The sequence below is a fragment of the Sylvia atricapilla genome, chromosome 2, assembly GCF_009819655.1.
Source record: "Sylvia atricapilla isolate bSylAtr1 chromosome 2, bSylAtr1.pri, whole genome shotgun sequence".
Taxonomy (NCBI): Eukaryota; Metazoa; Chordata; class Aves; order Passeriformes; family Sylviidae; genus Sylvia; species Sylvia atricapilla.
Window position 1 is genome coordinate 62,965,485 of NC_089141.1, and position 267,687 is coordinate 63,233,171.

At 34.8% G+C, this 267,687-nt stretch overlaps 1 protein-coding gene across 1 annotated transcript; it reads right to left on the reverse strand.

The window, feature by feature from the left end:
• Window positions 1–44,561: 44,561 nt before the first annotated feature.
• Window positions 44,562–228,253, reverse strand: KLHL1 (kelch like family member 1). Its single transcript, XM_066313373.1, has 11 exons — window positions 227,769–228,253; window positions 169,700–169,882; window positions 161,408–161,544; window positions 146,641–146,837; window positions 110,475–110,687; window positions 91,858–92,044; window positions 76,118–76,342; window positions 62,179–62,341; window positions 49,050–49,262; window positions 45,889–46,060; window positions 44,562–44,960 (listed from the first exon to the last, which is right to left on the reverse strand). The coding sequence occupies exons 1-11, from the start codon at window positions 228,251–228,253 to the stop codon at window positions 44,886–44,888; spliced, it is 2,250 nt and encodes a 749-aa protein (XP_066169470.1). The 3' UTR covers window positions 44,562–44,885.
• Window positions 228,254–267,687: the final 39,434 nt, after the last annotated feature.

The following is a 267,687-nucleotide window of genomic DNA, read 5'->3' on the forward strand; positions in this document are numbered from 1 at the left end:
ATTTGGTGGCACTGAGTGTTCTCAGTCTCATGACATTCCTGGGACATTAAGGCATATCTTGTTCAGTTTCAAATGTCTAAAATAATGTAACATATTTCCTCCCTTCCTTGCTGCCTTCCTTCTTCCTCTCTGTCTGCTCATCTGCTTGTCTTTCTGTCCACCTGTCTTTCCTTCTTCTTTGTTGCTCTCCATCTGTTTTTCTTTCAATCTTTCTTTCTTGTCTTTTTTTCTTTCTGGCTTCATCTGGCTGTCTGTTACCTTTTATTCTTTTCTTTTTCTTCAGCCACCTGCTTTTCCTTGCCTTATTTCGGCACAGCACTCTTATTTGAGAAGTAAAGCATATATTTAGTATCCTGGGGCACTTTCTTAATGTAAGTCCCTTTGTTTCTTTTCTCAATGACTTTTCTTTATGTATTTCTAGGACATCATGGGTAATGTTGTAGAGACAAAAGAGCCTACACCAGGTTGAACTTCTTTTTACTGATTTTAGAGAATAATCTTTGGTGTGAATTATGTCCTCAAAGTCATCTTTTTGTGATTTGTTTTGTCTTGAAGAAAAGTACCATGCACACAACATGGATGATGGATTGACATCATCAAGACAATTACAATGAATAAATTTGACAGTGGTGAGTATATGTCTAAGTAATCCCACCCTAGTCTCCTGTAAGCAGAGTGTGATGTTGTGAACTAGGGCATGCTATTACTCTGCAATTCTAGTTTTCTTTTCATGGAATCTGGGACAGGGGAAAGAAAAATGGATAATGAAGATGTGCAGTCAGGACATTACTATCCAGTGGAAACACTTAATCACAGATACCTGGAAGTCCTGTGTTGGGTTGGTATTTTTTTCTACTTCAAAGTGAATTTAATGCACAAAACAGATTTATAAAACTAGAACTTTTTTTTTCTTCCTTCCTACTAATAAATTTTTTGCTAGTAAATATGAAGCTGCTGCTGCTGCCTGAGGTAAGTATTCGAGATTTCAAGATACATTAAAGGACCCAGAAGTAAGGGTAAACATCATTCCAACATTGCTGGCTAAGATGTGAGGTTTTCTGAATTATTTGATTTGTCTTCTAACATATCCCACAGGTAAAGTGGGGCTCAGGCAGCTCAGCAGGAAAGACAGTGTAATATATTCACCCTGGATCATTAAAACTTTGAAACAGTGTATTCTTTTACCCACACTTGGGCAGGGATTAGAAAATGTATTATCACTTCTGCAGAGTCCAAGCACAGAAACTACTGTTCTATTCATACCTTGAAGCTTTTTGTCCCTGAGGACACCTTCTTTATGGAAACTATTGATTTTTTCCATCTGATGTACAGTCACTCACACAGTATTCCAGTCTTCTGTTTGCCTGCATGACTTTTATGGAGGGAACCATTGATTTTTTTTTTTTTAACAGGTTTTTAAAATAGTTCTTTTAAAAGTTAGCTTTCTTCTCCTTCTGTGTCAGTAAAAAGAAGAAAAGTAAAGAATATAGAAAGGAACTGTGTTGTCATTCAATCTATGATGCATGTGGGATACAGAATTCATAAAACTGTATTTATAAAACAAATTGACTGCAGTTCTCTGGAAAACAGCCTATTTTGAGTGGAAAATATTCACTATAAATAAAATTCAAGTTTATGATTTGCAGGCATCCTTTTAATTTTTTATCTTGTATATTTTGTAATGGTATTAATAAAAAATGCTTACCTTTGTATAGTTAAGACTTGCTCACTATAAATTTCTATAAGTGAAGTTTTACGTCAAATTTCTTGTTAGATAAAACTTAGAACTGTAAGCTTATGTTCAATTTTAAGTCAGGAAAACCACAATCTTTTTTTTCTTGTGGGATTTTTTTCCCAACTCTCTAGAATGTCTCTTTAGAACCAGTGAGAGCACATTTGTTCTATTGATTTTATTCTCTCTTGACAGAGATCAGCAATAGCATCTTCTGAAAAAAGGTCATGTGTACACACTATTTTGTGTACCAATACAAATATAAGCTTTAATGTAATTATTTTTAGTTACTTTCTTACTTACATGTGCATGTGTTGACATGGATGACTTAATGTATACTAACTACTTTTGTTGATATATACAGACCTGATAGTTTAGCAAAATTTCTGGTTATGAGTGAAGAGAAAGGAAGAAAAGTCAACTGTTTCATGTTTGAGAATCAAACCCCAGAGATTAATTAAGTAGGCAGATCAAGCTCCTTTTACTCTTATCTCTAAGAGTTAAAAAAAAAAAAAAAAAAAAAAAAAAAAAAAAAAAAGGAGGCTTTATATATACATATTTACAGTATTAAAAATTAGTTTTCATACATAATAAATCTCTCCCTAACCACTCCAAAATACTATAATAAACTTTAAAATAAGTAAAAATGAAGTAATACTTTTTTAGAAGAGTGCAAGTTTAGTCAGATTATTTAGACGAATTACTGTGCTCCAGCAGATTACTATAGTTTACATTACAAGGCACTGACTCTTAATAAAATGTTGTAATGGCACAGATAATTCACATCAAGTTGCCATGAACAGTATTCTAATTTGGAATTGAATTTCTTATTCTGTTAATGACAATGAGAGTTTTCACATGATTTGAGGAGACATAAGAGTTTTATTTGGGGGTTTGACCCACTGCTTGCTTATCCATTAGCTATGAATATGATCTGAAAATTTTATTATAGAAATACATATGGCTCAGATAGTTTACAAGTTTGTTTACAGAAACTGGTAAATGTTGATATCTTCTGTCCATGTCATATTTTCAACTTTAACTGCAAAAAGGGAACTTACCTAGTCACACAGAATTGAGAATTTTTCATACTTACCAAACACTTTTATATGAGAATAGAAATACAGAAATAGACTGTTTAAAGTTTCTCAGAAAATAGGGTGAAATACTAATGAATGGATAATTTAAGGACAGATCTTTATTCTGTTAAAAAAGTGCTTAACTTGCAAATGTAATCAAAGAAAAGAGGAAGGTGTCTTTGATGGCATTTAATGGAAAAACTTACTTTCCTATTTGATTTTTTTTTTTTTTTTTTTTTTTTTTTAATCCTAGACTAGACACTTAAGGTCAAGTGAAATGGATTTTTATAACAGAAATTGAGTTAATTGAACTACAAATTTTTAACCACATGAAGCACTATTTCAAGCCTTAAACGTTCTAAGTGAAACATTTAAGAGTAGAAGAAGCAGTAGAAGAAGCAGTACTGTAAATGTTAGTTTTCTCCTGGGAGAAACAATTGGACTGGTATGGGTATGCAGTTGTGTTTTTTTAATTCAATTTTTTTTTTCTAATAATTCATCAAGGTTAAAATAGACATAATTTGTCCTGATTGTTTCAATAAAATTGTACATAGGTTTGAATCTACTGGAGCCATTTCTGTATTTTTGACAGTTTGTCACAGATTTTCAAAAGACTTCAAAATAAGTTAATAATATCCTACAAAGATATGAGTGAAAAAAGTGACTGAATTTTATTTAAAAAGCCATGAACTGTAGAAATTCATCTGGAAAAGACAGCTACCTGCACATTTTATTGAAGCAAGCTAAAGTTATTTACAAAAAGGCAGTCAGAAACTCCTGAGTGAAATAAGCACTACAGAGAATTCTTCAAGCCATTAAGACAACAGTAATTTAGCACAATTCAGACTAGAAAGGCCCTGCTGTTCAAATTATTGTCTATCTAAAGCTATTTTAAATTGTAGCCTGTATGGACTGTTGCCCTCCTAAAGATCTGGAGTCCTAACACAATGGGAGTTATTGGGAAAATGCACATTGCAACAGATACAGAAATAGCTACATTTAACAAAGTTGACAAATTAGAAAAGCATATTATCAAAAAATGAAAGAAAAGAGAAAAAAATCAGTCCTCTTCTTCTACTTTATTTTATGCCTCAAAAGGCCACAATTTCACCTTTTGTTAGGTAATTTTTTTTGTAAGAGCTGTATCTGTGCTATAGAATAATTAATCTCTCTTTTCACTAATGAGAATTGTTGAAGTGATTTGGGCCAAAATCCTCACTAAACTGCAGAAAGGCTTTCTTTTTACAGAATATGCTAAATATCCATGAAAATAAACAGGTTGGAATGTGATGAACAAATTACCAGATGATTTATGTTAGATTTAAGACCTGTATACCATTCACCTGGTGTGTAAATAGATGAAAGGTAGGTAGATGGATAGAACAGTTAGTCTTCTTACATGCAGTGATCACTGCATAAAAACAGAGTTCCATCCAGGTGTTTAGGACATGCTCATCCAAACTGCTGTGTGATCAGGGAATGATCAGTTTTCCAGTTAAAAATAAAGGGCCATGTGTCACAACATTTTACCAGTTTTTGTCTCAGTCAATAACAGCTGAAAAAAAAAAAGAATTAAATAGATTAGATATGTTTTTTAGTTTTCTCCTTTTGTACAAATTTTATTTAACATGGCCTATACCATGTCTCTGATTCTTCATGACGTGTCTTCCTCTGCCTTGTGGGTTTAAACATAGTTTTTTATACTATGCTCTGTATACTTAGTATTATATTCTGACTTTTCAATAACTTGCAGAAAATTTTGACTGTACAATTTCCTCTTTGATTCCTACTTTTCTGACTGCAAAATACATGTGCACATATTTCTGCTGGAAGAAAGTCTTTGTGAAGGTGTGAAGACTTTCTTTGTGAAGGTGGAATTTGCTTGTCTCCGCCAAGGAGAAAAACTGAAAGTTACTATATCCTTATCTTAATGTGATCTTTTCCTTTTGTTGCATACTTCAAATCTAATATATGGGAGTTTTTAGGGTGTATGTGGCCTTGCAAAATCTGGTAGATTTATATATATATATATATTTATTTTTTTAATGGAAGGAAGAAAATGCTATTTACAAAAGATAATCAGAAACTCTCTAATTAAATAAGCACTACAGAGAATTCTTCAAAACATAAAGACAAGAGTAATTTAACACAGTTCATGACAGAAAGATTCTAGTGAGGAAACTATTGTCTATCAAGAGTAATTTTAAACTGTAGCCTGCATGTATTGTAAGATTGTGAAGGTCTGGGGGCATAACACATTGGGAGCTCAGTGCATTTTCTAGTTTTTCCATGAATTAATTCACTGATGCTTCTTCATGGCATATGTTATTTGAGGCCTTATTGTACCCAAGGGACACAAAAATTTGTTATCAACACTCCCAGAGAAATGTTCATTTGAGGCAGTTTAAGGAGGCAGAAGAAATGGTGCAATGACTTCAGCACAAACTACATAACCTACAAGTCTTCTCCATACTCTGATTTCTGGTTGGTTTTTCTCTGGAAAAATTAAATTTTCTGTTTTTCACTACATTTCGATTTCTACAGTAAAACCAAGGTAGAGCATGTTCTTTCCTCCCAAAATTTGAGAAAAGGTAACTGTAATAGATTCACAGAAAAGAAACAACATGTAACACAACACACAGACGTTAAATTAATGCCATTTCCTTATCTGGGAGTTGGATATAGGTCAGATGATATTTCTCTAGACTGATAAAAAATTCTGTCCTTTTTTTAGACATATAGATGAAGATATAAAAAGTGATGCTTTTAAATATCTTAGTTGTATGGAAACCAGCTGGTACATGAACATTCCAAGTACTTGTTTTTAGTGGCTATTTCACTGGTGTTCTCATCAGTGGGGATGAAGGAGGACTGAAGGATCCTGAGGAGGTCACCTTGGCCACCATTCTCTTTCCAAGAAAGATCTCCACGTAGTTTCACTCTGATAAATTTTGTGTTTAGTCTTCATGATGGCAACAAACGATGGCCAAGTCTTTGCGTGCAGGCGCACACACACCCCGCAGCCCTTCCTTCCAACTCTGATGGGCAATGTGGTTCATGCTAAGGTGAGAACATCCTGTGGGGATTGCACAAAAAACTCTCTGGCCATGGTCTTGCACTTTACTGGCTCCTTGTCTTTAAATAAGTCCTGCTGTGTCACCAAAACTTTATATGCTTCTTTCATGTCCTCAAAAAGGGATTCATTTAAATGCTTTTTAAATGTTAGTGATCTATTTCAAATCTGCAAATGCAAGGACTCTTTAATCAGGGACAGGAATCTTTAGTAGTTCTTTTTTTCCCCATTTGAAGAAGAACTTTTTTTTTTTTCTTTTCAATTAAATGAGTGAAATTCCATCTTTATCTAAATTTTTCCTCTTGACTGTTGAAAAAATTCAAAACTAATATACTCTAAGGGTTCTCCAGGTATAATTGAATTTTCTATTATCTTCTAAAAGTGAAGAATCAAGTGTCCATGAAGTACAATATATTTGATATAGCATTATTTCTATTTGAATTGATACTTAACATTATGAAGACCTTTCTCTTGTGTAGTAAAAGCCAGCGTTTGATTATAATTGCCATCCTACTGTGAATGATCACTTCATCCACTCATAAATGCAATTAGAATATTCATATTTTATTAGATATTTGATAAGTAGTGCTGGCTTAATTTCATATTCCTTAGGACAAAATCTGATAAATCAGACAAAAAGAGTAAATTAAGCAAATTGACATTTGTACTAAACTATTTTGCATACAAAGTTCGAACATATGACTATAATGTCTAAACCCACAATCCAGATGCTACTTTTCATCAATTTTTACAATGTCCATATAAAACAAATTATCCGAAAGAAACTTTTTTTGAGGAGTGGGTATAAGTATAAATAAACCAAAAGACTAAATATTTAGTCTTCTGTTATCTTTGTGTAATCTGTTATTTATGAACAAAACTAAAATATGGAGGCAATGTATAAACAACAAATAACTATATTGACAAATAACAGTTCAAATATGACTATGCTGTATATTTCTCTGAAATGTGGCTAATTTGGGTAAATTTTAACATTTATTATTTAAATGAAAGACTTATTTCAAAGGTTATTTTTAGTGAAAGAAAAGTGTTTTTCTGCTTTTGGGGTTTTTTTTGGTCAGAATTAAATTCTGATAATTTCACCAATGTCTTTGACAAATGTATCAGCTGCAGTTAAGCTTTTTCAGGTAAAGTAGTAGTAAACTATGTCATTGTTGCTGTTTAAAACCAGTCATATAGAGAAACAGGAATTAACCAGTAACACACAGCTATGCTACCCATGGTATGGTAAATCCACCTTTAGTGTTGGAATTCTGACAGGTGAGTTAAGATGAAGGATTTTGGGTTTTGTCTAAGTCCTTCTTATTTACCTTCTTCTTCCTTCTTCTTGAGTTTGGGTAACCTATACTGACATAGGTTTGGAATAGGAATTCACACAGGGATAAAATAGAAGTTCTATCAAGTAAAATCTGCAGATCTGAATATCCCCTAGTCATATGTGCAGCTTTTACCACTTCTGTAAGTATTGTACTTACAGAGCTGGAGTCCCAAAGGAAATGTAACAGAAATTTAGCAGCAGATATGACAAGTTGAGACTACAAGAAAAAAATACAGTGATTTAAAATTTTATTGCACAATGGCAATATCTACTTATTTAAGGCAAGAACATGCTTGGTCACTCTGAGATTTTGGAAATTATGAGTCCAATCTTCTGAAGAGATGAGAAGTCATTGCTTCACACTGTTTGCGTGTGGAGGCTCTTGTTAGTCAGTCCAAACTAGAATATATATAAAGAAGTTTTATGGAAATTAAATCAATTCAAAATAAAAATTAATTCATATAATGTTAAATCTTCAAATAAAACCAAGAGGTCTCTTATATCTGTAAAGACTAATAAGAGGGAACAAGAGAAAGCATGGATCATCTATCATATTGAAGAACTATATCAGCCAATAGTTTATTACTGATGGCACTTCATCTCACAGCCAGACTCAGGTGAAGTGCCATATGACCACTGATAACAAATAAAACAGCTAAGAGTGCTCCATTTTCTTTCAAGTTAGGTTAATTATTCAAATAGCTGACATATCAGTTGATAATTAAATCAGACGTCTTGAATAAAGAGTACAACTAATGACCAAGTTAACTACACCTTAACAGCCATAGAAAATTGCAAGACTTGAGTGTAAATATCCATAACCCAGCTGCAAACCAAAAATTTGTAAGTGGGCTATGTTTATACATAGAGCAATTAAGTCCATTTAATGATTTATTCTTTGCAGTGGATTTTCTGTATTGCAGAGATATTTTGGTCTGTAGAACCATTTTCCCTTTATAAAGATTGTAAATGCTACATGGCAATATTCAGAACACAATATTAAAAATACACTTGCATATTGCTGTGCATCAAAGAGGGCATAGTTGCAAAGCTGCATGACTAATCACATCAGAACAAGCTTTTGTATTCCTACAGAAAGTGTAGTGCCACATTCTGCACTACATCTGGGAGTGCCTTCCAAGTAGTTCTACATACATTTCAGTGGAGGGTTTGCATCCTTCTGCTGACCCGCACTATGAGACATGTCTCATCTGTACTGAGAGATGGATTTTTTTTTTTAATACATAAGAGGATAAAGATCAGCTCAATCTCATTGTGTGGTATTTTCCTCTTATTCTTTTTTTTCCATTCTACTATACCATATGTATAAGACTATCTGGTTTTCATTGAAAGATAAATTCTTCCATAAACGTGTAGCATACTAAGCATAGTCTAAGATAAAATAATGTCTGATATTAAGTGTAACCACTGATAAATGCAGCATTATAAAAATATAGATTACAAGGAGTTGCAGACTGTCTTACCTTAGGTACAATTAGCAAGCCATTTGCTATGGAGATTAAATGATCAATACAAAAATAGATTTTATGGTATGTAAAAAGGTTCAAAGAATTTATTTGAGATTCTCTTATGCAGAAAGAGTTGAAAAACAGTATGGGTGGGGGGAAAAGAATTCAGAAAACTATGCTACAGTAAATATTTGGTAAAACCAATGTATGAACAAAAAATATATTTTAAACTAAAAATTACTGTGATTCATCTAGTCATGTGAAAAACAAATCTCATGTATAAAATGATAATAAGGAGACCATAATATTTATACATGCTAAAAAGCTTCTGAAATTTCTGCCAATGTTACTAAAAAAAGTCTTTATGAAACAGAATATAGCAAAACTAAGAACCAGTTCAAAACGTCCTCAGTAATAGCAAGAGTGATTAAACATGTTAATACAGGATAGAAAGGAGTCATGACTCAAACTTTGAGTTGGTGCTATCAGAGAAACTACTATCACATATTTGAATATTGGACTCAGGATGCAGTATTTCTCTTTTTGCTTCAAGTTCTCCAAGAATGAGAGCCTGTTCCCAGTTTTTCTTGGAGAATTTACATCAGATTTTGTAGAATACAGTTAGGCTAATTCACCTTTCCATTTCTGCTGTGGAAAGAGTAGCTCTTGAATGTTACTTTTTGCTAATTAGTAAGTTTAAGTTCATATTTTAAGCTTTATTTTATAAGATAGTAGTGCTGGATCTCACATAATTCCTGGGCAACTTAGACTACTTCCTACTGCAACCACATATGCCTGGGTGGTTGCAGTTTTCACGTGTTCTGTGTCAAGTGTCAAAAAGAGAGTTAAACTATGCCAAAAGAGATTTAATCCCACACAGAGGACAAGAAGGAAATAAAAGGGAGAGAAAATTATTTGCTAGGAGGGACAGGAGGGAAAGCTTATTTAATCTCATTTGACTTGTCACGCAGGGCTGACTTGGCAAAGGGAAAACAGAGCAGTGGGAAGTCCTTAGACAAGGAACCCTTGGTTGATGTGTAAGCAGTTCTAAAATTCATCAGGAAAAGAAAGCAATTACAACTAGAAAGCAGAATGTCAGTGACCAAGCTGTGCATCCAATGCCTGGAGGTGGGTAGGAGATCAGGTGTTGTGTAACTGAGAGGGTAAAAGTGGGTAAGTAAGACTTTCCATAACCTTCTCTGGGCCGAATCCTTTCCCATCCATGGTGTGCTTACATCCATGCCCTGACTGCATTCGAGTCTAGGGCCTACAGGGGGCCAGCTGGATCTTCCCCACCATCAAGCTTCAAGGCCAGCTGACTAGGAAGGCAGGCTGGTTTATGTTTCCCTCTTGTCTGCTACATTCTGGTTCCAGTCGTAGTGCTACAGGTGCAGAGAGATGAAGGCTCAAAGTAGTCATTAGCCAGCCAGCCTGGATTTGTGTTTCTTAGATATTTTAAATTTCACAAAGTATCTTAAGGGCCAAAAATTCATTTGTACTTGACTAAAACTGTCTTTCAGAAGAAGAGCCATGCTGAAGAGATGGAGAAACAAAATTTCTTGATCCTTATTATAATAGAAACATTACTACTTTCCTTAAAAAGAAGTCCCTGAATTTTTCTAGATTTCAGTGAGTTTTTCATGTTGTTCCTTAGAGAACAGAAGCCAGACAGTACTTAATTTAGGCTTTTCTTTCTTCTTTTGAAGTGATACACTTAAAGTAGACCCCTTTCAGTCCTCTCTTCATTACTTAAACACATACCTCTCCTTAAGTATTTGTCTTTATGTCATGGGCCCCATTTGAGAGACTTTACTTTGTCTGTACTTTATAAGTTCTAAATTCTGTATCTTGCTGCCTACTAAAACTCTTTCCTTAGTCTTTCTAAATTCTGATATATATTAATGATAGATATATCTCTCTCTACCGTAGGTCTAGAGGCCATTTATTTAATATGAACTTTGGTTTGGGCAGGTAAAACCACTCTTTAAATATTGATAACTTTCTATTCTGTCTAGCCCTTTCACTGGAGTGATTGCAGAGAGAAAGGTAAAAATAAAAAGCAGAATTCTCACCTTGCAAATAAAAGGAAACAGTCAATGTACAATTAAATCAAAGAAGAATGTAAATAAATGTAACATTAAACAAAGAAAAAAGAGCAGTATATTAAAGCACATCTATTGAAAAGTTAACCATGTTATGAGATTTAAGTAAGGTTAAAATATGGGAAAAAAATGAAAAATTTATAACAAAAACTGATTACAAAATGGTTATTATCAAAGAAAAATAATTCTGATGGGGGAAAAAGTAGAAGTTGATGTATTAAGTTTCATGGTACTCCAACATGTCATGATATTTTAACTTAATTTTCAAGTCATTTATAGAAGCCTCAGTCCCAGAGCACCCCACAATCTTTTCCTGATCCTATCTCAATTACCATCTAACAGTTCTCCCAGATGTGGCAAACAATGTTTTGCCATCAGAGCAGAAGTGGTAGCTGAGGTGGAACCTCCATCAGAGGCAGGTGTGAGAAGGAGGCCCCAGAGATGCCAACAGCTGTCAGGGTTCAAAGGCAGAAGATGACTGTGAGCACAGGTCCAGCAGAAAATGGAAGATATCCCTAAACAGAAACATTTAGGCTCAAAAATTTTCAAGAGACAGAAATCATGAAGAAAGAGATGACCATATCCTGACATCATCAAAGAGGGAGCTAAAGTCTTTCCAGCTGAAAAAGTGGGAAGAATAAGACACTAAATCAAAAAGAAGACAGCTTAGACAGAGCACAGCTACAAGACACAGACTTTGAAAGAAATTATATGTCTTTAGAAACATGTTGGGTTTTGTTCCTTTAAAGAATTGAAAATAGAGCTGAAGAAAGGAAATTTATAATATCTCTGTGTTCTGAGAGTGTTTGAAATACATCAGCATCAAAGATAAATCCACAGGGTCAGCAGTAAGGTGCAATCCCAGGGATTTCAACCAAAGACAAATGGCACTGTGATTTTGAGATGGAGAGAGAGGACAGCCAGAAACAAGCCTCAGTACAATGGCCAGTTTATTCACTGAAGTAGAGACATAAAGTTACATAAAGACAATTTCATGTTGCTGTAAAGCATGCATAAAAGCTTGAAATAAGATGGAAAAGGAAGTAGAAAATAAAATATGATAGTAAAATATCTGACTAAAGAGCTGAAATCTACTGATTTCCTGATTGAAATTTCCAGATTGAAATTTTCAAGAAATATTTTTTTCATTACACAATTAAAAAGTACATTCTTGGAAGTGTTTCAATTACATTGCCCTCAGAGGCCAGGGACCACTGCACCTTGGCTTAAGCTAAGGAATTTTACTTCACTTCACCTGATCTGCATTTTCAAGTGATAACCGTGTAGTGACCCTCTCAAATGGAACTAAATTATCTTATAACATCCCATGTGACTGCTTGAATTTCTCTCAACCCTCTAAAATGGCAATTTGCTCAGAATAGCAAATCTAGGGAAAAATTCAATGATGAAACATGGGATGTTTTTTGTGGGTGGTTTTTGGGGTTTTTTTTTTTGGTTGGTTAGTTTGAGGTGTTGGGGTTTTTTTTTTGGTGGGGTTTTTTTTGCTTCTTTTTTATTTTGTTTGGTTGGTTTTTTCTTTTGTTTTTTTGTTGATTTTGGGTTTGTGGGGTTTTTTTTGTAATGAGCGTGTTGTTGAAAGGTTTATTGGAAATTGAAGTGACTGTAAAACAAATTATGTTACCTATTGACACAACAAACAATTAAAAATCATCAGGATTACATGGAATCCTTACAGTAAAGGAACTGAGGGGTGAAATAGCATAGTTACTCTAAGCAGATTGTAACCTCTCATTTCAAAGTCTTTTTGGTAACTTCAAATTGAAAGACAGTATGAAAGACACATACTAGAATTTTAGGGCAGACCTGGAGACCTTCAAAACTTAAGGCATTAATAACCATGCCAAGCTAAAAAGTAAAAATTGTCTTTCAAAGAGCCTTTTGAGATGATCTCTTCGCTGATGACTTATAAGAAATTAAGCAGCTATAGCATAAAAGGGAAGGATGTCATTTTTGTTCGAGTTCTGTTTCTATTTATTTTTATCTATTCACAATTAGCTACTGCTGATGACATGATTTTGAGCTACATGTAGAAATGGCCGTACTCTTTTTTTCATGTGTTTTTCTGCCAATACTTGTTTTGTTAACTTTGTCAGGTCTCTTAACATCCCTGTACCTGCCCTGCTAAATTGTACAGCATGTATAAGGGAGTTACTTATTGTTTCTATTGATCTAAAGGAATAGAAAGTATCTAAGTGAGGTGAACATATACTATCTGGGCCATATTAAGATTTCCTCAAACACTATCCCAACTTAAATTTACAAATCTGAAAATGGGTGCTTGAAGATTAACACTTGAAAAGCCTATTTTCTCTTTCAGAAATCTAAATAATTTCTCAGTGAAACAGGAGATGTTATAGAGGGGCTTAAATATGTTGGATCATTCACAAGGAAATTCTTTTGAGAAGTTTTGCAATTATGTGATTTTCAAGGTAGAGGTAAACTTCTAAATTCTCTTTATGACTTGTAGATGAGAGGTTCAGCAAAGGTGAGGCTTGCCCTTCAGTCACTCATTCATATTCATTCAGTGTGCATAATACTGAATGAACTCCTGAAGACTAAGAAAAAGAAATCTGTTTCACATGCTAATTGAGAATAATTTTTTGGTTTAGTATGCATAAATTAAATCATGGGTTTTTTCTTTCCTTAGGTAGATCGTTCTATATGCATTAATGAATGTGTTTTTTCTGTTCACCATAGCTCTTTACATGCTTAGTAAGAGGATATCAAAGTTCAGCTATTAACTCTCAACATTGCTTCCTTTATCTTTGACCCTCACTCTCTTTCTCGTATTCACTACAAGTTTACTGTCTCACATGGGCAAAAGTTCCCAACAGTATTTCTCCTTTTTTTTTTCGCTTTTGCCTCTCACGTTTTTGCAGGGTTCACATTTCCAAAGTTCCCTTGTTCAGTCCAGTGTCTCAAAATTTGCTACAGTGCTCTCTCCTATTATAAATGTAAACTTAATCTTTTCCATTAACAAAGCCAGGTGATTCATTAAGCTCATCATGATGGAACACACAAGTGTCTCTTCTTTCAAATGGCTTTTTATCACTTTGTTTCTCTTAAATTATACTTTTTTGCAATGCCTTAATTTTTTGTGTGTTATGGTTTAACCCCAGGCAGCCCCTCACTCAGTCCCTTGCCAGCAGGAGAGAGAATTGGAAGGGTAAAAGCCAGAAAAGTCATGGGTTGAGACAAAGACAAGCTAAAGTAAGGGAAAGCAAAAGTCAAGCACAAAGCAAAACAAGAAATTCACGGCTTCCCATGGGCAGGCAGGAGTTCAGCCATGTCCATCAGAGCATGGCCTCATCAAACATAACCATGAGTTGGGAACACAAACTCCATTGTTCCAAACATTCACCCCTTTTCCTCCATCTTTGCCCCACTTTAGAAACTGAGCTTGATGCCATATGGCCTGGAATCCCTTTCAGCTGGGGTCAGCTGTCCTGGCTGTCCCATGCCTCTCCAGCCTCCTTGGCAGTGTGGAAGTATGTAAGGCAGAAAAAGCTTTGGGTCTGTGTAAATGCTGCTCAGTAATAACAAAAATATCTCTATATTACTATCACTGTGTTCAGCACAAATCCAAAACATAGCCTCATACTAGCCATCGTGAAGAAAATTAACTCTGTCTCAGCCAAACAAAGCATAAAATATTTTAACATCTGCCTTTCTCTTATGCTTTTTCCATTCTCAAAACTTTGGTTTTATCTCATTTTCATTGTCTAGTAAATTTTTATCTGTTTTTGTTCTCTTTATTTTAAACCTGCAAATGCTCAAAATCACGTGATTTGTGTTTCAGTAACTGAGCTTGGAAACCTCAGGACAAAGTCCAGGCTGCAGCCTTTGGAAAAGCAGAATTGTAAGATGCTATCACTGTATTGGTTTTTTGAATTAGTTAGGGCAGTACTTTGTTCATTATAAACATCATTCTGATGCCCTGAACCTCCTTAGATATTGCAGAACAGACCTATGATATTTAATCCTAGACTATAGTGACTGTTACAGCAAAAGAAAATCCTTTGTTTCATACTGCTGCACTAGAGCTTTTTCTCGAGGTGCTTTTTCAGAAAGTTGCAAAGTCATTGATGATGTCACACAACTAATCTTTGTTAGAGAAGCAGCCACCAAGGAGAGCATATGAAAAATGCGAAGAATCAGGGCAAATCCCACACCAGTCATCTCCTGGTTGTCAGCATCAATTGTAGAAATAGAAGGAAGGGAAGTATAAATTGTCCATGACTTCACAAATGAGTAATTGTGGACTTCCTGACAACACATTGGATGTCAAAGTCATACAGCATTCTGACAAAGTGGTGGGGATTATTACAACCACACAGCTGTAAATTGGCTGATAAAGGTAACCCAGAAAGGTAAATAATCCCCCTGCTCCAATGTAGAATTAAATCACAGCAGTATCAGGTTGTTTCCTGATAGAAAAACATGGGTTTTATTAGGTATAGAACTATGAGAGCACTTCAAAAATCCTTACTGGAAGTCACAAGTAAAATATAGATACGTGCCTTATGGACTAAATTTGAAGACTGCAGTACTATTGCCCAAAATGTATTTTGATTTATCTATTCATTGTTGTTCTTTTCTGTGTTTTTTTCTGCTCCTGCACATTTCTTAATCTTCTTTGAACTGATAATAAAATAAATAATTATTAGGTGCAAGGAGTCATGGGTTTTTCAAAGCAAGATATTTCAAAACAGAGGTGTGGATAAAAAAAAAAAACAACAGGTTGGAGAATATTGAGAATATTTACAAATCTAGGGAGTCTTCAGCTTAGAAGGCCTAATGGATTCATATGATATTACCAAGGAAACTAGTGGAAGTACATAAAATGGACTTTATAGACCAAAATTCTTACTGGGAATTGGATTATGAGGTTGAGATGTGATGCATGAACTATTTTGAATGAATTACTGGGCTCAGTCCAAGAAGAGAAGAGAAAGACTGAAGATACTATATGTTAAAAATTAAATTCTGTTCTATATGGGAACCTTTTTCCACTTAAAAACTATGAATTTAACAGCTCAATGAGATTTTCCATCTCTCATGTTTATGATTCAGCACATTAAATATGACCTAATTTCAATGATATACAAGACATACAGGAGGCATATGAGATTCTCTAAATAAAAAAAAAAAAAAATGGGTTGACAGATGGGGATAGAATCCTTAAAGGGCAGTGAAATCTAACCAGAGAATCCTCAAAGTGTCATGGAGAGAAATGGGATTTCCTGAATTGAATTTTGAAAGCCACCTTTGCCATATTACCACACATTGTCTTTCCCTGTTCATCAGTGCAATGATGAGTAAGTTCTTTGTGTGCATCACCAAAATGAAGTCTTCCACTTCGAGGAAGTCTGGCCAAATGATGTGCATGGCTGCAAAGGTGCACAAGGGTCTGCAGAATGGATAACAAGTGCCCAAGACCCTCCTTTTTTCAATCGTTCATCCAAACAGCAGCAATTCTGAACAAGTTTACAAAAGGTACTGGAGGCAGGAGCCAGGGACCCTGAAGATAAAGCTCATCCCAAAGGGAGTCACCACAAGAACCATAAAGAGACGGAGCAGAGAAACAAGAACACAGCCAGACTCCCACATTAGGAGAAGATTTTTACTTACCTGTTGAAAACGCATGAAGAATGGCCACCCAGGAGATAGAAACCAGCTGAAACACACAGGTGGGGAATATAAGAGAGGGGCAATAAAAGGTGACCAATGACATGAGAGAATACATAATCCAAATGTGAGAGGCTCTACCCAGAAAGGTGGAGCCAAAACATTCCCACACACATAAAAAGGAGCCATAAGTAGGAGGAGACATCCCATACTTCCTTAGGAGTTATGTGGTTGTGGTTCTCCTCCTGCTATCCATACACATCTGGGAAAGGTCCCCTACCTTTTTCCCAGAACCAGCGTCCTTGTGTATTTCATTCTGACACCTTAGTTTGACAGAGGGGGTCTTATTCAGCCATGTTGGTCTCCTGATGTCCTTGTCCAATTTCTTACATGTGGGAATTTAGAGCTTTTTCACTCCATGAATAATGTTCTTAAAGACCTTCCAGCTCCCTTCAGCTCATATTATGATGAACCGAATGAACAAGATATACTGTTAAAATAACACAAGCATAAAGTGACAGGATTGTTTTATTTTCTTTTAGGGTTAAAATTTGAAACATAAAAATCTTGTTCTTTGTTCATAAATCTATTGCGGTTTTTTTGTTTGTTTTTTGGTTTTTTTTTTACAGAGAAGTACATATAGGATTAAACCTTTGACTTACTTTCAAATCCAGTAGTAATACCAATAAATCCCCTTGCATTGTTTTCAAAATTTAGCACCTAACCTTATGATATTAAAAAAAAAAAAAAAAGAGCTGTGAAATAGCTACCATCTCTATTCAAATACAAATATTCTACAGGTTTATGGCATTACGAGATATATATCTTAAATCCTCAAATTACTCTAAGCTTGTCATTCCTCCTCTCAAATGATTGAATTTGAAGGAAACAGAACTGCAAGATTTTCTTGATTTAGTGAGCAAGCCTGATCTTATGACATCTATCACTCCAAAACATGAAATGTGCTCTTAGAAGTAAGGAACCAAGCAACCTAGCAAGTGAAATAAATTTTAGGCAAAAGACTCTTGATATAAACTAGCTTATACTAGTAATGAAAAAAGTGTACTTGCAGAGTTTTGGTAGGCATTGCATAGTAACTAAGGAATGTTTGATGTTGTTGCTAAGATTTCTAGCATCTGATTATAAAGAAATGATATTTTATTTTATTTTATTTTATTTTATTTTATTTTATTGACATTTTATTTATTATCAATGCTTGTTAATGTTCTGTTCTTTATAACTTTTTTATTGCATTCCTTTATTTGAAAATTAGAAATATCTTTTACAATAAGTAAAATAAAAATTTGCACATATACATTTGAAATTGGACCATATATACTTCATGTGGATTTGTGATTTTACCTCATAATCCAGGTGACAGCATCAGCAACAGCTCTTTCAGAATTTATAAGGAAGATCGTAATGCTAAAATACACTATTCCCAAACATATTTTAGCACAGATGGATTTGTCTGCTAAAATATTCTGCTATCTTAATTTGAGAGATTTCTTGAAATATAGAGAGTATTGAATTGAAATTATCTGAGTGCATTCTGCATGTGGCATATCTACAGATACAGAAATAACTAATTATTTGTGTGAGACAATCATGCTTGACAGAAACAACCAATAGCAATAAATTTTGTTTCCAAATTAATCTATTAAGTGAGGCTAATATTACCTACCCTAATAAAAAGGTGAAATATTTAATATGTTTGGGTTATGGTCTATCACTAGTGAGCCTACTCTAAAACTTTTGCGCTTAAAAATCTGAAGAATTGTAGAAAATCTTGATAAATTACCCTACTAAAATATTGAAAATATGAAAGCTATGATCACACCTATTTTCATAGTAAAATTTGATTTGCCATATAATATTTCTATATATTGCACTCCTATATTTTATGACTGTAAATGAAAAATTAACATGGTAATATTTATATTTACTGCATTGCGTATTAATCAAAAGTGTTTTGTCACAAGATTTCACTTACATTACTACAGTTTGGGATTTAGGTGTGTTCATCTGTTGAAGGAAACACATTACTAACTCAAACCCCCATTTTTATCTTTAATTTATGATTCTTTCACTCTACCTAAATACTTCCCACATAGTATCTAAATTCCCCGCTTGTCTCCGGATTGCAGTGGCTGCGGATTGCTAACTAGTTTAGCCTCATTTCTGACTCACTGGCCTAATCACAGAGATGCAGAGAGCAATGTTTGTGTAAATTCTTAAGGTCTGACTAAATCTGAAGGACTGCAGGACTGGTATGTGTGCCAGCACACACCTCAGCCCATGGACTGATAAATTGCAGTGCCTACATTACACTTGAACATCACTGACATATAAGAGCAAAAGAAATGGTCTGATCTCACTTTTTTTTGCTGCCTGGTCAGATCTCATCACCCCTTGAGGCACACACACAAGCTTGGGTCTCATCAAAGTCTGGCCGTGACCTCTGGTCTGTCCCTCCACTACCCAGTCCTCAGAGTCCTGCTCTCTGGACTGTACAGCTCTGGCTTCTCAGATAACTCAGACACTTCAGTTTCAGGAAAATTACTCCTCTCTTGTACATCTATGCCAGCTAACAGGTGGCATAAGTACATGCTTATGGTGTAGCAAGGATACAGTTGCTCATTTATTTTTGTTAGAGAGAGATCAAATTCAAATACAGGAAGAATAATTTGTTCTCAGAAAAATTCCTCAAATGGTTCCCAATTCCACTTGTTCTTTAAGTGGTCAAGGCCATAAACATAGCCAGGCCTGTCAGCTGCCAGAGGGATCTCACTTCAGACTCAAGTATCTCAGTACAAATCCTCTTGACTGCAATACTTACTCTTCAGTTTTGGTTATGACATACTCTTGCATCAGCATTGCTTCAGATGGTGAAATTTGAGCATATTCTCTGAGCTGGTCAGCTACAGCCTGCCTTGTATGCAAAATTATTAGACTCTATCCAGGCCTGTAGAATCCTTGTTTGTGGCAATATGCAACTTATCACATTTCAATCTTTCAAAATCTCACTTACAGAGCATGTTTTCATTTAACAGCTATTCATCAGGCTGCCTCTGACGATTTTATCTTCACCTGCCACATCCTTTTCCCTCCCCTTTCTGCCTGTTATAATGATCTGTCTCACTTGCAGAGTGGGTAGCAGAAGAGGTTAAATGCACACTGTGCCCTAGAGCTCCTTCTCTGCTGGTACTGCAAATGTGATGGGGAAAATTGCAGTAAGGTTGGCTACACAAATAATGCATGTCCATTTATTACATACTTGAAATCATGCAACTTTCCTATTTTGTGCCTTGATTTTGAGTAGGCTTATCAAAAAAGAGGTGTTTGGGGCAGGTGGTTTTCTTTTCCCTAACTGCTCTGTACTTCAGTCAATACAACAAGTCTCTGGGGTTAGTGGGCTCTTACTCCTCCCAACACTCAGGAAGATCACTTCTGAATACATATTTATTATTAATAAAAAAACGCTTTGCCTCCCCCTCCAGTAACAGCTGAAGTATATTAAAGCCCAGCTACCTAAACAAAATTATAGTTAAGTCTTAGCTGTGCTACTGAGGATTGGTATTTCCAACGGAGATGTGTCTTCAGAAGTACTGCATATGAAAATTTCACTTCAGGGGATTTGGACAGACTTGATGCTTTCCAGAGATCACTCTTTGCATTCACAAATAGTAGACATCATACTACTTTAGATACAGCAAGGTTCCAGAGGAATAAAGTATGATCAAAGGCTTTTTTTTCCCTCCCCTTTTTATAGTCCCTTTCTGTGGCAAATAAGAAGTAAAAGTGAACCGAACATTTGGGTTGCCTGAGGCAAGCTTATGAACATAGCTCCACTCTTTTGCAGCTTATAGTGTCTTCTGTTTGGATTTGATAACTCTTCAACTAAGCCTTCCCTTCTCTAGTGCAACTGTCAACTTCTGTAGTGATCCTCCCTGAATCAATCCTTTAAAAAAAAAAATGCAGCACAATTGCACACAGCTGAATGTTCTTAGAAAAAGAAAGAATAATGGTCAATCAAACATAGAAAAAATGTATTTTGCCTTCAATATGTTGCATTTTAGCCTCTAATAATCCCTGAGTTGGAGAAAAAAATCATAATCTCCCATATTAATCATATCATTGTGCAGTCTAGAATATTTCTATTTGGTACAGACTAGAACAAAGAATTGTCAGTTTAGTTTTGTATAGTAAATCCTCAAACTTGTATAAAACATGAAATAAGGTGTAACCTTGTTATATTTTCAAATTGAATTTAAATGCAAGTTGAGCTAAGAATGAAGCTTTAATTAACTGAGGCTGCTGAAGGAATGGAACGTTGATCACAAAGGTTAGGGTTTTTTGTTTAGTTTTAGGGCAACATCTTTCAAGGTGAAGAGTTGTGGAAGGGTGTTCACTTTACTAAGAGAAAATACAAAGGGTAAAATAGCTGAGAAAAAAATGAGTGAAGGAAGATCCTATATAAAGTTTTGTTTGCATTATTAAAACTCTGTATTTATAAATATATGCACAGAGATATAGATGTACTTATAGTGCAAGCTCTGTTCTTATATGTTTCAGTACAGAAGTGTTTACTTAAGGATATAAAACAGGAATCTTAGAATAAAAAAATAGTTCATAACATATAATATTATAACCTGAAGCGAACTTTTGTCACATTCATCTCTATCTCAAAAACTTTATGAATCTTCTTGTAAGTATTTGGCAGTTTGTTCTTCTAATGCTATATCAAGTAAAGGTCTTATCTCAGAGAAATCTTTCATATTTTGCATTTTTTAAAAAAAAAATTTCACTCTATTTATTCTATGCTGTGTCAAACATTTAATGTTTTCATTTCTTTGTGAATGAAATTACATCTGCATTTCATATGCTGTTTAGCATTATGAATTTCTGTGGCATTACTTACATATAAATAGTAAAAATTACTGATTATGGTTCATGGCAGCATTATAAAGAGAAATCCAAAGTCCTGCACCTGTGGATGAACAACCAGTGTATGTTGGGGGCCACCTATTATGAAAGCAGTTTGGTAGAAAAAGCCTTGGATGTCCTGGTGCTCACCAAGTCATGGATAAACTAGTAAATTGCTTTTGCTGCAAAGAAAGCTAATGGTGTTCTGGGTTGAATTAGACAAAATATTGCCAGCAGGAGAAGGGAGGTGATCCTTGCCTCTATTCTGCCTTGGTGAGGTCTCAGCTGAACTGCTGTGTCCATGTATGGACTCTCCAGTACAAAAAATACATGGACATATTGTAAGGAATGCAACAAAGGGTGACAAAAATGATGAAGGCACTGAATCATTTCTCCTATAAGGAAAGGATGAGATAAACAACCTCCTGGGCCTGGAGAAGAGAAGGCTCAGGGTAATCCCACCAATGTGCATAAAACCTTGAAGGGAGGGTGGAAAGAGGATGGAGCCAAGCTCTTTTCAGTGGTGTTCAAGTGACAGGACAAGAATCATTGAATACCAGTTGAAACACGAAAGATGCTGTCTAAACATCAGGAAACACCTTTTTTCCTCTAAGTGTGACCAAGCATAGGTTGCCTGGGGATGTTGTGTGGTCTCCCTCTTCCAATGCATTCAGAAGCCATTTGGACACAGTCCTGGGCAACTGGGTCTAGGTGACCCTGCTTAAAAGCAGAGGGACCAGATGACCAGAATTCCCTTCCAACCTCAGCTGTTCTGTGATTCTGTGGTTCTGTGACATCTTTCCTCTATTCACACACCTTCCTTTTTGATTTTATTGTATTTTATTGATGTAGAAATTAACATTGGGGGATTATCAGTATAGCACTTCTGATATCGTAATTTGTATGTTAAGTATGTGCCAAACAGAAGTTGTGGGTTACGAGAGTTCACATTTTTAAAGATACGAACTCAAAAGGATGCTAGGGCATTTATTTAAATAATAGGGCTTTGCATTAAAGTATACCAGGAAAGAGTAAAGTTTATCCCTATTAGATATTTACATATGGGATTGAAAATAGAGGTTGTTCTTATGTACTTCAACATTAAATTACTTTATAGGGTGCAGATCTTAATAGACTTGAAATACCAAAATTTGTGTAAAATGGGAAAGCTTGTGAAATCTTAATTCACTGTTTTAGTGTCTTTCTTCTGCATTAAAATGCAGTCATTACTTACTTAATTTACTATATTTCTTCAGACAGATCTTAACACAATAAGAGGACACAAGAGGTTGGCATGGACATAAAAATGAGCCATTTGTTTCTTTTTTTATCAGACTAATTAATGTTTAACATAATTTCAAATATTTTTCCAGTCAAAATTGTCCATAGAAATTGTTCTAAAAAATGGCAAAATTTATTTTGAATTTTTCCTCCTATCATCACCATGTGACTAGAATCTATTAACATATATTAACTACAATCATGCATTACCTTGTAATAGCATTATTCCCATTTTTACAGAATGGCAAATGATCTGCAGAAAGATGTAATTAGTGAGTTTCCACTCAATTTGGGTGAGATTTGATAGGAGATTAACATTATTTTTTCAGCACATTTGTGATTATGTGAATGAATCAACTCTATGGCTTTCAGTAGTATTACCTGGGATTGGTAAGAATTCAGATCTGACTCTTCCAGAAAAGAAAGATCATAATGCCAGGGAAAATCAATTAGGAAATGTCTGGAGGGGCTTGCTGCATACCTGGACAAAGGAAGAGAGAATATAAATCAGGCAGCAAAATGTTACCCATGAAAAGTTGGGGACACACAAAACTTCTCTGGGCTAACTGTTCCAGTGTTTGACCGTCCTTTCATTGAATATTGTAATTTTTTTTAATGTTTGAGTGATCTCTTTTATATTTATATGTACACACCTTGTTTCTTGCCCAGTTACAGGGCACCACTGAGCTTGGCTCTGCCTCTTTAAACTCCCCCATTAATTATTCATGGATATTGATAAGACCTCCTGAACCTTCTCTTCTCCAGGAAAGACAGTTTCAGTTTGTGACAGATGACAATTGCTCCAGTCCTTTAATGATCCTAGCGTCCCTTCACTGGATCTGCTCCAGTGTCTCCCTTGCACTGGGGAGCCCAGACCTGGACCCAACGCACCAAATGTGTCTCACTAAGGACCACCTCACTCACCCTTGCTTGTAATGCTTCTCCTTATGCAGCCCAAATTTCTGTTGGCTTTGTGCGTTTCTGGGGCACTGCTGATGACCTATGTCCTGGTATTACCTTAAGAAAATACCTGATTTCTTTTCAATTCCATTGCTCCCTTTGAAGCATGGACAAAGGGTGAGAGTACAGTCCTCAACCTCCTTAATTTTTACTTCCAAAAACAGGTCTGGCATCTTACTGGATTCCCCGTTTACTTCAATCCTCACAGATGTTAAAATATGAATGATTAATAATATATTGAATTCTGCAGCAATTTGTCAATGTTGTAAGTGGATTTTGAATATGTTAGAAATTGTCCTGAATTTTAACAACACAGGATTGCTAGATAACAATGTGTATCATTCATGTACATAATCAAATACTAATATAATTAGCTCTTAAGATGTTGTTGTGATCTGAGTGATGGAGGTTGCTTACATAAATACATTTATTGTTTCAATTGTTGTTTTCAAATCAAACAACAACAACCAAAACAACCAAAACAACCAAAACAACCTACCAAACAAACAAACAAAAGTCCCACCTGGCATTAATTCTGCTTTAATTTAAATAAATTATTTATTTTTAATGTAATGTCAGTCATAATGGGGCCTTTAAAGAAATAAAACTTTAATATTTTTACTTCCCTCTTTCAAAGTGGAGATGAATTTTCCCTTCCAAAAGGCTTTTTCTGCCTTTTGGGACTTCCGTATTTGTGAAGATCTGATTTATATTAGAGAAACTTTGAAGTTGCACAGTTGAAATGATCTTTTTTTTTCAGTGTATGGCTCTCAAAGTATCTTCTTAAAACACACCTGAAGCATAGGTGTGGGGGTGTATTCCTCTGTGATGATAGATTTCTTTTCCAGTTGCTATGTCTGAATGCTTTGATGCACTTTCTATTGGGAAATCCTGAGACTAATCAAACTGCATTATGGGATGATGATCTTTTGCTGTGTGTTTGATTAATAGAAGTGTGAATAACTTCAATAATGACAGAAAAGTTGCATTTGCAGAAATATAATTAGGAGATTCTTAGTCAGGCAACCATTAAAATTTTCAAGATTCTTTAAAAATTATTTTTAACCCTTATAACACTATGAAGAAGAGGAAAACTGATAACATCTAAAAATCCATTAAAATATATTTTTCTTAATAAGTATCCTTCACAAAGTTACAGGAACATAAAATGAGAAGATAGTATTCAAATATTTATTTGTAATTCTGTTTGTATATCAGCCCTAATACTTCATTTCAATCATGAGTCAGAGACAAATCATCATGGAACCATGGAATCATAGAATGGCTTGCTTTGGAAGGGACCTTAAAGACCATCTTGGCCTAAACTCTCTGCCATGGTCATGGACATCTTTCACTATATCAGGTTGCTCAAAGACTTATCCAATCTGATCTTACAGGCATGAGGCATTCACACCTTCTCTGACTGAAATCTTCCAGTGATTTTCCACTATAACTGGAAGAATAGATTCCTACTTATGTCCAATGTAAATCTCTTTTAATTTAAAACCATTGCCCCATGTCCTGTCACTACAGGCCCTGGTAAAAAGTAAAAACAGAATCTTATAGACAACTACCTTGTTTACTCAGCACCTTTTTTCAGAGACCAACATGGTTGCTGTATCAGTGTGACACCTTATATTTTTATTTATTCTCCTTGTATTGTATTGTGTTGTGCTCCCTATAGAAAGGAATGAGAAGGTCAGATGGAACTCCCCTGGCTGCCCAGGGAAACTGGATGAACTTCTATAGCTACTTAACATGCTTTGGGAAAAGGTGTTTCCTGGGGCAGTGAAAGGAGAAATGGTGATAGTTTGGCATAAAACAATGTTTTCCCCTCATGCACAGACTAAGACACTGGTTAGGAGGAAGAGAGAAGACAATGGAGCTCTGTAAAAGAACTCACAACAAACAGAAGGTAGTTTCAAAGGAACCAAGTGGAATTGTGTAGAGTCAGTTTTCATTGAGGGAACCACTGAGAGACTAACCTTAGTCCTAAAGCTGGAAAGGTAGCCTAAAAACAGTGATTTGCCTTTCTGTAATATAATGAAATGAGAATGAGTTTTAGACTTTCTGCTCTGGGTTTGTTTTTTTTTTTTTTTTTTTTAATTTATGTTGCGGAGGAGGGTTGGGGGGGAGGGATGTTGTTTGATTTTTGTTTTGTTGGGATTTTTGTTTGGATTTGTGTTGAACCCTGGAAACTTGGATTTCAAGGTTTTAGTATATAGTAATAAATGTGAAGCAATATGGAGCATTTAGGGCATTGTCTAAGTTCTTCTTCACCTTCTTCTTCTTGGTTTCAGGTGTTTTTTCCTAGTTGGGTGAAAAAGGTCTGCATTGCAGACCATATGTGGTCAATTATTGCCTTAAAAGTATAAATAGTATAGATATAATCTTGTTATTGGGTAGTTTATGCTTAAAAAACCTCGGAAAGACTTAGTGAGTTAGAGACACCTCTATTTTCTACCTTGCTAGTTAGAGCTAGTTAGACTCATGGGACTGTAATATAGGTAAGAGCTAATAAAAACTGAGTCCGAACACAAAACTGCAACTCCTGTTTGTTAATCCCAGCTCTAGTGTGAAGGAAAGAAGATAAAAACCTAAAAGGTTTTGTTGTTTATTTTGTGGGATTTTTTTTCTTTTTTATTTTTTGTTTGTTTCCTTGCTTGTTTTTTTGTGGGTTTTCTTTGCTTTTGTTTTTGTTGGGTTTGGGGTTGTTTTTTTTGATTGGTTCATTTGAGTTTTGGGCAGGGATTGGGTTAGACTTTGGTTGTTTTTAATTTGTATTTTGTTTTCTTGTTTCTTTGGGATTTGTTTATTTTGTTTTAAAGCCTTTCTGGTAATCTTGGTACCCTTGTAATCTTCTCTAAGAAAGAACCTAGACAGTTCTGTTTCAAATGTTCATGTAAATAAGGATCCCATTGAAATCACTTGAGAGAGATCACTGAAAGCAGTGTTAATATTCTGGAAGGTATGAGTCTGCCCATCTGCAAAGATTCAGAAGAAGACTATAATTATTACCAGAAATAGCTCTGCTTATACGTAGTTTGGCCAATCATCTAAACGGAGTCTACCAAGATTTCAGACCTATACAGCAGGGAAAAAACAAACAAACAAACAAAAAACAAGAAAACAAAACAAAAAAAAACCAAAAAACAAAAAACAAAACCAAAAAAACACACACAAAAAAAAAAAAAAAAAAAACACCAATATTTCAATTATCTGAGATTAAGAGGCAGAAGAGGTCATTCAGGATAAAAAATAAAGGTCTCTGACCTGATGTAAGGTCAGATGGGATGACCAAATTCTCCTGGCAGAGGAAAGGTCTGGGTAACCTTTCATAAATTTAAAGTATATTTTGCTTGGAATAAAGATAAATGTTTCTTCAGAGCACTTCATGCATCATTTTACTGCAAAAGAAAAAAGACACCCAGAATAAAAGTTCATGAGGCAGTATTGTCAGACATAGTAGTAAAATCCTCTGCAGGAGTATTAATCCATCCCAGAAGTCATATGTTCTTGTCAAAGTACAATTATAATGTTTAATCCTTCTTTTGTCTCCTCAGTGAATGTCACTCCTGTGGAAATATATGTCCAGCAATGTCAAAGTCATCACTGTAGTCTATGTAGGGAACATTTATCTTTTTGGATGTTCAGTGAACTGCAGCAGTATTAAATCCACATTTATATGTAGGGTTATGCCCAGGACGATCAGGAACTCACAGGGACTGTATTCAATTTTTACTCCTTATTAACAGAGAATATGCTCCTCTACAGAGATAAAGGTTCTGAAGGACAAAGGTAATAAAATGTAAATTTAAGAAAATTTATGTGGCAGCAAATGAAGGGAGATGAGGGCAGAGCTGCAAGCAGTACTTCGACCGAGCTTGCACTGGTTTCATTACTTTTTATTTTAAAAATATGATCTGTTTGTGTGCTATTTGCCTATATTGGAATTCCTTCTGAGCACTTAATAAGAATAATTCATACAGAAGCAACAGAAAAATTCACAAAATTAACAAAATTATAACTGAAGATCAGGTATTAATGTGAAGAAATATGTTCTCTGGCAATCACCTTATTTCAATACAACTTCTGAAAGACTTGTACACACACTTCAGTGTAAGTAACAAAATTTACTTTTTTCTGAGTGCAGAGAATTATAGTGTCTTTATCTGACACTAGCAATTTTTTCTTTATTTTTGTGTGCTGTTCCTGAACTACACTTTGTGTGTAGTTCCTAAACTACAGACAATGCGTGATACAGATAAAACCTCTTACATTAGGATGTTAGAGAAGAAAAAACAACACCTCACCCCTCCAAATTATTAAAATTTTTATTCATCCTATTAAATAGAAGTTCAGAAACTGAAACTGGCACTGTTGTTGTCAAGCTAATCAAACTATTTTATGTTACACGTAGGGGAACTCAAAAGATTGAATGTATGTCATTATGAAAATATGGCTGGGTATTAAGTGCCTGCTAAACAAAGTATTATAGTTACATGATGTATTTGAGTTAAAAGAATTCCAAGATAATTCAAATTAATAGAGCACTGTAAAAACAAAAATAATCCCAAATAGTATTTGTTCATGTTTGTTCTGACTTTTCAGGCTTTTTAGAGGGTGGTTGTCTAACCAATATTTCAAGCTCCTACTGAAGAAATATCCAGAAGAGCCTCCTGTATTGTGTTGCACAAAATTTTCAGGGTTCTAGTCTTATGTGCCTCCATGATATTACAGCAATGGGGAAAATTCCTGAGGCTGTTAGAGTACCATTGTAGAAGTTTCATCTCTGCTTTTCAGACAGCTTCATGTAAAAACATTCTCATCTCACTATTAAGGATGAGTAGCCATGCTTTAAATCCTTGCCTGCTGGTTGTCATCTTAATTCTCCAAGTGGAGAAAAACACAAAACTCAAAGAGTGGTAACCATAGTCTAAACTAAAATTCCAAAGAGGACCAAAACTATCAAGTGAAAATTTTCAGTTTCCAAGTGGAGTCTTTGTCTTTAAGTAAAACAGAGTATCATGATTCTTCAAAATCTGTATGAATCTCATGAATCTGCATGAGATACTGTATTTTAGGGGTTTTTTTTTAAGGTATATTGCTACTATTTTAAATACTCCATTCTCATACAATATACTTTGTTACTATGAAAAAATTTTTATCAGGAACATTTGTTGTCCAAGTGGAGCAGATGAGCCATTCATTATTTGGAAGAGAATATATCAAGGAATACTGTGTACAAATAATGGAAGAATGAGTTTACAAATCACTGCATGGAAATTTCCAGTTGCCATTATCTTACTGTATGAGTATTTCTAGAGACTAATTTTATGACTGTCAGTTTTCATTACTGTAAATGACTGAAATCAGAAGCTGCTCAGAGTCAAGAGATCTGCTGTCAAATTTAACAAATTTAATTATTAAAGATTGCCATGCTATTGTTTTTGAATTTGAACCTTAGGATAAAATTTGACATTTTTGCCATATCCCTCTCACTAAAGTTTAGTTGTATGCATCACACTTCTGTTTCTGAGCTATTTAATTAGACTCCCCTTATGAACGAACAGTAAAGAGAAAATTCGAGTAATATTCCTCTTTCCCTAATTTATAAGGTGAGCTAATTTATAATTATATAAATTAGCTCACCTTATGCAAAAAATCAGGCATCCTTGAGACACAGCCAGATGCTATGAAATAGTCTTACTACTTCTTCCTTTTCAGCCTAAGAAAGTAATTTGTTTTGAAAAATAGTTTCCCTCATGCCTTAATATTAATGATCTAAAATAAGGCTGGAGAGAGTTAAAGTGAAACATTATAGAAAGGAATAGGAAGAGAAGGGAGGGTTATTGTGCAACATGGGGTTTCAGAGGAGAATAAAAGTACAAGGAATTTTAATACAAACTTTTCCTTCAGCAGTAAGGTGAGACTGAAGAAATGGAAGACTGAAGAACTAGGAGAAGAAAGGAGAAATCATAAAGACAAGACTGAAAAGGTATGTGAAAATAGTCCTGCTGAAGGATGTTTAAGGAGTGGAAATAAAACCAGTCACTGAATAAAATATTTTTATTTAATTATTTTAGTATACTCACTTCTCTTTTTCAATAATACTCTCACCACAGAATTTTATAAATGACAATCACACATATTAATGCAAATTTAATTTAAATTTAAAGTACTTATTATATTTATTCCTTAAACTTTCTTTTTTTGGTCTATAAAAAACACAGTTCCCCATGGCTGACATGTTTAAAAGGTCCTTTAAAAAAGGAATTTATTATATATTTTAAAAAACAAATTCCCTGATAGCTCACTGTCACTTCTATACTTCTATAATGATTTCTCTACTCTCTGTACTTAACACAAAGTTGGAACTCAGATGTAGTCTTAAGGAAACACCATGCGCAGGGAGATCTATTATATGGTTTCCACAACAATATGCAGTAACTGTTCTAATGCTAAGACTTTTCTTTTATCCAGAAGACCCACTCTCTGACCAAAAATGTGTGACATTTCACTTTTTCTCTGTTATAGCAGCACCAGATATATCCCTGTCTGATATCTTATTATTTATTTTAAGAAACTGGTCTTGAAGTTTTAAAAATACAAACTCATCTTTATGGCCTTATGAGTTTCTGTGTAAGCATATTTATTGAAAATATTATGATCAAACTTACCATATCCAGATCATTTTCATGCACAGAATAAGTAGTGAGCTTGTCTTACTCAATTTACATTTTTCTTTCCTTAGTTCAAAGCAACAGACTGAAATGAGTTGAAAATTCCATATATTGTGTATTTCATGCATCAGAAGGCTGTTCAATATTCATTATTACTTTGATAGCAAAGGTTGTCATACCACAATATTTGTCTTGTACTAGGGTTTAAAAACCTTTAGCCATTTATCTTACATTGTTGGCATATTTTTAATAATTTCTGCTTAAATTGAACAAAATTCTTTCTACTTTTTGATAAAATGGTTTATGAAACCATTGTGACCATTACAGTGTTCTGTTATTTGAAATAAACATGCCTGCTACTAAAAATTTACTTTTTCTTATGAAATGGTAATTTTCATTTCAAGGATTAATGTCATTAAATTGACTCATAAATTTTACCACATTTCTGAAAGTAAGGCTTAACAGTGAAAGTTTACATACTTGAAGCTATACAATATTTTCAAATGTTTATCATACCAACTTGAAGCAAGCAATATCTTCCTAGTGCTACTGAAGAATTTCACACAATTGATAAGAAAAGGAAAAAGATTAACATGGACATAAAAACTCTATTACATGTTTTCACAATTTACATCCTGCTGAGTAAATCCCAGGAAATGAATATACAAATCACCTTTTCCTCCACCCTTTGTTGACATTTCTTAGATAGCTCATAGGTCATATGAAGGATCATCCATTAGTCTTGGCATTTGTCAACCCATTGTATCAGAAGGAGAAAACAATATTTTCATAAAAGACTTTGCAATGGTCTAGCAATGTATTAGTGAGAAGCAGTTATGTAATATGACCATTTTTGATCAAAGTGAAGTGTCAAATAACTGCATTGCCATCTCAATGGAAATATTTGCCACCCATCAAAAACACCTCAAAAAAATTAAACTGTTGAAAAAAAAAGAGACGTGTAAAGTAAAAGAAATCTTCACCTGGTGAAAGATATGATGAAACAATGAAAGCAGAAGAGATATGAAATATGAATCCTTAATGAAAATGGGCAGAAGAAAATTTGAGAAAATACTTCCTCAAACTTACTAACAGAAACAAATTTAAACTTCTCAGATTCAGAATGACAAAAGAATTTACTGTATGCACAGAAGATCATGATATAAAAGAACATGCAGGAAGTGTGAAAAAGCTCCACATTTGTAGAAAAAGAAACTATTTCAGCAGTTTATATTTCTTATATAACTGGAAATTTGCCAGTTTGAATTTTTCCTTTACTGAGGTAGAACTTCCATTAAAGACAGGTGTCACCAGAATTGACCAAGTGCTAATAGATAAAGTAAAATACTGAGACTTCCAGAGGCAAATGGCATTCACCCCAGAGCATTAAAGGAACCCAGATACAAAATTGTTAAATAATAGGGCTGGCTTTAATTTACCCTTGGGAATGACATGTGAAAAGTAATACATGAGTTAATAAGAAGATTTGGGGGCATATGAATATCTGCACAAAATTAGACCTGTTTTACATAACTGTGACTATTATAAATTGTGGTAAAGAATTAAAGTATTAGCTTAAAAAATCAGGAAATGTCAATATCTTTTATTTTAAAGGAAGTTGGACTGAAAAATAAATTAGAAGTCTTTGAAAGACTTTTTTTTAATAAAGTGCATCTTGATTTCCAAAACCTTTTAAGAGGATGTTGTAAAACTTATTAAAGAAACTAAGCCTTCAAGGGATGAAACCAAGATCACAACAGGGATTAAAAAGAAAATGGGTGAAAGATTATTATATTTGCAACAGATAAAAAAAATTATGCTTGACTGTAAAACCAAATCCTGAATTAAGTGTTCTAATACACTGGTAAAAAACTAGATAAAATTAAAAGTCAACACAGATAATACTGTGTGGAAAATGGTCTTGATTATAACAAATTAAAAACATTTACAAATTATTTATTCTTTTCTTTAGTCTTTATTTTCTTTCCGATACAACAGAGAACCCTTCATTTTGTTCTTCCTTACGCACTGGAGAAACCATAAAGGAATTTTTGTTGTTGCTTTGTTTTACCAGTAATATCATCTGCAGAAGCCCCTTGATGTTAAGCCTAAACTGTTTGTTCAACACAGGCTTGAGTTATTTAATGAAGTTCTAGACATATTTCTACTGTCATGCTAGGGCAATCCTGAGATATTTTAGTGATCACATTTGTGTTTGTGCTATACAACCATGGGATTCATCAAACTCTTCAAAGGCAGTTTCCTGCAGGCTGAAATTTGTATTTGTAATTTATCCCCCAAACATACCTTTGTGTAATGGTATCAGGCATCAGATGAAGGCATATGTCAGACTCTGAAGAGCTCTGCCTGTGGTCAGACAGCCTCTCTTTTATGTCTGCTTGTTTGATGAAGATCCTTGACTTGCAATATAATAGCATCAAAAAGGAAATGAAGAGAGAGAAGAAAAACCCTACCAATTTTCTGTTATTTAATGTTCTCAATTAAATTAATTCTCTATATTTTAAAAACAACAACAATATAACCTTCATGAGTGATGCAGTTAGTTATACGTGGGTAAGATATGTAGTTAGGCTATGTGAAACCCAACAAGAATAAAAAAAAACCCTATAGCTGCTTAATATTTTGACTCACCACAAGCCACAGGCTGCCATTATAGACAAGTGCCATCACAGATTTTGATACGAAAACATTAAAAATTTCCATTTTGACATTTTTTTTTTTAGACCTGCTAGCCAGGTTTTATAGTTCAAACCATCTTTTTTTTGCTTTACAGATTTACCAGTTTCCTGATCCTAGTAGTGTAGGTTAGGAAATGCAAGAAAATGTATTCAGTACAATATATTCTTATCTTCTAGTTTGGATGCAGTCAAGGAAATTTATTTCCATTCCTTCAAAGATACTATCTTTGTCTTCAGAGATTTACCCACAGACTTATTTTTTGTACCTTGAAAATTCTGGAAATTCCTTCAGATTCATGGTAGGACATCTCATTGTTAACCTCCCTTTTTTTTTTGCCATGCTTCTCCATTTAAGAAATTGTCAGGCTACCAAATACTATATGAACTTTAAACTTCATATCTGCAATGAAAACGTGTGTGTGTGGAGGAGGGTGGTATGTAATTTTTTAAGAGAAGATTTATAAAATATATATTGGTTATATGTGAATCTCCTCTGATGAAGTGCAGGTCTGTGGGACTGCGTTAAAATGACTTAGAACTTCTATTACTAAATCTCCTGGAAGTTAAATATCTGGGTTTATGTTCATCAATTTGCCCTAAGTAATTTAAAGAGGTAACACAAGGATATAACTGTACAGAGAGTGTAAATATAAGCTTATCTACCAAAAACTGCCCAGGATCAAGAATCTAAGCTGCAATGCAGGGCACATAGACAATCAGCATATAAGTGATTAGTACTATCTAAATTAGATGAGAGGAAATTCTGAAAATGGGAAGATCCAGGACTACATTTCATTGATGATTATTTTGCCTAATACCTTTTTAATGTTAAAGCATCATAAACTACAAAATGTAATATATAAAACATTTTATGCAGAGCTAAACCCCAGAAATTTTGCATGATGAATGCCCAGATTAATAGATCAGAAAGTCATATTCCTTCTCACACTTGTGCTCATGTTCTCTGGCTCAATGAACCTTTCCTTCTTTGCTGCCAAATGGCACATTTGCAGCAATGTGGAGACTGTGTTCTGTGAAATCCCCTCATCATAGTTTGGGCACCAGCTGCAAGGTTGATGAGTACAGCAAATGTAAAAGTTAAATCTGAGGATATAGAGAGAGTCTAGCACCATAAATTCACTAAGTAACACTTTTCACTCCTTGGGCCAAAGAAAATTGTGGATCAAGATGCCAACATGATTTCTTTGAACACTGTTTTCCAAGCAGAAATAATACATTGTTGTAAAAAGAGGACAAGAAAACTTTGTGGTTGTTATTAGAAAAGCTGCTATAATACTGAGAATCTTCATTTACCTCTACAGTTAGCTACAAATGGCATCAGCTTTAGGTACCTCCTATTGCCAAATTTCTAAAATTTGCTTTTCAATGTTGCAGAGTCTCCTCAGGACTACTGGGAACCCGGCCAAAATGTGAAAAAATTATCTGATAATAGGCATAATTCAGAGTTTATGTCTTTTGAAGTTTATTAATCAATTTTCCAGTTAACTTCTAAGCCCTTTTGTTAAAAGGTAGTTCTATAAACTTAGTCTCCTCCTAAGAGGAGACTAAGTTTAACATATTTTTTCTGTCTATATTGTTTTTTCTTAACTCCTCTAAATATATTTTCCCTGCCCAGTCTGACCCTGCAAATATTTATTTTCTCTGTGTTGACTACTAATTTTTCCTGACTTCTCTTTGCTGCTAGTGGTTGTAGTTCTTAATTTAACTGTGCTTTACAAGAATCTCTTGTAAAGTCTGTATCCCCTTGTCCAACCCCTCACAGTTTTATTGAACACAATTAAAAGAGGAAAATGAACAGTAACAACTGGTTTTTACATATATGAAACGTTCCTGACAGAGAAATTGTGTGATGTGTTGTGCAGCATGAGTACTTTGCCTCTGGATAGTACAAAAACAAAGTCTTTATGACTGTCTAACGAGCAATTATTTTCTTTTTTGAAGGTTAATATTACTAATAATTCATCCTCATAAAAATAAATACAATTTCCAATGCTTATAATAGGACAAAAGGAAAGAATTTTAAAGAATGGATGACTGTAATGTAACAATTTTCAATAGAATGCAAGCATAACTTCTTCATGATGTACATGTACACACAAAAAAAAGAGGGATTTAAAGGAAAAGTACTGAGAGAGAACAAATCTTTGAGCTCCAGCTAAAAGTGACATGAAGGAGATATTGCAACCCATGATTATAAGAATCAGTAAGAAAAATTAAGTTCCCAGAGATTAGGTAGAATGCTACAATAAAAAGAAAATTGTGAAAAGAAGGGAAACAAAAAACAGTAGCATTTATTAAAAGGAAGAAAATTGATATATGTAGGGAACAGAAATCTGTAATTGAGAGTAAGATGAAACAGGGGCAAAAAAAAGGAAGAAAGTATGCATAAAAAAGTAAGTAGTAAGAAAGCACAGATGTAATATCTTCACAGGTCTTATATTTTCATATGAGGATTCAAAACCAAATCTTGCACCATAAAGTACTAAATAATTCAATATCTCTGTTTAATAAATAAAACCTCTCCTCTTATTAGAGAATGTTTTTTGATTCTAAGAGCCTTGTTCTATTATCTTGTTTAGGACCTGAAATGTAGTGATCAGGGCTCAAGCTCCACTGTATTTCTTTCGGAAAGCTATGTTAAAAGTTCAGACAGGTTTGGCCATGTATTGTATTGGCAGGTCAAAAGTTCCATGATTTAATAGGATGTAGAATGCATGGCTGCTTTTGAAAACCTCCTTTTCATTAATTTGAATCATAAACAATTACCCATTGTTTGACTGTATATTACTCAAGAGAAATGTTGAGACCATAAGAAAAGTAAATTATGTGCCAAAGTTTCATTGTATCCAAAGTTAAATTCAGCTGAACACAAAAAAAAATTCTTGTTTAAATATTTTCTAGCATCTCGTAGAAAAAAGAATTTTGACATTTCAGTCCTCATCCAAAATATGTTAAGATAAATGTTAAAGAGAAGTACATTCTCAGCAAAGTTTATGCATTAAAACTGTCCACCATAGAAAGGCTGATATCAGCTATTCAAAATTCATGCTTATTGATGCACTCAGGTCTAAAGTATTTGTCTCGCCAAGGAGTTTGAAATGACTTAATGAAAATTCTAGTATATGCATTCTTTATGCTTCAGGAGTCTCTCTTCAAATTTGACTTTGGCAGAATTTTCAATCTATCTGTCATGCGTTCCTCTAATATCTTCTTCCATATATTTTAGTGCATCTTCTCATAAATCCTGTGTATTTTAAGTATATAAGATGATCCATGTTTCACAGAGTGAGGGAATGGATTTAAAAAAATAGAGAATAATGATTCTCCCAAATTACACATAAAAACTGGGAAAACAAATTGATTGAATCTCAGTCAATCTGAAATGTCTACCCAGATATTAGAATACAAGTGGATCTCACTCTAAGATAAATACAGAACAAATCTGGAATCTGGTGGTAGACCCAAGAAATATTAATTACTCCGAAGTCCTATAAGAGATTTATTTTATACCCCAGATTAACATTTTGGACATTAAACCATTCAAAATATGTGTTATTCAAGAAAACTCTTCAAACACATGTGAATCAAGACAGCTGTTTTGCCTGAAGAATTTTCTTTCGTTCCACTGAAAATTAATTTTCTTATTGGTCATATTAAACAGCATATAAGACTCACTTGCAGCTCATGATCTTGCTCTACTTCAATGGCATAGCTCTGCATGTAGAGTTGTTTGGCTTTTGAGGGAAAGTAATTGATTCATTATGTTTCCAATAAAAGGTGATCAAAAACCTTGAAAGTCTGAATTTTTAATAATGTTATTTGTAATTTGTGGCCTTGATTTTTCAGCCTTCTGATGTTTACATTTTTGTACTGGAGTTCTTCACACATTGTAACATAAACAAGTGATTATTTCCTAATTCCTTTCTGGGTGAAGAGCAATTGATGGACATCTAATTTGACCAGCGGGGTCAAAGAGATATCAATCTCATCGCCCAATCCCTGCTCAAACTCCAAAAACTATATATAGTGAGGTTGAAATAATAAAACTCTCCTTTTGCTCTCACAACCTGACCGTGTGAACGTGGTTCTTTCAGGTCTGTCTAGCAGCAGTCATCCCATTATATTCTTGATAGTCTGACTTAAGGATAAAGAACAAATAATAATGTTGATCAGAGTATTAAGATTCTTGCCCTCTGGTTCTACACAAGTGAAACTGTATATGGATAAGTTTAAAATATGCAAGCTAAGTCCCTAATTGTTTATCATATCCACTTAAAAGAATCACTTCTGCAACACATAAAAACAGGCATGTTTATTTTTGCACAGTGACATTTTCAAGATTCAAATTTCTTAGAAACAATTTGTGTCAAACAAAGTCATGTTAAGAGTTTAACATTGTGCTCTATTGTCTTCACTTGCATTCTATACATACATGTCCAAGATATAACACAACCATGTCAAAAGCATAACATTCAGTAAACTGCTCTGCAAATATTGCAAAACGTAGGACAGCTTAATTAAATGTATTTACAACAATATTTATACACTTTCTTGATGTATTTATTGTCTTACATTCCAAAACATTGTACATTTATTTTGCTCTGTAATCCCTTTCCATACTAAGTAAATTCTTATGTCAACATCCCAAGATATTTCTTCAACACTGACTTTGCTTTCAACTAAACCTTCAAAAGTTCTGACTGGATCTATTTGATGGAAATATCCCATAACACATCTGCAAACAGTTGCATGCTCATATGACAGCACTGGAAAGTTTATATTTGTGACATGCTGTTAACCACATCATTCCTGTTTTAACAATGTCTCTCTTGCATTAAAGACTCAGACCTCCTTTTCCTGACTCTTCTTCAAAGCAAGCAGCCATAATCTGACACAAGCTCTTTTGGTATGCAAGGTGAAGGCTAAAGCATTTTAGTTAAAGAATGAGTCAGCCATTAGCTTAAGTCTGCTGACACTTTGCATTTACTCCACCATTCTAGAAAAATGTGTTTTTATTTCCCCAATTAATGAAGACCTTCAATCTGTGCATAAATTACTTTTGTGTTAGTTTGGTTGCAGCTCTTCCTCTGTCTAATTCTAATTTTACAATTAATAATTTTTTTTACAATATTAAATACACAATGAAATTTAAAAATACATTGAACTTATCTAGGATTTTTTTGGTTGTTTTGTTGTCCTTGTTGCTGCTTTTTAGGAAAGAAGAGGGGAAAGACAGCAGTCAAGCAAATAAAGTTTATTCTTTAAAGTAAAATCTTGATTTCATTATCTTTATATATTTTTAAGAACTCTGAGTCCCAAAGTCAGCTAAACATAACCAAAGACATGTTAAGTACCTGACATAGAAAATGCATTTATAAAAGCTTGAGTATTTTGTGATCTCATTCCAGCAGAATCCTGATGTGTATTTTTCTGCAAGGTTCCACACATAAACATGTGTTGCATAAATATGTCTTATGTAAAATATAGCCACAATTTTGAAAAATTAAAAAAAAAAAGCATCTGATTTTAAAGAGTAAAGAATATGGTTTGTGAGTAAAGAATGTGGTCTTTTAGAAGGTGCTAAACATTCACACTTGAAATTAGCAATTAATGCAGTGCTTTTGCACTTAGTGCAGAACTGCACAAAACAGTGAACTTTCATAAAACCAAGAAATTCACCTACAATAGCTGTACAATGGATATTTTTTCTAGAGTAAAAAGCAAAATATATCTTTTTAATTGTCTATATACATAGAGCTGCCACAGAATATGTACTATGGTGTAAACTACTTGTGAGATAAATGACAATGGGGATAAATCTATAAGCAAGTCAAGCAGATTCACAATTTCAGATATTTGCATTTTTCTACACTTCTTTGTTGAAGTGTGGAAAATTTAGGTGCCTAATACTACCTCTACTACCTCTACTGCCTAATAATACCTCTACTAATTTTGGTGCCTGAATCTGGCTGTTCTTATTGGCACCTTTATAAATCAAAGAGGAAAACACTGCATTTCAGGCAGGTGATTTTTCTGTATGCCTACATTTGGATGAGATGACCCTTCTGGTGGGAGGTGTCAGCTTTTCTCCCATTTTTTTCTTCCCACACAAAGTCCTGGAATAATGATGTCTATTGATTATAGCAGTCCCAAGTTTTAAAATAATCTTATTTCATGTTCTGAAAGTTTCTAAAGTTTAATTATACAGATATGCTTTGCAGGTTACTGTATTAAATTGCTTCCTTAACCCTGAAATTGAGGATATCTAAAATTTAGGTAACCATGATCTGCAGCTGCAATTTTTTGAACACTTTTCCTCCCTCTAGCTTAACAAAGAGATATATTTTGCTTCTTTTGCATGTCATTTGAAAGCTCTAAATTATCCATTCTCTGAATATCACAAGAGTGTTTGATTTCAGAACAGGGAAATTAGGTTTTGTTCAATGCATACTTGAGTCTTGCAGTTATATTCTAAATTAAATTCCTGTCATATTTACTGGAAATAAATGTTTGTGGGCCAGTTCCTTCTAGGCATTTATTAAAGGGTTGAGATGCATCTTATACAACTTAAGTAATTTTGTCAGAACTAGTAATTTTAGGCACTTTTACAGAGAAATATTTTTAAAGTGTGATTTATTTCACCTTATTAATGAGATGAATCATGTCCTGGAAATAGTGATTTTTCTACTCTGTCTATAAGAAAAATCTTTTGGAGGTATAATTCTGATGCGGACATTTACACAGTTGAACCATCTTTATTTCAAAATGGATATTTTTTCATTCATCCTGCTATAGCAAATCTTCTTTCCCTTTTACCTTTCAAGCAGAAAAAAAAAAAAAAAGGCCATTTAAAATTAATTGATATCCTGGAAAATATACAGATGCACAAATGAGAAAAAAACCCACACTCCAAAACGTAAGCCAAATAGTCTGTTTTCACACTATGTCTATATATAAGATTTTCCACTATGTGATTGAAATGTACCACCCAACCCTTTACAGAACTGCACTAAGAAATATTTTACTGTTAAATAGAAAAACAAAACAAAAATCCCTGCATTATGTAATAGCAACGTATGTAGGTGATTCTTTTTTCAATAACGGCTGAGAAAGGGTAATTTATTCCTGACTTCCTTATAGAACAAATTTTTGATTGAAGTGATGCAAAAAAAGATAATTTTCCCTATAAAGAGAATCTCTACAGCATTTCCCATCCTTGCTAGCATTAATGAGTATTAATGGATATCACACCTATGCTCACTGTTTGTATCATTCATTGGACAATCAAGGTTAAGCAATCTGAAATAAAATAGTTTTAAATTCAGCCTGTCCCATCAAACAGGTGGGTTGTAAGATAATAACTTCAAATAATTAGTGGCACTGCTTGCATATGCATACATATATATATATATATATCTATCTGAGGGATCATGGATTCCATTTCCCTACAAAAAGGTTTCTAATATCATCTTTACAGTGCATTCAAAGTTCTTTTACCACTCCATAACTTCATCTGTGTCATATGTGCCAGCCCAGTGGAGATGACTTAGATAACTTTGGGCATCTCACATGGTATCAGACAATAATGTGGGGGTGACAAAAACGAATGTTCATCTATTAAATGGAAACATCTCACCTTTGGAACATCATTTCTCACTGGAGGCCATCAAAGGAAGCCTTCTTCCTTATAATTTTGTTGGAGACATTAGAAAGAGTTCCTAAAGGTGTCCCCAGACTTAACCAAAACCTAGGCCACCTAAGCAAAGAAGAATGAATGTGAACCTGGTTCACAGCCCTAATTTTGAAGAGTACTAGGATTCTGCAAGAGAGGATTTGTAAGCATCATTATTTTAATTGTTGTGCATTTTTTAAGCATCATATTGTCATGGGAAATCTGGGAAAATATGTGATGACAGAAGTGTAAGTTGCATATACCACAGCTTTGACTACTTTTGCAACTCTGAGTGGGTGGTGACTTTGGCAGCTGCACAGATTCCCCAGGGTGAAGCTGTGAATAGTCAGTGATTCAAAGCTGTGTTGTTCCCTGTCACTAGAATTCCTACCTGTGCTAGTAATTTTCTTTATGGTTTAATGTCTGACAGCTGGAGTCCTGCACGTGGAAATCAAACTTTTGCCGATTTAACAATTTTCAGTGGTTTCTCTGTCCTGCAATGTACCCAGTCCCCTTGAACTATGAAGCAGAACTATAATGAAGAAATGTGCAATGAATTGTAAGGTTATGCCAATTTGAGCAGCTTTATACTGGATTTAGAACAATGTTGAAGAACAATTATTCTGCTAAACATTTTATGCATTCTTATTTAAGTTAGAACAGATATACTGAATGGATAATCTGTTTTTAAAGAAATATATCTGGAGTTACTTTAACATATTGCCATTCTGGGCTGCTAGTGAGCCTGCACTACCTAGAATATGCACATTTTCTTGGTACAGTAAATGCAAGAAATCCAAGAATCTGATATTTCAAGAATTTAAATGATGCAATCTATTACTGCTGTTTGATAACAGTTACAAGAGCTTTTATGCCCTCTCAATTTATTCCTCATGAAATAACAAATGCAAATTCATAGATAACATAGGTCACATTTTGTTTTCCCCAGCTGATTGTTGGCAAAATAATAAGGAAAGTTTTCCCGAATGTAAATTCTCTTGTGGAAAAACTGTATTTCATTCATAATCACAGTGCACAATTTCTGGTGTTTGCTCATGTACATCAAGGTCTGAGCCATTAAAACTTGCATGACCTCAAATTTATTTTGTGATTTACTTTTATTGAAGTAATCGAAAATATTTAAGACATAAATATATTTAAGGGAATTTATGTGGGCCTTTTAAATATATTAAAAGTACCTGAATAATATGTAGAGCTGTCTTGACATATTTTAACTTTAGCACTTTTAAAATAATAGTCAGTTGATGGCAGATTTCTACAGAAGTGAATGGTACTCAAGGAAATGATCCTTTGTCTTTGCCAAAATAGTTCCCTTACATCAATTAATATTAGCTTAGCAGAATAAAATTATAAGGCAGGCAGCTCCCTGAAAGCATCTTAAAATTGTCTTAATAACTGGACAAGTTTCATAAGAATAAAAAGTTTGTTCTTTATGTAAAAGGATTTTTTTTTAATTTACGTCAGATTTTTAAGCAATATCAGTATTTTGATTCCAAGAACATATATTAAAATAATTATTGAACAATAAAGCCAATGCAACAATATTCTTACCTTATTTGTGACTTTGACAACAATGAAAAACTTTTCTATAAAGTTGGATCACATGATATCAATGATAAAGAGCTCCAACAAAAAATAGCTATTAATTGACATTTTATATGTAGACATTTCCTATTATGGATTATATTTCTAGCATCCATCATTGTCAATAATAAAAAACCTGTAAATATAAAAAACCCTTTAGTGAACCACAGAAATCAAGGCTAAAATTATATAGTCCTTGGATTTAAATATGTTGCCTTTGAAAACAAATGTAAAACTATTATTACTTTTAGTAGAAGCAAACATGATAATAAGGAAAAAACCTAAAATTTGTCATAAATTCTCTTTAGAAGAAATTGGTAGCCATTGTATAAAAAGAATATGAAAGTCAATTTTGATTCTTGTTGTGGCTAGATTTTACATAATCAAAATAATACAAATACTAATTTTATTCTTTCAGAATAAGAGAAGTGGAACAGGCTGAAAAATTTCACATGAGAATCATTTGGGTAAAATTAAAGGAAATTGAAAAAAATGGAAAAGGAAATTGAGAATCAAAAACGAAATTGAGGATGAATGGAGGAAAATGATGATCAAGGAACTTAAAATAAATTTTCATAGAATGAAATTAATAGGAATAATCCAATTTTTGAAGATCAGTGTATAGGTAGAGCAATAATACTTCTATTATGTATAAACATAATGAAATCAAAATAAGTTTCTAGGAATGGAATTAAAATTCAATATCTAAGTTCTTTAGCTATCTCTGTAGGAGAACTGAATGCCAATGTCTATATTTAATTATAGTTATAATTCTAGAATCTTCTTCGTTTGGTCTCCAAAACTTATGAGAAGCAAAATCTTTAGAGAGGTGACATCTTTTATTCAACAACTTGTTGTAGCTGGAGAAAAATTCACATGCTTTTTGTGAAAGACTTATTGCAATTCAAAAGGCAACTGGCTGTGTAAAATTAATGCTGAAGTGTTTTCAGCTGATTCCAAATTAAGACAGAGAAATATTTAAAAGATTTAAATCCATATATTTAGGCTTCAGAATTGTCATTCAGCTTATATCAGTAAACAAAGACCTCCATGCATACTGATGTTAGAAAGAAAGACACATCTTCAAATCAAATGTCCCAAGATGGAAACTCTATGTATTTTTTAATCTCAAATTATTACAGAGGTTTCCACTAAGCTCATTTTAGTGCGACCAGAATTCCCTCTCAAAATCGCTAGTAACAGAGGATTGTGGGGTTTCTGCTTTTGGGCCATGAAATGTTTCCTGTAGGATCAGCAACCTGCTTCAGCGAAGCAGATTTGGTGCCCTGTGCCCAGAAGCTGTGCATCCCTGAATAGCAGAATTTCATATTCCAGTAGTGGTCTTAGGTTCCAGCTGATTCAGCTGAGCAGATAGAAAGCATCAGCATCAAAGCTACTGCCAAAGCAAAAGCTAAAACTACCATTACTGGCAGAAATTATCAACCTTAAAGGGAAGCACAGATGATACTAGTATATTTACCATATGACCTTTATTAGATCCAATGGTCTAGCTTTCCTTACTCCACTTGCATTTATTCTGATTTCTTGACTTGCAGTTATTCTCAGTCATAAGTGGAAAGTCATAAATTGGCAGCTCTAAGCAGGCACAACTGTGTATGTACAAGCATCAGAAAGAAATAAAATCTGGGATTTTTCTCCCTCTTGAAATGTTAGAAGAGGCTCTATAGACTACTCTTGCCATGGTTCATCCATTAACATGATGCAGTGAAACGAGGGGATCAATTTTCCAGCTTGTCACGAGCTTCCAACATGCAGTAGATGCATCAAACAATGAGGTTAGAGCCCACATGCTTGAATTGAATATAAGATTAAGAAAGAATTAGGTAACTGTTTCTTTGACTCCCGTATTTGCAACCAAGCCCCAGGGCAGCCACAGGACTGCTTTATGTATTAATTAATTAAGCACACAGGCTTTCCCCTCAATAGACTAATTTATAAGATGCATTAACACTGGTGAGTAGGTACAATCTGAAGTTACCAAAAAAGTCAACTTTTAGTTTTGTGTTTCTTCCTACTCTAAAGTCACAGCTCAGTTTCTGTGAATATCCAGACCATTTGACCTCTTCCTTTCAGTAAAGTCACACTGCTCATCTGAAAGAGAAGACCATGACCCATTTGAAGACAAGACCCGAACAGCAAAAAAATTATATTACTATTCACTGTTCTCTTTTTTAAAAACACAGTTTAAAATTGATTAAATACACTTTCACATTTCTGAAATTCTCTTGTTCCACAAAACAAGTTCCACAAAAACTGTTCTTTAATTCCTTTCTGCTCTTTATGTAGATTTCTCATGATTATCCAGTTCTTTGGGACACATTCATGAGAACAGTACCTGAACTTACTACTCTACATTCACATATTTACGCCTACAATACTCTGGGGGCTTTTTTCTTGTTCACTGACTGTGAACAGTTTTTTGATTATATAGGCCATAAATACTTAATCTTTGTCTCTTCCAAACTTCTTCAAGTTTGTGATCAACAGTGTATTCACTGTGTAAATCCTTGTTCTTGTGAAGTTATCATTCTCTTTGTCTCATAGAAAAATAATCATTTCACAGTCAGTAAAATTCTAAGCAGTGCTGACAAAGTCATGTTTGATGACTACAACACAGGCACCAGCTCTTCCAATATTTAAGGAAGCCATCTGCAGAAAAACAGACACAAATTAACTGAATAGGAAAAAGCCATGAAAACATTGTCAAAGTGCTGTGTCAACATTACTTTAAAATGGTCAAAACTAATGGGAGTATAAATTGCTAAAAATAAATAAAACCCACAATTACTCTACTGTTGTAATTTAAAATTGCTTACTCACACTTGACATCTTTCATTTGAAAGTGTGAGAACAGAAAGCAGGAATTAATTTTAGAGTTGTCATCAATTTTGTGAACCACTGATATGGAATAGGTTTCTATACTCTGTAGACTGCGGCTGATGCTTCCACTGTAGTCTTTGAGGCAAGGTGAAAGCAACCAATACAGAAATGTATGGTTCCTGTGTTCCTAAACAGGTTAAAGTGTCCTTTAGAATACATTTGGCAACTTTAAACATTATTTAAACCTTTAGGGGACTGAATCTAGCTGAAACTATCACATTAGAGTCAGCTTCTATATATTAACAACCCGCTGTAATTAATGGAACTGTATGAATCACAACATCGTTTACATATCTTCTAAATACCTGTCCAAGCATGTTTATTAATGGATTCTAACATGAACTGGTAGTGTTCAGAAAAAAATCTTTCCAAATTAATTTCTTATCTCCTACAGGACATCACAAAAAAACTCTTCTCAGTAATTCATAGTAGATTAAAAAGACGGGCTTCTGCACTAACTTTAAAGCATTTGTGTCTACATTTAAGCTTGTCAACAGAAGTTCCCCCTTGCAATCATAAAAAGAAATAGGCATTCTTGAGTATAATGCATCTCACCTATTTTAAATGCTTATTTGAGGATAAGAGCATGATTTCGAAGTATGCACCTTTCTGCAATAAGTTTAAGGAAAACTTACAACAGCTAATTCATACATATATGTGTGTACATGTATGTATATAAAATAAATTTTAAAATTACCTGTGTCCACTCATTAGTTTGAGGGTCATATGCTTCCATTGTGTTCAGGTATGACTGACCATCATAGCCACCTACTGCATATAATTTGTCGCCAAGGAGACAAACACCAACAGCATCTCGAGGCATACTCAGTGGAGCTACCATTGTCCATGTATCAGTTTTTGGGTCATACCTGAGCAAAGAAAAATGAAACTTGGTATGTGGACAGAAAACAAGCATCAATTTGCATTGATTTTCATTAGAATATAGCTCTTTTTTTTCCTGTGAGGGGAAAAAAATCCCTTTATTAGCCTATCCAAAAAAAAATTTCTTCCTAACAGCAAAAAGAAAACATACAGATTTATTGTATTCCCAATTCAACCCTCTAGATGTTGATCAGAAACTTTTCCTCAGCTAACCTTCCACAATAAACTAAGGTATCTGTAGGATAGTGTACCATAAAGAGATTTGAGAAAGATATATGAACAATATTTGAATAGATGGGTGTATAAATTTTATTTATGTTATATATACGTTTAAAGTAGGGTATTTCCTGTAGTACACAAAAATATTAGAAATATTATTTCTAAAATTAAATTTCAGTATTAATTTTAATTTCTGAAATTATATTACATATTTTAAAAACCTCCCTATGTGTTCTAATGCTTAATTGCATTAGAGTTAGCTTAGTATCTCCTGGTATCTGCTCAAGTAAAGAAAGTAATACTGGTTTAAAGACATAATCACCACTGAATTTTTAGAACCAAGGGAAAAATCCTTTTGCATAATGACTGTAATTTAAAAATTAAATATTTAACCTAGGTTTTCATTTAGATGTTCCTTCACAAGGTAAAATTGTTTCATTTCAGAATTCATGACATTGTAACTCTTTCAGATGTGCATAAACCAGAATTTAATTATCTTTTGATAATTTGTTGTCAAGAATGTCTACATTATTAGGTTACACTTGATACCTAATTTTTAGATGTCAAATATTACTAAAACAAGATAGTATATCACAGTATAATAAAATTTATTTCATCTGTCCTTAAGCAAGACTACTGTGTAATAGAATCATGTGATTAGTGGAGAAAATCAGCAGTTTTAGTCTACAAATCCTTGGTCTGATTTTATTAATTTGCTTAAACATGTAAATATTTTAGTAAGCCATATTATCAATAAGGAACTTCGGGAGATACTGTTTGAAGTCCTACATATTTGAACAATGAATATTTTATATATATATATATATATATATTTTAATACAAGCACTGAAACAGCAATGTTACAGTGTTTTCCTTGTAACAGTCTTTTGGCTCATAAATATACCTTTTAATTTGGACAATAAAAGAATTGTCTGTGGCCTTGTTTATATTGTCCTTGAGAGGTAAACACATTTTAAGAAAAAAATCTAGTCTGCTAGCTGCCAACCCCAGCACTTGAGGGACTTCTCAGAAAATAAGATGTCAAATATCTAGATGTATGATAAATCTCTTTCCTAACTTCAGAGGAAAAACTGCAAAAATTGCTTTATTTTATGGAAGGGAAATTAATATGTAACAAGCTAAATCCCCCACATTTTAATGGATTTTTTTCAAAGACTGCATGAGTTTTTCAACAACAGCATCATATGCCTCTAGCTGAAACAGTTTCCCACCTGGTTAAACGCACCAGTGTGCACAGTATCTTTGCCTGCCTAAAGGTAATAAATGTTTAATACACTCCTTCATACACTGCTCTTAAATTACAGGGGCCAAGGTGAGGAGGTACAAAAGTTAAATCTGGAAAAGAATAAAACGAACATCATCATTAGTCCTTTTTTATTTTATTTTCCTTCGAATAAACTGCCATGCAAGGCTAAAATGAATCCTTACAACACAATTCTGTCAACAAAATAGAACTGCACAAGAACTTGTTGGTTTTGTAATTGCCAGGAAAATACCTGAGACTTCTTACATCCTTTTTGCTGCTAAAAGCAAGTGTATATGTCATCTTTATAATAACTAGGTATGCCCCAGGCTGAGCAGGGTTATTATAAAATCTCCTGAATGTGGAAAGAAATCAATTTTGAAATCAAGGTGAGATGAAGGGGAAAAAACTATAGGTCAAATTACTATGTTTTCTAGCATCTGTCAAGCTGTAAGTAACATTTGAAAAAGAAAGCTGCTTTGTGAAATCTGCCAAAATATCTTGAAAATTTTATCATTTTTATGAAGAAAATAGTTGTTTTGCCTTTAAAAAGGAATAGAAGATTGCACTTGCCAGCTTGTGAAGATGAGTGAAACATAATTATTATTTTATTTCAGAATGCTTGAATCCAGAGGATATCCTATAAAATTGCATCAACTTTATAAGAGAGTAAACTGAAATGTCTAATTACTATTGAGCAAGATTTTAGCAGTAGCATTAAAAAAACCCATGTATTTGCTGCCACTATATTTGCATAATCTCAAAAATAAAGTTTAAAACGTTATGTCTGGTTTGACAGTCTTCCAGGAGAGTATTGGTACTGGAATAAAGCACATCTTACCACGCAGCATCAAAATGACAAAATGACTGAAGCAGACTCATTCCTGAAGAAGAAGAGACTTAGGTAAAAAGCAGACCTTTGATATTTACAGAAGGAGAAACTTTCAGAGATATATGAAATAACTCAGGATAATAGATCTCCTCATCACTTACTATTCTTTGTTTTCCTGAGACATTTAGGGGCTTTTATTTTTTGAAAATATTGCATTATTTTCAAATAAAATCCAGACACACTAAATCACATTTCAGCCATCTTATAAACTAATCAATCACTGCAAGGGCCATGAGAGTTTTTTTCACATTTCAGTGGAGTCCACCAGGTATAAAATTATTTCAAGGAAAAATGTTTATCTCTACAATTTTTTTAGTTTGTGACACTGAAATGCAGTCCTAAAACTACTGAAATGGGATGTGAAAAGAGTGGATTTTTGTGTTTCTGGTAATATATAATAGCACTATGAATAAAATGTGATGACAATAGGTTTCAAAGAGATTGTCTTTCATAAACCTTTACAGAATTTTTCAAGTAAGTACTAATGAGACGTTTCTACCATTATCTAGACATCTATTTAATTTTACCATTACTAAGCTAAACCAATAATGCTACCAGATATTATTTTGTATTTAAAAAAAATGCATGTATAGTTTGATACCTTTCCACATAGTCCAGCAGTCGAGAACAGTGATTAGAAGCAGGAGCATCATGACCTCCAACTGCATAAAGAAAGCCATCACAGGTAGCCACTCCCACACCTCCTCTTCTCTTACACATAGGAGCACACATATTCCATTTGTTGGTGTGAGGATCATAATATTCCATTGAACTCAAACATGAACTTCCATCTCGACCTCCAACTGAATATAACCTAAGAAAGTCCACACAAATAAAATTTTTGATAAAATAACAGCTCAGAATTGCAGAAATAAGAACTGAGTATCTGCAGAAATGAGTATCTGTGGTTTTTATCTGGCATCAGAAAATAGAAAAAAAAGAAAATATATAATATTTTTAAATCACGTGAACCTCATACAATGAAAAAACACAGATGTTGTCACTATTATTGCCAAACTAACATGCTATTTAGTGCTTTGCCTACATGAAGAGAAAGGAAGACATTTCTTTCTGCTAATGAATATTTTCATTCTTTCATTACTGCATATACAGTCAAGAGCACCAATGACATGCAGGTTTGTCTCTATAGTTTTAAAATAATATAAGCAGGGATGCTGCCTAAGCTAATCATCTGTGAGATGGAAGTGGAAGTGAAAATTTATAACTGGCAATCCAGACAAATAAATACTCAATCCATTTATTATAGTTTCTCTGTGATTTTGCTGTGCATCAAAGTATTAAGAAGCACAAACAACATGGAAAACTAGATATGCTATTCAACAAACTCCACGTAAAATAATCTATCAATGTTCAGCATGAATTTTACACTTAGAATATAGTAGAGATCAAATATGAAATGCGTTGCAGATAGGACTATGACATTATGTTTTAAACATGGATTTTTAAAAAGTACTACCTCAGTTTCAAGAGTCTTGCTTTTACTGAAGAAAATTCTTATCCACACTAATAGCAACATGTCTACTTTGCAAGAAAATTATAACCCCCAAGCACAGTGTGTTTTTTTCTTCCTCAGAATGTTTCATGAGGATAGAGTTATGTTGGAAAGTCATGCACAACTTCTGAAGTGTATTTTAAACTTGAAAAGATAAAAATATGTCTTAACAAGAAAGTTGTTGTGTTTGTAAGTATCTGCAGGCAAGAAACTTGTTTCGTTCTACTCTTTATAATGAGTCCCAGGAGGAAATAGCTCTGATTGTTCTTTCCCCCTAACACCCTGCTGTATTCATTCTATATGAATCTTTTTGCAGTCTGTTGCCTTTTATACAGTGCCTGGAGATTAACTAATAGAAACACAGGCTATTTTAAAGTCCAACCACTAAGCAATTTTGGATGTGAAAGCTGTCTCTGTAAAGCAATTACTCATGTGGAAGCTTTTACTGTCCTAAGCACTCCATGAATTCAGAGCCATTTAAATGTGCATTTGCCATTACGTTTCATTGGAATGGATGCTGATGAATAAGGAAGTGCTGTACAACCACTAAATATGTCACTGAAGCCTGATAACATTTTGGTAGTGCCTGACAGACATACCTGTGCTCTAAAGCACCCAGGAGAACCCATATTCCTCTATGAGAGATATTAAAGCAAACTTTTTAAATTTTTTTTATCCAAATCTAATACATTTAACTTTATTTATGATTATCAGATGTCTACAGATTAAATCAATATTAATGCACCCAATTGTGTTAATCTTTGGATCTCTGCAGTGTCTAACTTGCTGTTATGCTCAGAGTAGCCAGCTAAGCCTAAAGAACAGCACTAAAAAATATTTCATCATGTGACCAAAAACATTTGCAGTAATATAAATGTAAATATAAACATTTACATATAGGTATCTGCAAGGATGTTGTCTTTATTTTCAAAGATATTACTTGGTTCAGCTACCCATAGACAGTGATAAAATATTTTTGTGACATTTAAGGTATGTTGACATTCCTTCCAGGCTGAGAGATATGGAAAATAGTACAGTAGAAAACCAGTAGAAAAAACAATGAACTGCTGGCACCCTGAAGCAATTTAAATGTCAGTAGACCAACTACATGTCAGTAAGTGAATTGATCCCCAAAAATATAAACTATGATTAACACTTCTGAGATTTTCAAATATAATTCTAAGTAGGTATTTGGACACATAACCACTGAACACCATTTAAAATAATGCAAAGAACTAACACTTCTGCAGACTTCAGTGCAAATAATCTTGTGTACCTCTAGTCAAAATCCTCACCTCTCTGAAATTTCTTCTGGCATGAAAAGTTCTTATTTATTCCATTGTCTTTCAACTGAAATAAATCAAAAAGCTGATATTTGCACAATGAGAGTGAAACATACTTTCTCATTCCTCTACTGCAATTAAGACAGTTAATAAAAATAGCTGAAGGCACTCTCGAATTGATGGCAAAAAGACAGCAAATGTTCATAAATAGCTGATAAAACTTGGCCAGTGATTGGGACCATCTAGTTTGTTGCTAAAATGCTCTCAGCTTTTCATTTTCAAAATTCATTTTCAAAATCATATTTTGAGCTAATATTTTAGAGTTTGATTATGTTTCTATCTCTTCTCTCTAAGGAATCATTAATAAAATTATTTTTTTTAATTTCACAAAGGTGAAATAAAAATAGTTCAGATGAGTAAAAGTTGGAAATGAAGTAATTGTTTTAAAGCTCTGGTTGTGGCTGAGCTTGAACAATTCAGTCAGAAACTACTTCCAGTCTTCAGTCAAATTTCCAAATCTATGTTCACAAAGGCCCAAAATGACTGGGGAACAACTGCAACAAGCACTGAATATTCAGGATACTGTAAAGCTCTCTGAAACTTTTGAAATACTTATAATTAAATTTATTTAATCGCCTTACTTCCTTTTTAGAGCTTAGTGTCCTATTTTATTATATGGCTTCAAATAAAACATTTTTTCATCTTTGTCTAGGTTGGCAAAAATTTGTAAAAGTTATACAGGGAGAAATATAATGTATTTCTCTGAATTAGGTAAATTACTCTTCATGGTGTATCCCATCAAAACTAGATTTATCATAAAAAATAATAATCATATATCTCTGCTTAGAGAAAGAGATCAGCAAGAAAAAGAAAGAATCCAGTACTGAGCACTTTTATCTCCAGAATGAAAGTTCTGCCTGTGAAGATAGTATAGATTTCTATGCCTAAATGGTCTACATTTCAGCTGATTCAGACACTGTATATAGATATGAAATTAGGCCAAGCTCAGCTTCTTCTGTCTTTTCAAGGTTTTGTCACATCTTTTTACTAAGACGGAGAGAGAGGCCTGAGCATTCGTGTATTTAGAACTATATATATAATTGGCTAGAAAAATTAAGTAGAGGTTTCAAAGTAGGAAACATTAGGAGAAATCATGACCAGGTGGATCAAAAGCATTTATCTCAGTTCTGTCATTACAAACCTTTGATAACTACTCAGAAAAGCCAGTTTTAAATTCAGTTTGACAAGCCAACCTCAAAAGACCAGAGTGCCTTTGATGTGAGGTGGGTATGGCTTGTGAAACCAGTTGAATCATGCCCTTGCTGCATTTCTTAATCAGGTTTTCCCTTTCAAAATTCTTTCACTGTGAATATCAAAGACTTCATCCAGTCTTTAGCTTAGGCCCTTTTGTACCCTTTTCTGGCCTTTCAATGTGTCTGAAAGAGCAGCAGAGAATTACTCTGGCACAAAAGACACTTGCTTAGTAGAACTGAGGGATGGTAATAATTTTCATCGGTGCTGGACTACTGTATTGCTGAATGAGTCCATACCTGGCCTAGGAAACAGACTATAGGAGATGAGACATATTTATCCATGCTGCCTTGATTAAGCCAATGTAGTTCACTGGCAGAAGTTAAAAATACAATTATTTTGTGAATGGAAAACATTAATGAAGTCTTATTTCTGTGTGTAAACTTCTAAGGGCACTTCGTGTATTTGTAAAGCAGTAGGGAAGCAAATTAAGAATAGAATTTGACCCCCCAAAAATGGAAACAAGTATAGTCATAAAGTTCCTGGAATTGAATCTGTAGTAACTACTGCTAGGTTAGATGGGGAACTTGATCTAATGGCTGGTGCTTCTGCCCATGAAAGGGAAGTTGGAACTAGATGATCTTTGAGGTAACTTCCAACCCAAGCCATTCTATGATTCTGTGACATAAAATATTGAGAGAAAAACCACCCTCTGCATGGATATCACTATGAAACAGCTTCACTTCCTACGCTGGAAATTTTAGTTTCCTAACAGAAAGAACTTGTTTCCAGCCATTTTAATTGTAATCAGAATTATACGGGCCACATTCTCTATTCAAAACCATTGAATCAATGCAGATTCCACCAGTTAAAAAACATTCTTGACTTGATCAGGCAATAAAGTAGGTAAGGCAAAATAGTCTTTGTAAATTAATAATTTACTACAGCATGTGCATGAGGCTCTTTATTTGCTCTGTTATTAAAAAACACAGTGAACCTGTCATTAAATAGGAATTTTTAGTGAATCCATAGAATTTGTGCTAGACTGAGATAACGTTTGATACTGATTTTCTTCGTGAGTTTAATAATTTTAGACCATACATTTGTTCCATTTTTTTCTCATCTTTTATCCATTTTTTTAATGATTTTGACAAAAATATTTTAAAGTATCTAAACTTTTTTGCAGTTTCCACAGTTGAAAAAGAATAATCTCAATATGTCTCATTTTTCCTATAGTGGGATACAGAATAATTGTTTTTCTGAAAAAAAGAGTTTTATTAAAACCAGAAGTTAATAAACATTATATTTATAAAACAGCAGCAGCATAAAAACTGTCATAAAAGAACTTGAAATAACTTCTCAGGATTCAAATTAAGTTATAAAACTATTTATAGCTCAAAGACCATTTAGAGTAAAGCACAGTAAAAGCAGAGATAAAATTTTCAACAAAAAATTCTAAGGCTGATAGCTGGTGAGCTAGTCTTTGAACTATGTTTGCTATTCTTCCTATTGCAAAAGAGTTTCACAAAATTCATTAATAATAGCTAGTAATTTCCTCAGACAAATTTGAGATTCAGTCTGGTTAGGTAGATGATGTAAATGAAAGCAGACGTGACAGCATGATTTTTTTTGTCCAAAAAAAAGCACTGCTGTGTTTTAGCATCATGCAAAATATCTATGTGATACTCTAATATGCTGATTTGCTTGTAATTAGTGAGAAGGTTGTAGTCAGAAAGCAAGCAGTTTGAAACTTTATTTTCCCCTTACATGACAGTAACTATGTATGCCAATTAAGGTATTTTTCTTAGTTCAAATGGATTAGTAAAAAACAAGTGAATCCCCAATAAGGCATAAGAGCAAAAAAACCATCAAGCATCAAAAGCTATGAGAAAAAAAAATGGCACTGATGGGAAATATTGTGATTTGGTCATATTTTCTTGTTTTGTTAATCTGGCATGAAAGTTTGAAGTGTTACTTGAGCCTTAAAAAACACAATTAAAGCACATTAATACTTCCTTTATTTAATAATATTGAGCAGTTTCTTAGTCTTTGCTGAAGTATGAAAATTATACATGCATTGCAATCATATGGATGACTTGCAAAAAAGTCTTAGGTCATTAAGCTTGTGATCTTCACAATGAAAAAACCCTTCTCAGTTAAAAAAATTTAACCTATAATTCAAAATTTATCTGAAGCTGTCTACTGAGTCAAAAGAAATTTCATCCTACCCCGATATTAGTTATTAAGAAGTTAATCAAGTTTCAAACTGGAAAAATAGGAAGAGTGGAGATGCCTTGGTATTCTATTCTGCTAAGTACAGTAGATATTTGGTAGCTGTTGTAAGGGGTGTTGCTTATAAAGATATTTTAGTTGAGTATTAAATTAATATTTAACTTCCTTTAATTTCAGTCAGATGTGTATATTTAAATATCCTTCCAGATTTACACATATGTGGGAATAAGGAAGTATGTGAATACACATGACAACACACAGGAATGCATATGTGCACACATTTGTGTGTGTGATTTAAGTTAATGCCAACATTTGGTGTGGGGAGGATCTCTAGACTGCTCCAACTGCACTGCACAAGGGCTTCCCTCCTGTCCCAGCAAACAGGCACCAAGTACTCTGTGAGACAGGTTCAGATTTTCATACTTCATCTCCCACTAAAGATAATAATAAAAAGACAAACTTTAGTCATAATCAAGAATATGAGATATTCTAATACCTATATTAGAATAGGATATATTAATACCTCTTGCAGTCTTGACTACAAGGGAGGAAACAGTGATTGCTGAATGATTTTTAAAAAACTGTGCTTAATTGTGGAAGCTGCACAATTGAAAAATGGGCTGCAAATTTTCCTAGACATTATCCACACTGCTTTCCACTGTCTAGACTGGTTCATATGTTACATTTAAAAGTTTAAATTAGATGGAGTGGCACCATTGCCTTTTTCTGCCAGGTATTAGGAGTAAGTTAACTCTGTCTGATTATTCTGAAGTACCCATACCTGTCCAAATGAATTCATACCATACTAGATCATATGCACATCTATGCAGAATGTATCATTCATTATAAAACTTACAGAAAATAAAGTAGTACAGACAAATAGTTTATTACAAAACCTGAATGACAGACCTTATCACAAATTACAGTCATGCTGGCTGTACAATAGTCAACAGCCGGGTAATCTAAAACTGTTGTTGTATGGGTGATGGATGAAGAGAAGGGCACAGTGGGGGCATACACACTAAAAGATGTGAAGTAAACATTCAAAACAGAAATGTGGTCCAAGCATCTGGGACCCTGACCACAGTATAGCCAGAAAAAATAGGCTAATCAAGTTCCTACCCCACAAATCAGGGCGTGTCTCCTACCAATCACTTAGTTTCTGAAGAGGAAGGCATCATCACTGCATAAGAATCTGCCTTGGACTGTAGGAAAAATAGTGGCTTTACAGTAAAGTTTCATGATTTTTTTTCACTGTTCTCTTAAAAGAGTGACATATATTTATCGAGTTTGTATCTTTTTTAAGGCTAACCTAGCCCCACAGGAGAAAAAAAAAAAATAAACCTGCGCAACCTGCACAGAGTCTCTTATTTTGCAGGCTGGATATAAAATAACAAGTTAAATCTTGCTTGAGAAAGAGAGAATATGCACTTTAAATTAAATGGTACATTCACTGAGCTGCATAAGACCCCCATGTAGGAAATATGAATTTGTGTGCAAAAGTACAAAAGATCAGACCAGGGCACTGAATTAGCAATAAGCCATAATGATTCTGCTAAGAGAAAATGCCACAGATAGTTTATTATATGATGCATGAAAGCCAAAGGAGCAGAACTTCTGAGGAGGTTGTAATCAGCCATACAATCAAGTTTTGTAGGTGGTTATATGAATGTAATATATTCCTAATTCTCTTGTGCCAAACACTGAACTACTATTAAGGACTTTGTGGAATTATTATTAACCTTTCTCTCTCCAAGGTCAGTCCAAAGCAATCATATTCCTGGTGAGTGACTAACTACAAGATGATTTTGAGAACCTTTCTTGTGCTCACACTAATTTGGTTTGAATTTTGCTATTTTTCTTAAAAATTAAGGTTCAACAAGCTAAACTTTCTTATAGTTACGTTGTAATAGTGCATAATTTTCATAAGGGACATATTAAAATAAAGCAACTGCTGTTTACAGCAGGCATAATATTGATCTAAATAACACAAGTTTCTTTCCAGTTTTCCTCATTAAATGACCCGAAAACAAAACATTCCACAGTGCATATGCCAACATCTCTATTGGCTAGCTTTCTGTATTTCCCATTCAAAGTGAAACAGAGAATAGCTGGGAAAGCACTGCCAAAACAATAATCCAATTTATGAAAATCCATTACTAAATGAATCCAATTATTGCAAAAGTGGTGGAACTGAATGAATGTAACTGAATATAAATAGATACATAACTATTAAAAAATCCTGGAGCTACACAGTTACTAAAGTCTCTCTACCTAATAAAATTGAAAATGTAACAAATAAATTTGCATGAAAGTGAAGTGAAAAATAAGAAATATGTATATATGAAAGCATTTTTTTAAATAACAATTAGTATCAGTACTTAAGCAGAATGAATAGAATATGAAATCTGAAATTTCGTTACAGTTCAGTAAGAGACAAAATTTGACATTACCAATTGATAATAACTAATTACTTAAAGGACACAATCAGAAAGGCATTTTTTTTAATGCTGGACTCCCTTTCAACAAAAATATGAAAAAATATCTACATGTCTAAGGCAAACAGGAAAAAGGACAGAAACATATTAAATGGAGAGAGATGAGGCTTGCCAAACAACTCCAATTTTAAACATGTTGGATTGGATTAACAGGATCTATGCTTAGGGGTTTGTTTCTGTAAAAAAAAAAAGTATCTCAGGGTCAGCTTATGCATCTTGCCTGCAGTATTGGCATTGCATTTTCCTGCTTAAGACAGTCACCAGTCACAGGCACAGCAGCCTATGGAGGTCACCATATTGGAGTAGGCTATCTCCAAAGGACTGCAGCCCATGGGGGCCCCATGATGGAGAAAGGGAAATGTGTGAGGAAGGAGTGGTAGAGAGAAGTAATTATGGTCTGACCACAACCCCCATTTCTCATCCCCCTGCCTCACTCAGGGGTGAGGTTATAGGGTTATACAAGACATAAATTGAGCCTGGGAAAGAGGGGAAGAATAGTGGCATTTTAAAATTTGGGGTTGCTTCTCACTGGCCAGAATCTATTTTTATTAGCAATAAATTTCATTAATTTTCCCAAAGTCAAGTCTATTTTGCCTATGATGGTAAGTGGTCAGATGGATGTTGATGGGGAATAATATTCTCTTGTCGCATTTCTACTTGCTCTTTTAGTTTCCTTCAGAGACAACAAATAATTATAAAACACCTTTTCCCTCAAATAAAAGCAAAATACTATTTAAAAGAATATTTATGCAGTTGTATTTATAAAAGTTAAGATTAAACAGTTCCTCGATTTTTGTTATCTATCATATACCAACAATAGTGTGTGGTATTTAATAAAAACACAGTAGCAGGGGGAAATATCAAGTTCACTGTAGCACAAATTTGAGGATGTGGCAACCAATAAAGGGTAGGGCTCCTTTTCCTTGGCTCCACAAGATGTTAGCATGAGATTGAAGTGCTTGCCAGTGTGTGTCAATGTCATGATTTTTGACACTTAAGGCACTGCTGTGATGTTCTGCCATTTAAAGTCACCCAGCAGATCATATCAAAAGCTGAGTATTTTATCCTTTTATAGCACTGATTTACTGATACTTGCTAAAGGGATCAAGACTAAAGGGCCAGACTTTCTGCCATGAAAGCTGCAGTTGCTTCAAAAAATATTGATAATTTTAAACATACCAGTTTGTAGGAACATCCGTGAGAAAATAATGAATATTTTTTGTAACACGGTCTTTGTGGACATATAATAGAGCAAAAACTTCAGTTATAGTAGTGACACACAAATGTTTAGTATAACATAAATGTGTATGTTACAGAGAATGTCTTTGAGGAATATGTATTCCTGATGAAAGTGTGTAAACTAAATTTCATTTTCACTTGGGTCTACACCATGAGCATAAAATATGTTCTGAAATTAAATTAAATTAGTGCAAAGCTTTAGTGTCCTTAGGGAATGAGTAGTTCATGTATTAGAGGTTTTTTTTAATATAAGTCTAATAAATATCTATGGTATTAGATATACATTTGGAGGCATTTACATTTTAAGATAATGAAAGGATTAATATTTATTGGATTGAAGGTGTCAACTAGACTTTTTTTTCCTTCTTGAGTTTAAAATTAAGAAATTAAGAAAAGCTTGAAATAGTTCAGTGATAATATAAAAAAGTTTCTGGAAAAGATAGGCTTTTTACACTTTCGGTTCCTTGGTGCTACTAACTTATACCGCAGAAATATTCAATTGCTTCAGCACTATCTGCTGACAACCATAGAATGCTAGTCTTATATAGTATAAATTGCACACTACTGCAATTTACTTACGATTTACACCAATTACACCAGCCTCAAAGAAGAATTTCAAAGAAGTCATCGTAACTTCTGACTCATAATCTTCATATAAAAAGCATCATCATGTACCAGTTTTTTCAAAGTGCATATCTCCATCCCACATTTAGTACTTTAACACCTACATCTATTGCTGATCTGAGGAAGTTCATGCACTCTTTCTCTTCCACTCTGTGCAACAAGGTTGTTAACAAGGCAGAAAGGATGATGCTGTTTCCGATCAGAAGGAATCACTGACCATATTTCACTCTAGGAAATTCTACATGGCAACTCCTACAACACTCAACAAAATATATTAAAAATTGATTAAAAATCAAGCTAAAAAAAAATAATGTTTATATATAGTAAGAGTAACACACTCCACTATTGCAGCACTGTTTGACTATGAGAAACATATGAAGATGAAGGAGATGGAATCTCCAAAGCCTCAGCATACATTGTTAGTCGTACCCAAAATCTATTGTTGATTTGGAAAAACAAAAATATTATTGAAAAGAAAAATTCTCCGATTCCAGTCTTTGGTGTCGCATGAAACCACAAAATATTACCCTTTATATGAACCAATAAACAGGAATTTAGAACCTGATGAGAGTTTTGTGGACATGATCTTATTGTCCCCATACTACTTTTATTTCACCTCTATTTTGCAGCTATTTTGTGCATCTGTTTCTTTGCCATCTGTATCAGTTTTGTTGCTTTTCTTTGGTATGACACACACTCTTGATAGTCATCGTACACATTACATGGCCTTTGTAATTTCACTTGAACTTCCTTCAATGTGGATAACCAGAATTCCGCACAGTAACACAACATAAATATTTCCAATATTAATAAAACTTTATGCATTCTTCAGTAGCATTTCCTTTTTTTCCCCCACGTTTTTTCTTCTTTTTGTGCTAACAACATACAGCTTTTTTCACCTCTTCTTTCACTTCTTAACATTAATTTTCTTCAAATACAAGGCTTTTTGATTCACATATAAACTACTAAACATTCTATTTGTGTTGCTTCTTAAGGTGATCCAAATACTTCTGTATTCATGTGCCCAACATGAACCATATGATTTTGTTCCCTTTGGTGCCACTTTGAATAGTCTGGTAATTTAACTAACTTGCTCTTGCTGTTATACTCTTTTAACCAGAATAGATCTTTAAAGAATTCCAGAGGCAACTGTGATATCCTCGTTATTGCATACAGTCCCTTTCTTCTTCAAATCCCTGTACTATTCACCTTTTTTTCATCGGAAGTGTTTATTTCATATATAGCACCAGATAAATTGTTCTGTTGAAGTTCTGGTAAAATAAATTTCTCATATGTCTTTCTTTTATCTAGAAAGCCACCTTTATCTTTCATTAGTTGTTCTAGCTCTCCTTGCAACTAAGACTTTTAAGAAAATTAATATTGTCTGTGTTCGTCATTGAAGAATAGTAACTATTGTACCCTATTACTCTGGGAAATCTGGAGGTAACAGCCAGGTGACCTTTGTGCAGGGAGAGGAAGATACTCCATCAAGCCCTCCTGGGTGAAACAGCACTGCAACTTAGAAATGTAATAAGGCAACATGATTATAGAAAAAACCCCTGTCAAATAGACTCAACTTAAAATTGCAAAAAAACCAAACAAAACTTAAGATAGTTATTTTTCTGAACTGCTGAGAAATTCACAAGGATTTTATTGATTCAATAATTAAATATTTTTCAAATTAGGTTATAATGCACATGTTGACACAATCGTTTTCATGTTTTAGGAGAGATGTTGATATAAGAATTTCAGGTTAAATTTAAAAATGTATTTCAGTGAACTAATATGCATTTCTGTGCACCCTGTTTTGGGTTATTTGGATTCAGATAGTATTGTTTTCAATTTTTTTGAGAAGCAAAGTAATTGATAATTTACTTGCATGGGCTGCACAAGTGAGCTTCAGAAACACTTCAATACATTGGGAACTAATAAGAGGTTACTTATAAATCAATCACCTCACTCAGAGCCCAACAAGATCAGAATATGAAAGCTTGAAGCTTTTTATTTATTTCCATCATAAGCTGATAGAAATTTCAATTTTCATTTTTCTGCTTAAAATTAATTCTAATTTAATTAATTTGGCAAACAAATTAAGCCAACCATTGGGCAATGGCAGATTGCAAACAAAATAGTTTCCCACATTAAAGTACAAAAGAAGTGGCTATACCTTTTCAAGTCTTTTAAGAAATTCACTTTTGGAATATTTAGAATCCAGTATCCATTTCATGTAAACTGCCCAAAGCAGTGTGAGAGATACACACATAGAATAGTTTGTAACTATCTCACTTCAAAGAGCATTTAATGCATTTCATTTATTTACTTATTGAATTCACTGCAGAAGAAAGAAATCATTATGAATTACCAAGAAAAAAATCCTTAGAACTTCCATACAAAAATATCTTTTCCTTTGTCAAATGTTAATCCAACACCATGTTTCTCAATGAGATATTCACTTCCAGTGTCCTGAGGAATGCAGCACATGTCAGTTGCATGGAACAGCAATGTAGCAAGAATAGCACAGGAAATTGAAAGGTCCTTACATACGTTTTCAAGTTGCAGTTCTTGGCATATCGGATATTTTTTAAAGATGGTTAGTCAGATAAAAAGAATAAAAAATCAATGGCATATTTCTACTTTTTGCAGTGAGATCACTGCTTTTTAGTTTTCAGCGGTGTCCATCCTAGCTTTCTGGGACACAGATAACATCTCTTTTAATATAAAAGTATGACATAAGTCATACAAAATTCAACTGAGTATCTATTAACTGGGAAGCATTAAGTAAATGGTCAGCTATGCAAAAGAAACAAAGCTGGAATATATATGCATAATCATATGCAGCTCTTCATGGCTTTAGATCAGTATTTCCAGGGTTATTTGTCTAGAAGTTGCTTCTGCTAGCCTGTTGCATGGCTTTTGCACCATTGAAACCAGTTTCTTGTTGAGTAACAGGGTGATTAAAGCAGCTTTGACCATTAGATCTACTCTGGAACATTTCAATGCCACTGCAAATTAATAAGGGAAAGCAATGACAAATAAGCTTCATTGGTTTTCAAAAGAAGTGTTTCAATTGTGTAAGCATACCCTACTCACTTGCCATTTAATGCTGCTACTCCAACAGTGCTTCTGGCAATTGACATACTTGCCACAAATGTCCACTGCTGACTTTGAGGGTCCCACCTCTCAACTGTGTTCAAATAACTCCAACCATCATGGCCTCCCACTGCATAAATAGGCCCTTCAAGCACTGTAACTCCTAAAATGGAGGAGAAAGTGAGAGAAGATAAAAGTATGTTTCCTCTATCAGTAGAAAAAAAAAGTTTCCGAAACACAACCAACATATGAACTTCTATATTCAAAACGAAAATGGAAGTACCAATTTCTGATTTAATTAAGAATTAACAAACAGGAATAAAATTAATACCACTCTACGTGGTTCTCTGAAAAACAGGTCTTGTCAAACAAACTTAATTTCATTTCTCGAGAAGAATGTTTGCTTCAGAGAATAACCTGTCAGTGATGTGATCCTCTTAGATTTCTGTATTCCCTTTAGTATCTCAGAATTCTGATCATGAATTAGTTCTTTAGAATAGCAGCAAAGCACATAATAAATTAAGGACTGGGATACCTGGCAGATCTCTGATTATTGTCAACCTAAGGGGGATTTCACTGAATGGAATAGCTTCCACAGGGGTTGGAGTCTGTTTTTCACCATTTTTGTCAGTCATGTAGAAGAAACTATACAATTTTTCAGTAGCAGGAAGATTGATGGACTGGTAGAGAATCAAAAAACACATTTGAAGGCTTGAGCAATTAATTAGACTGAGAAATTTAAGCTGTTTCCTCAGTTTCGCTCTATAAAAAAACAAAAAACAAAAAACAAAAACCAAAAAAACCCACAAAAACAAAAAAAAAAAAAAAAAAAAAACAAAAAAAAAAAAAAAAACCAAAAAAAAAAAAAACAAAAAAACAAAAAAACAAAAAAAAAAAAAAAAAAAAAAAAAAAAAAAAAACACCTTCACAGAAAAATAAGGTTGGATAGATGAGGATTCCTTTATCTACTGAAGAAATTTTTTAAAAAAAAAACATAATGTGTGAAAACTGAAGTTGAAAATATTTCACTTTTTTAACTACAAGGAGTTTAAATCACCCAGTGAAAGGAATTGATGAATTCTCTATCTCAGTCTTTTCAGTTAAGCTAAGAAGGCTCTGGAAGATAGGTTATAGCTAAGCACCATTTGCTACAAGACAGTGAGCTCAGTAAATCCATTCTATGAATCCATGATCCCAAATGAACATCGCTCTGAAAAATCTCAGGCTAAATCCAGTCCTAATTCTAAGTCAGTCTTTTTTTTTTCTCGCTCCATTTCACACAATTTGAACTCATCAAAAAGTCAGAAAACAAGAGATCATTAAAGTTTCAGAGAATGGCTTTTGTTGGGCTTTTTTTTTCTTGCAGCCAAGTCCATCTTTAATTTTAAACAATGTGAAGTTTCCATTTTCTGTTTTTTCTGTTTCGCAGAAGCAATTAATTAAAAGCCTATTTTACTTTAAAACTATATTTATCAAAGAGTTTGAACACGTTTAATCTTAGTGTTCATTGAAAGTGTCCCTACATTTTGGGTGTTGATTTTCTTTTGTCAATGTTTTTTAACATAAAAAAGAAAATAATTCAAAAAAACCTTACAAACCCTTTGAAAAATTTTCCTCCAAATTAAGAGGAAATTTCCTCTCTTTTTCTATAGAACTCATTCTCCAATTGCTTTCATTGCCTTGCCTAGAAATTCTTTCCATTCAATCACATGATCCAGTTACAATTTTTCAAGAATATTAAAGTGGATATTAAATTGAAGTTATGATCTATACAGCTCAATATGTTATCTCAGAACACAACCAGTAACAACATGTAGGAAGAAGTGGTCACATAAAAATTAGAGGATTATATGCTAATATATGCAGTTTTGGGGTGGATTTTTGTTTAATCTAGTATCTAATATTTAAAAATATTCTTAAATCCTTAACAAAGAGGTTTACATTGTAAAAAAATCACTAACTATGATTTATGTTATAAAAGCATTATTCTCCTTAGCTTTTCACCTATACACTCTTCATTAAATGTAAAGTTAAATAGAAAATCAAGTTCTTTTGGGGATAAAAAATGAATCATATTCAAAGAAAGTTTAGGGGGTAAATGCTTCTATCCAGATACATGTACACATAATTGGTATTCACACCAATTACGTGGTGGAAACACATGAACTCTCTCTCACCTTCACACATAAACAGTGCTGTATTGTAATGCAGTGAATTTCACGAGGAATCTATGACACACATAAAAACACATCTCTTCAGTTTTGAAATTTTCAGCTTTTACTTCCTCAGATAGCGTATTTGCACTTTCACTAGGGTATAAAAAGTTTTCCTCTATTCTTTTTATCTCATTCAGTATTTAATTTTTTTTCCAAGTCCTTCATAGTTGAGTTTTATACTGATCTATTTCCTTCTGGAAATTAAGCCATTACAATTATTTAATTCACTTTTTGTAGGAAATTTGATTTCCCCGTAATCAAAATACCATTCTTCCTGCATATTCATGGATTTTTATCTTTTTGGTTCTTTTTAATAACAATGAGATATAAGCTCACAGCATGAATATAATGTTACTTTCTCTCTGCATTTCTTTTTATAGAGAAAAGTAAAACTAAGGAACTGAACTTTATGCATATAAGAGTCTTCAATGGCTTCTCTGTTCTTCTCATGAGAATTTTTCTGAGCTTATACAATGTAGATAGAACCCTGTGAAATGCATGCAGTTCTTCTGATTTTTTCCCCCATTGCCTTCAGTAGTTTTTGGTGTCTTTTAGTGGAAGCTGCTGCACAAACTGTTGCATCAGCTGGTTTGCATCTCTGTTACCTGTGTTTAGACCCACCTATCTATGAAGCCCCACATTTGATTCTTATATTTTCTAGGAAACCAGGCTGGCAACTTCTAAGCCACACAGAAGTATTTTCTTTCTCCATTAGGCAGTGCTTGAATCATATGTTTCAAAATATTCTAATGAGTAGTAATGATTATGTAATCATCTCACCCAAGTAAGTATATAAATACACATTTTATATTAGGGAGACTGTGTCTTATATGAAGACTTCAACATTCAAGCACTAGATTCAAGCATTTCAATTCATTCCAAGCTTAGACGCCAGAACTTTTATGTGTTTTTTTACATCACACATTGTGGACTAAAGAGTAGTCCTAAAGATGTTGCTTGTAACCACCTTATCACACAGGACAGATTGCAGTACACTTCTTCTTTGACTGAAATTACTGAGCAGTCCATGATAACAGCAAATGGCAACATCACAATCAAAATCTTAAGGGACACATTCCCCAAGATCACAAAGCAAAATATTTTCCAGTAAAATTGATGAAGCATGACTATTCTCTTTTCTGAAAGTTCCAGGTCATTTGCTTTAATAGAAGAAAAAAAATTAAATTGTAAGTAGTCTGTGTTGAAATGTCAGAGTTCCAATCTTATTAGCACACTGTAGAATTCCTCCTCCTTAAAGAGCAAAGGTACTGAACTCTATATACCTTTCATTTCTTTAAAGCAAATTTCTGCTTGTTGTCTTGAGATAACATTTTTCCTCTTTTTGTAGTCAAGATACTGAACAGTACGTTAGAAGATCAGAGTTCATTTCAACTTCACAAGACAGGTTTTTGTGTTCCTTATGTATCTTAAACTAATGTCGGAATACTCTAATTTTGTTTTCTGTCATCTACGTCCACAGATAATAAACATCCACCTAGATTTACATTCGAATGTAGATATTGTAAAATATCTACATGAATGGTCTTTTCCTGTTTCTGAACGAGAAAATAACTATTTCCAGCTCACATTTAAACTCTTATTTGTCATTAAGCAAATTGCACAGAAGAATGATGCTGTTAGCTCTTCAGGAGAGTTTGCTAAAAGAAGAGAAAGGACAGAAGGTCCTCATATCTTTTCTTCCTGTACATCTTCTTCAACAATTTGGCAAAACCAGTTTAAGACACAAGGAAAGAAAAAATCCTCTTGAATTTAATTTTTTACATGATAGTAGTGCTTTGTTGTTTTCTGGCAAAAGTAATAATGCATTCAGAAAATGTATTTACTCTAAGATAATAATAAAATAATCAAAGTAATTATTAATCTGAACTAAGAAACTGGAAATTGGCAGAATCAGGTCTTAGTTTTTTAATTTGTAGAAAATAATAATTTTGGTATTGAGGGAGTAATTTTTTCTACCCATCTTTTGATGAATTAATTTTGTTTACCTGACACTGTGAACAGGTTGTCTTTCCTAGTTCTCATACAGTTGAAGAGCTGAACCAGCTATGAACCTCCCTTTTAGGAAAGGAAGCAACTTGTTTTCTTAAGAGAAGATATGTTTTCAGCAATATCTTGAGTGCCCTAGTTTGGAGTAAATTAGGGAAGAACCTCCAAAAGGAGTCTCCTAAACCAAACCTCCACCACCCCTTCCCCCCCCAGCCCTGGGTTCGGGAAGGAAAATACCTCGGAGGAAAGTGGAAAAACCGGTTTATTGACAAAAATACACTCCCCAACACCGAATAGTGGGAAAAGACGGGTTACTGTGATGATGAGGAGGGTGCTGACGTGTCTCTAGCAGGCCCGGGACTTCTCCAACTTCTCAGGTCAGGTCAGGTCCGGAGCCGGTTCAAACCTTGGGGGGGTGGGGGGGGTAGGGGGGAGAAGGAAGGAGGGAAAAAAACAAACAGAAGCAGCGGGGGGGAAGAAAAACGGCGGCAGGGGCAGCCGGAGAGCAAAGCAAAGCGAAGCGAAGCGAAGAAGGCAAAAGCAGTCGAGCTAGCAAAAGCAAGAGCCGAAAACAGCAAAGAAAAAAAGAAAGAACTGCAGGCACTCGCCCAAGAGGGAGGGGCCAGCTGTGAGACATAACAATGTATTCAAGATATGGGATGGATATATGGGATAGGAGGCAGCTCAACCCAGAACACTTGAGTAATTAAGTGCAGTAAGCACAGTGCAGAGAAACCTTAATGTTTTCCTGAATAAAAAAAGTACCTGGAAAATAATTCTTCTAGGCATTTTGACTTAGGAATTTATAAAAGCAAACAGTATTCTTTCTAAACTAAATGAGATCTAAAACATTAATTGTCCAGTTTGCAACGGCAGGCATTTTCCTTTTGATTGCCTTCACAAAGCTATGCAGCAAACCCCCTATTATGCCTAATAGGTGCTCGATCTGTACAGTTCCAATTATTTATACTTGAAGACTGGAATGGAATTTTAAATTGCTTTTCTGTAATGTTATAAAATAAAGAAGCACTGTCTATAATATTTTTTAATTCTGCTGTACCTTATCTGTTTAATGAACCTAATTTTAAGGAGTAAAATTTTTAAAAGTGTTATTTTCTTATAAAACAACTGCAAATATAGTTTTATACTGACACTTGGATACAAACTGTCAAAGAAAAAGTTATCTTTGGTGCTAGCTTGACTATAGTCTCTGAATTTTGATATTTGTAGAGACACGAAATTTTAACTGGCAAGGATATACTTGTATCCAACAACTTTTACTTTAAATAAGGGCATTACCTTTCAAGAAGGTAACAGACATACACTATATCATGACATTGAATGTGAGAAGACAAATCAATGGTTTGTTATCAAAGTAGGAAACTTGATCAAATAACACCCAGACTTTATTCTACCCTTTTATGCTCTGCATTTATTTAGTGTCCAGGTAGAAGCACATTTTTAACAATCTCCTTTCTCACCACACCTAAAGAAGCATATTTATACAATTCTGTATTAATTGTAATTAATATTGCTTCTTTTCCTTACTCTGTTATTTCACTCTTTAAGTCTTAAACCACTTTTCTTCCATAGTAGTGTTATCAAAGAAAGTCCAATTTACTTAAATTATGCATCATTAATTAAAATATTAATTAAATCTTGTATTTAGTTCTCAAAGCCATAATATTTACTGAGTGGGAAATAAAAATGCTGTTCTTTGGATGCTGCATATAGGACTGCCATAGGCCAGACTTGGAACTTAGTGTGTCACTAATTGGAGAACTGGACCTGACCTACCTTCCTCAGTTAATATTCAGTGACTCAATGTTGAAAATACCTATTCCTATGTAAATTCACAAGTAAATACCAAGGCTGATTTAAAGAATTATACCAATATCATTGCCCTCTTGGGTCAGAAGATATTACACTAACTTGCTAATATAATGCAAATTTATAGAAGCAAAGATCTGCCTGTCGACCCTTTATTTACGTTTAGTTTTGTAGATAAGACACAAGGTTCTCAACTCTGCCACACTATTATCCTGAGAACATGACTCAGAAATTATTGTAAGTGTTCCTGTTATGATTTGTAACCCTTTAGTCAACTGGGTCACAATCTATTACTTAGTAAAGGTGCAAAGTACAGAGAAAAGGTATTTAACTCAGAAAAAAATCACAACAGTGTTCCCCATGATTAGGAGAAAAATTCAAAGCAGAAATCTAATATACATGTAAATCAATATTGCAGAGAAAATACTTTAAAACGCTCAGGCTTTATTGCAACAAACAGTGAAAGTAGTTAGAATGGGATATTTTTCCCGAGATTTCGTATGGAAAAAATAACAACAATTTAACTACCAGAGACACATAGTACTAATCAATGTTGCCTAAAAAAAAGATTCTCAAACTACTCTCTTAACAGCTGCCTGTGGGGTAAAAAATACAGCTTTATCAGAACATTGTTGTGCTCTGGTAAGCCAGTCTGTTGCGGAACTCTTCCACTGAATGCTTAGGCGGCAATGGATTTGGGTTTTTTTTTTTTGTTGTTGTTGTTGTTGTGTTGTTTTTTGGCAGGTGATGGGTTGTGGGGCTTTCTGTTCATAGAAATCACCACATGAAGATGGTGAACACACATCTTAACCATAGCATTGCTTTTATGAGATACTGATGTACCCAGAAAGATCTGCAATTGGAGAAAAATAAGATATTTACAATAGAATCTTGATTTGAACTTTTATGGGACATGAATCTTTCTCATTTGACCACAACTGATCAAAATCATATTCCATACTGTATGGCATCATGCTCTGGAAATCTGGAGTACCACTGCCCAGCTCAGTGGAATTTGGTCAGTATCATATATGCGATAGCATGAAGGGCTATGATATTTTCAGTTATCTGCATGCTCTATCTAGTATCTGGAAAATTTTCCTTTATCTAGCTGTTTGGCACTGTAATAATTAATATTATTATATCACTCAAGAATTCTTTTTTAATAAATAGTTGCTCTACGATATTGGGAAACTATTAGTCATAAATAATTGCAGTTCTATAATCCTAATAGGGCATGACCCAATCTGTTGGTTTCAATACTAATTCAATTCTATTTGTTCTACTGACATTTCTTTCTTCCTGCCTTTCATCTCTGGCCTCCAGGTTCATATACGCCCTGATGTCAAGAATGGAATCTCAGATTCTCATGCATTTGTCTCTGCAGCTCTGTACTTTTTAATCTCCAAATATTGGATTCTTTTACATACAGACAACATACAAAATATCTGGATTTACTATGCTGTAAACCCCCCCCCCCAAAAAACCCCAATATCCAGACCTAGAAGAAATTCCAACTTTTTTTTTTTTTTTTTTTTTTTGGAATGTTAATAGAACATGTAAATTAGCCATTTTTGGCTCCTTAGTAGCCCAAGAATGGTGATACATAAAACCAAGAAGCTATCATGCGAGATAGTGAAGAAGGAAGAAAAAAGACCCCTTTTAACTTCTACATTTTTATAGTTTATTTTAAAGCTACTATGGATCAGAGTGTTAAGGCTAGATCAAGTTTTATTTATATTTCTAATCTATTGCAATGGTTTCTACTCTTCCTGAAATGCTTTCTTACAGATTGTAACTCCACAGACAAACATGTATTTATTGGGGCTTAAGCGCTATCTAAAATAACATCATTGCTTAACTGCCATAGCAAAGTTTTTAAAAGCAAAGATGAAAGTTCAGCTCTCACTGACTTCAAAATTATCTTTCAATTTAGGTTTAAAGAGAGGTATCATTCATCATTAGATTTTCAGTGTTGAGTAAGCAGTAATCTATGTAATATTATGTTCCATGAAAGAGGTAAAACTCAGGCAGCATGCACAGTTAATAGTTTAAGTACTTTGCTGTGTATCTGGTCGACTCTGCTCATGAATCCTGCACCCTGTTTTCCTGGTGGAACTATTTTAAAAAATCTGCTACTAGTACTCACTCTCCAAAGACTTTTTTTCTTAAAAAAATTATTTGGCATAAAATAAAGTAGAGGTGATTGATTTCCATATTCATCTCATAAAATGCATCTTCAATATACATATTGCAATGATCTGTTCGTTATAAATTTGTAGTATCAAATATGTGTTACCTATGTGTTTCCCCTCCACTTGTTTAAGTGTAATCTGATACCAGTTTGCCTATTATAGATCGATTAAGGTTTCTAGTATCTGATACTTTTTCTGATATTGCACTGCAGGCTTATTTTAAAAAGCTATTGAAATTTTACAAATTTATTGTTAAAAAGGTAATGTATCTACTAAACCAAGGGAGAGAAATGGGATTAAAAGTATCTGATTGATGTCAATATTTATATAGAGAAATGTTATAGTATAGAATTACTATTTTTTCAACTAATCACTTTATGAAGGAATAATTCTACCAGAAATCACTAAACTAGCAAGCAGTTCCATGGAGGCTGCTGTGATTCTGCTAGCTCTTTCAAATATTACATACTTCATTACTATGCTAGCTTATTTAAATAAAGGTGTTCATAAAAATTTACTATATTCTTTTGGTTTTGTTTTGTATATTTTCTATTTTCAAGACTCTATGTTTTTGACATCTCTCAAATCATACACACATATAGGCATAAATACCCAATACCACATCTTTGGCTTTCTTTTTAGAAGTTCCAGTGCAACTGGAATCTAAGTTATTTTTGCATTTCCAGATTCTCAGTTTCCAGTCTACTCAATAGTATTTGTTGGACCTTGAGAAGCAGGAACTGCTCCTAAGCCACAAATCATTTAATCCTAAACATGCTACACTTCTTTTTCCCACAGAAACCAGATTATGCCATCTCAGTTGTTCTACTCCATTGTACATGCCTACTTAGACAACTGAATCCTACACAAATTCTTAGATCTCTAAAATTGTGGAGTTGTATTTATGCCCTAAGCTTTCACACAATGTAAAACTATTTGATAAACATTATTCCTTTTGAAAATACAAACATTACTTACAAAGCATTTCATTAATTTTGAATCAATGAAGTAGTCAACAATTGAGTACTTTTAAAAGTAAATAAAATATTTTCTCAATTATCATTTAGTGATTTAAAAATATACAGTATAATAATTATTATTTTATGCCTAGATTTTTATTTTTATATATTTTTATATTACTTATATTTATACATGTATTTTACTTCTGAGATTTACTATGTAGTAAGAATACTGATAGTTCAATTTCTCCACAATCTTTCCCTCTACTAGTATTTCTAGTTACTACTTGAAAGGCACAGAGGAACTCCTGTATTTTTCCCAAGAATTTGTTTTTCCCATCCATCTGACTCATGAGTTAGACTTAAGAGCAGTAAGCATGAAAGTTGAAAATCAAGCTGGTTTCTAAGAAGCACAGTGGGTCATTCCCTTTCAGTGAAATACAGAAATAGGCTTTCATGCAAACACATAGTGCCATTTGATATTTTGTCAGCAACAGCTAAGACATTCTGGGATATTTTATCCTATAACTCCCTAACTTTCCACTTCTGAGTTTGGGACTTTGTCTTTTAGATATTCATTCCTGCACATACCAGTTTCATGACAACCACCTTATAAGCAAGTATTCACTCTAATTTCAAGCATACCCCTTAGGTAATTTAAAAGGCATTTATATTACATATTTAGTTTCTTCAGAACAATAGGTTGAAGCTTAGTCCACTTTATAAACTGAGAACAGGAAATTCTTTAGGTCTTCTATGGCCATTCACTCTGGGTAGAGTACATTCTACCTACCCTAGGCCTATACCCTATGCAAAAAATCTAAGACTTTCCCATCAGCTATTCATATTTTTATAGCATTTTCACTCAGATGATTGCAACTGGCAAGATTCTCTCTTCCAAGAGGGTAGGAGAAAAATTCGTAAGTTGCCTCCACTCTAAGTTGTACAGGATTTTACGAGGTAATACCATGTCCTGTCAGCCTCCTTCCCATGCTGATCATCTTACAAATACGTGTTTGACTATGGACAGTGAGATCAGCATATTTGCAAAGCCAAAACCTAAAATAGAAGCTTAGACACACTTTACAAGTTCATTGAAAGAACAAGACAATTTGGAACACCTACATGAGAAGACTGCTGTTCTGCCTTAATTATACTGGAAGCCTAATTTTCTCACTTCAGTAGTTCCTTCTGTAAAGACAAGCCAAGTACCAATTTTTTTTTTTTTGCTTTTTGGTTTTTTGCTTGTTTGTTTGTTTGTTTTTTGTTTTTAAATCATAGTTTCACTGGATTTGATATCTAAAATCCTAGTCAGTCTGTGATTGGTTCCATATTTCCTTTCTCTCTCCTCTTCTACACAGACTGTTAAGTTCAGCACAGAAACTGAAAAAGTGGATACAGAGTTGCTTCATAAAACTGCTGAATTTATAAACCACAATGTGTTTTACATTTTTCATACCTTTGTCCTTTCAGTCTTTCTCTTCCTTTCCTATATGGAATTTGACTTGGAGTTCCTGTTTGTCAGGTTTCACCTTTCCCATATCTCATTTTTGCCTTTCACCACCTTCCTGGCGTCTTATTGCTCTTTCATATTCCATTCTCTTTTATGGACTACTCAGCAGGGATATTAGAATCACTACTACTTTATATAATAGTTTTGGATCCCACGGTCTGCCCTTTCTTTTTTGTACTTTAGCATCACTTATTTCAAACACTGCCATTAAAAGAACTTTCACTCATCTTCAACTGGCAGCTTTGAAACTGCCTAACATATCACTTCCTACCCTATGGACTTTCACTACAAAGCCTGTCAACTTTTATTTCCTCATTTCTATAAGTATCAGCTTCTATACACATGGTTCTATTGAAGATTATACGAATACAGGATAAAGTGAATTGTATTACCTGGTTGTGGCCTTAGTTACAATGGGGTTCATCTGATAATTTTTTTGCTATGTCAACAAAAAGACATCCATGTAATGGATGGGTGCTTACTTCTACACTGTATACAAAATCCAATTCAAACTGCTCTAGCTTTATTACTATATGGATATAACTTAACAGTTTAGAAAACAAAAATTTAAAAAAAATTATTACTTCAAATTGACTTTCATTAAAAAGGGCATTTACTAAAATAACTTTATGGGATATTAGAAAAAAAAATAAAAAAGCAATTAAATTCTACTAACTAAGCTTCTCAGGTAATAATGTGATCAGTACATAATTCCAAATAAAGACCACCATTCTAATGCCTCCCAAATAACTGCATTTAATCATCACAGTTTAGACTTCTTTTCTCCTTTCCTTTCCATTTTACATGTTGCTTACAAAAATCCTGGATTACTTAAATATAGAAATAAAAACATATTTTATAGTAAGCAAAAAACAAACAAACAAACAAAAAAAAACCCCCAAAAAACAAAACAAAAAAAAAACCACCTCAAATGGTGAAATGCCTAGTTTGTTCCTTTTTACCTAGTATAGAAATCATACCAGTTTTTCTCCAGTCATAATCTCAGCATTCCTCAATTTAAACTATGTTGGTATTTTTAAAATCTGTTGACCAAAAGCATCTGTAAAATTATAATCCAGATTTTTTTAAACTGATCACTGAGGGTTTTCAATCATAGATTCATCTCTTTTGTCACTGAGGCAAATATTTTCTCTATTAAGCATACCCTAATGTTGTATTACTACTTTCCTGTATATAGCTGAAGTCATTGCATTTTTACCACCCTGGGGAACAGCACAGACTCTCTGAAATTCTGGCACATTGGCAGAAGAGACATGACATGTTTTTTGAACGTAATTCATATATTTTCTCATGTATTTTCTAGTTTACTATTAAATTTAAACCTAGGAAACAATTTTGAATCAGTGAGATATTTAGTGCCATTATGCCATCTGATACAGATTCTCATCACTATTTTCTACTGTAAGATTTGTTTAACAGCAACAGTACATTTGAATTTTACAAGTGTCCAATGGCATGAGTGAGGGGCAGGAAAGCATGGTCATTTTGTGAGGTATTGATGCAATAGTACAATAAAGGACTTGCTGATGGCAGCTCAAGGGAATGGACAGGATAACACAGTGTGTTACATGAGTCAACATATGCAGGCAGCTGGAATTACCACAAAACCACAGCTGAAATGCACGGAGTAAGTTTATTTCCTATTTATTGCCTTCCTAACCAGAGGATGCCAAAGCAACACTGAGGCAGAGACATACAACACAGCAACTTAGTCCAGTCCTAGCAGATGGCCAGGCAAAATGGGTTTGCACCCATTTGTCAAGCACCCCCACACACATAGTTTATTAGTGTGCTGGGATCTCCTTTGGGCTTTTTATGACTTCTGAGCTTTGATCTCCCTCCCAAAACGGGGAGTTCAAACATGTCTATAAGCCTCTCCAAACACCTATGTTACCTCTACACAAAAGTTTTCTTCTCAAAACAGAGATAAACAGCATTAGGCATAATATATATATATGGTGTTCCTACACTGTTATCCTCCAGGCCATGGCATTCCAGGCTCCAAGGTCACTTGAGCAAATCTGCCATCTTCTCACCATTCTCCTGCTTTTAGCACTGTATCCCAACACAAGTCTGTGAGAGTCTGAGACGTTAATGGTTAATGAGTCAAACATTTGCCCATTTGTGGAGATGGTAAGGTACTTTGCTGGGCCAGGATTTGCATCCCCGAGGAGTAGGAGGTGAATTTTTTGTGTGGGTGATGGTGAAGCCTCTGGTGTGCATAAATCAAAGGGAGTGACCAGCCACCACTGGAGGTCAATAAGAAGCAGACCCAGTGGAGGCAGGATAGGTTTTTTTACCATGGGAATGTTCTCCCTTATACAAACTGGTTCAGTTGTAAAATTCCTCCTCCCATTCTCCTGCCACCTTATCCCTCTGGAAGGTCAGATTCACATGGAACATTGACATTCACACATACATGGGAGTATTCATCCCTTCTGATGTCTCAGCTGTGGTGAGAGGCAGCTGTCTTGTCATAAACTATTAAAGACCTTCCCCTGAAAATACTCCCAGTCTCATTTCAGTGTGTATCAACACATGATTTACAGTGTTGAAAAAGGCAGCGTAAATCTCTCCTCCATTGAATTCTGTGTTTTGTGTGCTTCCCTCACTCCCAACGGATCATGACTATGATCACTTCAAACAACACACACCTAAATTGCAACAATCAAGTCTTGTCATTGATCCACGGGTGGTAATATGTTTCTACTCTTCTCCTTTCTTTCTGTTTCTTTTCCATGTATATTTTATTAAATGTTGTTTTTACGCTTTTGTATTGGTATATTACTACAGATAATCATAACCAAAATGGCTACATATCTGCTTCCCATTGTAACCAGATAGTCCTAAAATAAACCCTACATGTGTGTATTTACAAAGACTGATTATTCAGTGTGGTCTAACTGCCCCAAGCAATCTATTAGCAAGACCCTGGCTTATCCTTGCCTTCTGGAGCAAGTCATATCAATGTCTTCCATTTCTGTTTTTCACGACTTTTCAATAATTCGACCACATCACGTGGTTTTAGCAGAACAGATAATGAATGATTCAATTTTCTATACCTTGTAACAACAGTATTGCAAAGCCCAGTTATTGTTACTGGTCAGAATGCTACCATAGCTTGAAAGTACTGAGTTTTAAATTAAAAGTTACATAACCAAAAAAAGTGGCATGTTTTAAAAATATTTTTTTTCTTACCTAAGCCATGTCTGTGTGTTGACATCGGTGGTAACACAGTCCAAGCCTTGGTCTTTGGGTTGTAACATTCAACAGTGTTTAATGTCTTTAAACCATCCCGGCCTCCAATGACAAACAGCTTGTCATCGATGACAGCAACACCAAACTGAAGCCTCCTGCCATTCATTACTCCAGCCTGAATCCATATGTTTGTTCTGAGATCATACTTTTCAATAGTTGTAGCTCCTGATGAGACAGAAGAGTAGAACTACACATATCAAAATTATAGACACATTTAAATTAATGCTTAAGAGAACAACTTAATAATTCATCTGAAACATAGCCAGTGCTTTATTTTAACATAGATGTAATAGTGCTTCACTTTCAAAGTTTAAATATCCTACAGAAAAAAACCCAACATAATTATGAAGCTTTACTCTTTGGAACTAACCCTTTGGATTATAATAAGATGTTATAATTCTATGGAAAATAATTCTGTTAGGATTCATTCATTCTGCAGAACCAACAAGCAATGAACCAAGTTCAAACAAACATCATGAAAACAATAGTTTTGCTATCTGGACTAAAAAAGACATAATTTAAATTCAATTTGTATGTAAGTGTAGCAGAGGAGCAATAATGTACACTACAACTGGATATATTAAATTCCTTACCAGTTTTATTAAGCCCCAAGATATATGAAGGAAATTTTGCACTCAGTTTAAAGAGATATACTTATCTTTTGACCCTAGTTTAAAACAGACAGCTGTAAATAAATAAAATTCACTAATACTTATGTTTGAAACAACAAAATGTACAGTTTATTTGACACAGTTTCTTGGAGGTGCTGCAGGGTATATAATGATGAGGCATATTCATAAAGTTGTAATGCTGAGTTGCCACAATATTTTATTATATTACACACTGAGCACCTAACCCAGGAGTTCCTGGACAGCTTAAATTCTGTTTGTCCAATAAGGTGCCTTACTGATTTCTAATGATGATGAGGAGGATGAGTACTATGGGATGATATAACACTAACAATAAAAATGGCAATGAGAATAATAACAAAAACCAACGACACAAAGTAAAATAGGTGTCAGTCCTATGAAATAATTATCAGCAACATGAATATGACACATTCTAGAATGAAGTTCAGACAAGAAAAGACCTCCAAACAACAGTAATTATTTTTTATTGCAATGAATCTGCAATAGTAATGATCAGAGTAGAAAAATCTTTAAACAAAAAGGTGGTGGAGCGACTGAAAGGTATCATCAGCACAGACTTCAAGATATCTTTAATTGCAGCTTATTGAGAAATTCTTTTTATAATATTTAGATTGTTCTTTATTCCCATACGTATGGTCAAATATTCACACAGCTTAGACTATAAAAGAGAATAAAATTCTGTCTTCCGTAGGAAGAAAACTGGGTATTTCTGACAAAGGAATAGGTTCCTTTCTTTAGCTCAACTGTTTTGATTTTGAAAGTAAAAGGATTTTCTACACCGAGGAGGCAAAATCTTGATACCAACAGGATTTCACTAGACAAATTAGTGTAGCTATTTAAGAGTCAAGTCCTCCGGGTATATAAAATCAATATCATATTGGAATATTGATTTTCATCTATCATATATTTTATGGCTTGAATATATTTGCATATAATACTCTCAGAATGAAAGTATTACATTGCCAAATGTTGACATCACAAATTTGCTCTGAAACAGAATAAAAGCAGAAGCTCTAAAGTATCCAGGGGTGCATCAAACACAGCACAAAAGAGGTCACTGCTTTATCTTGATGACAATGCCTTTGAGCTACTTTTGCTAAAATCTCCTGTCACTGAGTGAAGACTATGAAACATCCATTTTCCCAATCTTAAGTCAAAAGGACAGCAGTGTCATTTTTAGATTCTCTCATAGTCTTTTCTGCTAATTCTATATTGACCTTAAAGATTCGACTTACAGTAAGGCTACTGGAGCTAAGAAATTCATAAACATCAAGGTTTTGGCAAATTTCTAGGAAATTTGTTTTAGTATTTAAGCAACAGATCATATTCTATGATGTTGGGTAGTAGTTCTGTCTTTGCCAGAAGTCTAAGTGGATCATAGAATGTTAGAATTGCAGAATCATTTAGGTTGGAAAAGACCATTAAAATCATTCACATTCTAACCCAGCACTGCCAAATCCTACACTAAACCCTAAGTGTCACATCTGCATATCTCTTAAATACTTCCAGGGATAGAAATTCCATCACTTCCCTGGGCAATTCCAATGCTTGATAACACTTTCAGTGAAGTAATTTTTCCTCATATCCAAGCTAAACCTCTTCTGGTGCAATTTGAGGCTGTTTCCTGTACTTGTTACTTGGGATAAGAGACTGACACCCACCCAGAGAGTGATAAACTCTTCCCTGAGCCTTCTTTTTTTCCAGGATAAAGAACCTCAGCTCCCTCAGCCACTCCTCACAAGACTTGTACTCCAGACCGTTCACCAACTTCATTGCCCTTCTCTGGACATGCTCTGGGAGCTCAATGTCCTACTTGCAGTGAGGAGCCCAGAACTGGACACAGGATTTGACACACAGCCTCACCAGTGATGAGCTCAGTGTATATATAATCAATAGTTACACTGCAGGACAATGACTCACTATTTGCTGCCAGATCTGGAGGCAACATAGAGTAGCCCAAGTGGATCAGAGAGAGGGACAGAATCCTAGCCCCACACACTTTCATCACTTCTAAGGTGAGATTAGTATCTAGGTTTTTAAATCCCCATGCTGTGGCACAGTGGAGGAATAGTCACTCATCCAGATGCTGGTTCCAGCAGAAAGCAAAAATTGGTAGAATCACATACCAGCTGAGAGAAGCAAGTCCTCTCCTCTCTGCCATAACCAGTGGATGGCAGTCTGTAGAGCCAACTCCTAACTGAAGCAACTTCCAAACTGTGCCAACTAAAAGACATGAGCTCTGTTGGTTAATACTGCCTACCCCAGTCTGCACAGACTGTGAAAGGATGTCTTAGCAATGACAGAAATCTGTAGACAAGGACTTTTTTCTATTCCCCATGAACAAACCAAAGTAATTCTGATTACATGTTTCAGAAAACCAAAAAAATCCAATTTTCCAAGAACATGAGGATGGAAGGAAGCAATAGGGAAGTGACTGGTATATATTTTAATGGAAATTGAAGATACAGGCTTAATGTGAAGATATGAATAAAATAAATAAAGGAAAAATCCATTATTCATTTTGAGCTGAAGCTTGTCTGCTGATTATGCAGAGATAGGCATATTTTCCTACAAAACAAAACAGGTGTAATACCACAGAATAAGTAACACACACATAGACCCAAATAAAAATACCAACTAAATTAAAAAGTACATGAAATTACATTTAAAATTTGATTCTACTATTGTTTCCTTCACTTGCGTATCACTAGTGCTTTTTGAGTAGTCTAATGCTAAAAAAAGAAATAAATTACTTACTAGACTGTCTTTGAGATAGTGGGTATGAAACTCTAAAGATGAAAGAAAAACAAACATACAGATTATTGAAGATTATACAATAAAAATACTACACACCTGGATAATTCCTCTATACACACACACATACACAAACTCCTATTCTTCAGATGGATAGATCTCTAGAACCTACTAATGTCAGGATGCAGCACTGAAGAAAGAGTATATGAAAAAGACAGTGAGGTGAAACAGAATTAATTTAACAATTATTTGCATGATAAAGAGAAGTGTGTAGTAAATGAAAAAAACTATTCCATGACTGTAGCAGCACAAATAATTTCTGGTAAGAATGTAATGTTGTTTCTTGATGTTCTGGATACGTTTCAACATTTTTTTTCTGCCTTTTTTTTCCCCCCCTAACTTGAATTTTACTTAGGATCCAGCTGGGCATCAGATGAAATTAGTTCTGTGTATTGTGCATATGGGTATTATAAACCCTGATTAATCAAGGTCTATAAAGTAATGAGAGACCTACAGAGAAAGAAAACTTCAGAAATGAAATGCTGTAGATGATCAGGGTAATTTTGCATTAATGTCCAACTGCTTCTGACAATTCCTCTGTGTATGCAACAGGGATGAAAACAATCCCACCACCCCATGTTTCTGATGAAGCAGTAAAGTATTAGCTCTCACTTTTTCACCTTTATCTACAGAGCAGTACACCATTGCACTAAATATAAATTTCTATTTCTTTGTTTTAATTGTGATTTTTAAGCATATGAATTTGTGAAATTGTTTTGGTGAAATCCTTCAAATGAATCTCTAATTATCTTCTCCTAAACCATTCTTTTCTAAAATTAGGCATGTTTCATTTTCATGCTAAAGACTTATAAATTAAGATTTTTGTAGAATCCAGATCTTTTGCATAGTTGATGACTGAAGACTAATAATACAGCAAGGTCATTGAATGAAAAAGAATATTTGGATAGTAATATTATTTGCAACCCAATACTTTAAGTCAAATGCAAAAATATCTAAAAATTTGTCCTTCAAATATATTTTTAAATATTTTTTAACAAGCGGACATAGGCTACAAGAAGTAATGAAGATTGTCTGAGACTATGAATGCAATGTGTTTATTTTAGCTAGGTATAAATGCAGGACTTTTCATATAAACAAAGTGAAAATTGCTTCAGAAGGTCTCAGGGAGGGTTTCCTCACCCAAGATTTAGGTGGTTTAAAGTCCTTGGCCCTCTAAAAGCCCCGAGTCACGTTGGCATAAAAAAGCAGAGTCTTCAAGGTTTTGTTTTCAGGTTTCTTGTGATGTTTATTATTTGATATCTCAGAATTTTCTCTGCTCCCAGCCAAGGTCCAGACTGCAGTTGGGACATGAGGTGACTGCCCATGATGGGATGTTCCCTTACATTTATACAGATAACTACGTGTCAGTTATTTACTATTTTGTACCAATACCTAGTGCCCACACTAAAAGTCATTTCTACTTTGCTCCAATCCACTCTAACTACTTTGCGCCATCACCACCCCAAAAGATGGATGACAAGGAAGAAGGAGAAGTACATGAGGTACCACCCAAATTCCATCATCTTGCTCCCCATTTACCTCTATTCTATGAACCCTAAAACTACTGAATTTTGTATCTTCTACTGTGCTAAATTACTGTTTTCACATCCCGGTGGTTTGCAATTCCTCTCTCTGTGTTGGAAGCCTCTCCCATGGACTAAAATCAAACCTGGTGTTTTCCTGGGCTCTGTGCCAAGGTCTCTGAGCACCCTGGACTGGCTCCACATCCCCCTATCCAGGGCTTAAATTCCCTTCCTTGGGTACCAGGTCATCCAAGGGCATGTCTTGGACTCCAACAGAAGCAGATGAAAATCCCAAACATATTCCCCCTGCTGAACTATCTTCCTATTTAGTGTAAACATTTCCTTATAAAAATACCTATTTTCCTTATTGGTAGAATGATTCAGTATTTAAACAATGAAGAAGGGCAGTTCTACATATATCATCAGAAAATTTCTACTTTTTTTTTTTTTTTTCTTCCCCCCACGGAAGACTTTCTGCTGATTTTGCTGTTACTAAAGCTGTTGCTGACATGTACCCTGATCATTTTGTTCAAGATTTAGAGATGCTGCTGTGAGTAGGTGCAAAATTATGACCTTGATCTAGTGATCTGCAACATTACATTTTGCAGCGAAAAGATGGTGACTGAAGTGGAACGAACATGACCTACGGAGGTTACTCATGCAGATACCAAGGAGAATATTTTGGTAAAGAAATAGCTATACAGAAAATGGTAGCATAGGGTAGCAGTTCATCACTTTGTAATAAGACTGCTGGAAATTCCTTTAAGCATTCCAAAAATCTCTAACAAATACAAAAAAAAAAAAGAATCTTACAAAGTTTTTTAATGAAAACGTGTTTTAAAATGTCAGAAGGATTTGCCATATAGTGATATGAAGCAAAAAATCAGAGAACTTTTGGGAATATTAAATTATTCTATATGAGCAGAATTCTCTAAAACCAATATAAGTTTTTTCCACTAACCTTTATATTTTTGAGAGTATCAGAACTGACAGCTTTTCAACAGTGATTTTAGGCAAAGTCTTTGATGTTGCACACTGTTTGATAATAGAGCATTATGCGTTATTACACAAAACATTAATGGTTTATTTTAATTTTTTATGTAGTCTAAAACTTGCAGAAGTTCCTTTTATTAATGATTTATATAATTCAGTAGGATAGCCTACCTTTGTTCAGCAACAAATCCATGCCTCTTCTTCGAAAACACACTGAAAATTTTGCAAATAATGTGTTAACAATAAAACCTAAATTTCTACATGTGGACAGATGCAAATTCTAGGGGAAATTCATATTCTTCAGGGAGGGTGTGCACCCAGTGGAGCCCCCACCACAGGGAGCAGGTGATGGTACCCTACACAAACTGTGTATCAGTGTTTGTATGTCTGTGTACATATGTATCTGCAAATAGAACCATGAGGGATTTGCTCAAGAACGTTAAGAAATTTAAAGCTGAAAATTCCTATTTTGAAGGTGTGTAGTATTGCAGTTTATCTACTGCATAACTGATATGGATTCTAAACACATGGTTAATCTGATTGGCAGTTCATTACTTAGCGTAACTAAATCAATAAGCTACTTTGGTCATGATTTGGTTTAAACAATGAGTGAACTGAGAAGTTTGGTGTTGCAATAGTACCAGTTTCCCTTTACTCCCAGATATTTTTCATTATTTTTCATTATAGCTGTAGAGATGCTCATTCACACTGCTTATCCCTTAGTTTCTGGCAGATTCTATTTTGTTGCAATTACTTCCCTCTAAAGTAAGCCCGCTGAAAAGGGTGTTATTCCTACCCTTCATGGGTTGGACCCAAACAATGCTGATTGGATTCAACACTGTCCCCTCTGTAGTTCATAAAGATAATTGTGTTTATTTGGTTTTCCACTTCAGAGTGTTAAAAATAAGGTGAAACCTCTGTTGAAGATTACTTGGATCTTCTTGTGCTTGAAAATAGAGACTTTTGGAGCATTTCCTACAATTTGGCAATGAGATTTGCCAGATGGCTGAAAGTGCAAGATAGAGGACTGCATTGGAAGGTACCACCACTTTTTAAGTCTTATCCACACTGACTACTGAGGGTGATTCTAGTACTGAACTATTTCCACAACAAGACTCAGAATTTGTGGGGGTTTACTCTAAAGCCAATATCATCAGATGGCAACCATTAATGAAACTTCGGTGGTAAGGGAATAGAAACTCGTTGGTCTATAGAAAAAGATAAGGTTTCTGATAGTAGAGATGTTCTCTAAATTATTCTTCTACCAGGCATGTGTCTTCTCTAGATCACACACAAAGTTTTCTCTTTTTTTTAATGTGCATTTTAATAAGATATCTGCACTGGAAATGTCAGACAACAGAATAAGTTGCAGGGAAGCAATGAACAGGAACAGAGGGTTGTTCTTGGGATAATAATTCCCCTAACATACCCACAATTCAGAAGCCTCCTGTCTGCATAATCCCATAGTTTGTACCAACCGGATTCCAGGGCAACAGATTGACAAGGCAATAAATTTGTGGGATGATAAAATGTATCTTGTGTGTGATAACTTTGGCTCCTCTCTCACATTGAAGCCATGGAGGCTTCAGAGCAGATCACTTCAAGATCTCTCTATTTCAAACTGTGACTGAATCAGCAGTTTCAGAAGATAATTACACTGAAAAAAAACTCCCAGAAACTTATTGATATAAAATAAGTACTGAAAAAGTGCCAGATGGTGTTAAAATATAGGTTATTTTTTTTTCTATTCTGAAATGCGCTGCTAAATCAAAGTACTTTAACAGCTAATTAGCCGATGAGACTGAATGTTTTGGAACATATTGAAAATCATAGGAGTGAAAAGAAGGAAGTAATCATGTTAATACTTATAAGAACTGGACGAGAGGAGAATTTTAGTGTGATTTATACATTTCATTATCTCATTAGTGATTAGCCAGTGTATTTCATATTCCTCTGGTGAAGTAATTAGCCAAGCTCTACTTTTACTCTACAATTACATTAACATGTTGAAGAATCACAGAACAATTGAGGTTGGAAGGGACCTCTGGAGGTCATCTGTTCTCTGGGCTGAGCAGCCTCAAATCTCTCAGCCTCTCTTCGCAGGAGATGCTGTTAAAGGACTGACCAGGATTTCCAGTGAGATCTGACCAGAGTGAGGAAGAGGTATGCAATTTGATGACTGAAAAGAGAAGGGACAGAGGGGTATTAAAACCTCAAAGAGAGGTATTTTGCCCATCTTTTCTTCTGATAACTGTTCTGACAAGACTGTTTTCTTATTCTCAATGCAGCCCAGTCCTCAAAGAGGACTGCATTGTCTTAGTAGCAAGGTATGTAAAGTGACCTCTCATGGTACCACCTACCAGGGGGGAAATCCACTGGGAGCATCTCTCACCTCTGCAGTGAGTATTGAAGCAAATCCTTCTCAGTGCCTTCAAGAGAAACCACAAGCAAATGAAAACAGGGAAAAGCAGTCCCTCATATCTTCATCTTTGAAAACACTACATGCTTTAAAATTCCCATGCAAGGTCTGCCAGGGAGCAGGTGATGGATGGAGAGGGTGTCTGCTCTGTCCAGCTTCCTATGCTCCCTAACTCTGCTCCCAGGGATCAAATCTGCACATGCAACTTTGCTCTTTCCAAATATCTGAATAATTGTTAGGCAGATGTGTGGGGCAAAATTACCCCAAGTGCTTTTCTGCCAAGCTGCTCTCCAGGTGGGTTTCCCTCAAATTGTACTGGTTCCAGGGGTTGTTCCTCTCAGGAACAGGAAAAGGACTGACTGGGTGTTCCCCATGTTGAACTTCATGAGGTTACTTTCAGTTGTTTCATTAATTATAATTTTTCTATCCAGAATGTTTTGTTGCTAGCTAAATATAGAATATATATATATTTCTTGAAATGTTTCGTTTTGTTTTCTGTTTATTATTGTGGGAATCAAACTAAAAATCAGACTCTCTTTTAGTTTATCAAATATATATTCAATCATATATATATGAGATATATATGTATATAATCATATATATATAATTGAATATATGGCCATATATATATATATATAAAAATATAGAAAAAAGTATTAATTTCTGCAAAAGATAAACTAATTCTCTTCAAATCCATAGTGTGGTGGGGTTTTTTGTTTCTTTTTTTTTGTTGTTTTAAAAAGTATTGGATTTCTTATTTTTCTTCTTTTTTTTCCTTTTTTTTTTTTAACAGCTAACTTACATCTTTTCTGTTTGAGTAATCTATAAGAAAAAGTAAGTTTCAATGCATAATTGCAATACAGACACTGAAAATTTTACTTATTCATTCTGAATAGTCTTCCTGCCACTTACTCTGGTATTCTAATTTTCTCAAGAAAACCCACCATGATAGTATTACCACGATATCTTGATTATTCCAAAAAGAACATACTTCTCTGTGTTGTTGTTCCTGTTTATATACATTATTGTTTTCCTGTCCAGTTTTCCAGAAAGCATAAAAAAGGAAAACAGAGCTGGTAATTGGTACAATGTTAACCTAAAACTAATAGAATGTTACCTGTTTATTACTGCATTTTAGATTTAAGGTAAATTGTGTCCCATTTCCAATGTCTTCCATTGCTAGCTAGAGAATGTCTGGGAAAACACTGGATTATGCCAATACACATTTTTATGTTTAAAAAACCTTTAATATATGTCAATTTTTTGAAAAAAAAAAAAAAAATCAGACATTATAAGAATAGTGAAATATATTACATGGAACTGAGTAAACACAAAATCATAGACTCAGTTTGGTTGGAAATAATTGCCAACCCTTAACACAGCAATGCTGAGGCAACCACTAAACCATGTCCCTTTGTGCTGTATCTACATATCTTTCAAACACCTCCAGGGATGGAGACTCAATCACTTCTCTGGGCAGCCTGTTACAATGCTTGACAACCTTTCAGTAGAAAATTTTTTCCTAATATCCAATCAAAGCCTCCCCTGGTGAAATTTGGTGTCATTTTCTCTTGTTGTATTGCTTGTTACTAAGGAAAAGGCACTGACTCCCACCTTGCTACAACCTTCATTCAGGTAGTGGTACAGAGTGATAACATCTCTCCAGAGCCTCCTCTTCTGCAGTCTAAACAACCCCAGTACCCTTCACAGCTCCTACATATCTATCTCTGTAAAATTACTCACTTCTGATACTTGAAAACACTGCAGTTGTTTGGCTGAGATAGAACTGCTACTTAAATAGAGCAGAAAAGACTTCAGAGAAAAACTGTAGGTATCTAAATAAAAAGTGGTCTACAGACAGCTGCCTGAAATGTCAGAGGCACAATTTTTTTTGGCTTATTGTCCTCCTGAGGTACTTTAAGGCTATGACTACATGATTTTTTAAGATAACAAATGTCCTCATAGAAAACACAGGTGTAAACAGATTGGCACCAAAGGCAGAAGAAACTCAAACAGAAGAGTGGTAATGACATATATGTGATGTTATCAATAAAAAGAGTAGGATTGCAAGAAGGATCATCAGGTTGTCCCTTCTTAGTTCTTTTGTGAACATCTATTCATGCAACAGGTAACAACAGCATGTTTGTTTCTGTTCCTGATTGACAGGGACTGCTCCTGGAGTCAGACAGGGCTGATACAAACACATACATAACTATATTTACAAAGTATGCATACTTCTATAAAACTTTTCAAAAAGCACATCAAGGAGAAATATTCTGTAATAAACACTTAGGACTTCCCTTTATTTTAATGGAAAATACTCTATCTTCTTAAGTAGGTTTTGCTGTTTGCACATTATACAAATACAGGACTTTAAGCCTACATTCTGAAAATAAACACAGTTACTGTACATCGTATATTACTAATGAAAATGCAAGTAAGATGAAGATACGATGCTTACTCAAGATAGTTTTGTGTATCAAATGGATAGATAATGAATACTGCCAAATGTTTTATGTATGTGAAGACAAAGTGGTTTGTAGCAATTTTTACGACTTGAAAAATGCCATCTAACAATCTTGATAGTTCTCACTTTTTTTTTTTTTTTTTACAAACTCCCACTATACTGAAGAGGAAGGAGGCAGATTCAAGTCACAGATAACTCAGACACACAGACACATATCTCAAGATGCTAGAAGAACTACCTAAGAGGGAAAACATGATCTTTCCCTATATTTTATATGTCTTTTTTTACAGTATTTACAATAGGATTTTGAATATTTCTTTCAGCATTTCAAAAATATGCCTATATGGGAATGAAAAATATAAAATTAAAATAAATAAAGTTTAAATGAAATCTGCTCTGAGAAATGTCTTGCTAGAAACAAAATGAAAAAAACACCCAAATGAACAAACCCCCAAAACCCCACAAAAAACCCCAAAACTAAAAAGCCCAGAAAAACAGACATCTACAAAATTCATTAGAACAAGGGTAATTTCATGTAGCTATGCTGAGTGACATTCCTGTGAAATAATTTTATATATATGTATATATATAAGTGATAAACCACATTTGAGAAACCATATTTGTAAAGCAAAATGGATTACTGTAATGATTTAAAATACATTAAAGAAAAGGAAAAATATACAACGCGGGTGTATAAGGAAGAATGAAGGGAGGCCTCAAATTGATATTTTAAAAGGTTAATTTTTTTAATATATCTGTGGCAATAGCAAAGACCTTTGTAAAAAGTATCTATACAAAAATAAAAGAATTTTTATTATTGTTTGATACAGACTAATGATGAACCTTACCTGTTTACCACCAGGGTACTTTTTGAAGAAGGATTTCTTTAATCACTTAATATCACTGTTTCAGCAAACTGACTATTCCATCACTTTTTAAAATTTCCTGTCACTTTTTTATGGAAGAATTGCTTGCTCAAGCAACTTTTCATTTCTTTTTGCCATGTATTTACTTAAAGACTGGGATTCAGTAAACAGATAACTAGTCTAGAACTTTGAGGAACTAATCTGGAACTATCCCAAAAGTAATATACATCAGCGGTTTTGGATCATAGTTACTGGAACACCTTTGTTTTCTTTTTCTGCAAGTTCTCCTTGTCCCTTATTATTCTAACTGCTACCTAGTGAGACAGGAGAAATTAATCAGCATTCTGGCATCACTGCAACTCTGCTTGATTATTGACACCAATCTCCACTTCCTGCATATTTTCTTGCTCATAATTTTCCATAGCAACATCTAAAGCAGACCATATACATCACGTTCTTCCACTTGGCTTCTGCTCTATATTTGGGATTCCAGGATGGCTGCAGGAAGTCAGAGCTTAATCATTCCTAAAAATTGTTCTATGTCCACTTCTTGAAATTACTCATTAATTTCAGTCTATCATCCTCCTCTATACGTGGATTTTTGTATACTATTAGATGATTAAATACTGCTAATCCAAATTAGAGAAGTCAGTGTGATGATATTAATGGGTAAAGTGAATGGAACATTGTCAGCAGCACATACCCACACTCTAGTAATGCATCTCATTCCATTAATGCAGACATACTGAGAAAATGTGTTTCTTATATGCAGCTTTAAAATTAAATTAATAAATAAGCAAAGGTGTGTGGAAAAAGAGATTTAAATTTTCAGTTTTTCTAGGAAATTAAAATTACAAATTTATCTAACTTTGATACTTTCCTCTCTATCCATTTAGTACTATGCTGCATTAATTTCTCACATCAGGCAAAATTCCAGTTGCTGTTTTCTAGAGTTTAATAATCACTTCATTTTTATGGAAAGGAAGATAATTATAGAAGAGATTTCAAAACAAACTTAGCATGCTAGGCTACTTTTTATGTGATGAGCCATATAACCTTCAAATGCTTTCATAATATTTGCACTTAGCCACTATTTTATATGCTAGTTAATAAATTGCTAATTTGTCTAGCTCATCTAATTATTTGCAATGTTTCACATTTGGTAGCAAACATCAGGAAGTATTAAAAATACATCATTGTGAATTGCAACCATCCATATCCTTCCAGCGAAGAAAGTTGGGGGAGAAAAAATAAATACAAATTATTGAGGAGAGATAATACAGTATCAACATCATCTCCCAGCCCAGGCTTACTTTATGAACTCAGTGACTCTTCAAAGCAGGAAAACAGCGCTCAGGTCTCCTGAATGGACGTGTGGAAACAAGACTCACTGGGCATAAAAGCTAGTCAAGAACACAGCAGGATCACAAGAGGGATGAGCTGAACAGATGCAGGCTGAGATGGCACAGCTGCAAAGCCAGAGTTTCTGGGAATACATATTGCATCAGCTGTAACACAGGCTCCTGCTATGCAGATGCTCCTCTGCCATAACAAGCCCATCCTCAAAGCAGTTCTGATATGCTGTAAATGTGTAAAAGTCCTGGTAGTTTTCAGTCAGAGATTGCATCAACAGAGGGCTGAACCTCAGCTGCTCTGTGTTTTCTCCTGCTGCTACAGAAATGAACTGCTTCTGCCTGACCTGAATCTGCAAAATAGGCTGTGTGTTGATGTGGTAATGGTGATATGCCTCGTGTTGTCATCCTAACTATTTCTGTATTTTTATTGAGGATCAGATATTAATAGAAAATGAGAACAAATACAGCTGCACCCAAATTTGGTTTATTATTGGGTCATTTCCTACCTGAAAGCTTGTGTTTATTATAATCTGTTCTAAGAGGAAATTTGTATTTTATCATCCAAAGACATTGTTCTGTGCACATCTATGCCTAACATTAAATTACACAATTGTTTATAACATTAAAAGGACAAAAATAGTCTACAGCTACTTTAAGAATATATACATGTATTGGCTCTTTCATCAGCAATTTCATATTGTCACAGAATCATTGAACAGTTTGGGTTTGAAGGGACCTTCAAAAGATCATCTAGTTCCAACCCCTGAGCCCTGATATGGGATACCTTTCACTAGACCATGTTGCTCAAAGCCTTCTCCAGCCTGGCCTTGAACACTTCCAGGCATGGGACAACTTCTCTGGGCAACATGTGCCAGTCTCTCACTACCACCCACAGTAGCAAATTACATCTTAGTATGTCTTTAATGACTTAAACCCATGACCTCAGTTTAAAGTCATTGTCCCTTGTCCTATGACTACATGCCCTTGTAAAAAAACACTTGTCTTCAGCTTTCTTGTTGGGCCCTTTAAGTACTGGAAAGTGGATTATTATAAGGTCTCCCTGGTGCCTTTTTTTCCTCTGTGCTGAACAGTCTCAGCTCTCTCAGCCTGCCTTCATAGGAGAGGTGCTCCAGCCCTCAGATCAACTTTGTGGTCCTCCTCTAGACTTGCTTCAGAAGCTCTGTGTCATTATGGGATCCCAGAGGGGGATGGACCACAAGGTAGCAGGATGGATACTCCATGATGAGCTTCAAGGTAGCAGGATCAAAGGGCAGAGTCACAGAGTCACAGAGTCACAGAATACGCTGACTTGGAAGAGACTCACAAAGATCATCAAGTCCAACTCCAGGCCCTGGACAGCACCATTCCCAAGAGTCACACCATGTCCCTGAGAGCATTGTCCAAAACTGCTTAAAGTCAGACAGACTCTGTGCTGTGACCACTTCCCTGGGGATCTCTTCCAGTGCCCAATCACCCTCTGGATGAAAAACCTCTTCCTGATATCTGATCAAAACCTCCTGTGACACAGCTTCATTCCATCAACATGAAGCTGCCCCGACTTGCTTGTCATACTTCTCTTGATGTCACCCATTTATTTTTCACACAGCCACAGATGTCACACATTCTAATCACCAGCATAACTTGATGGGAAAAACATGCCCTGGCATTTTACAAACAATATTGCCACTATTTAGTGAAACAACTGCAATAACAACACATACACACAGAGTTATGAAATACTGGAAATGTAATTCTATACTATACTTTTTTTATTTTATATTAGAACTAGTGTTTCTGAAGGTATAGTCTTCAGTCTAAATATGGGCACAAATGAAAATTTAAATGCTGTGGAATTGCTAGTGAATATCACAAAAAATAATAATAAAGCCTTTTTGAGTATATAAGCTTGTAATATAACTAGCTTTTAGTTCAAATATTTTGTTTCATTTATAAATAAATCAATGGATTAAACTTACCAGAAATGAAAGCACAACCTATCATCATAAGTTATTCCAAACAAATAACAACAAAATGCTTTAATAAAATTTTCATTTCTTCCTACTTCATAGAAAAATGGGTGTAATTTTACTTTCCTTTATCTGTTGACAATCTAAGAATATAGTTGAAGGTAGTTATCTTCTTTCTTGAGAAGACTTAAAAATTCTGCATTGAAAAATGCATGAATCATCCACAATATTTTAGACAATCACTTGAGGATTGAACACACCTGCATATCAAACTGCCTTTTATCATAGCTTAAAAAAACTGAGACAAGTATCTGACTTACAAAGGAAAAACAAATTCTAGAAATCTATAACTAAGGTATATTACACTCATTCCAGTTTGTTAAATTTCTTTCTGAAAATAATAATATTTTTAACAAAGAATTAACTCAAAACTCAGTTTCTTTTCTCTAACTCTATTATGCTTTTCCTTAAATATCAGTAGATTTTAATGGGACCAAAATTTCGGCAACTTTTCTTGACTGATTTAGACATTCCCCTACCAATCTTGGAACAGAAAGTTATTTCACCATTTTCTGATAAAGAAAACATGAAGTATAAATCATAAAGCAACAAATATCCTATATTACCTTTGTTGTTATCCATTCCTCCAACAGCATAAAGTGTTCCAACTGTAGATTTTCTAGGCTTAGTTCTTGGACTTTGCATGAGAGTTCTTCTTTCTGGTAAAAGATGGTATTTCATGGCTTCCAGAATAAGCTTCTGGCATTCTAGGTCATCCTTAAAAAGTGCATGGTTTTCCAGGTCAGCCAATATCTGTGAATGACAATAAGTGAATAAAAAAATCTAGAAATTCCTAGAAAAACAATACCATGCAATGAGAGAGAAACACAAATGGATGCCACAAGCATATTTCTTCATTCTAGAACATACAGTTTTGCAGGGCCATTTTTTCTTGGAACACAAAGAGAAAATTAAACAGTTAATTGATTTTAAAGGTTTTTAAGGCCAGTGTTTCACTAGTCCTTAAGGTTACAATCTTACTTATCTTTTACTGAAGGCGTTGAAGAAAACTAAATATTCTCTTGTAGGCTGACTTATTTTTTTATGGTTTCCAGCACAACACCGAAAGAACCCAGAAGGCTCTTTATTTTAAAAACAAAATAGAAATTATGTCCTGCCCCAAAACAAACAGTGCTCAGTGCATACAGGTAAAAGAATATTCTATTATGTTTCCAAAGAAGAAGGCTGCAAGTTGTAAATGTGTTTGATTCACTTGCCTGTAGATATATATCTACCAGCTTTTCAGATACTGTGAATTACCATGTAAGATTTCAAGATCCAATCAAATTATGAAATCCGGGTTAACTTCACAACTGACTTAGCTCTGAGCAGGAGTTGGACTATGGAACTCCTGAGGTCCACTCCCACCCGAATGATTCTTTGATTCTGCAATCTCACTGATGTCAGGCCAGAAGAAGGTCATGCAGATTTTGTGCTGTATCTGCCAGACCTATGTAGGCATCTCAGACAACCTAAGGTATCCAGATTAGAGCAAGATTTAATTGCATATAACAGCATATCTGTACAGTGCGGTAAACTTCTAGATATCACAGAACATCTATCTGGGAGATCAAATAATATTCAGAGAAGCAGCTAAAGGCCAGGAAGCAGTAGAATTTAATTCCTGAAGTCTGAGGATGTCTTCCCACAGACATATATATGCAAACATATGCAAACTGTTTTGCAGTTGCCTAATGACAGGAAACTAGATTCCTTTTAAGAACTCTCAGCTATTTTATCTTGACTTCAATGGCTGCAGAAAAAGCTAGAATGTCCTTTGTCAATCTGTCAGCCTTTGGCAGATAACACATTTTCTGTGACATCTAAAATATTAACAGCTGGCACATGTAGAGAATTGTTGTCTGCTGCTGATGTTAGGTATCAGTCACGAAATGAGTCTATGATTGTGTCCTGGGTTGTAGTATAGGATGTATTCTATCACCATCTTCATGAACTGATGAATCCAATTGTGGGAGCAGTGAATTTCCAGGCCTCCCTCCCTCTGGGGTGCCTTCTGTTAATGGCCCATCAATGCCTTGCTGCAGGACTCATAGATAACTCCCTCCAGGAGCTATCTCTCTTTAATGGGCCATCAAGGCCCTCTTCCATGACTCATCATCCCATTGTGAGATGCTCCACCCAGGGGGAGGAGCCAAGCATTCTCACCTGGATATAAGCTGGGATTTGGGACAGTACAGGCAGCTCTTACCCACTGGATTCCCAGACAGCCAGAGCTACCAGTCCTTTCTATGGGAACACTGCTTCAGGAAGACCATCTCATCTGGACTGCTTCCATCACCCTGCTCAGGTTGTATTCTGACTCTGTCAGTGGTCTTTTGTATTATTGTATTTATTTTATTTTACCTTTTGTTCCTTTTCGTCTCATTGAATTTTATTTCTGACTTGGAGCGTCTCACTTGTTTTCCTTTTAAACCACAACAGATTGAAAGAAAGGCAATACGTGTTACAGCTCCCAGTATGAACACAGGCTGGAGATGACCAGATCAAGACCAGTCCTGCTGAGGACTTGGGGTTGCTGGTGGGTGAGAGACTGGACATCTCCCAGCCCAGAGAGCCAAATGTGTCCTGGGCTGCATCCAAAGCCCCGTGGGCAGCAGGGCCAGGGAGGGGATTCTGCCCCTCTGCTCTGCCCTGGTGAGACCCCACCTGCAGGGCTGCATCCAGCCCTGGGGTCCCAGCACAGGAAGGACATGGACCTGCTGGAGTAAGTCCTCAGGGGGGCCACCAAGATGATTAGAGGAATATGCATTGAGCATATGAGGAAAAACTGAGAGAATTGTGATTGTTCAGCCTGGAAAATAGAAGGCTTTGGAGTGACCTAATTACAGCCTTCCAGTACCTCAAGGGAATTTACAGGAATGATGGGGCATGACTATTTTCAAGAGTATGCAGTGTCATGACTAGGGGGAATGGTTTCAAATTGAAAGAGAGTAGGTTTAAATCAGATATAAGGAGAATTTTTTTTTTTTTTACTTTGAGGGTGGTGGGGCACTGGAACAGGTTGTTCAGAGAAATTGTGGATGTCACACCCCTGGAGGTTCAGGCCTCAAGGCCAGGCTGAAAGGGGCTTTGAGCTACTTGATCTAGTGGAAGCTGCACCTGCCTTTGGTAGGGAGGGTGGATTGAAGAGATCTTCAAGGTTCCTGACAACCCAAACCACTCTATGATTCTATAATTGTTTGATTCTGTGATTCTATGATAAAGGGTTCTGTGTACTTGTGTGTGCCTGTTGTGGTTTTTATTCAATTAATGTTACTAAATAAGAATATTTAAAATATGCTTATAAACAGGAGTGCAAGGGATATTTCATAACAGCAGGTTAATTTTTATCTCATGATCTTAACAATTTTCATATATTCTGATTTTTTTTTCCTTTACAGTGTTCAGCACACTGCTCAACAGACTAGAAAATCAAAGATCTGAAGACAAATCATGTCCAGATTTTAGGCAGGAGGATTGCAAAATGATTGTTTAACACACATTCAGGACTACAGAACTAAACCGAGTACTCTGTCAACATCAACTAAACAGAATACAGGCATAAGAGCTAAGAAATCAATTTACCAGTTCTTCTGTCCAAATTTGAGGTAATATTAAGTTACATAGATTTCTAATGCTTAATGGAATTAATGACAAAGGTTTTTATGGCAAGCTCATCATATCAGTAAGGATCAAAGTCTAACAATAATATTGGTGATTTCTTTTTAGACTGCTACTCCTTTACCCAGAAATGCTTAGGTTCTTAAAGCAAATATTTATCTTTGAAATCTTTCAACTGAGTTGTCAGGTGTTTCAAACAAAGAAAAATAATCTGTGAACATTGTTCAAAATTCTGAGACCTAATTCACCAACCACAAATAAAAGCTGAACCTTTTTTCCTTTAAAGTTAGAAATTCATCATAAAAATGAATAGAAAAAGGAAAAAATAACAGAAAAATATAATTTAAAATTTTAATGTGAACAAAAACATTTGTTCATATTCCTTAAAAATGAATTATTCATTCCTCTATTAACTTTTCTAGAACATGGGCTAACTTGTGATAAACACTGTATTTCTAAATCTCTTAAAGCTAGAAGTTTTGAAAAATAAAAATATTAATTTAAATTGAAGCTACTATTTAGAAACCAGAAGTTATATAAAGCTATCTCACGTTGTCTAAATTTCATTAATCTGCTTCAAAGGTTTTCTATCCATAGCTATATTTCCTGATTATGTCAAAACAATCAATATATTTTATTAAATCAGGATGTACTTGATCAGGAAATTCAGTTAATAAGGATATTTCCCTGGAAACCGTAATATGTTCAGCTTGCTCTTCCATGTCTATGACATACTTCATTAAGAGAGAATTGTATCTAATATTAAATTATTATTGACGGGCTTTGCAATCTGGAAATTCACAGAGCTGTAGCTTCTCAAAAGACTAGAATATAGTGCCACGCCAGCATAGTTAACTTTATCATTGCTAGAGCTTCTCAGACTAACAATATCCTGAGAATCTTTTGTCACTTTGTGTCATCATGTTTCTCATTTTTACCAGTTAAAACCCCCCAAAGTCCTTTCTTAGATGTATTTCCAAATGGCTTTCAGCACCATGCTGCAGAGAGCAGGCATGTTTCAACTCAGTGAAGCCCATTCAGTTTGAGATCTGGAGTGTAAAGCACTCAAGTACTGCCAAAAGGAAAGTCAAGCCTAATGAGGAAAAAGGAGTTGTTTGGTACTGGTTCAGTGACCGACGGTGGGTGCTCCACAGGATTGCACCGCCTGCTGCCTGCCTTGCTCTTACCCTCAGCTCCCTCTTTCTTTCCTTCCTCCCTTCCTGCCTTGATGAGCAGGTTGCTTCCTGACAGATGTCTCCCAGCCCATCTGTTACCCCAGTGATTCGCAGCAACGATTGTGGGGATCTGAATACTTGATTTGAATGACCTTAAGCAAAGTCACACACATTCTAATAAACGATCACCTGAGAGATGCAACTGGTCTCTTTTTATCCTGCGTCATCTGGGATGAAATTCAGCCACTTCTAGGGAATAAGGGGGTACCACCTACCTGGAAGAAAAATACTTCTTTCCTTTACTCCCTCTTGCAAGAGACTACAAGGCAATGGAAGAAGCAAAGAGCTGCCTCACCAAAGCTTTCATAGTGAGCTTATACTTCTGAGGAAGCACAGAATATCCCCTGGTTATTTACATAGAGCTTTCTATCTTGTGAAAAGTGCAAAGTGTAACAATATTCACTCAGGATGAACTAACCTCAGATTCCACCTTGATATGTGCCTCAGACAGAGTAATATCCAGAAGTGGAGAGGATGAAACACCACTGGATTCCTACCACTAGAAAGAAAAAGCATGGGTATTTCCTCCAGGACAGATATCAGGGCTATAAAAGTGAACAAAGTGAGAAAGTACGCCCTATATGTCAAAATGAAATACTAAGCACATGCAAAAGTTTTAATCTGTAATACAAGAGATAGATGTTTCCCAAAGAGGGACAGCATCATTCCAAATTATGCATTATGGGGTCTGTACCTGCCCATTAGTGTTTATTATACTTTAGACTCTTGAATAATCTTTAATAATATATAATTATTCTGTACACCACAGATTAGGATTAAATTTCATACCCAAACACATTAATTTTTTCACAAGCAGAAAGCAACTTCCAGTTCTCTAAATATTATCCCAGTATCTACAACCATTCTCTCACTGAAAAGCCCTAACAATTTCTGTGCCCTTAGAAACATACATGCCAATGTCATACAGAACAGAGGATTAGAATTATCTTAATAGTATTAATAATTATAACAGAGGAACAAAAAGTGAAAGGTCCTTTAAATGCACTGTGAATAAATGAAATGTGGATTTTCATGGAACATTTCATTTAAAAAAGACCACAAGTCTCTTCCTTGATCCAAAATATATCCCAAGTCTCTTAACACCCTTGAGTCAGAGAATCACATTACCATGTGAAACAAAAATCTGAAGAATTAATGACCTAAAGTTTGCATTTTGAATGTTTTTCAAGAAAGAAGTTTGATTAGCCATCATTGTCCTTTTATGAGTCTCCTTCCATGTACAGATTTGTTACGGCTGGTTATTGCTGATGATCACAGTAATGCTGCTACCAGGAAAGAATAGACTTCTGAAATGTAAGGTCATGATTGTTCTTTGCACAGATTAAAATGAAAAGCAAATAAAGGGTTTATATGAGTTTCTGGAAAGAATAAATATTCTGCTTTGAAACTTTCTACGGAAATAGTTCTCAGTATAGTTTCAAAGTCTTACCATGCTCAAGCTGCTCTAAATGTTAGGAAATGCTATGTTTCCATCGACAAAACTCCAATTAGAATAATTTTTTATCTGCCCAAAGCTGGTAGGGGTCATGATTCCTACATCAAAAATTAATTGGTTAAAGAAATAAATTGTTTGAAATTTTGTATTTTCTGACTATAAGACAGTTGAAGGAAATGCCTATAAATTATGGCAACTGCAAATTAGGACTTAATTAATTGCTATTCTGGCTAAAATATATATATAAATATACCCCTTTTAAGAAATATCAGTCAGGCTATTTATGTTTCACTGCAAATATGAAAAAAAGAATCCCCTAAGAAGTATTACTTCTTTTTTTACAGAAGGAATAAACTCTGAGCTACTTCTGTTGGATAGAACATAGAACTTCTCTTGGTAAAATGACTATTGTTTAATGTATTGAAACTTTGTTAAAAACATCTGAACTTATGGGATAGGCATAATAGTGACCGAAGTAATTTAATTGTGTTTAGGCTTTTTGTTTCATCGTGAGACACTGGAACAAATCTCCTTTTTCTCCAATTTCATCTGAAAAATTATAGCACATTTTCTTACCAGTTTGCTGGTCTTGGCTGGGATAGACGTATTTCTTCATAGCTGTTATGGGACTGTGTTTTTGATTTGTGCTGAAAACACTGTTAACAGAGGCATATTTTTGCAAGTGCTGGGCAGGGCTTACCCAGGATGAAAGCCTTTTCTGCCTCTCACCCACACCATGCACAAGAGATTGGGACCTGACACAGCTCAGACAGCTGACACCAAATGACCAAAGGGATATTCCAGATTTTATGGTGTTTCGTGCTCAGCATAAAAATCCAGGGGAAAAAGGAAGAATGACGAGACATTGGGAGTGGCAGTGTCTGTCTTTCCAAATCACTGTTGATATAATGGAGCCCAGCTTTCCGGGTGATGACTGGACACTTGCATAGTGTATAACTCCTTGCACTGCTCATGCACACGGTTTTTGCTTCACCTATTGAGCTGTTTTTATCTCAAACCATGAGTTTACTCCTTTTTACTCCTCCAATTTTCTTCCCCATCCCACCATTGGTGGGGGGTGAGCAAACAGCTGTGTGAGGCTGAGTTGCTGGCTAGGGTTAAACCACACCACCAGCTTTCCACATCTTAAATATCCATACTGTATCTTGCATCCAAACTACATTCTTCTTGTGTGAAGCTGCTGACATGCATGTGAAAGTGGATGAAATTATATCAGAATCCAAAATTATCCCATACTATGGCTTAGTTCTAAATTAACTTTCATCCTTTGCTCAAGGAAAAAATGAAAGATAATTATAAAATTAATCACAGGTACTGGGGAATGGAATTAAAGTATGGCTTGCTTCTTTCAATATCACTTTAATTTTTGCTATTCCAATATTAAGCAAATATTCTGTTTAACATTTATTCTTGAAAAGAACAGATTTTAGTAAAAGATTGTTATGGCTTACCTGACAATGCAAGGTATTAACTTACATGCTTACATTAGACATTTAAGTAGAGTCCAATAGTAATATTATTAACTATTCAGAAAAATAAAGTAAGAAAAAGTAAAGAAAAGTAAAATCAGCAAGATATTTCAATCATCAGTAATATTTTCAAATAAGGAAAAATATACAGTCAATCTTATTTTTATACACACTAAATTAAGTATTCATGAAAAAATTCTAAGAGAAAGGAATAAGAAGAGAAGCATATTTGCACTGTTTATGTGAGAAAATACTTGGGACTATTTATTATCCATACACTATTACAATGTTTAAGACAGAAAACAAGAATAAACTTTAAATCCTTTCAAATTCAGACCAAAATTTTGAATAGTCATCATAAAAAGACATCAGAAATTATGGATTAATTTAAAAATTGGGACAGTTTTTTACATAAAAACCTCTTGGTTTTTCACAGCAGAAGGTATACCATCAAGAATTGTAAAATTGTGAATTTACTGCAAATATATTTATCACTTAACTTTTTTTTTTATTACTATATCTAGACAGTAAAATGCACTGCAATCATAAAATTATTTTCTGCCAATTTTTGCACTCTGAGGTATTATCAATAGTATCATCTATTATACAGATCCTGATCTGCAAATAGTTTTTATATAAAGAAAATGAACACACTTAAAAATTCCCTCAATCTCCCCTTTAGGTTTTAAACAATGAAAAAACTATAAAAGTTGTTAACTTTTTGGGGGACTTCTAAATACAGAGGAGTCAACATCTCATCCTGATCCTATATGTAGCTGAGTTTCAACTCCATTTCTAAATCCCATTTAATCCATATGAACCTTTCCAGTATTACTAAAAGATCTTTTTGTTTTGCTATGGATTGAAGGTACTGAGTTAATACAATATTAATACAATCTGCTTTACTTACTTCACTTGTAATCAGGAACCTTATATTGATTTTTTTTAAAGCCTATTTCTAATTTTTTATTTGAGGTTTTGTTAGCTTTTAAAACAATTATTTCAATATTTTGTTTCAGAAATAAAATAATGAAAAATATCTGCAATTAATAATACTTCAAATTTAGCACATCTCTTTTCTCTACCATTTTATTTTCCAGCTCATTGAACATTCTGGATCTGTTTTAAGTTCTTTTTTTCTTATTCATGTTTAATTAATGATTTCAGTAAAGGTTTTTTTTAGCTCAGAGATTTCCAGGCATTTTTCTGTAGTAAGACAAATATTCAGTATATGAAATTCAATATTTGTGTTGCTTATGGACTAAATTATTCATGTTGTGTTAGTCAAACCAGCTGCTCAACCAACTCAGGAAGAAAGACTATACTAAATCCCTCAGATTTCTGTATTCTCAGACAAAGATTATTTTCTCCTCAGCAGTAAGATGCAGCAGACATAAGAAACTTTAACAAACTCTAGACCAGTTCTGCCTTGAAACATTTGGCTAATCATTTCTATTATAAATAATCTACATTAGGATTTACTGCTTAGACACCACAGACTTTCATTAGTCTGACTGCAAGGTCTGTGATCTCTGTATGCACGCAGGTGATAATATAATGCAAAGAGATCAGTCACATAGCAGTAACAGTGATTAGTCTCAGACTGCAAATTTGGAAAAAAGATCTAAATGTGCTTTGAATTCTGAGATCTGAATTCTGACATCTACTAAGCTTGCATTTCTGGTGACCATAGTCACTGGCAGAGGAAATGTGTTTAGTATTTAATTGATTTATAATTCCTTTCCCCCAACACATTAAAAATTACTTTATATTTAGACGAAATTCTAAATTGGCTTTCTACCCTTCAGTTATAACCGTCCTCCTTATTCCTCCCCCACATCAGAATAAAAAATCCAAACCAAAATAATTAATATAGCCGAAGCACAGCTGAAGTTTGTTTTCCTTAACTTATCATTAGTTTACCCTATAGAATTTATTAGAGAAACAATCAACCATATACACAAACATTCTCTGAGGGTGTACATTTGATACAGAAATAAAGAAACTTACTTTTCCCCCCCTTCCTCTCAAATAGCCTAAGTCATGGAATTGGAACACTCATTGGTAGCATCTGTGGGCAAGTAATTAAACTGTGGTATTGAAATCACTTTCACAACATTAACTCTCCTCCAAAAATTATGATTTAACAAACCCATATATTATAATCTTCAGTATTATTTTCTATAACTAAACCCATGTTATCAGTGCTAAAATTTTAACTTAATTTTGAAATATGCCCATGCTTTTTTAGTATGCATACTGACTTCTGTTGAACTCCTTGTACAACCAGATCTGCCTTTGAAACTGGTACTAATTTGACCAATTGACTTATCAACCAGATATATTATTCATTCAAACATTATTCAGTTTAGGAACAGAGAAATTGTTTTAAACCCTCCCACCCCAGCTTCTGCTTCCAGTGACATCTTTTCACAACAACTTTATCAATCTATGCATTTTACAGAGAGGCTGAAATAAGGAAGGCAAAATCTTCTAATATGCAACCTTACACAGTTCTACTGATGCAGAGATCTACATTTTGCTTTATCATGCTAGGCTCACTCTACAGAAAATGAAGAAAAATACCTTTATTTCAATATAAATTGCTTCTAATAGTAAATTTTAAGTTTCTGGATAAATTTTGGTAAGATCAATGTCTTGTAGAGTACCTTGTACTTTTTCTTCTCTACTAGAGGAAAAAAAAAAGTTCATAATTTTGAGAGCTTGTCTATTTTGCCACAGTATTAAAATACTACACAGGAAATAAGAAAATGTCAAATTGCATTCAAAAGGTCAAAATTCACTCAAAAGGAAGTGAAAAAAAATTTAATAAAACCCCAATAACATTAGAAAAACAGGAAATGTATTAAAAAAACCCCAACACTAGAAGCAAAAAAAAAGGTTGGCCTTTGACAAAATGTTGGCTGGTCTCCTTTTGTTTGAGACAGATGCTTTTATTTTTTAAGTTCTTCTGAATCAATTTTTTTTTTTCCTTCTGAAAGTGATAAATAGGAGATTAGGTAAAAGCATGACAGATGCTAGCAAATGGAATACAAACATTATTCAGTCAATAACAACTAACAGCCCATATTTGAAAATTACTGGCTTTATTATTATTATTTTTTCTGTAGTTACCTTTTAGCTGCAGCCTACCAAAATTTATGTAATTTTCATAAAACTCCTATATGAGAATAAGTACAATAAAGTGGAACATAAAATAATATTTTTTCCTATAAATAATGTTCTCCTGATTAAAATACAACCTTCAGTCTTAGAAGTAAGCAAAAAAGATGGATAAGAAACCATCACAGAGGGGGGAAGAATTTAAGAACCTTTTCCAGATAGTACATTTCGCATCTAAATGTTAGAGATGTTGAATATGAAGAATTCTTTTAAGACATACACAATCTCTGAAATGTTGATGATTCAACTAAAACTAGAAAAGAAAATGCATAATATTTTGTGCTTGTCTGTTATGTTGAATCAATCTAAAAGACAAAGAAGAAAGCAGAAAACAGCACTAGACTACAAATAATAGGGACTTAACATTACAGAGGGTAAGTTCAATCTATTTCTTAGCCCTCCCTTTTTCCTTCCTTCTTTAATTGAGTGACAGATTTCAATGACATCAACAGCAACAGGTTTTTGCTTTTAAAAGTACCTGTAGTTAACAACTGCTGACAGCAGATACTGATCTCTGTCCTAACTGGGTTCAATAAGTTATGTTTGCGTGACTTCTGGAGGCATGATTTATGGAACATCAACAACTAGCAGAAAAACTTACCTCAGTTCATGAGATTTTAATAGTACTTCCTCTCCCCGTCCAGCTTTGGAGGGGGTAGAGTGGCACCCAGCCAGGGTAAACCCACAACAATATGATTATATATAACCTGACAGTCAGTAAGAGAAAAAAAGATATACACCTGCCAAAAAATGACTATAGATCATACAACCCTGTAAAAACATAAGCAACAGGCAAAACATGTCTTCTCAAAACTGAAGACACAATTTTATGTGAATGTAACCGTATTATGAATGGAACTCATTTAAATAAGCTGTTATTTCAAAGGTCAAAGAAAGATATCCTCTTATTTATATGACCAGAGCTTCAAAAACTGATTTGACAGTTAACATAATCTAATTTATCCATAAATATGTGTTTTCCCATTTCTCTTTTCAGTCTATACATTCTAGTGGGGACATGTATGAAACATACATTCTCCAAAGCATTTCACATAAAATGCGGAGAATAAGCAACAGAAGTATAGTATTGACACGACTTTTTTTTTTTTTTTTTTTTTTTTTTTTTTTTTTTTTTTTTTTTTTTTAACACAATTTTAGAACTATCTAAAAGACAAAAAAAATTTCCTCTGGACTGTACCTTGTACACTGCATTGAAGTATCATATCTATCTTTGTTCAGGTAAAGTATCAGCTGACAAACTACACTCACTGTCAGAGCAGCTCTACAAAAGAAGTTAATTTTACTGTATGGTCTATATGAGAAAAATTAAAAAATAACAGCTTAACTTGTTTCTACTGGCTATACTCAACTAATTGTCATTATACAGGCAACTAATATTTAAGCCCAAATTTATATTACATTGATAAGACAGGAATATGGAGATCATCATAGAAGCTTGCCAGAAGTTCACTTTTTGCGGATTGAGAAGTTATTAATTCTTAAGGTAATTAATTTATCTTTGTTTAGTTGAAATTAACATAAATATTTATTTTAAAATATTGTCAAATTTCATCACCTTCCCAAATTTACAATATTCTGATAGAGGCTGGCATTTAAATTGAATGATGCTTAAGACACCTTCACAAAACCAAGTATATTTAGCACCTGAGATGCCACAGGCTGTCTAAGAATCCACATAGAGCCAGTAAATATAATACTGAATTTATAAGGTAATGTTTCTAGAAAAATTGCTTGGAGCCAGGCAGCGTGATAATCCATGGAACTTCTCAAATCAACACACAGGTTTGTTTCTATGTGTTGGGAAGTGCACCAGATCTTCATTGCCTACAGTGAGAAGTTAGGAATCTAACTGATGTGGAGAAGCCTGCACATCATAGGTGAAGAAGAAACTGAATCATACCTTCTGTCTTTTCAAATTCAAGCTATAATCTCCTGGTATGCAATTATTTAGAAATGACTGAAAGACAGAGATTACACAAACTCTTACAATTTACCCCAAACCAATAGGTAGGAGCCAATCTTAAAAACCTAGAACTCTATCCAGGTGTGAGTTCTTATCAGCTGCATTTCTTTAGTTACACTGGAACTGAAAAAGAGAGAAAAACTCTCATTTCATATTATCAATCACAATGGTCTCAAAGGCAAATTTAAAGATTGACAGACATAGAATTATTTCCCTCCATTTTTGCTAAGCAATGGAACCTTCACTTGTTTCCTCTAGTTCAATATATGTTGAAAAGGTCAGAACTTAATGAACCTGTCTGACAACTGCCTGGTTAATTGGGGTTTTTTAGTAGTACAAAGAAATACTTTGCCAAATGCCAGCTGAGTTGTGTAAGGAATTTATTTACACTTTACATGATCATGTCAGTTACCTAAGCTAAGATTTGAAGGGTTTCTACTCAGTAATTACACATAGATTCATATACGGTTTTAAGATCATTTACAGTCAGATGTAATGTGTGAATTCTAAGGCAATTTAGAGGCTCAGCGCTTCCTACAGTTTACCTACAGCATCTCTGTATAAATAAAAAGACAACTCATGTGGATCCGTTCACTTTCTATCCAGTGGCTTACAGAGTATTAAGTACTTCATTTTATAAGGACTGCATTGTTTCTGCTCCTGGGCAAGAAATCTAATTTAGATGCCTATAACAGATTCTCTGGATCTGAGCCACAGTGTGTTTAATACTCAAAGACTATGCATTACCCTACTGATGTGATTTGCAAGCCTCTGCAAGTGATATTATTAAAAGTGTTACAGAGGAAAAGACAGTAATATCTCTGCTTTACTCTATGCTATTTTTTAACTTTATTAGTTAAACCAGTGATCTACTGTTACAGGCAGGTGCAAAAAACAGCCTTTATAAACCCAGCAGACTGGTAGAATACAAGTTAGCTTTAACTTAAGCATTTCTATAAGGAAGTATTTGTGTTCTTTTCATCATGCATGTCTTTGCTTAAAAACACTAAACATCCTCATCTTTACTGTCATGCTATTCTAGGTACTGAGTGCCATGTTAACTTCTCTGCTTGTAAATTCCTTCAGCAGCCCAGGTATCATTAGAAACTTCTCACACATTTAAAAGCACCATAAAAATAATGTTTTGCCCAACAGAAGCTGCACACATTCTTGGCTCATGTGGTAGCATCAACATCAACAGATACATTACACTGCACACTGACAAACAGCAGAAAACAGCTTTTCATCTTAGTGAATGTGATTACATCATTAGTAATTAAAATAGTCAGAGGCTCGACTATGCTGCTGCATTGCATTGAATGTTTCACAGTACAGCTTGAGTCAGGGAATAGGAGATACAAACATTTCATAAATCACAGTGTTTTGGGAAAGGTGGAAAGAAAGACAAGGAGAGTTCAGTGGCACAGATATAATTTATCCTATGCCTTTTGCCTTCATGGCCAGAAGTTAATGTTTCAGCTTCAGTTGCGAACAAGGTTAGACTTTTGCCTATATACAACTAGTGACAATTTAGATGTTTTGCTCCCTGAGAGGTGGAAATGGTAATCACATGTCATCAGGGAACTAGGTGAGAACACCTTCAACTGCTCTAATCATACTTCAGTGGATATATCTTTCCACAATTACAGGCTTTCACTTCTAAGAAAAGAGTTCCTAACTGCATTCTACTATAAAAGAATTAAATAAATTCATATATATTTGTATGTCCATGTATATTTGTATGTCCACGTATATATGTATATTTGTATATTACACATATGCATATTTGTATGAAAATATGCATATGTGTAATGTGCATTCATGCACTAATAGATGTTGTGGGTCACCCAGCCAAAGAGCAGCTTGGCAGAACAGGAGCCAGCACTGTGCTCTTTCTCAAAGAAGGCAGGTTACATCTGGAGCTGCATTAGACAAAGTACTGACAGTAAGTCAAGGAGAGTGATTGTCCCCTAGTCTCAGCACCGGTGAGGTCAAACCAGGAGAGATGTGTGCAGTTCTAGACTCCTCAGTACAAGAGAGACATGAGCATACTGTAGAGAATACAATGAAGGCTCATAAAGATGATGAAGGGACTGGAGCAGCTCTCCTATGAGGGATGGCTGAGAGAGCTGGGTTAGCTCGCCCCAGAAAAGAGGAGCCTTTGGGAAATCTTACTAATGTTCATAAATACCTGAACAGAAGGTGCATAAAGGAGAGATCCAGGCTCTTTTCAGTGGCGCCCAGAGGACCAGATTCAATGGGCACAAACTGAAACAAAGGAGGTTTCCTCTGAACATCAGGAAACACTTTTATACTGTTAGGGTGACTAAGCACTGGCAGAATCCTTGGAATTACTTAAAACAGTCCTGTGAAAATGGCTCCAGGTTATCTCTGCTTGAGTGTTGGACCAGAGGTTATTGAGAGGTCTCTTCCAACCTCAGGCATTCTGTCATTTTGATTCTGTGATTATGAATGTGTTTATTATATCATGTAAAAATAAGACACACACACACACACACCCCTATATATAAACAATCTGCAGTATTTGTGTATTGTTTTACATGTAATAATTTTGTTGGGTTTTTTTAACATTAAAAGGGCTTTATTTAAAATACATTCAAAAATTGAAAACTGAGGACAACAGCGGCATCATTTAGCCACAAAAGTAGTTTCTTATATTTTTCAAATAACTGACAAAATACAGTTAATACAGTTAACTTAACTTAGTCTTAAATACAGTTTTTGCTTGTTTCTTAACTTGTTTTTTAACTTACTCTCTGTAAAAAATGCTATCAAAAGTCACAGAAAATATTTTATAAACTTGTAAATTAACAATTCAAATAAATAATCTAAAATACTTCAGCAGTAACAATGTTTAAAAATGCCACTTAATTTTTATTCTCCCCAAATCCTTTAAGAATGAAAATGAGCATAAATTATGTTTTCTATATGGATCAACATAAAATATCTGGAACACTTATTGAAAGTTGTTCTTCTTATTATATTATTTATTACATAATACTGCCTATTACCTATACTATTATATATTATAATATGAAATATATTCTTATGTTGGCCAAACCACCAATCTTTCTTTTTTGACTTGAATGAAGAAATAGGAACCATTTTTGTTTAGAAGACAGTTCCAGGCAAATCAAAGAAGAAAAAAAGTTTCCTTGGCAACATTGCAGGATCTATTATTTAATTTTCAGCTTCATGATAGTTTCCTTTTAACTTGCTAATACTTGATTGCCTTCTCCTAAATCTATCTACTGGATTATGAATTACATTATTTGATATTGTACTGCTTAAGTCTGACTATATTGCCAATATAATTACTGCACCTTGAGAGTGAAATGTGGTATCATGGAAACTCAGACTAAAGATTTAAACCTTCATTTTAACTGGATTTCAGTACAATTTTCCAGTCTCTTAATAATTTCTGTAGTCTTTGACTTTACCCTTTTAAGGCAAATTTAAAAGTAAGGAACATAAATAGTTTTGGGATTTTTTTTTTCAAATGTCCAATGATCAGCTGCAAATTTTGACCTGGCTTCTTTCCAGAGATCTCTTCAGTTAATTTTCAGTGCAAAGAAAATGGTAGAGGGTTTTATTTGATACACGTTTAAGTATAAACCACAGCAGGAAAAAAATACCCTGGAAATACCCGGGGTGGGGGGGGGGACCCCTTACTTTTTATTATCAAAAATTTGTTCTCAATAACTTTTGCTTAAATTTTGCTACATCTCAACTCTAATTTTGAAAGAGACCTTTCTTTTTAGCATTACAGTTGATACATCTATGATGAAGTTCTCAATTACCGACCAGCACCAGTGTATAAGACCTGATTTCCAGATTAAACAGAACAGGAAGTTCAAAAGAATTGCCAGTATATCACTATAAAACATTTCTCTCTAGATTTCCTTATAAACAGGTTTTAAATATTTTTGTTTTCATGTACCAAACTCCCTAGACACCTACCTCCTTGCTATATAAATGCAGCTCAGCAATAACCAAAATATGTGTTACCAGCACTGTGCAAGAGACTGAAATGGTAAGTGGCTTAAATATTGCTAAAATCATCAGAGGACTTTTGCCCACGGCAGAAAACTACACAGATACATCTGTTCATCTGCAACCATCAATACTCACATCTCCCCAAATATGCCTACTAACCAGAATTTGGGCTGTGAGGGGAACTTGAGGTAAGATAAAGGGGGCACTTCAGAAGTGACACTGGAAGAGAGATTGGAATGCTGATGGCTCAAACAATGAGGAACAGGCTGCCCTGTGCAAAGTAACCTCCCAGGTGCAGAGGGGGAGGACATCTGACACCCCAGGTTACAGCTGGTGTTGAACTAGATAAGAGAGGAGGCAAATCCTGCAAGGCAAAGTACTGTTTTTTTGTCCTTACTCAAGTGACTCAGCGTGCTATCTCCCCTTTGGGGAAGTACATTCACAGATAGCCTAAAGATATCAATCTCTGCTGATGGGCCATAATGGTTCTTAAGGGACTCAAAATTCATTGATGCAATAAGGCAGCTGTATCTTAGAAGGTGTCAAAGACTCTCAAAGGGTCCCATGATCCACATTACATCATCCAGTTGAAATTCCTCACTCCAGGAGAGGTACTTGGGCTTTCCTACTTGTGGGAATATAAACCAAGTAGCTTTTGTGCTGTGGATTTCAGTGGGATTTCCTCCACCACCAGGTGATCCAGTCTGAAACTTTCACTTCAACCAAGATGGTGGCCATCACTTCAACAGACATTAAAATTGCCCCAAAGCAGTCTTGTCTTGAGGCCTATAGGTGGTGAGGTCTTTCTACTCTTATCCCTTCCTTTTCTTTCTTATACATTTTCCTAAGTGATATTTTTATGCTCTTAAGGCTGTAAATAGCTATATACCTGGTTTTCTGTGCAACCAAACTGTTCTACAATTAAGCCTACATGTGTGTGTTTTAAAACATCAGTCATTCAGTGTTGCTTCACTCTCATGTGCCCCAAGGGATCTATTAAGAGTATGGGTAACTCTCACCTTCTGTTTTATTAGTAAGTGCAAAGCACAGCACATTATCAGCTGCCATGAAGAAAGTTCACTCCAGCCAGGACCAGTACACTAGCTGAAAGGAGAATGATTTTATTTATGGAATTATGGAAAAGAATTGCTACTTAGTTCTCAGGGGTGGGGGGAGGGGTGGGGGGAAGCAAACCAAAGGAGCTGAAACATGAATCACAGATTCACAGAAGCACTCATAGGAGTGGAGATCCACATGATCTCCAGTGGCCATCTAGGTCAACTCACCCGAATCAGGGCTTCTGCCAACATTGGATTTAATGATCTGGTCTAGCTAATCCAGGAAAACCTTCAATAAAGGAGGTCCCTTAAACTTTGAAAAATCTGATGCATTTGTTCACTGCATTCCAAGTGATTCCTCCTCAAGCCAATGTCCAACCTGAAGTGTCCATGCTACAAGTTGGAGCGTTTGTCTCTTCTTACATTTTGTGGTGCACTCAAGAATGTGGTTCTATGATCTTACCTTCGGGTCATAAGTTGCTGTTCGGTCATCGCTTAGCCTTCTTTTCACTAGACTAAACAAGCCCACTTCTTCTGCTTCTCTTTTCCTAGACATACCATCTTGGTGGCCCACCCCTGGACCTTCTCCAGTTTTTTCTTATGCCTTTCAAGATGTGGAGTACAAAATTGGAAACAATAGTGTTGGTGCAGCCTTCGCAGCAGCAGGTATTATGGGAATAACAACTTCGTATTTTCTGGTGACAAAGTATTTTATGTTGTAGGACAATACAGTTTTCTTAATTCATACTCATCCTCAACCTGGTATCTGTCATAAACCCCACATGCTTGGGGTCTTTTTGTTGTTGGTTTGTTTGTTCTGCTTAGGTTTTGCTGTTTTTTTCTGAGAATATTTATTATTCTGTCTGTTTTTTCTTAGCACATCATGAAATCTGCAGTTACTCCTCTTGAGTTTCACAACTCTGCCCTTCTTGTGAGTGTGTTGGCCCAATCCTCAAATTTATTGAGATCACCCTGGGTGAAAGGTTACCACGTATTTTTTTCTGATTCTGAACAGGTTTGCTTTTAAGCACACAGAGCATCCACAAGCTGCAGCTTATAAACTGATGAGATTTTCACAAAGACACAATAATGATGATGTTCTTGTTATGATAAGGATGACTACATAATTTTAAAAATACCTGAGGTGGAAGGAGTGGTAATCTGATATAAGCAAGCAGCATACTTAGGTCATTGCATCGTCTCTGCATATCATACTTCACCCACATCATTAAGGCATGGAAAATCGTCTCCTCATCAGGAACATTCACATCATCACTGGCAAGAAGTTTATGGAGTTCTTCGGCAGGTAGAAGTAAAAATTCTTGATTTCTTATGACTTCCATTATATTTTCCTGAGAAGAAAGAACGTATTTCAGATATAGTAATATGCAAAGAAAATAAAAATAACTGTTACAGCTAATAAGCCATAGGATTAGTCAATATCTGTCATGTCCAGATATGGGTATGCTCTGCCATATCCTTATAGAGAATCCTGAGCAAGACAAAACATAAATTATTAGAGTTCCACAGCTATAGTTGCAATTCATATATAAATATATTTTGAAAACAATATGAGGATTATATGGTAATATCATAATTAAAAATTTTCAAAATAAGATAAGGCCATTGTTCAAACTTTTTATAAACTCAGTTGTAATTGACCACATTAAATATATTGCAAGTCTTTACATGCACATATTACATTTCCCTGGATATTTCCACTGTCTTTCTTTTACTATTTCATAAATAGCTTGTCAGTCATACAGAGTTATGAATATCTAGATTTCTGTCTACACATACGACAAGGCTTTGGGGAAGATCAACACCATGACTTAAGGATTATTTTTATACCTTGTTTAGAACAGATTTTTAATAACCAGTTATTATGCAAATAGTTTACAGCAATTAAGACTGAAATTCACAGTATTGAAAACTATGGTATTGTGGTTTAGGAACAGTACTCTCCAGTTCAGTGCCTCCACCGAGACTCCAAATCATTGACACTGTCTTGCTCCTCTACTTTCCTCCTCACCCTTCCACACTGCAGTGGGGTGGAGAGGAAAATTGGAGGCACAAAAGGTAAAGGTCACTGGTTGAGATAGGAACAATTTACAGGAAACAGCAATGAGGTAAGGAAACAAAGAGTAACAGCAACAATACTAACTTTAATGACAGAGGATCCAAGAAAGATAATGATTCACACAGAACCACAGCTTACACACCCACTCCCCCCATCTCCAACAGACAATAGATCCCTCTGTCACAATTACTCGACCTTCCCCTTGGACGAGACTTTCCCCCCCACTCCCGGCAAAGACATAAGGTTTTACAGACTAACCTCTATGTCCTAGTTATGCCGCACTCCTGGCTACTGAAAGAAAAAAAAAAAAAAATCCAAAAAAACAAACCACCAAAAAAAACAAACCACCAAAAAAAACAAACCACCAAAAAAATCCCACCTTGTCCTGGACAGAACCAGGACAAATAAACCAGGATAACTAAAAAAGCCCTCAAAAAAGACCCCTATAAATGCATAAAACATATAAACGAACAAACAAAGTGTTGCATTTAGCTATCTGACTCCTAAGGACTGAATTAAGCACTCCCTGAACTATTCTACATAAACAGGACACAGTAGAATCACAATTCTACAAATATTTTTCTCCAAATATTTCTTTTAGGGTACTTTATCTCTGTGGAGAAATTGTAAATGCCTTTTCATATTCTCGATCCATAGACAATTACAAGAAGAAAGTGAAGTAGTTGAAGACTGGAGGCACAAGGAAAAATAACTGAATTTTTGTATAAACTGAAAATGTAAAAAGTAAAATTTGGAACAGTAAGTAGCAACATTTAATAGATGAAAAATAATAATGAATTTTGTTATGCTGGTTTGCATAGAATTTTTAAGATGAAAGTAGGGAAAGAATGACAAAACATCAGTCAAGGACTTAAATGTAAGAACATCAAAAGTGAGGCAAGTGGATAATTCCACTGCTATACACACTAAATTCAGTTTTTAGCTCATCAAAATCCAATCAATCCTGCCTAAAATTGCTCGTTTGTGTCTGGACAGGGGAAAGACTGACTGGTCATCGAAACTGAAATAGGAGTAACACAGTATTGCTAAGACATTATAACAAATACAAGAAAATAATGTGCAAGACTTACAACATAAGAATTATACTCTGGGTCTACTATGTCACATGCTGTTCTTCCCTGACTTATTCAATAGAAGAAAACTCTTATTTTAATTCTGCAACTTCATATTTTTTTTGAAATGAACTTCTTAAGCACATTTATTAAAAGTTAACTGCGTATTATTTTATATAAGGCAGCAGAGGTGAATATTGCAGACATAGACATGACAAAATAATGAGAAAGAAGTTCCTTGAAATGTGTAATGAAATTACAGATAAAATACATAAGTGCAGATAGAATAAATTAGACAAAGTTGAAAAGGATTCTTATTATTATAAATGTGAATGCCTTGATATGTAAAACTTAACTTTCAGTGAGTTACTTTATAACTCTACATATATAGGATGCTGACACAACAGAAAGTCAAAGATGTATATGTGGTCATGGACTATATTAACCATGCTGTTAAGTTACTTCAACATAATTGATAATTAGATCAAAACATGACTCAGTTCTTTTTAAAATTACTATATTAAATGTCAATAGGTCCCTGAAAATGTAGATTTTTCTGGAATGAGGTTTTAAACCATTACCTTCTGATAAGTTTAAATTGTGTGTCTAGAACATTTTAGAATAGCTTGGAAACATAAAGGAACTAGTTTGTAGGCAGGCACTTAACCACAAGCTGGCTTAATTAATTCTTATTTAAAAGTCATAAAACTCACGAAATTTCATTGCACTTCTCAATAAAATGATTTATAAGACAAAGTTTAATTAAGCCTAGTTCAACTGACATTAAATCCCATTATGAAAAAGTAATATAACTCTACCTCTTAATAGGAACCAACATTGAATTTTGCAATAGCATATTATTCCAAAGACCTAATATTATAGAGAAGCATTGTGATGGTGGAACACATTTCATGAACTCACAGAACTTGATTTATTAAGAATAACATTCCAAGCAGGAACTTTAACTTCAGAACAATAATTTTAGATTTGATTAAGATTTTCTTGGTCATCTTCAATTGTTTTTTTATCTGCATACATGCTTAAAGAGAACTTATTCCAGCCTCTGTACTGATTGTATTATCAAACAAAGTTTTCAGACAAAATATGTAAGCTCAAATCTCTTTTTCTAAACATCTGGACTGACATAAATTTCATGTTACTCAGGCATTATTCCTGCAGAAGGTAAAAATATGTTTTATATATATAATGTGCCATATATATAATTAATATACCATATATATAACATAAATGAAATATATATAATTCTGATTTATATATAAAAAGCCAGAGTTTTGTTCTTCAGAGGTAAATATTGTTTCCTTCAACTCATTAGCATTTATTGAACTGACTAATGAACATTATATCTTCCTAGATAATATTTAATTCCTTGAGGTTCATTTCATTTGGGGCAGAAAAGCATATTCCAATGGCTACCTGTTTTACCACAACAGAAATAATTTCTCATATGCTAATTGTGGAAAAATATCTTTTTTTTTTTTTTTTTTTTTTTTTTTTTTTTTTTTTTTTTTTTTTTTTTTTAATGTGACTAACCCTTGTTTTTGCATTTTAGGAAACAGGATATAAGAGATGCCTGTGATGTCTTTTTAGGATACATTAAACAAATTTTAAACTCTCCTGAGATTAAGGTGAAAAATAGGAACTGAGGTACACAATTATGGAGTCATAGAGTCATTATGGCTGGAAAAGACTTAATATCATCCAGTTCAACCATTAACCTAACTAACACTGGCATCTTTGCCACTAAACCATGTCCCAAGTACCACAACTGGATGTTTTAAAAATACTTTCAGGGATGGTAATTCCACACAATGATCACCTCTTCAATGAAGAAATGTTTCCTAATATCCAATGGCATTTTCTCTTGGCATAAGTGGAGGCCACTTCCTCTCATCCTGTTCTAGTCAAGTGCTTTCAGGAATGCCTAGGTCCCATTGGCAGATAAACCTTTATTATAAGAACAAGGGTACTGAACATTCATTATTATGCTGAAGGGTACTTAAGCATGCCAAAGATTATGTGACAGAGTTGTATGAATCTCCAGGACCTGTAATTTTTGACTCTAGTACTTTAGGAGGCTTTGTAGATCAGACTTCACTATCTCATAGGTCTCATAAGATGCACTGGACCTGTTCTGCACAAATCACTCACATAGCCTTTCCATGTTTTAATTAAGTGGAGTAGTAGATTTTTGCTTTTAATTCAGAAAATGTAACTTACAGTAGAAAGTATAAAAGTCTCTGAACCTGCCTGGACAAAGTTGTGTCACTTGTATACTCTTCCACTTTTTCAAAAAGACCATGCAGTAACTCTTGCTGTGAGGTTATAGCATTTCACTTTCAAACCTTTCTAGCAGTACACAAGGTTAGCATTAAATAAGCATGAAGTATTAGAAGAGAAGAGCCATGTAAACAAAACATATCTATATTTAAAGGTAGATAAGCAATCACCCAAGTATCCAATAGATGGTGCATCATGGGAACATAAAGGCTTAAATAAAATTAATTATTACCAAATGGAATTCAATACCGTATATCTTTTTAATGATGTCACCAACACAATTGAATTAATTTTTTTTTTAAAATCTTAACTTGTAATGATCATGCCACATGAAATCAGATTATCTTGCAAAAGCTAGTTTTCATTGATGTTTGTCATTGATTTCACTAATCAGCATGTATCAGTTATAATAAAGAACTTGAAAAATTTTAAGTAATTTCCTATGTTGACAAAGAATATGATGTTGTCATATTCTGACAGTGTTATTCAGAATCTGCTACATTAGAGTTACCAAGGAAGTAAAATACTTAGCAGGTTTTTTTGGTTTTGGATGTAGGGGTCTTATTCTAAATGTTTTATATTTTTGTGATTTGGATGCTGTGACCTTATCAATTGAAAAATTAAAGTTACATAAACTAATGCCAAAGAAAAAAGATATCCATATACTAGGCTCTCACTTAGTACATCATTAATGTCCAGAATATTTTAAGTTCATACTACTTTTAGTTTAGAACTTAAGCTTTCATGAGAACATTTAAATGAATTCATAATTAGTGCATCTGATTTTCATATTAAATCATATTGACACTAGATGTTCTGAAGTGATAAGACATGAAGGAAAAAATTGATTTTGGTCAATTCCCAAGCTATCTCTGTCTGGAATTATTGCTGCTCTGTTACACTGAATTCACACCTCTTGTTTTATGCCCCATTTTCCGTATCAGCTATGTATCACATAAGACTACACCCCCTTTACAGTACAGTGTAACTTCTTCCCTAAGGAGAGTGGACTTTTCAGCCCATTGTGAACTCCACTCAGACAAAGGACCAGTTTTAATTAATATGCTTATGGTCTGGTTCTCCAGCCATATTCTAGATTCCATCTGGAAACCTGAACCTGGGATCCTGAATCTCTAGCCAAATCTCAGACTTAATGAGAGTGAGCTCCATCTGACCTATGTAATCCAAAGAGCTCTGTTTCTTCCAGCACCAGATGCCAGCCTGGTATCATCATTACAAAAGGGGTATTGAGGCTGGGGTGTTAAAAGGACAATGGAAAGAGATGCTGTGTATCTGTGTATGCTCCTCTGAACTTTGCCATTGGGAAGAGAGGTAAGCAGGTGCTGCTTTTTGGGAAGAGCAGACAGCAGGTTAAGGATGGAAGAGACTGTGACTATGGGTACCATCTCTTACAGTGTACAGAAATCTTAGTATGAGACTTCTAGATGACAAAGATAGACTTTCACAATGTCGTAGGGTGACTTTTTCTAAATGTTTTCTTTTTTTACTTGCACCATTTGAATTAATTAAATTATAATAAAAATAGAGTTTTAGGATATGAGGCTGAAGAATTAGCCATATTACAGTCTAATTCATTGTGAATATGATGCAGCATTCCAGGATTTCATACTCTAAGGGTAGCTCACAACCAGTTGCTCACATACATTTGCTGATATGCCGGTTTATTATTTATTATTTTTTTACTTAGACAGTTATTTATTATTTAGACAAACCATCTAAAACTTTCAATCTATGTCAGAAAGATTAATATTTTTTCCTGTATTGATGAAGGATCTTGTGTCACATCCTGCATGTATTCTTTTTCACATCTAAGGAGATTCAAGAAGCCTAAACCTGCACACGAAACACGCACAATTTGCTAGAAGGATGAAGAGGACATGAACACATCTTGCTTCTCCTGACTTAAAAAATCCTCCAACACTGTCCTCAAGGGTCCTGCATCCTACAAACCCTGGAGCTTCTTGGCATTGGGCCTCAATGTATGCATAATATTTATAATATTTTCTTCTTACCATGGCATCTAGGAAACCCAAAACTCTAGCAGGCTGTCAACCAATTTTAACATTATTAATTACTCCATCTTTTTTGTTTGTTTGTTTGTTTGTTTGAAGAGTCTTTATTAATGCTTGTTTACCTTTCCAAAATAAAGTTAGCAGAATGAGGGAGCACAGGTGAGGACCTAAAAAATATTGAGAGCAATAGGCAGATCCATCAGGTCAACACATGACACTGAGGATGGTGCAAGCAGAAAAATCTGGGGGTTGTAGGCCCCAGATAATGGGATGATCTACTCAACACTTTGTCTGTTGACATCTGATGGGTCTACTGACCTTTGGCACAGTACTAGGGATTTGAAATCATTGCATAAGTGAAACCTGGTGGGATGAGTGCTGTGACTGGAGTGCCCTGTTGGATGTTTCCAGGCTCTTCAGAGTAAAAGTCAGGGCAGAAGAGGCAGAGGGGTGGCACTCTGTGTAATAGAAGGCTTAGAATGGATGGAGCTCACAGCTGGCAATGGCACAGTTGGAAGTCTCTAGGTGAGAATCAATGGGCAAACAGATAATTCAGTTGTCACCATGCAAATCTGTTACAGACCTCCTAGTCAGGATGATGATGCTGATGGATTATCCTTTGAGGACTTAAGGGACATTTCCTAGTCAACTGCTCTAGACTTCAACTTGCCAGAATCCCAGAAGCTGGGAGCATCACATAGCTGGTATAACCCAGGCAAGAAGGTTCCTAAAAGGCCTGGATGAAAACTTTATGGAACAAATCCTAAGGGAGCTGACTTGAAAAGATGTCATCTTTGACATCAGACTGATGACCTGCTACTACTGAGGCTCCACATAGCTCTATCTTAAGCCTTGTGCTCTTCTTCCACATCTTCACAAATTACTTGGACACTGGAAGGGATACTGAGTAAATTCACAGATGAAACAGAACTGGGAGGAGCTGCTGATCCCCTCAAAGGCAGGGAGGGGAGCAGAGAGACCTTGTCAAATCAGAGAGCTGGGCAATTACCAACTGCATGAAGTTCAGCAAGGGGAAGCGCTGAATCCTGCACCTGGGATGGGGCAATCCTGAATGTATGGACAGACTGGGGAATGAGGTACTGGAAAGCAGTGCCATAGAAAGGGACCTGGGGGACCTGGTAAATGGCAAGTTGAACAGGAGTCAGCAGTGTCCCAGTAGCCAGGAGGGCCAACCCTGTCCTGAGGGCATGAGGCACAGCATGACCAGCCAGGCAAGGGAGAGGATTGTCCTGGTCTGCTCTGCACTGGGGCACATGAGTGCTGGAGGCTGGTTTGGGTGCCACCAAAATATAAGAAAGATATTAAGCTGTTAGAGAGCATCCAGAGGATGGTAACAAGGATGGTGATTAAGGGAAAGGCTGTATGAAGAGTGGCTGAGGTCACTTGGTCTGTGGAGGAGGTTGAGAGGAGACATTGCAGTCACAACTTCCTCGTGAGCACAAGAGGAGGGACTGCCACTGATTTCTTCTCTGTGGTGACCAGTGACAGGACTGAAAGGAATAGCCAGAAATTGCATCAGGGGAGGTTTAGGTTTGATAGTAGGAAGAGGTTCTTCACCCAGAGGGTGTTTGGGCACTGGAACAGGCTTCCCAAGGTAGTGGTCAAAACACTCAACCTGACAGAATTCAAGAAGTTCTTAGGTGTGTTGTGTGACTCTTGGGGACTGTCCTGTGCAGTTGTACTAAATGATCCCTGAGACTCCCTTTCAACTTGACACATCCTGTGGTTCTGTTCTCTGACTTGAATTTGCCCAGATTAATTTATTTGTCATCGCAAAGATTCACAGCACAATTTCAAGTAAATAGCAGAAGAGATGAGTTCTGTGAATCATCCAGAGACACTTTGGATTTAAAAGGCTGCAAGTAGCAAAAAATATAGAATCACAGTGCATATTGTCACAATGGTGCAGTTTTGTATAGTGTGGATACATACTGGTACTGACCCTGGTGATTTGTTTTGTTGTTACTTGTCTAAGGTTTACCCCTAGCACTTCCCAAGTATAGAAATATGAGCTGCCCCAGTTGTTTAAATTGTGCTGTTTCCACAGCAGGAATGCAACCCTTCTCTCGTAGACAACAGAATGACAATTTTCCAGATTTAAATTATAACACTCCAGGAAAGTAGTCACCATGACAATCTCAGTTTCTTACTCTCTTAGCACAACTTTTCCTTTTTTCCTACTGTACTTCTTATGGCTGTGATGGAGCTCATTTTCTTCTTAATAGCTGGTGCAGTCCTGCTTTTTGGACTCAGTATGAGAATAATGTTGATAACGTTGATTTACAATAAAGTTGATTTATGTAAAGGTGAGAGTATTTATGTCCTAATAGAGTCCCTGTCTTGTTGATACTGATTACAGGCACAGAAGAGGAAAACAAGGAAAATGGAGGGTAACAAGTCTAACAGGAAACTCACATAAATCAAATCTGATTAAAATAAATCTGGAAATCAGGAAAAAAAAATTCTTGCTGTTAGAGCATTAAGCTCTGGAACAGATTCCCAGTGGATAGGATGGGAACCTGTCTGTTAGAACCAGTGCAATAACACAGGATGCAGTTTACAAAAAAGGAAGGTTGGAAAGGTCACCCGGTCCAACCTCTCTGCTCAAGCAGCATTATCCTAGAGTACATTGCATAGGATTGTGTCCATATGGTTCCTAAATATCTCCAATGAGGGAGACTCCACAAGCTCTCTGGACAACCTGCTCCAATGTGTGGTCGTTTGCACAGTAAGGAAATTCTTTCTCATATTTGAGGAACTTTGGGAATCAGTTTCTGTCCATTGCCTCTTGTCCTCTTGTTTGACACCATCACCTTGACTCTCTCCCTTATCATATTTATACACACTGACAGCTGTTTCTTCCCCAAAGCTAAACAGGCCTAACTCCCTCAGCCTTTCCTCATATCAGACATGTTCATCATCTTCAGAGCCCTCTGCTGGACTTGCTCCTGCAGCTCCATGTTCTCTCTAGTAACGAGAAGCCCAGAACTGGACATAGCACTCCATGTGTGGCTTCACCAGGGCTGAGTAGAGGGGAAGCATCACTTCCCCCGACCTGCTGGCAATGCTCTTCCTAATGCATCCCCAGGATTCTTGGTGACAAGAGCTCACTGTCAGCTCATGGACAGCTTGTTGTCCATCAGGACCCCCAGGTCCTTTTCATGGTCTGAGAGCTGCTTTCCAGAAGGTCAGTCCCCAGCCTGTACTGGTGCACAGAGTTATTACTCCCCAGGTGCAGGACCCTGTTTTGCCCTTGATGAATTTCAGGCAGTTTGTCTTTACAACCTGTCCAGGTCCTTCTGAAGGGCTGCTCAGCTCTCTAGAGTATCAGCAATTCCATTTATCTCTGCGTTAAACAGTTTCTCAAAGCAGGAAACTGCCTTGGAATCCCTTTCAGTTTTTGTTTTAAACCAGTTACCCTTCTGTTGAGCCTAATAACATCTGATTCACTGAAGATTGCTTCCTATAATGGCATCAACTCAAAGACAAGCAGAGATGGATAATTTGTCGCTTTCACAGTAGCTTTCAGAAGCAATCATTCTGAGCATTTAAATGTATGTCTAATGCCCCATTTGAACTTGTCTGTCTTCTACTCATACATACTGGTTCTTACTATGAATTTCTCAGTCTGATTAATGAGCCCATTAGCACCAAAACTTAAAAGCCTCAAAATTATCTCTTGGGTCTTTAATAACTCAAAGGGGCTATGGCCTTGCTTTAACAATTCATTCAAAGTCCTGTAACTGTTGTAATGTTCAGGAGTGAAAACAAGTTGCTTAATCATTAACATTCTCTTTGGTAACACCTAAAAATATACTTGTAATCTCGCAATCATCCAATGACCTATTCTGACCCTACTTAGCCTTGAAATGTGATGGAACAGAGCACAAAGCAAACTGAAGGCATATGCAAAATCATGTCTATAAAAAAAGGCCTCAGCTTTAATAAATGATTAATAAATACTGTAATTAGGATAGTATTTCAAAAGGTAATTGGAACATCAGACCACTACAGTGATTTTTTTTGTTATTGTTTTGTTTGTTTGCTTGTTTTTGTTTGTTTGTGGGGTTTTTTGGGTTTGTTGTTTGGTTTTTGGGTTTTTTTTGTATTACTGTTCTTCAAACTTGAATTAAAAACAAGTAGCCATTAAAATCAAAATGCGTTCATGAATAATTGGTGGATCATAGAGGAAAAAAGCTTTTCTCTACAAGTCTCTACACCATAAAGATTTGCAACAATACTGGTTTTTTCTGTCTTCACTATGCATCTCAAAGCTTATGTGTTTAGTGTCATGTCATGGATGTTGTTTCTGGAGAATGCTTCAGTCAAAGTTTTGTTTGAGGAGTGAAATATTTACAAATGGTAGTTTATGTTATTATTTCTTACACAGTAGTAATTTTAATGGAAACCAAATGTTTAAAATATTTTATCAGAGCATATTAGCATTTATGAATTATTAATAGTAAATTATTGTATTGAAAAAGTATATACCAGTCAAAAGAATTCTAGAAAAACCATCATAGGGAAAAGACAAAGCTCAGGAAAGGCCTGAGTTACATGCCTGAATCATTCCCTTTATACTCTGTTTTCCATTGCTGAGCTCTGATTCACCTTTCAACTAGTAGCCAGCATAAACTGAAGCATTCCTGAGAATTTTAGTACGGAAAAAGAGAATATATTTCAAATTAGACCAACAACAAAACAGAAACGTGATTCTGGGAAAGACCCACCTAACAACTGAAAGGGGACTTCCAAAGATTTCCACACTAAAAGCAAGTTTGAAGAAACTCATATGGTAATCACTCTTTGACAGCACTTACAACCTTCAAGCACATTATTAAATCCAGAATCATGATAAAAAATTAATATAGCTCCTCCTCTAGATGACTGAAAATTTTGTACTTCACAATATTTCACAAAATAGAATGATTCACCCTAAGATGTCTGACCATTAACAATGGAATTTCCATACTTGTTCCAACAAAATAATGGTACATAAGTAAAACAAGCACTGTATTTAGATTTCAAGTGATTGCCAAGATATAACAGTGATGAAAACGTGTCACATTAGGTTGTTTGATAAAACTCTTAAAAAATACTATTAAATGAATGTTGAAAATACATTAATCTACTGTGCAAATCCCAAAAGACAAATTTCAGACTGAAATGAAATTGTAAAACATTTGTCATCCTGCACATAATGTTGATTATACTGACAGTTATGCAGTTTTATTGCTGCTTTGGAAATTACAAATTTGGAAGGAACAGACAGAATGTTTCACTCTTTCCAAGAGTGTAAGTTAACATCAAATAATCTCATGCTGTCAACTAACTGTAATATACATTAATTTCTTAGTGTAAGTTCTTTATTTGGAAAAGGAAGGAGGCAAAGAGAACTTTATAGCTGTGGCTTGCTGTTGATTGTTTAGGTGGTCTTTTCATTAGCCTGTGTTCAAGTTCACAGAAATACAGAATCGCTAAGGTTGGAAAAGTTCTCTAAAATTATTGAATCCAACCATTAACCCAGCATCATTGTGTTCACCACTAAACCAAATCCCCAAGAGCCATATCCATGCACCTTTTGAACACTTCCAGGGATGATGATCCTACCACTTACCTGGGTAGCTTATTTCAGTGCTTGAGCACTCTTTCAGTGAAGAATGTTTTTCTAATACTTGATCTAAACCTCCCCTGGTGCAACTTGAGGCCACTTCCTCTTGTCCTGTCACTTGTTACTGTGGAAAGAGATGAATCTCCTCCTCACAGCAACCTCCTTTCAGGTGAGCTGTAGAGTGTGATAAGGTATCCTCAAGCCTCCTTTTATCCAGGAACCCCAGTTCTCTCAGACACTACTCATAAGACTTGTGCTCCAGACCCTTTATCAGCTCCTTCCCTGGACATGCCTCAGGTCCTCAATGTCCCTCTTGTAGTGAGGGGCCCAGAATTGAACATGGTGTTTAAAGTGGGGCCTCACCAGTGCCAAGTACAGTGAACAGTCAATGCCCTGTTCCTGCTGGCCACATTGCTGCTGATACAGGCCAGGATGCCACTGAAGGAAATAACATCTTATTCTCTCTTTCAAGGTAATTTGTGTCTTAAGTATCTCTTAAAGCTTCTCTAGTAATTTTTTTTCTTCTTGCTAAGAAAGATACTACATAGTAAATGCAACCTTATTTAAAATAAGCAAACTTTCAGGTAACTTTGAATTTTATTGAAAACCTGGAAGTGTCGCTAAACTCTGGAAGTTCTTGTCTCTTATCAATTTTAGTTAAAGATAAAACCAGATAGCAGTAGATACTATCCTGCACTTCTGCTTCACTGTACAGCAATACTCTGAATGAAAATGAATAAAAGCGTCTGTATTTTCATATATACAGACACACACACTTTCTCCAGCAGGTACTCGACAAAAATCTTTAATAAGAGGTACTGAATTATGTAGTGTATTTTCAAAATACATCCTGGATTTCACATCTTCAAAGGAAGAGGGTTTTACCAAGCAAAAAATAAATAAGTCAGTTGCAATACATCTCAGCATGTCCTGATACATATAACAGATTAAGAATGCTAAGATTTAAGAGCATATGCTTAGAACACATGTTATTCAAATGCAATTTGCCAACTAAAATCTTAAAAAGAAAAAAAAAAAGAAAAAAAAGAAAAAAAAAGAGGATTTTAATTCAGGAATTTATTCTACAGACTTCATGAATATATGCCGATATGTGTAAAATTTGTAATGAGAAAACTGCAAGTGTTTAAAAACCAGTTTGCAAAATCCTTTCTGTGGATGTACATTGTGATAGGTTTCATGAGGAAGCCATAGCAATATTCTAAGATTCACTGTCACTAACTATCAGGTGTATTTCTGAATAAATTCTTAAGAAAATATATTTCTAAAGTTGTTATCAAATACTAATAAACAAAGTTTATTTACTCCCCTAGGAATTTCACAACTCTATCTCAAATTTGGTCTAAACCTATGCCAAGCTGTCTAACAATCATCATAATGAACTCTGTATAGGTTTTACAGCTGAATTAAACTGGTTTAAAGAAAAAAGTTTGGATGTCTCAAGTATGGATGCTCAGAAGACTAGCAGGGAAGTTTATCAATACTTTTAGTTCTTTCTATGTGTGTCAGAACATGGCTCATCTCTTCAGAATCAAAACAATCAGTGTGTTCAGTCTTATGAAAAACACAAGACTGATGGAAAATTGATTTGGCTTGGAGACAATCTTGTCACAGGTCCAATTCCAAGTAGAAGGAGATTTTTCATAACAGCTAGTGATTTCCACAGTTTTGACAGTTTTTGCTTATGTGAAGAGATTGCATGTACAAGTTGTTATTTTCTAAATATGTAGCATAATTTCTGTGTGAAACACTAATCATTAACTCCACAGTTACATTCACTCACAGTTACACATCCATTACAGGATGCAACAGAATTTACAGTTACACTTCTAGGCTGATAGTTTTGGCATTTTAAGCCACAGATAAAGTTTTTATTCCTCTGACCACAAATCTGTGCCCAGAATGTGTTTGGTTTATAAAGTCAACTGTCTAGAGGCTACTATTTAGTAATAATTTACAAGAATTATCTTCTTTTAAATTACCTTCATTTTAATTACATGAGTAGCAATTCCATAATTATGGGTATTACCAATTAAATGGTGTTTTTCATAATTGGAACTTGGTCCAGTTAAGCCCCAAATATATAAATACATATACAAATGCAAGTGTATATGGGCGCATAAATGTATAAACATACACTTCTATATAAGACATTACACCACAGGCTTTTGAATCTAATCTGAATCATATCTCTATTCTCATATATTTTCTAATGAAAAATGAAAATTGCATAATGCCACAAATAATTACATCAGAGTGTTATGTGAATGTTACATTTTCCCTTGGCTGCACAGTAATGGAATGTAGGAAATTCAAAAACTGCATCAGGTTGGCTGATGAAACAGGATGCTCACAGTCTTGTTGAGTCTAGCTTGGAATATTTCCAAGCACAAAGATTCCACAGCCTCTCAGAGAAAACAGCTATAATGAGTACTACTCTCACTGTGTTTTCCTTTGGAACTTAGGACTGGTGCCCAGTGTCCCCTCATTGTGCACCTTCAAGAAAAGAATGATTTTATCTCTTCCATAACCATCTCTCTTAGCTCTTTTCTTTGTGAATGCCCCCTCAGGTTCACTTCATATATTGTGTGCTTCCTGTTTCAGCTTCATAGCTGCTTCAATTTGCTCATCAATTGAAATGCCACCAGCTGGAAAATGCATTCCATTACAGCACCATGAGTAGAGAGGAGTAATAATTTCTTTCAATCCCCTGGCTAATGCAGCTGGTTGGTCTTTATATAGATACAGTACACAACTTTATCAGAAGAGAATATTTTAATAATTTCAGTTGAGAATCCACACATTAAAAGCTGATAGTGTTGACTTTGGCTGCATGTCATTCAGATGGTGTGTACATTGTGCATTGCTCTCCATTCAGCAATCCAAAGACTTGTATGATAACTTTTTTTAAATAAATCTTAGAGAAGAATTGTTCATGCATGACTACATCAAGATAAATCCAAAATATTCTGGTATGTTTAACATGTGAAACAAGAACACTGATTAACCTTTATGAGCATTCCAGAAAATAAAAAGCACCCTAGATGAAAGCAAAAAAGAACAAACAACTTCCCTCACCACTGTAAACAACAGCAAAGCCAACAATAAAAAATATAAAGCATCTGAGATATAATAAAAAACAGCTTTGACGCAGCTTGAATGTATTCATAGCAAACTATAATATTACTACGTGCCAACTAAGAGGCCTTCTATATAAATTAAATGTGTGGGGAGATGAGGTATCAGCACCTTCTTAGCACATACTGGAAGTTTAAGAAAATGAAAAGGATATAACTGTCAGTGAAACAGCTTTGAACTTTTAACTAAAAGTCTTGAAAACCTAGTTCAATGCAGAAGAAAGAAATAACACTACATTACCTTTAGGAAAGTCTTTATTGAAGCACAAGTGAAACTATTAATTCTCATTAACCTTTGTATTTTGAGGAAAAGCAATTTCCTTACCTGCCTGGCTGTGACAGCAGTGTCCTCAGGCTTTACTGTATTTTGTTTAACCCTACTGCAAACAGCAGCTATACTGCCTAGATATAACCCTGCTGAAAGGGTTTGAAGGGAGGGATGTTCTTTAGTTAATGTTAGTAGTGCACAACTGTTCACCTTCTGAACAATTATATTACTGTTAAGCACAAAACATTCGTCTTAAAACAATAAAAAAATCTGACAGGTCTAGACCTATTTAAGACTTTGCACTAGGCTTTACTGAACTACCAGTGTCACTGGCAAAATTTGGTTTCATGAAACTCCAGATTTAAACAAACACATTTTACAAATTTACATAATTCTTTAAAATTTAACTAGCATAAACAGAAATCACAATTCAACTCCTTAATTGCAATAGGAAGTGAGATATAAAAAGCCCAGATGTAGCTTAGGTTCACAAATGGAAAAGATTCTCTGCAATTCTATTAATCATCAGTACACAAGAACTGCAGTATTTATGCCAAAGGGTACAGTATGCCTGTGAAACTTTGCATTTATAAAGACCAATTTAAATCATAAGAAGTTTAAAATAACATCTCAGAATTAACATGATCTCAAAATACTATAATGAAAATAGGGGAAAAATATTTTTATTTTTGATATCATGTCTTTTCAGTAGCATCTATTTTATAAATCACATCTGATTAATTTCTTGAGCAGCCTTGTCTAGCCAACTCATTGCCAGAAGGGAAGACTAAAGAATTCTAATACAGATGTTAAAATAATAAACATAGCAGACATTGATGGAAATGTGCTGATGAGAGAAGGTTCAGAAAGATGAGTTGAGTTTCATACACATTTTCATGATTAATTTATCAAAATATAAAAGGCCAATTAACTAGTTGCTGAGCTAAAAAAATAAAATTAAAAAAAAAAAAAAGTGACCTGCCAAGGAGCAGTTTTTACAATTAATAATTTAATTGAGAGGTAGTTACAGAATAAGGTGGCAGAACTTAAGAGTCCTTTTTCATTATTGACTCTAATGATAAAATATTCCAGTGGGCACAAAAGCTTTACCTCTGCTCCAAGACTGCAGATTGTTTCCATAACATAAATAATTAGCTAAATGATAAAAAAAAAATTGAACAGCATTTCTTTACTTAGAAATAATCACCCTTAATCTTGCACAGAATCTTCCACATATCTGACTAAATTAAAATTTCATTTAGTGTCAATTCAGAAATGAAAATTAAACACTGGGCAAAGTAAAAAAAAAATGTTTTGGTAGTGCCATCACACTAAAGCAGCACTATCTAGAACAGATCACAATCTAAAAGACAAGAAAGAAAGTTATGGAACACTAGGAAGTAAGTTCTTGTTTACCTTTATCTATTACATCTACATTAACATGAACTAATGAACAGTGCTTTGTCTCTTGCATTTAGTAGCTAAACAAACCTCTACATCTCCTTCTTAAATCTTTCCCAACCTAGGCACCTCTAATCTCAGCAGGCTAGAAACCTGTCAGGTAAAATTTGTATAATTATAAAGAATATAACATTTGTCATACTAAAAAAAGAAAAAAAAAAAAAAAAAAAAGGAAAAAAAGCAAGATATGGGCTAAATAAATACAAACGTTAGGCAATGCCTAGAATAAAACAAATCTGAAAAATGTGCAATTATTTTATGTTTCATTTCTTATTAACAAGAGTGTGTTGCATAAAGATATATAAGGGATATGTAATGGAAATTAAATGGAAATGAAAAGGCTATTTTTTATTCTAAGGTTAATCAATGAAGAAAATGTTATACATGACAATGTTTGTATCTCACTTTTCTTAAATCAAAGACAGTTTTCCCATTATGAAAGGAATGGATGAGTGAAATTCTAACCTGCTCCCTAACAAAACAAATAAATGTGCTGAATAAATATTAAATCACCACAGCAAATAAGAAATCACTGCTTACTCAACTAATGAAAATGAAGTAAGTATCCTTGTTTATGCAGAACTGCAGGCACCACTAGAATTTAATGTCCTTGTTTGAAAGGATGACCTTTTCCACTGAAATCAGAAAACACCTAAAATAATTTAAATAGTTTGACAACATCTTAAGTATCTGGTCTCAGGAGCATGATTCAGGGGTTTGTCTTTGATGCTTAGGATTTCTACATTTACAAAATAATCTAAACAGTGAAATTTGAATAATTACAGTGATGAGGCTACATGTGGCTAGGGACTGGTCACATATCCCTGATCTAGATGCAGGAATTGAATGAACCATGAGCAAGAGAATTACTCTTTGAAAGCACCAAGTGGTGCTCCCCCGTCTCCATAAATGTGGAAGCCAAATTTTATATAATCATTACAAAAAATAGTTTAATATTTAATCTCTAAATAGCTATTGTTACCCTGAGATTGAAGACATTTAAATATCCTTTGGAGACCCTTAAATTTCTCCACTAATGACAAAAGAGGCCAGGAAACCAAGCTTAGACCAGGCAACCAACATTAACATGACCAAGTCATGCAAGCTAACTGGCTTTTTGTTTATATTATGAATTTTAAAAGGTCAATAATAAATGTGCACTAGTGTAAGTATGAATTCATGGATCAATTTTTTTTTAATAGGGATAAAGCTATTAGTTACTGACAATTATGTTTGCAAGTAGAACTGAAATTAGATGTGGGATGTATACATTTTTTAATGCCATGTCATTGCTTTAAACATATTAGAAGTAGCAGGACATTTTGATGGTCTAACATTGTCTCATTTTCTTCAGTGTTTTCAGCTACAGATACAATATTTTAAGGACAATAATAGAAGCAAAACACATTAAAAAAAAGAATCATCATTGTTTCCATTAGTTTAATAATAAGTCAAATCTGCCATCTGAATTCTGTAAAAGGATTGAAGTTCTGTTTAAATGACACTGCATATTGCACATATTTTACCTGTTTCTCTGTATTTTCAGATGGAAAGATAAATTCCCATGGATGCAAGAAAGAAAAGGAAGTTTTTGATATTCTTAGAGGAAACCACCTGGATGCACTGGTTTTTATAAATTCTCCCTAGAAACATTTTACTGTAAAGAAATCTTGTTATTCTTTCTTAAACAAAAAGGAAACTCTTCTTTATTATCACTGGGATATAATGGCAGCAGTTAGAAACATTGCCTCTCATGTAAACTACTAATCATCTGCATTTAAACTTGCATAGTTTCTAATGTGTAACATGTAAGTAGCTCATTTCTCCAGTATCAGAAATGCTGTCATTTTACTCATATAAATCAATTAATTCCTCATTCCCTGGATAGCCAGCATCCCTATGGGAATGTACATGAATTCACATATTTCTGTTCATGTTTTTTAATCCATATATTAAAATATCTTTCAAACTAACTAAGATATTTAGTCTATTTAAGTTTACTTAATACTATATGAGTTATGTGTTCATGTCATACCTTCATGACACCTGACAGGGAAGGTTTCAAAAGAATGGTTAGATATTAGGAAAGGCTTCAGAATCACTGCAGCACTGAGGTAAATTCCTTGCATCTTTCCCTTAGTAGGCACACTCCAACCAACCATTACTCCCTTTGACTGAACTATGATGTATTTCTGTGCTGCAACAAATTCTAGGTATCTCCTGCAAGAAGTCTCTTCTCTGTGGTGACCAACGACAGGACCCAAGGGAAAGGCCTGGAGCTGTGTCAGGGTAGGTTTAGATCAGGCATCAGGAAAAGGCTCTTCACCCAGAGGGTGAGTGAGCACTGGAAGAGATCCCCAGGGAAGTGGTTACAGCACAGCCTGTGTGAGTTCGGGCAGTGCTTGAACAATGCTCTCAGGGACATGGTGTGACCCTTGGGAAAGGTGCTGTGCAGGGCCAGGAGTTGGACTCAATGATTCTTGGGGGTCCCTTCCAGCTCAGAATATTCTGTAACACCCTGAAAAGAAGTTTACCGCCTCTAAGCTACAGCTTCCTCCTGAGCTAAGGAATTTCCTATCTTCTCCGATACTGTGGATTTCTTGTTTAGCAAAATTTCTCTAATGATGTTCTGAACCTCTAAAGTGTTCCCTCTGCTGAGCAACCTGTTAAAGAGAACTTGGCCTTTGTCCCACACTCTTCACTCGGTTTTCAGTATTCATGACTTAACAGAATGGCAGCCTGGTCCACCACTGCACCTTTTTAAAATCATATATCAAGCACTAACAAGGAAAAAAAATTGATTAGCATGACATAGATATTTAGAATTAAAGGCAGGAAAACTAGTTAGGTCATTAATCTGGGGTTTTTTTTTTGTATATCAAATATATCCTGCATATACAGTTCACCACTTACTCTGTGACTCAGAATAATTTCTGCTTTGTCTCAATTTTATTCAAACATGTTCAATCTTGAGATGAAAATACCTAGAGATGGAGAATCCAATGCTTTTCTCTGCAGTTGTCCCAGTTCATTCCAGTGTTTAAGCAATCTTGTTGATGGAAAAGTACTTTACTTCCAATCCATCTAAACTGAATTGGCTCTTGCTAAGATTTCTCAACTAGATTAAAGAGCTCTTCAGTTCACACTAGTTTCTCCCTGCGGAGGCACACTGTCATCAAGAACTTCATCTTCTTTTCTTTTTAATAAGCTGAAACAGCCTAAGCACTCTAAGATATTTATTGCAAGACATTTTCTCTTGTCCTATAATCCTGTGTGTCTCCCCTCTTCACACCCTCAAAATGTCAAGTGCTATTTAAAAATGGTGACATAAGAATTATACAAAATACCCTGAAATCCACTACTACATCCAGAAATTAGTTTTATTTTTTTTAATTTTTTTTTCACTGCACCAGACTGACACAGAAGGGAGTTCTTTACCTATTCTGCATTTATATACATATATATTTTTATATATAATATTTGGGTATTTATCTATATTTATCTACATATAGATATGGATATATAAAATATATGTATGTACAAGGACACATACATATACTTGTATCACTAGCACATATTTTGAACTCCAAGTTTTACCTTCATCTTAATTGTGGTAAATTTCCTTTCAAGAATTCCAGTTTCCATTGAAGCACATTCTGCTCTGGTCTACATGTGGGAAAGTAGTGCAATTATTATAAGCAAATTTATGCTTCTGTAAAGTTTCATGACATTTATACAATTAGTGGTAGATACATTCACCATCCCATTGTAATTACACTGTTATTTTCTTGATCTAGCAATTAAAATCTATTTTTTTCCTGCATTTGTTGAAAAGAAATAATTAATATCTGCTCTTGGCACTTTCCACTATATATCTGTATTTACTGATTTCTACTTTTTCTGCACTGATTTTTTCATTGCGTGTATTTTCTGAGCTCATTTCTAAGTTGTTTTTGTGGGTTTGTGTTTGAGGAAGTTATTTATTTTGTTAGAATTCTCTGTGTAAGCATTTCCTCACTTTCTAGGAATGTGAATTCTAAGTAGTTTCATACTTCTTCATACCATGTTATGCCTTTTTTTTCAAAGATCTCGATCTCCTCAATATCTTGGTTGTAAATACCTAACTAATTTACTATAATAACTTTCTACTTTTGCAATCAAGACTGTTAAGTACTACCCATTTTTGCTTATCCTTCTTTTTATGTAAAGTCTTCACATGAACCAATTTAATCTTTGAGAACCAATGTTTCGTTCATGCTATCAGATCATGAGGTCATGAATTTGCTTTGCCTAAGTAATTATTTGGTAAAGAAACCTGGCAACTAATATATCCAGAAATGACTGGTTCCTACTTTTATTAGTAATATTTAGTTAATACATTTTTACACCTTCAAATCTTCCATAATGACATTCCCTCATAAAATATCTCACTTTTACAACTTGAAAAACAACAGTATTTATTTAAAAATCTAGTTCTACAGGTCTCCAACAGACATTTTTCACTGTTTTAATGTTCTTCCATTTTCAATTTATCAAAATTTCTTTGATAAGTGCTAATTCTTACTAATTACCTCCCTGCCACTTCATTAACCACTAATACTTTTCACATTTTTTGTTGAATGAAAAAGTCATATGGTCTCATGCTTGTGGAAGGAAATCACAATAATCAGCTTGTTGCTATCTGTATTAAATGCAGTTTTACATATTAAATGAAAATTTCTCCAGTTAGCTGCTCTGTCTTAACCTGAGTTCATAAGTAATTACATATCACTATGATATTTCTTGTCCATTAGAGTTTCCTGTGCTCTAGGATTCTTCTCTTGGTCCTTCTTACTTAGAGTATAATTTCAAATTCAGACCTTTCATTCTTCATTTTTTTCCCTAGGGTAGGTAACTAACTCACTTGTGGGCACATTAAAAATAATGTTAGTGTTAAGTAATCAGCCCAGGCAATTCTCCATGGTTGGTATCTCTTATTAGTGCCCTGACAATCCTTTTATCTTTGACAGGCTTTAGACTGTTCAATTTATTAGAACTGGTTTTGTTTGGGTTTGGTTTTTTTTTAATGAACTCTCCTTTTCATGATAGAGAACATCCACACTACAGACAAAAAAAACCCCTCAGAGATTCTCTGAGAATTAATATCAAGTTAAGTAATATATATAGCCACTATCAAGATAAATAATACATATATTTATAAAACACTAACTGAAATATTCTTAGTACTAAAAATTGTAAAATTAGCCTCTAGAGGCATATTCTTTAATCTGTCTGTTTATATTTTACATAATCCACCAGGGGGAGTTCTAAGAATGAAATAGAAATATTGACAACAAACATGAACTCTTGGAAAAAAAAGAATTTAAATATGTAACTGCCATGACTTACACTTTCTGTTGAGCATTAAAATTTCCAGTCAAGTCTATGACAAGAACTTGAGAGTTTAGTAACTATGGATTCATACTTAAGTTGAAAATTCTAGTGTTCCAAAACAATGATAAAGGGGAGAATTAAATGCAGCTTCTTAAGTCTAATCTTCAGTGGTTTGAGTATTTTTGAGTAATTATTGAAGTAAATTGTATTTAAACTTGAGTCAACTGTCAGTCTTTAACTATGGGCACTTCAGTCATACAGGATATCCTTGTAAATTCTGTTTTTTAGCAACATCAGTGTTAAGTGATAGATTTTCCAACTTTTTCATCCCACAGAAAAGCCCCTGGACATATCCACAATTCTCTACATCTTGCTCTCAGCAATGTTTCCCTTATGGAGGACACTTACATTATATCAATATGCTCAACCCTCTAAAACACCCTGGCTAAACAGGTTAACATCAGGTATGATGTTAATATGGCACCATTTTGAACAAATAATTCCAGAGGTTGTAAGCAAAGAAACAATATAAGGAGAGTCATGAAGGATATGCAAGAATATCAACATCCTTAAAAAAGGTTGAAACAATCTTAATAGGGTGATTCTAGAAGTATATGTGTTTGCCAGCTGGTATAAACAAGCATTAGCTTAAATTACTCTAATGAAATTATGTCCATTTAAATTACATTACTTTTTGCTACTCTAAACACTTTTTAAAGTACTAGATGTGATAATGATCTCAAAATCAAGTAAGGCTATTTCCTTCTAAGAAGCAACTGATTAATCTTCTTTTGAAGCATGTTTTAATTTTTGAAGCAATCCAGAAGCAGTCATCTTCTGACAGGCTTTTGGAAATGCAATTTTGAAAGATTAGAAGTTATTTAAAGGAATCACTCAAAGAGGTTTTTTTCTTCTTCGCATTTTTCTCCCTTTTCTCTCCTTTAATTTTGAGCCATTTGTCTTATTCTATAGAACAGTTGTTCTTTGCTGCTAGGCTGCAAGTACACTGGATGTCACAAAAGTGGGGTTACATACATTGGGACCATAGGGTAATAAGACAAGCCTGATCATGAAAAAAGAAAAAGAACCCCCAGATTCCAAATCCTCATGGGAGTGAGGATCACCTATAATTGTTAATTGAAAAAAGTCTTCTCTACTTAGGGGAATGCTGAATTGATAGAAGTTTCCCATTCCTTAGAAAATTTCAACACTTGCAACAATAATTATTGTCTTCATTCTATTTCAGCATTGGTTACATTTTCAGAAATTATGGGAAATATTTTTATGAGGGTTTTAAGGGATGAGGTCAACCAGTTTCTCATTTCCATTCTGAAACTAACAAGCTTCTTGGTTGTACTGATTTTATCAGGTACAGAGCTATATTTCTTCACAGTAGTTAGTATGGGATTACTTTTGCATTTATGCTGAAAGCAACATTGATAACACACTGTTGTTTTAACTGTTGCTGAGCAGTGCTTACACAGCATCAAAGCCTTTATAATTATAATTTCATTACATTGAACCTGACAGCCATAATTATATATAATACAGCTTATGCATTATATATGTACATAATTACATATTTATATATTAAATATATACTTTGAAATGAAAAGCATACCTGAACAGTGAAGCTAACATACATTGTAATTTCCAGTTACCCTTCTGGATTTCTCATTATTTACTGCTTTTCCAGCTTAATTTCTAAGGTTTCCACTATGTATTCTCTGTGTAGAACAGAACTACTACTGACAAGGTTGTGTCTACTTTAAGTGACCAAGAGGTAAAACCCCTCATGTATGGAAAGAGAGTAAAGCATGGAAACCAAAGAGCAGGGAGAGAGGAAGGAAAGAAGGAAAGAAAGGAAGCAGCAAGCAGGGAGGACATGAAAGCAGAAAAGCAGGAAGAGAAAGAGGGAGGGACAGGAAAGGGACATAGGGAAGGTGGAAGTAGGAGGGAGAGAGAGCAGAAGGAACACGGGGAGGAAGAAGAGAAGAAGGACACAGAGAAAGCGAAAGAAATTAATGATATTATGAAAGACATGGAGAGGCAAAAAAGGAAATAACGCAATTCATTACATACAGATATACTTGCAGGCCTAGCCTCTGCATTTTACATGTTGCTTGTATAAAAATCACACCTTATTAGTGCTGTAGAGTTTTGTTGCCTCTTTTTCAGAACAAATTGTAAGAAAAAGACAGATCAAATGTGGCAGATTAGCTTTTCTATAAAGATTTAATTGTACTTTTATTATTTTTAGATAAAAGTGCACAGTTTTGAATATATATAAAGTGTTCTGTTGTAGCCATCATGTATTATGTCTTTAAAACTTCTAAGTCTAAATGAGTTACAAAACTGCAGCAGTTTTTCAATAGTAAGTTTCCATAAAGGGAAAAAAACAAAAGGAAGCATTTCTGGTAAGGTTTCCTAGTCAATACGACCTGTTATTTCTTGGTGCCAAGAAAAAAGTCCACCATGAACAGCTGTCAAGGAGGAGGGGCAGGGAGAAAGAGCACCAGACAGTGTGATGCTGCAAAATTCAATTTAATTATTGAACCAAAGCAGTAGGTAAGCTGTGTCAGGAAAAACTTCACACTCCCACACATACAGCCCACACACAGTTCCAGCTACCAAAGCTGGCCCTAAATGTGAGTTGGCACAGTGGAACCTGGGGAAATGCAGTAATTTCTGCAGCTCAGGGGTGGACGCCTGCATACCAACTTCCCTTCCCCTGCTCTTCTGCTCCCAACCCCTGCTACTGAGGAGGCCTGGCACAGGCCACAAATAAAATCACTCCTTGATGATACGATGTAACTTTCTGGCAGCTTCAGGTTTTGCTCTTCTCTTGCTTGCTGACCCACAGCCTGTACCAAGGCTTATCATATTCTGTCTCTGTTAGAATGAGTTATACTGTCATTATATTGTCTGCTATGGCTCATTATATCCAGTCACCCAAGTATTTATTAAGACAAGGTTGTGGTGTTTCCACAACAGAAAAACTTTCTGAAAGTTTGCAATACCACAAGAAGTTTTCTGAACAGGAATAAAATGAAGTATTTTATGAAACAGCATATGAAAAGTCCTAGGATGGAGTAACATGCCAATTAAATTGAGATATCAGTCTTGTCTATTTATAATGATTTTTTTTTTTAGCATCAGTGGTGCTAAGTAAGAATATACACTCTTTTGTTCCTCTGGCTCTAGCTAGGAAGAAATATTTGCAGGTGATTTTTTTTTTCTCAGTATCTCTGTATTAAGATTTTCTAACATCTGTCATTATTGTATTTAAGGGTTCCTGTACACTGACAGAACACTGTAAAGCCTCTGTTTCTTATACTGCTTCAGGAAAGATCTCTAAGGCTTCAGTGCTAACCTCTACTCTGAAGTGTTATCTTCCCCCCGCCTCCCCCCCCAGTACTGGAAACATCAAAAAACACACCATTCCTTGAGATTTCACTGTCTTTATTTTTGTATGACTGCAAATTCTTTCTTAGTCAACAAAGAAATGAGATGTCTGCCCTGCATTGTACTGAACACATTATCGCCAGATAAGATCACACTGAATATTTTCAAGCCATTTTGACAATATGAGCTACTGATGATTTCAGAAAGCAGAGCATTTAACAGGAAAAAGAATCTTGGTGATGGAGTTTCTGCAGAGTAAATTTCTATTGGTCATATACTCTTCTGGTTTTTTTACTCTTCAACCATAGTCCAAATACTAAGAATCTTTTTTCTGTCATGTCTCACTCCTGTATTTTTCCTTCTGTTTTTCCTACCAGAGTTCCCCATATTAGTATCAATTCAATCACCCTGTCCAATGTTAGCTCTTTTTCACTTCCCAACAGATACATATTCCAGTTAAACTATATTCTTTGTTGCCTGAGATGCCCATTTAAAGCAATAGTGGGTCCTTTTTCTACCCTAAAGGATTCCGTCTCAATGTTAAAGTCTTGGGGATAGCAGAGAGAAAATGCACTTAAAGCTTATGTCATGCTTTCTTGGTACCCCTGACCTGGAAATTCAATACTACATACTACATTTGCAGAGAATTCAGCCATCAACAAATTTTCAACACACACAATTTAAGAACTCATGCAGGTGTTTTATTTACTCATCCTCTAATACTTTCACAAAAACAAAGGAAGAATGCTTATCACCAGAACTGGTCACATCCTTTAACCTTATCAAAGATATGCAAAAAAGCTACGTATTTGATTTTACACTGGTACACAGACTCAAAGGTTTGAATTTACAGCTACAAAATTCAGCTACTTTGTTTCTCACCCTCATTGTTTTCCATGAATGCCAAGAAAATCCTCCAAGATTCACTATCTTAGGAGTGCTTTTTTTAGTTTGATGTCTGCAGTTCTGCAGTTTGCATACTGAAACAGATTCATGCTGATTTTAGGTACTCACCAATGCTTGTTAGGTTAAGTCTGCTTGTCCTGAGCTGCCTCTAAGAGCAGTAGTTTATTGCTGCTTACAGTTCAGTCAGATGAAGCAGGATTTATAAATTGATATATTCTTCACTTGAGAGATTGAGATATAGATCTGCTGATCTCACAGACAATTACCATAACAAGAAGAGACCTATCAGAGTACCCTTAGTATGCAATTATATGTCTAAAGCATAGAAAGTATTAGCTCAATGGGATATTAACACTGCTGCTGAATGTTCAGTCTTCTGGAACTAGAAAACACTTGAAAAAAAAATTTAAAGCTATGGGAACATTAAAAAAAAACCAAAACAAAACAAACAAAACAAAACAAACAAACAAACAAAACAAAACCCAAAACCATTAAAGCTATAGGAAGTTGAGACTTGTGTATACTGTAAAAATGTTATTCAGCTGAGAGCACTGCTTTTCAGAGCAGCTCTTTAGGAATAATAAAGAATTCTGCCATACTAACCTTTTAAATGTAGCATCTAGGCAACCAAATTGAACTTCCTGATGATTAAGAAGCCATCAAATTGTGATTAAAGCACTGTAGACTATTTCCTTAACTATTTTCCTGTAGATTTCACAGCATTTTACTACCAGCAGTTGTCTTTTCTATTTTCTATTAATTATCTTGCTGTCCATATGCTAGTTCTTGAAACACTCTTACCTTCCTCTTCTCCAACTGTGTCTTGATGGAGTGGTACTGTAACGTGCTATGTCACAGCTGTACTAAAGAGAACTTAAAATGAAAGCAGCACACTGTGCTAAGTGCTGATTATTGCTTTCAAACAAGAATCTTAAAAATACTGCAAGTGTGAAAGGTGATCTATAAAGTACAGTTTCTTCTCAAAAAAGAAAAGAAAAAAGAAATTGGGAGTAGGAGTCATAATAATAGCAATAATAGTTTACATTTAAAAAGCTACTGAAATATTTTAAGAAAGTCATTCTATCAAGAGAAATAAAAGATCAAATTTTGTGATTCAGTTTAAAGTGGCAGGGATTTTGTGACTCTTACTTGTGTTTACACTGTTACAGTTGTTTACTTTTGTGTATCAATAGTATGGCTTTAAAGGAACAAAACAGAAAACTCTAAACCTCAAAAGATATACTTCCCAGTCAAGCATAATTGTTACTGGATTGTAAGTTCTCAAATGTTTTTCACTTTAATTTCTGTATCTCTGGTATTATTATTTATTTAATCACTGTTGTGTATTTGGAGTATTTTCAACTTAATTTATGTGTCCAAGGACACTAGAGATAGGAAGTATCTTAAAAAAAACCCAACCTTTAAACAGAGTATCAGAATAACAGCTTTAAAAATCAGAATTTACTGGTCAAGTGAAAGGATCCTGTTTTCCTTAAAATTTGCATTCTGTGTAAATCTAGGAAGCATTTTAAACAGAGATGTAATTAAACTTTTTTACTCCAAGCTATTACTATGAGCATAAGAAACAGAAAATTGTAACATGTTTTAAAATTTCATTGTGCTGATGTTAACTTGTTGCTAACATGCTACCAATAGCTTACTACTAATAAAAATCAATTAAATTCTAGCTCCAGGAAATCCATCTGTTGCACATTGCTTGGAAAGTAACATTAAAACAAAATCTGTACTTTTGCTTCATGTTGTCCCTGGATACACAGCTCATATCTAAGACCACTGAAAATATACAGGAGATATATTTACTAGCCTTACAGAATAATTTTGCTTCAAAGTGACCTCATCTAGTCACAGTCCCTGCTCAGTGCCTTGTTGCAATGTCTTAACTAGGTCAGGTTACTAAGCAACATTTTCAGTCATGTCTTGCATACTTCCAAGAACACATCCCAAAAATTCCAGTGGTTAAATACTCTCCTAGTATTTAACCACTCCCAATGTTCTAAAACAAATAATTTTAATATCCAGTTGGGATTTTCTGTATCCTAATTTGTGTCTGTTGCCTGTTAATCTGCACCCCCAACAACAGTCTTTTTGTCTGTATCCCCTCCATCATCTGGGTAAATGCAGGGAGCAGTAAGGCCTCCCTCAGTACCCCAGGTTCATCAGGCCCAGCTTCCTCAGACTTCCCTCACGCACTGTTCCAGCATTCAATCAGCATGGTGACTTCCCCTGGACTAACCATTATATCCATGTCTCTCCTGTGTTGAGGAATACAAAAGGAGGCACAACACTTTCTGTGCAGTCTCATGGGTGCCAAAGAGGGAAGGATCACCTTCAACTTTCTCACTCTCTCTGGTACACCCTCACCCACAATGATTCTCACTCTCACTTCTCACAGAAAGGGTACATTGCTGGTTTACATTCAGCTTGGTGTCCTCTTCTGCACAGCTGTTTCCTAGACAGTTGCTTCCCAGCCTGCAGTGGTGCATGGGGTTATTTGTCTCTAGATTGCAGGACTTTGTGCTTCCCTTTGCTGAACTTTGTAATGTTTCTCACTTTTGGGATCAGGCCATTTAATACCTTTCTTGGTATCTGGATCTGGATGAGGGAATCAAGTGCATCTTGAGTGAGTTTGCAGGAAACAAAATGTTGTGCAGGAGTGTCATCTGCTGAAGGGTAGAAAATCTCTGCAGAGAGATTGGAAACGACTGATGGTTTGATGGGCCAAGGCCAGTGGTGTGAGGTTCAACATGGCAAAGTGCACTTTGCCTGCACTTGGGTCATAACAACATTGCATCCTCATGCAACACTGCATGCTTGGGGGTGAGTGGTTGTAAAGCCAAAAAGCTAGTGAAGGGTCTGGAACATAAATCCTTTTGGGAGACTGTGATTACTGGGGTGGTTTAGCCTGACGAAAAGAAGGTCCAAGAGAGATCTTATTGCTCTCTGCTACTACTTGAATGGAGCTTGTGTTGAGTGGGGTTTGATGTCTTCTCCCAGGCAACCAGAGACAGGACAAGGGGATGGAAACTGCCTCAAGTTGCACAAATGGAGGTTTAGGTTGGATATCAGGAAAAATTTCTTCACTGAAAGAGTGCTGAAGCATTGCAACAAGGTCTCCAATTAACTAGTGAAGTCATTATCCCTGGAGGTATTAAAAAAAGTAAGTAGAAATGGCATTGTAACATGGTTTAGTGGGTATGGTGGCATTTTTTCGAAGGTGGGACTTTATCTTGGAGGCAATTTCCAACTTTAATGATTCTGTAATTCTGTGCCTTTAGCCCAGTGCTTCAGCATGCCCTCTAAGTACCAGCCATGTTCTCAAACATATCACCTCCTCTTGCCAGTTTGATGAGAGAGAACTCCCTCCTATCAACCCGTAATTACTGAAGTTGCTAGACAGAGTTGGACCCCAAAATTATCCCTGAGAAACATCACTATTTACTGGTCACCAGCTGGACTTTTTACTACACATTACATGTCTCTGGGCCTCTCTGTCCAGTCAGCTTTTCATCCACTTCATTGTCTGTTTATCCACTTTACCAATGTGGTGTTAAAGACGTCAATGTGTTCAAAACAAAATACATTTTGAAGTTAAAAAGTTGTTATCTGGTCAGTATCTACTGAGCAGCATGTGGTCAGCTATATTAAATAGTAGAAAGCAACCTTATGACCTGTACATTTATGATGTTAATCAGCTGGGACAGGGTCCAGCCAGGCCAGGGTTAATTGTTGCAGTATCCAAGAGGGTGGGTAGGTAGGACCTGGAGGTTATTCCATACCACCTCATACCATTTTCCAGGGACTTGGAAAAGCTCCCTTCCAGGTCAGGTAGTGTGGCTGATGAAGCAGTTGAGTATTGTTGTGTGGGGCTGCCCCACGGTGAGGGTGAGCATGCGAATGATTTGCCTCCTTATTGTACACTTTGTCATTTGTTGGCTGCTACTTTTCTTATCTCATTGCTGTTTCCCATAAATTGTTCTCATCTCAACCTATGATCTTCAGCTTTTGTGCTTCCAGCTCTCCTCTCCAGTCCCATTGCAGGGGGATGGGGGAAAGAAAAGGTGGAGTGAGTGAGCAGTGCCTGGTTTGGAGTGCTTTAGTGAGAACACTGAATTGAGGAATACTACTTTTTATCATGACACTAAAGAAACGTTAAATTACAATACTAGACAGTTTTCTTGCCTCACTTGTTATCCAACTTTAGTTAAAGCTATACTAACACTGAAATAAGCCCCTGATGTCTGAATGTACAACTACAGCTCATTAATGACTGTTATGAACATCTAGGAATACATCAAAAATATTTTTCTTCATTTGAATATGGAGTAACATTACAGTATTTCAATATGCTTCAGGATAAACTGTTGTAAATGGAAAGGAAAGGTTTTACATATCACTCCTCCCCCACACCAGCCCAACAGGTTTTAACTGTGAAATTTTGTTACCTAGATAATAAACATAACTAATAAAATGATCACTGAGGCTCTTCACCATAAAAGATCATTAAAAATTTTGCATAAGGCATACACTTCAACTAAATGAAATGGTTTCTCCATCTGCAGTACAATCAGAACTCTCTAGTAAATTAGAGTCCATATAGAGGCAGTACTTGTCACTGAGATTACTTACGTGCTCATAATTAAGTTTGAATAATGTTTTGTTGTGCTGGGACTAATGACCCTTGCAGTGCAAAGCACAGAACTGCATCTCTGAGAAGCTAAACACCTCTTACCACTTCATTCAGAGGCACTTGCAAACATTCTGCATCTCCCAGGCTTGGAACTGTAACATATGTTAGAGTCCTTTATATTGCTAACATTATGACTGGGTTACAGACACATCAATCACTGTATTCCTTTATGTTCTTCTGGTCAAGGAATTTTTACTTACGGCCATTCTTCTGCTCAGTGCATCAAAGTAATTTGAACATTTAACAAGTTTATGTTTAGCAATTTATTTTGAAATATAGTGAAATAAAAATAGGGAACAAGCTCTATCATTTCAACTCTCAAACTGCAGTTTCAAGATGTAAAATGATCACTGAGGTTTAAGTGAAGTTTCCTGAGAGGTGAAGCACTGACAGATTATATAGCTCTATCCATGAGGTATTTCAATTTACTGTTTGAAGCAATCAAGTTTAAGTCAAATGGCACAATAATGAGATGAAGAATCTGGTACTATACCTTGGGAGGCAACACTCTCAATTTCTAAACATTATCTATATATTGTAACACAAGCAGAACCATGGCCTTTCCTGGGAGAGAGAAAGCAAATTACATTTGTATTCAAAACCAGACCAGGTCTGGAGGTTGGTTGTTGTTGGGTTTTTTGTTTGTTTGTTTGTTTGTTTTCATACTTTGCCAGGCTTTAAAATCAAACTGCAATTATCTTTTTAAGGAAAAATATGACATATTTTTCTTCTTTTGGTATTTACCAATCTACCAAAGTAGTTGTTGTAAAAAGGGCTAAGTGGTACACTAAAGCCACAGAATCTATTAATCTAGTATGGTCTATTATAAACCTTCACCAATAAACACACAATGGTTCAAAGTAGAGCATATCTGAAAATATCTTCTACTCTAAAAACAATTGCATCTCAATGAGGGGGCCATCACAATTTCAAATTACACTTTACTCTGTTTTCTAAAGAGACAGATAAGTACATACAGCATGACTTAAATTTCTGACAAGTACGACAAGCTGATAAATTGTGGACTTTAGAGGTTAGCTTCCCTACATATGAAGCCACTTATAACTAAAAGAATAAAGAACAGTCATTAAAGATGCTTGCTAGAAGAAATAATTTGATTCAGCTTATTAATACGTTCCATTTTGCTGCTTTTATGTTTTTTTTAAAAGAGATATCACACATGCATTTCACTCAACTATCATCTAACTTAACTCTGGCAATAAACTAGGAATTAAAACTTACCAGACATATGGTTCTGCAGATTGAAAGCTTTCAGAAACTGACAAGCCAGTAACAACGCAGATTGCAATTAAGTACAGAAATCTTAAATCAAGAGACATGGGTATTTGTGCTGCCATTCAAACTATTCATTAAAAATAATTTAAAAAATAAAAATCACACCATAAAACACTGGCAGGGCATTTTCATACCTCAAATATAAAACAAACTGCATTAAATATGACATGCCTAAAAAGGAAATTAATGACAATTTACATTTTTTCTCATATTAGCCTCTTCCTTGTAAAGTTTTCATTTAAAATGTTGCCACCAAGTTGCATTTCTAAAAAGTTCAGGGAGTGCAAACATAAAAAACTCCAACGTTCACTGTTGACCAAATTTTTATGAAATCTACTTTCCTCTTTTCTTCCACCAATCTCATATTTTGCTACATGGCAAACGTATTTTCTAAGATTTTTCAAATGTTATTTGGTTTTCTCTTCACTGCTTTTCTTATCTTCATTTCCTCACTTTCTCCCCTCTTCTATGAACATATTTGCTCTTCCTCACTGAGATTTTGCATTTCAAAATAATAATTTGAAATTTGACACTGAAGGCTAAATATCCCTTAATATAAAGGTGAGTTAGATAACAACAGTGTACTTTAGAACTTATATCAAGTCTGAGACTAGGCAAGAAGATTTCTTTGGAAAATGAAGATTAAAACATTTAAAGGGACAATGAAGCAAAATATTTCATGAAAATATATTGATTTTCATTAAAATGCTATTGTGAAGACAATAGTGAATTACTTTCTACTTAAAAGTAATTGGTGGAGAAAAACTATATAACATTTGCCAGGTATAATGTAGGCAGAAAGCTACTGTTTTATAATTTGTTTTTTTTTCAAATGAATCAATGAATATTTAATTTCAACTATGTAATTAGCTAAGAAGCAAAATTATTCAAATATGAGATCTAACTTGAGTGGTATCTCAATAGTATTACACAATCTACCATATAAGCCACACCTATAAACCTATTTTTGCAAGACTATTTGAAAACCTTTGTCGTCCCCATTCCTACGCCAGTATAGAATTATTGTTTCTTTGAGGTTTTTCATCTCAAGCAAACAACTGCACAAGATTCCAGAGTTACAGGGGTACCTACTTCCTATTCACAACAAACATTTGCAATAACACTGTAGAAGAAGACTCATAGCTAGAATTTGAGATATGCTGTAGCCCTGGTTTCATGCCTGATATGTTTTAGTTTTCTGAAATTCTTTTCCCAGGGAATTTTCTGTAAACAGGAGAAATGTTTTTTGTAACTGTGCCTATGTTATTCATTCCTTTTCCAAAGAGGGACTTCTTCTTGATGTCCCCCCGCTCGGACCAATGTGATTGAAGAGGTTTGCCTTTGTGTCACCAATCAAATTGGTCTGTGTAAAGTAGTATATAAGGGAGACACATCCCAAAAATAAAGGAGTCATTTTCAGCCTTCTGAAGCTTGGAGTCTGTGTCATTGTGGTGTAAAACAGCATTGATACACCACTTTGAACTCTTAAAAAAAACCACTCTTAAAAGCTTCAAAGAAAGGGCCTTGAAGTTCTCTGGAATGGAAGAGAACTATTTTTTCAGGTAACAGTGAATTTTCCATCCTTTTTTTTGCCATCACTTCCCCTCAAATCTTCTGCATAAGACCAGAGGAGTTTGTTAATGTTTGCCCTCCTCACAGTCCATACTACTGTCCTGGAGTCTGAAGGAAAAAAATAATGCTGTCACCTCAGAAACTATGCATCTGCTCTTTATCTGCGCTCATTATTTTCCTCCCCTTTCTTCATATTCCCAGGTCTCTGGTGTTCCTCTATCACACTCCTCAGGGTATCTTCCTTGAACTGTGTAAGTTTTTCCTGGTTATGTATCCATGTAGAAGAACTAATCACTTTTCTCTTACGCAGGTTCTTTGATTGAAAGTGCTGTACTGAAGATAGGCAATTAGGCACTCCTTCCCCACTCACAACTGATCTTCCACACACATTAACACAAAACAGTGAGCCAAACAGATGTGAGCTGACTCACACCTAAATGAAGTAACACAGTGCCTATGAAAATATCACATACTTATCTTTTTGGGTTATGTTTTCACTGGGTCAGAAAGAAACATTGTCATTTCATGGTGATTATCTGTTTTTCTCGCAAAGAGAAAGCCTGACTTGTGCCTGCTTTCAAATGCCCTTGAGAATAAATCAGAGCTTGCTTATTAATTACAACTGACTTCTTTTATCTGCCATCTGATCTGCAATCTTTTATTGGTGATTTTCCCATCACACAAAACTGAGGTTTAGAACTCGGCATTAAAAGAATAATGAATTATATACCAAATATCTGAGACATGGCACAGATCTTTGTGAACTTTGTGATATATTAGGTATGTATTAGTCACAAGCCTTCAAAATGTACTATGAGTAATTTCATTCACACAAAAATATTTTATTAAGTTCTTCTAGAAGATCATAAGCAGTTTTTAAAAAATTTGAAATCAATGTTTTTCTCTATTTTTTCATGTTTATATAACAAAACAAACTGAAAACACGAAAGTGATATATAAATCTATGAAATACATTGATAAAAATGTTGGATTTTTTTCAAAATACATCTGATCAGTTCTAATGCAATTTAATTTGAAAGATCACATGCTTTGTGAATGCTGCTCTGACAGCTTAATTCTCTCTGCTGACAGAGGAAGGTTAAACTGATTAGCTTGGACCTGTAATACAGAGAAATCACACAAGTCACTCCAGAAGTGCAACATGGTTATACGACCCGAACTGTAGTGGTAAAAAACACAGTTAAACCTGTGAATTGTAATGTGGTATTAGTTAAAGAAAAGAATAAATAAAATAAGGACATGAATGCTGAACAAGACAATGAGATTCATTGAAATCTGCTCTATTATTTCAATAATAATTCCAGTAGAGACCTAAAGGGACCATTATTTCTCATAAATGATACATAATCTACTTTTTATGTAAGTTTATTTTAAAAGCCAGAGGGTTTTAATTTTGTCACACTATGAAAAATCAAACGGCTACCAATATGATTTAATTTCTGAATAAGTAGCATATTTTTGCTTCATTGATTATGGTTAAACTTTGACATTAATTCCATACCTGTTCTGTCAGATGAAACTAGGAAAAAATTCAGATAAAATTCCTTATTTCTAGAACTTCCTGTCTTAATCTACTGCACAGATAACTAAAAGGATGATTAAAATTCTTGACAAAAAATCCCAAACCCCTACCCAACAAAACTTCCCTTCATAGTATTCCCATGCAGAACAATGACAATTACAAAGCTCCCTAAAACTAAACTCAAGTGATTAAAAAGTATTATAATGATTTACAAACACTTTACTATTACCACCTGTATGTGATCATGCATCTAAAGAGGTTATACACAGTTCTGACCCAGCAAACAGTGCATCCATCATAGAAGGCCAATTGTCACAACTACACTGAAGTTCATAGGAATCACCATTTTGATGGTTTCAAAAAGACAACTTATGATATAAAGTTCCAAATACAGAATATACTATAGAATCATTTCAATCTGAAAACCAACAAGGTATTTGCACTTGTAGAGGATATACAGGATTCACAAGACTATAATTTAGATATTCCAGAACTGCCTTACCATGGTGTAGTTGTGAGCCACTTTCATAAGCTCTGTGCACCCTTGTGCATCAGCAAATGCTCGAATTCCCAAACAGTTGGATGGATGCAAAAGCTTCATGAGAAAATGGCAGCAAACCTCTACGACCTGGGGGAGCTGGAGGAGGCAGGCAGCTGCTAGGAGGTTTTCAATGGTGTCTTCTTTTAATTCCAGGCAGCCTAAAAAAAAAAAAAAAAAAGTATTGATAACAAATGCAAACTTATTTACTTAGTATTTCCAAAACACGCAGTACCAAAAGATGTTTTTAAAAATAATCGTAGCTCTATATAAATACCTCTACAGAAAAAGTGAAGAAAAGAAGGATTAATTTCCCTGACTGAACACCCAACTAATGTGGAAATTACAGTATTGGAAATATTTCTTTTAAAACTACTATTAATTCAACTATATAACAGGCATAATAAAAGAAACTGTACTGTGTGATATGGAAGAGAAGGCTTGGAATATCTTGATATCAACCAGGCTGTGGACGGTTCTTTGGTTGGGTTTCTTTTCTTTATTCCATTGAAATTTGTGATAAAATACGTGTTATCTTCAGTGGCACAGAGCAAACCTCACGGCCATTTACTTCTCTGAAAAGAATGAAATAACTGCCTACTATAACTACTCTGAATAAACCCATAAATACATCTTCAAAACAAGGCTTAACAGTCTTCAAATGTTGTGTTGCTTATTTGTAATGTGACTTTCGGATTAATGTTATCTGAGTAACATATGGCAGGCTTTTTATAGCACAAAGTCCCACTAAAACAGTTTATATTAGGGAAAAGGAACATTAATTAATACCTATATTGCACTTAATTCTGTAATTTCACAAGTCATTATCTTTACCTTGCAGACTGACACATTTTTCAATAAATAAAAGGTAAAACAGAATAAAATAAACTTTAAAAATCATTTATTTTAGGGTAGAATATGTAATTCTTGTTATAATGCCCCCACCAACGATAATACTAAATTTTACTTTTACATTAGAATCTCATAGATTTCTTACAGTAATTACTTTAAAAACTAAAGATTACAAGGATGTTTTGGAGAATTGGAAAAAAATAGGAAAATAAAATGTGCAAATTTAATACAAATTGCCAAAAAATACTTCTGATATTTTTGTGCTGTTTTTGGAAAAATCATTTCTGACTATAAGACAATTAAGTCTATATTGGTCTTTCTCTTAGAAGTATAGTTCAACATCTAGATAAACACATTAATTTCCCACAAAAGTTTTGAATTTGTTGTCACATTAAAAAATCTAAGAATCTTAATAATTCTATTGCATGGCACTAAGGAGTTCTAAAATCCTCAATTTCACAACAGCATGACATTGGAAAGACACTATATATTGCAATACTAAACTCAAAATACAGTAACATTAACACTGCACATCTGATCTTTTCTCCTTTCACTGTATCTGGAGCTTTTAATACAAGATGGAAAATGTGAAGTTACACTTTACTAGATTTAGTTATAATACACCCTTTTGCAAAGGTCAGAGCATCAGATCAAGCACACAGCCTGATTTCAGTGAGTTTCCTCTCCTTATTTTTATCCTTTTATTAACGTCACATGAGTTTCTCTTTATGCTATCTAACCTTTCCTCACAATTTCTGTACTCTACATCTTTATGCAATGTGGTCAGAAGGCACACTCAGTAGCAGATTCTTGGCTGACCCATATATTCATCAATGACAATCCCACATTTGCTGCATGCCTGCAGGTAATGGCTGTCTCAACACACAATCTATTCTCTGGAACACAGTTCCACTGTGTAAAGTGGAAGCATTCAAAAGATAGTTGTTTTCAGGTTAAAACTGACCATCGTTGTACCAGAAGTAAAAAAAGTTAAAAATGTGCAAAAAAACCCCAAAACAACCAAACCAAACCAAACCAACCACAGACAAACCCAAAACAAACAAACAAGAAAGAAAGAAAAACCAAAGGAATTCTATATCACTTTTTCTAACATGCTATTTATTTTTCAGCAATGAGCTCAAGAAATTCTCTGGCCATATAAAACTGATCCAGGTAGCATTTGCAAAGTGATGTAAGTATAGAAAGAACAACTTTTAATATCCTAACTTTATGAGGAAAGGTAACAGTCTAATGGTTGGGCCTTTTTATTACTAAAGGTAGCTACCCTTAGGAGAAGAACTCAAGGGAATCAGTTGAAACCACATCAATCTATTTGTTTTCAATTTGAGATAATTTCGGTTCACTTTAAGGTACAATAGTCCTGGTACAGTATTAGCTGGGAAATAGTTGGATTAAACTAAGTTTAAATCAATAAAAAAACATTATCACTTTTATGAATCATCTATTTCTTCATGTAACTAACATGGACATTTTGAAGAAGATGCTTCACATTTTGATAGAAGAGTGTGAATGTGTTTCTGCTCTACATTTTAATAGATGAAGTAAACAATGGCTTCTGGGATATCTGGGCATATGAACATATTATAGCTTGACTTATTTTAAACTAAATTCAGAAATACTTATTTACTACTTAATATAGCTATGATAAAAGCTAGAAAAGACACTTAGTATGAGCTAAAGAGTTTATTTTTATTCATTCTTTTAGCTTCAATGACAGATAGATTTTTAATCCATCTAAATATTTTCCAAATCTTACTTATCTTCTTTTTAAATATCAAGACACCTTCATAAGGGCTGTATTCCCTTTTTCAGAAGAGTGCTATGACATTTTTATGCAAATTCCTCTGGGATATCAAGTGTTTAGCATGGTCAGAGTCTGAAAAAAAGAAAGCTGTTAATGGGGTCTGTATATAAAATATGAAATCTTCAGACAGTTTCATATTGGTAATTAGAAGATCCAAGCATCTATTTAAAAATGTTTAATGGGATATTCAAGGAGCATTAATATTACTGCTTCTTCAATTGACCTCCCCCTCACATTTTTTATGCAATAAGAAGCTTGCACAAGTGCCTTAGTCTGAGAAAAACAAATTAACCAGAGCCTAAAATCTTCTTTTGTACAACATTAATTAAGATGAATAAATATGAGGAAAAACCAATCAAAAGAACTTTAACGTATTCTAATTGCTGTACTAAATGATAGCTGCATTTGTGAAAAATTTTATGTGTATTGCTTATGCAGAAATTAAAATGCTTGTCATTACCATGCATTCTCATAACAACTACATAAATTTTATTACCTCATTACCAAATGTGAAACAGAGATAACATAAGAATTCTCGGATATTTTTGTTCTGTTGCCAAACCTTTTCTCAAGTTCAGGGACAGCTTTGACTTGGGGTTGGTTTGTGGTTTTAGTTTGATTTTTTCTGTTGTTTTTTTGTTTTTTAGTTGTGTTTGGGGTTTGTTTGTTTGTTTGTTTGACTGGTTTTTTTATTTTGGTTTTGGAATTTTTTTCTTTTATTCTCTCTTTTACACTGCTGACTATACTTCATAACTATTTTTGTTTACAGGGGATCACTGCACCCTTGCCCACCTTTCTATGATGTTAATAAGGTCAGTGTGTATCACAGGAATAGCCTCCCACAGCTATTGACCAACAAATTGAACCTGTGGTGGGACAACTCAGTAGGTACAGATAATTTGCTCTGTATATAAGCAATTAATTTTACCCTGAATTTGTAACACATCATAATATTGTTTTACATCATGTGCACAGTAGTTCTTTTGCTCTTTTTTAATTACACACTTACCCATTCATAGCAAGACTCCTCAACATTCCTAAGAGTGCTGTAAGTGTGTACAGGGGGAATCATGAGAAGTGTCAAAGAATTAGAAAAAAAGGCTAAAACTAATTCCTTGTAATTGGGTATTTATATTTTTACCTTTCTATTTCATGTGTCTTGATCAGTTGTGTTGCAGTTTTAAAATGCTGCTGAATGGAGTTATTTCTATAGGCTAAGCAGTTTCAGGAGGTCTAATTTTTTTTAAAGCAATAAATGGTATCAAGATAATATTTATTCATTTTATATATAGTAGATTGACTACAATAGGAAATTGCTTTCTTGATACAACATCTAATTCCATTGAAGATTTGAAAAAGGTTATTAAAATCATGCTATGCCTCACACTGCTATAATAAAACTTTTTGCCATTGCTTATCTTAATCATTCCAAATCTTTGAGGTAGCCACCTGACCTAATCACCCAAGATCTCCTTTTACAGTCTACAAAGAGAAACAGGAGGCCTTAGAGCAGTTTTCACCTGCTCTGCTTCAGTCATGTACTGGAGAACAACATTAATCACTCCCTGAATGGCTATTTCTTGATTTCAGCTACAAAAGGAGCACTTTTATTTGACTTACTGAGACACTACTGATATTCATATTTGTTGATATGAATTCAGTTCATCTGCTCCCAAACACAGCACTGGAATCATTTAGAGCTACCAGGTTTCAGGAAATAAAACACTCTTTGGGTTCAATTCTGATGATCAATTCTCTCTGTTATGGTCAATTCCTAGTAGTGACATAGTGTGTAAAATCACCTTTTATGTCTATCCATGAACACCAATCAATGTAGAATGCTATAAAAAGTATCTTCTGTGTAGCAGAACATCTTTTAGTCTCCAGTTTGACCTATGCCTTGAAAGAGAAATTCTAGGTTATACTGTCTTCTATACTTATTATAAAGACGAAGATGTGTTCAGAAATGAAAACAGGACACAATATATCCACTTAGCAGAGGTTTCTTTTGATCAAACTGTAGTTTATTTTCTATTAATTATTTGCTGTGGATCACATTCATCAGTTGTACTTGAGGACGAAGGCATTCTATGGCTAATTGTGTTTATCTAGAATCATAGAATGGTCTGGGTTGGAAGGGACCATAAAGAACATCTACTTCCAATCGTCCTGCCATGGGAGGGGACATGTGCCACTAGACCAGATTTCCTCCATCCAGCCTGGCCTTGAACACTTCCAGGGTGGAGCATTTCCAGCATCTCTGGGCAACCTGCTACAGTACCACACCACCCTCACAATAAAGAATTTTTTCCTATTATCCAATCTAAATTTACTGTACTTCAGTTTGAAACCTTTGTTCTTCTTTGTGTGCTCTTTTATATATTTCCACTCCACTTCTCTTGTAGGCTCCCTTTCTTTAAGTATTATTATGTATAAAATAATTTCATAAGTTATTCCAGAGACATAAATATGCAGCTTGTAAAAAATGAAAAAGTTGCCATCACAGTAATATGAGAATCCTTATGAATAACTAGATTCACTCTTTTAAAATATTGTACAATTATTTACACCCTAATGATATATTTTTGAGTAAGTGGACTAAACTGGCTCAATCACGTGATCCTTCATCAGTACTGCCACTTCCCTTTATTTAAATAGCATGGAAAATTATAACATTGCAGATTGATAAGGAAATGCTATTAACAAATTAAAATCCCCCTGAGCAGGAAACGTCTTGCAAATGTCTGGCTAAAGATCAGAAAACTATATTAACCAAAATAATCCACATTTTCATCTCCTCATCTGAAAAAAAAAAAAAAACAACACCTCGAAACTACAAACCAAAACACCTCTTTTGTATAAATGAAATGTCAGGTCTTAAAGGAAATTTGTCCACTAACTTACATACATCAGCTTTTTAGAGAGAAACTTTAAAATGTTATTTTCTCCTTATGCCACTTACACGCCTTAGCTCACTTTATACACTTGAACTTAGTCACCTGTAAAATACACATACAAATAACAGGACTAAAAGCAGCAAATCATTTTAGCTGTGAGCCTCATCTTCATAAAACCTTTTCATCAAACTGTGAAGAATGGTATGTTAGCACTGTGAGAGAGAAGATATGTTTTTCCATTAGTTATAGAAAAATTGTTAAAATATGAACATCATTCTTGGGATTATATACTAAATATTACTGGTTTGTATTTGCAAAGATGACCCTATGTTAGTAATTTTGCATTCACAAAGTAGGCTGGGAGATGACATGAGTTATTCCAAAAAGCTCATTTCGTCTGTAAGGCCTTAGTTTTCCTTAACTCTTTTTATGGACTTCAACAGTTATGTTTGCTTCCAGACTGTATGTTCTGCTCTTCATGCTGCACACATCAAAAGCCACTCCATAAATTTACATTTGTAAACCAAAGCAAATTTCAGCTTGAGAATGGGGGGAGTGTTTCACTTCACAAGACTTGTACCAAATATTGAGTACATCTCAGAGAAATACAACCTTTCTATTACACTGAACACAGTCAAGCTTTGGCCTCTGGTGGGGTAAAAAAAAAAAAAAAAAAAAAAAAAAAAAAAAATCTCAAGGACAAAGGAGCTCAGCTTTCAGTTTTGAAGGAGCAGTATTTTATTCTCCACATCTGAAGATAGCTCAGAAGCAGGAGCCCTCACCTTTGCCACAATAAGCTTCTTAATGTTTCAGGCAATGATTTGGCAGCTTGTGCTACAGTAGTACAGAGCGGTTCAAATCCATGCTTAGAGGACAGAAAGTTACAGAAATGGAGGCACCAATTGCCAAGAAAAGGTTTTTGCTTATGAGTCCACCTTACAACCTAATGAAATCTACTTTGCTTTGGGATGGATTGCACTTCTGGGAGAAGTGAGTACTCCAGTCACATCCTGTTCTAAGAGTACACTACATCACAGCTGCTGTCAGATAGGCACAGAGAAAGACAGTGAACATGTTTTACAATGCAGGAACAGGAGTAAACACCTGAAAGGTGAGGACCTCACTCACAAAATACCATTGCAATTTTCATGATTCCTTTGCTCTTGTTTTGGAAATGGAGATACACAGCTAGGCAGCTGAGCTCAAGAGAGTGGATATAAGTACACATCTCCAATGCAGGACCTCCAGAATGGAATATATTAAAGAGGCAGACTATCCTTCAGCAGCCTGTCTGATCGTTTCACTGATGCCACTTAAGCAACAGTCTGGCATGTGCCAGATGGCAACACAGAGGGATGATACTCCATTCAAAGGAACACTTTCCAGCAATGTCCTGTATTAATGTTCAGTACTTGTTCTAATCTTTTGGAGATGAAGAAATTTGAGCCTAGCAAGGGACAGCTTTAAAAATGCACCCTGCCATACACCCAGTTATCTGTTCTTCCCCTCCATACTAACTGCTTCGCTTGTGTCTGCCTGAATTTATTTTTATTGACTTCTCCAGAATAGCAGATTGTATTACAGTACAAGGAAACACAATCACTATCTATCTCTCCATAATATTATAAATAATTTTGAATACTCAAAATTTATGGATATCCAGTTCAGAGCTGTTTTCCAAGCAATTCTCATATACTTTGCCAAAAGAATGAGACAACAGCTGGTTCCTAATATATAATTGCCAAATCTTGCCAAATCTGCCCCTTAACAAAGTATCCAGTGTAAAAGGAGGAATAACAATTCATGGGAGTATGGAGCTCCAGGAATGAGCAAAGACTTTATGTTTCAGTGACAGGAATGGAAAACATCTCCAGATGGAAACAGGATCCTCAGAGTAGGGCTGGCTAAAAAAAAAAAAAAAAAAAAAAAAAAAAAAAAAAAAAAAAAATTTGAGGAGGCAGTCAGCTTCTGCAATTCTTCAAGATAAACATGTCTCTGAAGTTCTTTCCTACTGACTTGAATTATTTCCTACAGACTTCAATTATTTGAAAGCTCACAGTTTGTTTTAGGATCAGAAAAAACATTTGGTGAAGGAAGGTACTTCTTTCCAAGCAGGCTCAGGCTGACATTCACAGAGGACAGAAGACAACAGTCTACTCTACAGTTACACTGAAGAACTTTGAAAGATTCTTTCATTGTACACATGGGCAGTATAGCTGAGCATTTAATCCAGGTGCATAAATTAGAATCTAATGGTGAACACTGTATATGAAAATGTCAATCTGAAATGTAACTGAAACAAAGGTATATATTAACTTTGAAGTGTAGTCAGTGGACATCCATGGACAAATAATTTGAATTATGGCTCTACAGATCATGTCATCACTACCACTTCCTATTTCCTAAATTGGAGCAACCCTGACAAAGAAATCTTCTTCAGATAACTCTCTTTGCAACACTCTCTATTGACTCCTGAAAAGTATGACAAGTACTTCTAAAAGAGAGTTTCACAGGGGATCCTCCATATCCAAAATTTAAGTTTATTCATGGTCTATGAGCACCTAGTTTGATTTATGACCATTTTTCTGTACTCTCCATTACACAACAGCTGACAAAGTCTTTCAGAAAAATTCACTTACTTTAATTTTTCCTTTTACCACTCATCCCAGGGTTCCTGGAACAAATGATCTTCCATCTGTAGTGACTGGAAGTTTAAGGGCCTATTCTCTGCAAGTCAACCATCAACCAACCAATACATGGCAAAGAAAATTTAGTGGGACAGCAGTAGGTAATAATCTCCTTCAAAAAGTGCTACTTGGACATGGTCCATCTTCACAAGGATCTCTAACATGATACTACAGAACAAATAACTCTTGAAAAAGCTCAACATGTCACAGAGGTAGAGGCAAGGACTTTTACAATATCAGGGTAGCTCCACTTCTCAATGTGATCAATATGTACTAGAAAGGAGTAGCCCGAAAGACTGTAAAAATGCCACCAGTACCTAAAATCCAGGCTCATACCCTGAGCACAAGCTTTTAATAAAATTCCTTCTGCTGTATCCATTGAGTTAAGCTTGTCTGGGACTTCCCTCTAGCACTGAGGCTAACGGGAATGAAATGGCCTCAGTTTTAGTCCAAACACTGCCATGCTCCAAACAATGGCAGTCACATTCAAATAGCAAGTTGTTGCATAATCCAGTGGCTATGATAACCCCTGGACTCTGCTCCCCTATTAACTGGTACAAGCCAAAAGTATGCTAAGAGTTGTCCTCAACGTTTGTTCATATGGACAACTGACTTTCAGCAATTAAAAAAAAAAAAGGTCCCCAAACTAAAACAAGAAAGAAACCTCCTTGGGATATTTAATTAATATAGTTTCTGTGCTGCAAGAACCTAAGGGTCCTTGTTCTTAAAGGCATGTTCTTACTTGCTACATCCCTGCTGTCAGCCCTGTGTTATTAGCTATAATGCTGACAAAGGCACTTGACAGAACTTTAATTAAAGAATCTCCCAAATAAAATCTAATTAAAAGCTACACAGCAGGGCTTGAACCTCCCTCCATGTATGATCCATTCTCTATTTTTTCAGATATGTATAAATAAATCAAGGATTTTTAGTTTTCTATTGCTTAAATGGGTTTTGCTTTTTCAGTTTCATTAATGGTATGAAAGCACCAACCTACTCTTCTGATCACTGTCGGGAATGCATGCTAATTAGAAATCCCAATGCTAATTAGATTTCCCAATATAGGAAATCTATACCAACTTCACAGCTCTTTTGTATCTTCAAAGGAGGGCTCTCACAGTCACCAGTAGCAGAAAAATAACAGAATATCAATCTATAGTTTCAGTTGTCTCTGAACTATTGAAGCACAATTGAAAATAATGAAAACTCAAGTTTTAAGATCAAGATAGAAGCATTACCTAAGAAAATGAGGTAACATACACTGTTGTTTATACCTGTTTATATTGAATTCTTAAAAGATCAAAGATTCTTAACGTTTTTAGTGCCCTGGGATAGATGGATCTATCCCAGGGCACTGAGATCTCAATCAGATTTTTTTGCTATCAATCATCTTGCTGCTTGAAAAATGAAGCATACTTTTTGCATAGCCATTTCACCTATGTATTGGCTTCAGATTTCCTCAGTTGGCTCACAAGAAGTAGATATGTAAAGAGGAAGTTTTGTTTCCTATTAAGTTACAGTTCAGCTATATCACAGACAAAACATACTTTGTCTAAATAAACCAACAAGATGCAGCAAAGTGTGGATAAATTGACGAAGGCACATATGTTTTTACTGGTAAAATGTATCCTCCACAAAAAAAACAGTGATAAAGCTGTTTTATCCTTGTGAGCCTATGTATAGAACAAGAAGCATATAATTTTGCTGGAGTGTTCTTCTAATATATTTACATCATCTACATAATTTGAATTATACAAATTGTAATTACATAATAATGTAGTCTATGTCATTAGAAAACTTTGTGCTTATTTCAGATAAAACAATATGTAGTCACTATCTTATTGTTTACAAAAAAATGTTAAATATATATGAAAAACTGACCTAACACAGATTTTATAGTAAATATTTTAACACATGCAAGGTTTTTCAGCTTTTATCAAATTGTTTTATAGGTACATTGGTCACATAACTTTAAAATTACATAATTATTCATGCTGAATCTTTACAGAAACTTCAACACCTTTTATTATCTATAAATCAGTACTTTTGGCTGTCTAATTTTCTGCCTTCCTACTAGTACTTCTAGATTGGGAGGCGCCTTCACTCAGGAGCTGCTTTAACCAAGGCTATACAAGACTTGATGCTCTGCTGGTCACTACATAATTCTACCTCGCCAATTATTTAGAAATCTATTTGCATACAGAATCACAGAATCACAAAATCACATAACTGCAAAATCACAGAATAAGCTGAGTTGGAAGGGACCCTCAGGGATCATTGTGTTCAGCTCTAAGCCCTGCACAAGACCACCCCCAAGAGTCACCCCATGTGCCTGAGTGCACTGTTCAAATGCATCTTGAACACTCATTCTTGATGCTGTGACAGCTTCCCTGAGGAGCCTCTTCCAGCACCCCAATCTCCTCTGACTGAAGAATTTTTTTCTAATATCCAGCCTAAACTTCCCCTGAGACAGCTGCAGGCCATTCCCTTGGGTTCTGTACTGGTCACCTCAGAGAAGAGATCAGTGCCTGCCCCTCTTTTTCCACTCATGAGGAAGTTGTAACTGTAGTATCGTCTCTCCTCAGTCTCCCCTGGCTGAACAGACCAAGTGAACTCAGTTGCTCCTCAAGCTCCTTTACAAATCTCATGGCCGTCCTTTGGACACTCTAATAATTTAATGGCTTTCTTAATACTGTGGTGCCCAAAACTGAACACAGAACTCAAGATGAGGCTGTCCCAGTGCAGAGCAGAGTGGGACAAACCCCTCCCACGCCCAGCTGGCAGTGCTGTGCCTGATGCACCCCAAGACTATTATTCTTTCTGTGCCTGGTGTACAAAATCTCCCCTTTGCTGAACTTTAATTCTGATATTTTTCAACCATACTAGATTGTATTAGTGAAGTGTCTGGTATCAGTTTACAATATCTTCATCTACAACAATATTTTTCATAGACACATCTATTTTATCCTTAATAATAACTCTTACTTAATATGTATGATTCAGAGTAAAAATGAAATAATTTCACTGGATTATAAAAAAAATATAAACTTGACTGAATTATACATAATAAGATGTGGAAATGGTTCCGTCTTTTAAATCACATCTAAACATATTTGCACGGTAACACTCTTAACTTCTACATTTTTGGAAACAAGTCCATGTTCAGCTATATTTTTTCTGATACGTTCAGTTGTCCCCAAGTAAAACCTCCTCTGTAACAGCAGCAACTATATGTGATTTTTTTAAAGCTCCTTGAGTTAAGAAAGTAGTGACAGGAAAAAGAAAATAGGAGTAAATAACTGCCCATTTGTCAAAATTGTTTTCTGTTCCTGAGATGAAACAATAAAGAGCCAAACTGGTCACAGACATGAGTTGCTGAAAACGTCTTCACACATGATGCAGTCAGTAATTGGAATTTGGCAGCCAGATTCTCCAGATATTCTGTCTAAGTCTAGACAGACGTATGCTCCAGATTAGACATCGAAAGTCTGAAAGGGAATTTCTGTTGGCTTCTGTGCTTCTGGGTATCCAAACCATGGCTATTTTCTTAGATTTCCATTTGTCCACATCCATGCAGCATAAAGAAAGTGAAGTGACTCAAACGGAAAGGGGACATGAGCTAGACTGGTGGTACATAAGGAGTCAGAGTGCAAGAAAGGAGAAAACAAACTATGAATCTAGATAAATCATGTGAGATGATGGAAACAAAATAGGGGAAAAAAATTAAGGTTTTGCTCTGGCAATGGCAAGGGAAAACAGAATGATTAACTGAGAAGCCTAGATTTTACTTAATTTCAATAAACTGAATAAGTTTGAGACTATTTTCTAGGAATTCATGAATTACATGCGTTATCACTGAATTTTCCATAGCACATTTGAATGCCCTTACCCTCTGTGCAAGGTTGGCCACACCAATGATGAGCTATGTATCCAAGGTATACCACCATTTTTTAGAGAGACTGCCATTCGGATTTGGCAAGAAGAGCCAGGATCAACAGAGACTATTGTGTTCCAGTGCCTGTAAACCTTCCTCAGTGTTGTTTAGTTTATTAGCATAATTGTAGCTAGGAAATTTAAATGTCTGCTAAGATATCTGATGCAGAGAAAAGGAATAGAGAAAGAAAAAATCCCATATGGACTTCAGGAGATAAAGATACAAGCTAAGAATAAATAAGGATAAATCAGAATAAGTCAGGATAAAGAACACGACGGAAGATAAATGCAAGACAGAGTAATCAAAACCAGAATGATCTATGGTATCCAATGTATTTACTCTTTTAGCACAAAAAATTGTCTCACGTTTCCCGACTCTCATCACTCTTCTATTGTAAGTAAGTATTTGTGAAACTTGCAAGTGTAAACTTAAGACGTTTTAAAGTCTTATTTGGTCTCCAAAATAAGTTAGGAAAAAAAGAGTAATGGTGTATTACCACTGCAAGTGAACAGCATTAGAGATTTTGGTTATCATCTTAAACTTCTAACTTATCATCTTAAGCTTCTAACTCTTCAGGGTGATGTTACAATAGTACATAATGCTGCCATTTCTAAGGCAATTTGGACTTTTTAAATGAACGAATATTACAGATGCAAATTCATATGAGGGAAATTAGAAAATGTGAATTACACTAGCAATGGAGTTCTCTTTTCATCCATTTGTGAAATCTGCCCCTTATTTACCTTGACCAAAAAGAAACTCAAGTTTTACATCTTGAACAGAGTACATCACATGGCATAGAGAAATCAAGGAGCATATAGGAGCTGAAAATCTTAAACGCTTTTGGTAAGTAGAAGTCTGCTTCTTCTACTTTTTCATTGCCTCATCCTGTCTCAAAAATTCTCAGAGATAACTATAAAGTTCTTAGATATCTTCATTCATCTTGAAAATGTTTCTGCTTTTTTCTCCTCTTTCTTCTGAATCTTCTTCTTTCCTTAATCTACACTTGCATGCTATCTCTTGTTGTCAATAACAACTCTTTCGTATCTTTCCAAGTGATATTTTACTGAAAACTGAGACAAAAGAACCATACAGTGCTTGAATATTTACACAGTTTTCTTTCCAGGGAAACAACATTTTTTCTCCCCTTACCTTTTTATTTAACCTTCCTCATACAAAATGATTCAACATTACCCATAGTCTTTTTTTCTGTTATGTGCCAACATATTCTTGATTTTGCCCCAGTATTCCTGTGCCATTCATTCACCAAGGAATTAGACTTTATCTTCTTATGTGAGCTATTTTATTTCATGGATCCCTACCTTGAAACCCTCCAGATGATGCACATCGCTGAGTGGCAAAGCCACCCCTGATGGGAAGAGGCATTACCATTTTAACATGTAGAGTCCTACACAAATCACAGTCTTACATTCCTAGAACTTTTATTTCTCAAACATTAGTCTCAAAAAGAGTATATTTAGCTTAAATTATGTTTATTTGCCATTTCTGTTTTCTATTAAGATGGTAAAGATATTATGTCATAAAAAAACCAGAGCGTATCCTGATTAAATATATCAAACCGATCAGCAACTTGTGATTAAATTATTATATGTGTATTTAGAGCAGATTAAAACTGCAGGGTTCGAGGTATCCATTTAAAATTGAATCTAAATCAAATATATGATAGAAGCATCATGATAAAATATGGTTAAATTTAACAATAAGGATGTCCTTTAGGAAACAAATAGAAAACAGTATATATTTTTATACCTATGGGATTCGAGGCAAATCTTATAGTCATTTCCACTCTTTTAATTGCCTTATTTTGTAACATTAACATTCTTTCTTTCAGATTAATGCACTTCAGTTACAATATGCATAACAAGATGTGCTTAAGAAGGATAAATCCCAAATTTATAATGCATTAAAATGTAAAAACTATTCAGAAGAGAGCTTTGAGTTATTAAGTCTGAATTGTGAGTTATTCATAAGTTTACGCTTTAAAACTGAGTATCAGCATATGAAAGGAAATGAAAGTAAAAACCATACAGGTCATAATAAAACCTTTTAAAACATTTTCTTATTTATATTTCAAATTTTTTTTTTTCAAATTTTTAAAGATTTATCCAATTATTTAAACTGAGTTTTGATTAAGACAGCAACATAGGATTATTTTTCAAAAAATACATCTGTTCCTTCAGACCTTATGTAATTTGAATTATGTGGGTACGAGGCATTCTTTTTAAGTATTTGAAAACCAAGAAACATATATCATTTTCTTGACTGTCCTATTGAACTTGACAAGTCTAAAATACTGAACAGTTTGGAGGTAAGAGATAACAATCTGAATTCATCCTTAGAAATGCCAAATGAGCAATTTGGACGATTAAGACTAAAAAGAAAAATATTTAAACAAAAATACAATTAATTGTATTAATACAATTATTGTAATAATACAATTAATTGTATTTTTGTAGCAAACAAAATTATCAACATCTGCCTCTATATAAAGTATATAATGTATGCACCACAATACCTGTATATGCAAACTGAACAAGGTCCCACAGTGCATTGGGGTCTATGCCTTCCATTTTGATCTCTTCCTGCTTGGCTTCACAAACATCACTTGTAAACATGGCAGCAAAGTAGTCAGAGACAGAACTGAGGACAAGTCTGTAAAAAAAGTTAGAAACTGGTAAAATTTTCTTGGATATACGTATTCAAAATTTCACATATTTATCATCTTCTCTTAAAATTATTTTCATAATAATTAAAAATTATTAGGAGGAATATATTATTAATGCATATTGGCAGCAGAACACAGAATGACATTTACTTCTAATTTGGTTTGGTCTCCTGTGATATGAACCAAGTAGTACTTTAGCATATGACTATAAAACAGACATAGTAATTAGCACTCAGTTTTTTGATAATATTCCAATCATGCAGATGTCCCAACTGCTAACAAGATAGTCTCTCAGTATCAAAGACAATTTAATAATGACAGGCATTCCATGCTCCAGAGGTACTCTTCTTTGTTCTTAAAGGATTATTTGTTATAAACTTTAATACCAGCATGTGACTTCAGACAATCTATAAATCTTCCACTTAACTGTTAGCAGCTTAACATGATACCCACAAGAAATAAATAATAGAATCAATGTGTAATACAATGTTCTGTTAATAAACATGTCCAAAAAATTTTGAAAACACCTACAAAATGTGCATAGCTTGCTGTTTAGGGATCTGATCCAGATATATCAACACTACAACAAGTATCAGGTATGACTGTAATTACTGGGGCTTTAAGTTAAGGCATTCTTCCAAATACCATCTACAGTGAGATTTTGATCTTGTTAGGACTGAATATTCACAGATGATCTTGAAATAGAAATGTGGTACAGCTATGAATAGTGTACCATGTGCTTCCATAAAGATGGTCACATTTCTGAATTAATTTGAAAACATTATATATAAACATATTAATAAAAAACACAACATTCACAACTGGAGAACTTGGAAATCGAGAAAAATAATTAGTCTTTTGTATATTGTTAGCTAGTTTTTTCAGGGCAAATTATTATTTTAAAAAATCAGTGAAGATAAACCAGTTAATTCCTATCTGCTACCATGGTAATTGATTGCCTTTGGTCTCTTAGCTCACCCCAATAGCTAAGTAAAATATGACAGCTTGAATTGGCTTCATAATTTTACAGTGCTTTAAGCTGCTATATTTTACCAACAAGTAGGGCAGCTTGAAGACAGATATATAATCTTTGTCTCTAATGATGGGAAATGACTAAATAGGTATAATATAATTTTTTCATGTTGTGCTAAACTCTAGTAAACATGAATTTTAGAAGTAAGCATCCTAATTCATAAACAGTTCACATTTATATTTATGCAATGACTAAAAGACAGTGGATGACGAGAAAAAGATGAACTTAGAAATAGACATCAGTGCTGCCACCAAAAAATGCTAATTTACTATTTTTCATCATAGAGGAACATTTTCTTCTATATTTGTTTATTTATTTTATTTTATTTTACTTATTTATTATTGTCTTTGCAAATCTTTGAACATTTTTCTGACCACTTATAAATAAGTGACTTTATTTTTCATAGATGCTTTAATAAAAGCATCACAAAAATCACAGAAAGGAAAAATAGCATTAAACACTGCTGATTTTCTATGAGATAAGAGTTCTCACAGATAGCAGAGATATATTTAGGTATGTGATTGAGATTTTAATTTGAGACCGTTTTGCATTAGCTGTTGCTTCAGATTTACTAGCCATCATTTAAATTCAGCTATGGGTATTCAACTTGGTCACTGGCCAAATGCAAGGCCAAATCCCTTGGCTGCATTAAAAAAATGGATAAATGATTGAACAGAAATTTTAATACACTAGTTAATGATCAGTGGAAATGTTTTCAAACAGTAATATCTTTTATTTTAAATTCATATGGTTTATGTTTAGCAGTTACTTACTATGTAATCTTACTGTACATATATTGTCAAATATAAAACACACAAAAACCAACAGAGGGAGGGCAGAAAATAAGTAACAGAAAGAATTAAATCTCTTTCACAAACTCCTATAAAAATACATGATTTCCACAGTTTGTGTGAATAAAGTCAAGGAAGTTATCTGATAGATTTCAGCTGCAAAGGAGCATTCAGTCTACAGGAACACACAAGGGCCTGTCCAAAGTGGAAAAAAAAGGAGACAAATAAATAAGACATATATCAGGTCCTCAGCATTACCTATTTTTCTTAGAGGTTTATCCCTACTGGTCTGTACCACCTATCAAAGAAGATGAGGCTTAAATGAGCAGAAGGGGTCTGTGATATAGTAGTTCACCTACAGAAGCAAGACAACCTTTTGAACAGTGTGATAAAAAACCAGGATTGCTTTTTATAAGAGTCTTATGTTAATCAATAGTTAACAGAAATACCGAATCAGCTATTTCATCAACTTACTACAACCAGAAAAAGTTAAATGATTTCAAGATGCTAACTTTTACCTTGGGAAGTGCTCTGCAAGTTGAGCTGAAGTGAGAGGAACTTGCTAATTACACTTAATTCTGAAAGGTGACACCTTTTGTAAATCTTTATTGTGTTCCAGGGTTGAGATGGAAGATGAAAAGTGAGAAATCAAAGAGATCAATTAATTTGTAATGATCTGCTGCTTTTTGTAGATCAGAAGGCTCCAAACAGCCCTAAATCTTGGTTTAAAGGCATGTTGACCTATTAATCAAGAAAGGTCAGGTGGATGAGGATATCACCTTTTTCAACTTCTGATCTGGTAGTGAGAATACATAATAAACTCTTTCATCCTTGAGACTCAGAGAAGGTAACTCATGGCTTAAAATGAGTTTATGAACTCAGAAAGATTTTCTCCAGATTAAGGGACTTCTTTTCCTTTACAACTAATTTCAGCCTGATAAAATTCTGGTTTCTTTTATAAGTAACCCATATGACTGACTAGGGTTGTGACCTTTTTTCCCCAGGATATCAGATTTTATTTTAGTTCACTATAATTTATTAATGTTTCCTTGCCACTTTCACAACTGTTTTCATATACACCTTTGATAGAGAATTGCCTCAATACTGATGGTGCATTTATTAACTAAAAAAACCAGACAAACAAACCTTGATCACTTAAAATCTTTAAGAAAACTCTTACAATATTTTACTGCCAACTGAGTAGAACATCAGATGTTACTTGGACTGAAAACTTACAGGCAAGACACTATTTTTACTCCATGTATCCTGGTACACATAGGAGCTGAATACTCTCGAGAACTAGGTCCATGAGGCTCCCATGAGATTTAACAAGATCAAGTGCAAGGTGCTGCACCTGTGTTAGGGCAACCCCCAGCATCAATCCACGCTGAGGGATGAATGGATAATGGATAAAGAGCAGCCCTGCTGAGATGGCCTTGGTGATGCTTCTGATTGAGGGGCTGGACATGACCCGGCCACGGGCACTCACAGCACAGAAAGCCAAACATGTTCTGGGCTGCATCAAAACAGTAGTGACCAGCAAGGTTAGGGAGTGAATTCTGCCCCTCTATTCTGCTTTGGTGAAACCCCACCTGCAGTACTGCATAAGAACAGCTTCCATTTACAAAGATTCCATGGAAAAAATGGTAATATTTAGAAATTTTTCAACACTATATTTTAATTTTCAGTTACCTTTTGGCAGATGGCATTGTGAAAGTATGCATATATATATATATATTGCTATAGACTCATACATATCTATACAAAAGTATTATTTCTTTTAAAAAGCTGCTATTTTAGGCTCTGAGTTCTGAAAGGAATAAAATCTCACATTCAATGAATAGTAGTATAATTCACAGCACAGAAAGGATATCAACCTGGTAGGGTGAGGCCAGGGCCATCAAAACGATTAGAGGGGTGGAACACCTCTCCCATGAGGAAAGATTGAGGGAATTTGGCTTTTTCAGCCTAGAAAAGAGAAGGCTTAGGGATGACTTAATTGCTGCCTTCCAGTACCTGAAGGAGCCTACAAGAAAGGTGGAGAGGGACTCTTTATATGGTCATGTAGTGATAGGACAAGGGGGAATGGTTTCAAAGGAAAAGAAAGGCTCTTTCACCCTTTGAAGTCCATTTCAGTTACTGCACCATCCATGAAGTAGTAGCATTAGTATTCTGGTTTAATACATTAAAAATATCTCTAGCTGGAAAAGGACCCTTAAGGCTATTAAAACAAAAATAAACCATGTGATTAAGCACATGATCAGATGCTCCTTGAACTCTGACCACTTCCCTGGGAAGCCTGTTGGAGCAACTTACCAACCTTCTGTTGAAGAATCTTTCCCTAATATCCAATCTGAACTTCTCTGAGTTCATTCCATTTCCTTGGATCCTGTCACTGGTCACCAGACAGATGAGATCACCACCTCCCCCTCTGCTGCTCCCCTTGAGAGAGCTGTAGAATGACATGAGGTTATCCCTCGGCCTTGTTTTCCATGGGATGAACAAGCCCAGTGACCTCAGCTGCTCTCCATGTACATTTTCCCTGCAAAACGTTTCACCAACTCAGATGCTCTCCTCTGGACACACTCCAACAGTGTGATGTCCTTATACTGTGGCTCCTAAAACTGCATACAAGACCAAAGGTAAGGCTGTACAGAGCAGAAAGGGACAATCACTCCTTGATGGGCTGGTCATATTGTGCCTGGTGTACCCCAAGGCATGGCTGACCCTTTGCTGCCAGGGTACTGCTGACTAATATTCAACTTATCAGCAACCCAAACCCCCACATCAAGATTATCAATCAAGGTTAATACTAAAAGCTTATCTAAATTACTTTGATGCTCCTCTAAAAGCAGGAATTGTTGCTGTTGTTGTTCTTTCCCAACCATATTACTTGAATGAATTGTTTTTAAACTCATGGAAAATGTGTTGTGCTAAACATCTCTGTTCAGATGTGATGTTTGATATAGGGAGTTCCTCAAACCTTACGGATATTTGGGAATAACATAGGGCTGCTCTAGTGCTTTTACTCTCTGCTTTGCATGTACATCTGTTACTGATTAGTGCCAGAAAGCAAGTATTCAGAGTATTCAGATTATATAATGCGCATTTTTCTTCTTTCACTCCTTGCTTTTAGGCTTTCCTTCCTTCTCTGCCTGGTTCTCCTTTCTTTTCTGCCTGGTTCATTATTCTTTCATCTTGCTTTTCAGTGAAACTTTCTCCATTAATTTTTCCTCATTTTACTATTATTGTTTTTTACTATGTCTCTCTAAAGTAGCACTCAAAACGCATTGAAAAGGTTTTTACCGCTCCGAGCACTGAAACAGACAATGCTAACTGCATTTTGTTGAAGAAGTTTTCTTAAATTTATCTTCACATGTCACTGAAGAAAGTCTTTCACTTGCAGAAAAACTTGGCAACCTTACTAAAGTATTCTTTGTTTTATATGTTATTGGTAATTTTCCAGTAGTTCTCTACTACCTTTTTTGCCATGACTTTTTTGCCAGTCCCCCACGATCCTTTTCTTGAGTTTTAGAAAGAATTTTTTTTTTAAGAGAAAAAAGAAAACAAAATCTTGTATTTCTCATTATAGACTCAACTATACTTGGCTATATTATAACAACAACAAAACAAAAGTAGATTTCACGGTTTCTCAATAGGTGCAGAGGCAGAACTGTAAGCTGAGGATCTAACTCCCCTTTTACATCTTCTTTGCATTTTCTCCTTTTACGGAATTTTCTGTTTTATTGAATCCAGTCTTTGTTATATGAGAGTGTTTTCTTTTAATTGGATAGGGGTAGATGAATTTTAGCCTTATGTCACATTTGCTCTTTTTTTGCTTCCCTAACAATATAGAATTCCTATATTGTTTTGTGCAGCATCACAAATTAAAATGTCTTAAACTACAATCTGAGTTTAGAGACACTTTGACATTTATGCAGTCCTAGATGGAAGTTTTAATGAACTCTCTAGAACAAATATTAAGGTCTATCTATCATTTGCAGTGACTTTAGCTCTTTTCTTTGCAGTATTTCTGATGTTTCTTCAGCAGCTGTGGAACACAGCATTTCAAGCACAGTATCTAAAACCAGAGGAACTCACATAAGCCGCCTTCACTCAAAACAACCAAATTATTGATGGCAAACAAATATTCTTAATTTTATGCTTATCCATTTGATTATTGCTTGATTAACTATTTTCATTTACCTTGGACACAACTGGTCTGCTCATGTCATTATAGTTCTGAACAATATTTACTTCCCAAATACACAACAGAAGTACATGGAAAATGAAAGCAGAGATGTTTGTTTGTTTGTTTCAGGTTTTTTGTTTGGTGTTTTTTTGGTTGTTTTTTTTTTGGTTTTTGGGGGTTTTTTTAGTATGGTGTATTTTGAGGACAAATTTAAGGTGTAATACTGGATGCAGCTCCACAATGTTACTGAAGGGGCACTCTGTCCTATCTGTAATGGATCATGATAATTGCAGGAGGTTTCTCCTGTGAAAACTGGAGAGTCAATTTCCACATCAATCCCTAAGAAGAAAGATGTAGGCACCTATAGACTCGTTTGCTGCACCAAGATCTTGGAGCAAATTTGCCTAGACGACACATCCTGTATCACTAAAAACAGTGAAGATAACAAAAACTGGAAGAGGGTAACATCTTCCTCTCTTCCAGTTACCCTGGAAGAGAGGAACATCCACCAGAGATGACATTTAAAAACTCACTGGGTATGACCTCAATGGTCTAACCTTGCTGCTGACCCTGCTTTGAGCAGGGAGAGTTGAATCTGTGATTTCTAGGATTGCAATGACTACAGTAAAATAAACAGCCCACTGTGCTTGTCCAGCCTCACCTGTCTAAACCAACATCAAATAAACACTATTAAAACTTTTCCAGTTATTTCAGACTTAGACTTTTGGCTGCAGAGAATAAGAAAATTAAATGTAAGGGTGTCCAAAGGTTTATTAAAAAATCTAAATAAGATTATGGGTATTATTTCATGGTTAGTCTTCTTGTTAGGGCATGTTTCCAGCTCAGGAAGGATTTATTTATACTGTAGAATTGAAATGACAAATGTGAAATTAAATTTACTACTAAAAGGTGCGCATCCAAATAGAAACAGCTGTATTAAAAATAGTAGGGGAACTGAAATAAACTAATTTAAAACCTCCATGATTTAAATACTTTAATGAAGGTTCTGTCTGGTTTTACTTCTTAGCATTTGGACAACTTTGGCTCCGCAGTCTTGTATATTGCATCTTTTTTTTTTTCTTTTTCTTACTGTTACAGGAGTTGGAATACAGACTATCCAGTATCTTTGTTTAACAGGAATAGTCTCTGTGTCCATATTCACTCAGGGTAAAAGGAACTTTCTAAAGTCTAAGTTGCCAAGATGCTATTAAAGCATTCTTCTGCACCAGGAACTTATAATTTATAAGTTCAGAAATGCACTGGCTCCTGCTGGGGAACCATAATCCTGCTCTGAATTTATTATCGCTCCAGAGAAATCAGGATACAAGCAGGGAAGAGATCACCCTTGGTTTGCAGCCTTATGCAGAGTTCAGATGCAAAAATACTTGCTCTGGAAATTCTGAATACCTGGAAATTCTGAATACCTGGAAATTCTGAATTATTTTCTGTATTTTAATACAAACATTAGGATCATATCTTTATTTTCAAACATCAAATGAAAACCTATTTCTGAGACCAAAATGTCAGTGTAGAATAACTATTTAAAGCTCTGTTATCCAAAACTTAGTATAGGTTCATAAATACCTGCTGCTTTCATACCAGACAATCTTACAGTATTTTAGAAATTATAATGTAATGATAATTTTTATCCCAATAATTATAATTAAAAGTAAATAAGAAATTTTTTTAGTTCATTGGAAAACACAGGTCATAAGAAGAAAGTGTTCAGTACTCTACTCTAAGTGTCTGAGAGAGTCTGTACAACAGACTTTTCAGAGGATCAGGATCTTAAGTTAGAAACGATACTGTGTTCAGTGTAGCTATACAGCATCCCATTTCAGAAATTTCCATTCTCTTCACATAAGAATAGCATCACAGAAGTGAGAATTGTTAGTCACACTCACCATCAGTTTGCTAGTTGAGTGCTACTTGAACTTTTGAAATCTGTACAAAAAACCCTTACTTTCAAAGCCCCAACCTTCAAACCCACCTTTTTCAGCCACTTACACTTGTGTTTAAAGCAAGAGGAAAGAATAATAATGAGCAAAGGGAAACACTGGTCTAATGAATACACATACCTAAACCATTTACTTTTGTAATTTCAATATTTTATGCCCATCTCCTACCTATGTGCAGGTATCTTGCGATCCCCAGCAATCAGGATAACATCACAGAGCTGCTGCTGCTTCAAGTAACTCTCCATCTTCCTGAAGGTTTGCTCTGCGTGGTGAACAGCCTGGTAGAATTCCTCGGAGCTACATGAATCCATGTCACAGTGGGGTGGCAAGGAGTGGCTGGCTCCTGACAGTCTGTAAACCACAAGAGAAACTCCATGTTGGTAAGATGTGACCAAGTTTTGGCTCCATCACAGCTTCTAGAATCTGATATGAGTAAATCAATGCATCCTTTCCCAGTTCTCATCACTGTAAGTACAAGATGGAAAAACCCTTCTACATTGGGAGAGAAATGGAAAAAGCAATCCCATCTTTCCACTGATTCTGAGCACCTATTCTAGTTCACTTTCTCAAATTCAGATTCATTTTACACCCCTTGGGAAAGAAAAATAAAACTGTAATTGACATAATTTATAATGAATTCTGATTGATTTCACAATGAAAAATTACATACTACTTTTTATCCAAAAGACTTATTAATAAAAATGGAATTTTATTTAATCTGCAAAGACAATGATGTCTATATTTACAAGGAAAAAGAAAAGAAAAATAAATAGGAGAAAAAAAGTATGTTTGTTTGTTTGTTTTGTTTGCTTTGGTTTTTTTCCATTATTCAGCCATTTATTCCTAGTTTGAAGTTACTCAGTTCAGGCTTGCAGTGGAAAATCAGTGTCAAGAAGCACTAGTCCTTGAGGAAACTAGGAAACTATGCTAGAATTTCTAAACAGTTCTCAATACAGATGATACCCTCTTCTTTTACAAATATGTAATGAGATGGATTCAAATGAAAGCTTTAAGATTTTATATAAGACTTGTAGTGCCGAAAATGAAGGATTTCACAGATGAAGCTAGTTTTCTTCAACTAGATATATACAAAAGAGTTCACGTGATCAATAGAAGAGCTATAGAAGACATATCTTAGTCTATCCTATGAAACAGTATTATAAATTAATTCAAACCAATCTTGTTTTATATATTCTATTGAAATTTAAATATTAATGAGTACATAAAAATGGGGGTTTTTTACAGTATAATACATCAGTTTCCTTACTCAAGTTTTGAATTCAGTAGGTACTACATTAAAAATATGATATTGAAAGACCTGTAAGGAAATGCAGTCTACACTCCTGGTGCTGGGAAAAAAATTGAAAAGTACATAAGCATAATAAATTTTAAAAATTGGGATGAAATGCAGTTATAAAATAAAACAAAATAATAAAAAAGGCCCAAGTCTAATTCTTGAGATATGATAATGATTTGCTTTTGTATTATGTTTTTATTCAAAAGTGCTCCACCGAGTCCCCTACAGTCACTGCACAGGGTCCAGCGGGTTTAAGGAGGAAGGGCTGGTCCATCTTCCTGTCACAGGAGTCACTAGGTTTCACAGCACTCCTTTAAAGTAGCTGGAATACTGCCTAATTGAATATGACATGCAGATAATATTACAGGGAACCAACACAGCTACTTCTGTATCTCACTACCCCAACACCTCTTCTGTGCCATGTACAGGTGCTAACTTAACAGAATGAGTTCTCATTTAAAATTAAGTAACTTCACTTTACTTAAACTTCTTTTATAATTAATAAATTCACTTTTGTTACATTAAGTTGAACAGTGAAAAATTATCACTTGGTTTAAATTAATTGTTATTGTTATTTTTATGCTACAAAGGTTACAATATGTGTGAACCTTTCTATAGGAAACTGAACTGGGGAAATACTATTACATATGATTCCTCAACAGAAACAGTTACAAACTGGTGATTTAGAAAAAAATACTTTCTTAATTCTGTTATAGCTAATCTTGTATTGTCAAGTACTTCATGCCAGATATTTCCTCCTGGATAAAACAAATATATTCATTCCATGAGTGATGCAATTTGCTTATGAGTTCTGGTCTCAAACCACGTTGATCACAAATCCAAGTTTATTTTAACATCTTTGGTTAATCAACAGATGCTTTCCCATAAAATTCTAATGACAGAGCTAAGCCCATTATAATGGGCAGTGGGCAGATATTTCAGCTTCTTTTTCTTTCTTTTTTTTTTTTTTTCCATTTCACTTTGATTGTAGTCATACACAGTTGTTTTTTTTTTTTTTTGTCTTTATTAGTGGAGAATTAGAATGCCAAGTAATTTAGAAGAAATAAATTAATGCCTAATAAATGAGGTTTATAGGTTTAAACAGACACATTTCTTCCTCTCCTCTGGGGAATTTGGAAGTGACAGAAACAGCAGTCCTGAGAAATTACAGTAACAGGAATGAGCAGATCTTAATGGGTTCACACTGTTTGTTAGTTCAAAAGGTAGGTCTAGGTCAGCTTACATTTGAATAGATAGGATACTAGTCCCAAATTTTTTTGGCTATTCAAAATGCTGTCATTTCCAGGTCACAAAAAGAGAAGTACTCTGACTGAATTTATGCTGGTCCTGTGAAGTAAGATTGGACTGTAATAAGCTTAGTCAGTTTTGCTCTTGAACTGCTAGGCAGTGTCTGCCACAAATTTTGCTCTTTCCTGCTAGCCATTTATAAGCAACATTTTCTATCCTCTAACTCAGTATATGTCACTTAGCAAGTCAGTAAATGACTGCACAAAAGCAAGCCACCAAAGACCCAGCATATTTTAAATATTATCATGAAAAATAGCAAGCAATAAGCTTAGTAGAATACAATAAGTTAATCTTTTATTTATTTTCTAAGAAAGCCCAAATAAAAAGCCTGCCATTTATCCTATTCAGGAGCTATCTCTGTTTCATTACAAATGCTCTGTCTGCATAATCAATGCTTTAAATAAGATAGCAACTTGTTAAAGCAAGAATTATTTAAAGCAAATTTATAATTTATTTACTATTTATTACCAATGACCATTTTGTGAAAGGCATATATAAGTACTCAGGGCCAATTAGCAATATGAAAATCACAATTTCTCTTTGCATATATTGTTCTTGTTTAGGTGCAAACAAATCAAACCATAAATGGAGTGAGAGGCTTTTTGATTGCATTCAGCAGCAACTTCAACACAAATCTGACTGAAAATTCCCTGAGTCTTTCAAAACCCTTTTTAGCATTTGTGTACCTCAAAATCCTGTAATCAGTGAACTGGACAGACTCCAGGTGGACTTTTTCCATAATCTTTCTCAGCTGGCAAGTACAAAGCCTGAACTCAGTGTGAAAATTTCAAACATTTGGTAGTTGTCCAGACTAAACCACTTATTAACTAGTTAATAGTACAGAAATAAGGACATTAAACCTTTCTCAAGATTACAGCATTGCTACTGAAGGGTGATACTGCAGAATGAGAATACTAAACGGCCCACAAAAAATTATCAACATTGCAAATAACCAATAATCTTAACAGGTGGGTTTTTTCATGAAATGGCAAACTAGAGTGCATATTGCATAATAAAAAAAAAAAGGAAAAACCCAACTTAGCAAGTTTGTACAGACTATTTTCAGTGCTAAGAACATCATCCTGCCCTTACTGAAAAGAGAAATTATTAAAGAGCGAAAAGCTGTAGAGAAAAATCCAGTCTTTGAGCCATTACAGGTCTTAAAATAGTGTAAATAGAAACAAAAACCTAGAGAATCTAAAATATCTGACTCCACAATGCTCCTCTTTTACTAGAAAAAAACCCACTGATTTCAATAATATAGAAATGAAAACCTGTCTTACAGTAATGTTGTCAAGGAGTTAAAGAGCACACAGCTTTAGCTACCTTTCTTGTTAAGTAATTAGTAAAATTAGTAGTTAAACCATATCCTGAAAAAGGAATAGAAAAATTAGGTACTGTGAAATAGAGAATTCATATGACTTGAAACCACAGCACATTTCTCTGTAAACAGAGGCTTAGATTTAGAAATGTTTCCATTCTGGAAATTATATTCATAGAGGTTCAGAAAGCAGCAGATTTATGTCACTGTGTATAGCAGAAAACTTTAAAGAGTACTCAGGTATTTTAAATGCTCAATTTCAATACATTTATCCTTCATTCCACTGAAAGCCCTGGCCACAAATAAAGAACACTTTAACCAGAAAATGTCATATAATTTCATTGTTACTGGAATATTAAATCCTGTTGTATTTACCTTTTTTTTTTTTTCAGTTTTCACTTATGCAGGATCGATCACGCAATCTTTTCCAAAACCTGTTCAATTTCATTTAGTGTATATTATTGGGTACATATCCAAAATACATAGTCAAGAAAAAAATATATCCAGTTCTTCAGTGAAAGAAGCATTGCTTTGCTATTTATAACTTGCAAACCCAGAAGAAGTATTCCATATGTAAGAGTGAAAAAAAAAAAATCTTCACACAATTTGTTCTCTAAAAATTACTTATTGAATGCCTAGAAATCAATAGCCTGTGGAATTGCACCATCTAAGATGGACTGTCAGAAGTCATGGCTCTCATTAGTGATCACTTGCAAAAAGGCAAGAGGTAGTTTTATAAAGACTTTAAACAGTTTTCTTACTGCAACGTTAAAGTTCTGTTTGTAAACAAAAACTTTGCTTTTCATTCTGCTATCAGCAATCATATCTGCAACTATGGGCTCTGCCTAGAGTTTCAGCAGGTAGAAGTATCAGATAAAAAAATAATGAAATATCAAATAGAAGTTTTTAATTTTACCAGATTCTCTCAGAGATGTATTGCTGCTGTCTCAGAGAGATCCCTTTTCTATGTAAAATTAAAAAAAAAAAATACAGTTCATATTATGAGCTTGTTCTATAGATACATCTGTGTAATGTATACTTTACAATGGTGTCTTCTCCTAAAGGAAATTTGTGAATCAAGATACTTGCAATGTAACTCATTCCTTGAACACCTTAAGGCAAAACACAGTCATAGGATATCTGTGTGCCCAGCAAAACTACAGCTGAATCCTCTACTGTTCTGTATTTCCGTACATCTTAAGAGTATTACCAGACACAAGGAACAAATACTAGCTACCAGTTCAATGTGTGATCTTAGACAAGTTGTTTGAGGAGCTCTTCAGAAACATGGGAAAGACAGAGAAGAGACTACTGTACCACACCAAACTGCTTCTATAGAGAAGAAATGGTTCCCTTGCTTAGGAGCTGTATTGGTTTTGTATGGCCAGGTTTTGTTAATGGGGGTGGGGTAGAGTGCTGGCTTCTCTGAGAAGATGCTAGAATCTTCTCCATGTCCAGCAAAGCCAGTTCCTGGCAGATGTAAGATGGACATGCTGCTGGCCAAGGCTGGGCAAACCCGAAACAGCAGTAATACCTCCAGTCAGTAGAGAAGGAGGGGCGGGAGCTGCCCCAGGCACTGGAGCTGAGATTCCCCTGCAGCCTGTGGTGCAGACTGTGGTGAGGCAGCTGTGCCACTGTAGCCCTTGGAGGATCACAAGGATGCAGAGATCCACCTGCAGCCCATGGAGGAACCACACAGCAGAGCAGGTGGATGCCTGAGAGGAGGCTGTGAACTTGTGGGAGCCCTGCGCTGCACCAGGGTCCTGGATGGAACCTGCAAACCTATGGAGAGATGAGCCCATGCTGGAGCAGATTTCCTGTCATAGGACTTGTGACCCTCTGGGGGACACACACTGGAGCAGACTATGCCTGAAGGACTGCAGCCTTTGGAAAAGTGACCTGCTTGAAGCAGTTTGTGAAGAACTGCTGCCCGTGGGATGGACTTTTGTTGGAGAATTTTATGGAGAACTCTCTCCTGGGAAAGGAAAATCAGTTCAAAACACTCTCAGTTAGATATTTTCTTATCTATAACCCTTCACCTAGATAATCACCTAACCTAAGCTACAAGCATAGACCTCTCTATTGCCAATGGTGATAAACCAACACATAAAAATTCCATAGCCTCCTGAAATACCAGGGGGGGTTTAGATCTCAGTTCTTTCTAAAATGCCTTATTTTTGCCTTTTTCTTGTTGTAAAAATAAAATTAATTAAATTAATGAACAATTACTAAAACTTCACATTACTCTGAAAGCAATTACTTACAGAATTCAGTAATATTGATGACAAATGCTTTAGCTTTCCTCAGTCTTCCCCCATTTATTCCAGAATTTAATACTTTTATTGATGAAATGAGTTTGTTCTATGTCCTATGACCTAGGAACCACTTAAACTGTTAGGATGTTTGGTTCATTCTTTTAAGTATTCAATAGATCCTTTATCTCTTCATACTTTCTCACCTTTTATCCTCTACAGTCTTCTAAACAACTAGTTCAAGCTTCCTATTTCCTCTCCTCTCACTCCACAGTCCAGTGCCCAGTGTTAAAAATAGTGTAAGATTTTGCTCATCTCTACTAGTACTCCTACCAATATTGTGCTCTACTTTCTGTCAATATTACTTTCAGCACCTCTCTGCAATACTTACAACTCTCAGCAACTTAGATTCCATGGATGAACAACCAAATTGTTGACTACTGGGCTCAGCAGTCCAACACAGCTTAGACTGATATTAAAAAAATGGAATTTCCAAATAAAGATTGAGAGTGAGCATCAACAATTATCAATAGAATGATTTCAAACTTAAAAATATAATATAATACTTCCAGAAAAATTAAGTATATGCAAAGTTCAAAGTTTGTTGGTTAGGTGGTTTTTAATTAAGTCAGAGATTGGGAGGTTGGGATGATGGGGCTTTTTTCTTCAATAGACAGAAAAATGCCACATTGTAATGTTTTATTAGGCAAGGCTAAGAAAGTTACATTTTGATATTGTTTTACATTACAACTATAAACTGTCTCCAAAGAAATACCAAAATATTTATAAGGATAGCTTTTACCAATTTTATTCACTTATGATGTTTTTTTTGCAAAGATGTATTACAAAAGTATTCTGATACAGAAGTTTCCAACTGAAAATTTACAACTGAAAACTGCCCTTCTGTGCTACAAAGGGGCATGTTTACTTTCCAATTTATGTATTCTGAGAGGTAAAATGAAAGATAGCCCAGACAGAAATGGTGCCATTACTGAGAAAAATATCCATATTATATAACCCTTCCAGTCAAAAATGTTATTAGCAACTGTTTTGCTCAAGTTATGCAAAATTCCCCAAAGCATGCTTTTAGTAAAGAGCAAGTTTAAAAGTAAAGAGAAGGAACTGACTTCATTCAGTTTCATGTATGATAATTGATTCAGCTGTGTCTTTTAAGATTATTTTTGTATTTTGGAGTGGGTTTTTGTTTGCTTAGTGTGTATGTGTCTTTTTGCTTTGTTTTAATTCAGAATTTCAGATCTCATTTTAACAGCTTTTGAGACACCTAATGCATGACTCGAGAGATCACTCAAAAATCACCATCACAGGCAAAACCAAGTCAACTTGGTGAAATTAATTTAATTTACTAACCATCAGAAGAGGAGGATAATAAGAAATGAAACACATATTTTAAACACCTTCCCCAATAACTCCCTTTTACTGGTCTTAACTTCACTCAAAATTTCTCTAGCTTGTCCCCCTCAGAAGCCCAGGGAGATGGGGAATGGGGATTGCAGTAAGTTCATCACGCAGGGGGAGGACTCCTTACACTCTTGCCCTGCTCCAGTGTGGGTCCCTTCTGTAGGGGAGACAGTCTTCTGCAGTCCTTCACGAACTTACAGCATGTGACCCCCCGGGTCACAAGTCCTGCCAGGAAATCTGCTCCAGTGTCAATCTCTCTCTCTATGGGTCCTGCCAGGAGCCTGCTCCAGTGTGGGCTTCTCACAGTGTCACAGCCTCCCTAAGGCATCCACCTGCTCTGGCGTGGGGTGCAGACCAAGGGCTGCAGGTGGATCTCTGCTGCTTCATGAACCTCCACGGGCTCCAGGGGCACAGCTGCTTCACCATGGTCTGTCTGCACCACGGGCTGCAAGGGAATCTCAGCTCCAGTGCCTGGAGCACATCTTCTCACACCTGCACTGGCCTTGGCATCTGCAGGGCTGTTTTTCTCACAGGCTCTCATTTTTTATTTTTCCCTGAAAATCTAGTATCTCTAAATGATGACTGAAAAATGATAAATACAAATAAAAACTAAACTATTTTCGTTTCCTGTCTGATAGTTGAGTTCCCTGGTAGTATCTAAGACACTGAATATTTTATTCTGTTTTCTTGTGTTCTGCAATATATCCAACAATCAAAGGAATATTTTATCTTTTTAATACTTTTTCAAATCTACTCATTGCTTCTTACAGTGCCTTAGAAATGTAACTAAGATCTCACAGTTTTTCTCTCACCACGTTAAAATACAACAATTTACTGTAGTGTAGCACAGCAGAGAATTCATACCTAAAATCATTCTCATCCTTTCTGAAACTTATTTCAACACAAAGATGATCATTTTACAAACCCTATTTCAAGTTCCAAGCACTTCCTAAAATCCAGAGAAAACTGTTGAAGGAAAGCTGATTTTTTAAGGTTCATCATACTGGTCATGCCAGGCACCTGACAGCTATAGTAATAATGGTGCTGCTACAAACATCTGTCACAAGTTAGCAGCCATCACACTTCCCTGACAAATTACACTTTCTGCCCCCCACCCCATATCTTCCATCGATTCTGCCTCGAAACAGTCTTGCTATGCAACAGAAATAGATGCTGGTTGGACTGTTCTCTCCCACACACAGCTAATGCTGCATCCACTGCTTTTTCAGCTTTGCATGCCCAAATAGAGGGAGCAGCTTGTTCCAGCTGTTCCTGGAAAATTGATGATTGACTCAGAGTTCTCCTAGCCATATTTTAATGACTTGGACACATACTGATATATTTTACACATTCACATTACTGACAGAACTTTTTTATTATATTGGATCTTGCTGTATGAATTTATTTTTTGATCATGGAGTATACAAGAAAAAGCCTACAAGTATAAATTCCCTGCAAACAGATACTAGGTGCATATAAACCTACACTATTGAAAAGTCATAGGTCTGTACTACTAATGAGAATGTTTATTTTCCAGTTTATGTATTCTGAGACGGAAAATGAAAGATAGCCCAGGCAGAAATGATGCCATTATTGAGAAAATATCCATTTTATGCAACCCTTCCAGTTGAAAAAGTTTTTAGCAGCTGTTTTTGCTCATGTTATGCAAAATTCTCCAAAGCATGCTTTTAGTAAAATTTAGTAAAAAGCAAGTTGCTTCCTGAAAGCACAATACAGAAAAAACATTGCAGGAAACACCAATTTTTTAAAAACATACACTCTTGGAGAACAACCAAGAAGCACAACCACCTTTTCTTAGGTTGCTGACAGTAATATTTCTCTATTTCTAGCTCAAGACTCGAGAGAGCCTGCTTCATCAAAGTACAACCCAGCTGCTCTGCTTTCCTTCTCTCTTTCCTTTTAGTGTCATAGCAGTAGACAAAATTCCTGCTGAAAGAAAACAACTTGACTTTAGACCAGGAATAAGCTTCTTTTAGGAGTAAGCAACGTTCCTTCTTGAGATAGGCATTCTTTTTCTGTTCTTCACCAATCCCATCAAAATCATTGCCCTCATTCACCATGTTCAATTAATGAAGATTTTGACTGAGTTGAAATAATAAATAAATAAAACAGTGCCACCACTGCAAAAATGAAATCTCTTCTATTTGTGAGACTGTTTGCTTCTCATTAAAAGAAAAAAAAAAGAACAACAAAACTCAAAAGTTGATTTATTGTCTTCCAAACTTATGCTCTTATGGCAAATAAATGCATAAAACAGGAAAGTGTCCTGCATTCATCACAGGCATCAAGCAGTCCCCATGTATTCACAGTCCACTCATATTTTAATTGCCTAGTTGGTGATACAATGGGGATACATCAGCTCCATTATGAATACAGACTGACACCACAAAACTTTTTTAATACTCTGGTTAAATATTTTCTGGCATTTTATGATTCCCGTTTCTACCAACTGAAAGTTGAAAGAAAAGGATTATTAGGACTCAGAAATTCAAAACCTAATTTAACATATCCTCAACTTCCCTACACAAGTGGAAGTCTTCCCAGTGGGAATTATCATCTGGGAAGTCTGAGACAAAGGGTAAAGACCGTTGTACAGGGGGCAAATATTACTGGCCTGAGCAGTTAAATGCAAGATGCTGGAGATGTATTTCCTTGTCTTCCTGCAGATGTAAAGTGCTCACGATGGCTATTCATTTCTCTGCTTGTCAGGGAGAGGATGAAAACAAACCACAGTGAAAATGAGATAAATTCCTTTTCTTAATAGTTTAAGAAATTAATGGAAATGCATTGCGTACCACAGTGCACTGTCAGCTGAGCAGTGCTACCAAAAACACAGGCTTCATGCTGTCACAAAACACAGACTTTCAGTTTCCTTTGCTCAGTTGTTAACACACCTTATTCCAGATGACAAACTGCACTGAGCCTTCGTGGTTTACTTAAGTGGTCAAATACAACATTACAAAATAGTTCTCCTATATAATTTAAATATCACCACCCAACATTTATGCATACACTTCCGAAGAGAATGAGGTTTTTACAAACATACACACTAAAGATTGTGCATTCAGCAACTGATTAAGCCAACACTAGACACAGGAGAGTTTTTTAATATGCTATGGTGGAAAACTCCTGTATCTTTCAGGCAGCTCTGGCTATAATTCCATTAGCAGCTGCTATCAGTAGTGTGTAATTCTCCAAGAACTGCCACTTTAAAACATCATAAAGTCAGTGTCAGTGCCACTGACATAGAAGCTCTCTTCTATCCCATGCTACTCAGAATAACACCACTCCAGATTATAAAAGAGCAGTGCTGGATTTACTAGTGACACACCTAAAATAGAGCTGCTTTTGCTTCCTTCTGTAGCAGTGCATCTTCTGAATGGATGGTCTGCATTACGCCTAAGAGAGATGCTTGTGTTATGTGTTAACTGTCTTGTCATGATGAATGGTGATATCTATATGGATAAACTAAGCAAATTAGCTGACACAGTCACTCATTCACTGTGTGCACAAACACACACAAGGATGCAGATCTCCTTTTTATTAAGAGACATTTTCTTCCAGCATTTAATTTGTGACATGGGAACTTTATATAAACAGAATTGATATATGTGAGTGATGGCAATGGCATTCAAAAAAAGGATAAGCAAGTATTTTATCAATATTAAGCTTAGTATACATTTCAATAAAATTTTATTGTGCTACTATATTATGTGCTGATATTCCACAGCATAAGGTAGCATGTCAGAACTTAAAACACTTCATGACTATGATGGAAATCATGCCAAAGACCACTGGAACCTGAATCTTTAAAATTCCAAGATTAAAATTCTAGTTCAGTTAAGTACTGCACCACGTGAGGTGGGAGATCACAAGGCACATGTGTGCACACATTGCCCTTCAGTAAACTGTATGAATGATTCAAGCCCATATCCTCCTGCAAGACAAGCTTTTATGGAGTTTGCACAGCATTCAGTGGAAAGCAGCATACAATCTCTTCCTGCTATTTGTTACAGATCTATCAAATGTCATGTATCTTTTGGTGACTCTCACAAATTTCACAGCACCTGTAAATCAGTGAGAAAGAGACGTCTGAAATACAGAAAAAAATTCTAGGTGATTTCGCCTTACTGTTTTGAAGTGTCAGCACATTTTTTTGCTAATCCTGAAAACAGCAATTAAAATTTACAATTTGGTGAATCCTGTCTAAGATGAATTTGATGGTTTCAGTTTCTACACAGTAGAATCACCGCAACATTGTGAATTTAACTTGCAAGCAATTAAAGTCTAAATATTTCATAATAGCTACCACTCATTAACCCAGCACAAATCCAGGCTGTGTTTTTCATACTATGATCAATATGAAAAAGGTCTAATGAATGTTTCATATGCATGCATGGTAGCACAAACACCTAGCCATTAATATGGCTTTTGTCTACCACAGTATTTGTAAAATTAGTATCTAGAGAGGCTGAAATCAGGCAATAAGAGTGATATGCTAGACTGAGTCGAATAAAAAGGCAAGAACACACGCATCTACATTAAATACTGCCCTTAATTCGCAAACTTGAAGGTATGAAACCTCCAGTCAAAGTCTCAACATTATGTACAGTTACAGAGAGCTAGGCAGCCTGTGGCATAACTAATGCTTACCTCATAGAACTGAAAAAAAATCCCTATGTTATTTTTTCCACATTACTGATTGCCATTTTTTTAATCCAAAGTGTGACACAAACATAAAAACAAAACCCATAATTCCGATTTTTTCCCACTAAAGCAAAGGTATTTCTTTGTACCGCACCCCCCCTTCCCCCCCATGCCCCGCCTTTTGCTTAATTCTTCTTGAAAGATGAAGTAGCTGAAATACTTTTACTCTCTCCTTCACAGATGAGTCTGTAAACCCAAAGACCTTTCCCTGGAGAAGGAATCAAGAGAGAGCATTAGTGCTCTGACCACAGAATTAACTACAAATAGCAAAAAGAAGCCAGACCTTTGTGATGAGGAATTTTGCACATTTTTTCCCCATATCTTGAGAGAGACACAGATATGAGACAGTTCTGCCTGCTAGTCAGACACAGGTGGAGGCACTTCCTGAGATACACACAAAAAAAGTACAAGATATAAAGAAAGCTATATCTCTGGGTTTGGTTTTTTTTTTTTTTTTTTTTTTTTCCCCTGCCCTAAATTAGTTAGTTTATGAGGACTCTAAGTGTGATGGCTTTTATGGATGTCCATTTTGTTGTACTTAGCCTTTTGCATTAAACATTTAAGGAACCTGAGAATCTTTTTTCATGATAGGTATTCATCCTCAGGCATTTCAGTATGTAACACTGCAGCAACAGCCTCCTTTGGAAGCTGAGCTCCAGTGGTGACAAAAGGCATGTCTAGATTTCTGAACAACTATGTTTCTACCTATATTCTATATAATGCAATACTGGTGCATGTAAAGAGGAGTGTCCAGGAGTATTTTCTAACAACGCTGATTGCTGCTTATGCTTCCCATTTTTTTTTTTCCTTAGGCTATTACATCACAGCAATTGTTTTGATGCCATTCTCTTTCTTTTTCTTTCCCATTTTATATTTAGAGGACAAGAGAAACAAACTTCAGGTCATATAGACAGAGATAAAACCTATTTACATCTTTTGCATGTCTTTGATGACTGGACATAAAAAAAATTGCATAAATTCTCTTACTGTCTTAGGACAGCTTTAAAGCATGGTAACAACGATTATCTGGCTGTATTTTACCATTAATCCATATGGAGTATTCATTAACTTGTCAAGCATTTTAAAAAATACCCACTTCTATTACAAAGTATATAATCCCTTAATTTCTCAGGTTTACAGAATTGTAAGCATTCACTTCCAACTAGCTTCAGTGAACCCCACACCATTTCAAAATTAACTACTGACTAGAATCAGATTTATTTTAATCAAGTGCATTATAAACCAGGCTAATTTATACTGTCACTGTTTCCATCTCAAAAAGTGTCTGCCTAGTCAAGTCTCAAGTCTACTTGATTTTTTTTCGTGCATGTACTCACTTTTGCTTTCTGAAGATGTGTTTTCAAATGTCAAGCTAATTTCAGTGCATATAGACTAATTTCCAGAGCCTGCCATTCCCTGACTATCTGAATCAAGCTCCATCTACATAGAATAGTGTAGCTGTGAATTATAGTGCTATTTAAACAGTAGTTAAGACCTGTGACAGATAGGCTTTTTCATACTTATTTCTTTAACTATGGGATAAAAATAAAATTCCAGTTCAAGTATACTTGAAAAAGAAAAAAAATTAAAGTTCATCTTATTCAAGAAAAGAATTAAAAATGTGACATCTTTAAGAACATCTGCAACCTTTATAAAGCTATCAAACAGCATCAAGATATGACTGCTAAAGTCAAATACAGAATAATTTCTCAAACTTCTTAGATCATTCATGAATAAATTAAATGGTTTTATTATGGGTTATTCATTCAACATAATTAATGTGATATCCATCAGACCCAGTATCTCTGGAAACACACTTTAAAACGATCACTGACTGTAGAATATAACTCTACTTAGTTTTATAGTTACACAACGTATCAAAAGAAAAATACCTGAAATTTTGTAATAGTATCTCAGAATTATAACTTATGAATGTTCTCTTCACACAATACTGGGTATTAAAATACATTGCATTAATAATATTCTATTATAAAAAAGTTAAAGCATTAAAAATGTTAAAATGTTATAAAATATGGCAGTGCATTTGAATATTACTACTTATTCATCTTTTTGAGCAATCTAATATTCACTAGAAATGGGAAGATTAATATAAAAACAGAAAATAGAAATCTACTTCTAATCAACCAATATCTGAAACACTGTTTATGTCTACACCCATAATTAGAAAGAAATATAGATTTTTCACTGCCTTCTTTGTCATTCTTTGGATGAAATGCAAATACAATAGAACACATCTGAGTGCCTAAACAAATAAATAAATAAATAAAGTACAAAGGCAAATTAAATTATTTTTTAAACCAGAAAGAATCTAGACATTACCTGAATTCAGTAATAAAGGACATTTTAAAACCTATTCAGATAAAAGTAATCCTACTTAGACAAATAAAGTTCTAAGAATATTTTTAGAATGTTCCTTCACATGACTCAGAAGGTATAGAAAGTCCTGACTACTGAAAAGAGCATGTTTATTATGCCTCAGACTTGAGAAAGCTACTACCAATATCCCTCTGGGATTAAAAAGCCAAAGAACATAAACAATGTAATCAAGCAGACACCGTAGTCATTTAGATTCATATTTAGAACTTTTTTTTACTACATCACTTCAAATGGATGTATATATGTGTGTTTATATATATATAGTCTACACTTACGTTTTCTAGTCCACTTCCAAAATTTCCAAATTCAATGAAATCAAAACAAATTAAAAACATTACAACAAATTAAATATCCAAAAAATGAAAAGCTGCTGTTGCACAAAGATATACAGATTTACATAAAATTTGCTTTTTCAACAAACCAAATTCAGTAATCTATAGAACAGCAATTTAGATGCTCAACTAAGATTCTTTTTTAATCACTATAAATCCAGTCATGCTACAGACATACTAGTGTAATAATACTGAATTTATTACAATTAATTCACATCAGTGCAACAAAACCAGTCTTAATTCATGTCTGACTTCACCATGTTTCATACGGAACCCAAATGAATATGCTAGTATAGGATATCCCTGAGAAGCCCTTCAGTCTGTAAGGTTATTGGGAGTGTTCACTTCTGTCCTCAAATATGAATAATTCCACGGCAATCTCATGTCAGCAAAACCGACATAGTGGATTTATCTTCCCAGGGTTGTTTGCTGCGTGTCAAAATTTTTGCTGCCAGAGTATTCCTCCATATAAGAAGTCTGAGGGGGAGGGAAGAAGTAAATTAACAGGAAATCCTCCCCTTAGTTTAATAAACTAAACAAAAAAAACCAAACCAAACCAAACCCAAAAAAAAAAAAAAAACAAAACCACTAAAAAAAACGAAACCAAACAAAAAACAACAACAAAAAAAAACAACAACCAAAAAAAAAAAAAAAAGAAAAAAAAGAAAAAGAAAAAGCACCAGAACAAACTATAAGTAACTGATGGCATCTGAAGCATTTTAAACAGCTCTATGATTTGTATAGATTGTCTAGTCCTGTGCACTGCCTTGGTAGGTTCGTTATTTATTCAACTCAACAGCTAATATTCATTAGCTATAGAAAGCATTATCTGCTGCCATATCCATTTATTTCCTTGAGATTATTTTGCTGAAAAGCCATTTCTAGTCATGACTGCATGTTGCCATATTTTTGGCAGCTGTAAGACAAAAGAGAAGGTATTAATACTGTAAATACTAGCCTACCTCTAAGAATGATCATAGATATGACAATTTTTCACTATTGAAACTGATGTCTGGGATGAGTAGTTTACAAAACGCACAGTTAAAGAGCCCTAATTGTGGAATTCATTTCATTTAGTCATCACTTAAAAATCCAACTTGTATTAAAAGGTTTTATAAGTGGAACACATCAAACTATCATACACACATGCTTAAGGGCAGAATGTGACAATTTGGCAATGTTATAGCTCAATCTCTTGGCCAGAGATGTCTGTAGGCTATAAGTGCTTTGTTTTCAGCTCTCCTCCTGCACCTGAGCAACTTGTATTCTCAGACTAAGCAGACAAATTAATCCCTGTAAGCATGGCCCATGTTTCATTATGAGTGCTGTAAAACAAACACAAAGGTTTCAGCCAACCTTCTTATTCCGATGCAAAGATAAATTGTTTACCACTTTACACCATGCAATATTTTCTTTCAACAAGAAGTAATGCTAACTATAATTACTTGAACAATAATTGCTTGATTATGAATTTCTTTCATGGTTATCAAACAAACATTGATAATTCCAATTTAAAGTCAAGAAAATTTACTCCATATCAGTAAATTCCCAACTAGACCTGGGGTTTTGTTATGTTTGTTTTTTACTAGAGAGGACCTTTAACTTCTCACTATTAAAAGACTAAGGCACTACACCTGTATTTTTTATGCATGTTGCAGTGGAGTAGAACTTCTTTATTTCCAAATTATTTTGACAATTCTAATATTCATCATCATCACATTTTAATAGCCAGAAACTAAAACAAGAGTTACTATGTAATAGAGAAACAAACTAGTATATCTTCTCTGTAGACTGTGTGACCATAATATAGCAGTTACTACTACATGCTTGTTAGATAATTGCAACCACTGCACACTATATATCACAAAATTACATACAATTGTGTATAAGACTGACTTTTATTAATGAAATACACCTGCTGATGATTTTGATGTCTGCCAAGATTTGTTGTGATGGAGAATTCAATTTAATATATTGATGTGTGCATGCCCACTAATTTTTGGGCTTCTCAACTGTTGTATTTGGGCATCTGTCAAGGATGCATTATGCTATTGGCAGGCACAGATTCCAAGATTCATATTTCATTGAAGCTCTTCCAGTGTGCTTGACATGATCTTTTTTCCTCACTGTCAAAAGGAGTGACTCATTCATCCTATAACAGTATGAAATCTCTCAATCATAACATGAAATTGCGACAGATTGTAAAATACTAGTCATTCTTTCTGGACAGACCTTTCTGATTTAAAACACCACCACTGACAAGGCATCAAGAGAAGTTATTTCAAAGGTGCATGCAGTGCTGGGGAAAAAGGAACCAAACACAAACTAAACCAACAAAAATAACCCTTAGAGTTTTCTTCCAAAACCATTCTTATTCAAGATTATTCTACTTGTGCGTGTCTGGATGAATCTCATCCATAAAACATCACTGGAACACCTAAACACTGAAAAAGCCTAACTTCCAATCCTTATGCTCATCACTATATGCTGTCTCTGTAACAAATTTCTTGAAAAAACATTTTATCACTTTCCTTGCTTTCAGAATAGTATGCTTGCCTCCCTTAAGTAATTAATGATGACTTTATCATTATGGGTTTAATTTAATGCAAATTACTAAATGATATATGTGCCTGGCTAGCACAAGTACATAATTTTTAAAAAAATGCACAATATAATTCTATTTACAATAAAAGACACTAAAAGGTTACTGGTTTGGGTTTATTTGTTCACTTTTTTTTTTTTTTTTTCTTGAGAGTATATTTTCTGACGATTTAAAAATCAGTTATAGAAATTAAGAAAAATCAAATTAGTACACAATTTTGCAAGCGTCTCAGACTCCAAAAATATTTAGGAAATCATTTAACACATAGTTTACTTAGCAAGTTGATTACACACGACAGAACTCCTAATTCTGTGGAAAACCTTCTGCACTGTTGCTGAAATGCAAAGTAAGTTTAAACTAAATATTGAACTCAAAGGTGTATCTAAGCTATGTTCTTCTGTTACAAATCACACATCAAAATTTTACCTTAATACTTAAATGCTTTCATTGAAGTGCTTGTCAATTCTAATGCTGTGCTGTTATATTTAGGATACATCTGCAATATCTGAAAACACTTTGGTTCTAATAGAAATTCTAAATGGTGAAAATGGCACTGCTGTGTCACCTTGGGCTCACTCCCCATCCCATCCTGCTTCCCAGGGGGAGGGGGAAGAGAATCAGGAAAAAGTAAAACATGTGGGTTGAGATAAGAACAGTTTATTAACTGCAATTAAATTATTAACAATAGTTATAACACAGTCATTAAAAGAAAAGAGAGAGCACAATAAAACCCAAGAGAAAGAAATTATGCCCAGTGCAGTATCCGGATCTCTCCAGGAGCCAAACTCAGACAATCCAACGGCCCAGTTTCTGGCACCTGGAAATACCAAGGTCAAAGGCCACTCCACTTGCTGCTACAGACCCTCTCATTCTTTCTCTCACACCACAAAGAAACCTGATTTTGTTCACCAATTCAGAGTGTTTTAATGTAAGACACATCAAAAAGGTATGAAAAATATATGTCACCAGCAATTAGCAGAAAACGGACTTCAACAGGGCTTCTCCCTCAGGTAAAAATCCAGTAATCCTCAGGCTGAGCAAGATTTCCTCACATGAGCATCATATAAGGCTCCTCAAGCAGTAGAGGAAAAGATATACAAATATAGCACAGACAGTTTTCCTACAGTCCTCTGGTGGCATCTTGAGACACAGATACTGGAGGCTACATGTTTTAAAAGAAAAAACACCACTAGCCTTTTACCTGTCATTTTTCACACTCCAGAAAAACTCCTGAATGGAGAGAGGGAACAGACCATTCAGGTGTCTGATGTGCCAGAACATTTTCTATTCTGGGTTTTCCTTTGATTTTAATCTATAAGCATTTATATATTTATACATTTTGATGCATAATGCATTTTGTATATGTGAGTTTTCATATTTATATATATATATATGCATGCATGTATATATGAACAAACATACACAAAGACATATATACAATTGACTCAGCAAGAGTTTTGGCATATCACATCTAGTTTTTAGTTTAACACAAAAAATAATCAGTGCAATTCAAAAGATGGAATAAAAGCAAAATTGCATCAAGCACTGTTAGCAGTATTAGTGAGCTATGCTTGCAAGAGGAATTCAATAAGGCCAGTGACCATCTGTGAAGTTTCAGGTGGTTCACTGTGAAGTTCACCTATTTCACATGCATTCTGCACAGCAATTATGACCATAGCTGTCAGATCAGAGCATGAATTTTTGATCTCCTCCAGCCTGGGTAGCTGTAATTAGTTATTCCTAACAATGTTTTAAAAGGAAAAACAAAACAAAACAAAAAAACAACAAAACACAAAAAAAAAAAAAAAAAAAAAAAAAAAAAAAAAAAAAAAAAAACCAACCAAAACCCAAACTTCCAAGGATGCATTGCAAGCTGCATCATGTGCCTAATAAATTCCAGGTACAGTTCAAGATGGTAATATGGGTCTCAATAATTGTATGGTTAAGACATCAGTTCTCAGAAGATATCAGTAATCCACTGTACATCATGTCAGATAAGTTCAGGTAATGAATTCACGGTAGCATTATCTTGATTGGATTTTATGTCAAGCTATTCTCAACCAGAGATTTTGGCTCACCTGTTATTGAAAATCTAAAAAACTAAATTATTTGCAATGCCTTTTCATATGTGATACATTTAGGAAAGACATAAATATGCAAGCAACTGACTGTTTTGGTTTTCTTACATTCAAAACCAAAACAGATCAAAAGATTAACATTAATGTGTTAATCATCATGGCTTTATATGACCCTTCATATTAATTTACTCTTACCAATCTAATATTTCCATTAAACTCAAATATTATGCAGATATAGTCTGCACATTCAAAATCAGTGTTCTTAAAAAAGCCTATCATTATTAACTGCATTTTAGTAATGGAGAAACTGTATCATTAACATATGAAGTGGTATTCCCAAAACTCCACTACCTGGCCAAGAAAAAATGAAGCAATAAATGCCAGAATTAACCAGATTATGCTTGTAGTTTAGCAAAATGCTGTCTTTTCTGTATATAATGTAAAGTAGGCAACCAAATGTAATAAAATAGCTGCACCCATATTAGTAAACAAAACATAACAGAAACTGTGCCTGCAATAGTTGAAACATAGAGTCATAAAATTACTTAGGCTGGAAAAGACACTTAGGATCGAGTAGATTTCTTCTTTGTGTTCTATCACGGCTTGAGGTGAGAAGCAACAGGGTTTAGTATTTTGACAGCAGGGTGGATCATATTTTGAAAGTTCTTGGTGGATTTTTTACAGAAAGAAAAAGGATTTGTCTCAATTGTCATGCCGTGTCTTCTTGAAAGCCTTTGTGTTCAAACATACCAGCAGATTATTCTGAGCTACAGACTAACTAGCCTCAAAGCCTACATGCAACCAGCTTAAGTACATTAAACCAAGGAGCCAATTGAAAGAACAACAGTATAAACAATGTATGGAAAATAACATTTAGAAATCTAAGCATTTAAATCCAATTAAAACACTTTAAGTGTTTTGGTTAAAACAAAAAACAAAACAAAACAAAAACAAACAAACAAACAAAAAAAAAAACTGTGTACTTGAATGTTCACACTTCTTCACAAGCACACTATCATTCTTCACCCAGAGAGCCTCTCCAAGAAGGGAAGGGGAAAAGAGAATGCTAGTTATTAGCAAAGGCAAACTAAAGACCCCTAATTTCTCAGAGCTTGTAACATAAAACCATCTAATAAGGTCTTCCTTTACAGTCCAGTAGGCACTTTTCACTGTCAGTGCTACTCAGCACAGCTATATTTTATATCTAGATTTGTGGAATAATTTAAAATGGGCAGACTAAGAATAGATTTTTACATAACTGTAATATCAACACACGAGAAAAGTTGCTACATGCCAGAGTTGCAGATCTAGTAGGATAACTTCTGGGGTACATAAAGTTTTATACTACTATGAAGTAAATTTTACTTTTAAAATTAATTTACTTTTTATCCTTGCAAAAGGATTTTACTTGATTTTAAAAAGATGATACAGTTACTTAATCTATTTAAAGGTTTTGGCACAAAAAAACAATTATACACTAAACATTTCTACTCTCAGATGAAATGGATATGCATTTAAATGCTGGCAGCTTTTATAACAAAAATGTAATTAGAAATAAAAGCTAGTGTTGTTAAAGGAAAAAAAGAGGCAATTGAAAAACTCAACTGAAATCTAATCCTTGTCTTTCCCAATTAAAAATAAACCAAACCCAAAACCTGCTTATCATTAAAATGCTCTTATGGTCCTAATGATGTTTTGATAACATACACATATTAATCATGGTATAGTACTTATCCTTACATAGCTAACCACCAACTATCCTACTCTTGGAACCAAATGAAACAGAAGAGCACATTTACATTACGTTATAAAATAAAACTTTCCACCTCGAGTTCTCATTGATAAATTACTAACTCCAATTATACTCTAAAGCTTTAAACCCTTTAAACCTAAGAGACATAAAAACAAAGCCAATATAGCCTTCCCATCAAGCTGAATTATGCTGCCTAAAAGGAAACGAATTCACAGATGAAACGTGTTACATAGAATGACCCCTAATGAACTTAACAGCTGTCTGTTGCCATGCCCTGTCAATGGCTGAAACAAACATAAATTTACCCTTTCTCTTTACTCCTGAAAATACTGTCTCAGCAGTGACCTGCCTCTTATCTAAATTTTACAAACGTGTGCAACAAGGCTGGCTGATTGTCCTCTAAAACCAGAGATCTAGCAGATTTTAAGAACCAGGATAGCAGATACTGTAACTCCGCATCAGTTCATCCTCGGCTGACCAAAGAGGGCTAAGCTGGTAAGAAAATAATGCCAGGTAAAATCTGCTGCAGGGGGAACAAAATCCAAAGGATATAAGCCTGAATTACACTCATATATAGAATGAGATGCCTAACAGTATGCCTACTACGTCCAGAAATGACACCAGTAAGTGCACCTACAGGTGGAGTTGTAGAAGACAGAAAAACTTGTTTGTTTAATAACAGTTAAGATAACCAGAGGCTGAAACACCTAATTGAGCCAGCAGGGAACACAAATGAAAGAAATGGGATTAAATTTTCTTATGCTGTAGGACTGGAAAAGACAGTCATAGAGCATAAGAGAGACTCTCTCGTGATTCCAGACAAGAATAAACATAAAACAGAGATGAAAAGATACATACCCATTCTGTACTTATTAATAATGGAATCACTTAGGTTGGGAAAGACCTTTAACATCATTGAGTCCAACTGTTAAGAGTAACAGTCTATAATGGCTCTGGGTAAGAGAATCTCCTCAGATATCATTTCCCCAGAAATCATCTCAGGGGGAGATCTGGGTCTGACACCCAGAACCCTGAGTTCTGTGGCTGTCCAGCCCAGGAAAGCTTCTTTTTCATGTGATTACACACTATTCTGAACTGGAAGTTCTCTCTAGACAATGCTGACCACTGACGTTGACTATGTACATCATGTAACTGAAATACATTCATTATGGCTTTAGATCCTATAGAAGGAATTTCTGTAAGGAACTTGATATGTTCTTAAGCTTGGAATACAGTATTACACGTAAGTCATATTACATCTACCTGAACAAAAATGCAACAGCAGGTCTTCTGTAGAATATTATACTGCTATCCATTCATAGTTCTCCCAGTTTATACATGGACAAAAAGACAAAAGCCTACTTCAGTGTACTTCACACTACTTTTACTCACTATACATTTCCAAACCATAGTTACTTGAAATTGAGCCACCAAAATTCTGCTTTTAAAACATGAAATTGCTAGTACACTACATTTTCACAACTCTGCCTTTATAATTTGTCTTAAGATTTTAATACATCGTTTAAGTTTAATGTTCAAGTTTATTGTTGGCTGAGGAAAAAAAAAAATACTAACAACAATAACATGTCATTTTGGGATGCTTCATTTCAAGACCAAGAACCAGAAACATGTGCTTTCCCCACACTACTTTTAAGCTTTGCAAAAATAAAGACTTAGCTATCAATTGACTGAGTTATTCTCCCCAAGCTTTTAATGTGTTTTTAAAAGACTTTTCTTCAGCACATACATTTTATGTATATTGATAAGATATATGTTCTAAAGGATTCAAACTGGCATTCATAATTAATCTCTGAAAGCCCTTTAAGGTGTTCTGTACCATCTTGTCAATAGCAAATACATCTTTGACAGAAACAATTAATATAACTCCTTTTACAAATCTTGGAAACACACATTTATTGTTTAAGATACTGCACATATTTAAATATACTTTAATCCTTCTAATCATAATCACTTTTTTCCCAATTATTTTTCTTCAAAGCTATCTGCCCCTCCATAAATATGTCTTTAATATTCACTTTTCAGCTCAACTGAATCACCTCACTATTCTTCCCTTTCTTTAAAGCCACTTCACATCACTTGCTTACTACTTAGAATTAACCATTTCAAAACCTTCAGATTACTTGGCAGAATGCAACTAATTCAAAGTTCTGCTTTAATATATAAGCAAGTACTCTAAATAGAAAATTATGCCTTGGCATACATGTTGAATAAGCTTTATCTCCTCTGTTCACAATTTTTATGCATGTCTGATTTTATGCCCTTATGAAACACTCTTGTTCAGATCAAAAAACACTGCTCTTTGGAGAAAGTAAAGTTTGAGCAATGTTCCCCATTGACTGAAATGTGTCTTCTTAGATTAAAAACCATCTTTTTAAAAAAAATACAATACACAAAAAAACTTTTTTTTTTTTTTTTTTTTTTTTTTTTTAGAAAATCCCTTAACAAAAGAAATAAAAATTTAGATGATGAACAGGAGTAGTAAATAGTTGGAACTATATAGTTGCAAGCATTGATCTTAATCCAAGTACATTACTTTATTCCTCAAGAATCTGCCCTATTGCCAGTATCCATCCAGTATCTCATGATGGGTTTCTCATAGTTCTCTCTTGTTTCTCCAGCATGAGTAAAGAAGCAGTTTATGTGTCATCAGTTTTTTATTTTCTTTTTTTCTTTTGGTTAGGGCAAACATTAACAGATTCATGTAATACACAGCCAAAAAGCAGGTCAATGTACAGCAATTAAAAATGATGACATTGTATTCTGCAGTTATATCTAACCACAGACTTCATTTTCACTTGTACCAGACTTTTATTTTGTCATATTTGAAGATTTTCATTTGCTGATTTGTCTATATGTTGGAAAGAATAATGAAAAACTCAAATAATTTAAAATATTATCAACTGTAATTTAAATGTAACTTTTTGTGAGAAAATGCTTTTGGCTGCACAATTAGTTAATATCCTCAGTGTTAAGTCTTTTATCAGAATTAACATATTCACTGGTAGTGCATACAAGTCCCAATGCTACCATTTCCATTCACTCCTAGAAATGTCCCAGGCCAGGTTGGATGGAGCTCTAAGCAACCCAGAAGGTGGAAGGTGCCCTTGCCTATGGCATGGGGGCTGGAACTAAAGGATCTTCAGGTGCCTCCCATCCCAAACCATTACATGATTCTATGATCCTATGATCCTACAGATTCAGGTTCTCCCTATCTTTAAACCAAGTTTTAACAGATCAGCTGTTGAAGAAACAAGAATGCCTAAATGTGTCCATACATCAGCATTCATAGCTGCATTTTAAGAAAATCCTTTCATATGAAAAGAAGGATCTATCAGATTTCTTCTAATTCTTAAACAACTATTCTTTTACAGCAATTTTTTGCCTTTTTTTTTTTTTTTTTAAAGTTATAGGGCAGCTTACCAAAATGTAAAGAGTTTACAAAGATGTAGAACTATACCCTTCCAATATTTGGCAAAAAAAAATAATTCTATTTTCAAGGATCTCAGTATCCCATTTATTAGAAAAATATTATCCTTCAAGCATAATAAAAAAATGAGAATATCTTTATATTACAGATCATGTGGAAGCTTTGAGATTAAGTGACTTTTCTGCAAAATTACATTGAAGGCTTGAAGTACAGTCAAAACATAAACTTAAATCTCCGTATTGTACAATGGACAGTACAATGTTTCAACAAGAGAACCATCCTTTCATTTAAATCTTGTATTTCATGAAGTTAAGAATAACCAAGTAAGAACAAAAAAGCCTAGCTAAGTATTTTTCTAGAATCACTGAAGTAAAACCCTTACAGTGGCTTGAGACCCATGCATTTCATTAGAAAAATGGTGTTTCAGTAAAGGTATACTGAGAATCAGAGATAAGTATAAATTGTGCTCTATTTTTTCTTCTCTCTCTTTCCACATTCCATTGTTTCTCTGGAGACAAAGCAGAACTGGATAATATTAATAAACCACAGAGCCCATACTTTTACTAGTCAGTATGTTATTAAAGGCATTCTACATAAGAAATTCCTGGCTTCCTCTAAAAAAGACTGTAGCTCAATGGTGACAATGCAAATAGGGGACAGGGCGAATTGGAAGGGGAAAAAAAAAAGCATGTGCTCTTTTCACACTAAAATATTTTATTGGATTAGAGATACTATTTCTTTTCAATATACATGGAACTTCCTGGCATCAGGAACACAAAACCAAATCAAATTAATTGCTGCCACAATATGCAAAGAATAGAATAAATGGAAAAAATACTATTATCTCCAAATATATATTAATCCACAGCTTCTTTATTTATTGTAAGGAGCTTCCAAGCTGATTGAGACCAGCCTCCTCAATTATGCCTCCTTGAATGTTTTCTAGAGTCCAAAGTCCAAACTGTTACTAAAATCCCTGAAAGAAACATTTTACAAAGTCAAAGCTACAGTAAGCTGTGGTTAAATGAATATTTACCAACCTGCCTGAGAGCAACGGACAGAAGAGCCCCAGCACACATCAAGATGAATGCAGCCATACATGTGGGAACACATTACATGATGCAGAAGAGAATGATTGCAGCAGCTTAGTACTGAATCCTCCACAGTCGTGGAAAAACATTCATGAGAACTCAATTGAGTTCAGTACAAACACACACATCCTTCAAGTGAGTAATATCCCTACTTATTTTGCTTGCTCAGAAAGGATTTGGGATTTACAAGACAACTCAATTACCAGTTCTGAAATCCAGAAAGTCAGAAATCACATGGTGATGCTTTTGCTTTACATAGACTAGGGTACACAAGAAAATGCTTTCCTGTGTACAAGTATTTAGGTCATGATAAAATTCCTTGTAAATCTTCTCTTCCACTCATGAAAATAAATTACCCTGCTTATTAATGTTCTCTAATGCATAATTATCAGATCATTATTCTTTTTTTCTCTTAAGTTTTTTTGCTTTGTTTGGTTTTCAGATCCATGTTTTTTTCAAAACACATACCAGCACAGGATGTGTAGCTCCTGTGTAGATCTATGATGTCATCATCATTGCCATAGATTTTCCCTCTTGATCTTTTTTTCTTTCTGCTATCAAAATTTGTTGATCCTCTCTTTAAATTCATTTTATCTTCCAGGATGCTATTTCCTATCATAGGAATATATTTTATATTCTTAGCAGATATACATGGGTATTTGAAACAGCTTGTATTCTAAAGATTCCCTTTGCATTATTCCATTACTAGCACAGATGCTGACCATATTATTTTGTAATTATTATGTAAGTTTCTGTAATTTCAGAATAATGTGCAGATTGCATCAACACATTCATATATTACCTTTAAAATAATTACACATTTATGTATGTTGACAGCATAAAGTCTAGAGCAGAGAAAATTAATGAACTCAACACAAGTCATACTTCATTTATCTGATAAAAAACGCCATACTATCTTCTTTGAATTTAGAACTTTATGAAGGACTAACATAAAACCTTACAGGTGTCAAAATGTATTATTAGTCTGTTATAAGATTGTATACATTTCTTCCTTTGAAGAAAGATAATTAACTGAGCTGATAAAACTTATCTTTCATGAAGCTCTTTTGTTCTGAATTACTTAATTCATAGTGCATACAATATCAACTTCTCTTATATTTTCTAAGGATTAAAATGAGACTAGTTTGTCTGTTACATGTAGCTGGCCTTTTGAACTATTAGAAAAAACAAACTTTTCTTTGGACATCTACATATTCTCCAACATTCTGTTTGGTTTTTTAAAAGATTAACTCAAGGATTTGATCAAGAAGTTCACTTTTAATAAACATATTGTTACTATGTCTACTATCTATTGTGTACTTTTAATAGTTCCATATTAACATCTCACAAATTAAAACCAGATCAGATAGCATTTCAATGAAAGAAAACTTACAAATGCACCATATTGGGCGAATGTTTGCTGTATTTTCAGCATGCCCTGCCAGCTGAGTCAGCTATGTCAGCTGAGTATATTTCTTCCTAATGTTTAAAATATTAAAATATTATTTGTTTAAAATATTACTTGTTTTTCAGTCCTGCTCAGAATTTTTCATGGATATATTTAACTTCCTCTATATGCCTGTAGTCCTGACTCCAAATTTCTAATGTCTTCAACTAGATGTAAATTGAAGGACCCACAAGCACCTTAAGGATAATTCCATGGATGAATAAAAACTGGAAGGTAGCACTCTCCTTCCAGTATCTACACAGACTGGTGGTCATACAGGCATGATTCAGGTTTTCTGAGTTATTGCTGATTTTTCAGGCATGTAGGAATATAGTTCATATTTTAAAATAATGAAACAGGAAATGGAATTGTTTTAAAAGTAAAACTCCACTGCTGTCTATACTATAGCTTCATCTCCAGGTCTTTGTCTGCCCTTGTCTCCTTATAGTCTTGATCGCCGTGAAGCACCCTGGCTGTGGTTCCTTGTTTGCTGTGTTGGGGTTAGCAACAGATCCAGTTACAAGCCCTGGTCTCTGTCTGTTGTGTTCAGATCCTTTAGGGCTGTGCCCCATCAGCATCCGTGTTGTGGTCACCCTCTGCAGATAGTTCACCTTCCCTTAGGCAGCTGTCCCTGACCTCCCTTCTCCCAAAAATATGAAATAAACTTTTGCAGTAAAATCATTTGTGAAGATCCAGTCTTGAAGTTAAAAAAGGTGAAAATTTTAAAGTAACATTGATTGTTTTCTGTTTGAATTAAAAAATAGTTCTACAAAAATGTTTTGTAAAGGTTATTTTTTTCTTCTCATTCTATTTCCCCCTGTTCTCTATTGTTTTTTTCACAGGAAACTCCAAGCACTTAAATTATGATTCGACCATGAGAAATTACTACTTTGAATAAAATGGCAACTGAAAGCTGGAGCTTGTTTTCCAGAGCTTGTTTACTTCATGTCCTGTGAGCTTGTTCTCACTATTTTTCTATAGGAAAATTTCAGTGGTGGGGGTTGGAAAGGGAATAGATATGAAGAGGGCTTTTTGGGAGAATTTTCATATTTCTGATTAGGGAGAGGGATGAAAGATTCTGCAGTAATGAGTCTGATGAGGACAAGCAGTAGCATAAATGACTTATTACTTACTATCTACATTTGTTAATATGATCTAGCTATAAAATTATAATCTTTAAAAACAAAACTGCATTTACCTTACATGAAACAGTTTCTGGTTGGCATGTGCATTCTTAACTTGTGGGAATCATTCAGCATAGATCAAATAACAGCAACAGCAAAAATACAGGACTGCTCAGCTGCAATTGATTTTTTTTTTTCAGAAAAAAAACCCCAAAACCTTTAAGCTTCTGTGAAATTCATTACTGACTACATAAAACTATATGGACTGTCATTTCCCTCTCATAGATCTGGCCACAGTTAAGCATTAGTTGCAATAGCCTACTTACCAGTGGCCAAAATAACAACAAATAGAAGGGCTTTGAAGTACTGGTTCATTAAATACTGTTATGGCAGGAATCATGCTGATTCCTGGGAAAATATGCTGAACTGAGAAAACAGATGATCCACAGATTGATTGTTTACTTCCCTACTAGCTGTATCTATATGCTTATTAAAAGATTGCTTCTTGCAAAGATTTCAGAAATCTAGATTTAAAAAAAAAAAAAAAAAACACACAAATAAGAACACTCTAATAAATCTGAAAAATATAAATAAATACATAGAAAAAGTAAGTACAAAAATTGTTTACTCTTGAAAAATAAGCTCTATCATCACTGCCTGTATGGAATGAGAGAGTAGATGACTAGAGGAATAAATTTACTGTTACAATTGCAGCAGAGGTTTTTCACTGTGTGGTAAATAGCTTTGTCAGAGTGCTCTGAACTCCTAAAGAAAAAAAAAAATCTAATTCCAAGTTTCCTTTTTCTTTCTTTAGAAAAAAATCGTAACAGTGCAGGCCTCATCCAGATGTAGACAGTGACTTTTTCCAAGCCAGTTTGCACTGCACTTGAACTGCACAAATATCTCGTGTTTACATATACACACATGCATACGTGCAGAATTGCACCCCAAATTAGAATAGTCTTATGACTGCACAAATCTTGAGGGAGCATTAATTTTTCTTTCTTGAGCTTCTATGTGTAAGCATTTTAGCTTGACAATAACCACACCACATATTTTTCTACCACTTTTTCCCCTTCCAGCTGGTTCCTGCTGGGGTCTGGGGTCCTGCTCAGTAAGGTGAGCTCTTGCTCCTTTTCCTGCAGTTAATGGCAAGTGCACACAGAAACCTGGTGTTACCGAAGAGAATAACTGCGTGGCTGCTTGCAATCCTTAGAAGCAGACAGTCAGGCAGGGAGAAAGATGAGCCTGCAGTACAGATGCTGACTTATCAGAAGGGAAGATGGCTCATAATGACAGCTGTGAGTTTGACACCTGTGGGTAAATTCTTGTGAAATGTTCATGGCACCAAATAACTGAACTAGCATGTAGCGTGACTTGGGATACAGAGAAGAAGAAAGACATGCACCAGAGGTCAACTGCTATCGTGGTCTCAAAAGAAGCTACAGTAAGATACTAATTTGTTTTGCCAATCTTGTTTCCTTATTTTCTCACATGCAGTACTGCTGCTGCGCGTTTCTTTGTGCAATGATACTGTCAGTGAGCAGAACAATTCTAAATTGACCTGAGATTACTCAGGAGACATATATGCACATTAGCTGTGCACCAGGAGGTGCCACTTCAGAGGTACACCACTCACAGTGTCCTCGGACAGCAGGTCGTGAAGGCTAATGGAAGGCACAGGGAAGAGTAAATAAGTCATAACAGGTTGCTTAGGAAACCTGGCATCAGCTTGCTGGGGAAGGCTGAGGACTTTGTCTCTCAAACAGCTCGGGTACCAAGACAGCATTTGTGCACACACATCACTTAGGAACACAAGGCAGATTAGTTCAAATGCACACAAAACAGTCCGATAAATTCAGGAAATGGGTGGCAGGGGTGACACTACTGTTCCTGGTCTTCCTGGTGCTCTGTAAAATACATGAGGGTGCATTCCTCACGGTGAGTCAGAAGGGTTCTGTTGAACAAGACAAGCGCTCATCATTTGGATGCATTTGGCCGAGCAAGAAACATGAGAAACCTTCATTATATAAACTGTACTGGGAAGATAAATGATTCTGATACAGCAGACAAAGAGCTAAAATAAAATTGATTTAAATTTTAAAGCTAAATATTTTTTAAAAAAATTATCATCTTCCCAATAAGAATTCAGCAAACCTAGAAAATTTGCTAAAAGATGCTAAAAGATGCTAAAAGATGTCTGGATAATTCTCAAAACTGCTTAGTGAATGAGATTTAGAGATATCTATCATAATCTTTTGTGGAGTTTACATCACAGGCTAAACATATTCCCAAATGACAGTACACATCAGCTCACCAAAATTTTAATTCTTAGCCACAGACACTAGAAACACGGAATAGGTTATCATTGTTGCAAGAAAAATATTTTAATGCAAATTACCTTGCATTTGTTGTGGGATATACATATCTGTGATTAGTAAACAGTAACCATGGGTAATATGCGTGTGTGTGTGTGTGTAAGACCTGTGTCTCAAAATCTAGATTTCTCCTTTTTTTTTGTCCTCTTTCCTTCTAAATGGTTCAAAATCAATGAGAGATCAGACTTTTATATTTGAAATAATTTTTAATCTCTTTTAGTTTTCACCTGCAGATTATTATTTATTATTTTTTTATTTTATTTTATTATTCAAGCAATTAAAATTGTGGATGAAACTGGATTCAGAACATAACAGTAACAAATGTCCTTTTAGCTAACAACAAGTCTTTAACAAGTATCCTGTGATTGATTTTTAAGCAGTTGAACACTTACCAGAAGCAGATTACACCTACATCATATGTCAATAGTTCATTTACCAGTTAGCTTAAGTGCCAAAACCTTTCCTGGGTTTTAATTAATTGAGAAAGTCAATCTAACAAAGAGATTGGTTAGACATGATTCATTCTTCAAATACAGGTAATAGGACAATAGGTTTTATCTCTTGATCACAATCTTGTAGGATCAGTGTTTATTTCTTGAGAATAAAGGTAGCACAGCAAAATTCTGTGTCTCAAGCCGACACAATGATTCCTGCTTGATTTAATTGTTATAAATCCATCACTTCTATGCTGCTTTGAAACTCCTGAAGTAAGAGACAGTATTCCTTTCAAGGAACATAGTCAATGAGCATCCCATAAATAAACGTTTGTAGTAGAGAGTCTCTTGAAAGTGAAATAATCTACAAAAATTGTTCCCTGGATTTGAAATTTCAAGGCATCTGAAGTGAATATATAGCATGAATAACTTCAGGATGGAGGAATCAATTTAAGTGAAGAACTTATAACATGTAAAGAAACACAGCAAAAATTAAATAATGTGTCCGCTCTCTATTTTAGAATATAGGCGAGGAAATAATAAATGCAAACAGGTATGATATATGAATCTTAAGTATTTTCAAGAAGGTATTTTTTTCCTCTCTTCATGATCACAATTAATTAACAACTTTTATTCCTCTATTGGAACATTGGTTTTTCAATACAATAGTTGTGCTATGTCATCCTAAATCACAGTACGGCTCATAACTGTGGTTTTTGTTTTGTTTTGTTTTTTTTATTTTTTTTTTTTTTTCAGAAAGGAAATTACAATAGTCAAAACCAAATTAACAGTACAGTCTATTTCCTATTTGATATGTTGGAGGCATTTTGTTTGTTTGGGGTGTTTTTAGTATTAGAGACAAAGGCCACTGTATGCGTGTATTAAGTAAGAAACCAGCATTTTGCAGTGCTAATTATCACCCTATTATGCTGTTTTAAAATAAAGGAATCAGTAAAATGTGTAATGTTACATGTGGGATTATGAAATTACCTCTTCTGTAGTATGTTTGTTCACCAAGTAAACACAAGACAAATCTGTATCTTTAAAATTATTATTTCTTACTAACAGAAGTTTTTACACCTTGAGCATAAAGGTGTCACTGTGGCATTGTTTATGCTATAAGATACATCTATAAGGTACAGCTGCCCACATTACACATCTTGAAACAATCTAAGGTGCTCTCATGTGTCTTGCCTGATCTTCAGATGGCATCACATAAAGAATGGTCTCCTCTAGATCCAGTACAGTACCTGTCAGCCCCATGGAATATATCTCAGACATCTTAAGGCATGTCAAATGGCACTAAGTATCTACAGAGGGAGAACTGAACTTAACTGTTAGTGGAGCTTAGAACAGTATTCATCTAGACAATCAGACAATTCCTTTAGCAAGGACATTATGAGGCCTCTGAATGTATTATTTGGCTTTTCTTTTAATAATGCATGCTTAATTGCTCAACCACATTCAAATGTCTACATCACAGAAACTGAAGTAAAGTAAAATGACTGGCTTTTCCAATACTGTTTGGTTCGCTGGTCACAAGTTGCAAGTAAAATTTTACTGCTCCTGAAAAGTCAATAAAAATACTGAAAATTACATTAAAAAGGAACTGGAGCAGCTACTGCTTTGACCATTAAAAAAAAAAAATCTTGACTTTAATACTTACATTGCTACTGCTCACTCTTAATAATATATTTAATACAATAAGCAAAACCCAACCACATTTAGGTGGATGAGTACATGCATCCAGCTATGCAACAATAATTATAAATAATGAAATATAAGCTCTGAGCTTTAGATTTGTGTAAAGCCTGCAAAAAAGAATTTCTCATTTCATTAACCATGGACACTGCTTAGGGCTAAAAGAGCCATACACAGGTTAGTCAACGGATAAATATCCTCCTAACTGCTCATATCTCATGAATGTTCTTTAAGACATTCTGTTGAAGCTGAGAGGGTCCCACCAAAGCTGCTAAGTGGGAGTACCACAACTGTCATCCTCAGTAGTCATTTGTATATAGCTGGTAGACAGTGGCACACAAACCATCAGCTGTCTCATATAACATGCACATGACAATATTATGATTTCCCATGCATCACTTCATGGGAGTGATAAACAAATGAGTATTTCTAAAGTATATTCTCTGTATCAGAATTACAAAGTGCATTCTCTTGCTCTAAAAAAATCACATGAAATAATAGTGATAAAAAACTTAGGTATTTTATTCTGTTGAATGAAATATTAGTAACACTATTTCAAAAGTCTCTTAGTAGAGATGTTTGAAGAGACTTAGACGGATCAATGCCTGACTGACATGTTGACATTTAGCTGCCTCAGTACAACAGTGTGCAATTCTAGCTTAATGCTTAAGGATAACAAGCTTAGCTACAGATTTTATTCTAAGGGGATATCTGCAATACTTGTTGATTGATAGATTGATCAACAATCCTGAAGGCAAACAAAACAGTAAAAGGGAACAGAGAGTTCACTTGCTTCAATCCATGCATAGAAAATTTAAAGACATTAATGGACAGCCTTAATTCAAGGATTTCCAAGATGTGGCAGTTCAGATTTACTTTAGATTTATTAACTCAGTATCATTTAACTGTCCACAGGCCTGCTGTTCAGTTTAGAAATACTTCGCCATCCATTTTTAAACAAGAAATTACCTTTGCAACACTTCAGTACATCTCCAAAGAGTGCCTTTTTAGAATGCTGTTCCTTGGAATGTTTTATGCATGCTCATGTGTGAGGACATCGATTTGCTTTTTTATTTTTATTCCTGTTTACGTTAGGCACACTGACTTAGTTTATCCTGGTGTTATACTAAGCAAAAGCATCTTAATGGACGACAATTTTGCAGTATTGAACGCATATGCATGCAGAACACTCTCAATTAAATGTTGCTGACACATTAAATTTGTTCAGTTTAATTAGTAGAAAAATGCATGATTTGTTTCTGAGTTTCTAAAACCTCATGCATTTTTCAAAAAGGTATTTGAAATCGCAACAATCAGCGACAGTAACAGTCTCATTAAAGGGCAGGAGATTTATGGTCTTAAATTAGAATGTAAAAATCTATACCTATTTGGATTTTTGTCCGTAATAAAAACAAAGCTGCTTCTGAATGTCACTTCATCTGCCTGATATTGAACTCTACTTGCACCTTTCTTTAATGTTCACGTCACAGGCTCATGTGAAGGTAGAACAAAGGAAAGATGGCAAATGAAGACTACAAAAAATTTAATACCTGGCAAATCTATGGAATAATCTTGGACTCATGGAAGTATGCAACTATGTTTCCTTCAAGCAGGACTCCACATTTCATGGCCTAATACTGACCTGAGAGCAATTGCTTAGAGTGAGTAGACTTGGAGGTGTCTGCTGGGAGCAACTTCTCAGTCTACCCTCCACCAAAGGAGACTGATTCTGTACCTTTTAGAGCACTACCATATGTTCCCTTATTTTTCTCTTGTCTGCCTTTGAAGGAGTCACAAAGCTGAAGGTGCTAATGAGGAAAGGCTCTACTTATCACCTGAGTTAGCTTCAGTAATGGACCGAAAATGTGCTAGATAACCTAGAAATACTTTTCTGTTTTCTAGTAGCACTATGGCAAGTTTTTGTATTCCTCACTTTTATTCCTCAACTAGATGCCTAAAGCCAGGCATATGCTTAGGCAAACTAAAGGGTCATTATGGGCTCTTTTGTGAACACAGTGGAGTGACATAGAGAGAAACAGCTTTTGCTTTCACTTCCCTATTTAGCACTGTCAGAGTATGTCCAAGCATGTGATATGCCTCACGACTGTCTCCAATGACTGAGGACTGAGACCCCAGACTCTGAAAGGAGCCCCTGGCCTGGCTGAGGTGGAACGTTTGCCAAGTCTCAGAGGACTGATATGCATCTCCATGAGAATGGAGTGCAAGAGCAATGGAACTGGTCACAGTGGACTGAGCCAAGGCTGCTTGCCCAAACTGGTCTATCCATACCAGAGTAGGGACATGTACGGTGTGCAGCTTGTTCCTGAGCACCCAACCTCAACACGAGTGGTTCCTGCTCTGGCTCTGTGCCCTTCATTTTTCCTTAACACAGGTGGCTCCTGCTTTGGCTCTGTGCCCCTCGCTTTGGTCCCTGCCTTGACCAACCTATAAAACCCTGGAGACCCCTGCTCACCTTCGTGTACACCCCACTGGAGAAGATCCTGTCTATAGGCATCTCGGGCTTGAGGACTCGTCTCTCCACGTTGGTAGCTATAATCCCCGCCCCCTCTTTTCTACCTTTCTTACTATTCTTTATTCCTCTCCCCACTATAGCATTTTGGCGGCACTAAATAAAGGTGCATTTTTGTTGAATAAACTGAGTTGTCCCCCGCTGTGTCTTTTGCGCTCTGAGATCCTTAAAACGGACCATCAAGTCTCCCGCATATGTTTGCAGACCCTGACAAGCACTATAAAGAAAACTGACAATGCTTTTGGTCCTCGAACACACAGACATTTTACCTTACTTACTGACAACACTGATAACTTTTAACAGCTCATAGCACTTTACAGAATAAGGACTCCAACTTGAATCTTTATGAGGCCTTTCTGGTGAATCCTTATTCTGGTTTTGTTTACAGAACATTCTGAACATTAGTAGCTATTTTAAAAAGTTAAACTCAATTATTTGTTCCCTTTTTAACTCTACTGTTGTGTAAAGCTTCTATGAAGGAAGCAGACTGGCTTCTTCCATTCTGTTTGGTTCAGTAGTCAGAAGCTCCAAATAAAATCTTCAAGAACAAAAATATTATTGTTGTTTCATAAGAACTTTATTCAGAAGGAATCATTGATAGGTGTTCGTTTTTTCCTATATATTGACAAGAAACTGAAATGAAGATACTCTTAATGTAAGATCATATTAAGGAAAGCAAATACATTCCTATTTAAATTTTCCCAGTTTATACTGAATAAATAATTTAATTTAAAACAATTTTAAAACTTAAACTATTGAAGAGGTAACATGATGTTTCTTAGATTGAAGTCAAGATGGTACTTTTAATAACATTGCAGGGCTGGCATAAATTCATAGAATATTATCTTACTGAGAGTCAAAACAATTGGCATGTTATTTCCAATTATTTTGATTTAAATTGATTTAATTTAAAGCATAATTATTAAAAAGGTCATAAATTCTTAATTATATAAACATTTTAAGTATTTTCATATATTCAGCAAAGTATATTGATATGAAGTACTGCACAACAACAAAAAAGAAGTATTTCCTAATATTTTATATATCGTATTCTTAAAATAAAATTTTAACGCATGGGATTTATTTTGAATAATAACACATGCTCTATTTTAAAACAAGTCTTTCTAGAGGTGAGTTCTTAATTCAAAACCTGGGAACTATTGCATTGAATGTCTTAGCCTTTTTATAAATTATAGAAATAATTTACAGTATTATTGCATTGAATAGTTTAAAAAAATATTTGTTACTAAAAATGATTATTTTTTTAAGTTATGTGTCATGGGATGCGCTTGACCTTTCTGGTATTCTCCACAGGACTGTATGGGGTTTTTCATCTCCTCTTCCCCAGTGTTTCATCCCTCCATGGCAGGGGAGGAATGATTATTAGTGTGCAGAAGTGAATAGTTACTGTAACAACATCCAAGCCTATCTCCTATACAGAGCTTCCACTAAGCAAAAAGGTATATTTTGATCATATAGATAGGTATTTATGTGCATATATATGCATACATATCTGTATATAGCTAACCTAAAAAAAAATTTGCATTAACGAGATTTGTCTGTGCTTCAGGTTAGCTGTCTGATTTTTTTTCTAGTAGGTGCATTTAGAAGTGAGCAGGAAATCAGTTGTGTGATTACATAATTCGCTAACTATGCTTTTAATCTAGCCTATTAAGTTTATGAACACTTTTATAATCTTTTAGTCAGCATAAATAATAATAAAAAATCTTTAAAGAATAAAGACAATCTTCAACTAGTAATTCAGAGATATGTTCAAACTTTCCTAAAAAAGGAAATACAACGTAGGTGACAGCATTTATTGAAGAATTATTTTTAACTTCTTTTTGCCTAAAATTTTCACAGGAAAATTTTGGGCGCAGAATTCATTAGCAGCGTTAATTCACCATCATATTTCAAGTTCTTGTGAATCTGCAATTATTTATCAGTTACAGTACAGTAAAAACATAGGCATTGAAAGATTAATAAATAAACTACCTGAACTGCTTCAAAAGGGAGAAACTCTTTCTCATAGTATTTTTTCTGGATTATCAGAAGAGGTAATATGGTTATATAGTAGTATTTATCAGAATTCCAGCATTAAAGCAGATTACTTTCTGTTAAATAACTTAGAAGTTAAATAAAAAAACAACCAACCAAAAGTTCCAGAACCCAGAGAGTTTAGACACCCAACCCAGTCAGTGACAGGCACGCTTATGTTCTGGCATATGCCCTTGGCTTGGATTGTTTCCTGAACTTTGACCTTTATCTTAGGGGATAAGTATACTTCACTAGACCTTTCATGTGGAGAGTAACCAAATGCTGAAGATATTTAGATAGCATTTAAATTACTCCAGTTTTCCTTCTTTCTGCTCTTCCTTCCCAAAGATGCTTTGTTATATATGAGTAATGTAATAAGGAAGCTAATCCTTTTCCCAAATAAATGGTAAAACTTAAGTAGCTCAAATGAGCTTCACTGAGCATCAAATGATCTATGTGCGAGATGTCACATTATCTCCTTGTACTAACAAAGCCAGAAGGCTATTTGATGAGCTTTAAACACTCATTACTAAACATTTGATAAGAGAAATTAAATATAATTGATTTCATAATTATGCATTTCTTGAAAAAATTAATCTTTGGATTATCTTTTACTAAAAAATTGGGTCTTTATCATATCTCTAACTTTGCCTTGTATACTGAGGAATGATTGAAAATTATAGAAAAAAGAGGAAATAAATTGTTCCTTCCCGTTCTATTTTTCTGTTATTATGAACTCGTATTTCTTGATGCATTTCTCAAAAAGTTTGACAGAATGACAGCTCTAAAACCAAACAATTTTTCAGTTTAGTTCATATTCTTAGACGCCTGTCCCTTTTTTTTGTTTTTTTTTTCTTGGGTACTCTCTTGAAATGAAGATGATAGTTCTAGCAAAGAACAGGAAATGGATAGCAGAAATATTTCAGTATCACACACTGAAGGAGTGAATCATACCTGGAAAGAAACTGCATAAAAATATGCATTTTTCAAGGTTTTAAAAATATGGAAAGCCCTATGCTTCATTCAGTTGTTTTGTTTTGGGTTTTTTTTTTGTTTGTTTGGTTTGGTTTTTTTGTTTGTTTTTTGGTTTGGGGTTTGTTTTTTTTTTATGTATCTTTTCTAATTTTCTATTTACACTAGAGTTCAGTCATAGATGGACATGTATAAGTTCTCTGACCAGATGTCTTTTTTTTACTGGAAACAAAATTTGACAAGTAGTCGCAAAATGAAACTGCTAAAGAAAAGGACTTATGAAAATAAAACAATAAATTGTCTGTATAATTTGCTATTCATCCACAAATTTTCTATTAAATACATAGCAATCTGCTGTGGTTTAACCTATTGCTTAAATCACCTTTGGTATCAGAATAATAATGGGCAGAACCTATTAGTGTGACATCAACTGCAAGAATCTGTCTAGTCATTGTCTTACCTCTACTGCAAGGAAATTAGTATAAAAATGAAATAGGAAACATGATTCATATACACCTGAATACATAAGTTACAGTTTCAAACTGGGTTATGAGGAAGAAATTCTGAGCTTACAACTTTTAGTATGTAAAGGAATCAGCAATTGTATGAATATAATACGAACAATATATAATTTTTTTTCAATAAAACTTTGGTAATTCCTCCTCTCAGCATCTATGAAGGAACCTATCCTGTTTTAAAGGAAGAAGATCTTTAATGAATTAATGAGAATTCAGAAAAACTGAAATGAATGGTCATTTTTCATACTGAAGAGATCTCCACAGACACATCCCTGAACAATCTGTCTGCTGGGTTTGTTGTTTAATTATTTACCCGAGAAAAATGAGTATATAAAATATTTTATTTAAATTATTAATTATAATCACATCTAACTGATCACAGAGGGATAAGAAAGATCTCATGCTACTAAATGACTGAATACATTTCAATGATAACAAAAGTAGATTAAATTCAGTGTTGATGACTGCCCAATCAAGGAGACTATGGAAGAATCACCACATATGGGAAACAATAGGCTCTAAACTGGCTAAAAATGGCTAGAAGATAACGTAGAAGATAACTCTGGATTCATTGTGGCTAATTTTGTTTTCTTACTAAATACGGTATACCATTTCATACTCTTTGCTTATGTCAATATATGCTAGCAGCTACTTACTACTAAGTCAGATGTTGGAATCTTTGATCTGGCAGTAAGTTTTTGTCTTTAGTTTCTCAAAAAGATGATATGACAGTAATTTAATTTTAATCCTCTTTATTTTAGCATTCTCTTAAAAAAAGATGATTCTCTTCTTAGAATTAAAAATACAGCCACAGCTTCATTTTGAGAGATTTTCAGTATCTCTATTCTGTGTGAATGGAAAATTCATCTGTTTGTGTATGTGTCTATATGTAATCTAGAATGCATAATGTACCACCACAGTCATACTATTTAAAAGAAATATTTCTCATAATCACCTCTTGAACCAGACACTGTACATGTAAGATAATGTAGCACAAGTACCTTGGTGAGCATCTTATCCCTGGTCAGTTATTGGTAATGCCTCTAAAACCCACACTTTCCAGATATAAAATGAAGAGTCAATTTTATACCATTTTATTGAATTAACTTCTCAAAGTCCCCACAGAAATTTGTATGTAATGAAATTAGAAACAGAACATGACAAAAGGAAAATTAGTGCAGAGAAGCTGCACAAGGTTGCAGAAATCTGGGAAACTTTTGCCTCCACAGAAAATGCACATTAAAGACTTTATGAATACTCCTAAAGAAGACAATTCATTATTGTCTGATTTACTTCTGGTTAAAAATTGGTAGGTTAGTTCCTGCAGAGGCTATACTCTAATTCCTCAGCACAGCACAGTACATACTGCAGCCATTACATGGACTTAATAGGAAAGACTGACTTGAGTCATTTGTCATGACCAGCGATTTTATTATGTTTGCAGTTTACAAAGTAGTATTTTCACAGGGCTAAGACAGCAATACAGCTCAATGCTGTTGAATGAGAAGAAAAAAAACAGGAGAAAAAAAGGTGAGAGAAAAGAAGAAGGAAAAATAATTCGAGAAGCTGTTTCCTTTATTCTGAATAAAACTCTCCTTCACATTAATGCCTGTCACAACTTGTATAGTCAGTGATAAGGTGACCCATATTTGACAGTACTGTAAACCACAGAGCAACTGGGGCATGGAAAGGAAGCAAAGAAATGACAGCTCAAAACAAAATGTCCCTCATTTAAGTCCTTGAAGCTATTTCTGAGTTGAGGATAGGAAACACAAAATATTTGATTGCCATCAATCATACTAGTTGGCCAAGAATTTATTAACATAATACCACCATATATAGCCTTAAGCAACCTATTGTGTCTGGAAGAACTTGGCATAAATGCACTACTCCATCCGGCTGTGGCCAAATACTCTTGATCTCAGGCATAATTCTTTAAGTGAACTTTCTTAAATTTTGCTGTCATTCTTTATTTTGGTTTCTTATTTAGAGGAACCAATGAAGTCAAGCAAAATGGTGTAGTCAGTCAGAATGAAAACTCAAATGCTGCTATATCTAACTCCCACAAAAAAATAGGGCTTTCAGACTTCAGTCTGAAACACATATGAATCATTTCCCTCTTATTTATTTTCTTTTAAAATACTTTCTGGAGGATAAAGCTTTTGCCAATGTTTATTTCAAAATGCACTTTTCCCTGAGTGATGATATTTTTAATTGGCATCTGAAACATGCATACTACAAACACAAAGACTTGCAAACATTTCATATGCTTCCCTGTTTGATACTACTAAAGTAACCTTTTCCAAAGGTTATAACTAACCTTTTGATGTAATTTTTTTCTCAAAAAAACGAAGGTTGACATTGAAGCTAGCTCTTACAATATGAAATATTCACAATTACTTCAGTGCTTTTTTTCTTTGTGGGAAAGAACCCATTTCAAAACATTCTTATTCAGCATCTTCTGCTATCTATTAAAATTTTATACCAGAGTTAAAGTTTTATAAGGCTTAAGGTTATGAAATATTAAGACAAGAGCTGAGCTTGTGATAATTTCTGTTAAAAAGACAGCAAGTATATCTACCAGAAAGTACAAAAATACAGATTTTATTGTATTGCTGCTTTATGGATATGCTTATACTCCTATCTCATGCTATATATTTTTTTGGTCAATGCATAACAGAAAGCAAAAAAAAAAAAAAAAAGAAAGGAAAATAACTACTGAGATCCAATAAAATCGTTACAAACTTTCTTTCAAAACTTTAAATTAGTCTGTCTTGGCTACTCTAAAAAAAAAAAAATCTCAGGAACTACTGGTCACCAGACATCAGAAGTATTTTAGTCGATACCAGTAGGTAGCAGAACTGTTTACTGACTTACTTGTCAGAACTGCTAAGGGGCTCTGTAAGGTTGGGCCTCAATCTGAACACATTCTGTTTGAATTCAGAAATGTTCATCCAGCATCTCTCAACAGTATCTCTGCATGAAATTCTTACATGCAGCTCTTAAACACAAAATAATTCAAATAGATAGTTCAGCAGGTGGTTTCAGTAATGTTAAAAAGTTGGGGGTTTTCTCACTTTTCTATTGGTGAAAAGTATGTGCATTGGACTGAAAATAACACTTTCAATTGCAAGAGTAACTTCTGAAATTTTCATTTTACATTTTTTTTCTAATTTGTAGAATTTTCATTATAAAGTAGTTGATATACTTTTTTTAGCAGCACTGTGCATTTCTTGTTTCTTATCTGTTTAAGAACCTTCTGAATTACATTTTTATCCCAACACCTTATTTTATAAGTATTAGATGTAATTTGAAGTAACTCCATCTATATATGAAAGACAGCAGCTAAAAATTATTCTTTATTTCTATCTTTAAAGTAATATTTATTCTCTTTTAATTCTTTTTTTTTTTTTTTTTTTTTTTTATCATTTTAGGTTAAGATGATGAGACTTGGGCTGCCTTCCCAGAAATTCAGGCCCATTAGAAAAGTAAAATTCAGATTCTGCCTTGCCCCAGTCTACTCTTGATTATTCTATTCATGGACAACCTTCATGGAAACACTGAATGGGTAGTACAGAAATCTAAGCACTTCTTAAGCACAATCCAACCCAATCCAATCCAAACTGCTGTAGATATCTGATATACATCAGCCAAACCACGGCTTAAAGTATGTCTTTTTTCTCCATTTACTACAAAATATAGAAAGATACATCAAAATGGGTAATCTAAGTATAAATGGTTAAAATGCATTGAGACGCTCTACATCAATAATGATCTCACTCAAGAACTGTGATCCTGCTTCTCTCTCACCGCACAGAGAGAGGACTCATCTTGTGCAGTATATGCACATCTTCTTTCTTCAGACAACTTATACTCCAACACTGAGTACATTATGTTGACTAGATGACTTCTGACTAGGTGTCTTTCTTTTAGATGGGTAAAATTAAATTGAAGAAACTAATGTATCACTGGAGAAACAAGGCTGAAAGAGGATCATTGAAGCTTGCTGCCTGCAGTTTTAGCAAAGAAAATTCGGAAAAGCTGTTAAATTGTTTTTGACCTAGTAATCCAACATACAAAAGTAATTGGAAGAAAAGTTACACTAGTCAGGGGGGGTTTACTAAAAACCTAGTTCCTCTGGTTTGTATGACATTTCTTTAAAATTTTCTAATAATAAAACTTAAGTAATATAGCTTTAATCTCAGAAATTAGTTTCTAATACAATGTAGAGATTTAAAATGAAATGCCATTTGAAAAGGTCATAAAGCAGGGACAATACATAGCATGTGACAAAAGGTTCAGGAAAAGAATAATACTGCCTTTTTTTTGCCTCTATTACGCTTTTAACAAAAATATTATTTCCCATATATGAGATTGCTATGGCTCATTTCCTTTTGACACTGCATCTTACTGAGTAGTTATCAGCAGTAATGGAAAATAAGACTGAAATATTATGCTGATAGTAAATTATAAACTTCGATATAAGACTAATTTAGCACATTTCTTCAAAAGGCATGGAATACTTTGAACTCCATCCATGCAAAACTTATTACTTAAGTTACTTATTACTTACTCATTCTCAATCATATAGCAAGTCTATATAAACACATGAGACTCTAAAACCCGAAAGATTACTTAAGCGAGATAACTATTCACAGGAAAGTATTTATCGGTACAGAAAAAAGTGCGCAATTTAAAAACATTCTTGTGGTGGCCAAATTCACCAAAATATGATCTGTGATCTGAAAATTATAATAAAATATATTTTCCTTCTTCTTCCATTAAATTTGAAATCATTTCTTGAACCATTTGACAAAATTTTGAGATGAGTAGTTTTCCATTATTCTAACAATGCAGTCAGAACCTTGATAATTTCATGAACCAGAATGCAAAAATTACAAAATAAAAAGTCCTTATCAGCTCAATCCAACATATAATATGAATAATTTAGTACTAGTTCTTCTAATATTCTTTAGGCTTTTCAACTACCTAATAAGGAACTGTGAATTTTTTGTTTGTTTGTTTTTGGTTTTGTTTTAACAAGAGTGGGGTCTTTTTCATATGCCATATAGGAAGTTTAAGTAATTCTGAAAATCTTAATTATTAATTTTAATCAATAAATGATAGCAGTGGAATAACTCCCATTATTTCTTTATAAAACAGTATTTTATCATAAAAACATTTTCATGGAAAAAATCATATTCATCCTTCCTTTGTGTACAGAAAAGAAACATTAGATCTTTTTTGACTGACCCTTCCATTCAGAGTGAATTGAATTAGAATAGAATGATCAAATTGTACACACAAGACTTATTTGTTCCTACTTTCAACACATTTTGGTCTCCATCAATTTCCAAGCAAGCCTAAAGAAATTTGCTACATGGACTAATTTAATGTAATCATTTGTTACATGGACTCATCAGGCATTGTTATATGAATTAGCATGAGATAAAGGAAATCAGGGATTGGAAGACAAAGGTGATGGCAAAAATACACTTAACTTTACAAGATTTTCTGAAATACTGCACAGTGAAGACAAGGCATGCAACATATTTACATTAACAGTTTTGATAGATAATTTATCTTTAAATTAAATCAGCTTTAGATTGAGTTTTGATATTCTTAAAATTGTCTACTGTACAAGACATAGAGTTTGTGGGGTTATGGTGCATTTTTTAGATATTTTTAGACAAAGCTCTGTTCCTGAAGAGAGAAACCTTTACAAAAGTGAAAAGGGAGTAATTACAACTGCTGTTTAATCTAGTATGATGTTAAAATTTGTTTTCTAACAGAAAGATTGACTTTTATGGTAATGACAAGGAATCTTAGATAAATTAAATTCCTCCTTCACACAAGGTATGGTATTTTTCTGAGCTCCATCACATTCTCCCCCAATGTAGTAAGTTTTTGGTTTTGGTTTTGTTTGGGGTTTTTTTTTTTTTTTTTTTTTTTTTTTCCCAAAAGATAAAAAAGCCAATGTTACTATCTGTATTTTCTCCAGGAAATCTTGGACTAAATAATGAAAATATATTTTTAAAAAATCAATACTAATCGGCGAGAAAAGTGAGACCCATCTACTTGTTATTTCAATATATTCAAACATACAGAGATGGAAGTTTCATTACAGTGTTGTGGCCCTGACAGCGAAGTTTGCAACAGATAATCAAAACATGCAAAGAGAAGCAGCAATACTTCCAGAAATTAGCATTTTTCTGGTTTGTCTGTTTTGTCTTACTATATCTACATACTTAATATCTTATTATACAGAAACATTCAACTGTACGTATGTTGAAATATGTAGACTCCTCACAGTTTAACATGAATTTTAAAAAAGACATATTGACATTTTTCTGATTAATTTAGGCCATAATCATACTTTCTTGAAAACTTTTAGCAGACAATGCATACACTCAAGAGAGAATCCATCATCTGCTTGTAGCAGAATGCACAAACCATCTGTTGGATTGGGTTGGTTTTTTCAACTTCTGTTTTCATATGCTAACATAAAACGTTAAGCTAAGTAAAGACTCTGAAGTATACTGAGCTTTTCCTACAGTACAATAATCATGGGTGGCTCTGTCTAGACTGCACAAAAAGGCAAGAGAAGAAAAACAAGTCCCTGAAGACAGATGTTATTTGACTTCACCTTGCAAAATAACACACACCTAGACACATCTCTGTTGTAAAAGAACACTAAGATTGGAAGGAAAAAAAAAGGTACTTTCCAAATTTCATTTGAGATTAATTAATCTCACAAATTTTCTAGGTTTTTGTATCCTTTTCTTCAATTAATCTTTTCAAAATGTTCTTGTGTTATGAACAAAGGAATTAATTTAAACAGCAGAGCAAAGATTTAATAAACATTGTATCATTTCTTAATCACCAAAATTTGGAATGAAACCTTCCAACGAATTCCTCCTTCTGAACAAGCCTCTTACAATATAGTTCACAAGATAACTCACTTTCCTGCCTTTCCTAATTACTCACTGCCTCTTTTTTTCTACATTTCCAGTCACCACTACAAAGGAAACGGGACAGTTCAGACAGAAGTCTTCTTGACTAGACAACCATGTTTCATTCTATGCATTACACTCTTAATGATGTGCACTCTTTTACTATGAGAGGATTAAGAGTCTTACACATGTAATGATCTTACTTCAACTCTCAGTTTCAATAATGTTTGAAGCCTGGCATAAAAACAGTGCCACCTGAAGAGAAATCAACCTGCCAGATTTCATGGTGGTGTTATTACGAAACCATACAAAATTGGTTTTAATTTTAATTTTGTATCTAATTCAGCGTCTGGAAGCAATAAACTTCATTATATTTTCCACAATATTTTTAAAATAATGTAATGAGAAATATGACATAGAGTGGGATAATTGGGGAGGATAACAATGAAGCCTGTGCACAAAAAGGAACACACTACATTTCACATAATTACAGTTACAGTTTGATGAACTAAATACACAAATTTTCATTATGGACTTAAACTTTTTTTTTTTAATTATTACTGTTGGTAAATCTATTTTACTATAACATTTACTTGATGGAGATTCAGGATCTTGCCTTTAAGGACTCAGGCTCAAAGTAGCTAGTTTCGGTTTATAAATTTCCACAGGCAATTAAGTTATTTTTTGCTTCAGTTTTCTGTCTTAAAAAAAACCAAACCAACCAGAAAAAAATCACATAAAAAATAAACAAAACAACCCCCCCCACAAAGAATAGTACTAGCATTCACTTTCAACTGGTCAAATTTCTTCAAACACTAAGCTTTTTAAGATATGAGTCTGTGCATTATGTTAAATGTCTAAATGAAGGGGACCGATTTTCGTTTTGCATAGTGATGAGATTTGGCACACCACGATACTCCAACAGAAGAGTAAACCAGATGAAGTCATAAAACTTAAAAGAGAAGATGTGCTTAAATACTAAAATATACATTTGATGACTGTTGTAAAAATAGAATAATAAAAAACTTCTAGTCCTCATACAAAAGGGTGGGGGGTTTTAGGCTTTTTCAGCACCTGCAGGCAATCTTTTCACAGAAAGATACTGACAGTTTGTGAGAAATAATTGAATGTGCTTCTTTCTTCAAGGCAAAAAGACTGTCATGTCTAAACATGTCATGATTGACAGAAGCTTGTCTAGTTTATTACAATCTTATAATCCCAGATATTAAAAGAGTTCACACCACTACCAGGAATCTGTTTGGTATTTAAAAAATACAATAACATTTCTTTCCTGTGATATCCTTTCTTGGTACAACATGTTTCCTAAAATGACAGTAACTCCTTTTTTTTTTTTTTTTTTTTTTTTTTTTTTTTTTTTTTTACCTGGAATTCCTTCAAACAACTAATGCATTTCTTGATTGTTCTGGACAATACAGTAGAGCTGAGGTTCTAACCAATCAGATCAGAGAATAGGAATTCTTTATTCACAGGCTATGTATCTATTCATCTACTCCTTTGATTAAATTTTAGCAGCACTATGGAATACTTGATCCATATTTTCCTTGCTTTGTACTAAGTGCAACACTTCTGCAAAATGCCATCTAGACATTTGACCGTACTTCACATCTCTGCTGATCATTGTTGTAACAGGATAGCAAGTTGCACTATTCCATATTCATTTTTTTCAGGGGTCTTTTACTTTTTTCAAGATTATTGTGCATTTTAATTCTCTCCTATAACATATGGGTGAATCATTTAAGACTCTTTTCATTTCTCTTTTTAAGAAGCATATGGTTTACCTCATTATTTAGTCCTTACTGACTAAAATGAAAGTACTGGGTGCAAAAGAAACATATGAAGAATTCCTACTGCTCTTAATTTTGCATGTTAAGGCTTTCCTCTTCAATCCCTTTTATAGCAATCTTTATAAACTCCACTTACATCTCCAAAGAACAGCGTACAAAAGCATTCACTTTCATCTAAATTTCTATCCTCTCAAAGACTATTACTTTGCAAACAAAGGTCATTAATCTTCTAAATTAAAATACCTCAGTCGAGATATGCAAAAACTTAATTCAGGAGGATTAATTACCATCAAATATGTTGGTGAAGGCATTGTTGATTAACAAACAATTATTAACCAAAGCTTTTGCTGTTAAAAACCAATTTCTGAGATATGACAGTAGTTTCAAGTCCCTATGTCTATCAACAGAAGACCAGAAATAATTTAAAAAACTGTTCCCACTAACTAAAAATATTGAGTAGTTTGTTCTGTATTGTTTATTTTCTCTCTTCCCTTCTTCCTCCTCTCTCTTTCCCTATTTTTGATCTCTCATTTACTTTGGAGTTGCTCTTACTAATGCTACTTTGAAGGAGTATTTTTGTTCTGAACTTCAGATAATTGATATAAAAAGTCATTATCTTTGTGGATAAGTTAACAGTAAAAATTATACTGAAACAACTGACATAAGAGAACTCAATAAATAAACAGAGCCACCAGCAACTACACACAGAAGGTTTGCATTTAGCATGATGATTAGCATTATAAAACTTTATAATAGAAATAATTTATAAATTTAATCTTTTGGACATTAATAAACTCTTACCATTTCACTGCATGAAAAAAAATACAGCAATGCATGTAGCAATTAGTAATGGATGGAGGTACACTTATATTACAGATTCCAATTTATAAGTAGAGAAATAACAAGGAATATGAGAAAGAAGCAGTGAACCAGATTGGCCTGAAGGCTTGGGCTGGTGATGCACCTGACTTGTCTAGAACATGAAAAGAAGCTACATCTCTGTAGGCAATCAGAATTCCATCGAAGAACTGAAGGTTGAATATCTGAAGTGCCACATACTCCTGCAAATACAGATGCAGCAGTTTTTATCATGTTTTCTCCATTCTTGCTGAAGATAAAACAACTACTGTGCTCCAAAGGAACCTATGCCCAGCTAGAATACAAAATAATCTGAGAAGCTATAGTTTCAACAAAATCCCACAGCACAACAGAACTACTCATGAGGTATGCATTCTGTATTTTTTCCTCCTCATATTTCAACACTATTTTTAGTTATGGATCACTTCCAGCATTGAAGAATCTCTAGAAAGGAGGCCAAACAGGATTCAGTCCTAAGACTATATTTGGCCAAGATGCTGTGTGTGATTATACCTGTTCAGATTCAAGGATCTTTTGTGATTTTTGTCCTGGGTTGTAGTTTAGGATGTATTCTATCACCATCTTCAGTTAATGGCCCATCAATGCCTTCTGCATGACTCAGAGATAAGTTATCTCTCTCTTTAATGGGCCATCAAGGCCCTCTTCCATGACTCATCATCCCATTGTGAGATGCTCCGCCCATGGGGAAGAGCCCAGCATTCTCACCTGGATATAAGCTGGGATTTGGGACAGTAGAAGTAGCCCTCACCCACTGGATTCCCAGAGGACTGGAGCTACCAGACCTTTCTACAAGATTTCTGTTTTAGGAAGATCACCTCGTCTGGACTGTTTCCATCACCCTGATCAGGTTGTATTCTGACTCTGTCAGTGGTTTTTCTTTTTGTATTTATTTTATTTTATTCTATTTTATTTTCCTTTTTTTCTCATTAAATTTTATTTCTGACTAAGAGCCTCTCACAACAATTTTTTTATTTGATTTGGTTTTGTTTTCCTTCATGAGTTTTGCACAAAGCAAATCTACATAGCAGCAAAAAGATATCAAGGCCAAAACAATGGCTGGAGTGGGAGGAAGGATGAAAACAGATGACAGGAAAACACAAATGTTACAAAAGGTTGAATATTTTAATGTTGATGAAACACAGTCAAAGAGAAAGCTTGACTGATACAATTAAAAAAAAGAATGAACTGGAGATGATGTGTTCTGTGAATTATACCCAGCTACTTATTAAAGAATATGAAAATCATTGCCTTATTAAACTCAGAAAATCAATCTCCTGTGGTAAAGATTGTTGGTTTAGATTCAAGAAATAATTTTTAAGTTTTTTGAAAAGACATTTACATCTCTCAAGTATGTTTTGAGATAATTGCAAACACTATTGTAATCTTATATGTTTTATTTCTAACATCCTGTTTTAATACAATAAATTGAAGTCTAAACTTTGGAATACATATCACATTGAACCAGGTCTTAATTCTCTCTGTGTATTTCTGTTAGCTCATTTCTGAGAATTAAATACTCATTTATTTTCCATTTTGTCTCATTAATTAAAGTCAATATTTTTCATGGGTCAAGTAGAACAGGTGAAATCCCACATGAAGTAGTGAAAATGGAAATCAAGAGATAAGATGTGCTTGAGTAACTGAAAGAATGGATTCAAGATCGTAATTGGTAGGAAAGGTCTATGTGACAGACAAAATGTGGCAGAGAGAGATACGCAGTAGAGGACTGAGAAGTGAAGAAATAGGAGGCATGATTACAAATGTGGTCTAGAAAATCAGTTTACTCATGAAAATCAGCTCTGACACCTTGAATTTATATCATTATGACTACAGAACTGTAACATTGGTCTAAACTAACAGTAATCCTCATCATAGTCATTACAAATATTCAAGACTTCCACTGGAAATAGAAGATATGGAACGAACAATGTGACTAAAACTTGAAGTATGTATTAGAACTTTGAGGTAAATTTTAACATGAATTTTGGAGAAACTTTCTTTTATTTTGCAGGAAAAATGTTTTCACTTAAAAGACTACTTTTAAAGTAAATGATGATGATAATGTTTTAACCTGATATTACAGTTAAAATTGACATTTTCAAAAATTTTGAAATAAAAGATTTAAATACTAATGGATAAACATCTAAACAAAACTATAAGCTTTACTAAAACTCTTACCAAAAGATCATAATATTTTAGTATTTTGGATCAGTGTTTGGCTTAAATTACTGGTAAGTTATGACTTTTTGAAATAAAATCAGGAATTTTAGATGCTTTAAAAATTAAATTTTTTGTAAAGGTAAAGGTAAGGTTTGGGTTTTTGTTTTTTTTTTTTTTTCAGTATTACTAGGTATGATTACACAGTTACTTATCTTTCTGATAAAGTTGCAGCAGTTCTGAACTTTTTACAGAACCTTTTCCTTTCTGAAACTTTTAATAATGGGTTTTCTTTCTAGTGTGAATAGTTTACTTTAGATCATCAATTCTGTATTCTAAAAAATTGTTCTAAAAACACCAGGAAATTTGTATGCTAGGAAATTGTGCCAAAACATCATAGCATAACATTTAAGGAGCAGTTGTCACATAAAAAATGCAAGACATGAAAAGAAAGAGCAAACTGTTAAACTGTTTCCAACAGGGTATAAAAAAAAAGTGTCACAAGGATGAGAAGTAGCTGCTAGAAAGCAATGATCATGTGTCAAGAGTAAGTTTATCTATATGTAACAGCAGCATTCTCCTGAATTTAACAGATTCCAACAATATGCTCCAATTTTTTTCCATGTACAATATTTAAGTGAACTTCACTGCTCACAAAAATATTATAGAGGAATCAATTCTAATTTATTTATTAAAAACTCTATAAATTATATACATAAATGTACTATGTTTACATTAAGAGAGAAATGCAGATGACACATATTTATTCAAGCATATATAGATTCATATAGGCCCCTACTACTATTATTTTGGAAATGGTTTTATTGAGAAAAAAAAATTATATTCAAGCCAACAGTATTTCTGCAGACTTATCTATAAAGATTCACCATCAAATGAATTTTCAAGATGGCTATTCTCTATTCTCGCTTTTACTTTCACTATGAAAAGGTTGAAAAGCATTTCCCTTTTGTAATGTTCTTTAATGTTACCCCTAGAGGTCCATAGTTTTAGAGGTATTTTACTGATTCAGTTACTTACTGTGCAACTGATACTTTCACTGCCAAGTCTTTTCTTAATGTTGTATTTTTAAAAAAATATTCCTGCAAAACAGTGCAAGATTAGCCCAGAGGAAAATAAGAGTGGTTGGTTTTGTCAATGTTGAAAGTACATTGTTAAAAACAATCAAAAAACTGGTCAAGTCCTTTGCTTCCTAGTGTGTTTAATTGGCTCATGTTTTCTAGCAGCATCCATACTTTTATTGAGATAAGTGATATGCTTTTTACTAACACTGTGAAAGTATAATAAGATTCAATTAATTCTATCCTTTTATTCTACCTTTTTAAAGCTTGAATTTGCAACGTAGACTTCAAATTATGTTCTTTTTATCAAATTTAATTAAACATTAAACATTTGAATTGAACATTTGAACCTGAACTAGCCACTTTAGACTACTGTTACACTCAATGAAGAGAAATAGGGATATCTGAAAGATAATTCACCTTATTCAAAAATGTGCATCCAAGATAAAGATGAGAGAAGATAAATCCCCATCATGGACTGAACGACTCACTCAAGCTAAAATGTCTTGCTGACCCATTAAATACAGAAAATAGAACCATCAACTTGGCAGCAGGTGATGAAACAAATCAGAGAACAAAGTAAAATGGGGAGTTGAGGCAAAAACATAGGGATAGGAATTCTATTAGGATTTTATTAAAAATGACAAAGGAGATAAGGGAAGATTTAAATTATACTGAAATTCAAAGAATACAAAATAGTTAGGGAGAAACAGTAGAATGAGAGGTCCAGAAAGTTGTTAAATAACTAAGAGAAATTCTACTTTATTTTTGGAAGTATTGAGGACAAGATACAGGCAAGACTGGACAGAAAGTAACCTAGTAAGTAAGTCAGTGAGGCAGATGGCAAAAGAAGTTGGAAAAATCAAGTAATGATTTGAAGACAGCAGTTGGGAATCCTCTGAGACAGTGAAAAGATGGAAAAAAACCAAGAATAAGCTCCAGGAGAACGCATACAGAAAAGAAAAAAAAAATAGGAGGATACAACAAAAGACAGTCAGTTTGGGAGCACCAAGAAGAAAGATATATGAATCTTTGCTTGTCACTAGAATCCCAAATGCAGTGGAAGACTCTAAAGACTTATGATATTTCAGCTCTTGAATTCCTCAGACTTTCTGCAGAGAAAGGACACAATCACCATTGTAATTACATACATAAAAATTAAGACCTTTCTTTTGATGTCAGTTATTCTACCAGTTTAAGTGGTAATGGGATACACAGTGAATCCTCAAGTTTCAGTTCTCCATTCAAGTCATGGAAAAAAGAAATGACAGCACATGAAGTGACTTATGTGTTCTGCTTCTTTTGTTAAAAACCAAACCAAAACAAACAGCCAAGCTTTAGAAATGCTGTTCTACAAGTACCAAAGCCAGTTTGCAAAGTTAGGAAATTCTAGACCTAGATTCTCCTTGTAACTTATCGAATTCCATACACATATATATATACAGTCTTCAGCTGCATGATCTTGCACTATTTTTATCACCTGATTCTTCTGCATCCCATGCACAGAGCATAGATCCTCTGAGAATGAATAAGAGCTCTGGAGGAGAAAGGTCTGTGGCCTGTGCTGTGCATGAAACCTTACTCTTTTGTTGTGAAAGTAAAAAGTAAAAATACAAAAGCATACAAGTTATATAACCATTCTTAGAAGTCTCATAATCAAGTTGAAAAATTGGCTCATGACAAAAAAAAAAAAAAAAAAGGAATATTCTCTTCTGATCCCATAACCTAGAAATGCAGAATTATGTGATCTATATTCCACCCCAAGCAATAAATTACCTTCTTAACAAAGCAGTCTATATGACATAGAAAAAAATATAAGCAGCTATTAATTTGACTTGTTTAGTATGTCATTTTAGGATCTGGTTATCACAGCAGAAGCTATGATTCAAACGTGGATAGCACCTCAGAAAGGCCACAGCCATGATCAGTTGTGAAAATACTTGAAGCTGTGAGAGCTCACAGGGTAGATATCTTGATTCTTCTCTTCTTGTAAGCTCAGGTACCAAGATGAAAGCTGTAAACAGGAAACTCCATTTACTTAGAAACCAGAGACCAGAATCGTCTCATGAGACTAGACACAGTTACAGCAGTACATGAAGTAGTCAATTAGCAAATTTTATGACAATTTTATCTGCATTTTCTAAAATGGTCAAAATATGTTCTCATTAAATTAGAAAGCTGCATTGAGAATGTTGCTCTTCCTGACAGGTTTCAAATTCCTAATTTTCTACAGCAGCATGCCAACCACAAAGTTGTAGGTTGCTAGGAGAAAAGGAAGCCTTGGAAGTAGGAGAGACTAACAGGCAAAAGCATCAAAATGCAGGATTTCTGGGCTCAGAACAGAAAAATACGAAATAAATGCTTATACAAAAGCTTTGATCATATAGTTTAACCATGCACAATTTTATGTTCCTGATTCTACACTGATCATAATGATTTAAGTAAGTATTTTGACCACAGAGACTTGCAAACTAGATTTCTCAGTTAATGTTTGAATTAGAAAATCATTCTCTCTTTTATTAACCTTTTAGATTCCCATTAATACTGAATTTTTTACTTCCCATTGACTAATTCAACAGAAACACAGTAAAATGCCTTCCTCATTACTTTTCTAGTGACTCGACATTTGAGTATGAAACTCTGTTTTGTGAAGAAGGCACAGTACTCAGTCCCTCTGCTTCTTGTTTTACAGTACACTATTAGACAGTATCTAATGGTGGGAGGATTTGCCATCTTTGTTCAGATGCTGTATTTTCTAATTCTTGTATGTTTTATGGAACACTTCTGCATTGTCAGTGCTTGCTTGACACAAGTTAGGAATATCTGGCATATTCTTCTTGGAACTGTCTCTTAAACAAAATGTTAATTGAATCCTGTGTTCTCCACTCCTCTTGCACACAACCAGAGGATTCTGGGACTGGTTTGCAGATGGGCTCATAATTTATGGGTGCAACTGAGAAGAGAGAAAGTAGTGGGAGAAAAGTGCTATATGCTCTGAAACCAATCAATTCAACATTTGGTTTTCTTTCTTTTATCCCTCTTTCTGGCTTACCCCTCAACTGTAAAATAGGGCTGTTGTAAAAATAAACATGTTACTAGTTTGTGAGGCATGTACTGAGTGTAGTGATGAAAAGTGCCGGGGGCTCATGAGGAATTACATCTTCATAGGATTTGAACAGTGTAAGGCGAGCAAAACATGCTACCACCCACTCAGGAAGGAGGGATTAAGATACTAACTCTTTGCCTTTTGAGTGAATCTCATTCATGTTGGGGGTTGATTAACATGTCACCTGAAAAGAGACATCATGTTCATGTAAAATCTCCATTATAAACTCTGAGGCTCTGATGGATGTATCAGAGATCTTTGCACTAGCATTTCCCAAGTATTTTGTGGCTGATTTGTAAATCTTAATTATAAATTTTTATTAGATTTTTTTCCTAACAGTTTTGTCTTAGGAAATGAAGATTAAAAAAAATAAAAATAAAAAAAAAATCTTTAAATATCCACTGCATCTATTGACAATTTTGTCATGCCAGCTGTAAACCAATTTGATATGCATATTTCCAAGCAATTTCAAGCAATCAAACTATGTTCTAACACTAATTGCTCACTATAAAGTTTTTTTTTTTCTTTTTACAGATACAATATGGAAAAAGGAACAATAGATAAGTACTTTATAACACACCCTACCTAACCCTGCAGTCTTCTTAATGCCAGTATCCTTACTTATGCATGGATGTCCTGTAGAATTGATATGACAGGATGTTCTTCAGAAACATGCAAAACCCCCCACATTAGTAAAGTAGAATGTATTTATTATTACACAGCCATAATCTCTCATTAAATAAATCCCACAATATCTAACAGAACATTAAAATTAAAACAAATAATTCAAGAACATCCAGCATAGTGTTTAGCTTAGATGCAGAAACAGCAACTAAAATTCCACTGAAAAACAAGACCAGATGAGCTGAAAAAGGATAAAAATTCAAAATTCATGTACCAAGCTGAGAAGACCAACTGGGGGAAAAATAATAAAAAGAAACTCAGAAACAAACAGAAACTTCAAACAATAATCCAAATCAAGCTCTTCTGGAGATACAAGGATACTAAGTAGACACTAAAAATAAACAAATAAAAAGTCATTTTACCTGTACATATATGTCAATAGCACAAAAAAAAGTAATTTATAAAAAGACTGTTGTCTACAGATTGAATGACACATAACTTTCCAGGGCTTTAGAAGATTGTTGGATCAAAGAACTCTCAAGCACAGAACTGCCATTTTTGCAGCACTGGACCACCTCTTGACATAACATACAAAGTTCGTAGAGGAAGATGAAAGGTTCTTTGATGAGAAACAGAAAGTCAAGCCTTAGACTCTGAAACTATCTTAAACATTTTCATACCTCAAAAGGTGGCATTTTCATTCATAACAAAATCACATCTCCTGACACAATTATTTTAAATCTGAACAAATCTGAACATATTTCTTCAAAAGGACTATAAGTTACTGATGACTAGATGTGTTGTTTCAGTAGCAATGAATGAAGAACATGGAATAAACGGATTATGAAAACCAAGAGCAGTAAGAGCAGTAATCAGATACATCATGTCACAGAGTACACACATTCTATCAAGTTGACTCACTTGTATGTACAAATCAAGTGGTGCCATTAAAACTCAGGAAGTTTCTGTTAGTCTGCAGACCTCTACAAAATCTCAGATCAGTTACACATCTAAATGGAAAGTCTACAGAATGAAACTATATTTGTAATAGTTTTTAACCTCTCCCATTCCCTCTCCAAAAACCTTGAAGATATAATTTTAGGGTGGGTGTTTTACCTGTCTTTGTAGTGTATCTGACAACAATTTGAACTGAATCTTAGGACAAGCAAGCACCTTCTTGTTGCTCAGGACAACTTCCAATGTTCACAAAAACTTCAGTATTGGTTTTGCTTTAAAAATATACCCTAAGTCACTTAGCAGTTTTTCCACGTGTTTAAATTATTTAGCTCCTTTGAAATCAACCATGCTAACTAACAAAACAATAAGAGATTCAAGGAGAGAATACATGCTTTAGGGCTCTCTGAAAAGGTGCAACATACTCAAAGGTAAACACACATATATTTATCTACAGCTGTACTAATCCAAGCATACGTACAGTGCTGTCCTTTCACGTAATAAAATATTTAATAGTATACATTTTATTTTCAATATAAAAAACCCCAAGAAATAATTTCTTTTCATGTTTTGAAACAGAACAGTACATTTTTCTCCATAGAAAAGAAAAAAAAAGAAAAAAAAAAGAAAAAAAAAAAAAAAGACAAGAGAAATTAAAATTAAGTAATTTTAACCATGGGAGGCAGAGGCAAGCAGAGTTAAAGCAATGAATCATTTCACCCTTAGGATTAACTGTATAAAAGTTTTTCTGAAAGCTCTCTGTTAGCTATGTTTCCTTCTTCAAATGATTTTAATTTCTGTTTCAGCTGGGGGTGACTAGGGCAGGAAATGGGAAGGAAAGACAATTCAACATTAATGCATTTGCATCAAAATACAAAAATCTGGACATGTCTTTCTTGTTCTTACATCCTCTAAGGCGTCACTCTGTTGATGACTAGTAAAATTCTTTTAAGTTTTATTTTCCTCTGAGGTAGGCTGTAACACCGAGTTTCAGGAAAGCGGACGCTTTTACTTTCGAGCTTTCACCTGTCATCCCACTACCCAGAACAACACCTCCTCCCGCCAGCGTTTTCATAAACTTCTGAGAAAGTTGGGGAGCGACGATCCCCAGCGCGGAGCGCCGGCTCTGATAGGCGCCTGTTCTCGGGCCAGCCCCTCGGGCAGGGGCAGCCCAGGAGCGGAGGTGGGGACAGGGACAAGCCAGGGACAGCGACAGGGGCAGCTCAGGGGCAGCCGCAGGCCAGGAACACAGAAAAGGCCAGGGGCAGGCCAAGGGCAGCATCTCCGGTCCGCGGCACCCTGACACTGAGGGTGGCCGCTCCCTCCCGGGACTCTCGGAAGCCCTCCAGGCTCCCTTCCCTCCTTCTCCAAACCCTGCCAGTTCAAACGGAAGAATCGTCCGGCCCCCAGACCCTCACCCTCCCGCAACAATGCCCGCACACCGGCGCTCCCCGGGGCCCCGAAGCCCCGCGATGACCCCGCGGACCCGACCGCGCCCGCCGCGCTGCCCTACCTGTGCCCGCCTCCGTCACCTGTTGCCCGGCCGCCTCCATCGGCGCAGCCCCCCGGCGCCTCCTCCCGCTCCGGCGGCGCCAGGGGCTTCTCGGGCTCGCGGGCCACCTCCATCCCGCCGGGCACCGCCTCCTCCTCCTCCTCCAGGGACTCCACGTAGAAGACGGTGCGGGGCGGCGGAGGTCCCGGGCCGTGCCCCGTGGCCGGCCGGCCGCCGGCGGGCAGCAGCGTCCCGTTGGGCGGGCCGGCCGTGGTGGCCGCCGAGGAGGAGGCGGAGGAGGCGGATTTCTTCCAGAAGACGCCGTTGCCTCTCTCCTGGCTCTTCAGCAGGCGGCTCTGGCTCGGTCCCCAGTGCTCGAAGCTGCTGTCGGGCGGCAGGCAGCCTCCCCCCGCCGGGCCGCCCGCCGGCGAGGGGTGGCTGAACAGTTTCCAGCGGAGGCGCAGGATGTGCTTCACGTCGAAGTCTTTCCTGCCGGAGCCGGACATGGTGCCGCGGCGGGCGGGGGACGGGCGCGGGCTGAGGCGGGACTCACGGCGGCCAGGCAGGGCCGGGCAGGGCCAGGCGGCGGCGGCAGCGCGGGGCGGCCCCGCTCCGGCAGCGGCGGCGGCTCCTCCGGGCAGCGCTGGGCTCGTAGGGCGAGGAGTGGCAGCCGCCGGGCGGAGAAAGATGCGCGCACACACCAGTGCGGAGAGAGAGAGAGAGAGAGAGAGAGAGAGGAGGAATGGAGCGATGCACAGAGCCAAGAGGAGGTAGAGACACCCAGCAGAAAAGGGAGAAAGAGGGAGAGATGCCCAGAGCTGACGAGAACTGCGCGGTGATCAGTGGAAAGGGGAGAAGAGAGAGGCAGAAATGAGAGACATCTCTCCGGGGAGATGGACACTTGCGAGGGAAGAGCGGGTGAGGGAGGCTGCGACGACGCGCTAATCTGATCAACGGGGGGAGCGAGCTACAGCCGTGAGAGGAGCGGCGGCAGCAGCAGCCACAGCGGGAGGCAGGTGGCACCTCCTCAGTCTCTGAGAGCTCCGTGACCGAGTGCAGACACAGAGGAAAAAGTCACCTGGAAGCCTCTCTCCACCTCCTGCCTTCCCATCCCGTTTCTCTGGGGAATCCCATGCCTGCCGTTATCTGGGATGGCAAAGCCTGAGAGCTGGCACAGAAGGAAATCAGGGCTCCTTTATATGCACTGTACGTAGGAGGGAAAAAAAAAAAAAAAAATCCCGCCCGTGAGGCTGTCAAGGTCCTCAGTATACAATTTTCTGTCTATCTCGGCGCCTCTCACCAAGCCGCCCCCTCCCCTCGCATGTGACGCAGATGTGCTCTGGGGCCGTCAGTGTGAAGAGACAGGGGGAAAAGAGATGATGCTTCAGGCTTCGTCGTGCAAGTAAGTCGGCAGGTCACTAACGCAGCCTCCTCCTCTTCTCCCTCCAGTGCAGGTCTCCTCACCTTGGTATTTTGGTTCTGAGACAGCTGTATATTATTTGGGAGCAAAATAAAGTACAACAAATGTATCAGCAGCAGTAAACACAAAAATGTGAATCACTGGAGTACAGACTTAATAGACTGCATGCAGACTGGATGAGGTTACAGGTTAACGATGTATTCTGCAGGCTCCATTCATTAGCCTGTTGGCTCAGTGTTGCCGTACCAGTAGAAAACATTGGCTGGAGGGACAATGTGTCAAACAGAAATAGCACGACACATCTGCTTCTTACCTTTCATACCTGCTCTTAATGCAGTCTGACAGTGCTAAACCCAAGGGAGGTTCCTTTCACAACGTAAGAAATCTGCTTAGGAACATCTGCCCACTTGGGAGGGTACACTGCATCGGGGACATAATTACAGAATTAAAAGCTTTATGGTGAAATGCAGGAGAGGGATATGGCAGTGAAATTGCATATCATCACCTGCTGGCTCATAAACCCCACGCATGAAAAGTTGGTGGCAATAAGATGATACAGAGAGTATACCTGCAATTCACCTGTACCTTACTAAGTAATGTAGAAGAAGATTTATCCCTAGGAATGTGATGAAATAGATTGCATTTTCAACCACAAATCTTTACATTGGCCAGCTTTACCCATGCACTCATGAGCCCTCAAAAGTTTGCTATTCTAACTCCGTGAAATCAAGAAATAAGATTGAAGAAATTATTTCCCTCGATGTGGAATGTTTTAACTCTTGATTCATAAAGTATTATAGCTTGAAAATTCCTCCAGGGAAGCACAAAAATCAAATGCAAATTAAAATTTTTATTACTGTTGTATTTACTTCATGACAAGTACATTACTGTTTTGTTTAGTTCATCAGTGAAGTGGTGCTTCTGCATACAATCCAATATTAGGTTTTATGTTTAACACTGATAAAGTCTTGAATTTAACAGTACAAGAATTTAGGGCACAAAGTCCTGCTTTCAAAGGAAGAAAAATTGCCGCTGTGTGTTTTAAATGTTGATTTATGCCACAGCAGTGGGACTGAAAACTCTATGGTGCCTCAGCCTTTTTATCAGTATTCAGTGATAAAAAAGAGACAAGAGCCATTCTAAACCAAACAGAAGAGACAATTCATTTTTATCCAAGAACTGATCTGAGTATGTGCTGCTTAGGAGAGCAGCAGGAAGAAATGCCTAGAAATCTTCATCTAGAATAGGACAGATGAAACTTCAGTAATTTCTGGGAGTCTAGAAATGTGTGTTTTATGGTGAAATATATGCAATTACCTCTAATGAATACTGGCTACTTAGTGTCTAGTTGCACACTCTAAAAGATGGGAGTATCTATATATAAAATAGTTTTAATCAATGAATGTATGGACAGACAGAATGCTATCTCTTCTGTATTTAATACCTCTTAACTGATTAGGTCTATTCAGATATTCTGATTTGAGGAGAATTGCATAATTTCCTTGCCATGTTCTAAATCTTAGTAATTTTAAAATCTGCATTAATATTTAAATTGATAGTTTGGTACATAAAAACATTAACTTAACTGTGTAATTTATCTATGCTTGCTTCTCCATTCAAAAGAAGAAAAAATGGTTCCTCCTGCTGGAGTTCTCGGAACTTTACTCATAGGAATTATTCTAAAACAATTAGCTTACTAGTCAAATATGTCTTAGCCTACTCATATGGGATTGACATAGACATATGAACATTACACTTGTCTTTTAAGTTGTCTAAGGGAAACATTTTGATGTCTTGCAGCCTTCCATCCATAGCATATGTGTTCACAGAATCACAGAACCACAGGGTTGGAAGAGACCTTCCAGATCACTGAGTCCAACCCACTCCTAACACCTCAACTAAACCATGGCATTGAGTGCCGTATTGTCTCGGTTTAGATAGACAGGTATCTGCCAGGGAAGATTGGAATTTCCTTTGGAATGTAAGCCCCTCTCCTCCCCTTTTCCAAATTATTATAAATTTGCAATTAAAAGGCTGCCAGGCAAAGATTTTGGGAATAGATATAGCAGTTCTTTACTAGGGATATTAAAAATACAAATGTAGTACAGAAGAATAAGCAAGCAAACATACAAATAAGAGATCCTAGAAGACCCTGACAGAATCAGAAATACAACCCGATGCCCAGTTGGTCAGGGTGCTGGAAACAGTCCAAAAGTAAGCCCTCCTGGAGTGGCAGATATGGTTCTGTTGGAAGCAGAGATGGTCCTGTGGAGAAAAGGGTCCAGAGATGGGTCTAGTCTTCCTTTGGGAGTCCCATGGGAATACTGGATGTCTGGTGACACTTGCGGCTCCTTTTATTTGGGTGAAGATGGTTTGGCTTCTCCTCCCTGGGCAGAGCATCTTAGAATAGTAACGTGTCATGTCATTGGTGAGCTTTTATAGTCCATTAACAGAAGATATCCCCATAAGTATAGTGGAAGAATGAACAGAGATAAGTAACATTACACCATTTGATAAGCAACACTGCACCATCTAATTTTTAACAGCTGGCTTCTTACCAGAGAAGGCAGTTAGCCCCTACCTAACAGATTAAAAAAAAAAAAAAAATCCATCCAACACTTTGTCAACTTGGTAACTTATGGGGAAAAAATTCTTTAGAGTGAAAAAGGGCAAACCTAACCCGCAACACATATCCAGTCCTTTTTTAAACACATCCAGGGGTGGTGACTCCACCACCTCCCTTGGCAGACAATTTCAGTAGTTCCATGAAGTATAGCCAAAATAAAAACAATCAGAGGTTAACTTTCCTGTCTATTGGTTGCACACTGTGTATCCTATTGTATTTTTGTTTATTAAACAACATTTATCAACTTCCACCTCTGATATAGTTTCCTTGGATTATTCATTGCCATTCAAATCTTGAATAACTTTACAGACTTCTCTTGAAAGTATTCATGGCTCTTTTTTTTAATCTATTAGTCAGGCAAACAGATGAAAGTGGTTAATCTTTATGTTCCTGTTATGAGTCAGATTCCTGACACTTTCTCTTTGTGCTCCTGCCTTTCTAATGCTCTTCAAATGAAATAAATTCACATAGTCATGTCCCTAAGGAAGTCTCATGCTCATGTTTTGTAGGAAAAATGGCCTAGGGATATATATCCTTTTAATAAATCTTTCAAGTAGTGCAAAGCACTTCCAAAGAAAAGAAGCTTGAAGTAGGTATCCAAAAGAGTCAGATTTTATTAACCTTTTTTTTTTTTTTTTTTTTTTTTTTTTTTTTTCCCATTGCAAAGGTTTAGAGTACTATTTAGTTTTAGGCACATGATTTATGTCAAGCTATTTGCATATTGTACCCCAGGGAGAACTGATGGATTAGGACTGAAGTTGAGTTTTAGTTGGTTATTGATGGATTAAACAAGCAACAGGGGAGCCATCATGCAAAGAAACCCCTTAGGATTAAGAGCAGTCTTAGTCTGTGTGAGTTTCTGCATTACATATAGTCAAAAGATACAGCAAGTGAGCCTGAGAGTGATGAGCTTATTTGTGTGCTGGGGCAATTAAAAGGATAAGGCTGAATTTTGTTACTGAATTTTATCATGTCACATATTTTAATCCAGAAGATGTTAAATTTCATTGAGATTAAGCGTAAAAAAAAAAAAAAAAAAAAAAAAAAAAAAAAAGAGCAAGCACTGTGCTTTGGGAAGGATGATACTAGAATGAATAATTTTACAATAATTCTCACTTCAATGTGGGAATTCTCACATGAATGAATGAACATGCACTTCAGCTATAAAGATGCTTATTTTTTGGGTGGTTAATTATACATTCAGAGGTTAGAGGGTGTTAAAAAGATGCTGTGAAAGAGAACTATAGAATACTCAAGCTAAAGAAAGGGGAGAAAGAAATTGATGGGACGAGACATCCATTGAGAGATCAAAACTCAGTGCAGAAAATGTCAGCGTGCTAAGTGATTCAAAGAAATAAGTAATGCTTTAGAATTATTATTTAAAGTTTTGTTGTGTACAAAGGCTTTGAACAATTTTTATGATATGTAGATATATTCTGAGTCTATTTTGATAAGTAAACTGAGAAACACTGGGAATAGATGGTAGTAGGGGGAAATTAAACTCTTCAGTTGTTTATAATGTATATACATAATGCGGTGGCATTCCTCTGAGTCAAGTTGTTGAGTTGATTTTCCTCCCATAATAGTATGCAAATTCTTATATAAAATACTGTAGGTATGCCTACACGTATTTACTATGATTGTTTTCTGAAGGCAAGAAAAGAATAATAAAACCAGACAAAAAGTAAACCAGAGCTGATTCACTTGTCAGTACTTGTGAGTTGTTTTTTTTTTGTAGTGAGTTTTCAACTGAGATTGAAGTTTTGGGAATGATTTTGCATTCAATAAGTTAAAAAGTTAAATGGTGTCATTTCTCAAAATTAGAAGTTAGCTAGCACAGCACAGTCTAGATTTCTGAAAGTGTGGTGACATGACCAACTGCATTTATTTCAGATGGCAAAAAAAAATTGCTTTTCCACAGTTGTTTATGAGTGTCTGCTTAGTAATGCCAGATATAAAAACAATGTATGAATTACCACTAGTGGTGGCTCGTACTGATACATTTTATTAGGCATTACAGGAGCCTAGAAGAGCAGTCGCTGATATATATAAACTTGAGGGACAGTCATTTCTCAATCTGTTTCATCGTGATCACAAGCAGCTGTATAAACACACCCTAAAGCAGTTTTTAAATGGTCAGAGAATTTCCCCTTAAGAAGTGTACATGCTACAGGATTTGTCATAGGTAAAGATTCACAAATGAACTAAGGCTAGAGAAAATTAAATATGACACCAATTATTTCTAAGGAGCAGGGAAGTTAAAGAGTGATAAGCTTCTTAAATTCCTAAATAATTTCCCATAATTTCTCTGTTTGTAACAGTTGTCAGTTCTCTTGTGAAATACATAGGGTTTTATACCCACAGTTCCCAAGCTGACTATAAATCACCCTTATATGAAGAAAAATACCATGCCTTCTCTCCTAAGGTATGGTCAAGAGAAATGGCTAAACTCATCTTCTACAGGTTTGGCAGAGCACACACATAGGAGGTGTCTGCTCCTATGCCACACTCCACCTTATATCCTTAAGACCTTAGCATTTAGAGACCAGTCATCCATAACACTTGCTACTTCACATAGACACTATTACTATATATTTTAAGTGCTAGAATATCTTAAAAAAATGGCTGTGTGGTTTTGTTTTAGCTCAAACTAAGACTTCTAGTGGTGTTTCTATGAGTGGCATCAATCTCTGTGGAAATACTGGTGATGCAAAGAAAATAAGGTGTGTTTTCTTACTAGATTCAATAATAGCTGCTATCATTTTTATGTGACTCAGAATCTTTTTAGAACTGGTATGCTTTCATGTTCTTTTCAAAAAATATTCCTGCTGATCTTTTAATTCAATTTTTTTAATCTGAATTGAAAACGTCCCAATATATGTTGACAAATCACAGTAATAGAGACACCGATAGTTTGCAAAATAGGCTCTATAAAAAGGAAACTTCTAGAATTTTACAGCTACATGTGTAGTAGTAAATTATATTAGACTTAAATTAAATAGAGCCAATGTAACTGGCATAAGATGGTCAATATTGATAAGGCATCGATCTTAGAATGGTTTTTGGTTGTACAAACCAGTACCTTTCAACCTCATTCAGAAGTTAGCATAATTCGGGGAACATACACAGTAGGCACTTTGAATGCAGCCAACATTTTGGAGGAAAAGAGCATTTAGCCATATGGAGGTAAATGGTGCCATGCTATTTGGGCTGGATCCAGAGGCTGAACAGAGCAGAGAACAGGCACAGGGGGATTTTGTTTACTGTTGTAGACATGACTTTACAATGCTTATATTTCAGCTGACAGGTTCTTTTGAAGTTAAAAAAGTATGATTTTGGGGGAATTTTGCCATTGAAAACCTTTTATGAGGTATTTTTTAATGTCCCTCTGTGAACACATTGTTTTAAAAGAAACTTGGGGGGGAATTATTTAATAAATCTGACTTATTATTTTCTTTGTTGTTTTGTTTTATAGGAAAATATAATATACACACATTAACAGGAGAAGCATTTCCCTATTTTCCCCATCTCTCATGGTATGTAAAACTCCTACCCTCACAGAGGTATATTCTCTCACTTGAGCTATTATTTAGTGTCATACTTTTACTACCTTATACTTCCTGTATTTTTTAGTATCACTAGACAGGTTCCCAGACTCTATAAAATTGTATATTTCCAAGTTAGGAAGTTACCAGCTTTTTCTCCATGATAATTAAACTTTCTAGCTGCAATCAAGGTATTTGTTGAATTTTTGATATTTGTTGACCCAGCGTCTTGTCATCACATGAGTAAGAATAGTTTAAAATTTTATATTGCATAGTTACAGGGTTTTTTTCTGTTGTTTTCAAGAAATGGTGGATGTTTGGACAACTTCTGACTTCATGCTCTTTCTGGGAATCCTAACAAGAAAATACGCATGTAGTTATGCTCTTAGAGATCTCTGACTATCATTTTAATTTTCAAGTAACTGTTAATGACAATGAAATCTTTATTTACAATCCATTTTATTCTTTCACATCTCATATCACAATCAGATAATGCATTGAAAAGAAGCGAGCAAGAAGTTACAGTATTTTTTGCAGAAATATATTATTTCTTTAAAAGAATTCTTCAGCACTGAATATAAGGCAATAAAATAAACTCTTTTCTGCTTCTTTTATTCTTCTTTTTGAAAAGGAAATATGGGGCTTTGTCTATGATTATGTGTACAAATTGTCTTTTGATTGTTTATATTCAGTGTCTGACCAAATTAAAAAATCAAATATTTGAGGATTTTTTTTAAGCTGCTTATTCACACTTTCATTTGAACTAAGTGGCACAAAGGGTATACTGTTGGAGTTTTTCCCCTGAAAAAATTCTTTGTGATTCAGATTAGAGTATTGTAATTGTTTGAACAACTTGATAGTTTTCCATCCAAATGTCATGGCACTTACAGTAATAACTGTTAACATAACAACTTAAGATCAAAAATTGCTTGAAATTTCCTGGCTTTAAATACATAGTACAAAAGCAGAAAGGTTTGATTTTATGTTATGGACACTATAATTTTTTTTTTATTACATTAGTGTGTATTTGAAGTTTCACATTATTATAATTATTTCTGTTTACAGAATTGTTTTCGTGCTGTGTTTTCTCTGATTTTACCAGACAAACTATGCCATATTTTTAATCCCTTGCTCACAGGTTTTTTTACACGTAGAGTTTTGTGAGGACCTAAAGAATAATGCAGTTTCATTTCTCAAAGCACTGTTAAAGAAAAAGTTTCCATAAGATAAGCCACCACATCAGGAATTTGAGATAAGCACAGGTGGCAAAACAGAAAGGCCTTAATTCCATATCTAGCAAAGGTGAAGACTTGCAATTAGCACAACATAGTGTGCAGACTATGGGGACTTGAGATAAGACTTATCCAGATGAAAAAAAAAATTGTATGGTCACAAACTGTGGGAAAGAATACACAAACATGCCACCCCAGGTTGTGGGAATGACATCTCTGCCCTGGGGGTACCTGGGACTTGGACTGTACAAAAATGTTTTTGTAAAGAAGAATGACTCTGAGACCCCACCATGGAAGACTGGGGTGAAGAAGGACCAGCAGGATGCCATAAAAATCTATGTGGTGGTGATACCTTTCTACTTAATCTCTCTCTCATTCTGTTTCTCTTTTCCCTTTCTCTCCTCAGCTTTCTCCTCAAAGTATAACAGACAGATATTTTTCTGCTTTTAATAGAAAAAATATTTTTTCCAATTTATTGCAGTATGTAGCAGCTCCATGAGGTTACATATAAATAAAATTTAGATGTAAAATCGAGGCATAACTTTGTAGCTGCAAGTGTATAAATAAGGATGGAAATATTTTTTTCATAATTTTGTTATAACCTGAGCTTGGCAGTTTGATTGCTACAGCATATAACTAATAAGAAGGCATAATTAACAAAAAGTCAATAATTAGGATACTGTGATGGTCAGAACATGTGTTACCTGTCCAGTAGAAGTTAGATGGGCATTACAAAGCACTGCTACCTAGAAAACAAAAAAAGAGAAAACCTATTTTTTTTGATGATCTAAAGAAGGAGACTGAAGAAAATACCAAGTAAGAGAATCATTATGGTAAACTTTTGGGCAATTTTCTTATTTGCTCCAAAATATTCCTATGTGCAGTTTTGATATCAGGATGCAGTTTTTAAGTGAAGACAACAGCAATCTTTCCTATTCTTTTAAGCAAAAATGCATTACTGTCAGCAAACATTTAGTTTGCAGTTGTTTTGGAAGATAAACAACTTCAGTTTCTCAAGTCTCTTTGAATTTTAATGTGGTCTCCAAAGCCTAGTCCAGTCTAAAGTGATCTGCAAATTGAATAATGTACTCTATTTTCTGTTATAAAATGATAAATGCATTAAACAGTAGTTAAGGAAAGATAAATACGTTTGTAAACATGAACAATATTTTTTCTTATACTACTGTGTGCAATGAATAGCAGCCGAGTACAGTTTTCCAACCACTTATATTCTTACCTTGCAGCAGAATTTTCCTCACTGTAATTTTCTAGGTCATTTAAGAAAATAGTACGAGGCACTATCTGAAATACCTTAGTATTTCAAACATACTAATGAGACGAGGTATCTGGTTGAATGCAATTTTTTAGGGCATAATGTACTGTTCAACAGTAAATACCTTTTGATATTCCATATTTTTGTACTAACATATTCTTCCACAATGGGACCCATTTTGCCAGGGCAATTTTCCTCCCTTAAAAAAAAAAAAAAGTTTTTGCTCTTTTCTAATATTTTGGAAGATCATTTATTCTTTTTCTTCAGCCACTTTTCTAAACTTCCTGCAGAAAAGTTCATCAACTTGATAAAATTTCATCTGACCTATATCTAAGAAACTTTTTTTCCTTATTTCGTCTTACTGTGATGTCCATTAATCCCTAATGAAAGCTGAAGCAGGAGAAGTGCAAACACTTCATCCTTCCCAGCATAAATGTTTGGTGCCCCTTAAGTAATGACTCAGCTCTTGCTTATCCTTTTGCTTCCAATGCACTGACAGTATGTATTGACTCCCTTGCCATGGCTATCTCGGCTGCGGTTAACTTACTGAAGACAGGGAAATGATCACAAGCCCAGCGATCAAATGGAGAAAGGCTGCTGAAACTTGGCCATTTTAGTGACAGATTAGTCTTGAAGATGACTAGAGACAGATTTGCAAAAAGGAGCCAGAAGTAATTTAGCATTTGAGCATTGCAGACAATCAGGAGTAAAAATCTTTCCTTTGTTATCTGAATTGGAGATAGATGGATTTGAGGGGTGGACTGTTAGGTGAATGAGGAGTCAGTTGGAAACTTGCATCCAGACAGAAGTTGTCAATGACTAGGAGTCCCTATGGACATCAGAGATGAGTGGTGTCCCTCAGGGGTCCATACTGGGACTAGTGTTATTTAATACTTTTATCAGTGACGTAGGCAGTGAGATCAGGTTCACCTTCAGCAAATTTGAAGATGACACTAAGCTGAATTGTGCTATTGACACACCTGAAGGAAGGGATGCATCCAGAGGAGCCAGGACAAGCTTGAGAAGTGGGCCCAGGGGAATGTCATTAGGTTCAATAAGATCAAGTGGAAGCTGCTGCAGTTGGGTTGGACCAATCCCCAGTATCAATACAGGCTGGAGGTGAGCTGATGGAGACCATCCCTGCTGAGGAGGACTTGGGGGTGGTGGTGGGGGATGAGAAATGAACCAACAACATACTCTTAGACCAGAAAGCTATAGGTAACTTGGGCTGCATCAAAGGCAAGTCAAGAGAGTTGATTCTGCTTTCTACTCCTCTCTAGTGAGAGCCCACCTGGAGTGGTGCACCCAGCTCTGTGGTCCTCAGTACAGGAAAGACTTTGATCCATCAGAGCAAATGAAAAGGAGAGCCACCATGATTCAAGAGATGATTAGAGGGATGGAGCATCTCTCCTACAAGAACGGGCTGGGAGAACTTTGTTCAGCTTGGAAAAGAGGAGAATTCAGGGTGACCTAATTGTGGTCTTCCAGTACCAGAACTGAGGCTACAAGAAAGATGCAAAGAAACTTTTTGCAAGAGCACATAGTGACAAGAAAAGGAGGGAATGGGTTCAAACTGAAATAGGTAAGGTTTCATTAGATATTCACAATTTATTTTTTTTTCCCCGAGAGGGTGGCAAAGCACTAGAACAGATTGGCTGGAGATGTTGTGAATGTTCTATTCTTAGATGTGTAGATGCAGTTCTGAGCAGCCTGGTGTAATAAAATGTTCCCCACCCATGGCAGGGGGATTAGAAAAAGATCATCATCCATTCCAACCAAAACCATTCTGTGCTTCTGTGTGGATTTCATGTTCAATAGTTATCTGGAATTTGTCTTCAGATTATTAATATTGGTATACTTTATAATTCTCTTTTAAGGAATAACTCATCTTCCCCCCAAAAATTGACAAATTTCTCAATATTAAATAGGCTTTTTTTTATTAGTGAACATTTATCTTTGTACCTTTAATGATACCTGCTCACTGATATCTGACTCACAAAGCACTTAACATTTAATCATAAATTAAATCTTTTTGTTAAGTATTTTGTATGCTATTCTCAAATAAACTAGCTTTTCTATCTCTTGATATGTACTTAGTAAAATGTGTATCAAAATCAAATTTGAATTTTAGATATATTTTAAACTTTGTTGAACACCACTTATCTCTTGGCAATAGAAAAATACATTTCTTTTAACCGGAAATTTATGTGAAATGCTGTCCTGATTAAATTTAAATTAGTATTCATTAACATTTGGCAGTAAACAATTCTTGGAAAATATCCCAATATGGCAATTTTATTAACCTAAATTGTATGGGAAGTAATAATATGCTGTATTTGCTTCATGTTTTCCACTCAATACAATTGATAAGCAAAGCACTGAAGATACAGGAAAGAAATTTTATAAGCCTTAGTACTGCAGCTGCAATAGGTGTGCAGGTACAACAAGTTTTAAGGTTAAATTACCATCTTAGTTACATCTACACTGTATATAAAGGTATCATATGGTTGAAAATATAAAGAATCCTGATGACCAGGAAACCTGAAGACAATAGAAATATAAAATAACAGCTAAGTAAAGAATTTAACTGAAAGTATTGCCTACAGAATTTGAGGTATATCTGGATGGATATGATTTAGGTATCTTCATGAGTTTCAGAGCTGAAAGCCCTATCATAAGTTTCTGACCAACTTACAGTAGACTTAAGAGTGCAACTCTTTTTTTTTTTTTTTTTTTTTTTTTTTTTTTAACGGGGTCATAAATATCTAGGATGTTTCTTTTGGTAAGAATACAAATGCAAAACACAAAATTTGATATGCTGGCATACACTGAAAGAAATGAAAAGTCGTTATTTACATTTAAGTCTGTGTCCTTTTTGATTGATTTCTGGGTTCTGCCACATATTTTTTTTCCAGAAATGTAAGCTGAAGTGTTGCAGAATTCACTTCCACAAGAAGAACTTGCAGAATTAATTTGTGAAGCACTGCCTGCGTCTGAGTTCCAGAGTCACTGCCACCATTCTTGCTTACATCCATGTCTCCATCAGCTGACTGTAGAGTGCTGTTGAGGCTGTAACTTCTATGGCATCTTGACAACAGAAGGGACGTTTTCAAAGATACATCTGAAAACTGTCTCTGAATGTCAGAGTTGCTGAAATATGACAATTTTAATGAATATGAGTCATGCTGACTTGGAAAAAGAAACCCACAATGGACAGCTAAGTGAGGGCTTTGCCTACATATTTAAAACTGAAACCATTCCAGATTATACAGGGTTTTCTTTTTTCTTTTTTTAAATCTGCCTGCATATAAACTCTTCCTTCTTCATGTCTTAAAATAATTAAATAGCATCCTGTAATTTGGTCACATAGTAACCCTTTTTTCTTCTGGCCTGTACTGTGTGAAATTTGAAATGCTTCACGGTTTGATAAGCTTGCTTTTTTTATTGAATCCACTAAACTGCTATAGAGCAAAATCCTTATTGGAATTCATAATGTTACAAATGAAGGAAAAATCTATAGAAGGTGAGATGGGAGCTTTCATTTCTTTAGATCCATATTTATTTTCTTCTAATCAAGAAAAGAAAATATCATTACTGGGGTAGACTTCTGCTGCTTCTGTCTGAAAGTTTATGTTTTTCCTGCTCAGAGTTCATCATGTGTTGCTCCTCATGTGGAGCAAGATGTATAAATCTAAGATAAATGAAGTGAAAATATTTTAGTTTAATAAAAAATTATGAAAAAATAATTTTGCACTGGAAGTATAAGATACAGAGATGGATAAGCAGAAGGATTGCACAATTAGGTTGTGTTGAAATATACTTGATAATAAAGGTAATACATATTTAGTCTTCTTGAAGCAATGGATTCTCTAATATGAAACACTTGATTCTCAGCTCAGAAAATTACAATTTTTGCTTTTTTTTTCTGTATTTTGTTCAAAGTAGGCAGTGAAAGTTTAAAGTTCTTCATTTGATCATAGAGCCTCCATGAAAAAAAGCAAACTGAATAAGGAATTTAATAAATACTTTGAAAAATATTCTCTCTTCTCCCTAGTGCATGCTTCATGTACTTAAGCTTATAGTTTTCTTACTGACACCATTTAAGAGAGTTGCAGTCCAGCAATGTTGTATATGTGTATGCATGCATTACCAAATATTAAGGTCAGTAGGTGCCATTTAATCACAATACATTCAAGATACTAATTCATATGCTTCCTCAAGCAGAGGAAACCAAGTCTCTCCGATCTCAGGCAAAGCTTTCCTAGTAGTTTAATCTATCCCATGTGGGTGCGCAGTCTTCGTTGTCCACCTTTTGCTTTTTTCCCATCTCCATCTTTTTATGAGTCTTGTAAGTAAAAAAAAAAGCATTCTGGTACTATTGAAAGTAAAAATTGTTGCTTGTGCTTGGACAAATCCTAAACCATGACCTCTCCAAATTAATAAATGTTGATATTATATTTCCATTGGAGCCATTTTTCTTATTTCAAATTACATCTGCAGCTGAAAGATCCAAAGTATGAATTGTGTGAATTGCATGGAAATGTTTGTGTCAAAATGTTCTTGTTAGAAGTGACGGGCAGATGTGGGTGCTGTCAGGAATAAGATGTCACATGGAGACACGGTTGATTTGGTTTTCCAAGTATGCTCCTCTAAGGTGCCTTTCCTGCAGGGCTGATTCCTGTGTTATGCTCAGAGGAACAGGTTTTGTCTACAGTCCTGATTTAGGCTACAGTCATCAAGTGCAGGACTGCCCAGAAGGTACAGCCAGGTAGCACCAATTTCAACATTAACATACCTTATTACTGCTTTTCCTGTATCTTGACTCTTTTTGCCACCTGCCTTTCTGTGCCCAAATCTCCTAACTGACCTCAATTACTTCTTCCCTATTGATCCCTGTTTTGCTACATCCTTATGCCAATTGTTTATTTCTGTGGCCATTCCTTATGAAACCTCAGCCTCAGAGTAGGTCATTGCTGACGTGGTTACTTTGTCACTACTTGCCTGTGAGAAACTGCCATCCTGAAGGTCCCAAGTTATCCTTCTACTGGCTGTGAAGTTTGGCCATCTCTTGGATAATTCTGCCTTAACCACCTCTGCACCCCATGCCATGCCTCTCTGTAATTTATTTCAGCTTCTTATACTGTTATCTGTCACATCCAGCCATTTCCCATGCCATGCCGTGTCCAGCTCAGTTAACTTTATCTCAGGGCATGGTTACAGCCAGCAGCTCAGTCAAGCCCTAACAAGATTTCATCCTTTATGTAAGTTCACAGCTGTTTAAAGCTAATCTTCATGTCTATGGACACTTCAGTATAGACTTTTTATTATACTATTAACACAGGCAACTAAGGAGGCTAGAATGTCCATGATAAAAGGACAAAGTGTTATAACACAAGTAGAAATAAGTGCCTATCACTTTTGTGCCCCTCTTCATAACATACCTGCTGTCAGTTAACTTTTCCAGTAACACCACTAATAGTATTTGGCATTGAAAAATGTCAGATAACTATTAGAGCCATCTGGTTTTGATTGCTTTCCTCAAACACTCTAGCCTTCCTTCAAATTTTACTTCAATGCTATTATCATATTTATACTTCATCATTACTTGTTGCTTGTTTTTTTATCAACTTTGACATCATCTTCTCACTGAAATTATCCATACTGTAAAAACATACTTTAACATCTGTTATTATAATACGAAATAGATTCTCTTCTAAACTTTTAGGTTTCATTTAAATGATCCTTACATAGTTGGAGCAGGGAAAAAAGTTAGTTAAAAAGCTGTGGCTGAGAATTTTGCAGTTCATTGTATTTATGTTTTCTGTATGAAGATTTGTCATCAAGTACGAGAATGAAAGATTTTAGCTAATTAAAAAATAGTCTACGTTTTGAGTGCTGCAAACACAATAAAATATTTTATTATGTTAAAATGTTATTAAGAGCAAACTGTGATTTAAGAAGTTAATTAAAAAATGCACTCAAAGTCAATTCTGCTTTCAGAGGTATTGATTATTCTTTCAGTGCTCTTCATTTTAGCTATAAAGAAAATTACCACCAATTGCTGTAGTTTTACTTTGAAAACTTAAAATTATTATCTCTATTTTAGCTATGTATTGCATTGTAATATTTATTTATGGAAGAAAATGTAGCTGAAGCATACCTATTAGCTATTATAATTTTGTACACTAAACTCCAAGAGATATTTGTATATTTTCTAAGTGTGAAAATAGCCCATCAGTGGGTCTGGTTTTCTGTTCACATATTGTCTGGAGCTTGGCCCTTCTCTGAATGTTTCTCACAGTTAAAGTCTTTATGGGGTTGTTGTTAACAAGCAGAGCAAATGCAAAGTTTATAATCTCTAGTTGCCCTGTACAGTGTTCAAGTCCTTTTTCAAATGTAGTTTAGGTCCTAAGGCAGATTTTAAATGATTGTTCTGTGACCAGGAGACAGAAATTAGTAAGAACATAGAACAGAGTAAGCGTAAGGTCATGCAAGATGCAAATGAGCTCTGGACTGCACATACTGAAAACCTGTTGTGCTCGGATACCACATGTGGTTTTGAAAGTTAAATCTGTGTTTTGCATTATGGTCAATTGTAAGATTTGGCACCATCAGTTGCTTTGCCATTCAAAGTGACATGACAGATATAACACAGTCCCTGTGTCCTCCTTTTTCTCTCCTTCAAATTACAGATGTTTAAGGTACCTAATGACACATCTTCTACTGACAATATTTTTTTAAAATATCTTACATATTTCATTTACTAGTTCCTATTTATTAGGAGTTTTTTCACATTTCACTGTTTTAGGTATTTTTTGCTATAGTGTTTTTCAAACCCTGTAGTCTCTGATTTGCCTATGCATTATGTTTGTGTTTACACAACATAAACTCTTAAATTATTCTTAACCAAGTGTGGTTGGTTATGGACAGATAGAAATATAATGTCGGAGTCTCAGATGAGTTTGAAAGATGGATGGCACTGCAGCCACTAAGTTTTTCTTGTCAGTACTTCTTTATTTGTAATTTAATAACCTGTTTATTTGGATTTATATAGATGCTATAAAGAATAACTGGTCAAAAAAACTCAAATTCAATGAAGTTAGTGTCCAGCAGAAATTACTGAAGCACAGAGTAACCTTGTTAGGTTTCCATGTCATATTATTCCTCCTCAACAGAAAACTACCTGTGTGGATAGAAGTCTAACTTGGTAATGTTCCTTGCAGAGCGTCATGTATGGAATAGTTTTGGCCAAGTGGAATTGAGAAGTAAAAGTCCTCTATGAGTGAAAAGTAATGCTACAGAAATGGCCATGTAAATGATGAGATGAAGAATGGCTAAAAAGGGAAATTAAAACCAAAACAAAAAATAAACAAATGAACCCTCCTCCTGCACTTGATTTGGCAATTGCTATGTTCTTTCTGTTGTTCTAAAGGTTTTTTGATCTTCATGCACTTTTTGGGAACAATGTTCTGGCAATATGATGGAAGAAACTGAAAGAAATGAAGATGTCAGAAGACATGACAGAAGAAACTTTTTCATGAAGCATATGTCTTCTGTGAGAGTTGGGCATGTGCTCACTGATAAAGATTTATTGAACCTTTCTTCCCCCTATTTTAATTTAATTTGAAGTGTATGGTTTAATTTACATTAAAAAAAAATCTATGCAGATGGTTTTGGAGGTGTTTTTCATGCTTTTGTTATCATTGAACAGAGGATAAGGGTTTGCAGTGTGTTAGCCTGGCATTTAATAAGACAACCCATAATCATAAAAAAAAATGTGTTGTTTTTTTTTTTTTTTTTTAATTCTTGTTTCAGCTGCTCAAATATTTACTCTGTTTGTATAGAAATTTGAGTTAATAACACAATATATAATATTTATTTTTGTCATACAAATATCTTTCATTATGATCCTCAAATATAATTTGTCTAGAGCTGTATAGTCCAGAAAACACAGGACTGCCTTCTGAGTTCTCTAAGAGCTCTAATCCCTTTTCTTGCTCCCATCTAGATAAGTCATATTTGTTAGGTCTCTCTTTTTGCTTTCACCAGACCGCTTAGGCAGATAAAGAATTATTTTTGCTTGATTGTTTGGTTTGATTTTTGTTTGTTTGCTCACTTTTTCAGAAGAAATTATAACTGTGTACTCCAAAATATGTCAATCCAATTTCATGACAAAAACTAGTTCAATTATGTTAAAATCTCTTCTCTTGTAGTTCCAAAATTGTTTCATGTAATTACCCTCCATATACTTTGTTTATGAATTGCTCATTTGGAAACAGTAAAAAATATTTACAAAATATTGCTATAACAAACATATGATTCCAATATGATTAACATACTCCATTAATAGAAAGAAACAGTGTAAGTGTTGTGTGAAATTAATTTGAGTTTAAACATGGAAAGGAATTTAGGCACTGCATCATATTATTGTGGTTCCTCATTTTAAAGTCTATTTTTCAGATATATTCATTGTAAACTGAAATCCCAGTCATTTTTGGTGGACTATTAGCTTCCTGAATGAATTGATATATTTGCCACTGACTGGAGTGCTGAATGATGAGCCAATAGTCAGCCAGTAGTGAGAAGTATCTGTACAGTACCATTACTCTTCAGACAACACCAGTCCCCAGGGAGGCTGTTTTCTCCATGCATGATTAACAGTCCTTCTTCTAAAGATACAGAGCACAGCAAGAAGAGTTTTGTTTCCCTTGCAACAAAAGTTTGTTAGGATATAGTAGATGCAGATTCAGTTTTAAATATACTTTTTTGTGGTAGGTGTGGTTTTGTTTGAGTTTGTTTGTTTGTCGCATCCCTTGTCCTCCAGTCAATAAATTATTGTGGAATAAAGATGCAATTTGAAAAGAGATTTAAAATTTTGTCTTCATAAAAAAGAGAAAAACATTTATGATCTACTTAAAGGTCTTCTTTATCCACATATCAATTAATTCTGTCCCTCATAGCATCTTAATTTGTTTGGTATAAGAGTTAAACAAATGTAGTTCTCTGCCTGCACATGAAAATGTATTTAATTAGACAGGTTTACTTTGCAATCCAGATATCAATGTAGTTTTAGACAAAATATCGTGTGGTTTTGCTAAAAATTCATGGGATTCTTTATGTGAGGTGTTTTGTTCTTGTTTATTTATGCATGTGCTATAGCTTCTCCCACAATCCCTTCGATTTTAAATAAATCCTTTGCAGAAAGGATTCTGTGAGAACTGACCCCTTATATCAATTGAATAGATTTAGGTACACAAAATTAAGTAATTTGAAAACACTTACCATTTTATAAGCAGACTGGACATTGTAACTTTTGAATCAAAAGTTTTATATAATATAATTGTGGCCCATATTTTTTCATTATCTGAGAACAAGAAAAACACGTAGAACATTCCTCAAACTTTAAAATTCCGCTTAATTCCTTCTTGGATGCAATATGTTCCGTATTTCACCTATAATTAGTCTCTCTTTTTACATCCCAACCTCCAAGAACTTACTAGAAATTATTCTTGCGAGTGTTGGTTTTCCATTTGAACCAGTTAACCCATTTTAGGTCAAATGTTTTTTTTCTTAGTGAAGTAATTGGAGTGTCTACTTGACCTATTGTTGAGTTCTGAAATCAAAATGGGCTGATAGTTTATTTTAGCTGTGTCTACATAGAAATACCAAAGACATTCTGGGGCAAAGTGTCTTTTATCTGGTGCCCCTAAAATGCAAGATGAGCACTTACAAGATGTGTACATGACCCTGACAGATTTAAGGTTCTTGAATTTTTTTGTTGCTGAGAAGAATCAGTAATATAGGATTAGACAATATTTTAATGATTATTTATCATCAAGAGTGATAAGCACTGCAACAAAAAATTAATTTAAGATACTTCATCTGCTGTTGGATTATATCTTTAGGTTTTATTTCTGTAAAGAAAATAATTAGGGCTATCTTTTCAAAGTTTATAAGCTTTTAATTTCCTTTTCAGTGGTATTTTAATTCTTAAGAACTTAAGAACTTGTAGGATACTGAAAAGAATATTTTTTTCAAATTTTGAATGCTACCGATGCATATTACCATGATAAATTTATGTTTATTCCAACATATGAAACAAAATAGTATTGATTATCTTTGTTAGGTAGAGGTTATTAAATTGTGGAATTATTAACCTCTGACATGAATGAGAGCTAAATGTGAATACTATATTTCAAAGGGCACTGTAAGTTCACTTGCTGAACTTAATAGCTCATTACCTAAGGAATATTGGGCTAGTTATTCTTGCCAAGAACTACATATAAATAGATACAATATGAAACATGACAAAATTAATACCTAGCATAAATCATTGCTATATTGGAATAATATTACTGGAGAATAACTCAAACCCACTATCCCTACAGTAATTCACATTCAAGAAAACAATGTAATATTCATAAATTAGATTTCTAAGTTACAAGAGATTCAAAGAAAACAGGAGCTCTGATAATGATGTTGGCTGACTGTCTTGCTCATTTAATGACAATGCAGCAATAATTTATCGTAAGATTAATAATATATGACAACTGGTATGTTTTTTCTGGTGGCACTGCTGGTTCTGCAAATGCCATATGTTATTTGAATTTTATATTATGTTGTCCTTAATAGTGTACTTGTAACCCTAAACAGCATTTGTGTGTTATAATTAGTCCTGCTAAACAAACATCCACATTAGATTATAGTTAGATAATTTTAATTGCATAGGTATATTTTCTCTGCATTGCAGTGGCAGAGATAAGACTTTTTGTTATGTTCTCATCCATTCACATCTTCTGATATAGAACATACTTTGATTATGCTTCCTAAAATCTGCTGTGGAAATGAGCTACAGTGTGCAGCCTTAGGAGCCTTGCTGGCATGCATGTTTGACTATTACAAGCTGATACATAGATCCATGGATCCAGGCTGGAAGGTAGCAATGTTTTATGGAGGCCTTTCTAAAGTAGTAACTGCAAGAGTAACTGATAGATGCTGCCTGAAACAAATGTTCCCCCTGAAATCTGATTACAGGCACGACACAATTGGATACTCTGCAGTCTTAATTTTGGATTTATAAATTTGGCTTTCTCAAACCCAAAATCTGCGTTTGGCATGTAGTGTAAAAAAATATACTTCTATCCCTTTTTGACTTGAAATCACTAGTATGACCATGGGTTTTTGTATGTGCAGGTTTGCAGGGAGTCTCATTTTGATCCATTTTCATAACCAATCTCTTTAATTTCAAAGTTGTGCACAGAGTCCAGTGTCATCTGAATGGTCATAAAGAAATCTCTAACCACAATGAGCAAAATTTGCCACCATATTTGTCCCTAATAAACTGTAATAATAAACACTCTCCAAAAATATTATCAGTACAGTACTAGTAAAGTAATTCACAATAATAGTGGATCAGATGAAAGCTGAGAGTAGTTAAAAATTTAGCATTCATTTATCTCTCCCATTTCAGAATTTCAAAGTCATATCAACTTTGAGAGGATATAGGAGTTATTTTCACACTTGTGGTATTCTTCTAATACATTAAATATTATTTTTCTTATTGGATATAAGCACCACTTCAAAAGAAGAAACCAAGACAATTTATCTGCTTCAACCCAACATCTCTTTATATAATCTTTCAGGCTTTTTCCTAGGAAGTCCAGGATGTGTATTTTTACCCTGTTGGTGTACAGTGTGGAGTAAACAAAGCTATTTGGCAGCGTGGGCTGCTCCTCTGGCTGCAAAGAAATAATGTAAAATACAAATAAGGTAACAGTTTGTCTCCCAGCAGTTATGTAAAATTCAAAAAGTCACAAGTCTTGCAAATGGCGTGGAAATAACACTGCAACCATACTTTTTTTTTTGGTCTGTGGGATGTACGTGCTGGTTTACTTAAAGGTTCCCAAGGAGGTCACACCAAGGTACTTCTGTGTAAATTCAGAGCTAGGAAGGCACATAGTGAGTTTAGATTATCTATTCACAGCACTTGTGAATCATAAGGTTTGTACATACTTTAAAATCAAGATTCACTGCACAGTCATCCATATGCTAGTCTGTAGTAAATGGGAATAATATATCTGCATATAACAATTTGAGACCTGTGACATAGGCATGGTTCATAAAACATGATTCTGCTGGAAATTGTTGTAGTTGGATAAAAATCAGTAACTCAAAAGAATCAGTAGTAGCCAGGTGGAGGGGGCACAGTGACAAACTCTACTATACATTTCAAGTGTTTGAAAGAGCTTCTACTCAAGATATCTCTTTGATTATACCTGTTCAGTTCCTGCTACTTCGAGATTTTTTTTTCTTTCATAGCTAAGTGTCTTACTATGAAGCTCTTTCTTGTTATGATAATATTTTTTGTGTGTGTTTTGAAGGGACATAAGACACAACTTTCTGAGAAATCATAACAGAAGAAGACAAGAAAAGTTTGAAATTATGTGAAAAGGAAAGCCATTACTTCTAATGATCTCTTTATTTTGTATAAAACCGTATTGACTGGCCTATAAATCAGGCAGATACTCTCTCTCATTAATGGAATTAATATTTTAAGAACATACATGTTTAAATAAATGGTTATCACTTCTTTATATATTCCAATATATTTTTTCACCAAATTATTCAGGGATACTTATTGGTAAAGCATTTGTCAGAATGGTTTCTTTTTTAAGCTCTGAAAAACAGTAAAAGGAACTATGTTTTCAGTGAAATATGCAGAAAGTATACATTTATTATGAGCCATCCAAATATTGACATTTTGGACCTTAATTGCAAATCAAAACTATCTGACAGTTTGATAAAGGAGCTGCTTTTATACTTACTTTTCCGACAATAGAAAGAAATAACAACAAGTCACAGAAATTTAAAATCATAGATTCCAATGAGTTTGGTTTTGAGTATACATACATACTTTCTTAGAAATACTAATATGATAATGATTTACATCAGTATTCTGCAGCTAGCTGGGAATGACTGCATGATCAAGAGCACTATAGAATTGCATCCCTTTCTGTTTTACTAATATATTTTTCCAGGCTGTATGTAGTTACATTGATTTTTAAGCATTTTCAAGTACTCTGCTTTTGTTTAACAGAAGCCTTTTAACTCTAAATGAGTTCTCATATCCTCCTTGATAGTTCTTAGAAACAAATTTCCATTTTTATGTATAGTGTTTTATATAATGACAAGTTTGATTTTAATCATTGAGAGCAGATGCAGTTATTACTGAAAATAATAATACATTTTCTTGATAGAATTGCCTCCTATTTTTTCCCCTTTATTAATACTAATGGTGTTAATAATATATTAGTAGCAGAAGACCAAAATCTATTACAACAAATTTTGGAACATTTCCTTAAATTTTGTAGGGCTATATACAATTAAATTGTCTAAGAAATTATGAAGTTTCTAACTGAGTCTATTTTAGAAAAATGTAATCTTAAAATTTGCATTAAATAAAAATTATTTTCTTTTCTTTGTATTTCATTATCATTTATATCAGTATTGTTCTTCTCATACATTACTTCTAAAAATAATGAGTGACTAAGAAAGGAATGTATTTCTGAGAATGTCAAAAACTACATTAACTCCTCCTTGGTGAAAGGGTCCAGTTTTCCGTACTTCTAAAGACTGCAAAGTTTCATGAAGTGTTGTTTTATTTCTAGTATTTTCATTTATGATAATAAATGTAATATGTACAATTTTCCCCTCTGCTTTTATTTATCCTTTCAGAGTGTTTACATTTAAAATTAGTCTGCTGCATTATTGTGTTAGACTTGTATATCACTTATCTGATTTTAGAAGATGCAGTCCCCATTGACTTAGAGTAGATTTGTGAAATATATACTTCCTTTTGCTGGTCTTTTTACAGTAATTTATGTTTTAAAATGTAATAATGTATAATTATTTTAAGGAGACACATGTCATCTTTGGAGTAAAAGATAGAAGGGAACTGGGAAAGCTGTACTATTATATTATGCCTGAATGTATTTTCTTTTGTGGTTATATCAGATAGTCTTGCTACAATTTACTGGACTCAATGCTTTTTAAGGTAATTTGTAATTTAAAGGATTCTATGAGCATATGATTGTGTATGAATCCATATGCATATGTGTGTATATATATGTACACATTAAAACATTAAAAGAGTGTGTCATTAGTGGTGAATTTTTACATTAACTAGTTTCCAGTCTTAATATTTATCTGGAAATGCCTGATTCGTTTTAAGCAAGCCTTTTGCATTAGCACCAAAATTCATGAAATAGTGACTGAGAAGCATGGGTACTCAAATCTCTGCTTATCTCTAGGCATTGTTTGTTCTCAAGTAGTAAGATGAGTGATAAGAATGACAGTTCTGTAGGACTAGTCAGGCTAGTAAGGCTGGGATCTTTATTCAAGAACTTTTGGAGGGCTGAGCTTTAAATATGTGACAGCTGTCTGTATGGCTCCAGGGTGCAGTCATTTAGAATTTACATAAGCATTGTAAATTTTGCAGTAAATGAGCTTCCATACTGATACTCCAGAAATGGTCTTCATTCGTAATCAAATTGAGTGCTGAAAAATTGCCACAGAAATACAGTTGAATTTGAATAATTAAATGGTGCTGGAAAAACAAGCCAATTAACAAAATCTCAGAATGTTTTTTTCTAAATTCTCTCAGTAAAATTTCATGCTATGTATAAGTGAGCAAAAGAAGTTAAAAAATAAAAATCAAGGAGGAAAAGAGTTAAGGTCTTTTTTATTCTCTGATATGTCTTGCAAGTTGTTCTTTGTGTTTGTAAGAAAACACTAAAATTTGTCTGGAATTAATTTGTTTATTCTAATTAAAAAAATGCAGAAGGACAGAAATTGTCCTATTTTCTGCATAAAAGAGATATACATGTCTAATTTCCATTGTCAGTGATCAAGAATGGAATCAAAATAATTATTTCAGTTTAATGTTTTCCACTGAATTTCAGAGCTGCTCTCATTTGAAATCAATAATAATGTTTCCAGGTTAACACTGTACTCATTTAATATACTGAATCCCTAGGGGTAGGGGACATTTACATGGCAGCTCTTGAGTGATTTCATTTGCTAATTCTGCCAGTAAAATCAGATGATCTCCCAAATGGGGAGAACTAATTAAAAATTAGATGTCTTCCTCCTTTTTCACTTAGAGTAAAACCCCAGAACTAGAATGTCACAGTCATTTTGTAGGGAGGATTTGTCCAATCTCTTTTCTTTAGGGCTGGTGAGCATCTGGAAATGTAAAATTAACATCTTCAATTCACAGTTTAAATCCTCCTGATATAAATAAGGGGGTTACACAAAGACGAAGAAAATTCCATGTGCTCATGTGTCTTAAAACTCTCTAGGAAACAGATGAGTCAGAAAGACAGGAAGCAGAGAGAAAAGTGCTATAAAACTACTTCACACAGAACACTTCAGTTTTTCTTTAATAGATAGACATTTTTATACAATGCATATAAAGCTGCATCTGACAATAAGGGTTTCTTAAACTTTTTGGCAGGTGCAGAATATTTGTTGACTGCTTAATTGACTTTATACATAATCCCTGTAGAAGGTGGCCTCCAATGCTGAGAAAAAACTTTATATCTCATGGTTTTGTTCACTATCATGGCCTCAAGCTAATTTATACATAAAGTCCCAGATGGCATCTAAATAAATGTAAAAAGAACCTGTCAACCATTAGGACTTCTCTAAGCCAAACATCAAAAAGTAAAGAAAGACAGACATGATAGAAACAGAACAAAACCAACCATTAGGAGCAAGAAAGGACACTTTTGAGAATTTCACATCCTGCTTGCTTTGTTTTCATTTTCTTTGAGTTCGATGTTCACAAAATTATAAGCAAGAAATGCCTAAATAAGGTGATTATGTATACTAAAACAGAAATATTATATCAAGAATATATTTAATAGATATGTTCTAATGAAATCCTAACAAGATTTTTCCCTTTTACTTTTTTTTACTTTTTTAATGTGTCTTAAATTCACTACTCTAAATACATATATAATATATATATGTATTCAAAGTAGTGAATTTATACAACACATATATATATAAATATATACAAAAACCATCTGATATGCTTGAAAAGTTAAAAAAAAGGTAATTTAGCACTGCATTTATCCAACTCAGTCTTGAAATCTGAAAACAGCCAAGACATCTCCCTCAAGTATTTGCAAAATAGTGATGCTTGTAAGCTTAACAATATAAAATCTTCTGTTCTGGCTTTAGCTCTGACTGCTGATACTTTGCTCTCCATTGCCTTTTTGGCCTGACTCAAAAGGTGAAAATTTGTTGCTTTAATGAGAGTTATGTGTTTGGAAGAAAAAAACAAAACCAAAACCAACCAAACAAAACAAAACAAAACAAACCAGAAACAAAACCAAACAAACAAAAAACCAAACAAACAAAAAACCAAACAAACAACAAAACTACAACCCATTCCTTCGTTTTCAGATCAGGAAGTAGCCAGTTTACAAATTAATAAAAGCAGTAAACCTGCCTACTACAACGAAAAAGTCAGTATTTCACATATAGTAGAAACAATGAAAATCATGATCCACTAAGAAAGTCTTAAATCTTGGGAACAAAGTATGAGACTGAGCTCTGAAAAAAGTGAGGAAGGAAGGAAAAAAGAGAGTTGTGGTCTGTGCACAGAGTTAACATCATTTAAAAAGAGAGTTAACATCATTTAAATCTGATGTTAAATGTTCATGTATTGTACCTAAGTGGCAGGTTTGGGCATCTGGGTGCTGCCAGGTGCTCAGAAAGGAGGAGATCCTGATTCAGTTGACACTGTTGTAAATATCCCAGTGCACCCCAAACTGCAGCCAGGAAGGGGAGCCCCATGTGCTCTGGCACACATGTATTTAGGAAAGAGGGAGAGCCACGAAGCACAGGAGACACACTGAGGAGGAGCGCTTTGGGAGGTGTATGTGAAGAGGCGTATGAGGAAACGTGCTGAGGAGAGGCAGCTGGGGAAACACATGGGGAGAGACTCGTGTAGATTGGTGAGACTGTGCTCTAGCAGAGATGTCTAGAGACTGGGCAAGGTGCTGGTGGAGACATGCAGGAAAACAGACATGGATGAGGGAAGAGAGATTCCCGGGGTGCACAAGGAGAGAGCCCAACACAGGACTGATGGGGCTGCAGGAAAAGGCATGAAGGGGAAACCCACAGGAGCCCACAGCCCAGCTTCCCTCATCACACACCACACAGCTGTGACTGCTGCTTTGACCCATCTGACATTCCTCCTGGTCTACCCCTTGAGACAGCAATGTTATATAACTTTTAAAGTGCACATGCGTCTGAGATTAAAGTAGTTTTTATCTGCCAGTGTCATCTCAAACAGTGAAGTTCAGGAGACTTGATTCCATTCTATTCCATTGACACTATGGCCTTTTATTACCAGATAGCATGTAGTTATCAACACCTCCATCACCGTCATACAACTCCTAAAAGGAAGAAAAAATCCAAACCAAAACAAAACACATAGGGGTGCAGGTTTCAATAATTTGGTCATGATCTTCAAGGTATTTTTTTGAGCAACCTTATTCTCAGTGTGTAATTCTGTCTCTTCAGATTTAGAAATCAAAGAACATTCTGACAGGAAAGTAGAGTGTGAAGAAAAAAGTCTGATAAACCATATTAAAAAATTGCAAATTTCTTTCACTCCAATACAGATATTGAATAAAATCCATCTCAAAATGGCATTCAAAATTACTCTTAGAATAATAAAATGCAAAGTAATTAACATATCCTGTCCAACTGCAGTATCTTAATATAAGTCATTACAGGGGTGTTGATTAATATTTCTTTTGACACTAGTCCATAGCTAAAGGCATGCCAGTGTAACCCAGAAAAAAAAAAAGTTACATGTCCTTTTTAATTTACTGGTGTCCTATGTATCTGAAGTACTTGATTTTATGTGCTTTTTTATGCGACATGATCTTTTACAGAACTTTCATTTGATTTCAGTGGTAACAGAATAGGATGGAAAATCAATGTACCCTACCTAAAATATTTTCCTAGAAAATATATTATTTTAATTTTAAAAAATGCAATTATACATAAAAATCTGATAACTATATTATTTATTATTATTTTAAAAATTAGTCATATTATAGAGGAACTGCATCTTTGGTTTTATGCATTAATATTTGAAACAATGTAAATCCATTTCCCAGCTTTACTCAAAAACAGCAGAAAACGTTTACCAACATTTCGCCAAAATATTTTGTTAAAGAGAATTCATATTATTTTTAAGTTCTTATTTATTTTTTGAAATGTTTTAAAATATTAGAAACAATTAAATTGATACCTTCATAAGTGTAATTTTACTTCAGTGAAAACTCCAGTTCTAGAGCATTCTTAACATTTTAAATTTATTCCAGCAAGTGCTAAGGACATGACTACCAACACTTATAAGATGCTTTTGAAAATTAGAAAAGTGATGAATAGCAACAAATGGATCCCCAGTCATCCATTTTTAAACATTTAATATCTTGACTTCTCTGAAATAATTTTTAACACAGACCCCTGGCTGAATAACGGTACATAAGGATGTTTCTTCTTTATCAGTTAGGTATTAAAAGAGTCTGCCTGCAGAAGAGATTTTATTTGCCAGCTCTCAGCTATTCCATATCAGACACTATCATGCTGCTTTATCCCATAAAAAGAGAAGTGGAATGTCAAGGCAGCAGTCAGGATAATGTGTTCTTTAAACATGCTGTCATCTGTTTATCCAAGCAGGTTTATTCTTAAAGGGACACTCTGCCTGATCTTGTGTTTATTAAATCCATTAGGAAGGATTACACTGAATCCATCCTTTATAAACTTCCAAGTCTACATGAATAAGCAAAGAGATTAATTAAAATGTGACTTTTTAAACTCATGCTCTGTAGCTCATAATTGTAAAATCAGTGGAGGAAGTGACTTAAGATCATAGTTCCATAACCTCAGGCAGAGTAGTGAAATAAATGAATGGAAGCCACACGCTTCTTAGAAATGCTATGTAACAGATGTAACACTGGAAGAGACAGTGCAGGAACTGGAAAGAGAATAAGGTTACATTTAGGGACGATACTATTTCTAATAATGTTAGAGTTTAATTTTATATTTGCTAATGTTTATTATTTCTCTATTGCTTCAAATTAATAAAACAGAAAAATATCAGTCAATGCCTCTCTTTCTACCTTTATTTCTTTGGAGACATCATTAACAAGACCTGAATATTTCATAAGGGAATAATGAGATGAACTTCCAAAATACAGTAATATAAATGGGACAGAATTTACTGGGGTCGTGTGTATAGGAGCTTACAGAGTGAGTTTCTACTAGATTAACTGAAGGCTAATCAGTAGAATATTGCTTCCCTGACCATGACTGTACTCTGCCAAATTAATACAGATTTGATAAAAATGAAGGGAAAGTGTAAAAAGTGCACTGCTACTCCCAGTAGATATCAGAATTGTTGTACAGAGGTTTAGAAAAGTGAATAGAACAGAATATCCTATTTCAGTTAAATGGTCTCTTCAGCAGTCATTCAGTCCAACTCCTTGACTACTGCTACTGAACGGAAGTTATTAAGAGCATTGCTTAAGTGCTTCTTAAACACTGACACTCTTGAGGCACTGACCACCTCTCTAGGAAGCCTATCCCAGTGTCTGACCACTCTCTTGCAAAAGAAATGCTTCCTATCCCTAGAAACAAAGGAGAAGAGCCTGGTACCTCCCTCTCCTCAGGAAGCTGTAAGGAGCAAACTCCTTAGGCTCCTTTTCTCTGAACTGTAAAAACGAAGTTCTCAGCCTCTCCTCAGAGGACATTCCTTCCTGATCCTCTGGACACATTGGATTACCTGAGCACTGTGTGGCCCAGAACTGCACACAGCACTCCAGAGTGAGGCTACAGCAATGCTGAACGCAGGATCATGGATAATAGCCACCTCTTTTGTCTGGCTGGTTATGCTTTGCCTGATGCACCCCAGGACTAATTTTGTAATCTTGGCTGCCAGGGCACACTGCTAGGTCCTATTGAACCCGCTTTAAATTGGCCCTCCAGAACCTTTTATGGTGGGCTGCTTTCAAGCCAATCTTCTCCCAATGTATACTTGTACTCAGAAAGATGACTTGACTGATCAGGAGACTATAAAAATTATGTTTAGGAGTAGCAGCTACTAGCTACTGTTAAAACAGATAAAATGAAGCTTGAAAATACAGTAGAGCAAAAAAATAAGAGTAAATAAAGTTATGGGATAAATGTTGGTGGAAGAACAAATGGGCATAAAATGACCATGAATAAAGTTCATATCTAAGTTTGAACTTCCATTTAATAGCAGAATTGCTGAGACAAAAAATGGCCTATTTTATACTGGCTCTTGTTTTAGTGAAAAAAGATCAGGTGTTGTGGGACTGGCCCTGCCCATGACTGCCCACAGCCTTTGCCAGGGTCACTCAGGGTTCCAGCTCATCTCAGGGAGCAACCCTGCTCTTTGCTGCTCCTTGACATACATGACTACATGAGCAGGATGTGTACCATCCAACCTTTTAATCATATGTGAAACACCTCCTGCTTATCCTTGGTACACACAAGAGATTGTTTCATGTGACCATTTCTGTATCTGCACGAGCACTTTATAGTGACTGTTTACAGGGGTCATATTTACTCAGAGGTTGTCAGTTCTGCACAGGAACCATTTGGAGTTTCTAAAAAGTCAGGTTTTTCAGCCAAGGTGTTAGTCAATACTTTGCATACACAGACTGATACAGACGACATATTTTACCTGGGAAAATCTTAGTTTGAAATTCTGACCTGGAGAAGTCCTCTGAAAATTAGTAAAAGGCTTTGTTGGGAAGATGTCTAAGATTTCAGTAATAAACTTCTCTCCAGTCAGTCCATTATCTCAACTATGCAGATAGCTTCACAGGGAATTTCTGGACCACCCCAAGAACTAATGACTTAAGTGCATTGGGTGTGCACAAGAGCTCAGAACTCATACCCTGTTATACAGCAATTATAGCTGAAAAACAAATTTGAGTCCAACTTGCAAATTCTATTTCATACCTTTTCACAAACAAGAGAGAAAACTAACAAATGAAGTCTTTTCCTGATGCTGTGAACATGAGAATGGTAACAGCTTAACTGTTATCATCTGAATATATCATATACATAAGTGAATACATCTCCTCACTGTAGATGAAAACAAGATTAGATATGCTGAAATATAAGACAGGAGAAACACCTGCCTGCCTTGAGGCTTCCAGGTCTGCAAGGACAAGGTTTGCTTTGACCAAAAGCTGAAATGGCATTCTATGGAGCAGAGTTCCCTCAAAAAAATCTCCTGGTTCCTTATTGCAGGGCATTCTTGGTCATCCTCATTAACGTAAAACTTGACATAAAACTACACTAATATAATTTGTAGTTGTCCATCTTAAAAAAAGACCCCTAAGCCTTGCAATCCATTGAGTTATTACCACCTCTTCAGATTTACAATGGTAATATGCACAGTAATGGTTTTGTTTTAAAGAGAAATCATTTGAAGTACATTATTCAACAACATGAATTCAATTATATAAATATTTAAAGATGGGCATTTATTATAGGTATGAGTTAATGTGTATAGTATAATTAAGGAGCTGGGCTTTTTTATTTTATATTTAGATGCTAGACAATATCTTGCTTCCTAGCTGAACTCCTGAAACATATGCACACAATTTTAATTTAAACTTAGAAGCATTTCTCCCAATAGATTAGTTTTAAATGTCAGTGTTCCAGTATCTCACCAAATGCAACAAATGAAAATGTGATAATAAGAGATGTGATGGCTGTACAGCATGTATAATGCATTAATTGACATAACCTTGTAACATTTCTTACATGCAATATCTAAGTAGGACTCAGAGATTTTGTAGTCCCTCTCAGTTGCTAATTGTTAAACTCATAATGATTATTATTTCCCCACGATTCTTTTCCTTGAAGGTTCCATAGTGCATAAACCATATTTCTGTGATACTGTGAAGTACTCTTCTCATATTCATTGTAGGAAATTTAAGAGAAACTGCTGCGTGATGCTTTGGCTCACAATGACCGCTCCTACTTCCCCATTAGTTTCTATTGGGATGTGATTTAGTTGCCTAAAAATAGAGAATTCAGTTTAGGCTAGTGCTTTTTCAAAACTGCGTTTAATCATGAGATGGCTGCCTAAAGGCAGACATCCTACTTCCCTATTTACACAATGGAAGATATTATGGATTGACAGCCTTCAGCTGGAGTGATTCAGGTGACTCAGCTTTATCGAGATGACAATACAACAATATGAAGGAGAAGTGCTGCAGGGCATCAGCCTCCTCCTCCTGCTCATTCTTTCCACATTTCTGCTCTGTCTTGCTCCTTCTTCAAATCCATCATTACCTTGCTTTGCAAAACCCACAAACCTTGGAGGTTTAATTTTCCTTCTCTGCTAGCAGGACCTGTTTCCCCTAACCCCAGATGAAGTATCTAGAAAATAAAAGATTCAATTTTCATGGACAAAAAGCTGTTGCCTCTCTAAGACAATTCTGAGAGAAGAGTCACAGCTCCTAGTCTTACAGGAGCAGAAAGTTTGCAAAACCCAGCACACCTGGACACCACAGTTCCCATCTGCCACAGCCAAAACCAATTAGTTAGATCATGCAGGTATCACATATGTTCAGCCAATAAATATTTCAATTGCTATATGTAGTGCAGTGTGGTTGATGATTTACATGCTCAACTTCTTGCTCTAAGAGTCCAGAGATGCTGGCAGCTGAAATTTGCTCTGTCACTGAGTAGCATGTAGGATGGTAGTGTTTTTCCACTTAGCCCTGTAAGGTGGAAGACCTATGGTATAAGACAGACTGGAGGAGAGGGGCTAACTAGGGATAGATGGGATTGTCAAAGAAAAACATTTAAAGGATTTTCTGAGTGGGCCTAGGAAGGTTTACAGACATAGTTTCCTCTTTCTTCACTGTCATTACATTGTATATAGGATAAGAATATAGTAGTCAGAAGTACTCCATGCAGTAAATGCCTTCACTGTGAGCACATATAGCAAGAATTCAGTACTGACAGATTTCTACAAGGACACAATCCCTTCACAGACCTGACAGCTATGCCTGACCTTTCCCATACTGGTGTCAGCCTTCGTCTGACCAGGTAAACTGCTCAAGTTCCATGGATAATCAGTAATATGGACCAAGGTCCCAGTGGCACATCACTGGGGACGGCTGCCCACAAACCACAAGAGGCCAGCACTGATTCATCTAGCCTAAGCAGGAAGGAAGTGTTTGCTTCGGGTGCTCAGCGCCGTAAGTCCTTCATCATCGGCCTGAGCTTACACGAGTTCATTTTCTCTTGCAGCAAAACCAGTCAAAATATATAGTAACACAGATTAGAGGTTTATTTAAATAGACAGAGAAGTCAGAGGCTCAGACACAAGACTAGGATATCAAACTGTCACTGACATAAATCTCAATTTATGCCATTTCTTTCAGTAGCTATTAGTAATTGAGTCCATATCCCTCCAACATGTGGAATACCTAAGGAGTAAAAAAAAGGTTTATGAGAGATTTAATATTTCTATAGCTTTTATTCTCCTGCTCACATTCCTTTCTACACCATTAGTTTAAATTTTTGGAGTCTGATAGTTGAACAGTATTGTGTCCTGTTCTGATCCCTGCCTTCAGTTGCCAAATTCAATCTCGTACAATATGAAAAAGGAGAAATGTTCAAATTAAATTTCCTTACAGTATTAGTGAAAGGACATCTGAGATAAGAACCGTGGGAGTCACATACTGAGAGGGAAGTGTTTGAAGCTGCATGGAAGCTCTCTGTGCCTTATAACTGTTCATTCAAGGATCCATCCCCATGTCTGTAAAAAACTATGTTGCAAAGCATTAAGACTGTAGTTGAATACATAGGGGAACTGCACGTGGCCTTTATCAAAAGGCAGTCAAAGAGAGATACAGCATTTTATATTAGTTTGGAAGCAGCTGATTTTACACTGTCTTAGGTAAGTTCTGTTGGTTCCATTGCTAGACTCCAGATATAAGTATAAATCAACATAAAGAGATAATTTTGATAACATTCTATGGCATAACACAGTATCTATATCCAGATATATAAGCTTGAAGAAAATTATGCAAGATTTTCAACAAATTCAGTCTTTGATAAAATTATTCAAATTAAAACAAGTCAAAAGTGTCTTTAATTTCCAGCCTATGGTAAAAGCCTGAGTCCGTTTTATAGAGCAATTCCAGTTTCCAGAACTCCACAGCTCTTCATTTATGGAACTTGTACCAATGCAAAAAAAAGCTGGACAGCATTAAAAATGAGACTGTTATTTTTTCTCAAAAATTTCCTCTCTAAAAAGCATTAGCAACAACTAAATAGCTCACCAGGAAGTTTAAGGGAAGAGTGGATAGATTATTTTTTTATTTAGATCCTTCAGTCTAAAACTGTCATGATGCAAATCTTTTTTTTTTTTTTTTTTTTTTTTTTTTTTTTTTTAATTCATTCATTCCTAGCATTATCTTAAGCTGCAGAGGTGCACAGACCACAATGGCATCTTTGCTCTTCCATTAATAATCAGTAAACAAATGAAAAGGCATGAAAAAATTCACCAAAATAAGTTTAATAAATAGATCCCTTTATATGCAGATTTTTGTTTCAGATATCTCTCCCATTCCTTGATTATCTGTTTTTCCTTTGTAGAGCCTTTTGCCAATCTGTACGCAGGGATTGATACCAGAGGAAGGTTGCTAAGCAACTTGAAATGAAAATCATATAGTGGACTATCAGGCATTCCTAATGAAGCCTTCTTGAGCCATACCTTAGTCTTCACACCTCACAAGTAAGCCTGGGATTATGAACTGGTATGACAGATAGGAAATGGTTTCCAATTAGTATACCTGAGTCTACAGAGAAACAGCATGCCAGAAGGAAAGCCATTAATGAGAGCAAGAAACACACTTAATATTCAAGGGCATCAGGCTGAGAAATCATGGAATGACCAGCTAGAGAGGTTTATTGAATACACAGTTGTGCAAGCTGCCTAAGTTTCAAGTAAAGAGTTCAAAAATAAATGGAATGGTAAACAACATCAGTAGTGAAGTCTGGTTGCATCTATATTATTAAATAAAGCTCCTGGAAATGCTCCTGGATACTTTCATATTCTGTTAGTCTGCTGGAATGGTCCTTGAAGAACTTGTGCCATTTTCAGTCTCCTAAAGCATTTCTTAGGACAGTTAGGAGTTAAAACTAACTATGGGTGACCCCCAAAAGGCACTCTGGATGTATTCATGATGTCCTGTAGCATAAGGGAGTTTAATAGTATGAATGCAGATTTTTCCACAGAGTTGTCCTCAGTAATAGACAAAACCCTGATTCATATTAATTTGTTGGCATAGGATGAGCTTCTAAGGATTCAGCTGTGCTCTTTCAACCTTGACAAATTTCTCGATTTCTGGGTCCTGATATTTTACCCAAATGTTCTGATTTGCATTTTCATACTTTTTTATGTGATATTCAGAAACTTTTGATCAAAACTAGAAACTGTATTTTTCTGAGAATCATTTTCTGAGTACAAGTGATACATATATGCAGTTTACCAGACTGTCTGTATCTGCTGCTTTACAATATAAAAATGGTTATTTGAATAATTCACCACCTGAATTTCAATTATTGAAAAAGTCTTATTACTTAGTTACATTATTCTGTGTATTTCCTTCTCTTTGCCATGTTACTTTGACAATTACGAGCATGCACAATGGCTATTGTGTTCCCATGGTGAGACATCAAACGTGCAGGCTCTTATAATTTTGTCACTGATTAAATAATACATAATCCCCGCAGGAAACTTGCAGGATGTCTCTCATTGTCACTGCTTCTGTCACTGTTTAGTTTCCTTATTCTTAAATCTTTACCTGTCTTCCTACTCACACTCTGAGTAATCAATTTCTGATTTTCTTGCCTATCTGGCTTTACCAATTTCTCTGAATTGGATTATTTTTAATTAAGCCATGCGAAGTTAAATAATGGTAACAGGAAGAGTGCAAATTTAAAAACCTAATATATTTTGGGGGCTTTATTCACTGAAGAGATAAAAAATGTGTCTTCAAATATTCCTGTGTGAAGAATATCTTGAGATTATCTTGAAAAATATCTATGTGCGGGTATTTTGCACACAGTTATGGTATAGTCATTGCTCTGGCAAATTTTACAGAACTTCACCATTGTGTGTTTTGCAGTTTACAGGGAGGGGTTTCTTGGTGTTGAGAGTGGGCTTTGCCTCACCTAACTTGAGACATCTGAAATTCATCTAGGTTTCCTAAACAGTCAATGAAATACAAATAGCTGCACAGAACTGGAGTGGGATTCACCTTACCATGTGTCTTTAAAAAGGGTATCTACATGTGAAACAGATTATAGTCAGAATTCTGTTCAGTGCAGTCAATAAAGTTTAGAGAGCTGATAATTTTATTCTGCAATATATATTCACAGAGGCTGAAGGGCTCTCCATGCTCCAGTGCCTACCAGTCTTCTCCATTATTCCAATCCTTGTGTTGAATTCTAGCAGAAAGAAAGTTTTCTCAAGGTGACCTTTACCAAAAGAATCAATGCTAGGTGGAACAAATCAATTACTTTTCTGTCAATTTAATATAAAGGAACCCTAAAGACTAAATATATTTACTTAGGTGAGAGAAATCATAGTCTTTGTAGATGGCATGAATTGCACAGTGTTGACAGCAGAAAGAAGCAAAAAAAGCAGGCAAGGAAATGTGCAATGCAGTCATCAGAACTTAAAGAAAATCAGTGAAAAGGTATTTGCTTTATATATAAGAAGAATCTGAGATATATGTATAGAGTCCTTAATTATGTTTTTCATTTGCATTTAAAATGTGAAAAAGGATAAAATTATGACATAAAGAATTAATGGCTTTTAGTATTGGAGTATTTCTTCAGAGATGTGTACCCTGTGGATACATGTTTAGCCACCTATTAGCTTCCCACTGGCAATTTTTGCATTTTTAATACCCTTTACAATCTATAATTTAATACTTTTTGGGTAAACTTTTTTTTTCCTAATATTTGCATAAGCTTTTTTTGTTGGAACACTGGCAAAATTTTCCAGAAATGGTCAAGTTTACTGCTCTGTCATCTGTACAATATTATGAAGCATTTATTGTGTTGCCTATAAAAGACAAATCCACTAAATAAAAGAGTATTCCCATAATATCAGTCCACTATTTCTCCCACCATTGATCAAAGATCATTTTGAATTATTTCCAGAATCCCAGAACACACTCATAATTTATCAAACCAGAGCTTCTCATTAGACTTTTGAGAGCAACATGCTTGTATGTTTATTTCTGCCATCTTGCTTGAAGGGCAGTTACCCCACTATTAGAATCTAGACTTGAAAAAATAAGTGCATCTCCTCAGCTACTACCTAGTTTTTTTCCTGGTGAATTAATTTGTAATGCTCTGAATACTGATTGTTGGAGATTTTGGTTTCCAGTATCCTTCAGAAAAGTCAAAATATTTAGAAAAAAATTTGCCACATTTACAAAGCAATGTAAAGAATTCTGCTGTAAGTAAATGGTTAGTCCCAAGTAACTAGAAACAAAGGTGTTGAATGAGCACTTGGTCACATCTGAAAAAGGTGAGAATTTTAATTTCAGTGAGTTTAACCCTAATATTCTAGATTATAGTGTTCTGTGGAAACCAAATATTCTGAAACAGCATTCTCCTTAATAGGATATCCATTAAATCATATTTAGAGCTATAGAAACAAAAATACTCAGCTAGTAACTTGTACTTCTATTTCAAGTTGAAACACTCCCTTATGTGAATTAGTTTATTTTTGAAAAAACTAACATTAAAAATGTGTTTCCAGATAGTTGTTTAATGTTGCATTCTAGGCACTAACTTCTGTTTAAACTGTTGTAAATTTTATATACTTCCCTAATCAAAACCTAAATATCTCCCACTAGGGTCAATTAACAGCATAAGTAGTAAATATATCTTGAGTTAGAAACAAAATAAAACAAAGGAAAAAAAACAAAACCACAAACCAAACAATTGAAACCTTAAAACTCAAACTCACAAACTACCAAATGAATCATTATTCAGTTGCCACTTTTTCACTTACCTTCCACATTGGAAAGGTAGCTCTTGGCAGTTTAAGGAGTAGAAAGTATCCAATTCTATTTGAAACCATATTGCTTCTGAAAATTTTTTGGCCTGTATATAGTTTCTAATATGATTTTCTGTTCTGAGTAAGTAGCAGTGCTTTCTTCTATGAGTTGTAATTTAAAATATTACTTGTTATTATTTCTATGGTTATAAACAACTTAAATTGTGCAAGATGCTTTGGTTGCAGGAATAAAATAGTCATATTTATTTATGTGTATATATATAAATGTGTCTGTACATTATTGTACAAATCCGCTTAATTTCTTTTAATTTGTTTATTTATTTAAGAGACTTTCCCTATGCTCAAAATTTCACCACTATTTTTTGGCAATAAGTTTTAAAATATATTGCTGAAGAAGCAATCCTCACAATCAGTTGCTAACCATTGAGTTTTGAGAAAGTGGAGAACTTAATTTTCAGAATCTAAATATGGAAGATTAAATTACCAAATTTGCCCATTGAAAGTCAAGTTTTAAAAGAGTAAAATAAAGGCATTATGGAGAAATATATTTATTCTACATATTTCATAGGATGTATTGGATATTGCGACCTTACTGTTTCTGGCGAAACCATTTTAGATTTTCCAAAGGAGAAGGGAAGAAAGATGGTCGGAAAACTACTTACCTTTAAGCAATTGATAAGCAAGTTCCTTTAATCTCTACTTAGTGCCTCTGTAGTCTGTACTATCAGTTCTCTGTATTCTAAAAGGAAATAGAAGAAATGGAAAGATCTGGAGAAGGTCATTTAAATGTATGTGCTCTTAGTCACTACTTAAAAAAAGGTTATAATGAGCTTTTAGCTCAATGGAGTTCTACCAGATGAGGACAAAGAAATGTAGTGACATGCTGCAGCCCAGCCTCTGCTCTGTTCTCTTCAGTTAGCCGCCTTTTAAAAGATTGTAATTTCTACCTGAATTTATGGTGCATAGATGTTGCATATGCTGTAATTTGCATATTTATAATAATGGCTATTTTCTTATTTTGCAAGCTAGAAATTATGGACAGGGCACCATATATGCTCAACGTTTTTTTTCACACCGAATTACTTTAAATTATACTATGAGTCATGCATTTTAGCAACTTGCAAGCAGTAATCCAGGAGATCTGATAAGAACTTTGATACACTGCTGGTTATTTAAGTGCTTCCTGTGAAAACTGCTGTAATTAAACCAAGGGCAATGAAATGTATTTATTTTCACCTTTTCTGATAGTACTTACACTTGGCAAAAGCACTGCAATATGATCTTGAGAATATATACATGACATATTTGCACTATTACCTTTTAATTAAAACCAGCTTGCAATTTCATTTGTTGCTCATATAATTTCTATTATGATTGATGTCCTGATTTTCAAAATTTATGATTTGTCCATTCAAAATTATGTGTCTGTAATTTAATTAAGTGTGTATTTATTACACACCTCTTACAAAAAAATCGTCTACTGGACATTTTTATGGGGCGGAAGAATCAATATATATTTATTTCACTGTATTTATAGTGATTATGCTTCCAATATCAACCTCCAGAAATCCAACAAATGAGCAAACATTCAAGTTCTTTCTTCAGTTGAAATCTGTTTGATTAAACCATTTTTTTACTAATAGCATTTAATAATTTTT

What these genes read in the sequence shown, in the direction of transcription:
- KLHL1 (XM_066313373.1), bottom strand. Translation starts at nt 228,253, where the DNA reads ATGTCCGGCTCCGGCAGGAAAGACTTCGACGTGAAGCACATCCTGCGC. An exon ending in CGCAAGATACCTGCACATAG is followed by an intron (nt 161,545 to 169,699) that starts GTAGGAGATGGG and finishes CTTTTTTTACAG; the next exon opens with ACTTGTCCTCAGTTCTGTCT. An exon ending in TACCACTCCTTCCACCTCAG is followed by an intron (nt 92,045 to 110,474) that starts GTATTTTTAAAA and finishes TGTCATTCACAG; the next exon opens with ATATTGGCTGACCTGGAAAA.